At 37.9% G+C, this 225,333-nt stretch overlaps 1 protein-coding gene across 1 annotated transcript; it reads right to left on the bottom strand.

The window, feature by feature from the left end:
* Positions 1-62,678: 62,678 nt before the first annotated feature.
* GLIS3 (GLIS family zinc finger 3) lies at positions 62,679-177,437 on the bottom strand. Its single transcript, XM_053932828.1, has 10 exons — positions 177,360-177,437; positions 174,166-174,373; positions 168,695-169,805; positions 98,559-98,720; positions 97,043-97,153; positions 81,291-81,432; positions 77,086-77,245; positions 70,585-70,763; positions 64,014-64,193; positions 62,679-62,815 (listed from the first exon to the last, which is right to left on the bottom strand). Exons 1-10 carry the CDS (start codon positions 177,400-177,402, stop codon positions 62,679-62,681), a joined length of 2,433 nt encoding a protein of 810 aa, XP_053788803.1. The 5' UTR covers positions 177,403-177,437.
* Between the last annotated feature and the right edge of the window lie 47,896 nt (positions 177,438-225,333).

Raw genomic sequence — 225,333 nt, 5'->3', positions numbered from 1 at the left:
ACACTCACACGACTAACCTTTTCAAAAACATGAAAATGAGACACAACTGTAAGCAATCTAATTTAATAAAAATATATAACAATGCATTCAATTAAAGTTAAAAGATTTTTTGATAAGCGTCTTTCATTCTATCTAGCAAATACACGTACATTAATTTAGCTTGTACATGGAAAGGTTTTATGATTTGTGTTTCATACAATTTTAAATTTCATATGAACAAGGTGAAAACCAAATAGAGGTGTAAGATACTGAGTAGTTTTACCAGAAAATTGTTGCCAGAGTGATGTGACGTAATTCCATGGTAAAGCTTTAGCAACATTTGTATCATCTATGTTGCTAAAGAAAGCATTGATCTTAATGAGTTTAATTCTGGATATTTTCTGTTGTGTCAATTGTCACTTGCATTGTTATGTGCTTCGCAGCCTTAGTGGGGTGGGCTGTGGTGAATGCAGTAAAGTTGGAGGATGAAAACAATGGTATGTTGATTTTCCTGAAATCATGGAACTTTATGTGTCTATCTATGTGGAAAGAACAAATTGAGGCCTTAGCAGGAATTTAAAATATACTTATAAATATCACTATACATCTTCCCTCAGCCAATATATTTGCAAATGTTTCAATCTATAGCAACATTTCAGTCTATAAGAAAATTATCCATTTCTTTGTTAAAGGGAAGTAGCTGCTTTTGTTACAGGAAGATTATTTAATCACTTCAATATTTTTATGCTTCTGTCTATGAAGTTAATTCGCAGAGGTGCCCACTTAGATCAGTCAGGACCTAATGGAATCTGTTTCAAATAATTTCAGATAAATTTCTACAAATTTATATCCCAACATTTTATCAATTTGATCTTTATCAAAGAATGCACTTTTATTTTCGATGAAGTTTTTTTTAACTTATTCAGCAGTTATTCCCTGCAAGACAATCACTAAAACATTCAGTCCCTTCACAGAATTTTTGTAACTAATGACAGTATTAAACAATCTGCCAAATTTAAATATGAAAGCAGTGTTGATTAAAAGTGGTTGTGTTGCTAAAAGCCTTGTGTTTTGTGTTTAGATGCAGAATATGCTGCATATTTCAAAGTAATTTTATACCTTACTATGTGGATAAGGAATAATCAGAATATAATCAATGTTTTTTACTAATAGATGGTTGGACAGAAATTGCTTATGTACGTTGAAAATTATCACTTTTTGTTGCCAGGTTCAAAACTTCAACACCTTTGAAAAAATAACTGGTGTCATATGCAGGAATTTCTACTGAAATTTTGTATGTTGAGAATAGTAATGGGAGACTATTCCCATGCATTGCTTTTCTTTTTTTAATACTAGATTTATAATACTTTAAGTTTTTTATTTTCAACAGAGTTACATTGCTATCCCTCAGAACTTTTCCAAAATACAGAATCTTACACAGTTTGGATATTTCTTATAAAGTTGTAATTAGCCTGTCTAGTAATTTCATATAACATTGCCCATTTTTTATTTAAGTCTATTTCATACGTTGTTTGCATTTCCAAATGGTTTTCAGATACATTCTACCATTTGTTGCATATCTGAAACATTCCATAAGTCATTCCTGTCAGCCATGTTGTGCAGAACACAGTAGCTATCTATCTTATGAAGCAGTACGAAGACAATCCAAAATACTAAAGTAAAGTGTGTAAGAGCAATCAAACTGATTCAGACAATGGGTATACTTACTGGTCCAGATAGTGTAAGTTAATGCCTCGACAAGTGCAATAAGAAGCATAAGCACATTTTACTTGTTTTAAGTTGGCCAACCTATGGCCATTTTCAGTGATTTTCTGAACTCTGCATGATTAATCTTTTTTTATCTACCTCAGACAATCTTTTCCAAGAACTTTGCTAGTCACCCCTTAAACTTACGTATAAACTTTGCATTTGCAAAATCTTTCATCAAGAAAAGCCAACTGTCTGGAAGCTGTTATAGGAGGAAACAAGCCCTTTTGCTTTCTCAGAAGTCTAGTCCCATTGATTTTTGTGATTTTAATTCACAAGACTGCTCATGATGTGGGGGAAAAAGGCAAAGGAGGTATGTATAGAAGTTGATGTTAAAGAATAGGCAACTTACGCAGATCTAGACACTGCAATGTCCAATTGCTTGCCAGGCATGATTCTTTTGGATACTGTCCTAAATACACAGAAGACTAAACAATTCTACCTAAGTAAATTAGTTACTTAGTTATTACTTACCTTTTGGGTAAATAGACATATAACAATCTTACTCTTCTATTATCTTATAGCCATAACAAGTCATTCACTTGTTTCTTGAGTAATTTTCCGCTTATCCCCTTTATGGAGTGAATATTCCCTCTTACTTGGTGATCTGCATACCTTTACTCCAGCTATATGTGGTGCATGTTCTCCAAATGCCTACTAATATTTTGGGATTTGTATAGGGTTAGGTGAAGATGTTTTGGTCCATAGGGTCAATCCCTTGGAGTTTGCAGGAATAGTATATGGGATTTTTTATGTTGACTTTTCTTCAGTTAGCGTCCTGGAATGTCACAGAATCACGGTCCTAGAATATTTTGGGTTGGAATGGACTTTCATAAAGGTCATCCAGTCCAACGCCCCTGCAGTGAGCAGGGACATCTCCTGTTAGATCAAGTTGCTTGGATCTGTATCCAACATGACCTTGAATGCTTGCAGGGGCATCCACCAGCTCTCTGGGAAACCTTCGGCAGTGTTTAGCACCCTCATTGTAAAATATTTATTCCAAATATCTAGTCTGTGTACCCTTCTTAAGCTTAAAACCATTACCCCTGTCCTATCACTAGAGTCCCTACTAAAAGGTCTGTGTTCATCTTTCTTGTAAGGGCACAATAAGATTTCCCAAGACTCATCTCTTCTCCAGGCTGTTCAACTCCAAATCTCTCAGCCTTTCATTACAGCAGAGGTGCTCCAGGCCTAAGTCTTGTGGCCCTCCTCTGCACCTGCTCCTGTACCAAGGATTCCAGAGCTGGATGCAATGCTTCAGGTGGAGTCTCACTAAAGCAGACTAAAGGGGACAGTCACCTCCCTTGTTAATCATTCAGGTACGTGGCCATTTCTCTATCTGTACCAGATAGTTGAGGAACTTAGACTCCTTTTCCTTTGCTGACTCAAATGCCTGTGCAGTCTGCATGTTTGACTTTGGGGATGGGAACAGATGGCCTCACGGCTTTGCTGGGCAGGAGACTCAGTACACTTAAGGGTTGCCTACGCACTCTCTTATAGTGCTGTGCTGCTCTGCAAGTCCTGGGTTTTGATGAGGATAAATTGATATGTCTTCCACATAGAAAATACTTGATTTTCTTAAATTATATGTTGTCTTTGCTTCTGGTCCTCTCATCAGTGGCTGATGAGACATCACTATTATACCATCAGTTTGGTGTCTTCCTTGTACTATGAACTCTCTGTCCACACAGTTTTACAAGAAGTGCACTTTCCTGGATTCTCTAGGTTTCTGTGTGGCCCACTGTTGATAATTCCGATACAAAAGTCATGGGCAATACCATCATTTGCCGGAATGAGGAAGGGGCAAGATTGCAAGAACTGATCATAAAGGCTTTCCATAAAGAGCATATGTAAAACTGGTGACATCTAGCCTTTTATGTGCATGAAAAGCATTGCAGGGTATGGTATAAGCTGTACATACTGAGAACTTTCTGCTCCTCCCTCTGTGCTTGCTATACACTGGTGGACTTAAGTGGGTGCAGGCTAATCACTGAGTTGAGGCTCTTGCATCTGCACTAGCAAATGAAACATGTTATGTGAACTCATGGAATGCACCTTCCATGGGTTGCATTGGAAAGTGTTTTAAAAAGCTGTATGAAGTTTGTATGTACAAGAATCAAAGCACGATAACTGTGTACTAGATTCGCCTTGAAAGTGTATGAGCTTTAGTATGAACTAAAATGGTATATTACCACATCCATGGATAATTCAGAAGCTTGACATGTTAATCAGAATTTTCAGTATAATTAGTAAATTAGAGATAAAAAGGGAAGGTTTATGACCTTTGGAAGAAGAAGTAGGTAACTCAGGAAGAGTACAAAGATGTCATTAGCACATGTAGAGAGAAAATTAGAAAGGCAAAAGCTCAATTAGAACTCAGTCTGGCCACTGCTGTGAAAGATAATAAAAAGGTATTTATAAATACCTCAACAAAAGGAAGGCCAAGGAAAATCTCCATCCTTTATTGGGCATGGGAAACATCACCAAGGAAAAGGCTTAGGTCCTCAATGTCTTCTTTGCCTCAATCTTTAACAGTAAGACTTGTCCTCAGGACAAACAGCTCCCTAGCTGGGGTACAGGGAGCAGAATAGATCTTCTGCAATACACGATGAAGTACTGAGCCATTTAGACACTCAGAAGTCTATGGGGTTGGATGGAATTCATTCAGGGGTACTGAGGGAACTGGCAGAAGCACTCAACAAGAAAATCTCCACCATTAGTTCTGGCTAACTGGGAAGGTCTCATACCTGGAGGTGGGTCAATATGATGCTCATCCACAAAAAAGGTTGGAAGGAGGATCTGGGGAACTACAGGCTGATGAGTTTGACCTCACTGCTGGGGAGGTTTATGGAACAGATTATCTTGATTGTGATCACTCAGCACATACAGGACAACCAGGGGATCAGGCCCAGCCCGCAGGGATTTAGTAAAGGCGTGTCCTTCTTGGTCAACGCAATCCCCTTTTATGACCAGGTGACCCGCCTAATGGATGACAGAAGAGCTGTGGATATTGTCTACCTGAACTTCAGCAAAGCTTTCAATATTGTCACCCATGGCATTTTTCTGTAAAAGCTGGCAGCCTGTGTCTTGGACTGGTACCCTGTTTACTGGGTTAAAATCTGGCTGGGTGGCCAGGCCCAGAGCATGGTGGTGCAAGGAGTTACATCCAGCTGGTGGCCAGTCACAAGTGGTGTTCCCCAGGGCTCAGTACTAGATCCAGTCCTGTTTTATATCTTCATCAGTGACCAGCACGAGGGTGTCAAGTGTACCCTTGGTACCCTTGCGAAGCTTGTGGACAACACCAAGTTGGGTGGGAGTGTTGATCTGCTGGAGAGTGGGAAGATTTTTCAGAGGGATCTGGACAGGCTGGATCATGGGCCAAGGTTTCCAGGTCCTGCTCTTGTGTCACAGCCACCCCAGGCAGTGCCAAAGGCTGGGGTAGAGTGGCTGCAGAGCTGCTCACAGGAAATTGACTTGGGGGTGCTGAAGACAGCAGGTGAACATAAGCCAGCAGTGCCCAGGTGGCCAAGAAGGCCAATGGCATCCTGGCCTGTACCAGCAATAATGTGGCCAGCAGGAGCAGGGCAGGGATTGCCCCCCTGTACTCAGAGCTGGTGAGGTTACACCTCAAATCCTGTGTTCAGTTTTGAGCCCCTCACTCTAAGACAGACATTGAGGTTCTGAAGCACGTCCAGAGAAGGGCAGTGGAGCTGGGGAAGGGTCTGGAGCACAAGTCCTCTGAGGAGCAGCTGATGGAGATGGGGTTGTTTAGGCTGGAGTAAAGGACGCTCAAGGGAGACCTGATCACAACAACTGCCTGACAGAAGGGGCCAGGTGGGGTTTGGGCCTCTTTCCCCAGGCAACAAGTGACTGGACAAGAGGAAATGACCTCAAGCTATGCCAGGAGAGTTTCAGGTTGGACATCAGGAGAACTTCCTTCACTGAAAGGGTTGTTAAGCATTGGGATGGGCTGCCCAGGGACTTGGTGAAGTCACCATTCCTGGTGGATTTTAAGAAATTTCTGGATGTGGCACTAAGTTCTATGGTTGAGTTGACAAGGTGGTAATGGGTCAAAGGTTGGACTCAATGATCTTAGAAGTCTTTTCCAACCTAATGATTCTGTGGTCATGTGATTTAAAGTTGCTTAGAGTTTGGCTGCACTGTGTTTTTAATAAAAGGGTTTCACACACAGAAGTGTCAGTAATTATTTTTGAAATTATATTGAGATACGTTCCTAGAGCACTTTTACCCGTTATAATGAGAAAAAATAACCCAGATGCAGCATAAGACATTTGTTTTTCTTCAGTATCTGATATTAAAAATGTGATATTAAAAATGTGAAATACTTTTAGTAGGCATATATTATGCCACATTGTATGGGAAATAAAGAACTACAGATTTGTTTGGTTGCCATGCAAAATCTGGTATTATAGAAGCCACTGAGAATCTGTATTTCTTTTCAGAAAATTGCAAAAATTTTCAGCCCTAATCCTGAAAGAAATTCCTTTGATTATAGAATTCAGGGGTTTTAGTTGTTTAACCAGAGTTGGGGTAGTCATTTAAATAATTGCTGCAAAAGAAATTTTGCTCCAAATTTTTAATGTCAGGGAATGGTGCCAAATTGATGACTATTGTAGATGTGCCGATGTCTGACACTCCTGAGTCTAAGCAGTGGTGTGAGTGGTGTTTGTACAGACACTAGAGAAGTGTTCAGCTCTCTGGCTGGCCATAGATGAGGCTTTAAAATTTCTTCTTTATGCTCAAATACAATGGCAGAAAAGTCTTTGGATGGGTGGGTGGACTTATCGTCTTGATCTATTCTGATTAAATCAATCCACTCCAGACAGTGACAAAGGATAAAGTAATTAATTGCCACTTTCTGCACACTGGTATCCAGCAGAGTTAGTACAAGTCCTTGCCTTCATCACAGTGTGGCTGGACTTCGTAACTGCTGTGAAAACCAAATGAGCATTGTCCTTTCCAGAAAAACAACTACCTGAAGTAGTCAATGCAGCACACAGTACTGTTTGTGAGAACTCTACTGCCTACTCCATGAGTGGGTGATACTGCAGATGAAATTTAAGAATCTAGTAGAGACCTTCTCTAATACAAATATCCACCCGGAAATATGCCTAGAAGATCTTAATTTAAATTCAGCATACAATTATAAACCAAACCATCCACTTATTTACATAGATTTATTTGGCTTCTTTGCTGAAGTCAAATGGGGATACTTCATCACTGGCTGGGCTAGAGTGGACCAATCTAGGGTCTTCTAGTAAGCTTGGCATCTGTAAACAACAGCCCTTGTTTGTGATATAAGGCTTTGTATGTTGAGTCAGCGAACCAAACACACACAATGTTATGAAAATGCAGTGGGAGTTGTGGTATACAGTCAAGGCCATTATAGCTGCCTTTTGGTATAAATATGTACAGTTTTCCACTACAGTTTTTACCCATTGCAGTGAGCCTGGAGAAAACATTTATTCAAGCCTCTTCTGTATATTGTAATTTCTTTCCTAATTTGTACAATCAAATCTGTCAAATTCAAAATCTGTTGCATACTAAAGCTTAAAATCTGTTGCTATTTTGGGATTTAATTATTTTATTTTTGGTAGCATCTGAAATTAAAATAATGTAAAAATACTCAAAAAAATGTATGTCCCTTTCCACATAGGCAGAGTCCCATTTACTACTGCAGGTCTGTGGGGTTCTCCAGCTCATTTTCAGAGTCTGTGATACTTCTCCTGGAAGCTGATCTTGCAACGGAACAAGGCTGTCTGTACACATGAGTGGTGGCTGTAGGGTTGTGAAATGGAGACAGAGAGGTCTGTCACAGCAACAGTGGTCAAGCAGCGTGGGCTGCAAGTGCCCAAAAGGCCTGCCCCAGGAGGCTGATGGGGGACTTGGGCTGCACAACCACAACAAGCCTCATGCTTGTTTAAAGGGGCAGGAGGCAGGAAGAGCAGAAGTATTGTTTATGAGAGCTTGATAATCAGGGCAGGTGCAACTGCTGCCAGCAAGCCTGCTTCATAGCCTTGGCTTCTAACTCAAGAGGTGAAACAAACTCTAGTTCTTTGAAGAACATGGATGTGAAATCCTTCCTTGCCAAGAGCATCACATGAGTTTTCTCAGCAAGCTGCCTGGGCTGTGCAGGACCATCTTATGGGTAACTGTGGGCCAGGGTAAGCAGGGGCATCCTGCGAGTGCAGAGCTTCCTCACCAGGCTGCTGGTCATGGGATTGCCAGGCAGGAGCATGGCATGGCAGCACAGCAGGTAAGTCAACACAGGGGAGCCCAGGATATCATGTGCCCTGCCACAGCAACTAGGAAAGGCAAAGGCCAAGACTCAAGGCACAAGGTGAATGGTCAAAAAAAGGGGCACAACTGCCATTAGAAGATAGGGGCAGAAACAAATTTTGGTTTTCAACCCTCTTAAGGCTAAAACCTTTTTTTTTTTTTTTTTTCCCCTCAAGTGCTGTCTTGTTTTCTTAAAGCATGTGATATATAGAATGAAAGACTATAGATCTACTCCATGTGCCGTTGTACTTTCTAAGTACAAATTCAGATCCTGTTCTTTCTTGTTGAGAGAATACTGACATTAGCACAGTGTGTCCAGTCTTTGTTCCTGTTACTGTGCTATCCTACCATTGGGTCTAAATGAGGTTCTAGCTCCAGAACTGTAGAAGCATCAAAGCTAGTTGGCACCTCTGGAGCACACAGAATCCCACCCCTGCCCAGAACAGATCAGCCACAGCAGGTTGCTTAGGAGTCTGTGTCCCACTAAGTTTGAGTATTTCTAGGGATGGAGACTTCACAACTTCTCTGAGCAGCCTGTTCATGACTACCCTCATTCAGCCTTCAATCAGTCACCCTCACTGTAAAAACACCTTCCTCTTCTTTTTGAAAGGAATTTTGAGTATTTTGATTTTTGCTGTTTCTGCTGTCACTGGAGACCACTGAGAAGATCCTGGTTCTGTCTTTACTCTGCTTATCAGATATTTATATATAGTGATAATATCTCCCTGAGATTTCTCCACACACAGCTCTCTCAGCCTTTCCTTCAGTAAGAGATGCTTCAATCTCTATCATTGTGACACTTTGCTGGACTCACTCCAATATGTTCATGTCTCTGGAGAACTCAGGACTGTGCACAGCACTCCAGGTGTCTCTCATCAGGACTGAGCAGAGACTAAGGATGAAATTTCCCTGGCTGCTGGCAACACTCTTCCTGATGCAGACAAGGGGCTGTTGGCCTCTGCTGTGAATGCATGTTGCTGGCTCATGGTCTACTCATCTTCCAGGCCCTCCAGATGTTTTCTGGTCAAAACTTCTTTCCAGCTCATTGGCTTGTGGTGGTGTGGAGGGTTATTTTCCTCCAAGTGCAGGACTTGGCATTTTCCCTGATGTTTCTGTTGAACCATTTCTCCAGCCTGTCCAGATCTGTCTGAATAGCAATGCTCATCTAAGTTTTGTATCATCTGCAAATTTTCTAAGGTTGCACTCTTGTCCCACCACTTCTAGACCCATAATGAATTTGTTAAACAATAGTGGACTCAGTCTCAGTCCCTGTAGCATACCAGTAGTGACCATCCCACACTAGATGGTGTTTGTGCAAGTTACCATAACCCTTTGAGCCTGGGATTGAAGTGAGGATGATAAATCTGTAGTTTTCTGAATCCTCCTTTGTGCCCTTCTTGAAGATGGGGATGGCATTTGTTGTTTTCCAGTCTTCAGGAACCTCTTCCAGTTGCAGTGATCTTTCAAAGATACTCAAGAGTGGCCTCACAAAGACAAGGGCCAATTCCCTCAGCACTCATGTGCACAACCTGTCAAGTGCTGTGGATGCATGAATATCCAGTCTATTTAAATGTTCTCTCATCTGCTCCTCCTCCACCAGGAATAAGTATTCCTTGTCCCAGTCTTCCTCTGTGGTTCTAGTGAACTAGAATAGCTTTTATCTCTTAAGACTGAGGTGAAGAAAAGTATTGATTACTTGGCCTTTGCCCTGTCCTTTACTTCTAGATCCCTGACCATTCAGCAGTGAGCCCACATTTTCCCTTCTCTTTTTCCCAACAACGAACCTGTAGAAAGCTTTGGTTTTCTCCCCATATCCCTTATCAAAGTCAACTTTCCTAACCGTTCATAAACACCTCCCCTCACATTAGGATTTGTCTTGTAATCCTTAGCCACTGGGACCCAGCCACCTCATCACCCATCCTGAGGCAGAGAGCCAGCCCTGGGCAGAGACCCATGCATCCTGACTGCTCTCTCACATAAAAAGATGATGTCCCCTCCTCACCTTCCCAGCCTGTCCTTCCTGCAGACCCTGGATCTGCCATTTGACTTCTCCCATTCTGTGAGCTGTCCTAGCATTTTCTCTGATCACCAAATCTCATTTCAGGCCTTATACTTACTGTATATTGGTGCTTTTAAGTACTAACTGTCACTGTCATGATGACTAACGTATTTTCATAATCTTTGTGAATCACAGAAATCCTCTTGTACTTCAGTATTTCGACTGCATTTCCTAAGAATCTAAGTGATAATGTGAATCTAAAAATCTAAGTGATTCCCAATAATCTAAGTGACAATATATGTCGCAGCACACCATCACGGGGGCGTGCTGGGCGGTGAGAGCAGGGGCGCGACCGTCCCCCTGCAAGTTCTGCAATCCCAGCTATCGGCAGGTTCGGCGCAGGGACAGATAACGAGGACACGGGTCTTGGGGTAAACCAGAGTGTATTTATCAGATGGACAAGATGGAGCCCCAAGACAAGACTCGGCGGGGGGGGGGGGGGGGGGGGTGGAGGGTGAACAGAAGTTTTATACAGTAACTCAGGAGGAGGGGTGCAGGAACATTAACCAATGAGGCTAAAGCTGGGGAGTGGTCTAAGGTGGGACTAAACTATTATAAACCTATCAGGAGAAGTAGGGGAGTGGAATAACACAAAGTAACAAACAGGGTGTCCAGTATAACAAAATAGACAGGGAACACTCTGGAAGGAAGGGTAGGGATAGGGAGGATTGACAAGGAACATTCTGGAGAAAGGGGTGGGGAAAGGGAGGACTGACAACTTGGAATGGAGGGGGTTAGGGAAGACCTTGGGAAGATTGGCAGCTCGGGACAGGAGGGGATTAAGGAGGAAAACGGGGCAGACATGAATTTTAAACAAAACACACCACAACAAATATATGTGATAAAAGTGCACTCTTTCTTTACATCTTAAGAAAAGTCAAGAGTATATTTTCTGAATTTAGACATTCCTTATACAGAATTTCACGTAAGGTTTTAGATTAATGCATTTTTAAATGACCGTGATTAAGTGGATGTATCACAAATTAGAAGTTATTTCAAGTAACTGTAGCATGTTTTATCTTTTATTTTTGGCAAGGTGTAGGGGGAACAGTAAGATCTAGATTGTGCAAGTTGCTTACTGCCAAATTCAGTGTCTATTCAAATACAACGATGTAGTCCAAAAGAGTACAAAGACAGTTTTTGAGGACAGGAGAACAGAAACATGAAGAAGTGTGAAGATTTTTCCAGGATCACACACTGAACCAAAAGATAAAAAAATTTGCATCCTCATATTTTGCACCTTGGTAAGAATATTTTTCTTCTCTGATACCTACACAACTATTACACACATTCATAAGGTACAATTTAAACCCAGGAATTTAATGACACTGTCCTCTATGTCCCATACGTCTATATCCATTCAGAGAGTACAATCTGTAAGTTGTAGTTGGTGGCTGCAGAGACACAAGAAGCACTTTTGGCATGCAGTCCAAAAAGTATATGTTCATAGTCTCACTATGGACAGAATGGAAGGAATTTGGTTAAAATTAGTGCAGATCTTGTCCAGGCAATGGAAAGGGAGTTGTGGTGGAAGGGTAGGTATTTGCAGCTCAATACTCAGAAACTTACTTGTTGCAAAAGTGAGTATAAAGTATCTACCAAATGCGGAAGCTAGGGTCCTGGCTGCCCATGAAGATCACAGGAAGATTAGTTGCCAGATTAGTCAGAAGGATTCACTGTCCCTTATGAAGGCCAAAACTATTTAGCTTTCACGTTATCCACTGTTCACAGTGTTATGATCTTAAGCCTTTCATTCTGGTAGAACAACAACATAGAAACAACATAGAATCACAGAATCGTCTGGTTTGGAAAAGACCTTTAAGAGCATAAAGTCCAACCATTAAACTCCACTGTCCAGTTCACCATTAAACTTGTCCCCAAGTTCCACATTTACACACCTTCTAAATCCCTCCAGAGTTTGTAACTCCACCAACACCAACTGGGCAACCTGTTTCAATGCTTGGGCACTCTTGCTGTGAATAAAATTTTCCTAATATCCAAACAAAACTTCCATTAGCACCCTTGAGGCCATTTCCTTTTGTCCTGTCACTTGTTACCTGGGGGAAGAAGCCCAAACCCCACCTTACTACAACCCCCTTTCAGACAGCTGTAGAGAGCAATAAGATCTCCCCTGAGTCTCCTTTTTTCCAGCCTAAACAACCCCAGCTCCCTCAGCTGCTCCTCAGAGGACTTGTGCTCCAGACCCTTCCCCAGCTCCACTGCCCTTCTCTGGACATGCTCTAGCACTTTCATGTCTTTCTTGGAGTGAGGGGCCCAGGACTGGACTTGAGGTGTGGCCTCACCAGCTCTGAGTACAGGGGGGCAATCCCTGCCCTGCTCCTGCTGGCCACATTATTGCTGGTACAGGCCAGGATGCCATTGGCCTTCTTGGCCACCTGGGCACTGCTGGCTCATGTTCAGCTGCTGTCACCAGCACCCCCAGGGCCTTTTCCTGTGGGCAGCTCTGCAGCCACTCTACCCCAGCCTGTGGCACTGCCTGGGGTGGCTGTGACACAAGAGCAGGACCTGGAAACCTTGGCCCATGATCCAGCCTGTCCAGATCCCTCTGAAAAATCTTCCCACTCTCCAGCAGATCAACACTCCCACCCAACTTGGTGTCATCCATACAGTGCCAGAGAGTGAACTCAGTTCCCTGTCCAGATAATCAGTAATAATATTAAGCAGAACTGCCCCAGTACTGACCCCTGGGGAACAGCATTGATGACCAGCCACCAGCTGGATATAACACCATCCCCCACCACCCTTTGGGCCAGGCCATAGGGCCATTTTCCTTTCACAGTGTACAGTGCAGTGATCCAAGCCAGTTTCTTCAAGAGAATGCTGTTGGAAATGGTGTACAAAGCTTTACCAAGTCCAGGTATACAATATCCATAGCCTTTCTCTCATCCAGTAAGCACATCACTCTGTCATAGAAGAAGGTTCATCAAGCAGCATCTGACTTTTACAAACCCATACTGACTGGCTCCAGCCCCCCTGGTTGCTCTACAGTTGCCACATGATGAGACTCGGAATTGATCATTGAGATCTATTCCATGCCCTTCCATGTTACCAAGGTCAGGCTGATACACCTGTAGTTCCCTAGGTCCTCTTTCCAGCTCTTCTTATAGATGGGAGTAACATTTGTCAAAATCCAGTCAGCTAGGACCCTCCTGGGTAGCCAGTACTGCCAATAAATCATGGAAAATGGCTCAGCAAGCACTTTTACCAGCTCCCTTTGTACCTCTGGTTGCATTTCATCTGGCCTCCTAAACCTGTGTGTCAAAATGATGTAGCAAGTTAGTGACTGTTCCCCCCTGGATTGTGTGAGCTTCATTCTGCTCTCCATCGCTGTTTTCCAGCTCAGGTGGCCAGGTACCCTCAGAACACCTTGTCCTGCCATTAAAGACTGCAAAGGTGCCATCCAGTACCTCAGCCTTTTTCTTATCCTTTGTCACTATATTTCCCCTAGCATCTAGTAAAGGATGGAGATTCTCCTTAGCCTGCCTTTGTTGAGAATATATTACAGAAACATTTTTCATTTCTTTTATGACAATAGTCAGATCAAGTTCTAGTTGGGCTTTCGCCCTTCTAATTTTCTCCCTGTATAATTTCATTACATATTTGTAGTCCACCTGAGTTTCATGCCCCTTAAGGCTTAAATTCTCCTCTTTTTTACTTGAGTTCCAGCTAAAGCTCCTTGTTCAGCCAGACTGGTCTTCTTCCCCAGCACCTTGTCTTTTGGTACATGGGGACAGCCTGCTCCTGTGTTTTTAAGATTTCCTTCTTGAAGAATATCCAGCCTTCCTGGACATCTTTGCCTTTCAGGACTACCTCCCAAGGCTTTCTGTCAATCAGTGTCCTAAACAGGCTAAAGTCTGTCCTCTGGAATTCCAAGGTAGCAGTTTTGCTGACCTTCATTCTTTTCCCTCTGAGAATTGAAAACTGTCATTTCATGATTGCTATGCCCAAGACAACCATCACATCACCCATCAGTCTTTCTCTGTTCACAAACAACAGTTCTAGAAAACGCTTTCCCTAGATTGCTCACTCAACAGCTGTCTCAGGATCTCCTGGGCTGTTGTAATCCAGCAGACATCTGGTAAATCGAAGTTTTTCACAAGAACAAGATTTAATGCTTGTGAAACTTCTCCCAGCTGCTTATAGAATATTTCATCTGCTTCTTCATCTTGGTTGTATGGTCTGTAACAGAAACCCACCAGGATATCTGCTCTGTTGGCCTTCCCCCTGATTCTTACCCAAAAACCTTCAAACCCACCATCACAATTATTAAGCTCTAGACAATCAAAACACTCTCTAGCACACAGGCCTCCCCTCTACCTCCCTTGCTTATCCCTTCTGAAGAGTTCAAAGCCTTCCGTTGCAGCATTCCAGTTGCCTGAACCATCCCACCATCATTCTGTGATGTTGACGATGTCATAGTATTCCTGCTGCACAGTGGCTTCCAGCTCCTCCATTTCTTGTCCGTGCTGTGTGCATTGGTGTAGAAGCAGCTCATTTGGGACCTTTCCAGGGAGAGAAGCTCTACTGCTTATGTCACCATTTGCAGACACATCTGTGGTTTCCAAGGCATCAACAGCCCACAAGTCTTTGCTGTTGCATGGTCTCAATACTCTACATCTATTGAGATGGCTGCACAAGCAACTTTGGTAGCATACCACCACCTCAGTGTCATGCTGTCCCCAGGCTTATCTCTAGCGGGCCTGGTTTTATCCCTTTTCCCTAGATTTTCTCAATGAGTCCTGTTGGCTCTTGTGCAAGTTCCTTTTCCTCCTTTGAGACAGGTGTACACCATCTGTTGCCAGCAGTTCTGGTGTCATGTAAACCAACCCATGGCCAAAGAACCCACAATTTTGCCAGAGACACCAAGCTCAGAGCCAGGTACTGGTCTGTGATCTTCCTGTTTCTTCTGTCATGATTCTCTGCAAGTGGCAGGAGAGAGGAGAACAAACACTACCTGTGCTCCTGATCACTTAACCACTCATCCCAAGGCCCTACAATCTCTTGTTTGCCCATGGACAGAGGCCAGCAGAGCCATGAGGTTCTGATTCCCCAACTCGCTGTTACACATTGTGTATTTGTGAGCAAAATCCTGGGAAGGGGAGGAAAAGCAACATGAAGGTACTTGTTTCTGCAAATCAGAATGAAGAAGCCTGTAGGAGGAAGGAGAGAGTATGTCCTAAAACAAGGCAAAAAAGCAGAGAGGAAAAAATAGTAGTAGCAGAAGGTGAGCATTTTGGCAGACATTTTTTTAGTAAGTGTTAAGTTCAAGGATAGTAAAGGAAGAAAATAAAATACCAAAATACATTATGTTACATGTTTTTTTGCCTATTGCAGCTTGTTATCCTTCACCTCTTTTGATATGTGGTGCCATTTTGCTGAGTAATCCCTAGTAGCAGGATGCAGGCATTGCATGTTGCTTTTGATGCAGACAGCAAAGACGTTATGGTGATTGTAAATGATGAGGTGTTTGGTGTCCCTTTGGTATGTAAAGATTTTGGAATAATAGATGAACTACTGAGTCAGCTCTAATTTTGAAATTAAAGTTTGATTCTGGCATTTCTGTAATCCTAAGCATAACTTCACAAATTTAATATTCTTTCAACCTGTTTTTTTCTGTAGGGAATATTAAAAGAATCAGCAGTAGAGATAATTCTGTCATGTCATGTCATTCATAGCCAATTAGACTCTCATCAACTTTTAGAATACTCACATGTGATTATATGTAATTCTCTGTCTACAAACCCAAAAAGCCAGGAGGATGCCTTCAGAAAAAATTTGTTTACTTGTTTGTGCACTTTAGTTGAAGAAATAGGATTCTAGAACAAAACAACTGTAAAATTATATATTAATTCTAATATGTACTTTCTTATAAATATATGGCATTATGTTTTTAATACTAGAATATTTTCTTTTTACAAGTTCTCATACAATAGTTCACTGCAATTTCTCTTGTGCTGGCCCATTTGCTTAAGTCTCTATGCTCCATGCTTATTTAATCTATGTAATTATTTTACTTAGCATGATAGTTAATTTCAAAATACAATCTTTTCACTTTTCACCAAAAAAAAAAAAATCCAGTTTATGCTAATATTTAAAGTACAACCCTATCTGAAAAATTATTTCATAATATGACACATTTTTTAGTAGATAAAGACTCTGTATATCCAGACAAGACAGACGTGATGTGAACCCTGGAGATCTCATAAGCAGTGTGAGAGACAGGGGAAAAAGTAAACAAGAGAGGAAGAAAAACTAACCTTCACAGGTGCATGTAAGCACTGTAGGACTTCCTGTCCTACTGAGAGAAGAGCCCAGTTGCCCCAAAAGAAAAAAGGATTAAAGGAAGAACCTGGGGTTCTGCAGTGTTTGCTTGTTTTTTGTGCTTCAATAGGGAACAAGTAACTGGGGAGCCAACTTAGGATGCATGTAACCACTGCAGAAGACAGGATGCCAAGCAATGACTTTATCCACTACTCTTCAGCCTTCCATCTGTATACTGGAATGTGTTTATGCCTTCTCAGGAGGCATTTTGACAGTAGTAAGCCACATACAAGTGACTGCAGTGAAGGCAGAGGCTGAGTAGCATTCAAGAACTAATCAGAAATAATTAAAAGCAGAAGAGGAAAATACCTGTGTGATATTGTGGACCTAACAAGATGCACTGTGGATAGTAGATTGCTGCTACCATTGCTGGCTGCTAGTTTAAAGTGTCATTCTATTATTCTCCTTCATTGCCCCAGTAAGTCTGCCTGGCAGTTCCTGAAAGAAAAAAAAACAAAAAAAAAAACAAAAACAAACAAACAAACAAACAAACAAACAAAAAAAAAACCAAACCAAAACCACTGAAATTTTGAATGCATAATGCAGCAAGTAGCCTCAATATTCTTTTTTTTTTTTTTTTTTCCTGTTATGATGGTCTTGTGTAAGCACACAAGTCCTTTTCTGATCAGTCATTGTTGGAAGGGAGCTAGCTCAGCACTTTTAGGAAGCCTCTCCAGGAGACTCTCTCAAAAGTCATTCTGAAATCACAGAGTAAATTTTCAAGTATAAGAAAATTTGAGTTCTAACAGCAGTCCAAAGCAAACTAAGCATAAAACTGTCAAGCTTCCTGCACCAAGGTTCCATTACATACAAAAATTTAAGAATGGAAAACTGCCCTTAAGGACACAGTTGGTCTCTGTCACTCCTGCCTCTGCTGTTTATAAAACTTTGAAAAGATCACCCCTACACACCCCAACTCAGATTATAACTTCTCTGTGCATGTTAGGAAGGAAATATGGAATTTCATTTTCTGGTATTTTAAAATATCTATATAACTGTAACCAGCACATATCAGTACTAGAAAAACAACAAGGAAGTAGTAAAGCTGAACACCAGATGCTTGCCATGCAAGCATTTTGAGCTATCATCGTTCAGTTTTGCCAAGGTGTCAGTTTCCCAAAAAAGCTGGACAAAGGAAAACTTCCACAGTGTCTGGGACCAGCACCATCAAAAGAGAGAGTAAAGAACAAGTCAAAACAATTTGCTAACCAAAACAAGGTTGCTAATGGCTCTTTCAGCCTCTAAAAATGGCTGTACAGATTCTACTGTGTCTCCTGCTGAGAGAAATTATAGGAAACTCTGTCCTTACCTTTCCTGTTTGTCTGGGCCAGAAGCAATGCCGCACGCACTGTCTGGCAGGTAAGTTTTTATACAGACCATCAGCCCACTCTTTGTCCCTAATAGCCACATTTATAGGACCTTCAAAAATTATCTGTCAGTCTTATGAATTAAAAATAAGTGGGAAAATGTTTATAAAGACTTCCCAGCAAAACTATGTAGGAACCTAAACTTGAGTAGTCCTAATGCTGCTAGAACAATTTTATCTATTTTTACCTTTGGAAAGCTAATGTAGAAATCAGTTAGAAGGTTTCTATTACAGGGGAGCATTAATTTAGTAGTAGTATTTCCATTTTCACAGGAGTAACAGCATATCTCAAACTGAAGAGAAAAAAATGTAATAAATAAATGGTAAGGAAATGTTTTTTCAGCCTTATACCTATAATGGCATTCATGGGTATTGATTTAAAAAAGTAATATTGTCAAAGTAGCCAAGTGAAAATAACTAGTTACTACTTCCAGAAAATACGGTTTGAAATGTTTAAGATTTTTAAAGAGACTATACTTGCTCAGACTGTATTTACCTTGACAAGTATTTTTCCTGAGTCACATATTCCTAAGATGAAGTAATATTTAGAGATCAAAATATAGCCTTAAATATGTGTGAGATATTTTCTCTAGCTGCATAAGGACAACTACTTTAATCCCCAGCCATTATGAGACAAAGAACCTGCCTTTTCATCCTCCTAAACATGATTCGTGTCTTGCAGCATTTTACTCCATTTTGCCTCCAATGACTTTGCAGTTTATTCTCTGTACTCCTGCATCTCATTTACTTAACTTCTCTTCACACTTCAGGGTTCTACTGTACATTTTCCAATATCTCTTTTGCTTCTCACACTTTCTAAGCAGCATTTCACAGTGCCCTGTTCAAATCAACTATCCTCCCGATACACAGAATGATAGCAAATCCTGGTAACATTGGTCTTCATTTTACAAAAAAAAAAAAAAAAAAAAAAAAAAAGCCATACCTAAAGCATTTTAGCATCAACTTAACTTCTAAGACTGTCTGTTTACTGAAAATTCAACTCTGCAATAATTTAACACATCTATGTGTGTTAAAATTCTCTGACTTAGGGCAAGCAATGCTTTGTTTTTAAGCTAGCAGAGTAATATCAGGATATCAAAGCCTGCTGATGTACTGTATCAACTAAATCTGGGATAGTTTTTGTTAATTCACATATGTAACCTGCATGGGTCTTTTTTGCAGTCTGAATTTTCCACTGAACTGTACTAGCTTACATGACTTAATTACAAAACAAATACTAATGTTAGAGAAAAAAGTGTCTATCCGGTTGACTTCAGCTCTGCAGAAAGTAATGGAAATGCATGGACTTTTGGGTGGGAAAAGGAGACTGCTGAACATTACCAGTTACACGCCAAAATATACACACCAAGGTTTGTCATCACTGCTAACATAAATAAATTAATAATTGGAGATAATATACATTTTCTACAATGCCCTGGACAGAGCTGGTACCTGTCCAGGTACAAACCATGTGCATTACAATAATAATGGTAAAGACAAAGATAGTTAATGATAATGATAATAATAGAATTTGAAGTTCAAGTCAAAATGGAACTAAGAAGCATTTAACCATTTCTCTTTGAAGAAGATTATGTAAGACTGTGGGATGACACAAATGACAGCATTTATATAGGCCAAAATACAGCGCTAAAACAGCTAAAATAGTTCAGAACAGAAAATACTTACAAAATTATTTCCACGTACCAAAAGACAATATAAATTTACACTGGAAGAAGCCCTGCTAGGGGTCACTAAAGTTTAAATGGTTACCTTAGCATCTGATTTATGTCATCCATTATCAGCTGATAGATGTAAAGGGAATGGCTTATCAGCTGAGCTTGATTTAGAGATCAACAGGCTGCTTTGGAGCCTGCTGTTCACTCACAGCTAGATTAAATGCCATTAGCTTCCAAGAAATGAATATTTGGAGTCACTGGAATAAAAATCTCTACTTGGATTAGTACAGTTACTGCAGTAGTACTCAACCACAGTCCTTTCATAGCAGTCAAAAGACTCCCTTTGACACAAAGATCTTAAAAAAGTCAAATCATAACCAAAAGATGAGAGTTAGACAAAGCAAAATCAGCTAAAAGTGGGAATACTCTGATTTCATTATTGTACCAATACGCAAATTTAATTAGATTTTTTTTCCTTTATATTTTAAATTATGCATGTTTAGTCTTTCATTTCTGTGAAAATAAAGGAAATGATGACATGAAATGACTGAAGAGTGAAGGTGGCTAGAGACACATAGGAGAGATTTTAGTACAACTAAAAAATCTTAGCACATCAGAGTTCAGTATTCAATGAGGTTTCTCACAGGTATTTTGATTTTTCTATAGTAGGAGCTTTGGTGGAGGTCTGAGAAAACAGAAAGGAGAGGGATCAGATGAAGCTATGATTTATAGCCTTCATGATCTATCTGCATTGACCTTGAATGCACAGAAGGAGCTGAGAAACTTCCACTGAGCAGGTAAAACCCTTCCAGCATCCCGTTAGTCCACAAGTCAGGGGGACCTGTGCAGCCTGTGTCTGATCTTTTCCAGTAATTTTTGTGTTACAGTTAGTATTGAATTTATGTGGTAGGAAAGTGGTTGGCCACAGATGTGAAATCAGTAATTAAATAATTAGGAGAGACCTTATTTCATTTCCCTCAGAGTATAAAATAAATTAGTTTAGTATTTGAGAGGAAAGGCCATGATTTGATATTAAAACAGAGAGTGGCAAATTAAGCACTAGATGTTACCAGCTAGCACTAGCTGACCTGCACAGTCTTCTGTGGAGATCTGTGAGCTAGCTGGCATGGCATCCAGTGAACTCATATTGCAGAACAGCTACATGACAATACTGTCATTAATCCTATAAAACCTCAGGCAAGCATATTTTAAAGAACAAGAATGGTCCCAAACTGTCTCACGTGTGTCTTCACAGAAGATTTGGTCTAGCCCTCGTGTTCATGGCCCTCTGGACTTACTCCCATAGAAGTCCTATAGCTGGATGCAGCACTCCAGGTGGGATCTCATGAGATCAGAATTGAGGGGCAGAATCACCTCCCTTGCCATGCTGGGCATGCTGCTTTGGCTGCAACTAAGAAAACAGTTGACTCTCTGGGATGCAAGTGCACATTGCTGGTTCATGCTGAGTTTCTCATCTACCAGCATGCTCAAGTCCATCTCTGCAGTTCTGTTCTCAGTCCATTTATCATCCAGACTGTATCCATGTTTGGGATTGACCTAACTCAGGTGTGGGACTTAACACCTGGCCACACTGAGCTTTGTAAAACTCACATTGGCCGATTTCCAAGCTTGTAAAAGTCCCTCTGGATGGCATTCCTTCTTTCTAGAATATCAACTGCAGCTAGAGCATCAATTAAGCTTGGCATGGTCAGCAAGCTTGCAGAAGGTGCACTCAATTCCACTGTCCATGTTGCCAACAAAGATGCTAAATAATACTCAGTACAGATCCCTGAGGGACCAAGTCATCACTCATCTCCACCTGGACATCAAGATAGTGGCTGCATTTCTCTGAGTGAAACATCCATCCAAATCCTTATCCACTAAATGTTCTACCTATCAGTGTCTCCCCAGTCCAGAGACAAGGATGTAATACGGGACAGCATCAAATGCTTTGCACAAGGACAATAGATTATGTCAGTCATTCTTCCCCCATCCACAAATGTTCGATCCATGGCCCTGTTCTTGTAGCCATTCCCCAACACACAAATGCTGTAACCCCATTAGGAGGTTCACCAAATCAGGCAGGCACAATTTGATATTAGTGAAGCCATGTTGGCTGTCACCAGTCTTTTCCCTGTCCTTCATACACCTCAACATAGTTTCCAGGAGGATTTGCTCCACTATCTTGCCAGGCACTGAGGTGAGACTGACTTGGTCTCATATTGCAGTTCCCTGGGTCTTCCTTTTTAATCCTTTTTAAAAATGTGAATTATGTCCCCTTTTTTCAATCACTGGGAACTTTACCAGTTTAAGTGAAGCAATATCTCCTTGTTTGGCCTGATGGGACCATCACCTTCTCCAGGGATTGCTGGTTTATTTGTTACAGAACACAATCCATCCATTCTCTGTAAAGAAAGGTAAAGTAGACTGTATTTTTTTCTCAGTCATTTAATATACCCTGCTTAAGTATAACTCCTTTCATTACTGGACATATGTAATTGTTTCTAGAATTATACTTGAAATATTTATAGTAATTTTCAATTCTATTACCATTTACAGTATCATATTCATAAAAACTGTTCACAACATAACACACCATATTATTCCTATTTCATGCAACCATCCCCAAACAAAACTAAATACGTGAAAGAAATACATGTTAGAGTCATTCACACTATAAACAGCCATGTCTGAAAAAGACAGTTAAATAAAATGTAATAGTCCTTGCGGGGAATCTAGACAATTGATATTGAAAACCCAAACAAATTCACATGGATTAGGTTCCTCTATACAATATGATAATAAATCTGATCTTTCTTACAAGGGACCTAAAGGTAAAATCAGAAGTTCTTGTGCATTTAATATATTGAGATAGGTATAAATTTACATTGGAGGAAGCCCTAGCAGGGTATAGAGAGTATATTATTGGAGTATATTCCTCCAATTTAGAGTATATTCTAAAATATACTCTGTAGAATAAGGAATAGGTAAATCTGGCTCTATTTGAAATCTGTTTGTTTAGGTGAAATCAGTTCTGCCATATCTATTTATCATGGTTTTTTTTCTCACCTGTTCAAAAAGCAATGATGAAGATTTTGAAACTTCTTTTGCACTTTTCCAATGGTTAAATCACCAAAGATACTGTGCAGTATATATAGAAGAAGTGATCTTAGAAAGAACTGATCTTAGAACACACTTCTAAGTAATAGGATTTTAAGGAATTTCTGAGGCATTTTGGAGGATGTATGTATACAAAGGTACAATCTAAAACTGTTTTGAGAAATTAGCTAATAGTTTTTTCATTACTGTTAATTATTCCTAACTACACAAAAGGACTAGATGAAATCTGCTTAGGTGTTCATTAAAATTACTGCATCACACATGCCAACTGAAATGATTTAAACCTTTTAAAGATCATGCTCACAAGAAAGTGGAGAAAACACACATTATTATCTATTTTCTGCATGGGACATGAAGACTTAGAAAGTCAAGGTTAAATACATTAGAACAAACTTAATTCCTGACAAAAGTTAATAAATTAATGGCAGATAAGCGGGAGAAGTATGGCTAAGGTTGGAAGTCATTGTGCTTTTGAGCATGCGTAACTTCAAGCTAAAGAATATTTTCTTAAGAGTAAACATTGTCTTTCTGTCAAATAGCTCTTTTTTTCTTTTTCTTTTTTTTTTCCAGTTTATGACATGATCTCCACTCATGGTGATGCTAAAGACAAAGTAAGAAACCCCAATGGATAGGAGACTCTATCTCTTTACCTTAAGTGCTAGAAGTAGTAATAGTAATTATAGCAGTAAATAAAACATTTACTATAAGCTGGGATATAAGTGACAAATATACATTTATCTGAAGCTTTTCAGCATGATGGTCTTAATTCTATATTACCGCATGATTTTGATCTTATAATCCTGCCATATCAAAAACTTTCACAGAAGGAAGGCAAATAAATCTGGAATTAAAAAATATCACCCTTGTTTAAGACATTTCTCATTACAAAACTGAAGCATTTAATATACACACTTAAAATTTACTTTTGGCAAGGCAGCAGCTCTACAGAGGAGTCTTGGCTCTTAAACAATAGTGAATAAAGGGCTCCACACTTTTCCCTATCTGCTTTTCCAATTGTTAAAATAAAAATAACAGCTCTGAATGGGAATTAAGTATTTTTTTTACATTGCCTTGCAACAAACATTTTTTGTGTTGTTACTTTAAAATTTATTGATCTGAATCCCCTCAGTACTGATTACATCCTGCAAACTTTATTCTCTTGAGATTAGTCTTCAGTGATACAGATATTAACTGACAGAAGGTTAAACACATCCCATGCCTTTGTATTATCACAGTGTAACAGAGGTGATTGGGCCATGTCTCCAAAAGATCTTGTTATCAGCTGATGAGCAATGCTGCCAGGTCCAACGTCTTCCTGGCAGAGGAAACTGAGAGAGAAAAACACATACCATGTTCTTCGTCTAAATCTAAGCTGCCAGGCTTAGATTAATAGTTTCAAGGCCATTACTTCAGGATTCTCAGTTCACCAGGATACACACTTAACCAATAACCAAGCAATAAATTAAAGTATCACTTACAGATTAGCCACATAAATTTAAAAACTAAAACTTGTTCCGGGTCAAGACAACACTTTGAGCCTATAGACTTACCACCTTCAGTTTATTTAGTTTATACTTTTCTAATAGCTAGCAGATGGATCAAGCTTAAATGAGGAAAAGAAGTTACTTCTCAAAATTGTGAAACTCTTGGTATATGCATGGAAACAAAAGCTTTTTTCTCATGTGCTGGCAGAAATCATCAGCTGTTTAACTACTGATCTTTTTGATGTTCAGTTAAATCAGTGCTAGAGACTCTTCACTGAAAGAGGCAAGGCCCTGGCTCTGAGGCATTCATAAGAGATGCTAAATCCTAATATGATTTTTAAAACACTGTTAAGATTAAGACAATATAAAAACAGTGCTAATTATCTGTGACAATGTACATGGAACTGTAGCTCAGCAGAACTTTTGTCCTTTCACTAAGACGAAGTGAAAGGAAAAAGTAAATAAAGCTGTATAGTTTGCATTGTTGTCCCCACGTTCTGATCTGAAGGCCAGACAGAAACTGGGGATGGGATGTGTATTATTTCAAGATCTTACTTTCATCAAGTCAGATGAATGGTTAAATGTCACCCTGAAGATAAATATATCAACCATACATCTCTACTGTCTAATGAACACTGAAGTGCCTAACTGCTCAGAGCTGCTTTTAAGCACCTCCTATTGTCATCTGGATGTCTGTATCAGGTCCTTATTAGAAGTGTCTTTCTTGGTTATTTTAGAAATTTTAAAATGAGAAAGGTATCAGGAGACTTCAGCCCAAAGGCACTGCACCTGTTACCAGCACAGTGAAATCAAATACCATTCTGTGCATATTTTGCTCATCATAACCACAAAATAAACATTTTCTTTCATTTTGCTCTTACCACAAAACAAGAAAAATTCTTTGAAGATTTTGACAGACTACCTTTGTCCAGCATATTACCTGGACATATAAGTGCTAATCAGCCTCCCTGAGTTTTTTTAGGTATATCAGAAAAAAGATTGGAGATTAGGATTGCTGAAGAAGACCATATGGACATGCATAAAATCAGAAGACGACGTATGTTCTGTGTGCTTTGTAAACATCCAGAGGAGCTGATTTTACTGTAATATCTATAACTATCAGGGCAAGCATTAACTCTTCATTCACAATCAAAATTACTCATTTTAATATTAATGTTTTGGTTTGTGGCCTGCCATGTGAAAAGAAATGAACCATAGTTACTCAGCAAAGTCAACCCTGAAGATGGTGGTCAGAGAACCTTCCTTGCCATAATTACTCGAGGCCTCAGAAATTAAGCAGACATGAAATTCTTCATATGAAATAAGCCAATCTTCAGACATATATCATAAATTCATACCATGATTATTCTTCACCTCATATAAGTGATTCTCAGAAGTTTTTATAGCACATTCATTCTTTCAGTTAATCAGATTCATGAATCTCCCTTTTAAAATAAAGACAATGGATTGATCACAGCCTTCATTACACTGTACCGCTTCAAGCTGAGAGATGAAGTGGAAGTATTCTTTAGAAATAAATAGATGAACTGCATATTTATTTCACTAGAACAATAATGGAAGAAAAAACTGTCAGCCTGATTATCATTGCAAAGATACACTTCATGTACCTCAGCACTGAAGATGATGAAAATAGACATATTTACATTAGCATTGCCTTCCGTCTGAGCATGAAATATAGGGTGTTTTACTATTGTGAACAGGATGCTCTGGAGCAAAAGCATATAACTGCAAAATAATACCATTCATCATGACTAGGAACACAAAAAAAAAAAAAAAAAAAAAAACACACACACAAAAAAACACACACACACACAAAAAAACAAAAACAAAAACAAACAAACAAACAAAACCACCAAAAAAAACCCCAGCTTGTGCTGACAAACATTGTCAGTTTTGTGTTCTGTCTTCTCCTGACTTGTGCACTTTGGTAACATGATGTAAAAAAGCTGCATTCTTGCATGTTCATGTTTTGTTCAAGTACCATCTGCCAGGGACTGGGAAAAGCTGACTGGGTGCCTGTAAATGCAATTTCTGCAGAGAAACTTTTCTATTGACTGCAAGAAGTAGGTGGAGGCAGCTCCACCTACTGACATTTCTGTCTGCTGTCTGCTTTTTAAATGGGTGGAGGGATTACTTAAAGTAGCATCTAGTCTCATTTCTCATAGGAAATGCTCTTCCCAAAACACTGGCAACTACGTTCTGAGCTCTAAAGCTAGCAGTCAACATTGGGGTGTATTTTCTCTCCTAGGATATCACAATCATTCTGTAGATTCAGTTACTTAAAACATGACTTTCTGATAGTATGAGATCTTTCAAAAGCAGTACCCCACCCACACTTAAAATGAGATATCAATTCGACTTTAACCGTGATCTCTCCTGATACAGCAAAAGTCTATCTTTTCACTTTTGATCTCCTCATGTTTTTCTGTATTGCAGGTGTTCAAATATTTATCTTTACAACCTAGAACATACACAGAAAGACCTCAAAGGTCTTTCAAAGGATTTTTCAAGAAACAGCAAACTGTTGTCAGGTTTGTTTCTGATGCAACATTACTGTACTTGGTACATCAGTGGTTTTTTTTTTTCTTTTTTTGAGACAATATCTAATACATGGTCAATGCCATTGAGGCAAATAACAACTTGGACAGTATCAGGATTTGGAAGTGGATGACTCACACCTTCTGAGCAAAACTTGGTCCATGACCTCACAGAGACTGTTTCTGACTGCTTTAGTACAAGTCAGAGAAACTGAAAGCACACCTTTCAAGTGGCCAGATGTGGAAAAGATGAAAATATCTGTTGTGCCCTGAACAGCCTAGACTGACTGCTGTAATGAGATGTTTGGGTGGAAATGTGAGTGAAGTGAGCTTGATCTGAATGCTAATGCAGCCGTAAGTAGAGCTGACCTGATTTCTACTGACTGGATGGGAAATGAATTTACACAACCTTTATTCTGCTTTTTCTGCAAAGGGAAGATGTCAAATACACATGCATCCCAGATTCTTACAAAAAGTAATTATTTTTAAAAATTCTATATGGCACACCTTTGCCTCCAGATTTTGCAGAATTTTGAATAATTTGGCTTAATTCACTCACTTATAAAAAGTAAACTTCTAAGTCAAAACAAGCTTGCCTTGCTGACTTTGTTTCCTGTGTATTTCTTTTCACTAAGTCAGACTTTTTTTCCTAGTTTGATCCACATTTATGAAACTGAAAATTAGCTTATCCAGTGTTAATGATAAACACTGGTCAGCCCCTTAACACATCCAGTAGATGGCTAGTCAGCTAAAAGCAACTTGTAGTGGAATATTGATCACAACTTGCAAGAGAATCTTGTTTGCTACAGTGAAGACATGCAAAGGCAGAAACAAGAGAGTACCTTAGTGGTGGATTTGGTGGTGTAAATGTTAGCTGGAAAAACAGTAGTGCCTGACTGTCAAAATTAATATGGGGGTTTTATCACTAGAATAGTGCCCAGTTACATGTAGAAAAAGACTAGTTTTCAGACTGAATCTATATATAAATATCAAAATTGCAAACTGCTCTATAGCTTGAGGACAGGTGCCTGAGAACTTCACTAGCAGCAGCAGTGAAGATGTTGCTGACTGAGTAACTTCAGCCAATATCTGAGAAATTATGGAGTTACGATGCAGAAACTGACATCTCAGGTATAAGAAAAAGCTGCTTTGCCTGCATATAGGTTTCAGTGGCAGTTAGGAGTGTTAATTTTAACAGTGAAGAGGTAAATATACCAGCATTCTACCAGAGAGGTATCACAACAATTGTCAGGTTACCATGCAAAAGGCTCACCTAGGCTGCTGTTGAAAACCAAGTTTGGAAGAGAACTCTTGTTTCTGAGCTTCAGAAAAAATAGGTTGTTGCCTTTCCAAAGGCACACAGCTCAAGCTGAAATAAACCAACTCCGCCTCAGAATCTAGGGTCCTAATTGTTCTTTAACACAGGACTTCCATTCATCATGTCTGATGTTTCTTTGCTGAGTAGCTTTATGTGCATTATTTCATTATTATGCTGGAATACAACTTCCTAAATGCTCAGCACAAGAGCCCAAGGTCACTGCAGTTGTGGTTCCATCTCTTTTCAAAGACACATTACACATGTTGTAAATGTAAAGCTTTGGGAGCTCCATATGACAGCTCTCAGAGGCAAAACAGTTTGTTCCGTTGTTTGTCACGGTTGTTGAACACAACCATGTTGAAACTCCTCTGTAATGAATTTGTACCACTTTGCAATAAAAAATGCATTCAATTAACTGAGTTAAGATCTTAATTTTCAGATGAGTAAGACAGCATTGGCTTTTTTCAAGCTTTGAAAGTAGTTTCACAGGTGCATGGCTAATATTCAGATAATTTCAGAAAGGATCCAAGTCAAGAAACAAGGGAATGAATGAGTGTTCTAGAAAGGAAGATTGATGACAGACAGGTAGATTACCAAAATTATGTAAAAAAACATGGATCTAGACGTAAAATAATAAACTTTTACTCCTTCCCAGAGAAGTTGTCTGTGTAGAATCTGCTAACACTACTGCTCAACAATACAGGGGTATAGTTTAATTAATATTTTTCATCAAGGCTTACCAAATTGTGTCACTAGTTTTTGATCTACACAGAAAACGCTTCTGCAGATCTCTAAAAATTCTCTGTTATGTGAATAAAGGATATGATTATTAGCATGTTTTCCAAGACACACTATTTTGTGAAAAATTAATACCCTGATATTTCTTTCTCATTTGGTTTCTCCCTCATATCTCTTCCAGTTCTTTATCCATATCCTCTCTTGTGCAATTCTACTGTTCTATTTCCTCTTCAGTCTTGAGAGCTTGAATTTTGCTGTTGGCATATGTTCTGTTATTATGAAGTCACAGTATGAGATAAGTTACTATAGGTCCACTGAGCCCCAGAAGATACTGCTTCAGTAGAAAATGTGGACCCCTTGCTAGGGACTGTAATGGAAATGAGGACAGTAGTCTACTGTCCACAGCAGTTTCATTTAACCACTTTAAAAAGACTCAGGGTAGTACAACATTATGTCATTAACTGCTGAGAAATTCCTGAAATTGCTGGGAATTTAGCATGGGAAAAGAATGGACTCTTAAGTTTACCTTCTGTGAGTTATTTTATGGCATGTTAAGAAAGTGGGGGTATAAAAAATATTTCTGCATAGTTTTGTAAAAATCCATTTGCTTCTGTTTTCTCTGCTTCTCTCCCCTCCACAATAGACATAAGATTTTATAGTTTTATTGTTTACATCCACTTTGCTGGGCCTTAGTTTCTTGACAATCTTTAGACTACCAACAACATGAAAATAGTTTGTTTAATCTGAAATCATATTTGAAATACAAGATAAAGAATCAGACTCTAAACTGTGTAGTTTATCATTGCTTAAATTCTTAATTGGTTTTCTGTTTTGTTTTTCCCTGTTTTATTTTTTCCATGTTGGCATGCAAGATTGTTGTTTGTCACCATGGTAATTCTATTTTTTTTTTTTTACTGTTATTGAAGCTTTTCAGAAGAGAAACCCTTCTTAACGCACATTTTATTTCCTGTAGAACAAATGATCACACTGACTGCTGTGTAAAACATGTCTAATGTAGCATCATCTTCAACACAGCTTTATGCCTAGATCCCCAAATTCTTGCCATAACAAACTCTTGTATACACTTCCTGAATGAAATCTGAGGTAAGGCCTTTCTAATCTATCCCCAAAAATAAGAAATGTCTTTCAGGGCTCAGCTGTCATCCTAATTTTCAACTGTAATTATGTTAGCACTCTTTTATCTCTGAACAAAGAAAAAATTTTCACTTACAGCTCTTCAGCATGCTAATGCAAGCATACTTTCATTAAACTGTGATTTTCATTACCTACATGTGGCCTGCTGCACTCTGGAAATTTCTCTCTCTTTCACCAACTATAAAATATTGATTTTCATTTTTATGTCTCCTTTTAGTCTTACCTCCCATGTTTTATTTCCTCACCCTCAGGAATTCAGCTCCTTCCTCTAGTCTGTCCATAGCAGTAGTATTTGTTGCCTGTTATTTATACACACAAATAAACATTTTCACATACTTCCTTATGGTCAGAAACAACTTACTAACTATCTAAAGTTAAATAATCTCTATTGTAAGTGTAATGATAGAACTAAGAACATCTTCAGAAACCTCTGTAGAGTTGTTTTTTATCAGTCATAGTTTTAAAAATGTAATTAAATATGTTTATATTCTGGCGTCATTTCAGGCATGTAGTAATAGAAGGGAAACAGATCATTTTATATGCTGTCATGGTGCCCACATTTTGCAATCTATAGTGTATAGTCAAACATGAGTATTTATAGCTTTGTGTAATATATACACATATATGTAGTTGTATCTACAAACAACTGTATGTATGAGTATATATCTAAAAGATATGTACCTCTCCATATATATACTTAAAATTATAATTTAAGTATACATTTAATTTTTTTTTAATCTGAGGGGATGAAAAATATAGGAGGAAAGCACTTTCTGTAGCTTTCTGTAGGTTTTCTGTAAAAACATGGAGAATAGGATTCCTAAACAGAAGAGTGTAGAAGTTTCTTCAAAGTATGTGATAAATGCAGAAGTGTAATAGCACTAGAAGGCATGCAGATGGCTTTGACAATAGGCAGCACTATTTTCTTTATTCATTGTCTCAGAAATGTGGAATAAAACCAGAGGAGTCTCAAGACAGCTCCACAGGCTCCAGACCAAACCAGTACAGAAACCAGTTCTCTATTTCTTTGCTAAAGCTACACATTTGCTTGCCTGTAAACTTATCAACACAGATTTATCTTTGCTTTTGTTTTTATCCCTATCAGACTAGCGCAGTTCCATTTCAGGGAACTGTCCACTTAGCTTTCACACACTCAGCTCTCACCCTGAATTAGTATGGCCTTTCTGGTGCCACAGAAACAAAATGGTGTTTGAGAACAGCCTGTGAGAGGAAGTGTGCTCAACTTCCCTGTGCATGGTAACTCAGTGAGAAAATTCAGGACTTGTCACTTACCCCAGCACAGAGCATGACAAATCTCTTTTTGTGGCATATTGAGGTTTTGCTGCATTATGACTCCTCTAGTCTCGTTACCTTCTATTTGTGCTGCAGAAACACTCTGTGGCCAGTTACTGTATGGGCTGCTTTGGAATAGGAAATGATGATGCTTTAACACCATTAGTCCCATTATTGTTCAACATGTTAAGATAATTCTTTTTAGATTCACAAAAGTTAACAAAAAGGTTTTCTAAGTCGAGCTTGAATGTCTTAAAAATAAATCTGAGTCCTTAATGCTCTGCAATTATCTTGTCTGTTATCTCATCTGCCACTTAATATTTCATCCTTTTCCTGATCTTTTAACTATATAGAGGGGTTCCCATTTTTAAAAACAACATGTATTGCTTCAAACAAATTCTGGGCATTGATTTTTTTTTTTCTCTTCTGATGCTTCATAAAATTCACTTGAAAGAAATTAGTTTTGGGTCCTCATACAGAGATCACTGGCTATTTTAAACTTGAAAATAGTATCTAATTGTGTGATTGCATTAGAGTTCCTGAATTTAAAGCAAACATATTTTTTGACTTGCCTAAAGCACAAAATAGTAATTTTATTACTTTCCTGTATTAAGTTGTACACAAAGTTTTTCTGCCCAGACATAGTAGCATTAAGGTGACTTTGGAAGGTAGATGCATGGGAGTCAATTTCTAGATTTTTCTGCAAAGTAAAGACATGAACTTGTGCTGAGTCCCACACAGAATTAGATACATAGGCTCAACAACATTGACTTAGAGACAACACACCATCCAAGAACTGTAATTTGGCTTCGTGTTATGTTTTAATGCATTTTTCATCCATATTTTATAGAAAATAATCTGTTCTTAGTGATAACTTCATCACAGCTGTTGTTAGAAGTGTAGGAGGCCCAGCAGTTGGTTCCTGCCTTATTTTAACTAGTTAATTTTGCACAACCAAGTACCTAGGGAGCAGGTAGAGGGAAGAAGATTACCTTCTGCTTCCAAGATATTGAAGGCTAAAGATGGCAATTAAATGTATAGACAACTTATTCAATAATATCCCAGTCCATGACCACCACCACAGTTTCATCTTGTGTTTGCATGGAATTTTGCACATTTCTTCAGGCAGAGAAGAGGGTAGGGAGGGTGTGATCCCTCCCTGTCCTGTTGGCAGCACTCCCAGTGCCCCCAGGAGCCTCTTTGCCTTTTGGCCACAGGGCACACCACCAGTGTCATTTGTATGTTGATGTCCTCAGGACCTCCAGGCCCTTCCCTGCCAAGTGGAGACGGATGCCACAGGAATGCAGTGCAGAGGCCTCACTGGCTGTGGGAACTCTGCCAGCAGGCTGGGGACCCATGTGGGATGTGGGATAAGAGTCTGTGCAGCTGCCCCAGCACAGCAAAAGGGGATTGTAGTGCAGCTTGTGGAAATATTCAGATATGGTGCTGGTGTATGTGGGGAAAGGATTGAAAGTGGGGGACTGCGATGGGCCCAGTAAGACTTAGAGATAGAGAGGAGAGGGAAACCTATGTTTTGCTTGCATGCCAGTCTGCTTCTTGGGTGGCTCCTGAAGTCCTGGGATGCTTGGAGTTTTGAGCTTTGCTCTGCAAAAAACGCCAAGCCAAAGTGTGCAGGTCAGCAGATGGTCCTCAGCAGTATCTTTTGTGAAGCCTGAACCCAGCCCTCTCCTGCATCCCAGCCAGGTTTGGGCCAGGGGAGTTGAGCTGCTGCTGTACAGAAGGGTCAGAGAGGGGTCAGAGGGCTCAGACAGGGGGATCTCCTTCGGATGCATAAAGGGGGTCGGTGTTGGTTTGTTCCCCACTACTACAGGCAGCGATGCTCTGGTGCTTGGAGAGGGAAAGCTTCGGGAGGTCAAGTGAAAGAGGCTCTGTTGCAGCATTTATATAAAGAAGTTCACAGCATGTTCCAGGCATTCTCCCCTTATGTTTTCCTACACTAACAAAGCACTGTTAGAAAAAGCATTGCTTGAAGTAGCTTCCTTTGGTTTTGAGAAAATCATGCTTTGAAAAGCTTCTGGATCTTTGTTCAGTGTCCACAAAGCCATTGATTTTCCAGCACCAATGAAAGCTCGGGTTCTTTCAGCTGGAGAACGCCAGCCAGGAACTGAGATCCATTCACCCACTTACCACCCTCTCCTTACTGGGGAGGAGTATTGGGAAAAAAAGAATAAACCTTTTGGATTGAAATAAGAACTCTTTAATAATTTAAAAAATAACAATACTATTATGACTAATACTAAAAGTAATGAAAAAGAGAGACAGAGATAAAATAAGACCTCCATCGAATTAGTGTATTCACATGCAATGTACGAAGATGCTGCGAGAGACGCGTGCTCCGCAAAGCCTCCGAATGTTCATTCCAAGCCCATGAGGGCCGTAAGCCGCGCCCCCAGGCTGGCAGGTCCACCGGCAGGGCGGGTCGAGCGCTGCGCTGCAGCCTATCGGGCAGAGGTGTCAGAGGTTCTTGGAGCTCTCTCTCCGTCCCCTGGCGGCCGCCCCCTTCTCCTGGCAGCGGGACGGCGGTGGGGCCGCGGGCGCAGGTGGTAGCGCCAGCGCGGGGATGTGCCGAGCACGCTCTGCGCGGCCGCGGCGCTCTGCTGGCAGCCGGGCGGGCCGAGCACGTACTCCTGGTAGTCGTCGTCCGCCCTGACCGTGTGCAGGATGCGGCCGAAGCGCTGCCTGCAGAGCGGGCAGGCGGCGCGCACGGCAGCCCACTGCCGGATGCAGGCGAAGCAGAAGGTGTGCAGGCAGGTGTCCACGTGCGCCGCGTTGTCCACGGCGCCCAGGCAGATGGAGCACAGCCCGGCTGCCGCTGCCTCCCGCTGCCCCCCGCTCGTGGCGGCCGGCGCGGCGGAGCCGCTCTCCTGCAGAGCCTCCGCGGCACCGGGCGCCATGGGCTGCCAAGAGACGGGGCAAGTGCCGGAGCTTCTCTGGCGCCGGGAACCGGGCAGCAGAGAACCCAGAGCGTGAGCAGAGAGGGGGGACAGGGCCGGCAGAGACCCGAAAAGTCCCCGTGTGGGCCAGAGATGGGAGACAGGGCCCTCCCGAAAGGTCTCCGTGTGGGGTACAGAGGGGAGACAGGGCCCTCCCGAAAGGTCTCCGTGTGGGGCAGAGAGGGGAGACAGGGCCCGCCCGAAGTGGGGCAGAGAGGGGAGACAGGGCCCTCCCGAAAGGTCTCCGTGTGGGGCAGAGAGGGGAGACAGGGCCCTCCCGAAGTGGGGCAGAGAGGGGAGACAGGGCCCTCCCGAAAGGTCTCCGTGTGGGGCAGAGAGGGGAGACAGGGCCCTCCCGAAGTGGGGCAGAGAGGGGAGACAGGGCCCTCCCGAAGGGTCTCCTTGCAGGAAAAGGAGACCTTACTGGAAAGTGACCGAGCCGCCCCTCAGCTGCCTTCGACACCTGCCTCCCGCTCCGTTCCCCCAGGCGTGCTGCTCCCCATTCCAGGAGAAATCTCCCTTCCACACTGCTCCGCCCGGCCAGTGGCACTCAGCTGGCGCAGGGTACCTGCATGAGGCGGTCCGGGAAGGAGGAAGTGGCTGGGAGCCCTCAGTGGTGCTGTGGGGCACTGCCAGTGCAGGGCCTGTGAAGTGATATATGGAATAAATAAATAGACTCCACAACCTGGGGTAGTTATGAAGTGGGTATGTATTGTCAGTGCCCAGCACAAGTGAGATATCTCTCCAAAAACTTGTGCCCTGAGCCTCAGTCTGACCCACACTTTTATTCAGAAAGGTGTTCCATATGCAGCACATTGCACTTCTTTGCTATGCATATTCAACCCCTGGCCCCACCTGTCCTCACCTCTCATGCTAAATAGGTCTGCGCCCTTCTGAGCACGCGTGGTTTGCTGTGGTGGTCGTACGGGGGTCTCTCGGTGGTCCTGAGGCTGAAGATTGTGGTCTTCCTCATGGCTGAACTTTTGAACTTTTCCTCTCTGCGAGTGTGCTTTCGGTCCTTTGGTGCTTATCTGAGTACGTCTGTCAGTCTTGATAGGCTTGGAGACAGAGGAGCTTCTTTATCTGGGTTCTTTGCATCCCTTGGTATTGTTTTTTTAATGTAAGAAGCTTCAAAAATTTGCATTTTCCAATGCCCTTTGTACCATGGCAGAGGTTTCTTAAGTAAAAGGTTAAAATTCAACCCATAAGTCTACAAGCTAAAATATAAATGCCTAATTCATTTTGTTAACTTAAGTAAACTCCAAAAATCTCTATTTCACCTGGGTCCTGCTGAAGGCCGCACGCTGGGCCGAGTGTGCAGATACAGGAGCCTGTGGCACCTGGCTGTTGCCTGGTGAGCACAACAAACACCCCAGAGGGAAAAGACCCTGCTCCATGGCATGTCAGATGTCTTTTGGTGGCCTGAAACTCCTCAGTTTGTCAGGTCCTGTGGTGAGTCTGGTGCTGCTGTGTACTTTCCAGGGTGAACCGACCCAACTCTCTCAGCTTTCCCTCATAAGAGAACTCCTGTTCCTTCACCGTGTTTGTGGCCCTTCCTGGGCTCTCCCTAGTAGCTCCTCATCTCTCATGGGCTGGAGAGCCCAGAGCGGGCACAGCACTCCAGGTGTGGCCTCACAGGGCAGGGGAGAGGGCACGATTCCTCCGTGTCCTGCTGGCAGCACACCCAGTGAGCCTGGCAGAGAACTGGGGTGCTCACCTCTGCCCTGTGTTCTTCCTGGGCCTTTCTGGTCGAGCCGCTGTTGGTTCATGGGGTTTTTCCTCCCCAGGTGCAGTGCATGGAATCTCCTTTTGTTTAACTGCATGAGATTCCTGTTGGTCCCTTTCTCCAGCCATTTAAATACAATTGTTAAAACCGTTGTTTTGAAAAACACAAGTGATAAGGCAATAGTAATGTCTAAATTAAAAGGTCCTTTTTCTTTCAAGGGAGACCAGAGGAAAGAGGAACAAGAATGAAGAATTAAATTTTCATTCTTCTTGAAGAAAAAAATGGTGAAGTAATTTGGGATCCAGTTGTATTCTATGCAGAGTGAAACAAAGCAATCGTACTAGGATATAATTTCTCTTTTTTACGCTTTTTCCACCTCACCTTTGGCCTTCAGAAGACACAGATATCTCTAAATTTGTTGTCTTGATTTGGTTTGCTTTTTTCCCCTAAAATCTAGGACATTACTTTTTGATTGATAAAAAAAAAAATTAATGGGAGGTTCAAACAAGGTGTTTGAAGTCTCACCCATGAGATGTACCTTGTCTTCACATCCTCCCATTCTTTTGTCCTTTTGCAGGTCAAATTTATACAAATTAATACTGATAAATGTACAACAGCAATCCTATAGCATATGGGTCATTCTGCAATCTGTAGGTCTGTAGTGAATTCTCAAACTAGGCTTACAGTCTGCCGTATATTTGTAGGTTTACATTTCAGGAAAACTAACCTGAATGGTAGCAACTGACATTTTAAAGCACTGTTATACATACTGAATGATTTATGTTGGTTTAAGGTTGAATCCAGATCTTTTTTTAAATCACAAATCCATAAAATCATAGAATGTTAAGGGTTGGAAGGGACCTTAAAGACCATCTAGTCCTGACCTCCCTGCCATGGGCGGGGATACCTTCCACTCAACCACGTTGCTCAAGACCTTATCCAACCTAAAAAATAAATGAAGAGGATCCCATGGAGAACCAGCCAAGTAACGACAATCACGCTAATATGGCTACATGTCGTTCTACAAATTTTATTAACAAACTTATCATACATATACTTTTATGCTTTGTTCATGCGGCAGTTATCTAATACTCATTGGCTGACTGGCTGCAATCATGCGTACATGTTACTTGTTGATTGGCTGTCATGCTGCAAGTGCTTGGTCAGGGTTGCTAACACAGCGGTTCTCATATCCTGCATAGTGTCTAGCTTTGTACTTGTACAATGGTTCATTTTTCCTTATTCTGCTTGTTCAAGGAGGGTCCAAGATTGTTACAGTAACTCTGTAATATGCAGGCGTTCTGGTTTGAAAGCAAAACCAGCGAGAGACTCCAAGTCAGAAATACAATTTATTAGGAAAAGAAAGAAAGAAGACAAAAATACATGCAATGATACAAAAGGAAGACCACTGACAAAGTCAGAATACAACCTGACACCCCTTTGGCCAGCGTGCTGGTAGCAGTCCAAATTGGAGTGGCAGATGTGGTTGCTGTGTCTTCTCGGAGACCTGTGGAAAGGCTGCTTTTCTGTCTAGAAATCCCTGGATTTATCCAGGTGGGAATGCCTAGCTTCTCTCCCTGGGCGGAGCATCTCACAATGGGCTGATGTTATTTTGAGTCACAAGGTGTGTCCTTAATCACCTGTTAAACAAAACTGGCTCCTGGAGAGTGTTATCTCTGAGTCATGGAGCAAGACATTGATGGGCCCATTAACAGGAGATAAGGAAAATGTCCAGATGCAACTGCTACTCGGATGGTAATAGGAAACATCTTGGTGCTCAGTCTTGGACAGCAGGCCAGGGCTGTCCAGTCCCTGCAAAGGAATTGCATGTCCCTATTCTGCAAGAAATTCCTCTGCAAATAAACATCTGCCTGGAATATTGCTCTGCATCTCTGGAATGTTTTTTCTTCAGAAAAAAAATCTCATCAAATTTCAAAGTTGATTTCTGAAAAACATTTAGATAATGTATAGAAGTCACTGACTTAAAATTTGGCGTGCATGACATGAAAACATATACTTGATGATCTCTCTCTGGTGTATATAATAACAATGTCCTAGAGATCTACAAGACCATTTATTATCTGTATTCTGAGAATCTTTCATGTGATTATTAAGGTGCCTTTTGCATAAGCAATAATCTCATCTGTTTTGCTTGGCATATACATATTTACTGTATCTATTTGGAATGACTTGCAACTGACTTTTGATTTTGTCCTGGAGCTGCAAGTAGAATGTTGCAGTTGCCTATAAGGAAAAAAAAAAATCATAATCATCATGATCTTATCGTGATACCTCAAAATTCATTTAGTTGCATTGCTTGTCTATCTTGTCCTAACCTTGTTGTCATTTAGGTAGTATGTAAAAAAATTCCAGATACTTTAAGAAAGGCATAAGAGGGAGCAAGCTTTAAAAAGAAGGGGAAGAAGGGAAAACACATGAAGTAATTTTGTGTACTAAAAGCAGCTACTGTAGCCAACCTCTAATTATGATATTTTTTTCAATAACATTTTCTTATTCTTTTTAAGTACTCTGTACAAGTTTTATACAATCAACAGGGGAAACTGATACCAAAAATGAGGGGCATTAGGGTAGTAAGTTAGGAGGAAATATATCACAATAGTGAAAAGGAATCTTTCTCTATTTGTTAGTTTAAAGGATAATCAATGACTCTTGTAAAAAAACCCACATTAATGTATGGGGATTAATTATAAGTTGTATTTAATGTTTTAAAATGTTTGCAAACATTTTGTACAGTAGAGTGCATTGAAAGTAAGCACATTCCTGCATGAGATTTCAGATCAATGCCACAGTATTCACGAATAATACCACAAGACAGCATGTTAAAATGAATGCACCCAAAAATGAGGCTGCATGGTCTGTTTTTATTGTTATAATTGAACAAAAAAGAAAAAGAGAGACCCATCAAAAATGGTTCCACATAAAAGGGATATTTTTTTCATGGAAGTTTTTTATAAAAGATATTTTAAAATACAGGTTTTAACGCAATAGTGTCCCTTTCAGTTTGTGAGATCAGGCAGAGAAATTTCTTACACCTACAGATCCTTCACACTGCCTGAAGGCTGGCAGTTAGTAATGTAAGTAGATCTCCATTTGCAAAAATAATGTTTTTGCCACTTTTGATTCTCCAGAAATTTCAGAAAAAGGAATTGTCTATATGATTGAAATATTACATTCTACTTTGCTTCACCAAGAACAGCACACTATAAAAGAAATTTAGGGAACACTATTATTCTTTTCACAGTAGGCTACAAAGGAAAAAAACCTAAAACTGATCTACACGAGCCATATGAAGTAAAACAAATACCTTGTATCTTAGACACATTTAATTCAATAAACCTACTGTCAAGTTACAAAAAAAAAACTCTTTCATGCTGTAAGAGAGGCCTAGCGTCTATTCATGGTAATGGCTACCTTTTCAAGCAATCAGATAATATTAAATCTTCTTGCTAGAAGCATCAAATTGTTTCTCAGAGAAACTCAAAACAGTTTTTGGGTTGTGTAACAGTCTATATAACATTCAGATCACAGTGTATTTGGTGCACAAAGAAAATTTTTATGTATGGATATAATACAGATACAAATCTAAATATATGTGTTTATTGTTGAGGATTACCCAGTCTTTAAGGCCTTATTTCATGGCATTGGTCTGCAATGCTTATCTAATTTAAGTGTGGTGAAATATTTTGGTGACGACAGAAATGAGAACTGGTTGGATCCCTCTGTTTTTTCCTATGTATGTACCTGGAAGTATTTTACTTTTTTCTACTAGTAGAGAAAGATCTGTATTTTCACTGATTTCACAGGCATCCTCAGGTGACCCAATATCTAGCAATGTAAATTAATTATGCAGATTGCATATTCTCTGTGGTGTATCTGTATCCTAAACCAGTGACCGGATAACACAGTTTTGTGTTTTGACTGAAAAAGTATTTTCCTGAGGCCCTTATTTTCCCCTTTCATTATGTTAGTAGCACTGCTAGCTATTAGGTCAGTGGTCTCAGTTACATAATGTACTGATTCAGGTTGGAAAAACAGCCATTAAATGTGACAAGAGGCTTCTTCATCACCCATACTATGTTACTGATTTGTTCCTCAGAACAGTGGCAAGATTTTCTTGTAGCACTTTCACACATAGTGTTGGATCACATGTAACTGTAACCTAAAATGTCAAGTGACAGCCCAAGATATATATATATATATATAATCACAGGCTGTCTTTGAGTTAGCCCTCACAGCTGAAGGACACATTGGTAAGCTTATTTTCCTGACACCCCATCACCCCATTCTGTGGTTCAGCAGAGTTAGAAGGGAATATGCATTTGTCTTGCCACTTCAAGGATGGTTGCTTTCCTAGCTCTTCCTGCATTCCTTCTCCTGAAAAGAGCTGCTGGGTAGGAGAAAGCAGCATCTTCCAGGCTTTTTGCAGTGACCCTTGAATTTTCCCAGGTCCTGCATTTCTAAACAAATTGATTAATCTCATTATTTTCCAAGAAATACTTTGTTTTTTATAACGTTTCTGAAATTTCTGGTGAGAAATAAATTTGTCTGGCTTTGTTAGACTGAAGTCTGAGATGACGGAGAGGAGAGAGATGGGAAATTTAAACCATGCGTGAAACTCAGAATTGCCTGCAAAAATATGTTATGCTACGCTAAGAAATTCTTCAGTCTGTTTAATAGTTTGAATATTATTGATACATTGTGTAACTGATTAATGGAAGTGTTATGTCTAAACTCCGGTGATTTAGTGCTTCCTCTTTCATTGGGTTGTAAAAACATCCTTCACTTCAGCTCTAAGTTTGCAGTTATCTTGTGTCTCCCACACAGTGCTAGATTTCACTGCCAGAAGACCAGGAATGGTAGAGAAATGTCTACAGCTGGTCTGTATTGTACATACATTGCTGACCTGTAATAAATTATTTATCTTAGCTATAAAACAGACATAACTTTTACACATATGTCTAGGTTAGACACTTCCTACTTTGTGTGCATTCCCATAATGAAATAACAGTTGTTAGCAATTAATTCACAAATTCCAGCTTCTTTCTTTAAAACAATATTTAAAAATTAGTTTAACATTTCAGACACAGTGTCAAAAAATTCCAAATGTTTTTATGGCTGTTGTGATGCAACAACCTATATAATGCTGTCCTTTCAAAGAGCAGTTTATATTGTGTGTCATCATAGTCATTGTAGGAATTGGTGTATTTAAAGAGATAAATCATTCTCTAACTCTACATCTCCCTTAACTATTCTCCAGAGAAGTGCAGAGTCATTGGATTGGTTTGATGAAGGGCTTCACAAACAAAAGAACTTAGTACACGCTTAGCACAGAGTGTTTGGAGAAAGAGCTGTTGTGGAAAGGCACAGTAGGAACCTTCTCAGTGCCCTAAGCAATGTCAGACAGTGCGGGAAGTGTCTGGATTCTCCTTGTGATTGCTGTACCAGTTAAAGATTCCTCTTCACTGGGTCATAAAAGAAATATAGCATTGATAGCTTGACTTTTTTTTTTTTTTTTTTTTTTTAATGGATGCAGGAATGCAGTTCATTAGATTAAACCTCTTTAAGATGTTACACTATCTTGTACATCTCTCAGGTCTGGTGCTAGGTCCAGCTGCAGAAGAGCTGTTTTCTTTGCCATGTCATAAAATAATATGTCCTTTTTGTATTGCTTTTCTTTGTTTTTTTTGATGATAGTGAGCATTGAACTATTCTTCCAAGTACATCTTGACTTATAATGTAGATGCAGTGCTTAGTTTATTCAGCAGGGGTCATCAAAGGTCTGGATTTTCTTTGTCTGCTGAGGTGAACTGAATGATGACATTTCACAGCTTTCTTCAGAACTTGGCATTTGGAAATGTTCATAGCTCTATTGCTCAGACTGTTGTAGCTATAGAATGCATTCTGAAGACTTATTTCAGATATCTAAGACCACAGTGTTTGCTATGGCAGACAACTTAGTTCAAGAGTCTTTTTTATGTGGTATTATTTTTCTGTTAGTGAATAGGGTAAATGAAACTGTTAGAAAATGCAGGAACCATAACAGTTTTTTTTTTACTTGTAAATATTTGTAAAAGTAAACATGGCATAAAGTGGCAAAGCTTGCATTAGGTACAATTTTGATCTTACTCTAAATTCTGGACTGTTTGACAGCAGAAAAATAACTTCTCAGATCTGACGGCTTTATAATGTCTCTGAAAGGCAGCAACAAGGAAGAAAGCAGATACACGTTTGTCTAATGAAACACTTCTAGTAACTCCTTTTCCAGCACTAGTGAAATGTGTACTGGTGGGATAAACAGTGCAGTGTAACATCAGTATGACTCATTTTATCTGCAGGCATTTGTCACTAAAACACTACAGAGGAAGTACATATTTTCCTGAACCAAATTTGTTGATGCTGAATTATCAGATCAAGCATGTTTTCCATAAACTTCAGAGACTTTTGGACATAAACTGGAAACAGTTTAACTCACTTTGCCAGGCACTTTAGGATGTACTTCCTAATCCAAGCCTGACAACAGAGTCAGTGAGAGCCAAGTTCTGGATGGCAGCAGCAAAAACAGCAGCTTCAGCTTCTCAGACTGAGTCTGAGGTGCTTTTCTTACTGTTTCTACTAGTGAATAATGGCAGCTCCCTAAACTAGGATTTTGTTGCACAGAAAATTATTTCTAAAAGGCTGGAATAGTCAGGTAGTGTAATTAAAGCATGTGTATTAGAATGTTGGATGGATAAATGAGTCCAACAGACCACAGAGAGTAATAAATGTCCTGGCATTACTCTGTCATGCCTAAAAGTCTGTGGTAACCTACTGTGGCTCTCAACTTCATTATTGCTTCCCACAGTAGGTGTATTTAGTGATCACCTCACTTCATTAGACTAAATACTAGATCTGTGATACATGGATTTGTCTTTTTTTCAGAGGACTTCTAAGTTCTTTTTAAAGTATACCTTCCACCCAAGACATTTGCACCTTCAGAATTTCCACATTTCTAAAACATCTGGCTCCATGAGCAACAAATCACTATTTCCTATGGTTTCGGTTTCATGTTTGCATTATTCTGTATCTTGGATTGGATGCACTCATATTAAAATATAATGATAAGTTTTCTGTGTATGTTTTCTAAAGGCAAACTGCATTCATGCTACATCCTGACAGTGAGTCACTGGAACACTGATTAGTTTTCTCTTCTTTGCTCTATTTTCTGTGCATCTGCAAGAGCTGTTATCATTGATACATGTGTCACATTTGTCTAAAACTGACCAAAGGCATTCAGAAATGATCAGGAAAGATCATACTTAGAGATAGCTAAGTTACAAAAGTAAAACATACTGTTGCATTTACTCCCAGAAAATATCCTTAGGAAAGAGAAATCTAAGATAGCCACACCATTGCCTAAGAGAGAATTTTTATGTCCATCTTTTTTGCACTTCTGTGCTGCCATTTGTAACACGTTCTTGACAATTACCTTATAAATTCTTGGCACTTTGGGTTTTTGTGTCCTTATCTGGGTCTTTATATATATTTTTGACTACATATATTGCTGAAATCTTCAAATGCTTTTATGATAAGAAACTTGACAGGTGAAAAGAAATTATTAAAACACTAACATAAGAGAGTCATTTGTAAGAGAATACTTAAAATATGGAAAAAATAAACAAAAATATTCTTTCATAGTTTCCATAGTTTCTGTTTGTTCCGTAAGTTGCCTTACAGCCTTTTCTGAAATCTCAAAAAGATTACATGCTCTAACATACTCTGTTTTACCAAGAATACATATCTGATTTTGCCATCATGATGGTCATTGTGAACTGAAGGTAACCAGACAGAAAATATATATGCTTTGGCTGAGATTAATGCAGCAGTATTGATTTAGACCAGCCATTCCTAACTCAATAAGGGATTTGTAGGTCTGTACAATTAATAATATTAATTGTTTTTTTCTGAGAAATATCTGTTTAAAGTCTAGGTCAAGAATAAGGAAGCTGAAGTAGAAGACATTAGTGAATGAAATGCCAACACTGATATACATCTTTTTTGAGACCAATTTCAATAAAATTTTCCAACATAATCCCTTTGTTGGAATGACAATGAAAGATAATTTAAATTAAAAATTATAGATTCCCTAAATGTGATTTCATTTGTCTTAGTATGAAATGTGTGTCAGTAAAGGTAAAAGCAAGAAAGGGTTCAGCAAATACAGTTTCTGGCTGAGTAGCATGTCATGATATACATTCAATATATATAATGGTACCCTAAGAATTTCCAGTTTTCCCCGTCTGTTCTGTACTTTACCTGTGCTGAATTTCCTTCTTGTGCTTTAAATACACACACACACACACACACACACACACACACACACACACACACATGTATACATACATACATACATACATACATACATATATATACATACAGAGCAACTATATATGTGGAACTAATACAGTCTCTTACTTCCAAACTGGAAAGCACTAATTAGTGTACATTTAATGCCTTAATTGTCTAGGGTTTATGGTCACCTTCTTTGATACTTCTTTGTTGATAGACAAATGCATCTTTGTAAGCTTAAGTGTTTTCAATAGTAACACTGAGAGAAGACTAGTGGACTCTTCCAAAACCACACCCAGGGAAAAATGTTTTGCCATTAGTCTCTTACCTAGTTTTATCTCAGAGATCTCAAAATTGTTATGTGGCAGGATTGAGGAAAATGCTTAGGTGGTGTGAATACTCCTGTTTTGGTTTCAAAAAGACAGGTGTCTGCTAAGGAAGGCAGGAGCCTCCCCTGAAATTGAAAATGTAAACTCCCTCCCTCAGAATTGTTATAATTTTGAAATTAAGGGGCTCTCAGGCAAAGATGCGGGAATAGGAATAACAGTTCTTTATTAGGGAAGAAAATAAAAATAAAATAAACAATGCAGTAATACAAAACAATACTGACAGTCTCAGAATACAACCTGACACCCTGATGGTCACAGTGTTAGTAGCAGTCCAACTGAAATGGTGGCTGCAGTCCTCCTGGAGTGACAGATGTGGTTCTGTTGAAGTAGTGATCCTGTAGACAAGGGTGTAGTCTTCCTGTGAAGATCCAGTGGTGGTGTAGATGGGCTTGGTCTTCCTCTGAGAATCCAGTGGAAAAGGCTCCTCTGGGAATCTAGTGGGAAAGGCTGTTTTGGTGTCCCAAAATCTCAGATTATATCCAGGTAGGAATGCTTGGCTCCTCTGTCTGGGCAGAGCATTTCACAATGCCACCATTGTGAAATGGTGATATAATTTTATGTAATTTTATCAGTCATGCAGTGAGACTCAATGGCCCATTAACAGCACATGTCTCCCTGGAGGGAGGATTTGTTTGTGGAAGAGATAAAGAAACTGCCCAAATTACAGAAGATAACTGCCACACCTGTAACAGATGGCAAATAGAATACACACATTACCTTGCAATCTAGGACAACTCCTTATACACTTGTCAAGCAATTTTGACTCTTGAGGAAAAATGATAGCAAATAGATAGTTAACTTTTTGTAAGCAGGCCTTGCTTAGCTCACCTAGGAAAAGTAATTAATTTACTTTTTTTGCAACTTTCCGTTGTGGCAGTTGGGATAGGCAGAAGGCCATGAGCTGTCAGTGCATCTGTGCACATCTCAGATCTTTGCCTGTCTCATTTTATGTGCTAAGAACTTCTACAGATATGAAGCAGATATGCATGCATGCCAGGCTGCAGCATTAGGCTCACCACATTTACTGTAGTGCCAGTCTTCAGTGAAACCAAAGCTGTATTTCATGATTTAACATGTCTGTCAGACTTGGCCTATGCTGTCTGACTCCTTCTGTTGGACCTAAGTAAGCTTAAATTAACTTCTTTCACCTACAGACTGTGGAAAGACATTTCTCAGAATCAGAAGTATAATGGATGATATTTTTTCTCTGAGCCTGGCTGCACAATATTCTTGATAGTCATTTTCAATAAAGTATTCCCTTCTTGCCTCTTTTCATAGACAATTTAGTGAAGAATGGCAACTATTAGAAATATCTTCTAGCAAAGACAGAACATCATATTACTTTTTGGAACCACCTTTGAGACAAATAACTTGGAAAAAGAAGTGCTGCCTCTCACAATTGTCTTAAACACTGTTAAGACCACCAAAGGATTTTGCCTACTATGGCAAAGAGTATAAAATCTGTGACCCCTGAAGCCCAAATATATACCCACAGGGAATATGCTTGGGTGTTCCCACATATATGTGAATATATATGTACGTTGAACTCTATGTTTTGTGGGACACCCTCACTACTAAGTAGACCAGAAGAAGAGGATGAACAGCACACTCCTGGATCCACAGGGGTGGTGATTATCTTTCTGCTTAATCTGTCTCTCTTTCCTTCCCATTCCCCCAACACTCCCTCCTTTTCTATTTCTTTCTCTCTTCACCTAACATTTACTGTTAAATAAATTTTGTAACATTGACTTTGACATATAGTCTTTTTTGCTCCTTAATTTGGGCAGAGGCAGCTCTCTAATCATTAGATCAAAACTCTCTCCAAGAGGGAGGCAACATAGCAAGTCATTAATTCTCATTAACAAAAGTATAGACATTGACAAAACATTCCTAATTTACAAATACACAGGTAATCTGGGTTTTGGATGTAGAAGTGTGTGTTTGCTTTTTTGTTGCTGTGGGGCTTTTTGTTTCCTGAGAGATAGCAGTTTATCTTTACTGTCTTTCATTTATGAAACTGCAAGAGTCAAAAGTAGCACACTGGTTTGGTATCAGTGCTATCTATGAAATTGTAACAATGGGATATGTTGCAGACTCCATTAAATATGGAGTGCAATAATACTGAAGTTGACAATTTGAAGTATGAGAATGCACTTTACCGTCCTTTGCCATCTTCAGAATAGATATAATTGATTCAGTATTCACTTCTTTCTTCAATCTATTTGGAAGAACTGTTACAAGTTGAGTAACATTTATGTCCTCTCGAAAATGTGTGTACTAGTATGTACTTCCCTGTGCACTCCCCAGAGTAACAAATGTTTCTGTGCTGGAGAGGGGAAGAAAAGAACAAAGAAAATTATGATTGTACTGTGAATAGTTCTTACTGTGATTCTATGACTCCTCTTGATTACAACTGTTATGCCGTACCTTCCCATGCAGAAGAGCAATACAATTGAAACTGCTCTGCAGATAGAATAATGCTACTGTTTAGTTATTTTGCTTATTTTTTCCATTTCGTAAAGATGTTCTAGCTTTCTTAGTTGAAGTTCCATTTAGACAGGAAATTTTATATTGATTTTAAGACTGTTGTTGTGCTTCACTGCCATTAAAAATATGGCTTTAAATTATTCAACTTTACTTTTCATATAAGTAGCTTTTTTCTATTGTTTGGTGGGGTTTGTTATGGATTTTTTTTTGTTGTTGTTTTTAACCTTGGAGAAACAACACAAGTAAGGAAACAGCATAAAAACAGTCTCTAAATTAATTGCTGAAATTATATGCAAATGTGTAGAAAAAGTGTGAGGGGGGTTACTTTGGACAAGTGTGAGTATCAGATTAAGCAAAAGAGTAAGTTTACTTTTTAAAAGTAGTTGACTTTATAGGCTATTATCCCTGTAAATGGATGGATTATATGAGGAAAAGTTAAATATACTAAAGCCAAACCTATTGAAATTTATAGGAGGACTAACCAGATAAAATTAATTATCAGATGCAAGCAACAGCAGTAGGAAGTGTGATAGCAGAGAACAGTGAGTAGTCATTACACTGCTTCCCATTCACAATTTTTGCTGACTCTTACAAGAAAATGCTATCGGTTTTATTTCATTTTGGCTTTGTTTTCTCCTGCGTTATTAGTAGAAATAATTGTAACATCCTCTGAAATACTTGTGAAATCTGTTCATTTTACCCATTAGAAATGTATAACTTTGGCTTGAAAGTTTCTTCTTAGGTTTTAAAGAAAGAGGAAGGCTGAGAAGATTTTTAGTACTCCAGCTATGAATTTTGCCATCTATTTTCTGCATGTCCTTTACTTGAAGTACCATATAGTTGCCCTCATTAAATGCTATACAGTACTGGAGTTCCTTCAGCTGACTGCTAATAACCTGGCAAACATGCAGTAGGATATTTTCACGTTAATTATATATCCTTACCATCTTTTCCAGGTAACTTAAAGCAAGGTGTTGACAAATCAAAAGGTTTCAAAATGGGTTTAGAAGTAATTTTCTGAGGCATTTTCTTTCAAATACATTTAGACACCTATCTGTTTCTTGAGTTACTGTCTTGGCGGTAATGCATTTAGAATTAAAGATCAGTAGTTTATTCATAAAGTTTTAATTTAAGATAATCATTGCAGTTGGTATATTTCAAACTTGTGCTGGTTTTCCCTCCCAAATGACTTCTTTGACTGATAGTTTACTGGTAACGTATGGCAGTTATTTTTCTTAGCTTTTAAATAGCTTTTAAATAGCACTTCAATTAGAATCTCCTAGAGTTTCCACTATATTTGCTTTTTTTTTTTTTTTTTTTTTTTTAGTAAACCATTGTTCTGCTGCTTGCAACATTTCAGATTCCTTTGTTACTTGTTTAATAGCTGTTGGATTCTTCATTTTAAAGCTCTATTAATCATTAAACTCAAAATGTCTTGCCTAATTTGTAGCTTTTTACTTCACCAAACTCTGTCTCAGCAAATTTTTCATTACAACTCAAATATCAAAGGTGGGAAGTGAGAGACTGGAAGTTTGGTACCAAACTCTACACTGAAGCTGATTGTGTTTCCTTTAAAAGTACTTGCTGTACCTGTATATAAAGCCTTGACCTTTTTAATTGGTTTTGACAGCAAGTAATAATATTTCAAGTTGTTCCAGGGATATGATGTTCAGAAATTTGATAAAGGCTCTCAAATACTTTCATCAAACCCAAATATCTATGGTGAGATATTTTTGCAGTTGAATGGTCTCTGTTATTGCTGAGTTGAAGGTGATCTACGTCTAAAGTCTAGCCTGCACTTCACCTCAGTCACTTCCATTACTCAGCCTTAAAATGTTTTCCTGGCACTGCATTTACTAGAATTGAGTGATTTTCCTATTCTTCTTCTTGTCAAAACCTTTCACTTCCCTAATCATTATCTTGATCTTCCCCTTCAGCTTTCCTGGATTTTAACTTATTATTTTTTCTTCTGTGTGACTGGAAACATTGCATTGGTTTTCTTTGGATATTTAAATTCTTTTACAAAAAGATCACAGGGTGCTTTGGGTTTTGTGATTTTGGTTTGTTGTTGTTGTTGGGATTTTTTGTTTTGTGTTTTTGGGATTGGTTTGGTTTGGTTTGGTTGGTTGGTTGGTTTGGGGTTTTTTTACATTGAGCATTTACTAATACTTGAAAAAATCTGTTGCATTTTACTTAAGGTCTTCCTAAATTTCCTTGTTGTGTTGAATAGCACAAGATTGTCCATTAAAAACTTGCTAAAGATTGTACAACTTTACTGTTGTAGTGATATCCTTAATGTCTGAGAAAAAAATTATTAAGTATTCTTGGACAATATTTACAATTTAGTGCTCATAAATACTACAGAGAATAAAAAAACACAGGCATTATTGTTTTAAGATAATAGGAAAAAATAAAAATCTATAATTTCTTAGAAGTTTTTGAGTGTGGTCAAAATGCATAATGAGAAACTGTTAGATCTGAAGCCAGATTTACTACAGTTCATTCTGACCCAAACCAGACAGAAATTTCAAGATTAAAAAAAAAAAAAATTTACTCATCAGTTGTCATATTGGAGATTTTTATCTTTGCCTTCTCTTCCAGTAGCAGCTATCCTACAAATACATACAGTCAGTTTGCATTGGTTTACAGTACAAACTGTACAAAAATATGGAACTAAATCTAAACAGCTCTTAGAAAAACCAATAAATATTGCTTCTAAATGCATGACTCAAATATTCATCATCATCTATGGCTCTTTTAAAGTCACTCTTACAGAGATTTTGGCACAATGAGAACTCGTTGACCTTTGCATTTGACTTTTGCATTTTGAAATACTTACAGACTACAGTTAATGGATGGTAGACAAAGATGGAAGATGTGCAGTGCAAATAGTTTCTCTCAGCCTTACCAAGAGAATTACTTTGACGTGGCATTGTTATCATACAGTGATCACAGATATGGGATTAATGGTTAACCATGAAGTGTATGAGTCACAAAGCTTTCTGCTGGTGCTTACTTCAGAGACTGTTTTCCACTGGTGTAACATGTGAGAAGAAATGTATCATAAGGTATTTCTGTCTAAGGATCTAATTAAAAAAACCCAACAAACCAAACACACAAAAAAAAGACCTGCAAGAGATGTCTTTTGCCTCTGAGAAGAAATTGTTAACAGTTTTGCTGTATGCTCTCAGCTGAATTTAAGAACACAAAATCAAGTCAGTCCACTGTCTTAGGCTGCAAATGGGGGTGTGTATTCTGTTGCCATCTGTTAGAGGTGGGGCAGTTATCTTCTGTTAATTGTGCCACCTGTTAAAACCAGTTGGGGCAGTTTTCTTTATCTCTTCCACTACCAATCCTCCCTCTGGGAAATATCTTCTGTTAATGGGCCATTGAGTCTCACTGCATGACTGATACAATTACATCACCCCATTGTGAGATGCTCCACCCAGGGGGAGGAGCCAAGCATTCCTACCTGGATATAATCTGAGATTTGGAACCCCAGAGCAGCCTTTTTCCACTGGATTCCCAGAGGAAGACCAGACCCATCTACACCACCACAGTACCTTCACAGGAAAACTCCACCCTTCTACAGGATCACTACTTCACCAGAATCACATCTGTCACTCCAGGAGGACTGCAGCCACCATTTCAGTTGGACTGCTACTAACACTGTGACCATCAGGGTGTCAGGTTGCATTCTGAGACTGTCAGTATTGTTTTGTATTACTGCATTTTTATTTTAGTTTTATTTTTTCCCTAATAAAGGGAATATTCCTATTCCCATACCTACTGCCTGTCAGCCCCTTAATTTCAAAATTATAACGATTTGGAGGGAGGGGGTTTATGTTCTCCATTTCAAGGAAGGCTCCTGTCTTTTCAAACCAAGACATCTAGACTTCACTGTAGTTTGATTGTGGAAATGAGACCATTTTATCCACACTCCATCTCGCTTTTTGAGACTGATAAGTAATAAATTTCTCACTTCATTCACTTTTAGGTTACCTTTGAAAAGTAAAGAATGTGACATTGATGACAAATTTCTGTGCTTGCAAATAGTTTGTAGTTTATTTAAAACCTATCTTGTTACCCAGGACATCGTAGAGGAGATCCTTGGAGCAAAATATAACTGCTACCATCTGTCTTAAAAGCCAAAATTAATTTAAATATTTTTATAGTAGAGTGTTCTTTAGAGTCAGGGCTCCAAGGGAATGGATCTGCATATACTTCCCAGCACAGTCACCTTCTTAGGCTAAATGCCTGATTTTGACTCTGCCAATACTGATTTATATCCATCTAATTCCAGCAATTTCAGAGAAACTGCTGTGAGATTATAACTGCCATCATTCCACAAGTACATATCTGATCAGTACCAGCTTCCCACAGAAAGGAAAAAAATCCAGTGAGCTTGTTTTAAGATATCTCCCAAAGTTTGACTGTATTTTCCATTTACAGAAAACTGATCTTTCAGTTTCATAGGCATTGTATTAACTTCCCAAATTTTTTATTAGCATAACCTTTCCAACATCGATAAAGTACATAGCACATTTCTGCTAAACACAAGCATTCTATGTATTCCCACTGTAAGCAAAAAAACTAATTCCATGGAAACAGAATGATACCACTTCAAAATTGGAGTAACTCAGCTCAAAACTGTAACTATAAGAAAATAAGTGGAACAAAATTAGTGCTGTCAGGCAGTAGGACTGAGACATTCAACAAATTTAGAAATGTCACATACCAACTGAATGAAGCACATAAACACTTGCAAGACTGATGGCACAGTTTCTTAGAATTCTATGACTCAGCAACATTATTTAGGTTGGCATAAGATTGGATTTTTTTAACAGTTTGTATATTTTCACTTTTCTTACGCAACTGCCACAAGTGTTACCAGGGCTGTTGCTCTGAAACAAATAGAGACTTTATCATCTTGTTTTGTTGCTTTTGTCTGTGCACATAATTTTTCTTGGTTTAATGCAAATTAAAAACTCTCTTGAATAGTAGAAGAAACACATGCTTGCTGTTGTTCTGCTGCTTGAAACATGCATCTTGCTAATTTTACTTTTTGGTATTGAAATAACTCAGTGGCCAGTACCAGCTTTAGTTCTTCGTTCTAGATGATTGTAAGTTGTTTTATACAACAAAGAATTCCTTGATTTCAAAAAGAATGAGGAGACCTTCCCTGACATTGTCAAGAATATTCTAGACACCTGTGACCCCAGAGAACAGGCAGGTGTGGGGCCTAGATCTCTCAGCAAATGCAGAGCCCAGACAGAACTTGCTGTTATTTTTATCAGCACTCTCTTCTTCTTGCAGACAGAGGAAGGTAAAAAGGATAAATCTTCAAGGTTTTTTCACTTAATTGCTGCATTTTAGATAGGAAGTCTTACTGTCTCAACATATTATTCCATAACGGAGCTCACTCACCTTGGCTGAAGAGAAGTTATGCTCACCAACATCCCTGAGTTTCCCTCGAGTGCTAACCTTGTAGTACCATGAGTAACAGTGAAAGTGGCTTTGTTGATTTCAGAGAGGCTTGATGGTGATGACCTTGTAGAAAGACAGCAAGTCCAGGAGATAATCTGGGCAATGCATCTTTCCAATGTATCCTCACTTAGAAAATGCACACTCACAAAGGAGAATTTGGCGGGTAGGGGTGGTGGAGTGTTATCTTTGCTCTGAATTTGGTCTGGGGCATAACTTGATTCTGCTTTTCAAAATTTTTCTTTCAAGGTATGCCATGCATATATTTTAGGGAGCTATCACAATTATGTTATTCAAATAATTCATGAAGATTGCGACCCCTTGAAGAAACATCATCAGGCAATATTTTTCTGGAGTTTCTGGAGTGCCCTTGCACACCATTAGATTTTCTTACTCTCTAAAGACACAGGTTTGAAATTTCCATGTACATTTTTCAGGATTAATTAATTGGAGGCTGTAAGGAGACTCAGAGAAGCAGAGGACCTCCCAGTTCTTGCATGTAAAATACAACCCTCCTGCAACAAATCCTTTACACACGCAGGTTAAATGATGTACAAACAGGTGACACACTTATTAACTGCCATTTTTCAGCAAGTGCTCCATCTCCTCCGCTGAGAAGAGCGAGCCTGTTTCTGAAGCACATGAAATGTTGTACTGAAAGCATGTTATCGTAGATGTCTTGGTGAATTATTAACATGCCATCATGTCACTGTGCTCTTTGTCCCATTTTTCTCTCACTCCTGATAATTAGCTGAAATTCAGCATTCAAGAATACTGCCTTTGTTAAATGCCTGTGGGATGAGGTAAGGCTACAGGATTAATTCCAACACTTTACAGACCTACATAGTTTAGCAAGTAGCAGCTTTGAGCAGCTAAAGAAGTAGATTACTCACTTTTTCTCTTCTCTCCACCAAATCCCAAGTATATATGAAATTTAGATGAGCTTTTAGTGTGGCACTTGCTAGGCTTGATTTGGTATTCATGTTCATTACAGGCTTTCAAACTACAGACTGTAGGAGAATCACTCCTTGATCAGTTCAGATGGGGTCTGGATTAAAGTTAACATTTCTATGTCACTCTTTCATAGACTTTTCTTTTGTTTCCTCTTCAACAAAAAACTGGATGAGAAGATCACAGAGGTTCTTCCTGACTTTGGGATGAGATTTTCTGTGCTTCCCACATAGGCACACTTCTCTTACAAATGAATCTCAGGATATTCAGTAAGTGCCACAGAAATACCAAGGAAGACTGTATACCTGGTATTCTCAAAAAATGTGAGACAAAAGAATAGACAAATAAAAGAACAGGAATCTGTGGATGCAAAATTCTCCTCTGTGGTATAGTTTATGCAGTTGGTTGTGTCAGGGAAGAGTGGATGTACAACTCTGCCATACCAAAATGATAGTATTTGTGAACATGGCAACTTATTACTAACAGGTACATATAGTAAAGTGCCATTGAGAATGTGCTCAAGGGTTTACATGGAATTGAAATAGGACTCTCAAGTGCAGTGGGCATAAAATCAAAGTAAGGCGAAATTAGAAGGCAAAACCCACCACTGCAAGGTTTTCCAGGTTGTAAGAAACCTATGCCTTCTAGTAAGCAGTGATTTCTGTTTCTGATTATGTTGGCAATGGCTTTACCTAGACTGAAAATATGTAATCTATAGTCTTATAAGTGCTACTGGCAACTAAAATCCCAAATTTAGGTTAATGATGCATTCTCCTGTTGGTTTAGGAAAAAGCTTTGATAGCTTTGAAAGGAAAATGCTTTTATCAACTCTTGTATGTCCTTTCTCTGTCTCTGTACATATATGGAGATATATCATACTATGTTGTATTATGACTGCTTTTATTTTTCCTTCACATATCACATTTCCTTCAGTGATATTTCCTGAACTTATCTCTGACTTATTTTTGCTTTTGAATCCAAACTTAAATTCAGACTTGTGTATGATTCTCAAGAAAGACATACAACACCAATTTTCCTACTTGCCTTTTTCTGCAAAGAGAAAGGGGTGAATTTACCCTCATTCACATTTATGCAGCCCCAGAATGACTTACATGTTTAGTGTACCTTCTCAGGAAGACTTTCTGAACAACAAAAGAGAAAAGACATCATAGAAGAGAGAACAACAGAAAAGAGACTTTTCCCCTATCCTTTCTTAGTACTGATTTTAGCACTGAGAAAAGTACGCTAAACCCACTAAGCAGAAAGATACAGCAGTAATAGCAGGAGCGTATCAATGGGGATTAATTAGATGCAATATGTTGCATTAATTGGGAAACTGCCCTATATTAAGTTTCTGCTCCAAATTTTCTCTAGGACAGGAAGCCAGAATTACAGCGAGTGTTTTTGGTGTTGCCCAATAACCATAATCCTTCCAAGTCCAGTGTAAAATGCAGCTGGCCAGCTTTCTGAGGATCCTCCCTGTGGTGGGATTCTCAGGCAGCAAGAGTCACCGAAACCTCTCACCTTTGCAGGAAGTGTATTTGGGAGAGGTGTAGGTTGTGGTCAGCTGTGGACCACATTGGTCTCCAATTGCTTCAGTGAACCTTTTGCCATCAGAGTCCTCCAGTTTGCATCAACAGGCCCAGCACTTGTGGTCCCTTGGTCTAAAGGAGCATCAAGATTCCTTTTAGCCATCATTTCCCTTAAGGTCCTTCTTTATCTGCTAACAACCTTCATTGTGTGTGATGGCCATAATTCATACAGTGAAAGTAACAACTTCATCAGTAAGGCATGAAAAACTGATCAGACAAGCATTCTGGGTTCTGCTTGTTCCTGTATGGCAAATGTCTTGTATGAGGTCACATAGTGACTTTTACATCGTGTGAAAGTAAAATGAAAGACATGGAATTGGCATGATCAATTCTTTTAGTCCTTTGAGCCATTAAGTATAGCCTCCTTGACTGTCACATTAGCGGTAAGGATCAAAGAAGAAAGTTTAAAGTAAATGCAATGAAGCTACTATTACATAAGTCCATTTTAAATAAATGCAAACTTCCCCCTCCTTTACTCAAACTACATTTCTTCAGCAGTGTGTATAGCATGTGATTTCTATGAAAAAGGCCCACCAAAATAAAAAGCTCAGCTACCAGCACAAACTCTGCACCTAATAATCAAATGGGCTCTTGAGTACCTGAGACACACAGCTGCAAGTAGGGAAAAAAAAAAAAAAAAAAAAGCAGCATTTCCATCAGTTGGGTAAAATCACCTTATTATAAATGTTGGTTCAGCTTTAGTTTGAGTAATTCTCATATTGATTAAATCTGTACAGTTCTGCTTCATGCAGATTCTATTTTAGAAGTTTTCCAAAAATTTGTTTAATAATTAATACAGTTTCCCCTCTATACATACCTTGGTAACAAAACTGCTACTGTATTCAATGCTTTTGTGGAATATCTTAACAAAGTCACAAAAGAGAAAACTGACATTGGAACTAGAAAATTTTACCAAGCATTCTTAGCCTTCTAGAGAAGAATTGGAAAAAAATAGGTATGATAGGAATGCAGCCTTAACTGATTTTAAACTTCCAGGGTAAAAACTTCCAATTTCTTTTAAGAACTGTTTTAACTCCTCACTGCATAAAGGTTTAGTGCAATAATGGAGCCTTGTAACACTATTCCCACTTCTTCAATGGATAAGCTGGCTCAGTATTACTGTTTTAACTTTCTTCTCTAGGAACTTCCCTCATATACTACTAATATAACTTTCATGAAAGTATCCTTTCTCTTCTTCCTTCTGTCAAAGATAACTACAACTTAATTTCACTGTGTGCTACACAAAGTGGTGGGTTAACAAGTGAAATTACAATGCTGCCAGTCAAATATGGCAGTCACAGTTGCAGAAGCCACTTCGGGTTTTATTTTTCCAACAGATTTTAACCAGAATTTTCAGGAACAAAGAAGGCCAGCTCAACCTTTCATGAGCTTACTCAATCTCACTCTGTCCACTCCTGGAACAGCTGAAGCTAGATGATCTACATGCAGCCAAGCTTGAAGTTTGCCCACTGATAGATTTTGATCAAAAGGGAAAGAAGTATAATACTGAGGAAATGCTTATGTTTTGTTCTGTCCGCCTAGATGTATTTGTAATGCCCTGTCCTGTGTACCTAGCTGCAACCATGCATAAGGTTTGCATTTTTTAGGTATAACAAAGGAATGTTGGAGCATTTAACTAGACACATAGAAAGGTGTTTGTTACAGCTCACTGAACTAACCCATCTCGTTTGTGAATCATTAACGATACTGACTGCTGTGTAAATTTGCTTTGGTTGTAAATCTATAAACGGCATGGGAAGATGTGGTAGAATGATTTTTCATGCCTAGCTTTTAAATGAGAACATTACAGTTTTAAGGAAGGTGAAGGAAAAATATAAATTAACATTTTGGAAGAAGACACAGGAACCTTTAAAGAGCTAACATCTTCCATTCTGTAAGATTAATTTTACCATTCTGTTTCTTGTAGTTCATTGCAGTAAGTGAGTATATGCAGTCATGCACAATTTGTCCACTTTAAGATCAATTTCGGGAGAAAAATTGTAAAACTGCTTTTAAAGGAGTCTTATTTACAGTGAGTAACAGACACAGTCTAAAAATCCAAGAATTCAAAACATATAGTTACAAAGTGATCCAAGACAGGAAACAGCAAGTTTGAAAGAGAAGCATTTTCTTGAAGATCATGGCAAGAATTTTCCTGAGGAACGTGGTCTAGGAAAATGGTCACTTTTGTTTTCATATAGACATCCTCACTCTCATCTGCAAATATAAGGTAGCTGCAGTATATCTGCAAATATAAGGTAGCTGCAGTAAATACAAGTGGATACATATTCAGAGTTATGTTTATTTTTTTATTATGTTTTATTTTTTCCTCTCTTATTGAAGGAGATTGCAGTACATAAAGCTTTATTGAAATATTTTCCATTAGGGCAGAGATTAGATATATTCACTAATACAGTGGGCTTTGGCACAGTTGCATGGGAGAACTCACAGCTGTAATTACAAATGCAGTGAATTAAAATCATCTCTCCCACCCCCCAAATTTTTATCTTGTAAGAATTTCTGATGTTTCAAAAAACAATTCTGTTCTGAAATAGGAAAACCCCAAACACGAACACTGTATCAAATAAAAAGTTCAGACAATTTTCATTCAGCAATTATTGTCCTTTGGAGGAATATACCTGTCACATAACAACATAATAATGACTATTTTTCTATAGGATAGTTTGCAGGACATTATGAAACACTGGTCCAGCTCAAGCACACAGGACAAAGCACATGACTTTGAGGTATATTGAGCCATGTTATTTCCACTATATATGGAACTTGTATACTTCTTGTAAACTTCACATTTTAAGAGTTCTCCATTAAAAAAATAATTGAATTTTGGAACACTTGAATTCAGCAACTCTCAATTCTTCATGGTAGCTTAGAGAATTCACTAACCACATTTGCTAAACCAAGGAGCATATTTCTTACATTAAATTAAGATGCAGGGTAAATAAGGTTGCACTGGGCAAAGCTTGTTTAAAAAATTATTTAAAAAATTATTTATTTTATATATAAAAATTACTTATTTTATATATAAAAATGTATTTATTTTATTAAAAATCGACGGGATCACATCTATAAGTGTCAGTGACTGTGAGCTTAGTAGTTTTTTATCTGATCAAGGTTGACACAGAGCCAACCATGTCAATAATTCCATAGTAATATCAGCTAGGACCGCTATTTTCAAAGGTCTCTTTACAGTCTTGTAACAGGATTTTTCTGCACTCAATTATTTTATTTTGTATTTTGTCCTTTGATTTGTAGTCCAATATGGGGGTGCAATATGAGGTAATTTCTTATCTCCTAGAACATGTTGGGTTTTCAGGATGTATTTTGGACATAAGCATGCATCAACTTCTGTCTCTGTCCTTTGTTTTCATTTTGTCTAGTGCAATTTTAAAAAATGCTCTTTTCCTTACATTAAGTGCTCTGAAATAGTTGAATTGCTCGAGTATGTTATAAACAATAACCAAAAAAGCAAAATAGCTTGGTATGTTGTACTGTCAAATCACATGACCAAAGAAACCCAAAAATTAGAAATTAGCACCAAAATGTAATGAAATTTTCTTTTATTTGTGTAAACACACACCCTGGATGGAGACACAAGGCATTCATTTATCTCTACAAACCTCTAGCCTCACCAAAACAATAATTAAATCCAGATTTAAAACTCAGAGTCTAGTGGATTTTTTTGAGAAATCTCCAAGAATTTGTTTCCTATTTCTGTTTCTAATTCTATGAATCCATACAAATACTAGTAGTCTTATGGTGAAGGACAGTGCCTGGAGCAGTTTTCTTTAAAGGCATCTCACAATAATATGTTCTACAGATAATGTAATGGAGTTACAATTTTCCAGTTTTATTTTGTAACATGCACATACACTTTTCACTTTTACCTTTTACATAAAACAGAATGTTATGAAACAGGACAAAAATAACTTATGATTGTATGAAAAATAACTGTAAAAATCACAAAACTACACATACTAGTAGACCAAAAGGTGTACCTCTTGAATTTTTTTTTCCATGACATGCAACAGACATTTCTTTAGAGAAAGATATATCAGCCAGATATACAGTATGACAAATTAAGATCATATGCATATATGTAAGCATGTATAAATATGTAGATTACTCTGTAACCTTTAGGAAAAACATAATCCCACTTTCTCTCCTCACCAAAGTGCTTTGTGTAAAAAATATTACACAAGATGCTGCTTTCTGTACAGAACAAAAGGATTTCTTCTTAAATAAAAACTCAGCTAATTCTCATTTGTGGTATTTTGCTTTTGCTTTAACAGCTTCAAGGAAATATATATATATTTATATATAAAGCCCCAAACCAAGAACAAAATTTCATACAAACAAGAAAAAAGTGTAATTTAAAAATTCTGCCATAAAATTACACAGGGAAAACAAGGAATAAACAGTTAAAATGTAATTTTTATACTCATTCTTCAGCATCTGGTAGTAGTAAACCACAGTGCCTATATGTTTGTGTGTACACACACACAGAAAGGGAGCCCCAAATCCACACGTGCACGCTCATACGCTTCCACTTGTAGACATGCACTTTGAAACTGTATTTTAAACTCCAGTGTAGAACCATTTCTAATGCAGATATAAATAGACACTGAGTCGGAAAAGAGTTAAATTGTATAAAAGAACAATTGTAAATAATTTATTTTGAATATTGTTTAATGACCGTCATCTAAAATAGCTTCATCTCTTAGATATGACTCCCTTTAGAAAGTTAACAATACAGCATGTAGAATAACAACACAAAACTCAGTAAGGCACAAGTATTTGCAAGTAACTCAGTTATACAGATAATCCATAAAATTGTATTTTCTCAAGCACCATTTTTGATTGTGACAAACAGGATTCCCTATTTAAATATCCAATATGTATGAAATACAATGGGGCTTTTTATGCAATTGCACTCAGTGATTAAATTGATGCCTTGAAGTCAGTCCAGCTCCAAAGAGAATAATGAAATAATAGTGAATAACCCTCTTTGTCTCTGAATGAGAAGTAAACAAAGGCATACCTTTTTTACAGACTGGTAGCCCATATTCTTGTGCTTGATTTGACTGTTCTCTAGGGCCTTCTTTTTAGGATTAAGGCTCATGGAAAGTTGTAAATATATATATATATATATATATATATATATATATATATATATATATATATATATATTATATGTATGTGAAAGAATGAATTAATGACTTGCAAAAGTTTCCTTTTTTAAATGTAAGTGATGAACTCCCAAATTGAAAATGCCCTTTTTGAATTCTGTACTCCCCCTTTCCCTTTGGTCAGCATGTTTCAAAATGTATAATTCCCCAACTCTACAGAACAACTTGTACATTCAGATACTAGAAAAAAAATATTTCAAAAAGTTTAAAAGTCAAGGTGGTACAGATCTGAAGACAGCAACAATATTTCAGTTTTGTAAACAGCAATGGACAAATGCTGGACAATCATGTAGTTAAAAGAATTTTGAAGGATTTATATGTACGGAAGTATATAGGTACATGCATATGTCCACACGTAGTCTGATCCTGCCCTTGCTGACTTTGGTGGAACAAAACACAATTCCACACATTTGAAATTGAACTGTTCAGTGTGACTAATTATTCCTACTGAACCAAGTTACACTTGTGCATGGCCACAGAATGGGCTTTAAGGTAGTACAAAATTAAAGCTTTATTAAAAAGCAAAACTTGCAGTCAATGTGCTTTATGCAAAATGACTGTCTTTTGGATGGCATGTGTATAGCTGTGAAGAATGCCTGGTGGCATTTAATGCAATGCAAATCACATATGGTAACATCTAGACCTCTTAGTGCAAGCTAGAGCACAGGGACACATTCTCTTGTGATGTGAGAAGCAGAATATATGGGGGAAGAATTTAGCACAGAATTAGCTTCATTTTAGTCACTTCTCATTGTACTTCATTTATGTGCATGGTTTATCTGTATAATCTATGTATCAGATGAAAATCTCTCCATTAAGTATTTTAACATATGACTGCACATAAGAATACACTTCATGAATACAAACCTCAAAAGATTGCCAGTGTTCACAAACATCTGGACATAAATTCATCTATTCCACAAAATTGCAGATTAAATTATGAATTGGAGCCAAATTGGACTTAACAACTCTCAAAAGTTTTCCAGGAAAAAAAAAAAAGAGGTTGTATAAACCTTTTTATTTTATCTTTTCAGAAGAGTTATTTCTGAAATATTGTTATGGTCCAGCCTGCAAGGATGAACTTCTCTGTCCTTACTCCATCAGGTCATGACAATATTATGATGTACACTACGCAGTAAGAAGTCCACAAAATGGATGAACAGGAATTAAAACCTAAAAATTCAGTCTTACTAATATAAGAGCTGTTCTCAAGGCATACAGGATCACAGTGATGATGTCCAATGCAAAATACTGGTTTTAACTCATAACCTTGTATGTTTTATGAAGGACAACCTAATTTGCTTGCATCCTGGACTAAATCTGAGGACACTGAGCCTGACATTGATCAGAAAATTCAAAACCACCAAACCAGTCCAGTTTTATCTTTCTAAGTAACCAGAGGAAACATAGTACACTTAATAGTAGTTCTTCTTTCTGAAAATGTGTTACAGAAAAAGATTAGGACAACCAAAATTTACTTGAACCAGTACAGATAGCTTTAAAAAAAAATGTGGAATTTAAGGAAGAATCTTTCCTACAAATGATTTTAAACCTTCCTGCCAAAGACTATAGAACATACAGCAACAATGCTCTACAATCTAATTAAAAAGCAACGGAAAGTTAAAATGCATTTATGCTTAGCTGGCAGATGTGCTAAATAGACACAAAGCACACGTAACTTCTTGTGTATTTAAACCATCTTATTCATGCTTACAGAGTCAGAATGAATATTGGGAAAACAATAATAGCCATATCGTGTGGCTTAAAATAAATATATATATATTGCACTACCAATAGGTAGTGCAATACCAATAGGCATATATATATGCACTACCAATAGGTAGTGCATATATATATGTCTAATTTCTCCAGTTTTGTATACTGGTGTATGTTAAACTTTGGAACTATCACATGAAGACAGGTTGTGCAAAAACTGTATGCCTTTGAAATGTTTGTAGCATGCTCTGGTTTTGCTTCTTTTCCTTTTTTGAAAAAGGAATTTTCTAAAGCTGTGTTCTTCCGTAAGTGCACCCTTTCAGCTTGAAAGGATTACAGCCAACAACCAGTTTTCTTATTTGGTCTCTGAATTCCCTTTCAGAAATTAAAAGAAGAAATAATTTTAAAAGTATAGTTGCTGTACCACAGATGAGAAGAAAAGAAACAATTGCTAAGGTTTTGGCAAAGCTTGCTTTCTCCAAACATTCTCCTCTGTTTGCTCCTTGATTAAATGAAGAATGTTTGGTCATTGTTTTTTCCCTCTCCATTATGTATGTATATCTAGTCATATCCCCATACATACATGGCAGTTTTATGGAGAGAAAAAATTTGTAGGGAAATAACAGAAAGGGAAGATGAAACAGAATCAAGTTCTTGTAACTAGATATACATTAGCCTTCAGTGTATACAGAAGAAAGCTGGCTGGAACAATGATCCACTGCATTTACTTGTAGCAAACTGCTGTCCTCTGGCATGCTGCAAGCTGAATCACCAAAGATACCTACAGACCCTGCTGGAAAGTCATACACTGGGAGAAGAAACAAAACAAAAAAGCCCTCGTTAATAAGTAGGATAACTATATAATGAAGTATGTCCTAATACTTATGCAGAAACTGGAAAGAGTTTTAAATCAAATACAGAAATAAAATAAACAAGCCAACATATGTATGAAATTAATGACACAACTTACTGCTTACCAAGGGAGGAATTTTCAGTTCTTTCAGAATCTAGTCTGAAGTAGAGCAGATTTCATTGCAACTAACACCTCCCCATTTAATGGGTGTTAAAATTGTGACCATTTTAAAAATAAACTTCATGCTTGTTTAACAAATTTCATCATATTGAACACAGGATAAAAGACAACAAATATTGTAGAATATTGCCATAAAGTTGACCCTGGCATAGAAATTACTACCATTTACAAATGGCAATATAAGCCCAAGAATAACTGTTTGCAGACACACTCTCAACTTTTGGATAACATATTTGCATACTGTGAGATTCTTCTTTGAAATTACAGGTGCACTCACTTTGCAATACACTTCTGAAGGACCAAAACATAAGAGGGACTTCAAAGCACAATAAATGTTAAGTGGATTCATCCTGTGTAGAAGGACAGTAAAAGACTTGGACTTTAGTTTGAGCGCTAAGATTAGGCTCACTGTCTTGTACTGATCCTTTGCACAGGGATCTTTCCAGAGCAGCATGCAAGCCTCTTAAGTACTTTTCATCTAGGCACAGGCTAAGTTATGTGCACACAGATGAGTGCGTATCCAGGCAGTTTTTGTCATGGAAACGTGAATAAATGAAATTCAAGACTGATAAAAACCAAACATGCATCAAGCAAAATCAGTAGTTTGAATCATCTCAGGCCCCTGCCACAATATGTACAGTGGAGTGCAGTGGCTGCAAAAATATGACAGAAGGCTCAATGGACCGTATTTTAGCTCAAATACACAAGCCAGAGACTGTCTAAGCCCCACAGGCTAGAACCTTGAGAAGCCTTCAACAGCGTTCAGACTGCACACAGGCTGGTTGTTACTGTCACCTATGGTGATTTCCAGCCTCCCAACACCAACCACTCCATGAAGATCTGAAAACTATCTCCTCTTTGTAAAAAGTCAAACCTGGTACGACATGTCCCACCCAAATACACAGCTCATGCACATCTGCTGAAGTTCACAAAGTCTACACAATCATACACGGAGTGACCAGCTGTTATTTACCTTTGATAGCAGAATGATCTGAAAAACTTCCATGGAAAATGCCAAGCCCTCCCTGGCCTGCTGATGTGAGAGCTGAGCAGTCAACAGGAGGAACCATATTGCAAGAAACACTCTCTTCTATGTTCTTCTGAGTGTCAGCATAATGTGGAGGGTAGAAACTCTGAAGCTGCCCATAAAAATCTAGAATGAGAAGAAGGCCATCAGTAAAAGACCTGGATAGAGATAAAAAGGATATTATGTGGAACCATGGCCATGAGAATGATAAAAACCTCGACTGCCCTACCACTAGGTCTTCAATAATTTTAAACAAATAAAGCAGTATTGATATGATGCTCCCTAGAACTTCCTTGGGTTGCTACTAGTTTCAAACACAATCTACTACATGGACATCCTCATTCCACCGTGGCCTCTGAGAGGCATTGACTGGCTAGAAACTGAAATTTTTCAGGAAATTTCTCCCTGTACTGCACAATCCTGTGTCTGAACCGGTACTCTCCAGAGTCACACTGTGCAGCTGCCTGAAAATCTAAGAAAATACTAAATTCAAAATGAAAAAAGATTATGCAAGTAAAGTCTGAATAAAATCCAAGGATCTATCATTGATGCCAAGACAGCTGGCTGATAGTAGGGTCATACATAGAGACTCTGAGCAAAAATTTTATATAATAGAAAGAGAGCACAGGAAAGTAGTGTCAATTATTCATCTTTTAAAATAGAGAGTCATAAAAAAGAAATAAGCATATGTAGCTCTCTTCCCCTCAGTTATTTAGCACTATTCTAAATGTCTTTGTGAGCATCTGCAGTGCATCAAGCCACAGTGCAGAGGCCTCAGAACTGGAGCCCAACATGACACAGCAAAATCTCCTAACTTGGTGTCTTTATTCACACAGTGTCATGCTCAGGATAATCTACAATACAGCTGAATGTAGGATAATATGAAACCATATCCAGTTAGGCAGCAGACCCTTACCGTACTTGAGATATCTGTTAAGGAGCTAACTGTACCATCAGTTTTCTGTGTTTTCATGCAGCAGTGGAAAAACAACAACAACAAAAAAAGCAAACAGGTTGGCTAATAAATTTCCATCAACTGAACATTTCAGCTGCAACTCTGGATTATAAAATTTTGTCTCTTATTAAACTATTTAAAACACACACATACACAAGGTTACATCAGCTGTGCTTCTTTGAATCACTACACTACAAACAAGGTTCATGATGTCAAGATACAGAACAAACAGCTATTCTTCTGACATGACAGCGTAACTTACCTAGGAAAGTGAAATATTTTTAAATATGATAGAAGTGTAAGCTGTAAGAATTGTTTCTAAAAGCAATAAGTTCTTGTTTTTTTATCACATAAAGGGCCTTGTTCTGAAGGCTCATTCTAAAAAGCCCTGGTAGACAGCTCAGCTCAAACTCACTCGTACAGTTGTGGTCCACATACATTTGTAATAGCGTCCTTATCCTATTGAACTGTTGTGGACAAAGATTTCATTATAGATATGTAATGAATGACTGCCATAATTATAATTTCCATATGGTAGGAAGTTTCTGATATCATCTCTCTGCCTGTCACAAGAAAGAGAGAATATTTTCTCAAGAAAATCATTATAGTTGCCATTCAAAAATATATGCCATGTGTGAGTAGTCTTTGCTTCTATGGCATGTAAAAATTCCAGCTGTCTTTGGTCTGAAATACTTCAAGATAGTGTTTCTTTGTGGTGTATTTCTGCATGTCCATTAGGCAAATTACACAAACACCAAGTAATCATGTGGTACCATGTGGTTGTGAAGAACAAAAGGAAAAGAAAGAGTACAAGAGAGATCTAAGTCACATACTGTACTAACAGACAGATTTGCAAATGTGAAAAAATAAAAATGTTTCTGTTTATTAAAATCTTATTATTTATAATTTAAATATAGCTGTTACTAGTAAACCTGTCTGTATAGAGGCACTAATATAACTAAAAATAAGCTAACAATTTTTTTAAAGAAATGACAGCTTTTTCTTTTCTTTAAAAGAATACTTTGCACATTTTTTTATTTCTTCCATAACTCAGACAGCTCTGGTCATCAGCTTAACTCACAAACACATGTGAGCAGAGTTACAGACACAATTTTAAGGAACAACCAGATTTCTAGTGCAAAAATGTTCACAGTATCAGACACATCCAAAAGCAAGTCAGCTTTGCCCATGCCCAAAGAAGTTTTACCTTACTCTATACTACACAGCACAATAAATTTTCTCACTGTGAAGAGGGAACTTCTATTGCTGTTCTTTCCTTTCATACCTAGCACATCTCTTCTGGCTTGTCTCAGAGCAAGCAATACCATATTCTGGCAGCTGCCTGTGTACTGTAGGTGCCTGTGTCTTCAGACACCTCTCCTGAGAGTGGTTTTTCATGGTTGAAAAGAATCACCAGTACAATACAGGTGCTGGGCGAATTGTTGCAGATTTCCAGCACCTGCACTATCTTCTGTCTACAAATGCATATTTCATTGGCATACAACAGCATCTAGATGGGAAGTTGTCATTCCAGTCTCCAAGTCAGGATAGTTTCAGATTTATGGAATGGTGATACATAAAAGATACTGCAAACTAATGAAAGGAAAAGAAGAGCTTCACTCCTACAGCTCTCGGAGGCATCTAATATCAATTCTGAACATTCTACACAGCAAAAGGTATTGTGAATTTCGTAAGAGCAAGAAAAGGGACTATTTAGTCAATTATGTAATATTCACTGATGTAATAGAAAGCCCTCTCTGACATTACTGTGTATGTTGAAAATCACTCAGAACAAATAATGAAACTTGAACTGTAGACGATGTTCTTCCAAGAAAAAGACATTTCACAATACAAGTAGCTATTAGATACAAGAAGGCTGTCAGTCTCGGATCTCATAAATATTTCTCTCTAAAGGATAGTACTCTGAGATCACCATGATCTTTTAAGATGTTCAGGCTTTCAGAAACTGTCTGTTTAGAACTTGTTTTCTTCAAAAAGCTTTTGGGCAATGAAACTCTTTCTTCCTTGATATAAGCAATTTATATAGAACTGACAAGCTTAAGACTACATATTGAGGCAGATTGTCACCATAGTCTACTAGCAGATTGAGCTGAGGTGGCTATAGTTACAGCACTTTAAATCTTGAAAAGGTGGGTTATGAACTGCAGGAGATAGAAATTAACAGAACTTCCCACAGCCACTTGTTGTACACATAATAGTATGGTGCAGAGATAACTCCATGGTGTTTTTCTGCATTGTAATGAATTGACCAAGGAAGTCAGCAATCTTTGTATTGGTAGTGGGAAAATATAAACTCTTCAAACATCTGCTTTTGAGAGAGAGAGAATTTAGGCAAGCCCTTAAGGCACACAGGACAATGCTTTCAGTGTAGCATACAGGATGAGACAGCCGTGCTTAAGCTGGAAGGAGTACATTCTGACAAAATACCTCGTATAGTGATGACAGGTTACTTGATCTTCGAAAAATCATTTAATACCCACATTGTGGGTATTGAATTGCACTGTATTAAATCTTGCAATACTAAAAAAAAAATAAGTTCAGTCTACAGTGTTGTCATACTAGTTTTAAGTGCAAAATTGTTTAGAATTTGAACTTTGAGTTGTTATCTGTGTACAAATAATTCTTGTCAGCAGCGTCTATTTTCAACATAAGCTTTCCTAGGAGAGTGAGGCACTAAGTATGGCATAGGTTTAAGGTCCAAGCCCTTGAAAGTCAACCATTTTTTGATCTCAGAAGATAGTATTAACCTGTACCTTAAATTTGGACATGTAATAGTCCAATAATAATGGACATCTCAATACAAATGTGACATTCACTCAGATGAGGGTCTCTACTGGGCTGCCTTCTTTGAAAGAATGACGACTCATATCTTTTGTCCTTTTAAATCCTCTTTGGACTGTAGGAGAGGGAGATGGGAACACAGTAGCATTGTTTTGGCCTGCCCTGAAGAGCAGATGCCCAAGGAGATATGAAGGCTGCTGCACAAGCTGGTGTAAGACCTGTGTGGAGCAACAATTAATCCAGGGTGATTTGTGAATCTCTGGAAGGCCGGACTCTTTGGAAAGTCTTCTACTTTGGAGCAATTGGTTGCGCTCCCAGCTTCTAGGATTCCTAAAACTCCCATGGCATGCGAGGAAGAAGGTGGTAAAGCCATCTGTATAACTGAAAGACAATTTTTGTTCTAGGCAGAAAGACAGACCTTAATGTCTCAATGCTTTTCAAGATGACTTCTTGCCAAATGTTCAGAAAAAAGGGAGTTAAGTAAAATATTTTGTACTGTGGAAATAGAAGCCTTGCACTAGAAATTTAGTGGACCTGTTCTGGCATGTTTTCACGTATGTCATATGACAACTGTATATTAAGAAATTTCACTGTGTACTCTGTTGGCTATACATTATTAGTGAAACTTCTGTCAGAGAATATAGAAAGCCAACTATAACTGCTTATGTCTGTTAGTAAATTTCAGTTTCTTCTAGTACTGATCAGTGCTGTAAAGTGTTTTCTCTACTTTGTGGAGAAAACCACCTGCCCCAGATTCTGCTTCTCTGAGGCCAGTACAATATGGAAGTGTAACAGGATTGGCACTTTCCTTTCTCTCCTTCACATTTATGAACTCAGGAAGATGCCTGTTTCCTCTCTTTGCCTAGAGAGACTGCTTACATCAGTGGAAGAAAATAAAAGAAGCCTTGTGTTGTGGTTTGACACTGGCCTAACGCCAGGTACCCACAAGAGTCGCTCAGTCACCCTTCCCTGCTATAGCTGGGCAGCAAAGGGAAAAAAGGAAAAAAATTAACAAAGGGTTCATGAGTGAGGTAAGAGTTGAGAGAAAACACTTCTAGGGAAAAACAGACTCAACTTAATGTTGCAAAGAGAAATATATTACTAACAGAATCAGAGGAGGATAATGAGAAGTAAAATAAGCCCTTAAAACACCTTTTCCTGCCCAGACCCTCCCTCCTTCCTACCAACAGCACAGGGAGACAGGGCATGGGGGTTTTGGTCAGCTCATCACTAAAACTTTCTTCTGCTGCTCAGGGAGAGGAGTCCTTCCCCTGTGAGACTGTGGGGTCCCTCCCACAGGACAAAGTTCTCTATGAACTTCTCTTCATGGGTCCACTCTCACAAGCAGCAGCCAAACCACACCTGCTGCAATGTGAGTCCCTCCCACAGGCACACAGTCCTCCCAAAACTGCTTTGGCATGGGTCACTCTTCCACAGGGTGCAGACCTCCAAGGACAGGCTGCTCCCTGCTGGAAGCAGGGTCCCCTCTCTCCACCAGATCTCCCACTGAATCACAGCCTCCTTCAGGCATCCACCCACTCCAGCATGGGCACCTCCCCCATGGGCTGTGGGTGGATCTCTGCATCCCCCATGGATCCCCATGGGCTGCAGGGGCACAGCTGCTTCTCCATGGTCTGCACCACGGCCTGCAGAGAAACCTTGGCTCCAGCACCTGGAGCACCTCCTGCCCCTCCTTCTGCACTGGCCTAGATGTTGCCATGTTGTTTCCCTCACATGTTCTCACCTCCTCCCTTTCTCTGACTAGAAGCAAAACTGTGGCCACTTTGTTTTGATTTTATTCTTAAATATATCATCACAGAGGCATTACCAACCTCATTCCTTGGCCCAGTTTTGGCCAGCAGCATGTCCATCTTCAGAGCCATCATAGATTGGCTCTGTTGGACATGGTGGAATCTTCCGGCAGCTTCTCACAGGAGCCATCTTTGTGGCCCCTCTGCTACCAAAAACCAGGCTGTGTAAAACCAATACACCTTGCTCTTCCCAGGATGTTTTCTATATTTACACTTATAATTCTCAGGAAGCCTGATCAATAAGCAGAATCCTAAGACCTTTAAAAGTCCAGTCTGCTATGTACCTTGTGTCTGTAAGTATGGCAAATCATATATTTAAACAGTTGAGAGGAAACAACAATATGCTGTCAACACACTCCTGAAATGTTAAGGTAATTAGCATTCAGTCTCCACCAGCTAGGAAAAACAAACAAACAAAACAACCCACAAGCTTATGATTTTTTTCTTTGGCAACAGAAGAAATACACAGGATTGAAGAGAGAGCGAGAGGTCTTGTAGAAGATGATTACACAGCACAAGTGGGAACACAGCTGCAAGAGTCTTCCATGCTTACACAAGAAGAATTCTCCATTTCCCCACAAGTGCAAGGGACAAAAATATCCTACTTCTTGAAAAGCAAGTTAACACTTACATGCTAAATCAGGACGGATAAGAAGTGTAATATTAGAAAATTAAAAGTCATCACAGAATTTTTTTGCCATTCTGTGTCAAGAGCAGCACTGAAAATCAATATGAAGAGAAACATGTAACTCCATACCAGGATGAATAACAACTAGCTAAGGTAAGTATTTTAAGGAAGTCTGAAGGCAGGGTTCTGAAGGCTACCTCCCAGGATCTTTCAAGGAAAAGTACCTTAACAGTATCAGTGCCTGTCCCTGAAGTGCTTAATTTGAAGATAAGCAATAGCAACAAACAACTAACATCAGTGATAAAGGTTCTTCCTTCTTACCCTGGATGTGAAGGGCATTTGGCTGAAAAGAAGAGCTTTCTGCTGGTTGATATGTCTTCAGATGCATCCCTGCAAGCTGTGGAAGCTGAGGAGGTTGTGGAGTCTGTCTCTGCATCATGGGATGTTGAATAGACATTTTGGGGGGGCTGATGTGATGAGAAGCAGCTGGAGCAACAAACCTAGAAGTTCAAAACCACAAAACTGTAAGATCTCCAACACATTAGAGCTAAAGATTCTTTTTACTTTATTTAGATCAGTTTAGTTATTTGAAAGATACAGACTTCCAAAATAACAGTGTGCTGCCCAAATAGAGATGTCATATTTTTAAATGCTGACATATTATTAGACTTGACATCTGGGACATCAGCAGGCTGAATTGCCCCTTATTATAGAAAACTATTTTTAACCCACTCCTCCTGTGTGTGTGTCTAAGCCATAACTGGAGGAGATGCCTCAAGGGAGACCTGATTTTGGAGGCACTGCCAGCTGTTTATTGTAAGCCTTTGTATCAATTTTATTTATCAATAAATAGCTGTTCTTGCTCACTGACAGTGAGATATCAGTTCAGGTCACTGGCCACTGAGGTGTTAGGTATTACGTTCAGGACCAGGTTTCATGCTCTAGAAATCTTTGTATGTTACATAGAGCTATTTGAAAATAAACAATCTGATGTCAATATAATGTAAGGGGAAGTGTTAAATTGCTTCCAGAATCTGACCACATCAAAATGTTGATTTGGATTCAAATTATAAACTTACAAGCCTGGCAGAGGAGAGAATGCTTGAGAACAAATCCGATGGTGCAGCTGCCACAGAGGTTCATCATATCAGAGGTGTGTTTTGCACAGCTCTGTCACTACTGGTACTATAAGAATACATACTACTTTTGAAGATATTATAAACAATAGTTTTATGGAATTTAACTTTTTACTGTTTTTTTCTGCATTTCCTTAAAACTACATACCTCAAAGTACATTACAGATAGGTCATGCAATCTTCTTTGCAGACAGAAAGCTAGGATTTTAAGAGCTTCTCTTTGTGCCCCAAACCACCCAATAGACTGATGGGATCTGGCTAGTTAATGAAAGCTCTGGAATGGCTCTGGGCCACTTTTTCATCAATGAGAGGAGAGCTGGAAACATTCCCAAACCCCAAAAATAGACCCATGGTATTTCTGCAAGAAGGTGAGTGGAAAGTGACGTGTTAAGTCTTGTTGCAGATCAGCCTGTCTCTCCACCACTAAAAATAAGCTGCAAGTCTCTTGAGGAGGAATACCCTTCTCTGTATGCTCAGTGGCTGCTGCTAGGAGGGATCAGTGCCTGAAGTTAACACAGTCTGCCAGTGTTCTAAACTATGGATCTGGTCCCTGTTGTCCTGAGACTGGACCTCAATATACTAGATGACTTTTTTTTTTTTTTTTTTTTTATCTAATAAAAAAGCATGTTTTTTCTAAAGAAGTGTTAAGGAAGTTTTTATCACACCCTGAATACAATAGAAGGTGCAACTCCAGTAGCAGTTCTACAGAACACCTCTGGGCAGGGTCATCATACAGGTTATAACTGTATTTAAATACAAGTCATTTTATGCTGCAGCTAAGAATCTGTATCTGCCACATGTTATCTCTATGTGATTTTGACTTCATTTGAAAGGTATTTACTAAATTTCTGGTGAATCATAATCTACATTTGGAGTGCAAAAAGTATCAAGATGAACTTTGGATGTGGTACTGACTATTCAGTTTTCTGTGAGAAGCACATTTTTTAAGCATATTAGGTAGAGTTTGTATGGTCCTGGTGCCAATGTGATATTAACATATTACTTCAGAAATACTGTATAAATGGAGGAAATAAAGATGTTACTAATGAGCTATTGAGTCTTTAATGTGTCAAATATTTCATTGTTCCAGATAACAGATGCAGAGTAGACTGAAAAGACATACCAGGGAGAAAGAGAACAAAGCATGCACATATTTCACAATAATACTATTGTACAATTTTTTTTAGAAAGAGAAATCAGTAGTTATATTGTGATAAAAATATCAGAAGTTTTTAAAAAGTGCTGTAACTACCTGGTTATATGCCTCCTGAGTAATAACTGGAGTTAGTTTTTTGTATAAGAGTCACATAGAAAGACTGTTATCTTCTGCCAGAGATTGAGAGCCAAGCACAGACAGTTTTTAAATACTATAATTATTTTAAAAATCATGGAATCCTTTGTGTTTTCAGAATTAATTTGGGAAAATTAATTTCTGAAAAAATATTCTAACCAGTAGCCACTAACAGGAAAAATCCTTTTCAAAACTCAAAGTGGAAAGCACAGTTTTACAGATTTACCTTTGATTTAACATCCGAAAAACTTTCTCCCAATAATAATACACTATATTTTACAGCCAGACAGAATTCCTTTATAGTAGACATAAGTGGTCTTTATAATTATTTATAAATCACCCTGGCCTACCCATATCCACGTTATAGTTATCTACTTTTCCTTTCCTTCTGCTTAACAAAAGAGAAACTTGTACTTGTCACAGCCCAGATTTGTCTCTGAACAAATCTCATTATATTCCTGGGAGAACAGCAAATTTAATTTTGTTCCTGAAACACTCAGGACCAGCTTGTAACCACTTGGAAACTGCAATCAAGAACTACAGTCAAGCCCAGGTGTCAATTCAATCAGGAATCAGCCAGATTTACAGAAAGTTACCCTTTCCTATGCCTGATAGGTGTAAAATCCAAGCAGAAATGTTTCTGGAGCCATGAAGAAAATTTTTCTTTTCCAGTTTTAGCTGTGAAAAAGCGTCTTGCTGGGGAATGACTAGATTTGGTAGTAAGCAAATGAATAAGTTACCAAAGCTTACCTTTTTTGATGAGATTAGTTAAAATGCCACATACAAACGGGTTTTGATAATGACCAGGACTGGTCATGACCTCATGCAAAAAGAGATTTTACTCTAGGATTTGTTTACTGGAGCTGGCCCAATCAAGAATCACTACAACTACATGCACAACCTAAGAAATGTGTGGAAAAGGAAGGGAAGAGGAAATCTAAGAGATATAATATACAGTATAAATTGTGTATTTATATAGTACTTTCATTTAGTTTGTTTTACCATGGTTGGCCACCTACAAATAAACCCTTGGTGCAGTGGGGAAGCAATCTCTTATGTCTCTGTAGCAAAAATATATATAAGATGTTTCTTCACCTAGAAACCCAAGCACTTTGCAACTCCTCAATTTATTTCACTGCAACCAAGTATTTTTTAAAAATGTTTAAAATATTTTTCTTTATATATTGAAAGAAAGGAAACTATACCTGCTTATAAAAGACATAATTTGCCTACCATTAATACATGCTACACTATGGCACAAAATTCTACTAAAATTAAATATTTGAGACAGGAACTATGTAACTATGTTGGATGAAGTTCTGTCTTCATTCTTTTTTCTTTTTTCTCAGTTTTGCAATGTAAATTAAAACATATGTCACCATTCAGACAAAATGAATCCTTATGGTTGCTACAGATATGTTGCTGAAGTGGAAATTGAATATTAAAGCTGAAAACCTTTATTTATTATTTTTTTCAGAGGCCATAGTTTTCTTTGAACAACTTGTAAACATAATTTATTGGGTTGCTGCTCTTTTAGCTGGCAAGTCCTTTTTGCTGGGCTTCAGCAGTTTGGGAACATATCCAGATGTCATGCAGTTCACACAATAAGGTGATCAGGCTTTCATCTCGCTGAGCTGAAGGTTTGGCTGGACAGAGGACTGAACTACAACCTCCCTGTAAGAGGCTGCTGTCTCCAACAGTGTCCTGTACAGTGCTGTGCTTTCTGACAATGTTAGATGAAGAAAAAACTATGATGATGCCTTCCTGAATGCCTTTTTATTTCTAGGAAAATCCAGAAAATGTGGGATGATGTCTCCATTCTCTGCTCTGACATTCTCTCTGTGAACTCATGCTCACTGAACTCACTCCACACCTTATGCTGTGTCTTAGTGTCTTTACAGATCTTCAGTCCGCTGTCAGTGAAGGAACTATTCTGTTGTAACACAGCATTGTGAAATCCAGCATATTGCACTATAAGGTAGTCCGGCTACCTAACACCGACAATCACATAAATGTGCTTTAAAAACACATTTAAGGAAAGTGCACCTTTTGCCAGGAACAAAATTGAAAAAAAAAAAGATGTTTTCCCCGAAGTTATGAATATATTCATTTGACCAAAATAACAAAAGCCAAATTTTTTACCTACCTATGATGCATGTTTCTCTCCAATGATTTCTCTGCTACAAGTTTGGTGGGTGTTTGGGGGTTTTTGTTTGTTTGTTTGTTTGTTAGGTTTTTTGTTTGTTAGGTTTGTTGTTGTTGTCTTTTTTTGTTGTCTCTTATTTTTTTTAAACGAATGTGATCTTCTTGCATAACAGAAATATTTTGGGCAAGAAAACCAAAATCTAGCTGAAAGCAGGGATGGCAGGAAGAACAAACAACCCCTCTGATCAGTACCTCATCTTCTCTTTGGTGAGAAGATGAAAGGAGAATTTAAGTGGAATTTAGAGCGGAATTTTAGGAAGGAAGCTGTGAGCAGCCACCTCAATATACAGACTCCCTGGAGGGAGACTATGTAGCTTTTTATAAAATCTCTCAGTATTTTCTGTGCCTATATTGTATCACAGAACTAAGTTTCTTGCAAATGTGGCGAAGAGGAAAAAATGCCTTTGGGAAAAAAAACCAAAACAAACAAATGAACAAACACAAACAAACAAAACCACCAAACAAACAAATAAACAAACAAAAACCTGTGAGAAAAATTCCAAACTTTGCTAGGTTTGCTTTGAAAAGAGGCTGCAGCCAGGTGGAATTCTGTAACAACAACTCCCAAGTAAAAAGCAACAAGACAAGAAGGAAACATCCTCAAGTTGTGCCGGAGAAGGTTTAGACTGAGTAACAGGAAAAGCTTCTTCACAGAAAGTGTGGGCAGGCATTGGACCAGGCTACCCAGGGAAGTGGTGGAGTCACCATCCCTGAAGGTATTTAAAAGACATGTGGATGTGTGGCACTTAGTGCATGGTTTTGACATTTATACCTATAACAACTATTAGTGTGTCCCTGCCTGTCACCTCATGCTCTGGCAATCATTGGGTATGGATGGACAGGCCATGCATTGAAGAGAAAACTATACTGGAACAGAAGAGCCTGTGTGCCAGGTAAGAGAGCATGGACAGTCCCAGAGGTGTGCACAGAGGGCCAGAGCCAGCACGAGGGAAAAAGACCAGGATCATGAGGGCAGGAGTGGGAAGGAAGGAATGAACCAAGTAGAGCCCTAGTGATCATGAGGCAGTAAGCTCCATTTCAGACTGATGCACAAAAAGCTCAACAACTCCCAGTAGCTCCAGAACTGGCTGAATTCACATGTGAAGTCTGAAATAAAAATGTACTTTCACCTGCTGTTAATTTCCCAAGATATCATGTTCTTCTGTCTTCCTGATACAAGGCAGAGTGAATATTGCTTTTATCCAAAGAAATTATGCTCATTTACCAGTAATTGAAATCTAGTGAATGTTGTTTTCAGGTTTATAATTGGGGATTTTGTACTATTCAAGTTACTGTCATATCTGTCACTCATGAAAATTAAATACAGCAATTTATCACTTAGAGCACTGAAAAAGAAATTTAAAAATAATGTTTCAGTATCCATGAACAGATAGTAAGAGTTTAGTATTTAGCGTGATGATGTTATCTTCCTGACTTTTCCACTAAAAACCATTTACTTAGGCTTCTTCAGACTTGTGATTTGGTAGACTTCTGGTTCAATGAACTAAGATTTCCACATCTGTAGTACCATACACTGTCTAAATCATTGGAAAGAGTGCTGAAAATAATTTAGGGAATGTCTGATGATGAAAATCAAAACACATCCGAGCAATTGATTTTTATGTCACTGAAATATCTAAAATCATAGAATTTACCATACCTAACCAGCATATAATAAACGTACATAACTGTCATAAAATAAACCAAAAACTAGTGAAATAAAAATTTGTTCATTATCTGTTGTTCTTCATAAAATGGCAATTAAAAAAAAAAGGCAACGTCTTCCTTCAGAAATGCTTAATATTGGGAAAATATTAACAGAATATTACTCTTTTCCCACAAGTAATCAGAAACATGAATCTCAGGGCCCCCATTCTATAACGTATGGCTGTGGTCATCTGAAGTTCAGTGTGCCAGCTAGTATCATTTTCCTTGTTTGGGCCCTTCATTGGGATCAAGAAGGGATTGGAGGAAGTCTCTGAAATGGAGATGGATGGAAAATCTCCCTCTCAGACTGGAATAACACAGTCCATTTCACCTCTCCTCCTGATAAACTCCTACCCAGAGCAGTTGTTAGGCCAGGGCTGCCACCAGTGCCTCTCTGTGCACCAACAACTGTATTTCCTCCCATCCTGGCAGCTCTGAAGACAGTCCACCCTCGGGCTTAAGCTGGGAAGCACAGGCTCTTACCTCTCTGAGTCTGCAGCTGCAAGAAGAGGTATCTGGGGAGGATGCAGAGGACTGCCCTGTATGTTATGTCCTGGGGAAGAGTGGCTGCTGGGGTGGGACAAGGACATTGCCCTAGCTGCTGTTCCACTTTGATTTATTTGTGTGCTGGGGATCACAGCTGCTGAAAGTAAAAGAGAGAAATAATACTCATCAGATAGGAAACAACACAGATAACTGAGCAAACAACAACAATATTCATAAATGACCAAACACCAACATGCAACCCCTCCTGTCAAGCTGTAGTGCCAACTCTTAGCAACTAAGAAAACTAAGAGTTTTATGATGTATTGTTTTCCATACAAAGGGAAGAAGAAGACCCACATGAAAATAAGTAAGTATTCTTTTTTGCTTCCAAATGACATTTCCATAAAACCAGACATGAATGATCACAGCCATGCTTATTGTCTTGGAATTTTTTGTCTGAATAAGGCTGCAAATGTACTATACTTTTCTATTGTAGAAGAAGTGTCAACATTCCTAAGATCTGTATTTTTAGAACTAGTGAACAGAAAAACAGTTTCATAAAATGTGAAATGCTTTCTACATTTTCCTTCATCTGCAAAAATTACAAATTTCTTGAAGAGCATTATTGCTATCACTGGCCCAGATTCCTCAGTAATACATACAAAAATTTTAACAGCTTAATAATTTTCAATGTGTTTTCTCTTGTATTGTTTCCAATAAGGAAAGGTTCCTGCCTGTTTCCTTACTGACTAAACAGAAAGCAATACAGGACTTAGTTCAAATGTCTTAATTAGTTGATCCCAAATCCTGTAACCTTATTTTCTGGTAACCCCTTTAAAAAAAAAAAAAAAAAAAAGTTTAAATCAGACTAATTTAAATTTTTGTATCTCTGAAAATCCAGTTATCCAACTATTTCTACTGACATTTGTGTCAGGTAGCTTATGCTGATGTTGACTGGCAGACAAATACATTCTCTTAAATATTTTATGAACACAGAGAATCAATTAGATAGTCTGTCTAAAAGATAAAAATTACCTCTCGTGTTTTCTGTTGTATCTTCCTGTCTCTTAAAAAAAAAAATTGTTCAGGCCTACGTTACAGAGTAAAATTCTACCTATAAAATTTACATTATGATAGTAAATATGTTTGAGCTAATGATTTGAGTTTCTTGATAAAATCCTAGAGTTTAAACTGGTTCCCCTGGGGGCACTGTCACCAGTAAAACATCTCTCTAGGCTGAAATATGTCCATGGATGCTGCAATCCTAGCAGAAGAAAGACTGCATTAGAGATAGCCTCCCCATAGATCAGTCTCTAAGGAAATGATTGCACAGGTCATAATTTTCTCATTCACAGGTGTGAATTTTGCTACAGAAGATAAAAAGGTGGAAATTCACCTCATCTCCCAAGTCCTCAGCCTGGTTTTGGAAAGACTCTATTAATCCTTACAAGCCCAACTTTGTGAAACACTGGATATTCACCAAGCTAAGACAGAGTTAAGAAAACACTCAGGAGTCTAATTATGCTGTAGCCCCATTAACAAGCAATCCTGGACATCTTTCAGCTGGTGGAAATGGCCAGATGACATACAAGAAACCACTTTGTGAATAAAAACATTCAATACAGATGCTGCAGAGGTAATGTCAAAGATTAGCGGAAGTTGACACTGGTGGTCAAAGCTGGAGGAGTGGAGGCTGACCTTGGTGCCAGGCTCTGCTCTTTGCTAATTTCTGTGTGGACCAGAACCTACTAATCACAACCCAAGTGACAACAGATAACTGACAGTAGAAGACATCCCAAATCTTAAAGAGGAACAGAGGAGGCAGATCCCGCAGGAAGATGAGACGTCACTTAAAACAGCAGAGTAACTCTCAAAGAAGGAGCTGAGGACATTTTCTTACTAAGACGGGAATTTTTTTTTTCTCTTTGCTCATGCACCCCAAAAGTTACTTTTTCTATGTCTGTCTCACAGCATAGCATCAAAACAAGTACAGAAGATAAAAACAAAGGAATGAACTTTTGAAATTCTTATTTTATATTACATGCAGCACAGAAGAAAATACTGAAAAAAAACCAAGCATGCATTTTGACAGCAAAAGCAGAGAGAATATTTAATGAATCAGGACACTGCAACAGAAAGCCCTGATTGTCTAAATAAAAAGAGACTATTTAAATTATTCCTTGGCAAATGTTGCCATTTAAATAAAATAATTCCCTGCCTGTTGGATTTATTTCATTTGTTCACATAGTATATTATCCTGCAGCATCCTGATGAGTAGTTAATGAAACAATTTATTTCAACTGGATCAAGTAGTTGTCAAAATGGAGTGACACCGCTCTATGTCTGACCTAGTACCCTCTAACTGATGTGAAACAACACAAGTGAATAGAACTACAATAACTTTGCCAAGTGATAGATAGCTGGGAAGACATGTAAGAGAAAGTAGATTATTACTTACACAGAGATTAATGCTGATAAGAGTATGTTGATTAACTACCGTAAAAATTTAATTACCATAAAAATTGCCATATAATACGAAGCAGTGCCAGGAGAAAAATTACCAAAACACATTATTATATCAAAGAAGGTTCATAGTTAGTAGTGCTGCAAACATCAAATATTGAAAGACAATGCAGGAATGAGAGAAAGTAATGCCTCAGTCTCAGAAGCTGTCTATGAAACATCATGATGGCAATTGCCAGCTGAGGGCTGGCTGGAGGCAGCAGCTTTACTCAGCTTGTCATGGGCAGAAGTTTGTTCAAGCCACTGCCAGCCTGTGTTTGGACTGACCCAGCAGACAGGGCTGGACATTTAAGTATAGCCTGGAAGCTAGGGAGGAGTGCTCAAGAGATTGTTGTGGCCATCTCCTGTGAGAATATCCTCAATTTCTGAAGTCTGACACACTGTCTCATCGCAGCTTCCATTCTGTCCAGGAACTTGAAAAGAAAAGGAAAAGCTGAGTCTTTGTTATCTCTCAGTTTTGCATGTTAGACTTGGTAAAACCCTAAATAATTTCTTTTAAATCTCAACATTCCTCACTCTCCAACTCCCTCTCAATCCACAATATAAAATAAACAACTATAACCAACTACATGTTCCCAGAGTTTCTCTGGCCAAAATCACAGTTTTAAAATCTGAAATTTCCCTTTTCTTTCACATGGCAAATGTCACACTCAGCCTGTACTCAGACTAAGGCATTTAAAATTTAACAGCATACAAGTAATACCAACTACTTAATAAACTAGATACAATCAATCACAGCTTTAAATGTCCTGATTTTTGTTATATAAACCTACATCATCACTAAGTATTATGTGACTCACAGCAGCCTTGACAAAAACACGAAATAGAATTGCTAGCTTTACAAACCTCTCAGTAAAAGAAAACCACTTACTGAAGTGGCCACTTCATATAATGTAATTTTCATCACTGCAGATAACATCAATGAATCCAATTCATTCACTTCCTATGCCTGGTTCTCACTTAAAAGTTGATGCTAAAAGTCATAATGCATTTTGCCTGAAAGTTAAAAACAGAGGCCCTCACAACTACTAAAATATTGCATTAAAAATGTTAACATCCTGCCCTTTGCCCTCTCTAGCTTTAAGGTTTATTATCACTCATAACTTACTGATAGTTTCAAATTTTTTTTAAATGTTAACAAAAAATTGTACATGTAGGTAAGTATGGCGAAGGTATTTTAGTAGGAAAATCTCAGATATTTAACTGAAACAATGCAATAGGATTATTACATTCATAGTGTAAATGTGTTTATTGTATATTTATAGTCAAAATATGTGAAGTCATAATGCAGCATTTCAGTTCCTTAATGTAGATCAATTGAAAAACTGGTATGTGATCCATGAATAAGGCAGAGGAAAAATACTGTGATTTTAAGTGAAGTAATGTATTCAAGATATCTACAAGGAATGGTAGAAGTAAATTGGTAGCAGAATCAAATGCCCATAGAGCAAAAATATCCATCTATGTTGCATTAAGTCTTTTCATGGGTATAGCATGATTGCTTCTCCTTCCCTCTGAAAAACATATAAAAACATGTTCAAAATCTGTCTTTTTTTACATTGCTTTTCATATTCTATCCTTATGAGATATGGATTTCAGAGTACATTCTGCTCTACAAAATGATCCCTAATATTAAGTAAGGAATAATACAGCAGCTTTTTATCTGTATTATTTTATACCTGGGTATATTACAGAAGCAGGCCGTGGGGAGTGTCCCATGGTATTATCTGCAGCATCATGTGGTGACAGGGCTGGCTGGAGGGGCTGGATTGCAAGGCAGTCATTCAGGATGTCTTGGCCAATCTCTGAGCTTGATCGCAACTAAAAAAACAAAAAAATAAAAAAGGAGAAATTATAACAAAAGATGGACATGGACAAAAGAAAGGAAATAATCACAAAAATCTTTAAGACAGTGAAAAATTACAATAAAGAAATGTTGAGGTTAGAGAAAGAAATGGAGCACAATCAGAAACCTTCTCTTTTAAATCATCATTAATACCTTCCTTTCAATCTAGCAGGCACTTTTTGAATCTGAGGAAGAAAACACTTCCAGATTCTTAACAATTCTTAGGACAAGCACTGCTTGTACAGGTAGGATCTTGGACAGAAGGACTTCAGTGTTCTTTTGTCACACACTGCAAAAGAGAGGAGTGGCCTAGTTAATGGGTATTGAACATTTATCAAATGTCTGACATGCTTGCACCGGGGGTACTATAATGAATACAAACGAATACAAATATTTTCATGCTGGTTTAATGCCCTAAACTACCTCACCATAGGACCAGAAGAGCAAAGGTGCTCATAACACTGGAAATGAGTGACTGGGAACAACCACTTATGAGAGGTAATGTACAGGCAAGTGGAAATAGGACCACTTCAATATAGATTAAAGTTGTCTTGAGACACCATTCTTAAACAGACTAGGACTCTATTTGTTTCACATTACTGCAGAACTGAGAGTGCTCTGTCCAGTAATCCTAGCAGCATGCATGGCCACTTGCCTGATACCTGACCCACCAACAGCAAGATCTGGCTGATCACCAGAAATTTCACTCTAGAAACAGTTAATAAACAAATTCATAAAAAGTGTTTTCCTTTTGATGAAACTGGATGGAGAGTCTCCCTGTGAGACTGCAATAAAATGCAGTAAAAAACTACCAAAAAAAAAAAAAAATATCAAGACCAAAATAAGAAAAAGGAGGAAAGTCTGATGCAGCATCCTAACAAGGATGGTGCAGCTGTAATGCCAAACTGCACCTGAGGTTTAGGACAGGTTATGGATGCTGGTGCAGGATGCTGTCTGGATGCTGCTGCTGGGACTGATGCCTGTCCTGATCTCCTGCCTGATGTTAATGTTATAGATAACAAAAATTTGCCTGTTCCTTAAAGTCATTTTGATTGATGTATTCATTTAAAAGCCTGGAAAATTAAGGTCTGTGCTTACACACATGTGGGCTACTGCAGTGGCTGAGATGCTCATAAATATCCTGTCATGTCATCCAGATTCATGCAGCATGATGGAAAGAACCCTGACCTAGTGCACTTGGATGAGCTGCACTTTCCCAAGAAGAAAATCTCAAAGAGGTCACTCTTGTTTGGTGCCATGGGGGGTGAGCAGGTAACAGTTAACTAGAAGATAGCCTAGCACCTCTAAACAACTCCTAAGGAGAGGAAGAGGAACCACAAGACAAACACAAGACAAATTTCTGCACATACTATACTCAGAAATGAATCACAGAACGGTCTTAATTTGAAGGAGCCAAGTTACAACACCCCTGCCACAGGAAGAGGCACCTTCCACTAGATCAGGCTGTTCAGAGCACCATCCAACCTTGCCTTGAGCACCCCAGGGATGGGGCGAATGAAGAAAGAAGAGGAAATGATTCTTAACACATAAAAACATAAAAAGACTCATTGCCACAAGATGACCCTTGTGCCACGAAATGCTGATAAACACTCAAATTACTTTTGATAATATGCACTACTGTATAACCATAGCAACTGAGTGGAGGGTTGGTCTTGCACATCATAAGCACCCAACCCTGTAGCTGGAGATACTATATAGTCTGTGATACCTATGCACACACTCTGCGTGCTGGAGACTTCTTCTCTTAAAAACTTAACCAGCCATTATTAAGCCCAAAAGTACACTACCTCTGTGGGGTACATTTGTTATTCTAGAATTGTAGGAAGGGGGAGAATGGATGGGGAAGAGGGAGAAGGGAAGAAATACCCTGACAAATTATTTTGTTGGTTATCCAAGATTTACAATCTGTTGGAAGTACAAATGTTTCTTCCACTTAGGCACATTCCATTGTTTGCTATCATCCAGTTATTGTGCTGGGTTTCCTGCTATCACTAGTAACACAGCTTTTTCATGAAACTCAGTGCTTGTGAAATTAAATGTCAAATATATCCTAATTAAAATCCTTACAGTTACATTATTAATAAACCTTATTTATTAATAAACCTTATTTATTAATAAACATTATTAATAAACCTAATTTAAATTTCTATGGAATCTAAAGTGAATATAATATGAAAAATCTGGCTTTATAAAAGAATCAGGGTTCTATCATACAGAATACACAATCACAGAAGATGACTGTGTAAAGTTGTCTGAATTTTTTTTAAGTAACAGATAAATTTTCTACATCAAATAGCACTCATGGATAAAACAGTGAGAAAAACAAGAAGAGGAGAGTTAAGTATTTACACATTAGTTACAAGAATTAAGTAGTTTTTGTAAAATAAAATAGGCAACCACCTATTTTACAGATTTTTCTAATCTGCGCTGTTCAGGAATCTTGCATTCGCATATCCTTTGATATTTAGAACAAATCTATCCTGTCAATCTGTGCTGGCATAAATTTTCTGGCTTTTCAAAACTTATAAAAATGAAGAAAACCTAGGATCATCAACAGAAAACCAAAAATAGAGAAAGAAACACTGTGAGACAGCTGTAATCTGATTTCTGTGGATAGTTCTTATTTCATGCATTTGCTATTGTTGATTAGTATTTACAATCACAAGGGCTAGAAATACAATCACAAGTCAGAAAAGGGCATAATCCCACACACTCTCAGTCAAATATTTTTTACATATTTCATAGAAAACTTAATAACTTTTTAAATTTAATTAAGATTTTTAACTGAAAACATCATCTTGCATTTTGACAAATGCAGGAAAATCAGGGCTATGATTCTTCTTTAGTATGTCAAGAAACACAGAATAGACAATGAAAAGACAAATTATCTTAAAACCAAGTAATATCCACAAACCATTCACTGCAACTGTAAAATTTTATCTTCGGTTAAAAAGGCTATAAAGGAAAAATAATAATTGACCAGCTATAACTGCTACCATCCATTTCTTGCTCAGTTCTAACAACATTGCATTTCTTTTCCAGCCTGGACTGTAGACCTACCATCCAAGTGCAAAAAGAAGTTGGCACTCTTTGACTTCTATATGAATTGTATCCCAGCACAGATCTCCCAGCACTGTGACTGAAATACGTCACTTCCCCATGATCATCTTGCTCCTTTTCATGATCACTCAGCTGAGCAGCAGTACAATTGTGCTAGGATTGAAAACTTGGCAATCTGTTTTTGAGAACCGTATGGCCATAAAGTTACCTCACTGAGTGGTGAAATCAATAACTGACAAGTCTGACATTGTGAGCACAGCCTTTTTCTGTGTGCTGTAATGCAACATAAATTTATGGCTGACCAAAGTGCAAATTAACAATCAATTGCTCTGCTCACTTAAAGTATTATTTGTTCCAAATAATAGTTTTTGAATTTAATAGCTCCATTTTATGGTAAGACTTGTGAAGTTTTGTATTTGGAAATACAGAAGCACTTCCATTATCACAATGTGGCAGTTTTTTCTAATGTACAAAACAAATAATACTTCAGTCATGGTTTACAACTTCCGTAAAATAGTAGAAGGGTGTAAGATTCTTATTCCCCAGTTTTCAATTTCATTATATTTGAGTTCAAAAGCAGAGGCATGTTGTTGATTTGATGTATGACATAATCCCAGAGAAAGTGTCTCCTTACAAGAAAAGATAATTTTAAATTTTTTTCTCTCATTAATGTGTGTTTTATCTGAGATCTACACCTTTATATACGACCTGATTAGTTTCTTCAGCATTGTTTCTGTATAAGAGAAATCAGACACCATCAAGGAAAACATATGATAGATGTTTTTATGAATACATTTCATAAGAAAAGAAGCAGTATAGCTTGAGAAATCTTAAAACACACAAAATAGTTCAGTAACTTCAAAATCTGCCTGTACATATTCAGATCAACTTGGTTAATTCTTCAGCAAAGTCTAGACACCTTCAGTCATTCAAACATGCCAGTAATCAAATCATAACATTTTAAATCTTGCTTACATAAACGTGTGCTCAATATATATGCATGTTGTGCACCTAGTAAAGTATTTACATATGTGAGACATTAGTTATAGTCTATTTATTTTTATGCAGGTTAGATATGCATCTGCCATGTCTAATATCAGACCAGAGAAAAAAAAACAAAAAAAAACAAAAACAAAAAAAAACAAAAAAACAAAAAAAAAAAAAAAAAAAAAAAAAAAAAAAAAAAACAAAACCACAACCACAACAAAACCTAAATACTGGTACATTTCATTGATAGGAATTTTTTTTACGTTAACTGTAATAGTTTTATAGATGTGTTATTATTTTGTGTATAAAGACAAGGAGGAATTTCTGCAATTCACATAGTCTGTGTATTAAGTTTACTAATGTCAAGTTCAAAGTAGGTAGTTTTTACTCATTTTCATTGTCTGTAATTTAAGCTGGCATTGCGAGAGCAAAGCACGACCTGTCTACACAGAGCCACATTGTACTAGCTTTTCTGAAGGAGTATCAGTAATTTAATATTTACTTGTACAGTTAGAGTAAAATTATGTCCTGCTTGTATCATGACATTGAGAATTATACAGATGTCACCATTTTAAGTTTAAAGCAATGTTTTAAGAAAAATTATGAGTTTATGAAGCAATGCTGTAAGACAGTATTTACTCATATTATGGTTTTTCTTGCTAGACACAGATCATCCTTTTATTCACAAAGATCAGCTTCAAGGTCCAGCACTTTCCTGCACAGTACTAAACCTTTCTGACAACAGACAATGACACAGAATCAGTAAAAATTGTCCTAATTCTTGCCTCTGGAGGCTACAGACATCTTGGGGCAATGAAGCAATGAAGACAGAAAGGATTTCTCTGTACCCTTTGTTTTCAGTGAGTCATCTTTGCAGGACTTCTAGAGGGAAATGTTCTACTAATTGTCTACCACATCTTTCAGATACGCCTGTGAGTGTGCGTGTGTGTGCGTGCTTGCGTGTATGTGTGTGTGTGCTACTTTTCCCTGCTTTTAGATCCCATTTCAATTAAACACTTGGCCAGAAAAAACAATAAAAATCAAGTTAAATTAGCCCACCTGCACAGCAGTGATGTTAGGTTCTATGCAAGAAATAGTTACTTTTGCTACTCTCAAACTTTTACTATATTGAACATTTAAGCTTAATATAAATATGGTTTCCATCTTCATGTTCTAGCATAGATCAGGAAAACACATCAAAAATGTGTCTTCAGTATCTTGCATTAAAAATCAAAAGTACCTGGAACCTACACAATTAGATAACTTTGGCAAATTTCAAGTCAAGAAGAAATTCTGATTTCAAAGCAATATTATAAGAGGAAGACACTGTTGTATTAAGATTGAGAACACTAAAATGAATTCTAAAATGTTTTTATTATATATAGAAAAGAGAGTTTTCTTTTGATTGGTATTATTCTAATTTGAGGAATATTTTGCATTAAATCATCACTAAAATAATACAGACCACCAAGAAGATCACTTTAAGAGAGAATTTACAGCTTGGACAGATCTGAAAAGAAACTTCTAAAAAAAAACCCCTGAGAATCTTACTTTAAAGAAGGGAAATACAGTTTGAGTGAGTGCAGTGGCTTTTTTCTAAAATAAACAAAAAACCCACAGTCCAATTGAAAATTGAGAAGCAGTCATACAGATGTTTGAACACATACACACAGAGAGACACAGAAACAGACATACACACACACATATATTACCTCTCTTCCTGTCCCACATCAGGTTGTATCAAATCTGAAATGTTATACAAATTATACCTATGGCCCTTTTTATTTCATCCTCTTCTTCAAGCAGTTCCAAGAGGCTTGTGGCTGATTTTTATGTGAACATCAGTCTAATAGCTGACCTGTTCAATTCAAAAAGCAGGAAAAAACCTACTGTTTTGTACCAGGCTGATTTGGGGATATAAATATCATACAATATTGCTAAGCATCAGTTTTTCCAAGTAAATGCAGCCTGACATACAAAACATTTGTACTGTAGAATTATTTGCTTTCCCATTCTGAAAATACATCTGTTCGGCAAATTTTCACTTCATGAGAGGAAAAATGTATAAAATAAACACATACTTATCCATCAGGTGCTTCATTTAGCACAAACATATTTTTCTCCTCATCACAGATTACTGAAAATTGCCATGGTAATCTGTAGATTAATAATGTCAGCAATTGTTTATACAGAAAGAGGTTTTCAGATTTAATTTGTAATTTTTTTTCTTTAACTGCAGCATCCTTTACATAACACTGGCCTTCATTTTAATATTTAATTCTGTATTTATCTCCACTTGAACCTCAATGCATGCATATACCAGGTCATATATGAAAATACTCTCTTCAAAATAGTATCTTGAAGAGAGTCTAGGACTAGATCTGAAAAACTCTACCACTCTACTATCAAGAGGTCAAAATCATTAGCCTTCAGCCATATGATTTTTACTTTTGCAAAGATTCCTCAAGGCATTCCTGTACATTTTCATTGTCTGTGAGTTGTCGTTTAGTGTGCTACAGGGCATGATACCAACATCAGCCAGACAGGAATTTTCCAACATGGTTTTGACTATTAGAGAACAGGCATTCTTTAGTGCAGTGCACTGGTCACTCGGGGGATCCTTCCTCCAGCAGTGTCCTGAACATCATGTAAACAGAGTGTTAATCATACACACCAATCACACATTCTTCAGCTATCCCCACTGGCTAGATGTTTATGTATTTATTTTACATACTTGTACCCCTTATCAGAAGTCCTTATAGGTTCTCTGGGATCTTCTTTGGTGGTTTTCAACATTCTATGTCCTTTTTACATGCTCGACCCCCTTTTTTGTGAAAGTGCAATGTCCTTGTTTAGCATAATTTCTGCTTCATCAGCACAGCTGAGCTGGCATCCTGCTTGCATTTTGTGTGGCTTCAGTTTATCTAAATTACATCCTTCATCTGTTTCTCCAAGGCTGTGCTGTTCTATTCTCCTTATCAGAGTAAAATGCTGTTCTGTTCTACTGTCTTTATCAGGCGAGACAATGATGTGAAGTGCTGGCTAGGCTGGCACTGCAAACGTTCTGACTTTCTACTGCCCCTCTGATTGGGGCATTTCTGTGTCAGTCTGGGTTTTTTGTTCTTGTTAAAGTCATAATTCAACTTACAGAACAGTCTCACAAATTGCTGTGCCAGAGAAAGGGCAGAGCTCTGCATCACAGGGAGGAAGAAAAATGGGCAGATGAAGGCCCTCCTCAAATGGGCACTGCAAGTGAGGCCAATATATGGCTGCTTCAGGAGCAGTACTAAGGACTCCAAAATCAGCACCTGCCAATGCTGCTGCCCACATCCAGATCCAACAGTGTGAAATCACAGAGATCTCACCCTGGAACAGCAACCCGTGTTGAGGACAGTACTAAAGACTTGAAGGGTATTTGTGCTGGTGTCAGGGTGCTGAACTGCAACCTCCTAGGCATCCTATGCACAGTTTAAATCTTGCTTGCTCAGACCCTGGTATTGCTTAAGTAGCACAATGAACAATGCCGTGCATGCAAAGCCCAGACTGAAGTGTGACAGGTTAATGAGAATCACAGAATTAGAGAATCACAGAATCATTCAGGTTGAAAAATATTAGTATGATCACCAAGTCCAAGTGTATACCCAGCATTGCCAAGTCCATCCATGGACTCTCTCTACCAGGCCACCTAAAGAAAGAAAGATTCCTGCTCTATCAAGACCATGTTCATGTATATACTGTTGCAGGGAATGAAGACAAAGAGAAAAGGATATTGTTTGATATCAAAAATGGACCTGAAGAACATGAAATACTATGAGCATGAACTTTTTTACAGAATTTTGAGACAATCCGGGTTGTTTGTTTTTTTTTTTTTTTCCTGCCATGGGTGTTAATGTAATGAGGGTGACAGCACTTACTCTTTCTTTCTTATGCACTTTTCAACATGTCACACTGCCAGAGCTCACAGAAGTATAAACTCAGGACAGAAACCAAATGCAGAAAGGAATCAGTATATGGAATAACAAACATTAACCAATTAGCAAAATGAACCAACAATCTCCTGGTTATAAAATTGCCACAGCTGTCAGAGCACCATGAAAACCACTGGGGGATTTCAACTTTTCCTTCTCCCTGGTGAACAAAGTTCTAAATGTAGTGCTGGCAAAGCATATCCCTCACAATGGATCTTCCTTGAGAAGCATGCCTTGTGCATCCCACCACAGCACACACTACTGCCGCTGCAGTGGCTGGCGGGGGGCAGGGTGGTCAGCCACAGCCAGTGGTACATGGCTTTCAGAGCCTGTTTTCTGGTGTCTCACTGACCACACTCAAAAGAACTGGTCATTCCTAGCCTCAACAGTTTTCCAACAAATTGTATGATTAAATTCCTCAAACACTTCTGCCTGTTCGTAATCCCTTTTTGCAAACATGCCTTTCATGAAAAATTGCTGAACGACATTGTGTCTGATTTATATTTCATTCTGAAGACAGGAAGTAAAGGGATTGAAGCTGCAGATTAAAACACTCCTTACTGTATTTTCTTCTGCAGAATAGTTTCTTAGTTGCCATGGGCACTGCTCACTGACCCTGTGGTCCTGAATACACTTCTTTTTGCATTGGTGACATCTTTTAAGTGGACGTCATGGAGAAAAAATGAGAGAAAATATCCTTATTTTCAACTGCTCTCAAAGCAAGAAAATAGGTTTGCTTCTCTTTCAACCCATTCTCTCCTATTTGCAGTTTAAACAGTGAAATCTGAACTATGAGTCTGAATAAGGTCAAGCAAAAACTGAAAGACGCAGAAGCCACTTATCTCATATGGTAGTATGTTTGCTCCCCATGAGGAAGGTGTTCACAAACAGAATAGTTCTTCCAGATTAATATAGTCACATAAGGGAGACTGTCACTGGCTATTAGCATAGTGCCTGAATGACCTGAAACACCAGTGATGTAATGCTTGGGTCCTTGCCTCCCACCTTCCTCTCAATTAAACATTCTGAGTTAGAAAAATATTTTAAAAAATAATTCCTTTCATGCAAGAAACACAGTAAGCACTGTGCAACTTGAGTTGCAAAAAAAACACAGTAAGCACTGTGTTTCTTGAGTTGCAAAAAAAGCTTACTTCAAATACTGAGAAAGAAAGGAAAGAAAAAACTGGAAAGCCATCATTAAATTAACAAACAAAGGATACTAGCTTAAAAAAAAACCAAAAAAACAACAAACCCAGACACTCTTTTCTTCTTGTGTTATTCACAAAATCTAAAGGCTGGTAAAAAGATTTGGTTTTTTTCTGGAATGTTTAAACAAACTGGTAGTTTCATCAGTTGTGTTGTAAAATCAATATGTAGTCACAATAAAAACCCTGTTTCTACTGTACTGTAAAATAATTTAAAAATGAACCATCATGAAGTATGCAGCTCTGTAAGAGGCAAAGAGGTCTGTATTATTTTGAATAATATAATTGCTGACATAACCCACATAAGAGAAAGCGAGACAATCTCTCAAAACTTAATAGAAATTTCCATGTTAACCTTTTGAAAACACCTGTATGTCTTAGTTCTAGAGAAATACTGTTCAATAGGAGAACATCATGTCTTTAAGCAACTGGGTTTTTTCCCCATTTCTTGTTTTCATTGTAAGGTGGACAGGTTTATATATCATACTATAGGCTGGGCTGAGAAGTGTTTGAGAGCAGCCCTGTAGAAAAGGACTTGGGAGTGATGGTTGACAAAAAACTCAACCTGAGCTGGCAGTGTGTGGTCACAGCCCAGAAAGCCAAACGTGTCCTGGGCTGCATCCAAAGCAGGGTGGGCAGCAGGGCCAGGGAGGGGATTCTGCCCCTCTGCTCTGCTGAGACCCCACCAGCAGTGCTGCATCAGCTCTGGGGTCCCAGCACAGGAAGGATGTAAAGCCATTGGATTGAGTCCAGAGGAGGCCACAAATTTCATCAGAGGATAGGAGCACGTCCCCTACAAAGACAGGTTAAGGAAGCTGGGGCTGTTCAGCCTAGAGAAGAGAAGACCTCATAGAACATTCCAGTTTCTGAAGAGGGACTACAGGGAAGCTGGAGAGGGATTCTTTTTCAGGAATTGTATTGATAGGCAAGGGTCACTGGCTTAAAACTGAAAGAAAGTAGGTTTAAATTAAATGTCAGGAAGAAATTCTTTACTGTGAGGGTGGTGAGACATTGGAACAGGTTGCCCAGAGAAGCTGTAGATGTCCCATCCCTGGAAGTGTTCAAGACCAGGCTGGACAGGGCTTTGAGCTGCCTCATCTAGAGGGAGGTGTCCCTGCCCATGGCAGGGGCACTGAAATTAGATCTGCTTTAAGATCTATTCCAAGCCAAACTATTCTGTATTTTATATACATTATATGTTACAGGGCTCTAAGAGAGAAGAAGTGAACTTTTAGAAAAGGAATATAAAATAACTAGGCTTCAGAAGAATTCAATTATTAAGATCTGCCTCTAAAGGTGAGGATTTTATATTCCCTTTTTTCTAATATGGAGGTTGCACAGTGGGAGAAGACGATCTTCTATATTTATAGCATCTTCATAAGCAAGGGGGCTTCTGTAAAGCCCTCTCAGTTCAGATGGGAACCCTCATCAAGCTCAGCAGAGGCCACTTGGCAAGGGAATGCCAGTAATTGCTTTGGACAGATGATTTAAATCCTTATCCCATTGTTTTCAGTGTGCTCCACACCTAGTATAGACTGTCTGCTCTACTACTAGCCTCTACTACAGTCTGAAGTAGGAGTGGATATGGCTGAGGTGTCATACTGCCTGCTTCATCTTAGCAGTTGATCACCATTTTTATTATAATCAGCAATAGTATTCCAAAAACTTCCTACCATTGCTAGCTGATCAATCTTGGAAGAGCAATAAATGCAATGGGGAAGAAATCATGCATAAATTCCACCAGGATTAGAGAAACTCTGATTGCATTCTGTGCTTTATTCCTGCACAGCAAAATAACACCTGATAAAACTTCCTTCCAGTCAGATATCACAGGAACAAATGATGGAAGCATCCATCATGATTAGTGATTGGGATAATGTTTTGCTAACTTCTCAAGAGTGACTGTTCAGACATAATTTTACATTTACTGACCAATCTGTGTGAAAAAGAAAGATTATCAGGAACAAATAAATCAATTTAGAAGCCCTGCACGTAGCCCTTATGTCCTTCAGTCTCACCACTCCCTCCATTCCTTAGTGATTTAGTACATGTACCATGTAAATGACAATTTTTAAAAACCTCTATCATGTCTAGATCATTTTCAGAAATATCCTTTGGACTGCCTTTCCTGAAGCTATGCCTCTATGATATTTTATTTCTGGCAGAGAGAGTACAAAAATTTCTGTCTTGGAAAAAAAACAGAAAAATAAAAATAATTCCTGTGTTAGGCTAAAACTAAGTAGTGACCTAGGAGTATCACTGAGTGTCTGCTGAGGTGTTAACCTATCTGGTCAGTTGAATCCTTGTATAGGATACTCCAGACCCATTTGAATGATCTAAGATGGTATAGATTTACAGGACAGACAGCTTTTAGAGGCAGTTGTCAGGTAAGCATTCAGTACGTCAAAGCTTGTCTAAATAACAGATCTGACCCATAAATAATTTAAATAAAAAGACCAAAGACATGATCTGGTCACTATTAGAACTGTCAAGAAATCAAAGGCTGGTCAGATGAATGAGGAAATTATTTTGTATAAATCATTCTTCAATTCAAAGTCCAGACTAAGACTTTTTCATTCCCTTTAGCTGGTCTTGTTTATGCCAACTATTCAAATGATCTTTTCCTTTTTTTTCACAAATATGGAGCAAACTAGCTGTATCTTTAATTATTTCACTTTCTTTTAATTAAATAGAAACAATCTTTTAAATCTTTATTGGTTGTGGTGGTGTTTTGGCAGGACATATCAACTTAAAATACTGTTATAGATGAGAACAGTTATTTACTGGTATGGATAAAATTAAAACTATCTAAAAGCATAGCCACTGCATTGTTCAGTTGATAAGGTCAATGTTACTAAATTGATCTTGTCTTTGCCAAACAGCTGTACAAAACAGGAACTTTTTGTCCTTTTAAAATTATCTCTTATCTGTTTGAAAATGCACTTTTCAAAAAAAGAAAATCTTTAAGAAAGGCAATGAACATTGCAGATATTCATGACGAGATCTACAAAGCCAGTGGAGAGTCCATTCCCAGTGGGAATTGCACTGTAGTATTTGAAACTGAATCAAATATTTTCTTTAGATTTGCAAATACCTATTTCTTCAGAATGGCTGCTACAGAAGCAGCAAATTACTTTTCCTGTTATACCTGAATGGAAAAAGACAATGATCTCATACTTGTACAAGGCTGAGTGCTATCTTACACAACAAATGGATCTTCATGAAGACCATAACAGTGGTACTGACCTCCTGTACAGGCTTCAAACCCCTGGGTCTCTCTTATAAACAAGGCTGAGGGAACTGGGCCTGTTTGCCTCGAGAAGAGATGACTGAGAAGGGACTTCTTCAATGTCTGTATGTTTCTTTTCAGAGGCTTTTCTCAACGGTGTCAAGCAATAGGACAAGAGGCAACAGGCAGAAACAAATGCACAGGAAATTCCACCTGAATACCAGGAAGAACTTCACTGTGAGTGTGACTGAGCACTGGAACAGATTGCCCAGAGAAGCCATGGAGTCTCCCTCACTGGAGATATTCAAGAACTGTCTCACACAATCCTGTGCCATGTGCTCTGGTATGACAGAGCAGGGAGGTTGGACCAGATGACCACTGTGACCCCCTCCAAACTGACCCATCCTGTGCTTATGTGTTCCAACAACACAGGATCTGGATTTTGTTAATGATACGATATGGACATGATAATGAGTAGAATGATTCAAATGATATGAGTAGAACAGAACAACATTTTACTCTTATCAAGGACAGAAGAACAGAACAGTACAGCCTTGGAGAAATAGATAAAGGATGTAACTTTGGCAAATAGAACTCATGAAAATCACAAGCAGGATGCCAGCTCAGCTCTGCCAGGCTGACAAAGGCAAAGCTATGCAAAAAAATTATATTGCACTTAAAAGCTGGGGTTGAGGAACAGGCACCTAAAAAGGACATGGGACATTGAAGACAGACCCCAAGGAACCTATGAGGAATTTTGATAAGGGATGAGACTATGTAAAATAAAGTAAAACATATACATCCAGTAAGGGGGGATAGCTAATGAATATATGATCATTTTTGTATGATAAACACCCTGTTTACCTGGTACTTGGACATTTGATTAGAGACAGAATCCTCCAACTGCCCAGCAATTGCAGCAAAGGATGCCTGCTCTCTAATACGCAAAACCATGTTAGAAAGTTTCTATCCAGATGACTGTGGTATCAAAATATTCATAATTTCATTTTCATGATCTTCAATAAAAAGACTTACAAACTAAAAGAGCTATGGATTCTTGATTTTGAATGCAGTATTATCAGTTCATAAATGAAAGACATTTGTGCTTTACTGAAATCAAAAAAGTGTAGCCACCAAAAATAGGCTTACTCATCTAGCCACCTTACAAAAAAGATCTTGTAAATTGTTGTCCTTTCAAAGCTGAAATGATAACAAGATTAAAAAGAGAACACATTTCAAAAATAATTGTAGTTGAGGGGCATATTGTACATTAACATTCCTCTCAGCATCACTTTAATCTCTCATTTGTCTGTCTAGCTTTCTTTCACTGACTTCCTGCCTTAGATGAAATCTCATCTATCTTCCCAATGAAAAGATGAAATCCTGGCAGAGTCAACAGTTTTTCCTTTTAAAAATATGATAGTAAACACTGCTTTTTACCCCACCAAAATATTTTAAAATGACAGACTGAATATTACGATGCATAGAGAATATACCAAAAATGTTTTACTAAACATTTTCAGCATCTGTTCCCAGATATTTGCATGGTATTTGTGTACATGTTTGCCCTCATTTTTATGAATAATTTTTTCAAAACACACAAAGGTGATGAAAGCAGGCATAACTATCTTTACTCTCACATGGCTCTGCTTTCCTTTGAAGACTAAATGAAATTTTATTGTACTATCCATTAAATTGCTTTTATTAAATGCATTTTGCTGGGATCTTCTTGGTATATAGGATTTCATGCCATTACCTGGTAAGATTCCCAGTTAAATGTATTTAGTGGATAACTAAGGGTTGGGAAGTGAAGGGGAACATTGGCTGCATTACAGATTTCCAGAAAAAGAATTTGCCTTGTATCATAAGTCACAGACGCACATCAACAGAAGTTGCTTAAAATAATTGAGAGATGGAACTTTACCTATATCCCATTACATAATCCCATTTTAGAGAGTCAAGGAAAAACTCAAATCTTTGAAGAAACATCTACAGAATCCGGGGTGAAGACTCAATGTAAACATCAGCACTGCACATAAGATTCCACTCGTACAAATATACTTCCTGCTGTTTAAGTCTATGCAATATCAAAGATACATTTACAGGTACAGTCTTGGATAGTCAACAACTTAAGATGACACCATAATGTCACTTGGTATATAGGGGGAGATTAAAGAGAGGATTAAAACCAGTCAGGCACGATATATTAAAGGAATCCATGACTAACGGGGTGTGACAGCAAAGGGTTTCATTCTTTTCAACAGAAAAGATCCCTAGGGCTTGAAGTATTAGTCCACTGTGCCTTTATCACCTTGGAATTTTTATGGTTATTTTTGATGAATTCACATTTTCATAAGTACCTTTTCAGCATTAAGCCAATTTTCACTTTTAATTAAATCCATGAATAACCTTAATACTTCATTAAAAGGTTTGTTTTTCTTATTTTTCATTATTATTACTGTCAGGAAATATTTCAAATACCAAAGCATAATGTTAGTTAGTAATTATAACTTCACAAAGGTCCAGTAACTACCTATGTTGTACCTTGTAAACATTATACCAGTGATTAATAGGAGCTATGATGAAAAATGCTCCAAAAAATTTTCCTTAGGTAGCAACTCAGCTCTTTAGAAGAGGACTTATACATATAAACAGCTGATGACTCATGGACTTGACATCCACAGGGAATCTGCATTGTGAAATATCTTGGTATTATTGGAAATATCTGGAATATGGAAATGCAATTTGGAGCTCAGTCCAACATATTGCCCTCAAAATCCATCCTTCCATCTGAGACTGGTCCATATTTTGTAATACTGTGTATTTACCAAGTGGCAGAATTTGAAACCAAGAATTTATGCTTGCAAAAATTATTTTTACTTGCGTTGTTGTGTTTGTTTAGTGATTAACCATTACAGCAGAAAACATAAAACATTAAACCATTAAGTCAGAGATGAAATTATCTACATACAAACCACACCTATCTATTTGCTCTTTTTTCTAATTTAAAGTCTGAAAACAACCCAAGTACTCGAAGATGCATTGAAACATCTAATATTATAACACTGATTTCTTCACATAAACTTTACACTAGTCAAGACAGCATAAAAATCACCTTTTTCCTGACTTGTTGATCTTTGGAAGAATGGGCTTTCACATGTTTTCTCAGGGAACTTGGATCTGTGTATCGCTTACTACATCCTGGAATCTCACATGCGTAAGGTTTCTAAATTTAAAAAAAAAAGGATAAAATTACTGTAATATCACAGATTATTTTAATACAAGAGAATACTTCTTGAGCCTTGGGATGCTACAAACCACATTACTACAGAACAAAAACATTGTACATTATTACATGCAGAAAGCTTCACAATTTGTTAGAAAAGGAAAGGATGAAGTAAAGCTTTAAAGGAAGACAAACAAAAGGAAAGTTTTCATTACAGCACCTTTCATGATTACCTTTCTTTTTTCTTAGTAGTACAATGAATGTTGCTAGATATACTTACAATTCTTCCACCCTCAGAGCAATCTTTGACTTAATCAGAAATTACAGTCTTTAGTGAATCAGGTAAAGAAACTGCAGTAAAGGCCCAGAAAGACTGTTTAGGATTATAGAAGGATCTGCTTCAGAAAAAGAGAACAAGAAAATGTGTTAGTTTATTATATTAAAAAGAAGGCAAGCAAAACCCCAACCAAGCATTGAACACTGAGGTTTTAAAAGTATTATATAAAAAACCCCCACATTTTAATGTGAAGTACTGATCAACTCCTTCAGCTCATTTTCTAATAATACTTCATTTTAGAAAAATATCTGTAAAATATCCTGTAATATCTTTATAGTTTTCTTAAAAGAATTCCCAATAAATCTAACCCATATAAATATCTCATCTTGCCCGTTCTAAGCTGCTTGTCTTGCCTGAAGACTTGTAGGTTCACAATAATAAGTATTAAAAGAACATTAGGTCCAACTGTTTCCTGGACCTATTCAGCAATTTATTCACTTATGTTCCCCAAAGATTTTCTGAAAACACCTTGTACAAATTATTAACTTGCCAGTCATAGTTTTGGCTATTCAAAATGGATAATTTACTTTTTTTAAACAGCTATTTTATTCAAATGGCATTCTTTTAATCATAGTTCTGGACTTCTGCCCTTTGGAAACTGTCTCTGAGAAAACAATTTTTTTTTTTCTGAAACAGAGGGTTTTAAACTAATTTCACCCATCACTCAAATTTACAAGGGACAATCTATTGGCACAAAAAATTTTAGATTTACAAAATTATTCTCTCTTGACTTTCTGGTACATGCCCCACCCTTAACTTTTTATCAAAAAAAAGCATTTTATATTGCAGATGGCTTCATTTTCCCTAAAGATCAACTAAGTGGGAGAAAGCAACAGCTTCTACCTGCAGCAAAGACCATGGAACCTGTGGTCTTTTTATCAACCAGCCTGGGTCCATCTTCTTGCATGCTTAGATGACTGGGTCATTTTTGAGGCAGCTTCAACAGCCTCATCAGACCATCCACCCTCCTGTCTCTAAGGTTATGGACTACCTGCTGTCACCAAGCTGGAGGAAAGGAGCAGATGGTCTAATGTTCAGGGGGCTGCAATGGGACTTCTGTGTCCTTACAGTGTCCAAGTGTGTCCTCTGGTGCTTGGCGCGGTCGCTGGAGTTGCTGAATGCTTTCTGGCAGCCAGGGTGCTGGCAAAGGTACGGCTTTTCACCCGTATGGCTCCTTACGTGAATCTTGAGATTTTCTAGTCTGGAAAAGGCCTTCTTGCAACCCTCAAACTAGAAAAGAGAAAGAAATTATTTGAAAGGAAAGCACACACAGTAAACTGCGTCAGCAAAAACCAAACAGAAGGGTAAAAGGGCATGCAGAGACCTCCAGCCTGCTGTGGATGGGTAGCTCTGCAAGGCCTGGCTTCTCAGTGTGGGTGCTGCTGCAGGGTTCAAACCATTTAGGCTGTAAAAATGTACCTATCCTCCCTGCACGTGCCTGAATTAGGAGAGTATGTCCTACATTTTGCAGATGGCACACTGAGACCCAAAGGGACCAGCCAGTTGAGAGTGCAGCACCTGCCTGGGAAACACAGCACCAGCTGAATCTCCTCCCTGTGGCACACACAGAGCAAAATGGTCACTGTGAGGTTCTCAAGATTTCTGCTAGCTATCCCTGTCTCAGCTTTAGGCTTCTTTGGATATTAGCAACTGAGCATACAGAGGTGTCTCTCAGTACCAACCCAACAGCAAAGACATGCAGGGAAATTTCAATCTGCTCTGACTTGCTCATGGTGATGTAAAAAGTGAAATTATTTCTGAAATACATTTTTACCTTTCTGCCATGAGTAAATGTATGCCATACTAAAAATACTGTAAGCCTGTCAAAATAGGATGTAATTCCTGTGGGGAACCAATAACCATGTGGCATAGTACTTCTGTACCTAATCAAGTACTGCATCTGTGGAGAAATCTATGTTTATATGAACAGAAAACAAGTGTTTCATCTATCATGTTCTCATAGTATACTGTAACCTAAGGGAAACCAAAAGATCCGTTGTATTTGACACCAGCATTTTTAAATACGCTTGATTTTAATTAGACCTAAATATCTATTAATATCAGAAGCATACGTTTCTAAAATTCTATCAGTCAGGATCAATTATCTCGTTAGTTTCAGTTGCTGCATATCCCACTATGCAACATCTAAAGCTTCTGATGCATAACAAACTGCTAGTTTGCAGTTCTTGCATGCTTGCAAAAATAATAATTGTGTAGTAGACATGTTTCCAAAGCTAACACAAAAATTTCCATCATTTCACTATCTATTAATGTTATTCACTTAAAAAGAAACAGGCCATTTTTCACTGGTGTCAGAATGACACAACCAAATTTTATAATATATTATGCAGTACATGTATGTTTACAAAAGCACAAGTAAGAAAACGGACATAATTCTGGTCATAATTAGCAGGCCTTTCTTACAAATCTCTAACATCCTTAAAAAAAAAGAGAAAAAATGAGAAAAAAGAAATATAAAATTTGTATCACTTAATTTTAAACACAGCTTAAAAGCATGTTTTAAAAAAAAAATTACATGCTCAAAAGCATTACATGCTCAAAGACTAAAGTTTAAAACAAATTACCTATAGTAATTTTAGCAGTATTAAAATTAAGATTAAGAAATTAAAGCTTGATACAGAGGATGAACCACACCTGCTATACCATAATTGCAATTTATATTTCCTACACATGCACTTCAGAAAATGTCTCAACCCATGGAACTTTTTATTTATATTCCATCCCTTTATCCAAAACAAACCAGTGTTTTTCAGATTATCCAGTTTGGTCACTGAACATTAATTTATGTCTAAAAATTATAAAATGTATGCTTATTAATTTATGCCTATAAATTTATGCTTATCCTTTATGTTTATGGAGCTTTAGCATGCATACAAAATATTGTTGCATGTGTAAAAATATTTTTACTCTTAAGAATTTTACTCTTTTAGAAATTATAGAATAAATAAAAAAAAATACACCAATATATCTTAAAATTGCCTTGATAAAAGTATCACTTTTTTTCTAGGAAAAAGTGAAGAGTAGAGACAGCATAAAAACATGGGAGCTAAAAAACTAATATAAGAAATTAATCACAAAAGTGATACAATTATAGAATGGTTTGGACTGGAAGGGATCTTAAAGATCATTTAGTTCCAAACTCTGGCCATGAGTAGGTAGACCTGGTAGAACAGGTTGCAAAATGCTCCATCCAGCCTTGGCTTGAACACTTCCCAGGGATGAGACAACTTTTCTGGGCTACCTGTGCCAGTGTCTCACCATACTCACAATAATAAATCCCTTCCTGACATCTAATTAAATTGTACTCTTTCAGTTTTGAGCCTTCAAAACATGACCTTCAAAAAGCAAAATAATTCAAGAGCACCTCTGTTAAAATGAGAAATAAATCTACTGATTACCCTATCTTATACAGACAAGTCATTATTTTGTAATAATATCATGAAAGAACAACCATACATTCTAATGATTGTAACTATGATGTACATAAGAATAATTTTAGTATCTCAAGAAGCCATTAATTTTATAGGGTGAAACTCAGACCAATGAACAAGTTGTAGAAGCATGACTTAATTTTGTTTATTTTGCAAGTTATTAAACTTTGAATTTTCAAGCATACAAATGAACTTAAACATGTAAATTGTTGTGGGTTGGTTTTATTTAGATAGTTGTTTTATTACTGTTAGATTTGTTCCTTGTACTCCCCCATTTTCCCCCTCACAGTGATGTGTTCCAAGTTGTTTATGCCGAGAGTTCCCACCACCCAGATCCACAGTTACCTGTCAATCTTCTCACCTCTCCCTGTTTTCTCCTTATTTGGTTCCATCAGTCAGGGTTTGTCACTCTCTGTCAGGTGTCAATCCTGCAACCACCCTCAGCTTCTTCAAGAAAGTTCTGTCTCAATCACCCCACTTTAGCCTTTCTATTTGTCCCAGGACTTTATGTCCACCTCTGTTATGTTACCATTGGTTGTTATAACCAAGTCATCCCTCTATCATTTGTCCTCATTGGGTGAGCCAGGTTTCCACCCCTGTCCGCCCACCCCCTATTTAATCTGCTGCCATCCTTTGTTTCGTCGGCATTTGTCACTGCAACCACCCCGAGCGCAGCTTTGTTCCTGCCCCACCTGGGGGAATAAAGGCTCTTTGGGCTTACAAACAAGTGTCCTTCTCTCGTCTCTTCATCTCCTCTCAGCGTGTGAGAGATGCTGTGTAACCCACGCCGCAGCACTCAGCACTACCAGGGTGGCAGACACCGTTTCCCTGGAGTGCCCTCTCACGTGGCGGCCACCCGGCCTCACACGGGCAGTGCTAGCTGGCTCATTTTGTCTGCTTGAGGTCATGGCAGGTAGCTGCCTCAGGAAATGTTAGTTTATATGGCTGTAAAATTACCATTAATTTTAAATGGGCAAAAATGTTTAAGTAAGCAGAACTGGGGAATCTTAACATATAAATTTAAGAATTATTATTTCTGAAGACTTCTGCATTGCTGAGTATAAATTGGAAGAAAAGATAGTTCTGCTCTCCACATAAATTACTATCTGGCATATTCCCAAGGCAATATATAGTTCTGTATTGCTGGAAAGGTCATTCTAGCAAAACAGTCTACAAGCCTGTATTACTAAGAAAACCATCTTTACTCAACAGTTATTGAATCTTTCTTCTATAAAACTAATTTCTTATACCTTGGAAATCTCTGACACTTAAGATAAAAGGAATGAAAATATACTCTTTTCAACAACACAGAACACTCTCTATCCTGATAAAAAGATTTCAGTTGAAGTATCACAGACAAGACAGGATCACTTACAGGGGAAAAAAAGTCAGGTAGTTGATATATTTTTGTTTTTAAATGAAACTCATAGTTTTCTAAGGTACTAACTGTTGTAGTCAGTTAAGTTTATGGCATACCTTTAGCATTCTGAATCTGTTTAACAGATTAAGTCCTAAACATATCCTGATTAAACCAGATTTTTTGCAAGTCTTATGTGAAGTTAATTGTGCAATGTTTTCCTAAACTGCAATACAGAAATCAGTTACTGAGCTTCTATTTTTACTGCTGCATGCAAATTGAAACCATTAAGTAATTCATACAGAAAATTTCCTCTCTGTACTTCCTAAAGTTCTTTTTAAAATACATTTGTGTTTACTTTCTCCTCTTATAAGGATGATTATGAGAAGCAAGAAACAATATATTTACAGGGAAAGGTAAAGCATATCAGCAGAAAGAAAACACAGTTTTATGACTTTAAAACATTAGTGTTCTCATGAGTGCACTCTTCATCCTTGTTTACACAGAGATGATGTTCAGTATACCAGGCAACCCTCTGTAAAATGGCAATATAATTTCCTAGGTTATATAAAATAATCTGTGCAACATGAAAAGCCCTGCTGGATGCACCATATGTTCCTGAGCCCTGACTGGAATTCACTATGTAATATATTTAGACTCTTGAACTATAGAACAGCATGGTAATACCTGTGTGAATACTTCAGTATCAGTAGCAGGTAGTGGCCAAGTGACCAAGAAATTCGCCAGTTTTCTCTGCAAAAGGAACTGTTCTGATTATCTCAGTTGATCACTAGTATAGCAAGGATTGAAGAACTTGTTCTGGCAGACATCTGTCTGAGCCCTGATCCATTCACTGAAAAATATGTAGCCTTCATATAAAAATGAAACACAGACAGCCTAGCTTCTTCTTAATCCAGTATCTAATATTATCCAGTATTAAATATATTCACATTTTCTTGTCTGAATATGTTTTGCTTCAGCACCCAGGCAGGGTATTTTCTTTTGTCATTTTTCTGCTGTATTAACATTATAAGCAATGTAAAAAGTAACTTTTTTTTATTCTAGGTATTTTCTGTTATTAAGTAATTTAACCTTCTCTTAAACAATTTATACATATCAAAAGTATTTGCTTTCTCACTATACACAGTGTTTTCTCAGACCTCCTTCAAAATTGATTCCAAACCTCCAGAAAATGAAATGAAATTAATTACTTTTAGAAATACTGACACCTGAACAGTATTTGATTTTACAGAAATGTTCAATCCAATATACAACATAATATTACTCTCCTCAAGTTTGGGCTTGTAATACCTTTTTTCATCTGAACCAGTTATACAGTGATCTGCAAATATTTCTAAGCATCACTGTTTTTGGCAAAGGATCATATTTTCTTTTTTGAGGTATGAAGAATAAGCATTTCCCTTCTCCACTGTCATGTGTGAAAATATTTATGGGCTATTATAATGAATACATTTAATTACATGTTCCTCATCTGATCTCCCTCTAAACTTACTGGGAGAGGGGTTGTTTTCCTTTTTAAATTTGACTTTGCTAAACATTAGTCTGCCTATAACCATTAAATTGCAGCAGCCGGCTTTCTGTGTACAACAGTTAGCTATTGTCCAGACAAAATCTCAGTAACAAACCTAGATACTTCAGAGACAGAATTTATTTTTTCTTGAATAAAACGTGAATACATGTCTCAGGCAAGAAGCAAAGAGACTGAGAAGCCCTCAAAAGGCTCTGGTATAGGGAAACTACATCCAAATGACCTCAAAAAGTTGGATATTGAGCTTGATGGAAAGGTGAAGAACTCTTCAAATCTCTGCCAATCTGACTTGGGGGAAATCAACCCAACCCTAAGTACACACAGAGGACGTATTAACCAAGTGGTTCAAATGTATACCCAGAGCTGCAAAATACCAGCTCATTTGACTTAGTAACCTGTTCAATCATGGGGAATCTTTCATGATGCAAAATGAGAAGAAAAACGTGCACCCAGAAACTAAGATACATATCAGAGGGGGGAAATTCCTCACTGATTTTAAAAGGCCAACAAGATAAGAAACTTTACCCTAGCAAAAATATTTTCTATGAAAACCCAAAAGAAAATAATCCACTTCTCTACCTTCCATACCTCTTCTTCATTAAGCACAATGGATGCCAGAGTGGTCCAAGGATAGATGGCATCATAACTGTGGGACTGGGCTTTCCCCATTGCATCCACACAGGTAAGAAAACCAGCAGCCTCACAGATATACAGTTCAAATCAGACCTACCTCTTTTTTTTTTTTTTTTTTCTTTTTTTTTTTTTTTTTTTTTTTTTTTTGCCAGTCAATGCATGACAAACACACATTAATCTATTCTGCACATGACCACATAGACACATGCTCTAAAAACTTCTCACACAATATGATTTGGCCCCCCTCTGACTACTTCCGCATTTATCTGGGATACAAAATACATGATCAATATTTGAGTGGTAGACTTATCAGTGTTAGGTATTCAGGTAACATGAATCACTCATTTTTTCACTTATTCCAGGATCATCCTAGCCTTCTTTTAAGTCATAGCATTTTACAGAGGGTTTTGGTTACAGTTGGTCAGATTAAATTTCAATTCAATCTTTTTTCTAGGCATAATTTCTTATATTGTAGTTATAAGCTATATGTCTTCATTTCTGCTTACATTTCTTTGCATTTGGCTGATTTGTTATGTGCCTTTTTAGAAAGCAATAATCCAGCAAAATCAACAAGATCATCTCTGTCAATGGGATATTCTCAGTATCTGTAGCTCTGCTAGTCCCTGTTAAAAGTATAAACTTTGTTTAACTACTTAGGACCAGTATTCTGAGAACAATGAAGTACTCTTCATCTAGTATGTGCCCTTCTAATGAAATTTAATACAAAAAAAAAACTTAAAATAATAGAACTATGGATTTTTTTAGGTTGGAAAAGACCCTGTAGATTGAGTCCAGCCATTACCCCAGCACTGCCAAGTCCATGACTAAACCATGTCACCAAGCACCACATCTACAAGTCTTATTATCTCCAGGGATGGTGACTCTGCCACTGAGGTGAGCAGTCTCTTCAATACTTGACAAATTTTTCAGTGAAGAATTTTTTGCTAATATCCAATCTAATCCTTCCCTGGCACAGTTTGGAATTTATTTTCTTTCATCCTAACACTTGTTGCTTGGAAGAAGAGAGGGACACCCACCCCAGAGCACTGCACTGACACATGTAATGTATTCATCCATACCCAGTTTGCAACAGCAAATTACTGTCTGAGATTGGCTTGACAAGCTGCTTGACTTGCTCACTTTTGTAATATTCATAAACTGACCATAAGCATGACAAACAAAAGTTTTAAATCTTAAACTTTGAAGGCAGATATCTTAGTAAAAATATAAGCCATCCCTAGATTTTAGGAAATGCTGTCATACATGAATGCATATGTGCAAATGGAAGGAATGATATTCTTAAAACCAAACTAGGAAAAAATAAATCTAGAGTCGCGTATACATAAGATCCCAAAACAAATCTTTGAATTATTCAATAGCCATGCAGCATTTTCTAAGATTCATTAGCCACTAAAAGGCACATTAATTATTTAACAATGTCCATCTGTCAATTAATTTTGAATGCTTTGAAGTGCTGACCATGTAGGTTCTTCTGTGCCAGCACCAAGGCAGGTGGTATGACAAGGACAAGGTATCTCTCCACAGCTTTGCATTTATCACAAAAACAGATGTAAAAGCTGTTCCTTATATGACTTTCAAAAAAACCCAATGCATTTCAAGCATTAATTAATAGTCTTTTAACTATTTTCCTTCCCCAATGATATTAGCAGGGTGCTGCTCTGCAAAAGAAGTGTTTCCAAAAAAAACGAGAGAAAGACTTTATATGAAAACCTTTTAAACAGCTTTTTGTACCTCTAGACTCTCCAGCCTGGCAATCTTGTGAATGGCACACAATTAGTGTCACACGTCATTCAAGCTTCTGACATCAGATGCTCACTGACAAGGAGGCTGCAGCCACAGCTGAGATTTAAAGGCTCAGGTTAATCTAAAGCAAAGTGAGTGTTGTGCTTTTAACCTTTGAAGTGTTTAAATGGGGGAAAATGTAGCATTCAGAGCAGCACTTCACCTTAGTGCCTGTCTGAACAGAACACATTGTCAGTGCAGTATCTGAATGCTTTGGTGAATGCACTAGCTTATATAAGGTCATATATTTTCCTCAAAACCATGCAAAGGCTGGCATTTATTTTTGCTTTTATTGTTAGGCTTATGAAATTATACAATGTCTTGGAATTTATTCCAGTAAATAATGACAGATTATGTGTATATGTGTTACACTGATTATAATAGATATTTTTTTGCCCAGTCTTTCAATGACAATTTGGTCCATAGTCGAGCATAGTCTGTGGTAGTCTGTTATTTTATAGTTGGTTCTTCTGTAGAAGGTTTTAATATTCCTTGTTATAAATTTGTAATGCTTCATTCTATGTACCCCATTTGGCTTCCCTAATGGTTCAGTCCTGAGTTGTTTACCACAGTTTTCCCCGCCAAAATGTATGGCAATCCACATGTCAATCCACCTGTATACCTCCCTTGTTCCCTTGTCTTGCCCCTGTCTGTCAAAGATAGCACACTCCTTTGCTTCTGGAGTGTTCCCTGTCTTTCATCCCTTCCTCAAAGCAGAATTGGATTGTAAGGTTTGCTCCCTCCCCGTGTTGGCTTCTATGGGGGAGCCCTTACCCTGCACCCCTCCCCTAATGCCCTCCCATTGGTCAAAGGTTGTGTCCTCCCCATGTTCCCTCTACCCTATAAAAGTAGCCCCTTCAGGTTTCAGATTTGGTTCATTTGCTGTGCCCTCGCTTCAATGTTAATCGTTTGGCGATTAAGACAAGTGTCCCTCCCTTATTCCTCTGCCTCAGTTTCCTCGTGCTCTGTGCCTCTACTGTGCTGCCCACGCCGCAGCAATCACCACCATCTGCAACAGTCTTGGCAGGGACTCGGGGGTGGCCACTCGCGTGTCTGCCCTCTGGCCACAAGCAGGACAGTGAGCCGACGAACCTCCATCCCATGGCTGCTGAAAGCCAGGCACAATAGTCCACCATTTTTTGTTCCTCTTAAAAAAAAAAGGTTCCCTTCACCTACAATATCCTTACTTCATATTTTTCTGATAGATTCCTTAAAATTTTATGCAGCATGCATAAATATAAATGTGAACAAAAGATAATAACAGACCACGATAAAATTTAAAGTAATTTATTATTTCGCTTCGTTGTGCTTTCTACCTTAAGTTAAAAGGCTTATTATACTCAATAGATGTAGAATAAAGTTCACGTGATTAGTCAGATGTTAGATTTATGGGACTAGTGAGTGCATACAGCTATAAGGCTCACATTTTAAGAGCTTCTGACTAAGCAGCACATAATGCTTTTTTTGTGTGTGTGTAGGGATTGAACAAGGTTAATAGACTGTATCCTAATCTGACTTCAGTTTTCCAATGCATCCATCTCTTTAGGTATTTTTAAGAAGAGACACCATGCAATACAGGCAATGAAATCAATGGGAAAAAGGCTATATCAGTACAGATAAAAAATCCACACATTGGTTCACATGGGAAAATGAATCATGCTACTCTTTCAGACAGATGCATTTGAGAGGCTAGTTTCTTGATTCCCTTTGAATAATTCTCACTTTTTTGGTCACACTGCGCACACTGACTATTTTTATATATAGACGGATTACTTGAGTGTCTCAATAAAATTTACTTTTAATCTCCTTTCCAGGGAGATTGGTTTTCTGATGTCAGTTCTGTTAGGACAGTGGACAAAGGATGGCATCAAATTGCAGTGCAAGAAGAAGAGGTATGTGAGTAAGTAACTGTCCCTGCCTATCGCACTATTTCATTGTGAAAACTTGCTTTACAGATGGCTTTTTTATTCTTGTATTTTTGATAAATGCAGCATGTTCTTTTTTTCCTTTTCATATCAGATTTCCAGAGGTCTTCATACTTTTCATGTTCTAAAGATCTGAGGCACAATGTAACCTTATTTTCTAGGTAACGCTGTCCCTAAGGACACAAATATCTCAGTTGAAATTAAGCACAGTTAAGCAATGTTATTTATCCTTGAAATAATGGTGTCAAGAGATTCATTCACCATGGTAATGTCTCTTGTTTTCATCAGTCTTAGTAAGCATGGGCATTTCAGCCTTCGAAGCTATTTCTGTTGCTGTAGAGAAGGTAAATATTATGACAAGTCTCTTCAAAAGGAACTATTACTGAATACAACAGCTGCTACTGATTCAAAAACCATGTGGTACGGAAACTATTAAAGAAAAAATGAACATTTTAGGAACTCTTTCTCTATTTCCTTTTAGAAGAGTGTGCTTGCCTTTTTTTTTTTTTTTTCCTCTTCTGGTTTTACTTCTTTCTTTCTCTTCCTCTTTGGCTTTTCTATGAGGTGTCTTTGAGTCTCAAGTAATTGAAGCTGTCACCTGTAATCATGCATCTTTCTCTACTAAAAGTTGTTCACTACTAAGGCAGCTACTATTATCGTTAAGACCCAGAGAAGTCCTATGCATTTGAATAATTTTTCCTTCTTGTAGACATGCAAGAACTAAACAACCTTTTGTCAACTAAAAAAACAGCTATTTCCTTACAGGTATTAAAAAAAAATAAATGCAGGAATACCATCTTCAAAAAAAAAAAAAAAAAAAAAGCAAACATGTAGCTACCTCTCACTTCTGTTCTCTACAGGAATTGAGATCATAGGCTTTCAAATATGGAGATGAGGTAGTGTAAATCACATTCTCACTGAGCAGATTTTGTTGTTTGTTGTTTTGTTGTTTTTGTTCTTTGTGAATTTCACAAAGGACTAAAATGTGATCTCTAGGGGAGATCACATTTTTCTCTAGGGGAAAAAGGAATAAATAACCAGGAAAGCTCTGAAACCAGGAAGTTGAAATGGGAAAGAAACTGTTTTGAGGATTCTTCCTCACCATACTCCATGTCAAGATTATCATTCATGATTCATTCTGTTTTCTATAAGTAATAACATCATACAGATATCTATTTCTATCATAGAAATAAGGGTATTCCATTCTATCCTGTCCTATCCTATCCTATTTATAAACATGCATATTGGGACTGAAAAACTGAAACAAACATGCATTCTGTTCTACAAACATTAACAAAGTATTTTTTCCTACAGTTATTTGAAAATAGTAACACTCAATTGCCACTTTTCACAGATACAAGGATATTATAGACAGAAAAGCACTAAGACAGTTCTCAGTAAGCTCTCACTTGTGGTGCATAGCTCACAGTTGATACTGTAAAACTTTCAGCATGGTGTTCTACAAATCTGGGTATGCGGTTCTTCTTATTCCCAGCAAAAGTACATAGCTGCTATCTGGCACAGGGTCTCTTGGTAAACTCTATTTTTTATTTAAATAGTCAAACCTTAATTTTCTTCGTTTGGGTTGTTTGTTTGTTTGTTTGTTTGTTTTTTAATTAAAAAAGCCATTAGATCACTGTCAAGAGCACAATGGGCAGTAAGAGATCCATTTGATAGCTCCCAAGTGCAGCATTTGCACTCAAATGCAAACATGGCAAAGATACAATAGAAAATATGCCAGGATACAGTGGAACATCTCTACAAATGCTAACTTCATGTCCAAAGAAATTATGTACTTCTGTTATCCTGGGAAAAAAACAACTTGATAGGCTCCACTTTTGACAAACTGACACTGATATAACTTAAAGGGCCTGGTTAAAGTGGTTTTATTAAAGCAAAAGCATAAGGCATAATTTAATGTGTTACTTGTTTACATTAAGCAGTGTTCAGCTTGAAGTGCATTAGACAAAAAGCAGAATGTATAGAGGAAAAGGCATCATTAGTAGAAGGAAACTTGCTTGGCCAAACCTGGGCTTGAATTCAGAAGTTCAAGTTTCACTCAAAAACTGCACCAAACAATTTATTAAAAAGGCAACTCTCTTAATTTTACTATAGTATTTATATACATGCTGCACTATTTTCGTCTGCCAAATTGGCTCAGTCATATGTAACCTCCAACATAAACAAAATTTTTACACATATAAGTAGACTACTTTGTCGTGAAAATAACAGGATTAAACTGTGCCAGTATGTAATGGTTTGAGAAGTACCTTTCTCAAAGTATGTTCTTTCATAAGGATACACAGGAAGCACACTGTTTGATTTCAAGGACCAAAAAGTCTGATATTCTCCATTACACAACAAAACCTCATCAGGGGACAGAATTTTTTTGAAATTTCATATGTCAAAATTTATCTGACTCTTTCCCATCAATAAGATAGTGCTTCTAGAATGTTTCCTATGGAATTAATAAGTTCAAACTATTCAATTCAGGGTGTATTCATGGTCCACTCAGTTCATAAAGGGGAAAGGACTGTTTTTGTTACACTCTGGTAGACCCTCTGCCAGTAATTAGGATTTATAACAAGTGTGCCATGGTGACCAAAACTTTGTAGGTATTATTTCAAAATTTTATTTCTCGTACTGCTTTTTAGTAATTTTTCTTCCCTTAAAATATAACATGTGCATCTTTATAGCTATGGCCATCTAGTATACTTGTATATATATCTATGCTAGTATGTATACTAGTATATATACAAGTATACAGTATGTATATTAGTATACTTGTATACATAGCTATAAGAATTACTTGGCTATCCTTTACTTATACTACTAATTTCAAATTTCCATCCTTAAGGAAAACAGCCATGACACATACTGATTTCTTCTACCTCTGTTTCATAATACTTACTCTCTGCCATGATAATGCCATCTCACTGATATTTATGACAAGTTTTAATCCTGATAATCCTACCTAAGAAGCAAACGAGTATATTACTTTGTGATACTTTTAACTATTTGGATGCAAGTAAATCATACAGAAGTTACATTCAAGGCTATATACATCAGTAAATATTCAACATTTTCTGATACTTGAAATGGCTAATTTGGAGTTACAGTTGTAATGCACTCACTGGAACACTCGGAAGCATACTTAACCAAAAAATGCTCTGTAATACCTAAAAGCCACTCCACAAACCCCAAAGCTAAATAATTAGAAAATACAGGAAATTCATATTTTAATGTTTATTTTCTGAATTCCTGAACTTTTTAAAACAACTCCATTACTTTTAAATCAGATTAATTGGTGCTTTACTGAAAAGTATCCAGATTAGTATCTATGGCTACTGAAACAATCTGGACCAGAAAACTCCACAAAATCTACTATTCAGCAGAAACTTAAGCAAATTAAAATGGGGCAAAGGTGAATTCTTAAACAACCCTAGCACAGCTGCATTACTGCCAGCCCATACACAAAGAGTTCTGTCATAATAACCAGATCCTAATTCTGCATTACTTAAATATACCCCACTTTCACTGAAGTCAGTGAGAATTCTGAATATGCAAGGAATGTAGAATTACAAGTAGTTTCTTAATCCTTAGGTCATCAGCCAAGATAATTATAAAGCCTCAACTCATAATGTTGCTGTCTGAACTGCTCTGCAGCACCTTTAAGGGCATTTAACAGCAGGATTCTGCTGAATTATTCTAAAAATCACATCAAGAACTTGCCTCTGCACTCTCATTTGCAGTGAGTAATTTAAACTAAGCAACCAAAAGATTAGAGTGAAATGTATTTGAGCTGTTTAGCAATTTAGCCTTACCTCTTCTTCCCTCATTGTCCCCTGCTAAAGTGGAAATGAATAATACAATTCAACATTTAAAATCCTCACTTTCTCCTGTTCTGAGCAGAGCTACTTACACAGCTGTCTTTTCAGGGCAAAACATAGACCACTCACACAAAAGAACAGTTGTGGACAACAAGGCAAAAGTGCTTGCATTTTGATCAGTGGGAGTCCATCACAATAAGCAATAGCCAAGGAGGTTTATTTCTTGCCCCACAAGTAAATCACATAAAAATTTCCAGCAACAGTCAAAATGCACTTTTCAGCCCAGTAACTGTTTTCTATTATTGACTGCTTAACACTCTCAGTTTTTTTTTCAATTAGGACCTGTTTGTTCAATTAGTTTAAAAAAAAAGGCAAGAAAGAAAGAAACAAAGCTCTAAAGAAAGGATTAAGGCATGTATTTTATGGAGAAAGAACAGAAATTAGAAATTCTTTTCAAATCTGGAGCATGCATTCTTTAATCTTCTGCCCTGCTGGGAAGTGCAATAAGAATAAAGGCAGAAAGAAGCTTTTTCTCTTCATTTAATTTGTTCAGTGGAAGATATGCTTTTGACTATCTGCAACTAAATCTCAAAATTCATGACAATTCAGACAATACTCCCACATTTTATGAGCCTGTGCATTAAAAAGAGAGCTAGGAGAGCTTACAGAAACCCACCTGGTGAGCAAGCTCTCCAGATTCAAAAGGGCAAGACAGAAGGCCATGTGGATGTGAAGCAAACAAACCATGACTATGAGAAGACTTCATGTACTGGCAATGCACTTCTTCAATGTGGTGTGGCTTCATAAGCAAAATAATTTTCTAAATAACCAACAGAACTGACTGATGAGTGTGAGTTAGGGATAAGAAAACCAATGGAAGAGGCTAAAAGCTGGACAAGGTATAAGTGTTGCTTACTGTTTACTGTTTCTTTGCAGAAGCATTTACTAAAATCTAAATATTATGCTTTGAATTTAAAATTAAAGATAATTTGATGAAAAAGACAGAAGTCAAAAGGAATGCCAAAAACAGAAATAGACACCATCTTCCTTCCAGGATACCAAATTGCCTGTTTTGCCTTGTCAAATTGAGAAAGATTTTTGCTGAGATCCCATGACAGTAAAAACAGCCAAAAAAAATAAAATGTATACTCTTAGATGTTATTTCTCTCCTTTTGTTATCCAAGTGCAAAGAGCCAATATGTACATACAACAGGAAAGAAAACAAGGCTGCTGTTCCTCCTCTTCTTCCTCCCTCTCAATAAAAAAAAAAAAAAAAAAAAAAAAAAAAAAAAAAAAAAAAAAAAAAAAATTAGGAAGCAGCATGAATTTCAAGTAATGGCTAGGGTTTACAGCTTTCTGACATTCTATTTAATGCCAGCAAAGCTTATCCCTTGGTTCCAGCAAGTTGAGTACATCCTGCATCACCTGCAACTCAATTTACATGCACCAGAAACTCCTTGCAGACATGCCGTCAGCAGATAGAAGAAAGTATTTGGTGTCAGCAGAATTCACACTGTGAAGGTAGTTGGGGCTGTATTGCAGGCAAGGCCTGGCCCAGGGTAGTGCCACGAACGTGGGCTGGACCATGGCTGCACTCAGGACAAATGGCAGTCATTTCACTCAGATTGTCCCCAGTGTGTTAAGGCTGATGACTGAGATAACAACGTGATGCAGAATATGGGAGCACAAATATTTGGGTTAGACCTTGGTTTGGAAGGAGGCAGAGCTATATCTAAATCAACAGATGTGTCTGGTTACCAGGGACAGGACTCAGGGTTCAGAGCAAGGCTGAGTACACAGAAGCAGTCTGAATGACCAGGCAAGTCTTGGAACTGGATTGGGTCCTGCAGAGCTGCTGGCATACACTCGCTGCTTGTAAAACTGTGGTTAAGGCACAATATGTTTTTTTAAACAGCTCAGCAGCCAACAGCTTCTGCCTCAAGAAAATGCCAATGCCAGTATTTTCTGACTCACTACAGGATCATTATTTCTTCTGCCACAGAGGCAGTACTAAAAGATTCAAGTTTCCAAAACCAGAAGACAAGGTAATGCAAAACTGTGTGGATCCCTGTACTCGTTTAAGTCACTTATATAACAGGGGATTTCAGTCCCATCTACTGTGATGCTGCCTTATGCAAACAAAATCCTTGTGACAAAAGGCCTGTGGTGAAGGGACTGTGAGGGATAAATGCAAAACAGTTCCCCTGGGTGAGCCAAAAAAGCTGTTCAACAATGAAAAATTTGATACAGGAAAATTTGAGGAATAAGCTAATTAAAAAGTTGAGGGATATGTTCTTACATATCTAACACAGAAGTGGTTCTCACTAATCAACTGAGGTTTTAGCTATAATAAACCTTAGGTGATCATTAGAGAAGAAGGGCAAGAAAGACTGAATACAGGAATTCAGTAAAAAATGTAGGGTGTCAGTGGAATAAACACAAGCCTTGATAAATGCAACGGTTTTGTTCATATCATGTAATGATTTTGTTCCTATCATGAAATAGATAATTTTCAAGGGAAGCCTCAAAGTGTTTACAGAAGCAAAACACCTTGGGAATGAATCCAAAGCTAGGATGAGAGAAGCCAGTCCAAAACATGCAGGGCCAAGCAGAAGAACGAGCTGCATAAAATAGAGGCAGAAAGAAAAATAAGCTCAGTACATATGGCATAATTACAAAGGGTAAGTACATATGCCCTTTCTCAAGTGAAGTGTTCAATGAGTGAGTTACTAGACTTTACTCATTTAAGTAGTATGTCTGACACCACAACTGGTTGTGGAACACCCAGAGGACATTTTAGAGAATAGCAGGTTAGTGACTGTGCCTAATTTTATTGCTTGTGAGTACAGCCAAAGAGAACAAAAAACCCAAATACCTGCAGATTCAGATGCACAGGGGATGAGCTATGCACTTTTCTGAGAGCAAGGATTAAAAAGCTTTGAAATTCATCAAAGGAAAATAAGAGGATGACTCAGTAAATAACTATTTTTGTGAAGCTAAGAATTTTTTTTCTTCTTTTTTTGGTGGGCATTACATTGTTCTTAATATGCATTTCCTCAGGGCAGCTTAACATTTACCTCATCCCCTGTGAATTATTACAGCATTCAGTAGTCTTTGAATTAATATTTTCCCACTGTGAAAGTACGTTTTAGAGAAGCTACAACAGATATCAGAGCTATTTTTGCACTGTTAGACAAAGTAGTTGTGCTTGGTTTTTCTTAACTGACAATACAAACCTTATTTTCTATTTTAATTTTTTTGTACCATTAATACAAGCCAGATGATAAAAATTCTGATGAGTGCACAACATGAGAATTAATTGAGAATGAATAGCAGATGAAGCTTACATGAGCTAATGGAAAGAGAAGACTAACTCTGAGCCTGGATAATGCTCATTTCCTAATCAAGTGCAGTGTTAAAAGTGCAAGTTGATATATGCCAGAAAATCAGTTTAAAACACAGTAGAAGAGCTTTATTGCACTTCACCTCTTGGGAGTTCCTGTTTCAAAGTAACGTTATGTTTATACCACTATGTAAAAGGTTACCATTTTGCTAGACAGATGTCCAAAGGCAGGGTAAGCAAATCGGGTATCTATATTACAACTGTATTAAGTGGATTGATACATCTGATATGCATCTGTAATTAATAACTCCAAAGATAGAAAGGCCTGATTATTTTCAGGTAACAACCACACAAGAAGAGTGTGTGGGAAGGAGAGAATGAAGAGTGAGGGAGAACTGGCATGGTTTTAGAAATCTGGAATAATCAAGAAGCTGAAGTGAATAGGAAGGCACAGGATGGATCATGCAGGACTGAGCACTTTCTGTCTCCAGTCATACCAGCAGAACTGTGGAAAACATCTGTGATATCTGTAGTCTGTTCTTCCTTTTCTATCTTATATACTAATAAAGCATTGAAATTGGAATGGTTTATCTTTGAAGATCAATTGAGTTTCAGACCTTGGAGATAACTCAAAGAGGGTGTACTGCACTGGAAACTTGTGCATCCCCTAGAAAACTGACCATTTGCAGAAAAAATGAGGGTTTCATTTATTTACTTTCAACATTGCTACTCACAGAGGGAACTAGACCCCAGAAATGAAGAAGTATGTTGGTGATGATGGTATTGCTGGTAAGGTGGCGATATGGATTCTTTTCCTGCCTGCATTAGATTTTATGTATAAGAAGGCTGCAGATCTGATAACCTCTGCTAGCTCTGCTAGCAGTGACATTTTAATGTTTATTAACAGCATACACTGTAATTATGAGATGCTGATGTTGTGGCTGTGTCCCTATAGTTGTTGCATTCTCTTTAGAAAAAGGTAAGTTTAGAGCAAACATTAACACTCTCCATTAACTGCATGCCAGTTGTTACTTTGTTACTTACATTACTTAATTTCTTCATTTTGGTTGCTTTGTCCTACAGTCTGAAAACCCAGGGAAAGCCTGAATAAGTCTTTTGCGTCTAGCTAAATCAACATACACATACTTACCTGAAACACTGCAAGACACTATTGTCCTTAAAAGTCTAAAGGCTGTTATGAAGATTCGTCTTTGGTTTTTACAATAGCATGAACACTGTTTGAAAGGCTGCTGTTTCCTTCAGTTTCCTGATACCCCACCAAAGCAAACTGAATTGATTGAAATACAGCCTTCTGATGCTTTTGTATCACTTTAGAAGCTAATGGCAACCTTCCACCTCTTTTGTTGAATGGTGTAATTGGCCTGCCAGAGAGGATCTGGGATTTTAACATGTTTCTTGTTTGGCTGAGCTAACCAATTATCCTGCAGTTGCTATCCAGGCTGCAGACTTTTCTTCATTGGGGTCATTAAGCTTGTCAAAACTAGTTTGTCACCACAACTGCTGACCCTCATTGCTTTTGACAGCAGCACAAGTGTCAGACTAAAGAGGTCTTTGCATTACAAGAAAGTAAATGACTGATCAGAGCCCACCAAGCATCCTGACCATATGCCACATCATGCCCTTCTGACACCAAGAGAGGTGGAAACAGTATGAACTAAATTACATGAGATTAACAAACATCACTAATCATTTTGTAGAATAAGAAAATAAAGCTTCAATAGCTAAAGAGAAGGAATACTTGAAGGCAGTATATGACCTATATAGATGATAGTGAAGCACTGGGTTGTTTTCATTTTAGTTAAAAGATGATGCAAGCCACTTGGTCTGAAATAAAATTCTGTGAAAGAAGTTACCAACTGACTCAGACAATATTTTTGGAAAGTTGATCAGACACAGCAGCTGGCAGTAAAGCAGTTTGAGCCCAATCCAGCAGATCATTACTAGATAATCCTCTCTATATTCTTGGCCACCCAAGTGATGTCTGAATAAGGCCAGCGGCAGGTTCCTTATCTGATGTAATACTAACCACTAAATACTTAATATCAGACCATATTTACTACAGTGGGGTAAAATTTGTCATATCTACATACACCTAGAATTTGATTCAGTGAAAGTACAAGATGTGAGAGCCTTATGATGGTCTAATTATCCATATAATTTTATTTTGGTGGCAAATAATTAATAACCCACTCCTTCACTGTTGTGATTATATTCAGTTTAATGAGGTAACTTGGAATTAGCACTGTGCCCTCAGTTGCTATAAGGTATTTGACAGGAGAAGAGAAATAAATGAGAAGTTTCAGAGGAATATTTTCTCTCATTACATTCCTAACTATTCCAGGCACCAGTTCTGGAAGGGCCTTTATCCCCAATACCATAGGAGCTCCTACTTCGTTTAGTTGAGATGACTTTTCTTGCCATAAGCTCATCCCATAAATAAATCTTGGCAGAGTCAAGACCTTCGCCTGTATGCTACCCTATAGCATAGGTAAGCAAAGAAAAGTTCTGTAAATACAGTGACAGCAAGATGTGTTTGGTTTTCCCGCTAGAAGCCTTCAAATTCCATCACCTTTTCCCATACTTTTTGTAAAGGATTTATTTTTCTAAACCTTTGGAAAGATATCTTTTTAATAAAAGCAGGCATATGCAATGTAGCTCAGCAAACAGGATCCAGTTTTAAGAGACAATGACTGTTGTTAGATTGTATGTCTATGTGAAATACACTTATTTAAACAAGGCTGAGTGACTTAATGGTTCATCAGCATTATAATGACTTTGAACATCACTCTTCCCATTTAAAAAAAAAGGAAAACAAAAGAAGAGGAAAAGGGACAAAGAAAGAAAAGCTGAGCAGTATTTCATAGTATCCCAGGATTCTGTTGAGTCCTAATGATGTCATTCAGTATTTAATCTCTGGTGACAAGAAGGGTTTTTTTCCTCCTTTCAGCAAGAAAGCAAATTCAACATTAACAAGATCCTTTATCTGAAGCCAAGATTGGATGTGAATCTTAAATTATTTCTAGCCTTCTCTATCTCTTCGCCATGGACATAAAGCCACAACCAAAAACTTACGCTTAAAAAAGTCACATAATTATATTGAGCTTATTTTTAATTTATATTTGGGATAGGGTTCTAAAAAAGGACTATTACATTCACTGGAAAAACAAAAAACAAAAAACAGTGTTCATTGTGGTATGAGGAGTTGGGGAAATTACAAATATTGCAACTTGCCAAGCATCACAGACAAAAGTTTTTAAAATATGCACATTCCTTGACTGGCAAGTTTTGTTGTTAAAATCAGGATCAGGCAGGGGTGAAACCAATCTGAATAGAGGAGAGGGAAAATAAGACTAAGGAAAGAAATGGATGTGATACTCTTCATATTTCCTATCTGCTGATCACTTCTAGAGTGAGGTATTCCTCATGGAAAACAAATTACACTATTTTTGATGTTTTTATTTCATGGAAGAGCATTGATTTTAAGAGTTATAGCATAAGATTTTAAGGTATATGCAGAGGAAGGGGAAAAAATATTTTTCCTTTTCACTTACTTTAATGGTTAGCATTCACACAGAGCAGATAAACTCTTGTTCTCATGTGCTGTACATCAAAATTTTAGAGTCAAAGCGTTGAATGGGCCAAGTAAATATCTAAACTCAGTATTCCCAGTTTACATCAGGAAGGCTTCATATAGAATTTTTTATGATTGTCCACTAGCAGCCTGAAGCAGTAAAAGTTCAGTACAAAAATAATGGCGAAATGCATATGAACAGTTCCACAAAGATTCTAAGTTAGGAAAGCAGCTCCTTAAGTGGCAAAGCAGCCTATTTTTTTTTTTTTCTCCCTCAGGATTTCCATCAAAAGGAATAGGAAACTAAATCCATTATTATACAGCTTTTATTTTCTGAAAAACTAAGAAATAAGCCCACCAAATGCAGACTCTTACCAGGCTAACTGGTACCTTGTATCACCAACAGGGATGTCAGGGAATGACAATAGGTGTCAAAAAGAAAAGGAATAAATTAACCATGCAAAAAGTACACAATAACCCATCCACATGTAAATAATCCTCTGTCATCTTCTCATAATTCCTTTAATGTGCCTGGAACATGTAACTGTTCTAGGAACCAACAGGAAGGAATCAGAATTGTTCAGATTACTGATAATTTCAACCAGAAATCTGTGACCCTCGACTCCTGAAGGCACAGTGAGAGAAGTACAGCAGCAATGAAAAAAGCTGCATTTTGATAGTAATTTTTCAGAGTAGTCATTTATCCCAGAACTAGACTTATCAGGTTAAAATTCAAGGTCAGGTTGCTACACCTAACTGACCTTATGCACTGTAGAAGCACTCTTGTTTTTTCTTCATGGGAATAAAGCATATTTTTCAGTATTAGAGATTCCTAAAAAACTATCCCCTTAACTGGTATATAGATCTGGCTTCTATCAGAAATCATGCTTTATAAATCTTAGAATGGACAGAAGCTGACTAAGATGGCAAAGTTGTGAAAGACAGCACAGTACAGCTACATGTAAAGACTGGGAGTTAGGTTTCCAAGCATGGTTTCTAGTCAAGTGTAAAACACATCTCTATTCAGTCTGAGCATTCTGCAAATCTACATATTTCAGCACAGTATTATAAAAAATTGATTTCAAACCAACATGCATGACTATCCAGGGAAAACACACTTTTAGTGTATTCATAAATATTTGTGCTGTTCATACAAGAACATGAATAACTGTAAATAATAAAACACAGCTTGTGTACCCAACCAGAAGATAAAACAGATCTAGAGTAAAGGGCTCAATGAAAAAGTTTAGGATCAATATGCCAACATAAGTTAAGAGTTGTGAGACACTACTGGTCTCTGTTACACAGAGAATTTAATGAGTTGAGAAACTAATGTGAATAAGATAAAAAAGCACCTGTAGAAGAAGTGGCATTTTGCATTCATTTTAATTACATGTGCTGTAGGAATGAGCTGTTCTATGAATGAGAAGAAACAGATAAGCTTACAAGGCATTCTGTTCTTAGCTATAGAAGAAAAACTAGACCTGCGGTTTTTAGATTATCGATCATTTAGTAGTGACCTGCACATAAAAAATGGTTAAAGATCTCAGTGAAAAAATTGTCATTAAAGAGATGCTGATTACAGGTCCAGGGCATATTGTAACAGGACAAGCAGAAATGGCTTTAAACTGAAAGGGGGTAGGTTTTGATTCTGTATTAGGAGAAATCCTTTGTTGTGAGGGTGGTCAGGCACTGGAACAGGGTTGTCCAGAGAAGTTTTGTTTGCACTTTCCTGGCCATGTTCAAGGCCAGGTGTGATACAGTTCTGAGCAACCTCATCCAGTGGAAAGTGTGCCTGATTATGACAGGGAAACTGAAACTAGATGATCTTCAAGGCCCCTTCCAACACAAAGCATTCTATGACTATGAAACCAGCTGACTAGACCTTTAAATCAGAAATATACTTTGCTAGTTAAATTAACATGTTGTTTTTAACATTGTTCTCACTTGATTGACATACATGGAGCAAATCAGTAAGATAAGGTAACTGATGTGTAGTGGTGCCAGCCAAAGCTGACTCCAGCTTTAACTGCATAGTGCTGCTAAATGGTTTTCTAATTGCTCCACCAACACCTCTGATGGAACTGATGTTGCTTTGTGGACTTCATCCACAAAGTCAGGTAGGTTAGTTTTGATCATTAGTGTTTAAGCAAGAAGCCTTAACAAATATGCACATGACTAGAGGAAACCTATGCTACTATGCAACTTTCAAAGCCAGCAAAACACAGGAAGAATAAATGCCAGCCAATAAATTTCCAGCTAGTGGGAAAAGCTTTGCATTGAGCCGTTCCACTGTCCAACAAACACAGTATCTGTGGTTGTGCCTGCATAGTCTGGATTTTTTTTTTTCAAGTTGTTAATACTTGTATTTTGAAGGAATACAAATTTTTTCCTCTGTACTTTGTAGTCACATGTTTTCCAATAATTTGTCAGCTTATAAAAACCTAAGTGGAGCCTTCTCAAGCAAATGACAGAGTCAGAAGAGCTTTTCATCAACTTTCTGGTGAGTGTGAATTTACAGCTTCATCCACAGGCGTCTTAGAATGTCAGGTATCTTTCTACAGATGATAACAGAGAAAAGGAGAAAAAGTGAGGGAGGATAAGAAATCTGCAAATTTTCCTTCCAGGGAAACCCCGAGATTCATCCTCAGGTTTCAATGTAAGTTTTTAAGTTGTCACTCATCCAAATACAAAAGAGAACTTCTCAAAAGTAATCTTTCAAATAGTCAGCAGAGAAATTCTAGCTCACTCAAAGCTGGACCCTGGCATCAGCAATGCAATGAAATTATTGCAAGGATCCTCTTCTCTAGACTTTCTACCTAGCCACAGACAATGATGGTTCTAGGTTTTTGTGTTGTTTCTGTTGGTTAAACTTGCATGCAAATTTTCATGACTTAACAATGTTTTGTGTCAAAGCTCAGTTAATTTTTTGACTAATTATTGGCTTGGTTGTGTCCTGTGCTTTACTATCAAAACAAAACAAAACCAAAACCACAAAAAAAAACCAAACCAAAACAAAAAAAATCAACATTGAGTCATACAGGTAGTGTATGCAAACAAATTACTTGGTGCCTGCCCACTGTAAAACTTGAGCTCTTGACAAGAGACACATGCATCATAGGGTTTCGAAAAGGAAGTCTTCATCACTAAAAGCTGAGCAAAACCAAGAGTGTTGAAGTCCAATTTAGGAGTCCTTTGAATATTTCTCCTTGCTGGACATCCCAGTTTCATAACATAATTTCTCCAGCAGCGGAACTAGTGACAAATGTGTTATTCAGGCCACAGTGTAGGAGCACTGCCTCTTACTCCTGTAGGCTTAGGATTCATCCCCTGTCTCCATGTCCAGTCCAACAGCCACAGTGCCCACTGATCTCTGCGGTTCCTGTACCCCTCCCTTCCAGTGTATGAGGTAGACTAATACATTTCTAACCTGTATAAGCAGAAGTTAATATACAAATGTTAATTAGGTTTCCAGTTGTGTCTCACAGAATCCATATCTCATTATTATTTTCCACTTCAATTGTATTCATTTCCACTTTAATTTTAAAATTTTTTTGTAGTGATCAACATGATTAAAACATTATCAAAATGCCACTACATGTTGAAATTCTATGCCTTTACCATAGGTTTTAATGTTTGATAATCAGCATTCCCCTCTCGCTTTCTTTAGCAGCCAGTAAGACAACTTTTATTTGGATTTTCTTCTACTGTGAATACAAAGAGAATGTTGTTAATGTAACTTGAAAACATTATTTTTCTTTTTTTCCAGTAAGACATTAAACACAAGCAGTGCTCTGGCACTAAGAGCAGAAATAAACAAGTAAACAAGATCTCAAAGGAGGTTCCTTTGGAAGAAGTGGAGAAAGAGAAACATATCAATTTGAATCAATTTGGACTTCCTGGCATGTATTTATCTACCCATAAAGGAAAATAAGTTTTAAAGCAATTCACAGAGAATTCAGGACAAGATTTTTATAAGGCTTCAAAGAACCAGGTTTTGGGGTTTTTTTTGGTATATGGAAAGCTAGAGTGCAGATTGCAGGTGAACAAGTTCTTGGAATCTCAGTTTATGACACTTTAATATGTCTGACATAATAAAGCCAAGGGCATAAATAGCAAAATAATCTAATTTACTGAAACAATTTCACCTTGCCTAGGATAAATTAATTGCAGTCTCTTTGCTTGAAAAATTAAGTGTCTATTTTCCCAGTATTTTCAATGTCAAACAACAACTGGGAAATCATTAATAAAATAAGCTATATTAACTTTTCAAAACCAGGGTTATAATAACTTACACGTCTTATGTTCCTCAAATTACATTGTGTTACAAACAACAGAACAAAGACTCATAAGAATTTTCTAGTGACAGCTATCTAAATCACAGAGCTGGATTACAAATCACTGTTTTCTCCCTCTAATGCGAAAACAATGGGGTATTTACTTGAAGCAAGGTCCCAGTAACAGGAAACGATTATGAACTCTTGATCAGGTATATTTTAGTTATTAAAAATTACTCTAAATGAAAAAAAGATACAGCACTTCGCAGACAAAACTGGGCTAAAACTCCACAGGTTAGTGCTGATGATGGAAGACAGGTAGCCTTGTCCCTCTAAATAATAGTCTTGGTTTTCCTTGTCCACTACTATCTTTATGACCCCCTACAGATGCACAGAGTTTCTGAAAATGTATTTCTGCTACTAAAACATATTTAAAATTGTTTTATCTTACTTCACACAGAAAGTTTTAAAACTTTTTATTTTACACTTCTTGGAATGTTTGGAGTTTTTTAAATTACCTCACCACTTCATTTCTCGTGACAGAAGAAATTGAGATGAACCCTCCCAGTTTTCAAAGGACAAAGAGAAGATAGATGCCCAAGAACAAGAAAGGACAAGTAACTCACAAGCTGATAAAGAGGAAGACCATGATAATAAACTAGAATGGAAGGAGGCTGAAAAAGGTTGCAGAAAAAGCTGACCATGGAGGTAGGAAACCTCCTCCCAAGGCTAGACAGGATGCTTGCAGCCATGTTAACAATATTTTTTTAGGAATAAGCATCTTCCTTAACTGTATGAATTCTATTTTCCACATAAGTGAGTACATGCTCATAAACTCATAAAAATGCTTAGCATTTTTGAAGACTTCACACATTGTGCATACATCTCATGAAAGTTTGTAGCATTTGTGGAAGCTTAGCAGGCATAGGAAACAAAAAAGCCCATAGCTTTCTGTTGACTATCATCCTTCTTTTTTTTGCAGCTATGGAAATCAGGAGTTGAAACAGCTTACCACAACCACCACACCTTTGGCAGGGAAAAATTGTGGAAAACATTAGGATATCTTTGATTCACCTCTGTCTGCTTCAGTCTGGTTCAATATCGTGATGTGGCTGTCTGGGTACTGGCAGTAAAGGATGCTTTTGTGACCAGTTCAACTTTTGGAGAGTTACAGAAAAGAACAGACTTGATAATAAGTCTGGTCTTTGCTGTGAGCACTATATTCAGTTATTTCACTGTTTCACTTCTTGGAGAAATTTTCCTTCCTTTCTCAGAAATCATGGGCTACTGCTGTGTTTCTCAAACCCAGTAAAACCTAAGGAATAGAAACTTTGGTAAAGTCATACTAACAGCTGTCATCTTTGAAATTATCAAAATTACTCTCACAATGAAGTTCTCCTGTTTCTTGGGCACTAATTACACACACAAAATCACAGAGTTGAAAATGCAAATTCTTAGGTAGTTATCATTAGTCAAAAGTAAACAAAATGTGAATAATTGAAAGCTCAAAATTATAAACAATGTTAATTCACAAAACATGGACTAAAACCTAAAAAAATGCAGAGTTGAGGTCAAAACCAGCAAAGTAATCTGAAATAAATACAAGGAAGAGCAAAATTTACTGAACAAGAACTCATAATTGAACATCCAAGAAATCTATAGAACACAGAAATGTGCTGAGAGGCACACTTTCCTATTAAAGTGAAAAATAAATATGTAGAAAATACACAAGATGTCACAGATTTCTCTGAGGAGCAACTCTCTCTAGACCCTTCACAACTTCATTGCCCTTCTATGGACACACTCCAGCATCTCAGTGTCTTTCTTATAGTGAGGAGCCCAGAACTGAGCACAGGATTTGAGGTGCAGCCTCATCACTGCTCAGTACAGCTCCTGCTGGCCGCACTATTGCTGGTACAGGCCAGGATGCCATTGGCCTTCTTGGCCACCTGGGCACTGCTGGCTCATGTTCAGCTGTTGTCACCAGCACCCCCAGGGCCTTCTCCTGTGGGCAGCTCTGCAGCCACTCTGCCCCAGCCTGTGGCACTGCCTGGGGTTGTTGTGACCCCAGGGCAGGACCCAGCACTGGGCCATGTTGAACCTCACACCATGATCCAGCCTGTCCAGATCCCTCTGCAGAACCTTCCTGCCCTCCAGCAGATCAAAAATCCTAATCATCTTAGTGTTGTCTGCAAGCATACTGAGGATACACTCAATGCCCTCATCCAGATCATCACGAACCATATTAAACAGAACTGGCCACACTACCACTCTCCTGGCTTGGCCATCCAGCCATTTTTTAATTTCAGACTGCGCATTGTCCAAGCCATGGGCTACCAGTTTTTCCAGGAGAATGTCATGGGAGATGATGTCAAAGACTTTGTTGAAGTCCAAGTAGACAACATCCACAGCCTTTCCCTCATCCATCAGGCAGGTCTTGTGAGGTATTCAGGATCTTGTAGGAGCTTCACAGATACAAAGAATTTGGGATGGAGCTAAACTGAAATCAGCCTAGCCTATTCAACATCAGAACACAAATTTTCTTTAAGTTATCAGTAATATAAAAGAATATAATCTTGCAAGCTAAATGTTTAAATTTTATAAAAAGATGCTTCCAGCACAATACATTTTTTACTTCTACCATATATTATGCATGCAAGCTTAGGGAAATTCATGAGGATGTCTCTCTTATTTAACAGCAGTTTAACTCTCACCTCAGCTAACAATGAAAAGCTAGGGTCACTGCTTTAACAGTAGAGAATAACTGTATTATTTAGACCCATAACCATAACATGATTTGTACTTGATATCAATAAATAGAAGGTTCTGTAAAAGACTGTGGAGTGTGTGTGCACCAGTTCAGTAAGAAATATTGCTTAATTCAAGTTTTGTAATCAAGGCTATTGAAAATGGGTTCATGGAAAAAGTACTACTGACCCTATCTTCTGTCTGAATCAGTACAGTCTGTCTGGCTCTTTTGTTCTCTTTTTTTCTTGCTTTCTTTCTTTCACAATTTTATTCTCACTTCCCTGTAGCTGGTTTCCAACAACTCAGCTAATTAAATACCATAGTGGTGACAGTGAATTTCAATGAGAACTACGTGATTTCCTCATGGACTCTTGCCAGCTTCCTAGCTCAGCCATCAGAGAAGTTCTCGTTATATAGTTGAAGCAAGTTCATCATGTTTCTGCATATACTGCCCATTTTTTCAGTAAAACATGGGTTAGCATTGTACTTCATTCTGTAAGAGAAGACCAACTAACTGCCCCTGCAAGTACTAGCCATAAAGAAAATAGGCAATAAAGAAAAGGGTGTGGCATATCTAATAAAAAATACCACTGTTGCAAAGATGTCAATATTATGTTTTTCAGTTAATGGAAAAGCTTCATTGAGGAGACAAGCTAAAGAGGAAGAAAATCAAAGAATATAAAGGAGCAACAATGTAGGTAAAGAAAGGAAGAATGGAGGAAACTTTTGATTTTTGGACAGGGAAGAGAAAACACAGGGAAAATGCTCTATGCAAAAAGTTCTTTCTTTTAGTGGTTCCTGCAGATGCTTCTATCAGGTTGAGTAGTTGAAAGCAACTGCTTCCTGAACTAGATTTGTTTAAATGGTTTTCTAAACTGAATTTGGAGAAAAGCCGTTCCCAAAGTGATAGTACTTCAGAGATGGGTTTAGATGGCAAAACTGAGGCAAAGACAACCCTGCCTGAGCCATGGTTTATTCCCAGTGATCAGCACGGAGATGGAAAACCTAGGGAATACTTACCTGGAGACCCTGCATCCTTCTGATACTACATTTCTAAGTTGAAGCCCTGGGAAACATTCACATCACACCTGTAAATACTTCACAGATACACCCAACCAGATATGCTACCTACAGTTTTTGAGTAGGACCTGGTGTCCAACAGTACTCCTTGGGAACACATCCACAAATCTTTAAAATATCAGAAAAACAGGAATTTAAGATGATAGAATAATCAAGACAATAGAAACATCCCACTTCCAATTTCTTGGTCAGATTTCTTGGCATATTTATGAAGTTTAAAAACACAAATAAACAAAACCTACTACAATTAAGGATAAATTATCCTCAAGTTTTTTATGAATTGATATAGGCTATTATGCCATTAGCAGAATCATACTTATGAGTAAGGAATAGGCACAACTTTAACATTCACAAACTAGAACCTTCTCAAGAAAATAAACATTACCATTTCCAGGTCTCTGACTAACATCTAGATACAAATAATTTTAGAGCTGAACAAATGAGATTTTAATCCTTAAAATTATTTTTTTTTTTCCCACTACAACTAAACAATGTCCCCCCAAGTTGTTTCTTGGAATGGAAATAGAATTTACAGCTTCTCTAAATAAATACCTGAGAAGTTACAGGATTAATTCTTTTACATGTTCTGCTTGTGAGCACCTTGTTACACAGATTCTGCTATAATCCTTTAAATTACTGTTCAGAAAGAGCTCTCATGCTCCTGAAGAGACAAAATTAGTTCTTTTAATGGTATGCCTGCTATAAAACTTTCACTCATGGTCCTTGTTGTGATTGTCATAGTTTTAAAAGCAGCTAGCTAGGTTGCAGCTTTTATTTCTAATATACTGCACTTGAAAGCAACAGGTTTATTTACACCATGCTAGATGTAAAGTACACAGCAGACACTAGAAGTAACATATAATGCAGACTTTATCAAATCACAGTAATGTTCTCACTGTATATTCTTCAAAAAAATTTTTTCTGGATAAACCTGATATAAAAGTACATGTTATTGTTATATGTTAGTGTTGTATGTCAATGCTGAGTTCTTAGAAAAAAGAGCGTTTTTACTCTTTGGTCAGAATCGTTGGATTCCATGAGAGGACAAATACACCAGCTTCTGCAGCCATGCTCTGCAAAAAAAAACCTTTCATAGGTTTCTAGTGTATTTCCTGGGTCATTAGTAGGATAGGATACGTCATAGATGGGTTTTCATTTTAACATAATTCTGACTATAACTGAGACAGAGTGAAAGAGAAACACTATGGTTTTATTTTTTGGCATATTTGTGAAGCATATGTGGAAAAAAAGGGTCAATATAAACCCAACAGGGTGCAAACAGTCCACATGAATGGAGTACTGTCTTCATGGGTGGAAAAAATCAGTGATACAGGTCTAACTTTGGTACAAACATCCTACACTTGGACACTGTGATTAGCAGAATCAGCCCTGGAATAAGAACAGACTCCACATTTAGTCATTCTCAAAATACCATGTGTGAGAACAGCTTTCCATTTGGTATCCATGAAGGATCGGCATTTAAATATTTCTGTTTTGTACCAGTACCCTGCTTTCTAAATCAGTAACACTAGCTTACGAAAAAAAGTGAATCTCCATTTCAACTACAATATAACAGGTTTGGTTTATGTTGGGGGTTTTTCTTAGTTATTCTGAATTTTCGTTTGTGAGTTCATTATTACTCTACAGATTAGCACACTTTAATTCCTTTGTTTTGTTGCTGAACTATTGTGTTTACTTACAGAAAAGAACACAACATTAAAAAATGCACTTTCTCGTAATTTGCTCTGCCTCTAGCAGAGGTGGTAAGACTACTCTGAATTTTAATACAGCTGCATATATAACTAAGAATGCTTCCTAAAGTAGTAATTTAAAAAAAGACTAGCATATTAATTACAAACCACTTCCAGAAGCATCTCAATTTTCCATTTGTTCCTGCAGTGAAAAGTTTAAACCTTTGCTAGATGACATGTTCTTTCACACTAACAGGCTAATTGCGTTCTTCTTTTTCAGTGTCCATTTATAAAGAATAAAGACAATCTGTCCACTTGCTCTGTGGGTCTCTCCTTCCACTTATGGTATAAAACCCATTCAGGAAATAATAATAATTAAAGAAAAAGCTCAAAAAACCTCCAAGCAATGGAGGAATTTCTCTTGTGGAAAGACTTTGTCCGTGGTACATTATATATGTAAGTGTGAATATTATAAGCATCAGGTTTTGGATTCATGTTACTATTAGCATCCCAAGATACTCTCTAGTAGCTACCTAAAGCTAAGAATACTTTAGTCCAAACACTAACCTGCTTCAGTGCCAACAGCTGAAATATGTAGCTCTTCCTTCCAACTCCTAAGCTGAGGGTCCCCTTGTGTTTCATATCTTTAATGTATATAAAATTTAAAAATAACACTTTATTTGTTCAACGAATACACAAATCAACAATTTATTCATCATAAAGAAAGAGAAAAACTATTTATGGAATGACACTGAGTGTTCTAATGTCTTTGGTTCAGGTGTGTAATTGGTTTGCCACTGTCAGACTAATAGAAGTATAACTCTGTGCTTAAAAGTACAAAGTATTACAATTAGATGCATAAAGTAAAGTGAATAACACAATAAATTTTCATAGTTAAGCTTCGTGATAAAATATCTTTGATCATATCTTGGGCTAGAATTATAATTTAATACAATGATATCTTCAATCCGTATGTTGTATTTAGCTCATACAATTGAGAAAAATTACTTCATGGGAAAAAGGAGTAATTCTTCATGGCATTGTAACAATTTAAGCAGGAGACATTAGAATAGCTATTGTGCAAAAGACAAGTGTCTAGTTTGAGCACAGGAGTATGGGTTGTGGAGTAGACAGCATAGCAGAAAAAAATTATTCCCCATACAGTAGACCCGCAGAGTGTTTTTGTAAGTAAGTGTTCTCATTTTCCAAGATCTTCCATAAAGGTTTTATTTTTTTTCCCCTCACCTTTTCTCAGTACTTCAATAATCCTTCCTGTGCTTGTGAGCGCTATAGTTCCCCCTCCTATCCACCCAGCCTCACCTCTTCAGCTCTTCCTGCAACTCCAGCTCTCTGCTGGGACCTGCCCCTTGCCACTGGTGGGACGAACACCAACCTATGACATAGCAAGGTTGGAATAAAGGGCATTGATTGGATAGGATGTTTCCACCAATCTGAATGATTGTGTTATAGCAGCATTTTCATTAACAGAAGTAATAATTTAGGCTCCTACTGGATCAAGTTACAATTTTCACACAAGCTACAGGAACTTCAGATGCACTTCAGGACAGACCCTGTCTTCTCTGTTTCTCTTTTTGGACAGAAACTGCAATAGTGAAGATTTTCCTCTACCAAAGAGGAGAGAGCAAAAAGAAAAAAAACAGGAGAAGTTGGGAGAAAGGATCAAAAGTTCAGTCTGCTCTTGAATTAATTTAAGTTTGCTTCATATATGAATCACAAATTTCACTTTTTATTTGTATCAAATTCCCTGTATTTGTGCTACATACATCTTAAAACCATTTGGGTTATCTGCAGTCTACACATCTTTATCCTGTGTACCAAGAACAGGAAATTACAAACTAAAACAGGCATATCTTTCAGAGAGCTATCCAACCATAGTCTAAAAGCTCTGTATTTCTTGGAAGATATAATGGTCATTGGTAAAGTATTCCATCACACCTTTATCCTCACAGTCACGTTAATGGCTCATTTAGTGTTACCTTCCAGAGGTTCAGCTAACCCAAATGATGTTTTAACTTCGTCAGCTAGATTTTGCTTGGTGAGTTACCCCAAATATTCATTTATATGGATACCTGCAGGATGTATCTTGCAACATTTTAATGTTCTTTTCAGCTGTGGTCTTTCAATCTCTTTTCTCTCTGTGAAAAAGTCATATTCTCTGCCTCATTCTCTCCACCACAAGGAGTGTTTTTAGCAACATGTATTTTGCAAGCATTTTCTTTCAGACTGTGTTAAAGTTCCATATCATTATAATGAGTGGCATATTAGATTTTTTTTCTGCCAGGATCGGCCTGGAAAAGCTGCTCTATATTTGTGAGGGACTGAACAAGAACTGTTCTTCAGTACTCTATTCCTTAGCTAAAGCTAACACAGCCCCTGTGTATTGTCTAGGTTTTGTTGATTATTCACAACAGTCTTCCTGGTATCTAGGAGTGAGGTTTTTGAACTGGTTCATGTCTACATGAACTGCAGTGTTTAACTGGAGGGATTATCACTGAACCAAGAATAAGTTAAGGATGGTATCCCATGTTATACACACCAGCTATGTACCACCTACAAATCCCTATGTCCTAAAGGCTCATTTGCAGCACAACAAAATTATTTAATGATATTTAGCTTGAAGATCATTATTGTATTCTTTCTTTTCCCCTGACAAATCTGTTGCTTAGCCAATGTTAGTAGGCTCCTACATGGTTCATTATTACTTCCTAAGTACAATCCCTTATTTTTGTTCTTGCTAATAACAGCCAAAACCAAACCAAACCAAAACAAAACAAAAAACAAAACAAAACAAAAAACAAAAACAAAACCCCAAAACCACCAAAAAAGGAGAAGGAAAAAGAAAGTTTTGTATTGTGGTCTTGATTACTCAAGTTCTGACTACATTGCTCCAATGCTTATAATATGTATCATGTGCAATCAGCAAAAGCTTTCACAAAGAACAGTCACAACATCTATACACTCATAAGTGTACCCTCATAAGGAGTACTGGGGTCAGATACAAACTAAAACCAGAACAAGCAATTGCTCTTTAGAATGAAGCTGAGCCTTTAATAATAGAGCAGATATTTGAGAACAAGGATGATGTCATGAACATGTCTTTGCTCAGTTGAAAGAATCCAAATTATATCTTCAGTTGTCTGGCTGTAGTCCTTATTTACACAGACTGACTCAGCAATGAAGGAATGTGGGGGGGGAGGAATCATTTGAATCATGAAGCCTGGCTGGGCATCATCCATAGAGCTACTCACTGTATTTTCCTGAACTCTCATCTCAACTGTATTTACATATTTCTGATGATAACCTTTACTGCCTCATCTGTCTAGTCTGCTAGCACATTATTCATGCCATTAGGATTTTTCCTACCTCGACATCTAATGTCTGACTAAATCCAGAGTGACCAAGTACATGAGTCAAGTTCTCTATTTTCACTTAGTGTCAAAGCATACACATACAGTGTCAAAAGCTAACCTGTTTTAGGAGTCCATGCATTTTCAGTGAATTTTTATTTTGTTTCTAAGAAAGAGTTTTTGAAATTAAAAACTCAGATGCTTTAGTAAGGACATTAAAGATCATATGTTAAAGATCATCTAGTTCCAATCCCCCTTGTTGCACTGGATGACATTGCTCTGGTTCTATCCAAACAGGCCTTGAACATTTCCAGGGATGGGGCATCCACAAATTCACTGGGCACCCAGTTTCAGTGCCTTACCACCCTCACAGTTAAGAATTTCTTCCTAATATCTAATTAAACTTAGTCGCAGTTTGAAGCTATTCCTCCTTGTTCTGTCACTACATGCCACTGTAAAAAGTCTCTCTCCACATTTCCTTGAGGCTCCCTTCAGGTACTGGAATGCAGCAATTAAGTCACCTCAAAGCCTTCTCTTTTCCAGGCTGAACAGTCTGAATCAGCCTTTCTTCACAATAGAGGTGCTCCAATCCCTCCAATATTCTGGGTGCCCCTCCTCTGGACGCACATGTATTCCTGTGCTGGTACCCCAGAGCTGATGCAGCACTGCAGGTGGGGTCTCACCAGAGCAGAGCAGAGGGGCAGAATCCCCTCCCTGGCCCTGCTGCCCACACTGCTCTGGATGCAGCCCAGGACACGCGTGGCTTTCTGGGCTGTGAGTGCCCATGGCTGGGTCAGGTCCAGCCTCTCATCCCCCAGCACCCCCAAGTCCTTCTGGGCAGGGCTGCTGTGATCTGCCCATCCCCAGCCTGTGCTGGTACCAGGGTTGCTCTGACCCAGGTGTAGCACCTTGCACATGGCCTTGTTAAAACACAGGAATTTCCCACAGATTCACTTCATGAGCTTGTGCAGGTCACTCTGAATGGCACCCCATCCTTCAGGTGTGTCAATTGCACCACTCAGCTTGGTGTCATCTGCAAATTTGCTGGCAGTGCACTCAATCCCTTTGTCTATGTCATTAATGAAAATATTAAACAACACTGGTCCCAGTATGGATCCCTGAGGGACACAACTTATCCCTGATGTCCACTGGGACTCTGACCCATTGCCCACAACCCTCTGGTTGACCAGACCAACCATTTTCTTATCCACCTAACAGTCAACTTATGAAATCCCTCTCTGTTTTAAGGGAGAAGGATGTTGTGGGGGACCTTGTCAAAGGGTTCATAGAAGTCCGAAAAAATGACATCTGTAACCCTTCCCTTTCACACTGATGCAGTCATCCCACTCCAGAAGGCCACTGGGTTGATCAGGCGGGACCTGCCCTTGGTGCAGCTGTGCTGGCTGTCCCAAATCATCTCCCTGTGCCTTAGCACAGCTTCTAGAAGGATCTGTTCCACGATCTTCCCAGGCACAGATAAAAGGCTGACAATCAGTAGTTCCCTTAGACAAAGAAAACCTTCTGTAGACAACAAAATGGCATTTGATTGGCAAAGTATGATTTCTATGGTAAATATATCTGTGTCTATTCCCTCTGACATAACTTTACAATGGTGCGTGAGACTGGAGTGGATGTCCCTTGTTGTGTTTCAGCATAAGGGAACATGATGATGTATAGTTTTAAACCTTCAATCATTTAGTAATAGTGGGGATTTTGTTTCGCTTTTGTTTGTGGGTTGGTTTTGGGTAGTTTGAGATTTTTTGGCATTTTTGGTTGATTGGCTGGTTTGGTTTGATTTTGGATTACTGACTTTGTTTTGTTTTGTTGGAGTTTTTTTTACATACAATCTGAAAATATAAAAAAAAACATTTCTTCATCTTTCTTAGCCTTGGTTCTCCCTGATCAAACACAGGTGCTACCTGCAAGCCCTGAAAAAGTGAAAAGTGACTGCAGTTGAAGTCCAGCACTGACAGTGTTCAGAACTGACTGCAAGGTTTAAAGTCCCATTTTCTACACTGCAGTCCTCATAAAAAGTACTATTTTGTTCCTGACTGCTTTATGAGTGTGGCTAAATTTGTGCTGTTAGGGGCTTGATCCAGGTAGTTTTGACATGGTACAGTAATAAATTGTGAATCACACCATGAGAAGCAAAGAGATATTGAACCTGCAGCTGACTGCTGGTGAGTAGCACCTATCCTTTACTGCAAACATCTTACAGCTGGAATCAGTAGGACATGATTCAGTGAAGTAAGGGTCTGTAGTCAGCACCACTAAACCCCTAATTGTCTACAAACCATGGGCACACTCAGAAGACAATTCTTCTCCTGTATAAGAGCTGGAAAATTCTACCTGTGAGATTCAAATAATCTGTAATTTTTATGTATTTAAAGATCAAAAGGCCCATATATTAAACATTAGAACCTCAAATATATTACAACAGCAATTTGAAGATCAAACAGTTAGGATGTAAATTTCTAGAGAATTAAATAATTACTTACTCCACTGTTAATTCAGAAGAGACCTCAAGCTCAGATACAGGATTTTCTAAATGTTAAAGAAAAATGCCAGTGGAAATCAAAGTCATAGCAGACCATAGATTAAAGGATAGCAACTGCAGAGAACTGCAGATCTCCAAGATGATCTTAATTGATTAGTCCAGACCTAAAGGCATACATAGAAAAGAGCTTATAGCAAATGCTAATAAAGTTAATTGAGAAAACTCATAGAGCTGTGAGGAATTTTATTAAAAAAAAAAAAAAGAAAGAAAAGTTAAAGCACGACTGAAACAGTCTTTGAGCTATAATTCAAGCATCTTGAATGGGCAGTAATGCCCAGCAAAGGCATCAGATTCAGCATATCACACAGGCTACTTTCTATAATGACTGTCTATAAACCCTAAGCATGGAACGAGCAGTTCAAGGAAAATACTGACACCCCACAAACAGCAGTATATATATGCATGTTGCTTAACTGTGCTTTTCCAATCTTCAGTGTTTTCCTGTTTGCATTACCCAAACGCAAACTGGTAAACACTGAACCTTGTGAGTTCTTCACAAAGCATAGAAAAACCAATTTGTCACTTTCTAGGGATTTGCCTGAAATCTGCACTGTAACTTAGTCTCACCTATTCATTTCTGCTGATAATTTTGAGAAACTTCAAGTACACACCTGTTTCTTACATTATTATGCTGGGTGTAAGGTTAGACAGCCACAAATAAAACCAAAGTGCCTCTTACCTCATAGTCAACCTGGCAAAATTCTGCCCTTAGCATGCACAGGTTTTAACATAATAGACAAAAGCAATAAAGGTATACAGCAAGGTGCAGATTTTCATGCAAGTGCCATATGCCATATAACCCAGTAACTGACCCTGTGCAGCATCGGGGAAGCCTGGTTGCACCCCAAGGACACCTCAGCAGTCTCCAGAGCTACCACCTAGACACGGGGATGAGGTGACAGGGCCATGGGAGGGGACACAGCCTGTGCACAGCCTCAGCCTGTGATTACAGGCTTGACTGCAGCCTTGCAAGCAACACAGGGGAGCACTGGCTTCCCTGAAGTGAATCACACATTCAAACCATCCAACTTCTATTTTCTGCTGTTTGGGTGGTTTTGCCCTTTTTTTTAAAAAATCAAATCTCAAATTAGACTTGGGTCTTCTAAAATGATGAGAAGACCCAGGGCACTCCAGAACAGCATAGCTTGCCTGCAGTGGGGAGGCTGCAGGACCCTGCCTCTCTCAGCCTCCTCTCTCAACCATGCTTCCCAGCAGGAACCTGAATATAATCTTCAAGTACAGGCTGGGTGAAATTTCTGCTATGTGGGTGGGTAAATGAATGACCTCTTCACACAGCAAACTCTAAAATATGGGCTAACTAGAGTCAGGTACATTTTGGTTTAAAACAACCACTGATAGGAGAATAGAAAAGGATAGTTCAGAAAGGATGGTCTCTTTATTGTGGTTCAGTTCCGTATGCTAAACATGTTTTGAACATACCTGCTGTATCTCATGCTGCAACCAGGCTGCATGAGAAAAACAGTCAGTCAAAGCCAGCTAACCCAAACAATTTTTTCACAAGAATAAGCAAGTCTGACTAAATATGCACCTGGAAACTCCTGTTTTTCCAGTTGTATATACAGAGTTTCCATATCCTCATGTAGCATTTTTCTATAAAACTATCATCTGTAAAATTATTATACAACTAAATAAGAATACTAAAAGAAATTTTAAAACTTTTAAAACTTTTCAAGATACTGAATTTCAAATATTTTGTCTAAGTTTCAGGTGCAGCTGTTCAGCAAAAACATATAATCTGCAATGGTCTGATACAGACCACAATGGGTTTTGTACTGAACTGTTTGTGTAAGGAACATGTACTCTTGGCTTGTAGGTTACATTTCCATGTCATACCTACTCATATTGGCTAAACTGCATAAGGTCTGTCACCTCAGCCACGAATTGTGAGCAGGCTAATCATAGCTACTGTGCTGCTGTAAGTTATGTCTGGCAGAGAACATGACTAAGACAACAGTTGTGGTCGGATTTCATCTTTTCAGACGCAAGTCAACAGGAGGGATCAAAGAGCAGAAAGACAGCCCCATACCTGACTTAAGTATAGGCCCTTACCCTGACAGAGGTGTGGACTGAAACACCAGTTTTACCACTGACTATATCTGGCAAAGATGGGGATGTAAAAAGCATACTCTGAGACAAATCTCCCTGTCCAAATCTAGCTTCCGGGAGGAGTCCTCTGAAGCCATGGCTCTGGTGTGCACAGACTTGAAGCATTTTTTTCCATGTTTGCAAACTCTGATAAGGAAAAGCAAATGTTAGGATCCCTGAGCTTGACAAGATTGTGATGGCTTAAGAATTACAAAATAGGTAAAATATTAGGTGCTACAGAAATCACAATCAAGCACCGAAAAAGTAAGTATTCACTAACTTTGTATGATGCTAATTTATCCTACATGAAAAGACCACCAAAAACCTCTTAGAAAAACCTTAAAAATGTGCTGTCCTGATGAGAAGACAAATCCCACATAAAAAAGGAATGCAGTGCTGCATGCCACTCTTACATCACACCTCTCTTCAATTCTGGCACTTAAGTCTGAACCTGCAAATTTTATTTCTCTTTTTAGTTGTGGGACAGAGCTCATGATGCATGAAGGCTTATTAGACTTTTGATAGACATAAGGAAATACTCAGTCTCTAGAACCTATAGATCTAATATAAAGCTCAGAATGATTCTAGAGTCCTAGAGAAGGTAAAATTAATGCACTGAACATGCCAGAGAAGCCAAGTTTGGGGTGAGATTTCAATTGCAACATCATCCTATAAGAAACACTTTGTAACTAGTCTTCATCCATTTATCTTAATTTTAATGAACATCTCATTAAATATCGACTGATCAATTCCATACATGTATGTAGTAAATTGCTGCTTTGTACTTCTTTTGACAGCTTAGAGTTCAGCCTATATAAGATACTAAACAAACAAAATATATTTGTAAACCTAACCAGAATACAAAAATAAAGCTTTACTCCATAAACAGCTGCATACAGGCCTCAGCTCAAGAGTTATGTGCCATCTAGGTCTTGCTTTCAGCCACCCCTTCCTTTCTTATGGGACAATCTGAGGTGGAGTTGGGACAAATATTCTGGGATCACAGTCAGTTTTTCACAGGGAACAAGGATAATCTCCCATTCTGTCGGAACCCAAGGTGTCCCTCAGACACTCTTGGATGTTCTGGGCCCAGGGCAGAAGCCTCTGAGACCCTGGCAGGCGGCCAGGGACCCCTGTGGTCTTGAGCTTAACCCATGGAACAATTTACCAACCTTGCAGGAAGAACAAGAAATCACAAAAGTTTAGATATTATAATAGAAGTAGTCACAAAGTGAAAGGTAGGATTTTTGAGTGCTGTACAGGGGGGTTTTAGGCCTTGTACAGGGGGGTCTGAGTTTTGTACATGGGGGTCAGAGGTTCTAAGATGGAGGGATTTGGGCGTGCCCTGTCCTCCTTCTTTCTTCTTCCTATTCTCCATGTTCTTGGTGGTGTTGGCACTCACAGATTGGTTTAGAGTAGAAAGTCACTGTTCAACATAGGTAGTAGGCATTGGGAAAAAACTATAAACACCTAATACGTAATGTGTGATATAAAAGATGGCACCAGCCCCTCGGGGAGGGGAGACGGGGACAGCCAGAGACGGGGACAGCCAGAGACGGGGACAGACAGAGTCAGGGACAATGTCAGGGAGTCTGTGTGCCTTGAGATAACATGCAATAAACTGCCTTGAGACCGGACGACTGAAGACTACTGAGTCTTTCTTTGAAGGCACGGGTTGGAGGAGAGACTTTACCACCATCCGGAGTCACCCAAATCCGGGGAAGACTCCGGCACCATTTAACCTAAAGGGCACAGTTGTGCAGCCATCAAACTGCAAATGGCTGTTTTGCTCAGCCAAGGGTGCACCGGCATCTGTGCTCACTACTGTGTTTAATATCCACTGACCTCAGCCTATCCTGTGGCACCACTGTGCAAAGCAGGAGGCTGCCAGACATGATCACTCTAGCATCTCCTTCCTTGTGTCTTCCTAGGAAGGACTCCCTTCCTCCTTCTCCTCTGGTATTGTCACCTGGCCGTTTATTACCTGTCACTCCAGCACAGTCTCTCTGCGGTCACACTGGGCAGAATATGGCTAAGAAAAAAGCATGTGTTTGTGCTTCTGTGCTGCTGTTCACAGGTTAAATCCTCAGAAACAGGTACCATGTTAGCAAATCTGTGAGTAACTGTTCACCCTGAAACTCAGGAAAAACCCTTTTAATTAGCATGTCATTTTACCCCTTGATGCAAAATACATGAAATAAAGTTGTCTTGTTGCAGCTTGTTTTTTCCCCATTTAAAGGATTAAACACAGGGAAGATGGATGACCAAATTAAGCCTTCCTAAATAAATCTGTGCTTAAGTATTCTTCAGAGAGACAGCAAAATGTAGGCAGAAAATGATAATGTGGGCTTGCAGCATCCCTTATACTGCCCCCAACTTAAGCACAGACAATCCTTCCCAAGAATTATGTGGTTCTGTGCATACTTTAAAACTCCCATACAAGGAGTCCTAAATCACTCTTTTCTTTCTAAGTGAAACACTAAAGAATACTGCCACTCGATATTTGTCATATTCTTTGAGCGTTTTGATGACTACGACATTGTTAAAAGCCATTACAATCCCATCACCAGATGGCAGATGGTCACATAACACAACCAACACACAGAAACACTTACACGGGAGAGATTGATTAAGTCTCTGTGGTGAACAATGAATGGGGAAATGTTCTGGTGTATCATCTGCAGCTACAGTTCTCAACAAGCCACACTTCTATTGTTGAAGAAAGAGCACACATGAGCTTGCTCTTACAGTCACGTCTTGCTCTTACAGTCTAGTCTTGAGTGCTGAGTGGGATACAGACAAGAGCTTTTTCTCACTCTTCAGGAAATACTGTTTCATTCAGAAGTGTTTTTTTCTGGGTGTTTCAAAGTCACATACTCTCTTAGTAAAACTTTCTGTGCCTGAGAGAAATATATTAGCCTAGGCAATAAAAAAACCTCATATTATGTTTGAATGATTACTATTTGTCATGCATTTTACTTGCAATAATATGACCACCTGCCATAAAGTCTGTAAATCAGACAGAGTAGTGCATTTAATCAATTAAAAATAATAAGATCTCAGATCTCCTGTAGCATGTTTTTCCTTCACAGAAATAGTCATTAGCTGAATCTGAGCAGTTTGTCAGAGACAGCATAATTGGATACTGAAAGCACAGGTCAAAAGTCAGAATCTTGTCAACCCTAGCCTTGCAAACAAAATATTTTTGGACACTGAGAACGTCATTTAGTATTAAATTCAATGAGGGACATAAATACCTTAACAATTACAAAGCTAAATTTTGGACTTTTTGTGCTGCATGCAGGGCACAGGGAAAAAAAAAAAAAAGTGAGCCAAAGGAAGCTACTGCCATCATATTTTCCAGCAAACTCATATACAAATATGACTGGTATTTCCCAAAAATGCCAGCTTTATTGAGCCCTCGAGGAACAGACAGAAAGACAACTATTTTATGACCTGACTGGGAGTCAAGAATGAAAACTGTGCTAAGTCACTCAGCTCTGTCAACATCAAATATTTGCACACATTGTCACCCAGAACTGCAGGTGCCCATGGGACTTCAAGCTCAAAAACTGCATGCTTATGGACCTGCCCAAAGCCAGTAGTTAAATAAAGAATTTCAGGACTCTCTGGTGCCAGCAGGGTTTTTTCTTCTGGTTCTGACTCTGTCTCTGTAACAAATAAAGGCCTGCCCGCTAACAATGGTCTGTGCCCTCTAAATAAATGCCTCATAGCTGCACTGAAAAGTGACACAGCATTTCCAATTCATAACAGAGAAGCAGCTTCCACCCTACCTTTTCCTCCATTATTGTACTTAAATTTCACATTTCAGGAGTCAGGCTTAGGAGTTAACTCTCTGGTTATTGAATTACACAGTGACAGAAAGATAAATCCAGTCCTGTGAAAGAGGTATTAATTATTGCTACATTAATATTGAATTAGTTATGTATAAATTAAACTGCACATATTTTCCACATAAAGAAATGGTGACAGGCATGCAAAAACCCAAAACTTACAGATGCTGACTAGTTTAGATAAACAGCAAAAGACAAAAATATACTTAGATGAAGAATAGAATAACTGCACTGTTTTTCCAACAACAAGCAACTACCCAGCTGTTTCTACCAGAAGAAAAAATTCCTATTTCTATAACAAATTCATGCCTATATTTCCTTTCATCTGAGCTAAAAATGCCAGTGGACACAAAAAGTACATGAAGATACAAGATTTCAAATTAATAAACACTTCCTCAATTTAGAAGGGATGCAGCACTTGCAGAAAACAGTTTGCTCATAGCCTTTAACATGGGGTTTTATGTTTACATATAGATAGAAAACCTTTTACATCTGAACAAAGTACAGTAATTAAAAATACTGTTACAGTCAACTTATAAAAGATGACCCTGAAAAAATCCTAAACTAAACCTTTGGGAGCCTATAATCATCCACCCCACAGACACACACTTGCAAAAGGCATATACATTAAAAAATGAAATTATACATTAAAAATGGCAATTTACAACCAATCAATCAGAAATTTTACAAGACAGGAAAATTCCTTATAAATTAATATTTTTTCTAAATTAGTTAATGTTCCAGAAAACCTATTTGGCTTCTGCATCTGTTTAATTATAGAATATGTGTCTTGGGTGAAAAATTTTAATTTTCTTTATTTGAAGATCTTTATCTCAACCTTCAAACTTTTATCTTCATTACTGCAGGCTGATTTTCCATTCAAATGAATATTTCATCTCATCTTACTTCCTAGTTCACATTTTACTTTATTTTTTCTTCTTCCACATTTCTCAGACAGGAAATACATTTTAAGTCACAAATGTTCTTGCAAAACAAGCCAAAATAAATATCTTGTTACTCATTGCAGCTATTGATTCCTATTCTGCACTAGAAAGGAAATGGGACCGTCCAGCCCTTACTCTGAGGAGCTGGATGTTTACTCAGTTATGCAGGAGCTCATGCCTTTTAACAAGGCAAGCCCCCATTCAGTTACCACTAAGAAGTAGCAAACCAACAGGTCAGTGAGGGTTGAATGTTCCCTTTGTAACCCGCTCTGCAGACTGAGTCAGAAGACGAGAATGAGCTTTGTGATGCCCTATTGACTCACATTATACCTCAGCGTTCCCCAGATTAGCCCTTGTTGTAAGCATTGGCAGCCATCAGAAAAGGGTAAATGCTGTTCTGAGACTTCCAGCACTCCAGATCTGATGTTCTAATTAGTAAGAAACAAGTTCTAAAAGCTGGCAGCAGCTGCAAATTGATAATTGCACCATCAGCTAAAAAGGACCAAAAAAAGACAGGAGAGAAAATCCATGCCAGATTATTTTCATCCCAGCTTGGATGGGAACTCTGTTAGAAGAGCAAGGGTCTAGAATAAAAAAACACTTTTCCTCTTAGCTTTTCCTTTGCTAAAAGACTGAAGCATTAGTATATAAAGAGGTAAAGATAAAAAAGAGATAAAAAGTTACAAGGTTCTGAGTAGAGTGTGGGCAGTGTAAGAGCAGTATCCAGTGAATAGTTACTTTTTTATCATACTCACAGAAAACTACAGCAACAAGTGACCGCAAAAAGCTAATGGTTTATGGCAGCCAGCATCTCCTTTACCCATCAGTTTCTAGAAATAGTTTGCAGAGACACTGTAGAAAAGTTGAGATATCCCATCCAGTGACTGTTTTAGGATCAGATGAATCGCCCCTTTGGAAATGTTTGTATATGGATGTGTGTCTCCCTCCACAGAATTTGGACAGCCTAGACAACTTCCTGAGGAGAGTCAAATCCCACCAATGGAGTTCAGAAATCAGGGCAGGAACAACTACCAAGAGCTAAATGCCAGAGCCCTAATCTTCATGGCAGTTTTCTTCCATATCTGTGTAATTAAAGAGCTCTGGTTGCTATCAACTGCATAGGAAAAGTTGCACAGGCAAATAAAAATGATAAACAAGTTTGAAAGCATACTCCTATTTAGGCTGTTTCTAGGGAAGATTCGTCTACTAATAGTGATCCAAAAGGACCTTCCAAGATCACTCACTGTACTTTTTAAACTTGCTTTGGAGAAAGGCCAAAGTGTACATATATCTGTAGCTTAAGAATAATATTAGTATTGTTTCCACATATGATGTTGCTATTCAGAATATATTTTAAGAGATATATTTTAAGTTAATTTGAAATTTGCCTGATACACTACAAATATATTCAAATTTGAGACAGTGTCTGAACCTTAAATAAACTGGTAAGAAAAATCCAATATGGGAGGAGGGCCTGTGGATTACTTTCAAATCACACGGAGAAAAAAAAAATGTATAGTCCTCTAAGGTCTACTACCTTCCAGTAGTAGTTCTGGTACTACCTCTTGTAATATAGAATTCAGTAAACATTAGAGAAAGTGATTCTGTTTTCTATGTGATTCATTGCTTCAAATATACTTCTGGCAAGAACAAAGACATATAGAAAAATGTTATTTTCATAACATTTGAGTGGTTCTGCTGAGACACAGACTTCCATGCAGATATCCCTCTCTCCCTCACTCCTAAGAAAATGAAAGAGAAATTAGGCTTTGGTGCTTTTACATCCCCAGCCACAGAGCTGATTTTGCAAATTTTATTATATTTTCCATTACTGCTGACTGGCTGTTCATTCCAGTGTTCACTTGAAAACAGAACAAGTTCTGCTTCACTTTAAATGGAAATACACAATGTTAACTTACTAGGAGCCTGGGCAGACACAGCTCTCTGTCTGTCTGGTTACCACACAATTAAGCCCAACAGCTAACTGGCTTCTTGCTAAATCCAGCCTGTTTTCCAGGAACACTAACCATGTTTTACGGAATCTGGAGAAGTGGAAACCTGTTACTGCTGATGCTCAGATCCCTGGCTAAAAACAACAGCTGGAGCATCACTGTACCTACCTGTGCAGCTAGAGAAAAGCCTTTAGAAATATTCTTGGCTGTCCAAATCTGAAAGTGAGACTCAAAGTGGGATTCAATAAATCATGTAGATAAAGAGATGTTTCATAATCTAATTATACATAAGAGTATTTTCTGATGAAGTGATTACTATGGTATCTTCCATTTTTGGCATTTCATAAATACTATTTTTTTCACTCACTCTTTCTCTTGAAGTTCAAAAGAGAATTACACAGCTTGTTACCAAGCAATAAAGATTACTTTTGTCAACACTGAAGGAAACTTCTAATTACATGAGTCAATGGAGGTTTACAACTAAATAAACAGTTAGGAAAACTGGAAAAAGTTAGAATGGAGGAGATAATGTCTGATGAAAAGTGTCATGCCCAGCCATTTACTCATGTCTTACATGAAGCATCTATTTACAAAGGAAATAATGATGGAATGTGAAAGTGATTAGATCCTAACAGAATAAGCTTTTTGGGTACATTCACCAAGGTAATAGCATTGTATTGAATAGACTTTTAAAAATCATTTTTTAAAAAAGTATCCCTTTAGTTTTTACAGAACAAAAGGCATATTCTGATCAGAAAAAACAAGCACCCTATTGCACACACAAATACATATTTTTCTGCTCTGTAAGCTGTTGGTTTTTCTGTTATGCTTTTACTGCCCTTGTGAGACCCCTTGGAGTACTGTGTCCAGTTCTGGGGCCCTCAGCACAGGAAAGATGCTGACTGTTGGAGCGAGTCCAGAAGAGACAGCTAAGCTGATAAAGCAGAGGAGCACCTATCCTACAAGGACAGGTTGAGACAGCTGGGACTGTTTAGCCTGCAGAGAAGAAGGCTTTAAGGAGACCTTTTTAGTACTTTCCAGTACCCAAAGGTAGCCTACAGGAAAGCTAGAGAGGGACTTTTTACAAGACACATAGTGACAGGGCAAGGGGCAAGGACTTCAAATTGAAAGAGAGTAGTTTTAGAGAAGTTATTGTAAGAAATTCTTTAGTACAAGGGTGGTGAGGCACTGGAGCAGGTTGGCCAGAGAGGCTGCAGAGAGGATTCCCCATCCCTGGGAGTGTTCAAGATGAGGCAGGATGGGGCTTTGAGCTGTCTAATCAGAAGTTCCCAGCCCATGGCGGAGGTTTTGAAACAAGATGGTCTTTAAGGTCCCTTCCAGCCCAAGTCATTCTATGATTCCATGCTGAACCAATGTTCTTTAGTGCCATTAGTTTGGACCTTGTGAACCAGATATGGCATTTAGCTACAACAACAAAGATTTATTTAATGGCAGAAATAACTCAAGAAATATTTCTTGACAACTATTTGGTGTTATATTTTTAAATACCCAGATATTTTTGCTCATTCGGGGAACAGAATAACCATTTCTTTAATTAAAAAAAAAAAATCTTTACATAAAACAGAAATTCCATTATGGAAAATCAGAAACAGAGATTCTAAAATACTATTTTTGACAATACTAAATATATTCCAACCACTGATGAATTTTATAATATTTATTTTACTGCCTCCTCATGTTCGAACTACCATTAGAAGGAACAAGGGTTATTCCTTCTCTGGCCTATTCATTATTTTATATATATTCATTTATAATATATATTATATATATATAATATATTATATATATATATATATATATATATATATATATAATCTATATTATATATATATTCATTATTAATTTCCATCAGACATAACTGTAAAACTGCTTCATCTGATCAACCCAACAAGTACATTGGTTTCCTTGAGGGCTTTAAATTGGGAAAGTTCATTTAGCTTCAGAAAAACTTGGATTTTTGTAATTCATGTTCATTCCTACTTTTCCACTCCTTCTGCTTCCATTTTTCTCTTTTCAACAAGAAAAAGGACTATCTAGATATAGTAGAGAGTTATAAAATTCTCAATTAAAAAAGTCCAAAACATATTTAAGGGCTGAATGTTGCTTGAATATATTATCTACAAATGTGCAAGAGAAAGCAGTCTGACCTGCTGCTGGGTTCTTTTGCTACTGGGGAGCAGGAGCAATGTGCTACACAGAAGGTCACAGCTAGTCTGAGCTAGCAAAGAATGAGGTAGGAAGTAGGTAAACGGAACAAACAACAGTTCAGGTATGCTTCACTGTAAGCCAGGGGCATACAAAACACACATTTAGATGGGTACACACTGTGCTAGATGTCACATTAAAACAGTGATTTCTCTTAGTACTAATAAAAGCATTTCCATGCAGAAAATCATACAGTATTACCCAGAGTCACTGTTGATTTCTGTCATCCAGCTTCATAATCTCAAATTACCCCCACTTCCAGGAGGCAAGAGTATGATCCTCTGATTAAAAAAATGCTTCTTAAAAGATGCTTTAGATAGATGCTGAAAACCCTGGACAGATCAACCCACAGGCATTACTTGTCCTTCCTCAATGCCAACAGGAGAGTAAACCACAAGAATAGGCTTTGCCAAAGGTAGATAAGCACTCTTCAGCATCCTGATCTCCCACCCAGGAGAGAAACCTTGGTTCCTATCTGAGGAATTAGAATGCGCCCCAGATGAAAACACAATCGGAAGCATTCCAGTCCTCTTCTTCAGCTGCGTTCGGGCTAGGGAAGCAAAGACTCTTTCCGGATCTCTCCTGGGGTCACCCTGACCTATAGGAACCCTGAGAGAGAAGAAATCCACAGCAGTAGAGAAGAAAGCAAGTACACAACTACAGTACATGCTCAATGGATACAGCAAACATCTTTAGAAACAGAAGGGGATTGATACAGGGAAGATTACCAAGTAACTATAGTGCTAATTAGGCCCCATGCTGATCCAGCCACCTCACAGGCAGGCTGTGAGTACAGTCTGTACAGAAACTAAACTACCGCTTAGTGGATGCTAAGGCAAAGCCGATAAGGGCCCTGTCCTTCAGATAATTGCCATCTCCTGTCATGGTACAGATCAACCTTCTACAAGAAGAATGAACAACATATGAGAATTTTGACCCTGAGAATCAACATTTTTAGTCTCTCAAGTCAGGATTTTGCAATTATTCATTCCTATGACAAATCTCACTAAGCTACGTATCCTGTATAACTCTCTTAAGAGAAAATTCTTTCCAGCACATAGAAAGAAAATGTGGTATCTTTGACACATTTTACAAGTACACCTCAGGATTATTTAGCTTTTCCTTGAACATTTAAAATCTGTAATAAACATTTAAAAACTATTTTATTGTTTCAGAGGTGAAAGCATTTTAAAATGATCAGATTTCAACTTCATGTAATAGCTAAGGTCAAAACATTGCTAAATCATGCTTAAAAAGAAGGTATTTGGTCAGATGCTACAATATTTTTCAGCAGAACACCATTGCAGGAAAAGAGAATCCAACTTAATATCTGCAGTGACAGATTACAGAAAAAGTTATCCCTCCTGAATAACTGAGACAATCTTCTTAATTACAGATTGTAGCCCATACATTTTATTTGATTGAAGGTAACTGCTTGATTTTTTATATTCTTTAGGGAAATTTACTTTAATTTCTCTATTTCAGCAAGCATGAGAATTGTTTTTCTATAGCTACATCATACAGAACTAATAGCAGAATGTAATGCTTATTGTTTGGCCTTCAGTTTTTGTAAGTATTTACTTGCTGTGTAAAGGACACGAGCCTTACTACTTAATTTGATTGATTTAGTAGTAGAAAAGCATTAATCTAATGCTCAAAAGCTGAAATGATACAAATAAAAATCAGTAAAAGGGCACATTTTAAAAATGTAATTTTAATTAATCATGCAAATGAGTTATTAGCATAACTTCTGATTCCTCCCTCCTGAGGTTTTCAAGATTAAATGTCTTTCTTAAAGGGATATTTCAATTATTAATAAATTACTAGTTCAAAGTTTAACTGTATAAAATATAAAAGTCCCCATTAGAAGGCTAATTATTTAACAGACTAACAGCATCTCAAAATAAAGTCCCTCTCATCAAAAGAAGAGACATGTCTCTTTTGCCCTATGGTCTTCAAAATATATTACTCATTCAAGAGTCTGCTGTATTTCTTTGCACATGTGAGTCATGCCTGTATCACAGAGACAGTACTTAATCAGAACTCAGCACATCAACTGAACTCTCGATCTCACTAAAAATCCTAGTCTGTGAACCTTTTTCAGGTTTCACTGAATGTTAACAGTAACAGGTCTGTTCATTGCATAGTAAAGATTTATAGTCTTCCTTATGCGCTTAAAGACAGTAATAATTTCAAATATTGTAGAAATGTAAACATGAAGAGTAATTTCTACCCCCTTCTATACTTTGAGATTGTTACACTCTTATGCTGTCAGATGTCAAAGTGGGGATTTTTAGACCACTGGAGCATAATACACACTCAGCATTCTGGAAATGTAACTCACTCTGAACCCTTTAGGGAAAAAAAAAATTAGTCATTAAGGAATACTATTCAATAGTCATCTATTTGCTAAGTTCAGACATTTCTTCTTTCTCTCCACTTTGTGGTACAACTGCAGACATTAATCTTAGCGCTGTTGCCAATTTAAATAAGGCCTTTAGAAGAAGCAAGTAGATATTAGCAAAAAATATAGCTAAAAGCACACAGGTTCTCAGTTTATTTGGTTTTAATTTCATGTTGTGTCTTCATGCACATTGCAAATTCTCTACTGCTGTTTATGATCTTGGGAATTTTTGATTATATATGCATCTCTGCTGGTGTATCCCACCAGAGTAAAACGTCTGTTCTTTGGCTTCCTCTTCACAGAATTGATCCAGCACTGTATCAGCTAGGTTAGAGATTATTTCTTTTCAGTAGCTGTTCCACTGTTGTGTTTTAGATTCAGAAAGAGAATCATGGTAACATACTGATGTTTTGGTTTTTTTCTGTGTTTATCCCAAGTCAAGGAATTTTTTTCCCTTGCCTCCTGCTCCACCAGTGAGGAGGTAAGCAAAAAAATTGTGAGGGAGCACGGCTTGGGACAGGTGACCAGAACTGACCAAAAGGATATTCCACACCACAGAACATCATGCCCAGTATATAAACTGGGGGGAGTTACCTGGAAAGGGCTGGTCTGGGTTCAGCAAGAGGGGTCTGGCAATGGTCCATGGGGGATGAGCAATTGCATTGTGCATCACTTGTTTTTTTCCTTTTTATTATCATTATTATAATTTACCATTATTGCTGTATTTTACATTATTTTCAATTATTAAACTGTTCTTCTATTAACACACGTTTTGCTTGGATTCTACTCCCATTCCACTAGGATGGGGGAAGGAGAGGGAAGACTGAGCAAGTAGCTCTGCAGCACATTATCTCCAGCTGGGCTTAGAACCAGGACAAGACTAAACCAGATATCAGTAGAACTGAACAACAGAATACTGTAGCAAGTAGTTAAGAGAATTTTTTTTTTTTGTTTGGTTGTGTTTTTTTTATTTTAATAGCACTTGCCAATTGATACTGTCCAAGATCCCTCTCACAGTGGGGAATCCCCAGCCAAAACAACATTGCTGATCCATTGTCCTGTCATCATGTCTAAAGAAGTGCCTTCAAGATGAGAAAACTCACTCAAAAGCAGTCATGAGACTAAAGAGAAAAAGCTGTTTGAGTCCAGATTATTTCATTAAAATGTATGCAAAAGGTTCTCATATACATAAGCAAAAAAAAAAAAAAAAAAAGTTAAAATAGAGAATGGTCTCAAAAGTAGCATAGGGCTGCATAAAATGTCACCAGATGGCACTATTAACATAGTCTTCAAACTCTTCCAAGCATATGAGCAAGATTTTACTTTAAAGATGGTATATCTTGTTTGTTCTTGTTTTGATTGTGAGGTACATAAAAAAAGTCTTTGCAGATAAAAGACTCTTGTTAGAGTTTGGAGGACAAAACCCCTCCCAGAGAATTAAGCAGCATCAAAGAGACAGACTATGACTCCTAGGTGCAAATTTTATATCATTTATACGTCATTCAAGGGAGCTGCACTGAGCTTACAGAGGACCACAGATCTCTTTTCTGAATCTTTCTTTCCACTGGGATGACTACTGCCTTCAGATGTCAAGGAGCAGCTGCGGCAGTAGGGCTGAACTACCTTGTATGTAGTGACCTTGTAACGTCATTACTTCACCTATGAATAAAACTTCAAAGCCTTATTCAAAATAATTTCCTTCCCTGCCTCCTAGGAGAGACCGTATTCTATTCACTTGGAATATAAAATTCTAAGAATAACAGAGAAAATGGTGTATGCTAAAAACTCATCTATTTTTACACAAGTTTTTGAAGTGATGTGAGGTGTACAGTGAATCTTCCCTTAAAGTGTCATAATCTGGTGCTGCCTAGTGTTTAGCCAATGTAACTACTTTAAAAATCTGGGAGAATTTCTAAAATATTGTATATCCTGGTCTTTGCATCCTTTGCACAATGAGATCTAAATCATTCTGTTTATGCAGATGGAAAATTATGGAGCCAAATATGTCTAACTGAATCATGTAATGACAATATTTCAGAGAACGCAAGATTTTTGTCTTAAGCAATGTTCATTCCTGTCTTAATATTTCATAATGCTGAGTCATAAACACCAAGGAGAAAAACAGTAATGAATATCAGCTACTTCTCCTTGCCTTATGTACCTTTGCATAGGTAACTCTCAGAAAGATACTCCTGAGACACCAAGTTTTGAACAAAGATTTTTAAGATCTAGACTACTACAATAATGTACTTTTACATTAATATACAAGAAATGAAGATGTCCCATATCTCCAGTGACTAGTCTCCTAAAACCATCATGAAGGAGTAACAGCTCCTCTCACAGTGATCGTTCTGCATGCTTCAGGTTTATTATAGAAATCCCAAATCTTCAAAGAATTTGCTGGGGAGTATAATGAGTAACTCTTTGCATTAGAAAGATCCACAGAACTTTGATCATTCTCCCAGGAAGCATCAGGTCACTGTGAACTATGCAAGATGATTAGGGTCAACTATCATCCTTCTACATGCAAGCATTGCTGCTGTCAATTGCCCAGTCAACCATAGCAAAATATACCCACTAATAACCATTCATATCTGATGTGCTAACTAGAAGTTTAGCTACTTAATTTGTATTGAAGTAATTGTGAGGCTTTTCATCTATCAATGTAATTCCATAGAAAATTAAATCGAGCCATAGGAGCTTGATAAAAGAGACTCTAGTGATTCATGTGTTAGTGGTTCACTTTGTTGCTGGTTTCATAAGAGAAGCTCAAAACTCATATCTCAAACTAACTAGAAAAAAATCTGTATTTTAAATATCTGAGTCCACAACCACGTACATTTTAAATTAAAAGATACACTACTTCTATTTTATGGTCCTTCTTTTCCATTCCATAGTTAGCCTAGGAATTTAATTACTGAGAATGAATGAAACTAATTAGATGTTAGAAAACCACTTACCCACTATCTTATTCTTCTCCCTCCATTAAAAGGGCCTAGTATTTGTATTATGTTCAGTAATTGTATTTACAATATAGATACTCTATACATCTCACAGAATACACAAACATGTGCACAACATTCTGAACATGGATAAGGCACATGACCTGTTAGGCTCCTTCACTCTCCCTAACTAGTCACTTAAGAGACTGCAAACGACTGCAGCAAAGCAGGATTCTCAGACATCCTGAATAACTGAGGCCAAGGTGGAAGCTATGCTTTGCCACAAAACTTAAGAGGCTCTCAGGAAGTTCTTTTCCCTTTCAGGACATTATCTGTCCCAGACAGGTAACCAATTACACGATGTCACATGTCAATTGTTCTTCTTTGATCAGGAACAGTTGATTTAGAAACAGTTCAGCATAAATAAAACAACCAAGGTACACCTGGCCACTTCTGTGCTTCCATAAATCAGTACTCCAGGACCTGAAAGGTAAGACTGTGAAGCTGACAGAGTAGCCCAGAACAATCAGGTTACTCCCCGCAGAGATCCTCACTGACTGCTCAATCCCAAATCCTGTCCCAGTATTCTGATAAAAATCACTAGTCTTGAGTGCTCTGTTCCAGCTACTGCTTTTTAACCATTTACTCGTGGACTGCTTAGGTTTCCAGTCTAGCCCAAATCCAAATTTTTAGTCCAGGTTCCTCTGACTGCTGCTTTGAGCCACTGGATGCCAGATGGTCTTGATAAGGTTTTTCAAAAAGTGCATTTCTTGGCCTCTTTGTTCTGGACCATACCACTGATAGTGGCCTAGGTCTGGCCATTAGAACTGACCATACCTATTGTCTACAGGAACTTCTCAGATACTTCAATTATTTTAACTTTAGGGATAACATGAAAAGTACACTACTATTTTTTTTTTAACTGGAAAATGCACTTTTGTCTTGCCACACCTGTACTCAAAAACACCTCAGTTAATCTTATTTAATCTGAATAAACACTGACTATAAGAAAAATTATAGAAGTTACTGCTGTAGATACTCAGGAATGCATGAAGGAAGATTCTGTTTCTTGCTGTATTCTGCTTTCCTCTGTATTCTGAAAATTTTTATTAGATGCATCTGATAGATGTACATGATATCTATATAGATAGGCACCACAGCAATGACCTTTGAAGTACAAAATAAAGCCAATTATATTTTAGAAGCATAAGACAGTCAGATTTATAAGATTTATAAAATATGTGGATGTCAGTTTGGTAAAATATAAAGCACAAAAAGAAATAGAGATCACTAAAAATGGAAACTGCATCTCATTGCAAACAGAATTCTTATGAATCATTCAGCTGCAGAAAGATATTAGATTTTGGTGCAAAAACACATTCAATTACACATACCCTGACATAATTATAAGACGGTTTTCAGTAAGGTGGTTTTCAATATGTAGAAACTTCTGGGGCAAGTGAGTGCAGGCTGCTTACACCTTTTCTTAAGAACTGGACTTTTGACCTGATACATGGGCCTTATTTTTTTTTTTTCCCTGTGAAGAGTTTAGAACTATTTAATAGTTCACTATTTGCAATGGACAAGTCACTCTGTTGCTAACAGATGCCTTTCCTTTAGGGTACCACACATCTCACACCACTGCTGCTGAAAAACTTTCCAGCTGGGATAAAATAAGGAAAACAAACTGTTCATTTTTAACCTGTTTAAAGACAGCTAAAACCTGCAGTTTTTGCCCACCCTTGGGGTGCTCAGTCGCATTTCAAGGGCTTTTTAAATTTAGCTGCTGTTCACTGGAGCCAAGGAATACAGTCTTCACTCAGCATCTTACTGCATGTAGCTACGCATTGTATGGTATGCAGCTTGGAGATTTCAGATTGTTCATTTACCTAACTGTGAATTCCTATTTGTGAGTCAGAACTGTTCAGCTTGAAAGCCACTGTAATTAAGCTGACATGCCATTCAGTGACCTTGGCATAATCCTAATGAGATCTAAGTCACAGACAACAATTACTGAAAACACAGGGGTACAGTTCAAACAAAGCAGAAAATACTAACATTTTCCATGAGCAAGATCAATGTACTTTAAAGCAGAGAAACATAATAAACTGCTTTATCAGCTAAGTCTCTTTAGCCACCACAAAAAGTGGCTTGTACCTGGATAGCACATCTGGCAACAGGATCAGGCAAACAAATTACTCAAGGAGATTAATTGATTGCAAACTAAGGCCTTTAATAATGCTTCTTTCAACAGACAAAACACAATACAGGCATGCCTTTTAAAAAAGTCAGCAATCAATACTAATCCAGAGTCAGCCAAGTTTTGTAGCTCCTGTTCTACACTGCCCGTGAGAAAAACTCAATTATGCACTTTGTTGTCATTCCCATCAATGGTCTCCTGCTTGAAGTGAGAAATCTGTTTTTCTTTCTCTTTGAGAGGTTATCAGCCCTTGAAACATAGAGGTATTTTCTGCTACTTACAACTAACTTAAAAAGGCATTTTAAAAGCATTTGATGGTGTTTACAGAAATGCTAAAAGCACCATGTTTCAGAGTGCTATTATATTGCTGATGACAGGTGTTGAATTAAGGCAAAATAGATGCCTAATATCTTAATAAATTAAGAGCTGGTAAGTAGATACTCCAAAATTAGTATAAAAACCTACTTATGTCAAGCAGTAATAGCCATATTTATTAGAAAAAATCAAATGACAGGACAGCATATGGTGTTTTGTTACTTTGGCTTCATTTAAAATATACAATTTCCACTACCAGCTAGAATTTCAATACAAATTTAGCCAGATGAGACTCTTGTTTACAGATATAGCAGAGTCAACTTTAGCTATTTTTACAGGGTATGGTGATACTTCTGATTGATTTCTGTTCAAATATTTCTGAATCACCCAAATTTGTCAAAAGAAATCCATTATCTATGAAAGGATTAGTCTTGCAACTTAGCTATTTGTAGTGGTTCAAACTTGTGTTACTTTGCAATATACCTCTAGCAATCTAATTCATGTTCTGCCATGCACATGTCAGATGACATAATTCCTTATAAGAGATAAGAAAGAAACTTGTGCTTCTGCCTAACATGTGGGTATTCTGATACATCACTACTTAAACCAAAGGGCATCCACAGTAAGGCTATCATATTTTTAATACCACAAGCCATGAAGATCATACATTTGTCAAAGGCAATTTGCCTTTGCCTTCTAACAGGCAGCAAAGGGAGACAGCATGTTTTGCACAAGAGATATTTCATTAAGAGATATTTATAACAAACAAAAATAGGGCTTTCAGAAAAATGGAGTTCTCAAAAATCAAAATGTCTGTTTATATACACAATATGAAGCAAAACTAATCAAAACATGTTTTGAACAGCTTCTTTACATAAGAATGCAATTTGCAACTAGCTCTGGACTCAGGGAAAGCCAGTGAGGAAAACCTTCACATTTCCTGGGATGGATACTCTGGGACGTGGGTGTATGGGCCATGTACCACACACCTGCATATTTATCAGTATGTATCTCATTAATTTCCCTAAAATAATGAAAAAATGGTATGATAAAATCCATCTGACCTTCTGAATATAGCCAGCAAATTGTTACAGATAATGATATTTTTCCTAAGAGGCCAGCTTCAAGGACAGTAGGAGGGGTAGTTCTCTGTCAAGTGCTCAGTGCCCCACAGAAAACATTATAAAAATGCCCTGGGTATCTTTGATGTAAGGAAAGTGATCAAGCTCTTTGCTGCTTCCCTACCCTTCTCTCTGATTTCACACATCAGTTGCAAATTTCTTATACATGACCAAACACTTGATTTATTGTAAGGTTCAGGTTTTTTCACCATAAGGACCAATGCATAAATTTGAGTGATTCCAGGCCATAATTAACTAGGAAAAACTATTCCAAATTTTCAACAATTGTTTTTTTATTTTTCTATCAGTTATAATATGCTTAAAAATTTTTCTCACTAAAATATGCAGCTAATTACATACATGAGTCAAAAATGATGCATACCCTCTTTGCATCCATGTTCACTAACAAGACCAGCTCTTAGGAATCTCTGACCCAGGAAAGCAGGGCAAGGAATTTTGCAAGGAAAACTTTCTCCTGGTCAAAGATGACTGGGTTAGAGATCACCTAGGTAAAGTGGATATCCACAAGTCCATGGGCCCTAATGGAATGCATCCATGAATGTTGAGAGAGCTGTCACCAGTGTGGGGCTGCTGATGATCATCTTTGAAAGGTGGTAGAAATCAGGAGAGGTACCTGAGGACTGGAAGAAAGCAAATGTCATTCCAGTCTTCACAGCAAAGGTCACTAGTGGTTTTGCAAAACCATGACAGTGACCAACAATGGCCTCTACAATGAAACAGATATATGGATGGATGAAGGAAGAGCAGTGGATACTTTAGCAAGTATTTCAACACTGTCTCTCACAACATCCTCAAAGACAAACTCAGGAAGTGTGGACTAGGCAAGGGGACAGTGAGGTGGATTGAGAAATGGCTGAACACCAGATCCCAGAGAGTCATAGTGACTCTCATAGTGAGTGTCACAGTGTCTATTTGGAGGCCTGTCTCTGGTGATGTCTCCAAAGGTTCAAAACTTGTCCAGTTCCATCAATAACTTCAATAAATGGACAGATGCATCCTCTGTGAGTTCATTCATGACACAAAGCTGGAAGGAGTGGCTCTCAGGGAGGCATGCAGCCCTTCAGAGGGACCTCAACAGGTTGGAGATGTGGGCAGAGAAAAACTGTCTGAAATTCAACAAAGGCAAATTCAGGATCCTGCAGGTGGGGAAGAATAACCCAGCAGAGGCAGGGGGCTGATCTGCTGGAAAGCAGCTCTGTGGAGAAGGACCTGAGTGTCCTGGTGGGCAACATGCTGTCCATGAGCCAGCAGAGTGTCCTTGTGGCCAAGAAGGCCAGTGGGGGCATTAGGAAGAGCACTGACAGCAGGTCAAGGGAGGTGATCCCTTCTCTCTACTCAGCCCTGCTAAGGCCATATCTGGAGAGCTGTGCCAAGTTCTTGGCTCCTCAGTACATGGGGTTCCTGGAGCAGGTCCAGTGGAGGGGAATAGAGATAATTAAGGGACTGCAGCATCTCTTACAAAGAAAGACTGGGGCAGCTGGGCCTGTTTAGCCTTGAGAAGAGATGGATGATGGAAGATCTCATTAATGTGTTTATGTATTTGAAGGGAGAGTGTCAATGGGCAGAAATTGATGTACAGGAATTTCCACCTGAACATTAGGAAGAATTTCTTTACAGTGCAGGTGATTGAGCACTAGAATAGATTGCCCAGAGAGGCTTGGAGTCTCCCTCATTGGGGATATTCAAGAATGTCTGGACACAATCCTGTGCCATGTGCTGTAGGATGACCCTGCTTGACCAGACTAGATTCTGCTAGTTGCAGAATCCATTGAGGTTCCTTCTGACCTGACACAGTCTGTGATTCTGTGAACTACAAGTATTTTAGAGACCAGGCTTACTGAATCCCACACAGAATGTTTTACAATTCTGACAGTTCTTTCTCTTAATAGTTAATAGGTATACTTGAAAACCATCAAGGTACTAACACTTCACAAGTTACTACTTATTAATCATTGTGTACTATATGTATATAAACAGCCTACTCCAAAAGGGAAATAAAAGGCATTTGTGAACTCAGGAGCTGTAACAGACTAAGTGTTCAAAAACTATGAATTTTGGTGGCTTTGCAGGGGCCAGAAACATGCAAAGTTCACGTAATACAATAATTTGAAACTGAATGCCCACAGCTGTAGATTAGCTCACCTTCTCACACTACAAAATCTTGCATATAATTCTATCAGCAAATGAAGAAAAGTATAATACTTTTCCTAACTTAAGAAGCTGTTCTTCCAATTTTCGTATCAACAAGCTTGAATGACCAAAAGTTGCTAAGAGACCTGGTATGACCATAACCAGAAGACACAACCTCAGAACAGAACATTTTATCTTACCCTGCAAGTAGATATAGATGAAGATACTAAAATAAGATAAATAATTAAATAATTAATCTGCCTGATCCTTAACAGGGACACATATGCTCCATTTAATATTTTAGCTTTCCCAAAATATATGTGCCTTTTCAACCCTGGTTGAATACTCCACAACTTCCTGTGCAACTTTAAATAATACATTTAAATTATTTTCTTCCTCTGCATTTGTGTTTGAAGCAGTGACTGGGGTGGAGGGTGTGAGAGCAATGACATAATGTTTTATGAAATCATGACCTCAAAAAATTTAAGTTACTGTGAATGTATAGAATGGATAATTATTTTTCTGTGACTCAAGTCAAAACATTTTTCTTTGTAAAGATTTTAATCAACTTTAAAAGAAAAGGCTACCTGTTAGTAAACTAGGTCCCCATTTCATTTAGAGAAATTGCATTTAACTTCAGAAATAAAGTTACTTCACCTGCACAGTTCAGTTTCTGGGAAACCTACTGACCAAGCAAACCAAAATACTATATAAGTTAATGCAAAGAATCCCAAGAACCATACAAAAATTAAAGAGTTAAAGCTATTTAAATCAGCCCTCTCTTTCCACATGAAGGGATTTTTAAAAGCAGGGTTTGGGTTTGCTTGTTTTTTTAAGAAGCCTTTCAGGAAGAATGAAAAAGGATGGAATACACAGCATCGTAAGATGTATTTACCAAACCCACCAGCAATGAGTCAGATTCTAAAACACCAACAGAATATTTCTTGTGCCTTCCCTAGAGTCACTCTAGAAGCAAAACAAAATAACTGTGTTTTGATTTCCTCCACCATTTTAGAGATTATGATGTTGTTTTTATGGCTTATCAGTACACTGAGGGAGGCTGTCAGGATCACTAACATTGTACCTATCGGTCTTAAAGAGACAGAAGTGAGCTGACTGCCTAAACTCTGAGCTTGCTGGATATTTGCTAGAAAAGATCCAAATACCACATATCCAGGATTAGTGTTGTGGCCTGCTTCCTCTACATAGAATTGCACAAGGACTGAGGAATCTTTGCAACTAGTACAAAAGCGACTGAATCGTGTCTGTAAAGGTTAAAAATTGAGAAAAGTCATGCAAATTTCAAGTATGCATAAAACAAGAATGCTTCAAATTTGTGTTTTGTCTTCATCATACACAAGGTAAAGCCTGGTAGCCTAATTTTCTCCTCTTCCTTGTGACAACATGCCGAAGTTAAACTACTCAACCATGTTCTTCCATCTCATCCTCTGGAGAAGCAAGTAGCAGCAGCAAGAAATACCACATGCAAGCAGCAGGTTATCTAAGAGGACATACCACAGCATGTTTCTAGCCTCTGCCACAAGCAGTCTGTTGCAAAAATGTTCAACCTCCCTACATCCCTAGACATGCTCTCTGTATTCATACTGAGACATGACTCCACCCTTACCTTTGAAAGGAACATGCAGCTACCTCACTCTGCTGCAAGCTTGTTTTGCATTCTCTGAGCTAGTAAAGGCCTCATGCTTCTAACTTATATCACATACGCACTATTAAAGAAAGAAACATTGTCTCAAGGTAATGCCTTAGAGATGGAAAACCTACTAGATTTTTTATCTACCGGGAATAGAAATAGAGCGCCATTTTGTCTTACTCTCCTTCCTTTATAAAGATTGTTTTTTTACTGCAGCAAGTTCTCATAGTTATTTATCCTTACCAAAGCAGTTAATTTCTATCTTTTGTTCCTCTTTAAATACTCCTAATATCTTAGACATAAAATTGTATCAGAACTTCACAGCCATGTAAGTCTTCAAGGGCTGGATGATCACTATCCTCCTCCACATAAGCAACCTAGAAATCTCCTTATTCAGGTCATTTTCGCCTTCTCTATATCCCTTAGGCTCAAAGAGTGTCCAGGTGTACAATTTCCTTGCTGATACCATCTTTGCCTGATGATAAAAGAGGATCTGTCACACCACACAATATACACAAAATACAATATGAAATAGCACAATGTTAACATTTTAACAATAATTCAGCTGCAAAAGCCATGTTGATGGATTCAGCAACCCATCTCTCCCTTCCTAATGGAAAAAAAATAAAGTACCTCCATTATGATGACAGAAGTAAAAGAACTGAAGTTAGTAAACAGAACCTGCTATAAGTTTATTTCTGCTTTCTTCTAAGTCTTACAAATACTATCTACAATTTTTCACTGTAGATAGTTGAAGGATGATGGGATATGAGTGTCCAAAGAGGCCATCACCATTTTTCAAAATCCGTGATGATTCAGACTTAGTATTCAAGATTAGTGTTGCATTCAGTGGCCCTTCAGCTACTGTAACAATCAGAACTAGAACTAGCAAACGTCTGCCTTTGCATCCCTCACAAATATGCATGATAGACTTTTGAGAACCTTCTCACAATTAAAGCAGGTCAACAATCCTTCAAACAGCTTGCTTTTAAATTTGGAGGCAAATTCTTCACTGATTCACTGAAATGCCACAACACAGGCTTCACAGATACTCATTTAACTAACTTTAACAGTCTGAGTTTGACTGGGGAGATGTTGCATATTTTCAGTTACCATGCCCACAGGGCTATCAGTAATAATGATTTCTACAGTATTTGCTCAATCTATATGTCTCCTTGACAACTTATGTGATACTGGATCTGCTTTACTGGTGCAGGCATAAAATCAGTGCCACAACCTAGCAGGTCACATTGTTAATTTACATAATGGATTCAGACCACTTTTATCCAGTCATTTAAAACTCAAGAGTCCTTGTGACACAGTCAGAGCTGAGCAACCTTGTTTCTCAACAGTGGCTCAGTTTTAAAAATGTGGTCTCAATAATTTCAGCAATCTCAACATAAATATTCTCTAATTCAGTTTATGCTTATCTCACTCCTTTAAACAAACAAAGCAGACCTCATGTTCATGCCATCTACCAACTTCTGTAACAAATTACCATCAAATACATTAAAAAGTTGGACAAGTATGTCTGAATCATTTGGAAACTTTAGGGATCACAGGACTGGACCTTTGTCATACCAATTATGTAAAGCCATTGGAAAGAAATCCATGCATTTTTGCAAGCAGACAAAGCAGGCTTTTCATAAAGCAGCCTTGTCTTTCTCTGTTATGTGACATCTCCTAATTAAAATCAATTATTTTTTTATTGTTGGCCCAGATAAGCTTGTTTGCATAGCTACATCTTCTTAAAACAGAAATCTGAATGTTATTAGGAAAAGACATCCATTGACAGTACAGCAGACCTTGAAGAAAAGTGGCATTGCTTGATGTTAACATCTGATTAACCTTGGAGGCAATTCTGCAAATGCTTAACAGTAAAAGAGCAAATGAAATTTAATTTTATTTTAACATATTTATAGAATTGTACCAAAATATACACATAAAGGCATGCTGTGATTTTGACTTGAGCTTGTGCCAGTTGATGACCAACAGAAAGCATTAAAAAAGAGAAAAAGAGATATTGGGAAATTATTTAACTACTCTATGTATGAAGCACACTGTTTCATGGACAGCTGAGTAAGATTACATTTCAACATATCATGAAGAAACAACTCATAAAAAAATTTCTTACCACAGTGACATTTCTCTAAAATTATTCACTTGTGACCTTGAATCTTGTAATTATGAGTGTTAATTCTCAAGAGCTGAATATTCATGGAATAAAATTGCTGTATATCTGTAAAAACAATGGTAAGAAAATAACAACCCTAAATTGAAACAGACTTTAATTGACAGGAAAAATAAGCATTCTGAGTGGATAAACGTGGTATCAGAAAATAATCACCAGGTGTCTATAACAATATTTAGCAAACCCTGATGCATTTAACAGATCACTACTGTTCTAGACACAACAGCATTCTCACTGGTTCCTTTCTGAATTTGCTTTTCTTAAGTAGTCCAGCATTCTACACAGACACAGACTGAACCTTCACAGTGACTAGCTCTAAAAAGACTACCCTGTTTCCATGCACTGTGTTCAGAAAGATTTGTTCAATAGTTATTCAAATCCTGTTAACCCAAGATGAACAGCAACCATGTTTCTGTGACAGAGCACTCCAATGCACTGGCTGTATTTGGTAACATCCTTGTTCAAGGTGCCTGTTTCAACCACTTGCAGGGAGAGTCTACTACAATCATGTTCTGAACAGTGCTTAATCCTTATTCAGTCCAAGTTCTCTGGAAACCTACCCTCCAAGTAGGTATCTGTAAAAGCAAACAAGATTTTAGCACCTGCTAAATGCCACCCCAGTTAATTGGGACTATAATAGCAGTAAGACAGAATTGCTTCACGGATCAGAGTGAATCAAGATGAATCTTGTCTTCTCAGTGTTTGGATTACTGTGCTTGAGATTCAGGAGAGATGTTATTGCTCTCCACAACTTTCAAAGGGAAGCTGTAATGAAGAGGAGTTGTTCTCTTCTCCCAAGTGCAGGGTAAACAGCTGGACTTGTGATCTTAAAGGTCAACCTAAATGGCTCTGTGATTCCAGATGCGTCATAGAAATCAATGGAATCACTGAATTGTGCATGATTCTGCCTGGACAAATCTCACTGAAGTCTACAAGACTACTGCTTTGCAACTTATCTATTAAAACAGAACCAGTCCCTTCCCTTGAGTCCTTTAAGTGTTAAGTCAGTAACAGTATCTTACACTAAATCTGAATAATGAGAAAACATCAAAGAATACCTCAGAAGAATACTTCAGCATACATTTGTGTTTAGCTTTCAACATACTTCAATATATGTAGTGCACTAAACATACTTAGTGCAAAAAGCTATTTGGCATTTTTCCATTTCCTAACTACTCGGTACAAATAATCCAATGATTGTTCTATGCAGCTTAATGCTCAACACTTGTATTTAAAGCCTGTGTTCAGAGATACAGCATAAGACTTAGATGTCTGGGAAGTTTTCCACAGAACACCAGAAGCATTAATTAAACCCCTAATCCTTAAGAAATCATGTCAATCACCTGAATAAAGCCGACAGTGTGTTTATTTTTAAGTAAAACTGTATTTCCTTTCTGAACGAGTAACATTGCAATTGTGGATGGCACAATCTATTAACTAGTTCCCTCTACTTCCCTCTTTCTTTCTTTAAAACAGAATAATGCTTTCTGGCAAAGGTCTCTGTCCGTTTCTATTGTAACTATATCATAACTTGCATTTTCTGTTTTCCTGTCAGATATTGTTACCCTTTTCTATCACTGAAAGGAAAGTTTCAAAGTTTACTGACTCCATTCCTGATAGAGGCCCAGTCACCAACCAAACAGGGATGCTGAAAAGGCAAAAGAAAATTAGTAGGAAAGAGCAGAAGTTATCTATAAAGATTTCATGACTTGGAGAGTAATCCAGTCTTCACACATACTCCAAACCATCAACAGTAACATTAGTCCCCTTCCCCTCATCCTCTCAGCTTTGAATTGAAGTAATTTTCAAGTTTAAAAACCTATGTTTAAAAAACAAACAAAAACCCAAAATGTGAACCCAAATCCAACCAACCAAAAACCCAACACCAAAATACCCTCCAAATTTCTTGTAGCTGAAATTTTGGTAGATGTAAAGTATGTTTCAGGATTCCTTACTTCAAGTAGATGAAATTTAAGAGTCCTTCATTTTTAAGTTTACAATTTATTTATAGTTTCATATAGCAATGAAAAATATCTAAAATATATTTCATTAAAATTATGCTACAGGGAAATAAAAATAAATAAAATATCTTTTTGGTGCCTATCCACAAACACAGAGAGGTAATAAATTAGAAACCGTTCCATACAAACATAAGTGATTGTGCAATTAGGAATGTTTGTTTCTATTTTGGGATACTTCACATTCATGTTCTGGATTACAATGAAATTAAAAATATGCCTGTTTCATTTGCAAAATTTCATGGAAGTTCTGTTTTTAAATTTTTCAATTATATAAGTCAAAAGGCAAAAAAAAAAAAAGCTGATTCAAATCTTTAATATCAAAATCAAATTATCAATTAGAAGAAAAACAGAAGTTAGATGTTTCATAAACATTTTATTCTGAAACCTAAAACACAGCTCTCTAGCTACCATTTTTCACTTTTATATCATTTATATGTAGAAAGGAGCTTGCTCTGCAATTTTTGATTGCTTAGAGATGTTCTGCTATTGGGGGTCAGTATCCTGGGTACCAGAGGGCCCTCTTGTCCTCACTGAACTCAAGCACAAGTTGTGCATCTTCAGCAGCCAAAGAAAAAGCACCTATCATTACATTTTGAACTATAAATACAGTATATATTTCATACTGAAAGGATAATGTTGAAAGACCATTAGTACAATTCCTGAGAGGCAAAATTCATTAGTCTGGACTAGATGCCATCTGATATGATACATGAGCTTGAGCTGTTTGGGGAGGCACACCCAGAATTCATAATTCACTTTTACTTTATACAGCTAAGACATCATAACCATGACCAGAAGACTGGTCAATACTAATATTGCACAAACTTGTGAGAGCTAGGGAGGCTTAGCTTTATAACAGACAACTAAAGCCCAACTTTCTGTATCCATATGCCATGATATTGTTTAATTAATCATTCATCTCTGCTTTTCCTGCGGTATTTCTGTTTCAGTTTGTTTACTGAGTTAGTGAAAGAATCAGCAACAGGCAAGTGTAAATTTAGCTCTTTCTAATTTTCAAAATCTTGACTCAACAACTGAATTATCATTCTTGTGACATTGATTAAGACAAAGTGCTCAAACACTGCTTTAGAATAGTGGAAAGGTCTTCTGCAAGCATATAAGGAAAAACAGATTCAATATTTTTAATAGTTTCTGTTTTATCAAGATTTCAGTGCAATATAGGATGTGATATGGACTTACCAAGAAACATGGCATATACTGTAAACAAAATATTTGCACGTGCCACATACAAGATACCATATGAAGACACAGTGCTAAAGCCCAAAGACAGAAGAAAAGTCCCAACCATTTTTACAGAATGTATTTCTGGTTTTAATCAAAATTCCCACTTGGACACCATTTTCCAATGACACGTTCTTCAAACAGCACACATACACACATCCATCCAAGTACTCATACTCACTCAAGGAAATTTGCTGGTGTCCCCCAAAAAAAAGCATTAAAAAAGTATTTTAAGTTTCATGTTCTCTTTTTCACATACATTCTTTTTTACATGCTTTGTATGTAAATAATTTCAGGTATTTAGCAGATGTTAAATGGATGTTTCTTCGAATCTGACAGTTATATTAGCAATTTTATTGGTTGATATCACATCAAATTGCTGCACTAAAAAAAAGGTGGTCATGTAGTACCATCAACATTAAAGGCATTGGGTAGAAGCATAGCTCAGAGTTTACAGAAAGAAACAAGACTGAACTCAGCTTCAAAAGGGAAAGAATTCTTAGCATCTGAATAAAGCTGTGAAGTGTGAGCTTGGAATTTATTGCTAACATCATGCTGCTGCTGCTTACCCCAGAAAAAATGTGTTAAAAAATGTGTTAAGCTTAATGTTTGCATAGTAGGACAATACAGCTAATTAAATACCTCTTACTGGACCTGAACTTGAAAAGTAAAAATGTTCACTATAAAAGAAGGGAACCTGGGTAGAAAATAAGCTCACAGGTAGAGTCAAAGAGAACAAAGGTCATAATTTCCTAATTGCTACTCTGAGGTTTCAACAGCTACTGGGAATTCAGCCTTTTTCTAATCCAAATGAAATCTGTGGAAGCCTCAAATGCCATTGTGATGTAATTGCTGTCAAAAGTTACAGATTATATCTCAACCACTGTTGTACTTACTACTTGCATTTCAATATGAATTTTTATTCATAATTTTTTCTTTTTTGACTTATTCCAACAAAGTACAAGCTAATGCACAGATTAATAGATAAATACAACACATTAGAACAGGCTATATCTACTTGGTATGAAGAAGTTGAGGAGCAGGCACTAAATAAATTATTCATCTCATGAATAATTTTTTTAGTCACCTAACCAGGTCACTGAAAAGAAGAATGTTTCCCAGGTGATGTAAGTTAGAATAGAACATGAAAGATGTTTAATGAATAGTAAGGGAGCCCAATGCATTTTAACAACTATTTAAAGAATTGCTATTCCAAACAAATACTTTAAGTTCGGATCTGATTATCCTGATTGTCACATGTTTTTATGTGCTGATATTTAACTACCATTCACCTTTCAACACTTTTATCTTCCAAAATCAAAGAAGACAGCTCATCCAGAACAAGCAGGAACTAAAGAGTAATATATCACTCGCAGCTTTAGTTTATTGCCCTAAACTATTTTTACATAGTTTTGTTAATAGATACTAACTCAGATGTGGAAAAAAACAAATGCTGAGGTCATTTGACTCTGATTTTAACTATAAGCACGGTTCTGGTTTTAACGATAAGCATATCAAGTATTGAAGTCCAAGCTGTTCTGCAAGTCTCTTCCGAGATGATTTCATCATCACAAAAATAATAATCGAGAAGAATAAAATTATGTTATAAAATTCAGCTTATGAAGTTGTGTGTCTAATTTCACATTATCTCTACTATTGTTACAATACAACATAGAAGTAACTCTCATCTTAAAAATTACTGAAATGTCATAAATCTTGCTGATGTAAAGCTCACTGTGATATCACAGCAGTCCTTAGGGATACACAGCACAATATGTAACAATACACCTTCAATATGCAACAGTACAGAGATAAACAACACTGACAAGTAAAAATGCTGACATGACAAGTATATTGACTAGGACCCATTGCAAATTATGCTCAATGAGAAGATTGTGTCTTGCAAACTGTTGGGAACCATCAACACGTGCAATGTTTACACAATGATTAGTGTGTGATGGCAGTACAATGACCAGTGTTACCACCTGCCTTTGATTGCAGGATGTCTTGATAGATTACACTAAGATAGTTCCTTCCAATGACTTACTACTTCTGCTACATTCTTTACAGTAAATCTCATTCATTAATATAATAGATGTATACTTGGCATTTTTCCTTCCCTTTTCCTGCTTGGTCTACTGGACTTCCTCTTACTAGACTCTAAAATGCAGTGAATACAGAGACTATTAGTTTCAGTAATTTCAGCGAGACAGGCATGCTACACCTAGAACCAGAAAATAAATTATAGAAAAACTCTAGATGGACAAATAAAGATTAAAAATTGATTGTTTTGATTTTGCACTTAAAAGCATAAATTCATAGAGGTTTAGTGAAAATTTTCAGATTTCTTTTGCGTAATTTTTTGTTACTTTGGAAGTCATTCTTCATTATCATCTTGCCCAAAATGTTCTCCCAAATACCTCACTTAAAATCTTTGTTTAAAACCTTACATGGATAAAATCATGAATATGATTGCAAATTTCACTGCTTGGTGAAAAAGGTATGATGTTTGACTGAAGTAAATTTTCTAAACATATCAAGAAACTATGGTTGCTGGACATTAGAAAGCCAAATACATTTTTCTAAATTCACACCATTTGTGAAATGGCAAAGGAATAAAGCATCAAGTTGTTTCCTTCAAGCCATGCTAAAGAATGACATTTCTGCTTGCATATCCCAAGAAAGGGGACATATGTTCCAGATTTACACTCGCATTATGAGGGTTATCATATCACCTTCAGTATTTCTACATTTAATTTAAATTCTCAACGTGAAAGAAAGATAAGCATGTGCGTGCTGCTTCTGATATACAAACTTCTTGGTGGTATCCAGCAATGCTTGCTTCAGTTCAGTAAAATTAATCACACTTTAATGTTTAAAAACCAATCACTCTTTGAGAAGCTGATCTAGACACCTCTTATATTTTGGTGACACAGCAAGACTTGGGGTGCACTTTAGTTTTGGCTTAGTAATCTCAAAAACTTTATCATATTAAATACCTTATCTACTTACACATTCTTTATCCTCAGTGAAAGATCTTCAAAGCTAAGGAGGCTTTATAATCAGGAGGTCATTGTAAGGACCCTTTCTGAACAGGGAGGGCAGGGAGTTTAGTGTATTACCAACATGATGTTTTACCCAGTAATACAGGATCCTTCATCATAATTCTTCTACTATAAAAACCTTGGGTTCTTGGATTTACTCTTCTTCAGCGCTCTTTCATCATTCCTGCCCTCTTTCTCCATCCTGTTGTCTATCCTTACTTATCTGCTGATGTCTCTCTCCATTTCTTTAATTACATGTGATATTCCCTTGAAAAATTACTTTCTTGACTCATAGTAATTTCTTTTTTCCTCATTCTCTCTCTTCCCACAAAGGTGATGAGAAATCCTTGAGGAAGAACTGAAATTAATGGTATACCCTGATCCAATATATGCAGACAGCAGAAAAAGAATATTATGGAATTTAAAAAAATATTCAGAAAGGAGAGAGCCTGAGTTAAGGTTCTGGTGTGACAAAAGGGAAGGATAAAAAGCCTTTCTAGCATCACAACACAATCTTTACTAGGTTCTTTAAATTCAGGACAGAAATCTGGAAAGATAACCACTCTATCCTGGTTAGGATACTGGCCCTCTTAAAAAAAACAAAAGAAAAAAACTTTTTCTCTTAACTGTACAAGCAAACATCTACATCATGCTAAAAAAATTATTCAATGCTATAATACACTAATAAAGATTCCAAGCACTAATTTAAATTTCACCACATGTAAACATATGTTTTTTAATCAATGATTATTCCTAGAAATTATATATTCATCATCATTTATGCTGTGGACTCAAAACTGCACTGGTGAGGTTGCTATGTGATGACACTAAATAAGCACTTGGTAAGGTTAAGCTCATTATCATCCAAAATACAGACCATATGTAAGGCAGTTCAAGAATCTGAATTACAGAGATTATAGAGGGTGCACTAGAGACCAAGCACAAACTGATTACAGCCAGATTATTAACCTGTGTGACTACCTATGTATTAGACTGACTTGCAGTGACCCTAAGAAACTTCTCTTGCTAGAAAAACATGACTTCAGGGGTTGAATGCTCACTGCTAGAATCTGTGAAAAGAAAAATTATTATGGGATTTATTCCTAATGTACTAATGAAAACAGGTATGTGAGTTTGGTTTTTTAGTAGTAGAACAAACAGCTCCCTTAAAAATGCCCAACTTTTCTCAGTTTCTTGTGGTAACATTATGCAAGGTCTTGAAAATTCTTCAAGTCAAAAAGGTGTAACATGATGCAAGAATCTCTCAGGATAAATTGTGACATTTATTCTGCAGCACTTTTCCTGCATGTATCCTTCATGCAAATATTTAAGTACTGACTCTGCCTCAGTATTACATTATGAAGGTTTACTATGTCACTTGTTGCAGTCTACAATAAAAGTTTACAAAGTTAGAAAACACAACATTTTCTCTAATCCTATCTGTTGAAATGTATTACATTAAAGAACACCTTTCCTTTCTGTTCATGTGGGAAGATAGAACAGTCTTTCATTCTCACAGACTAATTTAAAAAGTACACCATTAAATAGGAGAAACAAAGGCAGAATTACAACTTCACTGTATTTCCCTAAGTTATAGAGTCTTTGGTTGTTAAGAAAGACAGAACTCAAACTCACTGTGCATTTGTTCGGCTTCTCTCCTGAGTGGACTCTCATATGAATCAGCAGTTTGTAACGGGCATTAAATGGCTTGAACCTTCGAGGGCACCCTGCCCAGAAGCAGGTGAAGTCCTCTCCCTTCCTCTGGTCTATGTGGATCTTCTCTATGTGCCGCACAAGCTCCTCTTGATGGTCATACATCTTCCCGCAGTCAACCCAGCAACAGCCATGCTTGCCATTTAAATCATCCAGCTCACCATCTTCCTCCAGTAGGGCACCCGGGGCAGGAGGTAGCATCTGCAGCAGGGGGGTGTGGCTGGGGAGGCCATGTGGATGCCGGTGCTGGTGAGCATGGTACGGCGGGGGTGGCCCTTGTGGAGGAGGCAGTGGCAGCACCAGGGGTGAAAGAGGCATGTCAACAATAGGGCCTGAGAAGTCATCCAGCTGTTCATTTTTTAGAACATCCATTGCCTGGATGTCCATGGGCAGCACACCCTGCTGGATCACCATATTATTTGTGGCAATCATCTGCAAGCTGGCTTGCTCCAGCTGCGGCATCCGCTGGTACTCACCTGTCCCATTCTCAACATACCCTGGGAAAGTGACATTGCCATTCGCCATGAGGAAAGCTTTCTGGGCAGTTGAAACAGAGCTGTTTTGGGGTATACAGCTTCCTCTCACTCCCAAAAAATGTCCATAGACCTCAGGCTGTGGGGAGACGTTTGCTGGCGATGCCTTGGAGCTGTTGATGTAGGCCACCAGAGAAGTTGGGGATGTACGAATGATTGTATTGAACTCGATCCCAATGCCGTCAGACAGAGGAGATACAGAGAGTGCTCTCTTTTTGGAGCGGGCTGATTGACACCAGACTGAGGACTGGCAAGGACTAGAGTAAGGGGAATTCTTATTTTCCATGCCATATAAGTAGGATGGTAATGAGTTACTGGATGTAGATGCTTCAGGTGAAAAATTTATTAAGTTCCCCAGCTCACTGCCATTTTGTAAACCATGGTCAGGAGGAACAGAAGAAAGTGTCCTATGCGACCACTCTTGTTCAATACTCAGAGGGGAATGACCTTCTGACAAACTTAACGTTGTAGAGGCCAGAGTCTCACATGAGAAGAGTGACCTGAAATAAAGGTATGATAAAGTAAGCAGTTAAATTTGGAAGTAGATCTTTTACCTTCACACACACACTTAAAATTAAGGAAAGGCTACATGCGAGAAAAGCTCTCCCTAATATTAGGTGCTCAAGTTTAGCATACTTAGTTAATGTAACAGTAGTTATACAAAGGTAATACACGTGTAAAAAGGTCACTTAGGAGACCAACTTAAAAACTTCAAGATTTTGAAAGAAAGTTACTGTAAAGATTCTTGATCTACCAGTGCAGTATTGCAGATTGCACATATTTTCATCAATTGTGGTGTAAATAGGTTTGGACTTCTAAAGCCAAAGCATTATGTTCCTACCTTCTATGAAAACCATAATGATTTAAGTCAGCTATTATTTTTGTTTGAAAAAAACAGTAAGAAAACTGATCTAAAGAGAATGAATATTCAACCTGAATGACTTTGTCAATGCATACAAATACTACAAATACTTCCCTACAGACGTTTTATATATCAAGTTTATAAATATAGATAATATCTAAATTTACAAAACAAACAAAATAAATTAGTAATGTAGGAGAACTGGTTGAAGAGGTTTCTTAGATTTGATTTGAAGATGTATCTGCCTCCAAGTCAGCAATCCAAATTTTTTATGAAAGCTTCATCTTGCTGTTATCAAGCATTTTTCACAGAGATATCATGAAACTTCTTTATGCTGCAAATATTCTTTGAATAGCTTAAAAACCCTCTACATATAGGCCCTTAAAAGTATTGTTTTGTACAAAGGGGATAAAAAGGAAATAAAAGGGGCATCAAGGTCCCTGAATCATGGCTGTAAATGCTGGCTGAAGGTTAACTGAATTTATTTCTTTGTTTCCAGTTCACACCCAGGCAGATCTAGATTTCCTACCAGCTAGTGGTGCTATCAGTATATTAATTTCTATTTTAAAGAAGCTCTTACAATAGGAAGAACTGCTTATGTATCTAGATAAACCTCACAATCTCAGAGATGCCTCTGCATCTTCTGTTTTGAGAATTAATTCTTGGGTTTATTATTTTAATGATACAGTTTTGAAGAAGCACGAAATTTCAATGACAGATCAAGGACACTGGAGGGGAAGCTTGGCACAGCCTGAGAAAGAGAGGAAGCCTGAGAGAGAGAGGAAGTAGTTTGCAGGTGCTGTATCTGTAAGATAGCTTGCAAACAGGGAAAATGTAGCTTAAAAGAACAGCAAGCCTTGCTGTGATGACCAGTGAGAGAGACGGTTAAATGCCCCTTCGTGCAAGATGCTTGCTTTGTAACACATGGCTGTTCTGCTGTATCAGAATAAGAAACATCCTGTTCTGATTCAATGTCAGGGCAGGGTACTGTCATGGACCTTACCTGATTCCATCAGGGTTTAAACGACACTTGCAAAACAGACTACAGACCAAAAGCACAATTAGCATGCTGACTACAATTTGCACAGGGAGAAATCAGAAAAAATTAGTCTGCTCTATCAGGTCAGTCTTGTGTGCCATTTCAATTAAAGGGATGACTTCTTGTGAAAACGTTGATTAAGGCTGTTGTCAGTGGGCTTTGTTAAAGCACAGTTCATTATGGGGTTATTAAATCAGGCTAGTATGCTGTGACCCCAAATACAGATCCACAGTTTTCAACACAGCAAGACAAGTAAGTAAGGTTTGATTTCTCCATGTTATGATTCATACCCAGAAAACATGAAGAGAGGGTACGGGTGCTCTGCCAGTTTTTCTTTAAGTTTTTATATTCTCTTTTATAAATAAAGAAAAAGAAATCGTGCATCAATAAAAAGTCTATTTTTGTACTGAAAAGAATTTTAAGCAGATGCATAGTATGACCAGTGTCATACAAAAAGTTACTAATGCCTAACACAAAGGGGCATATCCACCAGTGAAGCTGAAGAAAAATTGTTTTTAAAAGTTTCATAATAAGACAAAAATTAAAAGCTGGCCCAGAATTTCAAGTATATAATAAGTAAGAGCCAGCTATTCTGAAGAAGCTTCAGCACTTCAGCATCTAAAGTCAAAAAATAATAAAAATTCCAGCTCCCCAAAAAATAAAGATTTATTTAAAATTCAGCCCACGCTGTGACTAAGTAGTTTTCTAATAGGAGGAAAATAAATACACCTAATATGAAAATGAGGGTCCAGATCTATCAGGGTGCCAGAATTTCAGATGGTATTAATTCAGATGGTATTAATTGGTGCATCTGCTTATTGTAAACTAAACCAGCTTGAGTTTGGACCAGATCTTTAATTAACATTTACAAGAGATTACTTGCAATTACATTGTATTCTCCCTTTGTGTACAGAGGCCACAATGTCAGAGTACAATCCAGCATCCTGAACATAAACATAGAAGAGTGAAAACTATGTTCTCTCTTTTCATGGTCTTCTATTTACTAGCCAAAAACCCTTTGCTCTTTCCTAGGTCTTTTTCTGACCTGTGTCAAAGCAAATGGCAGGATTACAACCGGTTTGATGCAACACAACAGAATACTCCAAAACAGTTTTGCAGAAACTCAAAAAAGATGGGAAAGGTTTTATCTCCCACGGTCTGTACAGCAGAATCTGATGCTATGTGTAGCAAAACTCGCTTTTTGCCAACGGGTTTCTTTCTTCCATCAGTAAAAATCAAGAAAATTCACTTCAGCTTTGGTAAATTCAATAAATTCACTGGCTTGGACTGAGCTGCCAGAACACAGTTCATAGTGCCCAAGATTTAAAATCCAGAGAAGGCACTCTGCCCAGGATGAACCAGTCAACTACACTTAGGCAAAAGCAGTTTATAGTTCAAGAAATTTAATTAAAAAAAACAAAAAAGCTCAAAACCAAACAACAGACAACCAACCTCCCCAAAAAACCAAACAAGCAAAGAAAAAAAACTCTGCACTGTTTTGACAATCTATCTGTGAGTTAGAATCTGACTTAAAACGTCTTTTGGCCTATCAAACAGACAAATTGAGGTAAAAATTGCTGAAATGGACATTCTTTGTGTGATAAACTTATTTTATAACACCTTCATTGATAAATCACTAAAAGGTACTCTAGAGACACCACAGTCTTGATTCTGCCAGAGTTTCAACTTGAGTTTGCCCCTAGTAAATGTTTCTTTGAAATAAAATCAAAACTGTGTAACTCAGTACTGACATGATATATTCAACTACACATTCAGTGTTTGGAACCATACAGGCGCACCTAAAACTTAAATAAGTAACAATTATGTAATTATATTTTTCTAGTATCAGTTTTATTTGATCTGAAAGGCATGCATTTGGATTTGTCATTTGTCATCATCTTAGCCTTGAATGGTTTTTGCTGACATGTCTACATAGGAAACATAATTAATTTTGTAAATTTTCCCAGGGGGCTCAGTCTTCACAACTAAAGTGACAGAAGTGTTAAAAATTACCTTAAGAGTAAAGCAAGGTTTTATTCCATTTGCATACTACCAGTTTTAATTATTTCAGGAACGTCACTTGACTTGTAATAAAGCAACATAGGAAATGTCAACTGCTTTGAGAATAAAGATTCTTACAGTCTTTTGAAAATAAGAAACTACATTTCAACTCAGTAGGCAATGCGGAATGTAGATTTCAAAATAACACACTAGAATATTTTCTCACTGTATGTTCAATATCCAGGGATGTGCCTAATGTACTTATAGGGTGGTTCTCAAATATCTGTTTTCCTCTAATTCATGTTTGCTGGCAAAACTCAAAGTCATAATCTCAAAACTTACTTAAGCATTTAAAATTAATTAATAAATATTTTTTCTGCGGGGTAGTAATATAAAAAGGCAACATTTACAGTAAGTGGTCATAGTTTTCTTTACTATGCAACAGAACTAGAGAAATTTGCAAGTTTTCAAGGACAATTGATAAGATTAATTATCAGATGGTAAAGAAACCATCGGAAAGCAAATGCATTTGATGAGAGAGGAACATGTGCATTAATGGTTTTTTTTGTCTGTCCTTGGTGTTATTTGAAAGGCACCAACATGGCACACTTAGCACTATGTAGATGTGATACGTGGACTATTTCTGCTTACTATGCTTCTCCATAACACTTCCTATACCTAGGGCAAAAATCTAGATAGTGACTACAAAACAACCTTTATCTAATAAAAAAAGTTCTATCATACTAAGATTTTGTGTGGCCAAATTTCACCCATTATTTGAATGATCCAAACAGTATTATTATAGTTGATCTGAATTAAATTGCATGGAATTCAATTTCCCATGGCATAACAGAGAGTGATTTTCTGATTTTAATTATCAGAAATATCACATTTTAATTACAGAAGAATTAAAACCTCCTCCTTTTAAAGTACTGAATATTAAAAGGTAAGTGAGGACCTTGTATCTGATGAAGAAGCACTCAGGCTAGAAGCATCCATAGACTTTTGTAAGCAAGGGCTAATCTGGCTGCATGCTGTTGAAAGCTGATTCACTGAAGGTGAAGGAGGTCCCAGCTGTTGAACTGTCATGGGATTGCTGGTGACTATTGCATTGTTGCCACAGCCTTTTCCAGTGGACTTGCCCTTGTGTCCATAATCAAGACCTCCTAAAATAAACAAAGCAGGTTAGTATTTATCTTTCATGAACCCATGATGAGGCACAGAACTCACATTGTTGCATCCCATGAACTCTGTCATCTAACTCCTGCATTTTTATCACATCACTTTGCAAACTCCAGAAAGTAATGGGAATCTTCAGATGAGGACAAAACAGGGGGACCAACACAAGAACTTTGCATACTTCTCAAAACATAAATAGCAATATTCTACAGGGGAATTAATAGATCATGCATGTGTAAAACATGCTGAAGTACACAAACTAAAGACCAGGCATGACAGAAAAACATCAGAAAAAGCACCAGGTTAAAAGACCTCAGCTGAGGAACAGCTTTCTATGAAGAAAACAGGAAGAGAGAACCCAAGAAGGCTGCCAGAAGAGCACCATGCCCCAAGTCCTACCAAACCCTGCAGCTGCACTCGGTGCCAGCCCTTCCATCGTTCCTGCCACTACCGATGCATAAAGCAAGGAGACCACTGATACACACGCAGACAGCAGTGCTGGCTGAGTAGTTTCACTAGCAGGAGAGAGTTACAGCTGGAACCCAGCATTCCTCAGAGGTCTAAGGAGAGGAAATTTGAGCTGAATCAAACGGAGAAGTATTCTGGTCTTTCTTTAAAGGTCACAGTCTGCTCTTAATCATTGCTGCCATGACTTAAACTGATAGCTACTAGACAGTAGCACAAAAGATAGCTGGCAACTGGGACATGCCTTCAAAATGCCCAGTGTTCTTTTTGTTGTGATTTAGATCACAGATGGTAGTTTACAAGATTGCCTCCATTAAACCACATTGAGATTAGAAAGTTAAAATGTAGGTCATAATATGGAAGTTGTTGGACATCTAGCAAATTCTCATCACAGCTGAAAATTAATAACTAGACAATTCACATTTCTAGCTGCTTCCCTGTTCAGAATACTCCACAAAGCAGGATAGCAACATTAGGACAAACAGTGAAAAGTATTTGTATGTAACCCATTTTCCTAAATTAATCTACTTTTGATATGGGCATACAACTCATACAACTTTTTCTACAGGTTCTTCAGATGGGTTGCGGACTGCAGAGAGAAGTACATTAAGGCATTAATGGCTCTCCCAGTCAAAGGAAGAAAATCCAAATCCTTCAATTCCCTCCAGATCAAACAGTTCCAAGGACAAACATGTAAAGAGAATTCCTGATTCTGCACTCAAGTCCACTGTGGACACCACAACAAAGCATTTAAACTCTTGCAGGATTATTGTCTGTTCCCACGACAGATGTTCAATTAAATCAAAAGAACTAGATAAGGTATTTTAATTTATTTCCTGTGAGGCAGGAAAGTACATATTTTGAACTCAATAAAGCTGAATCAATGTGCTTCTCAGCAGTTGATTTTATAATGTTACAGAGAATCAAATTGGAACCAGTAGCAAACATTAGGGAAAAAATGTAATTTGCCTCTGATAATAACATGAACACTACTCCTCTTAGCAAAAAGCTGGATGGGGTGAAATAAATTCACAAGCCCCATTCACACTATAAAAAATACATAATATGCCTGTATGTATGTGTGTATCATAAATGTTCAGTTAGCTATTTTTTAGAAAATTGCCTTTAGTATGTAGAGCCAAAGATATTCTGCACCAAATTATATAAAAGAGAAGTTACTATAACAATGTAGGAAACCCAAGTGGGTTTGACACTGAAATACAGTTGTAATGATGCTTGGAGAGCATATATACATAAATACATACATACAGATGTATATTTATGTGTATATATATATATATATATATATATATATATATGCATGGAATACTTAATAATACATCAACCTACTATTTAGCATTGAGAAAATGTACCAAATGTATACTGATCCTTTCCTGGATGATGCCATTAACACCCTTCACTTAAAGGCCACTTTAAACAAATTTCAGTAGAAACAATAATATCTGCTTTATCATATCAGGAAATCAGGAACTGTGCATTTGTCAGATTTCCATTAGGGAAAGGCCATACGTCATCTCAAATAACAATGTGCAACAATACAGTGAAATTACTACTTACTCATTACTAAATCTGAGCTGCTTGAAGCTTACATGTCAAAAAAAAAAAAAAACAAAACAAATCCCATCAGAAAAACCAGAAAAGGAAGTAGTGCAAAACCAATGTTGTTAAATTCAGAAAGTTGCATCCTCAGTGCATCCTTGTTTCCCTTTCAATTACAGGGTCTGCTATTATTATCTGTGTACAAACAGTACCGCAGGGATGCCAACAGCAGGTAAGAAAATTTGCTGTGTAATGGTAAGGATGATGAGAAAAAGTGACCTGGTTGCTAGCCATTGAATGGAAAACATGAGAAATTAAGTACTTTGGGGACACTATATTACTGGAATGATAAACAAAAGTTATGCAACACTCTAGTCCTCATGAACATTTGTCCAGATTTTCTCTTACGTGGAAACAGAAGCAAAAGGTTTTCTTCTTTTTACCATTGACAAACATTTCCTTTTATGACAAAAAAATTACAATTCTTCCACTGAAAAGAAGGCAGGATTTATTCATGGAAGAATAAATCATTGGCTCCCACCACTGCAAGAGACTGAAAAGTAAAAGGCTGCTGCTGTGAAAAGCAGTCATAACATTTCATCAGCTGCTTCATATAGGCATAAATGTGTCAAAAGACCATTGTTAATACCTTGTCCAAGCCCTGCAAGTCACTGAACAATATCAACAATTGATCTGAATCAAGCAGCAGCATACAATCCCATCTATGTTGAACTAAGTCTGAGCACAAGATTGGAAGCTTATGCTGACTTCAAGCCCACTACAAACGTACAGACTACATCTGATCTAGCATAAAGTTAAACAGGCGCAACCTGGACCAAGCCGGTCATGAGCCTGCTGCTGAAAGGCAAGCTGTCAGAACGTGTATTCAAAAGCTCTGGATAAATGTCAGAATAACTATGTCCAGCAACAGCATTTGGCATCACATACCCAGAATGCCAGAGGAGCCCTCAGTCCAGGTTTCCTGTATCATTGTCCTGAAGCCTGGAAATGTCAGGACAGTGAAAGGACAAACAGAAATTCCTCAGTGCCTTGAATCCACATCAGCTGAGATAAACAGGAAACTCTCAGGAGGATACAGTAGGTTTAAATGACACTGTAGATTCTAAGAAAAAATAAGTAAGCCAATATTTTAAATAAGCAAAAGAAGTAATTTCTTTTCTTTTATACGAGGATATAGATCAGGAGACAGTCCAATAAAGCCAACAACAAATAAGGGAATCAGTCCTGCAGTAGCTCAGTGTAAGAGTTACAGCTGACCAGAGCAGGTGCTTATTCTAAATAAACATAATAACACATAAATCAAAACTGTTCCTTATCAACATATAACAGTAATAGTTAACAAGTAGAAACAGTAAAAAGAATTTATGGAAATATTTTAATCCATTCACTTCCGCATTCATTAGGTTGCTTATTTTCCCTGTTTATTCTCTACAATTGGTTAACAGCTAAGCTTCATTCAACCTTGAAATGCAAAATTATTTCACTGTAATCTTCTGAAGAACATTCAAAGAATGCAGAAAAATAGAACTACTTTAGAATTTACACAGAATTTTAGATGAGATTTTCTTAATTTATGTAATTTTCTTATTTTTTGGAAGAAGAGTCCAATATTAAATCAGTTTCACTTAAAAAACATTTTATTTTATCAGATATTGACTGAAAATCAGCCAATTTCTTTGTCTACTTCTTCATGTTAAGAGCAATAATTTGTTAATTCTTCCAAGAATCTCAGGTTAAAAAATGAAACTACTTCACTAAGCCTTTGAAATTGTAAACTATGCTTTCCATATATAAATCATGATCAACAAAATATACAAAAGCAAAACCAGTTTTAATTGTCAGGTGTTCTGAAACACAGTACATACATACCAAATACATAACACCAGATCAAATTCAAACATCTCTTTGATTAGTAAATTCTGTAATTACTGAACTAATCACTATGAAACAAAGCTACTAAAGTGATCTGAAAACCTGTGTCTTGTTACTTACTGTTAGAGCAACAATTATAAGTAAAAGAATTACAACAAGAGAGCAAAAGTTAATTTCCCTAGGGGGTTTTCTGTGTACACATACACAGAAAATGTACAAGTTAAGAGCTTTGGAAGTGGTTGGTTTTAATGTTTCCCATGTATTGGGCTACCACACTTATTGGTGCGTACTCTTTATTCACCAAAATGGGGAGAAAAGGGCACAAGCAAAAAAGCACATTGTAAGACCATAAATACGGAAGAGGACAGAGACCAAAGGGATAAGGCAGATAGTGTGAATGTATTCTTCACATAGATTAAACTCACCAAGGCTGTTTGAAAACACAGTTGGCATTTTTCACAACACATTAATCCTCTGGATGCTGCAGCCCCCAGTTACTACATACATTTTTACTGTCTGTCACCATATCTGTAGGGTTATTGACATCCTATTTGGAAGGGGTGGGGGCTTCACAGTGGCTGGTAATTCAAAAAACTCAAACGTTTGCATAGAAGACATGCTTCCCAATGGTAATATCTTAGTCCCTCTCACCTTGAGCCTGCCGAAGCTTTCAGGATTCCCCTGCAGCAATTTCAGTTATATTATTAATGACTGCTAGAGAGCTAGCACGTGTCCCTTTGCCCTTAAACTAAATGGCCACATTTCTATTATTTCTACAGCCACCTAAGAGAGTCTATTGCACAACAACTACGTAGACAGAGACAGTAGCTGCAGGGCAGCGGATATCAGACCCCTTCGAACCTTCTTTAAGTGTATTAAACTGAAGCTTCAAAGGGTAGCAAATTTATTTTGAAAAGGCAGACTAGGGGGAATATTGTCATTTGCCTTTATGACTATATAAAATAAAATTTTTGCCGATTTGGAAATCTGAGCTGCTGGGCTTCTTCAAACTGGCATCATACTCTGAGTCCAAATCTTTTTGGAAGACCTTGAAGTTTCTTGGTGAACTAGACAAAAGCATAGTCACAAGTTTATTAGGTATGAACTTTTTTTTTTTTAATAGCAAGCTGGAGTTTTTCAGAGTACAAGTAAATTATTAAACTATGACTCAAAAAGTTGCTGAATTATCATTTGTGTTGCAAGTCTTACAAAACATTGTAGTTTCTCAACTATAATACACCACATACCCACTACATGCTAGTGAAACAGTGATTTTTAGCATTTATTATCTTAAAACAAAACAAAACAAAAAACAAAAACAAAAACCAAAAAAAAAAAAAAAAAAAACACCACAAGGATTTGTAGTTGGAGAGAAAATAATGAAATTAAGATCCTAAAAGCTCACTGGTTTTCATATCATGGTTATGGTCATAGTTTATGGTTTTCTTAACACATTCAACAATGACATTTAGTAACAAATTTTCTCCAAATCCTCTGGCAGTGTCCACTCTGAACACTGAGTTAGACACACCATTAATCTGACTAGTACTGGATATACCCATGTTCTTCACTGTTTACGGGGACCTAATCTTTACAATCAATAAAAATAATCTTACGAAAATACTCTAAACAGAATTATAAGATGGCATGGTATTAAGAGACAGGACTATGTATGTATTTTAAGATTCTTCATGCTTTGAATCTTGTAAAGGTAGTTTTTTCACTATCAGAGTGCATTTGGTAAATTAACTTGCACTAATTTCCAATGTTATTTGCAATCTTTGTATGAAGTAATCAAGCATGTACTCTACTGGAGTAGTTTCAGCAACTCTACTGGAGAGACAAAAGGGACTGACAAAGTACAATGAAAAACAATATCTCCCTTCAACTGGAACCAAGGTAAAAAATTATCCAGAACCAACCAGTAAAAACAATACCTCACAGGTGATTAACTTAGCTAGTTTAGAGCAGACAGCAATGAGATCACCTACTTCTATGGAACACTTTAACCACTAAATTTAAACAAATGAAAACAGTGGTCTTGTAATGACTAAACTAAGAATATATTATGAAACAGTCAGGTTCAGGAAACTTCCAGGAAAGAACAGACACAGTAAAACAAAGATTTTCAATTAGATCTACAGACATCTGTAATATCTCATACTAATTTTCAATCCATTTCATCTACATCAGGAAGACCTATCACTTACAAAAAAGTTATTTAGAAAGCTACTTTGTTTTTTTTTTTTTATTTTGCATAAAACATAAAACTTTATCAGTTAACTAATGCACACAATAGTTAATGTTTAACTGAACTAAAATATAAATGTTTTTGCTGCAATGGGTAACTCCCTATTTGTTATCAGCAACATTAGATGACTTATACTTTTGTCCTTATTAGGCTAATATGGTATGTGCTTTTCTGTTGCAGAAAACTTACAGCATTACACCTTTGGTTTGTGCTACTACTTTTCCATAGTATTAGTAACCAGTTTCTATTTATAAAACTTTTTTTTTAGCCTGACCATTTAGTTTGTATTTCTGAAATATTAATACATTGTGCAAGCCTCATAATGAAATAACTGGTACAAATCAAGAGAAACTCCACTAAAAGTGCAATATATAAATATAATGGTGAATACTATCAGGTGGAAAAACCCAACAAGTTTCCTGTTTTAAGTTTCACAATTGGCCAGCTTCTTAGAATACCACTACAATACAGACAAAGAGAAAAGTATTATTAAAATCAAAATGGAAATTTACAGGTGTTTGAAAGAACAGAAGATAATTGTATTGGAATTTGAGATAATAAGAGATAATACCTCCCAGCTGCAGTGCCACTGGGCAATTACTGCCTGAATCTGACTTAAATAAACACAGAGCATATATCAATATGTATGTGAGAGAACAGACTACAATTTCACTTATATGTGGCATTACTTGGGAACCAAATAAAAAAATAATATTTTTAAAACTTCCTCATATATTTTGAATTATAGGACTCAAATGAAATCAATAGGGAAACACTTTGCCCAGCATTTTAACAGCATTGCAGTCATCTGCAAAATAAATTAATGTATTCAAGCAATTTTGTTGGAATACTTTTTTGTTGATACCATCTGATTGCAATGCAGCCATCTATGGAGGGGCAGAAAGAAAACATTCTAGAAAAAATAATTCTATGTACTAGGTAACACTTCATCTGCAACAACAACTTCTAGCACTGTTCAACCTTCACTGCACATCTGTGCTTTTCTTCATGTTATAAATACATTCTTGGAATACTTTCCATTAATTCTTGATTTTCTTTTCCCTCAATTTTAATTAAAACATGCTCAGATAACTTCTGTTATCTGAATGCTCTTAGTGTTTTTGAAAATACCACATAGAAGCTTTACTATCTGTAACTCTGAGCACATGTAGATCCTTACTCTAAAGACTTTATCATTCCATACATATCAAAGTAAATCAGCACAGCTATGTACCCTCTGTTCAGACAGTAATTTCTGATTTCTTGCTGTGTTCACTGGACCGTTATCTGTCTTCCTTGATGCACACCTTATACATGTTTCTTCTGTCAGCCTGCCTGCATGGGCAGTGATTGGAAGAAGACCCTTTCCTTCCTCCAGGCCCCAGGAAAAGGGAAGACCCTCTGCCTCCTTTACTCCCTTATAAAAGGGGATGCAGCAGAGCTCTAAGAGTAAGGGGACAGATTCTCAGCAGATGAAGTCTGCCTTAACTGCAGTGCTCTATGACAATATCCTCCAAGCAAAACCTGCTGCCTTCTGTGCAGGAGTCCTGAACAGAGGAGAGACGAGCAAGAAGATTGCTTTCTACCTCCAGCATGGGCCAGACCTCAGTCTTTGCCACATAGTATGTCAGTGCCAGACTTTGCTGCACGTCATGTTCCAGTAATAGCATGAGTTCAGCAAAAAAAAACATGCAATAAAGGTGTTGTTTAATGTTAAACTCTAATACCACATGAGGCTCCCTTTCTAAATCTCTACAGATAATCCAAGGCATTTGACTGTTCTTTCTCAGAAAAACATCTTTCCCCTCTAAGAGACGAAAATGTACAAGAAGCAGATAAAGATAAAGATAAAGATAAAGATAAAGATAAAGATAATAAAGATAAAGAATCCAATTTGTTTAATAGTGATACCCATTTAAAACAGGTGACAAATGCTAACATGGAAAGAACTTCAGAAACTGAAGTATGGAATCAGGAATCTAAGTAACTTGCAGTCACATTCAGTACATTTTTGTTTCTCAGATAAAGTCAACTATTCAAGGACACTACTATTTTTCAAACAGTATTGTCCCTGAGATTCTGAGCAACACATTTTTTCTTTCCTCACACTAAAAACAAGGTACTGTTTAAGGTTGTTTCTCCTAAAAGGTAAGAATGTTATCCTAGTTGTCAGTTTAACCAGGCAGAAATAACAAGCATACAGCCCATGTAATGTACATATTCTAAGAGGTTTTATATTCAGTTAACTAGTTTAACTATTGCTTCCATGGTTCATTTAAGTCTTTCATGATTCATTAAATATCAATATATTTTATCATCTCAGAAAAACTTCTCAGTAAAAATACAATTGTATTTTCAAGTGATAATATTCTTAACTAATATATATATTTCAAGCATGTCTATCAGACACCAGCAAAGTCTAAATTGCTATAGTAGCAGTATCTCAAACCATTATGCAAATTTCTTTCCCCAAACACAATGGAAATAAAAGTACTTTTGCTGAAACAAAAGTACTTCATCAAGAAAAATAAAATTATTTTGACACATCTTACTTTCATTATTAAAAACATTCTCACACTGATCTTTTGCTGCTCCACCTTCACAGCAATCAGCTCAAACATACCCTGGATTCAGTAATTGTAACTACCCTGCCAAAAGTCCTCAATTCAGAAAGTCAGAAAATAGTGTCCTTAAGGAAGCATAAAGACCAATGAAATTAATAGAAACCAAAAGCCAAGTGCAACTCATAAAACAAACTCCTGTGGTTAAGAGAACATTTGTCCCACCAGAAGGGTTTACTTACTTATGCATAGTATGAATTTTCTCCATTCAGGATATAGGAATACGTCAGAGCTAAATGGAAGAATATTTTCTAGACTGTGAAATTAGTCCTTACAAGTCCACCTGCAATTGCATACCACAAATTCTCTGGAAATTTCTACTACTATCTTCACATGCAATCTCATTTTATGAAATATACAGCCAGTAAGGTACATTGCAATAATAGAACGACAGTGGTTCTTATTATTCAAACTGACTTTTAGAGGAGGCTACTATCAGCATCATCATGGTCCAAACAAAACCCTCTACTTGTCTTGCCACCTTAGTTCTTCATGTCAATGAGAGGCAAATCCTGGGAAAATTATACAAACATACAGAAGTATTTAAAATCTGAATTGGCACTACATGCTTCCACTCCTCTCAAAGCTTTAGACATTTTTTTTTCAATTTTATTCTTTATTCCTTATTCTTTTCATCAGCCCAAGCCATACTAATGAATCAGAGTTTCCCAGGTCTTTTGTTGTTGTGATCAAAAAGAAAGGACCAAAATGAAAGCTTGCTTCATCTTTTTAAAGTGAGTCCATCTACCTTACACAAAGCCAGACTAATAAGAGGGAGGATTAAGGCCAATTGAATGGCTTAGGCCCTTAAATACCAGTCCTGCTTCTGCCCTGAGCTGTCATCCTTGCCAAAATTTATTTGCAAAGAATGACGTCTTAACCACAGCTATTACTTTGCAAAGAGAAGGCTGCCATGTTGGCAGGGTTTGGCAGCCAAAGTTGGCTCCTGACTAAGGTCTGAGGTAAAGACACAGGAAACCACAGTGGTATCCCAATGCAATGGTGTCTGCAAGGGCCATCTGAAGGGCGGAAAGAAGTGCTCACAGACAAAGGCATAAAAAAGGCAAGTGTTTGCATGCTCTGCTGAGCTGAGTACTTTTGTTCAAGGGTGGAAACCCACACAAATGTCCCGATGGACACTGAAATATTTTCAGGAAGCTGGTCAACCTAACTGTGTATCTCTCCTCCATACCTCTAAAAATACAGTTTTTCATATTCGTTTTAGAGACATAATGTGCTAAATAGGTAAGAGTAAAATATTTTAAATGGATCGTGTGATTTTTGAGGACATCATCCTAGTGAATTTCAGTGATGTTAACTTCACAAGTATATTAGTAATTTTTTACAAACAGAATCTGGCCTTATGAGCTGCTTATGTAATTTTTCAAACTTCTGTCATAAGCAAGTGTTCATTTATTCTTCATATACTTTAGTGTGTGTTTTTTTAGTATTCTGGTGTGATTTTCATTAAATTGCAGGGATTTGGTTCCTCCCAACTCAAGGACTGCAATTCCCTGAAGTTAATGTGAATGGGATACAAATCTCTTACAGTCAGCTGTCATTGTATCCCAATAATGCTGCAATCCATACTCTATTCTACAGTTCATGAAATTCTATGTTAAAAGACATGTTTGCTTTTGAAATACTTACAATGCGTGCTGCAGGCTAAAAATGCAAAGCAAAGTCTATTCCACATCCAAAAGGCTACAGATGACTAAATCAAGTCAACAGAGAAGACTTAAAGTCCCTGTAATTGAAGAAAAGGCAATAACCAAAACAATTGTTATAGTACTTTATATAACTAGCTTCTCTTCCTCAAGCAACATTCAAGAATCAAGTCTGCAAGGGCAGGCTGAGTGAAGCAAGAGTATGTATTTGCAGTCTGGTTTTGCAAGAGTTTTCAATGAGTGCCCAGATGTTGTCAGTTGCTGGCTGACAAATGCCTGCACAGCTGGTTTCTCCCCCTGTACCCACATTAGCACAGATAGCACAGGAGAAGAAAAGATGGTAAACACTCCTGGGTCAAGATAAGGACAGTTTAATCAAAAAGGTAAAAATTTCATACTGAGGCAAAGCAAAATAAGAAATGTATTCATTACTTCCCACCAGCAGGCAGGTGTCCAGCCACTTCCTCAGTCTGTGTAGCAGTTGCTCAGTAAGATAAATGCCATCACCACTAGTGCCCTTACATTCTCCTCCTTTCTCTCAGCTTTTATGACTGAGCACACCATACAGTACGGAACACCCCTTTGGTCAGCCAGGGTCAGGTGTCTTGGCTGTGTTCCCTCCCAGCCTCTTGCACACCCCCTTTCTAGTGGCCTTTTTTTCAGTAGGGTCATGGAGAGAAAACCTTGACACTGTGCAAACACTGCTTAACAAGAACCAAAACACTGGTTTATTATCACTGGTTTGTTATCAAGACTGGTCAAAAATGCAAACCCCAGCACTGTATGGACTGCTACAAAGAAAGTTAACTGCACCCTGACAGATGCAGTATACTTCCTGTAGAAAAATCCAACTAAATGTTAGGAGACTCCTCTGGAAAAGTACAAATACATGGGGAACCAGCTCAGTGGGGTAAGGAGGATAAGCACTTCCCAGGGAACCGCCAGACTTCTGGCATCACTGCAGAATTCAAATTTACTTCTAAAAGCATTATCATTTTGAAATGAGAAATGTTTTCCCATTGTGATTTTAGTTTAAAATATGTGAGAAAAAGGAAAATTAAACATTGAATAGGTATTAAACACTCTGCATTCTGTGGAAATAATGTAGTTGTAGGATTTCACAAGGGTTACATTTTCAGGAAAGAAAGTAATTTGCTTTAAAAGCAGGGATGTCTTACTGGTTTCAGAAAACAGCAAGAACTTTGGCTATGAATACTTTAATTTCACTCACTCTGAATAATTAAAAGCCAATTTCTGTTTTCATCACATAAAGGTTGTTGTTCTTTAAATTAGCATGTATTCTTTTAAAAGGATATTTTGGCCTAAGAAACTCAAGAAATGAGGAAAACTTGAAGGCTCAGCTGAAGCTAAGTCTATAGTACTTTTGCTCCTATATATGTATGCATTAGGTGTTGAAACATGCTTACGTGATTAAAGAATATGATTTTGTTTCATGCGCATTTTTAGTCGTACTCAGCTATAATACCTACTGAGAAACAATGACATCATTACTGGAGCAGTTATGTGAGGTTGATTGTGTTGCATTTCTGCTTATGGAATAAGATTTTTAAAAGAAACTACAGTTCTTAAATTAACAACTCATAAACAGCTGTTTGTAAAGTCTGAAGTTTTCATGACTACATTTTGATCTCCTCCATGTTTTCTACTGTTCTAAATCCTGTTATGTTCATTACAAAATTTTTAAGTAGACTGCCACCTTGTCCTTCAAAAGGCTGCAGCTAAGGGACAGGAAAAAGCCATCAATATTTCAAAGGTTATCTATGGGCTAAAGAAGGGTGCTTCATTGAACATACTATGCAATCTTGTCCCATTCTTATTCAACTTACCAACATCCTGGACAAAGGGATTGAATGCACCTTCAGCAAGTGTGCTGATTATATGAAACCAAAGGGAATGGCTGATAGTCCTGAAGGCTGTGCTGCCATTCCATGGGACCTTGATAGGCTAAGAATTGGACAGAGAGAATCAAGTTCAAAACAAGCTAGTGTAGGGTCCTACCAAGTACCAGTAACAGCTAACCATAAACTGGCAGTACCCTTGCAGCCTGGAGAGCCCACCATATCCTGGGGTGCACTAGGAAGAGCGTGGCCAGCAGGTGCTATTACAGGGAGGTGATCCTGTCCCTCTACTCAGCCTTAGTGAGGCCACAGATCAGTACAAGACAGACAAGAAGAGGGTGCAGCAGAGGCCACAAAGATGATGAGCAGACTGGAGCATCCCTCTTATGAGGAGAGACTCCAGGAGCTGGGTCTGTTTACTCTGGAGAAGACAGAGGGGATCTCATCAATACATATAAATATCTCAAAGGCAGGTGCTAAGAGGATGGTGCCAGACTCTTTTTAGTGGTGCACACGACAGGATGAGAAGCAATGGCCACAAACTAAAACACAACAAGTTCCACCTCAACATGAGCACTGGAACAGGCTGCCCAGGGAGGTTGTGGAGTCTCCCGCTCTGTAGGTATTCAAAACTCAGCTAGATGTGTTTCTGTGACACTTATTCTGGATGACCCTGCCTTGGCAGGGGTGTTGGATTAATGACCTCCCTAAAAGATTCCTTCCAAGCCTGAAAATTCTGTGATTCTGTGAGCTTTGTGATATTAGTTTGAAAAACTACAGTGTGCTTGGCCAAAAGGATAAACAAACCAACAGCCTGACCATGTGCAGTGATGTAAATACTTGGGAGTAGGCTATCTCACATCTGTAAAGGTGTGTAAATTCTTAATATATGGGACTGGATCACAGCTGTGATCAGAATAAATGTGGAAATTTCAATTAAATAATATAAATCTCAGTAGCAACACCCAAGTTTTCTATTTTAAAGAAACAATAAAAGTCCCTTTACTGGGAGCAGTTTTGTTAGAACCATAACTTAGCCCCTGGTTTCTAGTTTCCAAGTCTTTAAAAATCATTTCTTTCTCTATGAATTTTTTGAAAGAAAGAAATCTTAGTCAAGTTATAACATGCTAGGTAGTCATGAAGGAAAAAATGAGATTATTATCATTATATTCAATGTTCAAACCCCTTGCAAGAGATTCCAATATCTAATTTAAGAGACTATTTGGAGATCTGTGGGTAAAGAACTATTCAAATAATTCAGTTTGACCATTAATGAACTTATAGGTTAGGATACAGTTAAGGAATTCACAGGAGCAATCATGTGGAAAGGAACTGCTCACAACTACTATTTGTTCTTTTTTTGCAGCACTTTTTTTCTTTTAGTCCAATCAATGTGGGTTTCTTCTTTCTGGTTCAATATACTACAAAGCTTTTTAAGTCTTTTCAGAGACTGAGGAATTCACAATCTTTCTTGAACCAGCATCCCTAAAACTGAACATAAAATAAATATGAAATAAAGATCACAAAAATAAATTTTAAGAATTGTTATTTTTTGCACAGAATTGATGTCTTGATATTTGCTATATGACTGTACAAAAGCAGGCTAATTGCTTGTGCTCTTGAAGGATTATTTTTATTCCTATTAGGAATAGGAATATATATTTCTTGTGTTCTTAAATACTCCCAATTCTACTTATAAATCAACAGCTATAAAAAACAAATTTAATTCTGATAAAAATCAACTGTGAGGGAAAAAACATTAAATATCACTCTAAACATACTCCTCCCCACATTAAATCCTTTGGTTGTAAACATATATTTTGCTAAAAATACATACTTTTACATAGTTTTTTTTCCTTTGAAGTTTTTGCTGAGTTACTTATTACACATAAAATGAGTGATAGAAGGCACTGCATGCCTCAAATGGTGTTAGTGACTTGACATTTATCAACATTTTTTAACCACAGAGCTACCTGTAAATGTACTCAGGTACATTTTCTTTTCACAGTCAAGCCAAGGGGGACTGGCAAGGGTACTGAGAAGACCCTGCTTGTCTTCCATCCCCAACACCAAGGACACTGAGTTCATGTTCATCAGCTGGTGATATAAGAATACCAGGGGTGTTTCAGCTACCCTCTGCAGTGCAAGAATCCAGCTAGATGTTACCATGATGCCTGCAACAGCAGGGAACTTGCTCAGTCCAGCTCTCAACCTCCAGCTGCTCATTACACCTGCAGTGCACTCAGTCCCCACCTCTACTTCTGTTTATGAAGTAAACGTAAAGTGAGATTTTCAAAAAGTGCCGGCAAACCTTCTAATTCGCCTACACCAATTAAGATCTCAGGATCAGACAAAGTGTAACCACTTCTGAAGGCTTAAAAATAAGCAATACCAGACTAAAACAGCTATTCTCCAGTCAGGGCACAGCAACAGGACAATGCACACTCCAAGGCTGACCCTACAGTGTTGGTATAGAAAAAGGCAGATAATAGTGAAGTAAGAGTAAAGAAAAGAAAGTAAATCAGAACTTCATCTGCCTAGTGCAACCTGTGAACTCCGAGGCACAATACTTCCCAGGTCTCTCCTTCAGGAAGAACAGCTTTGCAAAACTTCTCAAGTAACCTGAATGTCATTTACACAGATTTGGTCCTCAGTGTTCCACTTGGCTTGTAACAGGGCAATTAACAGCATAGTCCCTTTGTCCAGCTGGCAGAATTATACTATGGTTAAGTAAACATGGGGCATGTACACTTTGTTCTCCCTCTTCCTCCCACAGGTATCCCTTCACACACTTTCAGCTCTGACACACAATTTCAATTAGTATCGGTTTTACCAAAAGTCAAAGGCAAAGTAATGAAATCTGCATCACTAAAACACATTACCTTCCTATGCAAGAAGATTTCAGTCATTCACATGGCAGACATTGCACACTGCAGCTATACCTGCTCTGTATGTATGCCTTTCTGTAGTTGTGTGTAAACCATGTATTTTTAACACAACACTGTTGCTTATCATGACTGCTGTCACAGTAGCTCTTCATCACTCTATAAAGAAATTGGAGACTGAGAGGAGATTTGAACACTGCTTCAAAAAGTCTAAAAATAGAAGGTAGCAAATGATGGGGAAATAATTAGAGCACAACAAGGATGGTGGAAGATAGACTAGAAATAAAACCACAATCAGCAGAAAAGCAAAAGACACACTTTTTAAGGCCCTCTACCTTATCTGAGTTCACTGCCTCTGTTAAAGGACCACTTGCCCAAAGGTGCTTCTAACATGCACCATCAGTTTGGGGAAGTGACAAGGACAAACCTTTTCTTAGTCTTTTCTGAGTTATCATGCCTGTCATTAACACTAATTTAGAGTTGATACTACTCACCATTGCCAGGAATTTACCTTTCACATTCAATTAAAGGCTTAAAGCAAAGGATCACGTTGTAAAATTTTGAATTGGACTCGGTAGCATGTTGAAAATGTTTATCAACATTCATAAACAGGGTCCATTTCACACAAAAAGACACATACATAAGGCAAGTGACAGGTATGGGAGAGGTATGACTACAAGCACTATGCAGATATTAAGACACTTTAATTTGCAGTTGTAAGTTTTTGTGCCTTAACAGTCGCAGATTTTGACACAGTATTAGCAGCAACTCAGAGCACCTGGAGCAGGAATTGCTCCAGTGAGAAGGCAGCAAAACTAGAGTTAAGGGAAAGAAATAGTAGTTTTCCACAAAAGGTAATAGACATGTACAGTGCAGATATTTCCTTTCATATGCAGTAGGCTGAGGTTTTTTTCATATATAGGGGAAAATATAGCATCATGTCCTACTGCAATATAAAAAGGCAGCTGATGTAGTTTTTTTGCTTCGGTGGTGAGAGTATTACCACAAACACAGAGCAGCCACTAATCAGCACACAAAATCAGCAGCCACTAATTTTCTGGTTACAAGTTAGACAGCTATGGTATTTGATTCATTTGTACATAGAAATAAAGAACATTTGCATCTCACATTTTGAATTTGTGCTGTACAAATAAAGGCATGTAAAATTAGGATATGTGCATATACTAGTATGTAAATAGATAACAAGCAGAAATACTGTAAATAATTAGAAAGCTCACTAGGGAAATGGATGGGAATAGACTATAAGAAGAAAATCCTAAACCTTATACTGCATTAGTGTCAGCAACTGACTAATTTGAATGAAGTCATCTGAACATCCAACTGCATATTTCACAATCAAATATGAATGACTAAAAAACCTGATGCTCAGTCTTTTAATAATTCAAAACATCTTTTAAAATGTTTGCAGTCATAAATCAGACATTTTGTTAATACTTTAACAACTTGTTTTTCCTTTTCTAGAACAATTCAAGACTTCTGGGAAATTTACAAAAGACAGCTAGACAAAAAGTCCTATGTATAATTTTTCTTATCTTTCAAAGATACTATTAATCTGTAAGTGATTTATCATTGGCAGTTTTTAATCCAAATTCATTGGCTTCCTTTTAACACTATTTTACCATATTAATTTCAACAAAATCTGTTCTATGTGGAATTCCATATAACAGGATTTAATTTAAATGAAATAAATCAGTTTAAACATGTAGAATCCAATGCAAATTTTTCTTCTATACATTCAACACTTCCACAGAAACAGCATCATTTTCTATTATATTCTACAGAACTCCAGCATTTTCTAATAAAACTTCTATCACTCCTCCACAAATGCTAAAAATAAACAGCTCCAGCAACCTTTCATTCAAAGTTTCAACTTCACCTTTTGACAAGGAGAAGTTGTTACAATCTGAAAGAAATTGTTTTTCCAGCTTCACAGGCCTACCACCTCTCTCAATGGAAGAGGTTAATTTTAAAAATCTTTAGATTAAAAAATAAACTAATGATAGAGACAGGGAACTCACAGGGAGTATTATCTGATAATAAAAATGTAAAAATTCCTGTTCTCATGGCCAACAGAGGACACAGCTGTGTAGAAAGAACCTCCCAAACTGTATTTTCAGAACTCTCTGAGAGAACACTGGAGCTTATCTTCCTACTCTTAAAGCCCCATGGACAGGCATATTTTCTCCTCAGTACAGTTTTCTAGTACCAGAGTCATAAATGTTTGCAAGAGTCTTCTACAGAATGCACACAAGGATCCTTTTCCTTTTACTAGGAGGAAGATTTTTACACTACATTTTAGGTTTGAAGACTTCAGCCACTTCTCTTTTAAAGTAAATATTTTAAAAAATTATTTCCCCTAAAAAATGATAGTGCACAATGACAAGAAAATATACAAGTCTAGATAAGTCTTTTGAACATTAAGACCAAAATGAAAACAGACTTGCAAACCCCATGGAAGAACTGAAGACAATCACAACTTAAGCTTGATTCAAGAGTAGTGATGGTAAGTAACTATATCCGTATCTGAATTACAATTTCTAACTCCAGTCCTGGTTGCCATATGTATGCCCTGGTGCCTGGATGCCCATTTTCATCTCCTGTGGTCCAGATGATGATCCTTTAATTCCGCTAACCCTTAACTTTATACAGTGTAATCTTTAGAAGGCAAAAGGTTTTCAGCATCTGTTTTCTGTATCAGATAATATTTACATCTGTCAAAGGCAAAATTTAAAATTAATATCTATTCAGACTTACTTTTCATATTAGACTCTTCACTGGACTTGGGGAGTTTGGTGTTTTCCCATACAAGTGAAAGTGAGAATTCTTGAAAGCCCCAAGTTTCAGTTTCTCCATCTCTCAAAATTACAATTCACTGTACTTACTCTTTGTACAAGCTAGTTTTCCTCTCCTATCATTGCTGTTGACACGCCTGGAAGAAGTTGAGCTACAGGAAGTTAAGAGGAGTGCCAGCAAGATACAAATGAGGAGAGGACACAGCTATCTGAGATACAAGAAGAAGCTGCAAGGCACACACTGCACAAGCATGCTGGTTTCTAGAAATGCTGGTTGACAGAGCAGTCATAGAGGGAAAGGAGACAGAATTGTGATGCTGGGGTCACCAGGACTTACCCCGATCCCAACTGGTATGGACCAGTGGCCTTTGGTAATCACTACACAGAAGACACTGCAGAAAAGGCATGGGTGAATAGTTTTCCAGTAGCCAACTGGACATGTGGTCTGACTCATTTGTTTCTCAATTATTTCCTTGGCAGACTCAAAGCTGATACACATTTCAAATACCCAGTAAATTTAACATCATAGTCAGATATCAACCCTACCTAATTTCTGCACAGGACTGTCATGAGGCCAGTTAAAGTTATAAAACATTAAGCAGTTTCCATATTTAGCAAGAAAGCAATTTTTCTTTTGTGAGAAAGGAATTCAAAGCAGACATAGGAAAAAAATTAATTAATGGGTTTGGTCTTATATAAGTTTCTAAGTAGAGTTAGTAATTTGACTATTAATTAAACAACAAATGCTTTCAACCCCCATTCAAATTAAGAGTAATAGACTGACCAAAAAATTGACAGTTTTACTGTGATTTGAATACTGCCCTTTGTTTGTGATTACAAATGAAAGAATGGATAAATGGATAAATGAAAGAATGGATAAAACCAGAAATCTACATAAAATTAATTTCCTCATTTCTTTTCCCTCTCCATTAATTTTTAAAATTCATTCAATGAAAAAAAAATTTCATTAGAACATCTCTACTCCTTCTTCCATCTTGACAGCAAAACAAGTGCAGTTAAGCAACAATTCACTGCAACAGAAACTATATTTCCATCACATGAACCCAGTAATTTCAGAGACAAATACTCACGGTAGAAATTTCCCTGTTCTCTTTTGAACACACATGATACATTCAAAAATAAATGGCTTTTCACAAGGAACTAAGATGTGTAACCATACTTCACACCAAAGAAGGGAAGTAGTTGAGAAAGTAGTGCAAGATGGTAAAGGTATGGACATGTATGAAGTCAATATAGAAAGCCACTCCTGGTGGTGCAGCAAATCTAGCAAGAATCCCAGTTTAGTTTAAGCAGGTGAAACACACCAGCTTTGTACCTCTCTGGACAAAGAAAAGTCATGGAGCAGCATTAACAATCCCACTACTCATGTGTTGGCCAGGGAAGGTACATCATGGCCAACTCATCTTCCATCAGGCTGTCTTGAGGTCCCAAGATGAACAGCATTTCTCTTATATTACTAAAAGTTTTTTTAACATTTCCTCATATTTGAAATTCAACTAAATTTACAGCTACTTGTTTATGCAAATAATTATCCAAGCAGTCCTCTCTTAGTGCCAAAAGTGTCAAAACATTCATAAGAAACAGTGGATTGTGTTAGAAGATATATTTCACTGATTAATTGACATCAATACTGGGTCAGTAGCTTTTTTACGAACAACATTTATTTGTGAACACTGACTGACAGGCCAATTATAGTTTGGTTAGCTGGAGCTTGACAGCCAACTACAGATTTATTAACAAATGTTCAAACAGTAGTATACAACAAATGCAAGCTCAATCTAGGTGAAATATGCTACAACCAAATTCTAAAATAAGCCATTAAAAATGTCTCAGGAGGACAGAGCAAGCATCTTAAAGTGTATGTTATATAATTAAGAACTGTATTTAGCTGCCAAAGTGGTATGTCAGCAATGATGATGACTGCCTGTCATACTATACTTGTATTTGAATAAAGAATGAATTATAAATTTATTCTGGTTTTCTCAAGTGCCATTTTAGTAAGAGTACGTATTTTCTTTTTAACTTTCTAAGTAAAAATCACTTAACTGCATATAGAGATTTCTTTTTCCTTCTTTAAACACGTACTTACAATATTTCCAAAATGTTCATAGTAAAACCCTTGGTAACCCCAAGGCCTTTACACTGGCCAAATCTCACTCAAGTCCCAGAAACAGACAAAAACAAACTGTATCGCTTAATTATAAAGTAAAGGTAACTTTTTTGTGCAACAGGAGAATATAATACTAGTTGAAAGTACTCAAGTAACATTAATGAAAAGAGATATTCAAGGCAAATAAAGAGAAACATCTTTCATCAAAACCCCAAGATTTGAGGATACTTGGGCAGAAAAAACAGACAAGAGAATTTTTTAAGTTCTTTTTTTCCATCCTCAGTCCAGGCAGTACTAAATACTTCCTTAACAGAAAAACCTGTACAATCTCATATGCTCATACAAAATCATCACTCTTGGTGTTCATAACCACGAAAACCTGAATAAATTATAATGTTAATAAAACATTATCCAGCCTAAAAACTCCCTCTCTGAAGGGGAACTCAAAACTTTTTTGGAACCTTTTTTCTTGGAAATGACATGATAATATTTCTTCTTTCTTGAAGAAAGAAACATTCCCTATATGTTTTCAAGATCCTCTCACAGCTGCTGAAAATGCAAAGCTGGGACAGCTTGACCCAAGCAGTATGTTCCTGGTTCCATGGGCTCCTTTCAGAAGGGACAGCACCAAGGTAGCCATAGAGAAGAGAGGGGCTGGGCAGCTTTTGGCAACTGCTGGGCTAGTGGAGAAGAGCGAGCTGGAGAGATTGCAGGGTACAACACAGGGCCAGGATGGGGCAGAAGCATGGCTGTGGGTGGACAGAAAGTCACATCTTGGGGGAAAGAGGCAGAAAGACTTTGCAAAGGACTGGTGCTTCACTGCACCAAACCTCTGTACTGGTTGCCAGCAAGGATTCTATATATATTGACCATAGGGCATTTATGAATAAACATTTTTATTTCTCTTCTTACTGCTTTTACTCTTCTCTTTTTATGTTATCTCTACTTAACATCTAGCTCTAGTCCCTTCTTTAGTTACGTTAGCTATCTTATTTTTTTGTAACAGCTTAATTTAGAAAAATTATTTAGGGCTTGGCATATCTGTTTTATAAAGGCCAACCAGCATTCTCCATCAGCATTAGCAACTGTTACCTCCACTAGCAACTGGAGAACTGGATCAGACACTGCATGGAGATTCCATTTCCAAAACCTTTTTAGTACTATTTAGTAGAGCTAGACCAGTTATGGACCAGAGACAAAGATAATCTCCTAAATGTAATGATTTACATTTTCAGTATTATCTTCAATCAATAGGAAAAGGAGAGAACATATTGGGGCAAAAGTGACTTTGAAACTTGGCTTTCCAGTTGACATTTGCCATTTTCAATCTGCCAGCTCCTAATACTTGACAGTGTTTTTTTGAGCCATGCTGCAAATTTTAATCTACTAGTGCTTTTCAATCTACTATGTTTAATCTACTGTTAAATATTTTAGTAATCAACTCTTCAAATTTCAATTCTGTAAAGGATTTTTACTAAATACAAGGTAGGACTCACCCAAAAAATATTTGTAAATGCAGGAAGACCTGGATTCTCCTGCAAATGATAGCAGTTCCTGCACGGAAACTGCAGGAAAAGAGCATTATCCCACTTATAATGGGGGAAAATTATATCCCCCATTATAATGGCTTATAATATGCCAAAATATGGCTTCTTTAGTAGGAGAAAGATTTTAATCTGATGGAGCTTATTTCCCTGCAGACGAGATACAGACCGGATAGAAGTGGCAAAGCACATTTTCTATTTTCATTTTGTTTGATTGAATTTAGGGAAAAAAGGGAGAGACACTGAAAGGAAGTAAAAATGGAATAGTATGTGATTACCAGGTGTAAGATTGATGCCGATCTGGCTAGCTCTGGACCCCCGGCCCTTCTCAATCTCACAAGGACAAAAGTAAAAGACTGGAGGCGCTCTTTCCTTTCAGGATGATAGTCCCACTTTATTGTGGAACCACTCCAGGGAAGTCCAAGGGAGGTAAAGAGAGGAAAAGAGGTCGAGGGTCTTGCTGCACAAGATTTTAAACCCAGGGGAAGGGGGGCGGAGGAGAGGGGCCACAGCCAATGGAATATAAGTGATGGGAGGGGTGAGGGGAGGGAGTAACTTGGGGAATGACCACCACTGGGGCTTTGGGCGAGAGGGGAAAGGGTGTGAGGAAGAAACTATGATACAAACCACTTAGTGCAATATAAAAATTACCCAGTGCAAATTCCAATCACCCAGTGCAAAACAACAACTAAATAAACTATTTAGTGCAACACAACAACCAGGTATACCAGGTACTGCATCCATTCACAATTGTTTAAATAAATTTTCTTCTTCCGATTCATCTCAATTAAATTTGCTAACTTTTAAGGCTTAATTTCATTTAAAAAATTAACAATACCAAGGTAGAGTCAGGCAAAGCAACCTTTTCAACACAAAGGAATGCCTTCTGAAAGAAAATAACATTTTACCCTATCAAGATGCCCTCAAAGCCACAGGAAGCTCTGTAGAGCAATTCTGACAATGCAAATAAGTTACATCAACGTGCAAAGAAATCCCTTACTAGAGCCCAAATATGAATTTCTGGCTACACCATTGTTTTCAACAGGAATTTGGCTGAAGCATGATGCATTATCATTTCAGAGGACTAAATTCATTTGGCTTTTGGACACATTTGGAAGGGGAAAGTAGAAAGGGAAAGCCAGAGCTTCCTCACTATTGCACATGGCTACCATGGGTCAGCCAGGACACCAGTACTTCTCACTGGCTGAAGTTCAACCACACCAAACACCAACAGAAGATTCGTGCCCTGGAGATGTTGCTTGGACAAAACGGGCCTGCCATGTGAACACTTCCAGGGAAACCTGTCAGGTCAAAATTCTCTCCAGAGATTTTGCAAGTGAAACGTTATGCAGCAACTGTTTTGTTGTAATAATTAAAGCTAGGAAAGGCATGTCTCTTCTACCGACCTCTCAGCTTGGTACTGTCCTCACCCAAATATGTCAGACTCAGTGTTAAGCAAAAAACCTGAGGAGCCGGTGGCCTCTGCTCATTAAAGCATAATAATCCACTATAGACAGGCTCTCCTCTCATCATCTGAAACCTCTAATAAAGTGTCATGGTTTAACTTCAGCCAGCAACTAACCCCTCACAGAGCCACCACACTAATAATGTGTTAAATGGTTAGACTAAACAGGGATAGACTTCTTGAAAAAGCCCAGGAAAAACCACTTAAACAACTAATTTTATCAACCATATAGTATCTGTATAATTGACTGCATGAAACCTCAATGAAATGAGATGTTAATCTCAAGTTCCATTTCATGTATTTAGAGCTGCAACCAGAGATTATTGCCTGAACATGTGGTTTGTTTGCTTGGGGTTTTTTTGGGTTGTTTGTTTTTTTTTTTTTTTTTTTTTCCCACAAGGGCCTATGTATTCAGCTGTGTCACAAGACTGAGACGCAGAAGAAAAAAGCACATTCCTTACTCCTGCCACAGGCCTTCCTGCATTTCATGTGAGATGCATTCCTTACATCCCCTTCTGGGGGAACTTCTGGTCCCCCACATTCTGTGGAGTGTAGCCCAGTGACACCTAAACCATTCTGAATCTCTCTACAACAAATGTCTATGAAACAACAGAAGACCATGCTTGTGTCACAAGCAGAATTTAACAAACATCGGTACGAAATGGCAGTATTTGACTTAGCCCCAAATATGACAGTTAAATGCATACCTTTATTACTGTATTTCATGCCTAGTGCACCTTCTACTGCACTCATCGCATATTGAGCTGGTATCTCAAGTCTGCTGAAAAAATGGTGCATACCCTTACCACTAGCAGTGAAAGGAATTCTCCACTAGTTGAAGTATAAGGTAACACGCCTGCAAACACTTCAGTGGCTTGAGATGAAATTTAGCCTGGAAGGTATAAAAGGAACAGAAACATGGACAAAGGGACATATGCAAGCTGTTTATAACCCAATTGGATACAGGTCAGGTACATGTTAAGCAGTTTGTTGTCCAAGCAAAGCCAAAGTTCAAACATGGAACTCCTTGCAGGAGTCTTCCATGCATTTATAGCTGTATGAGTTTCCTGAAAGTAGATTTAAGATAACTTTGCATTTTATGTACAGAATAGATGCCAGAAGAGCAGCTTCTCTTCTCATTGTTTTCTGTGGCTGAGTGGTAGGACAGAGCAGTTAAACCAAAGCAAACAGTGGATTTTATTCCTGTTCAGCACCATTTAACAGGTCTGAAGAAGTAGGGACCAAATAAAGAAACACATCACCATGGTGAAGGTCATGTTACAGTACTGCTAGGAAAGCCAACATAGTTCTGGAAGAACACAATAGAAATATGCAAAAACACCAAATAAACTGCAAAATTTAGTATTTGCACACTTCTATGCTGAAGTGTGTACGGGACAGCTTTTTGGTAGCCTGCTTCTCTATGAAAAGGCATAAACAACTTTATTTTATGTTCCATCTCTATAGGTGCATACACAGGTCTAAAATTAATTTTGTGTTTGACATCAATAAATTACACTTTATGTGGAGATCTCAAATCACTTTATTAATGTAAAAATAACTTTTCCAAAATTTGCCAACAAAAAGAATAGAGGCACAGGATATTTATGTGACTTACCCATATTCATACCAAAATAGTGAAATCTTAATTCACCCAGAGGAGCAGGTGGCCTCAATGCAGTTTTCAAGAATTTTCAGGTACAAAATTTCCAGAATTCTCATACTTCAACTGTATTTTTATTACTAATTTCCTCTATAAAGAGTGGCTGAAACATACATCTCTCTGTATGAAAACAGATTTTATTAGTGCCATCTCCTGGTGATAAAACAAAACTGAAAAATCATTAACTGGTGTTGAAGATTCTCGGAGTAAAGTGAAAATGTAATCATTTGATCTGGTTAGGTTTTCTTTTAATGGCTTGACATGAGACATCAAATTTTTCTCTCTGTAGACTTGGAGGATACAGAACTCATTAGCCAATTTTAGGATTACATAAATAAGCATCAGTGACAATGGAGGAAAACCACAAGCTCTCATCATAGTGAAAACAGGTGTCAGAAACCTATTGATTAATACACCCTATCCCCTTTATTGGGTTTGCCCCAGTCAGAAAGAATAATATTTGGTCTAGGAAAGTCAAAGACATGTGAACCTTACTTAAACCAGCACCTTCGCTATACTGCATTTTGGATTGCTGCCATTAATTTTAAATCTCACTGTCCAAGTCCACAAAGTGGAGGGTAAAGGGTATAAGACACAGTATGAGAGAAGTTAAAATACACTCAACACAGAATGGGAAACTGTTGGCAACATGCCTAATACTCTTGAGTGGGTTTACAGTTCTTGTGTAAAGTAGCTCCTTTTTGGCATTAAAGCTTAGACTCTTCAGGGCATTTTTCTAAGTTGCCTGGGGCCTTTATAACACATAGTCCAATATGCATTTTGGCATCACCAGCTTTTTTATTTTCTTCAACATTTTGTTCTTAAGCATAATTTTGAATATTTAAGATAAAGACTGCAAAAGTACAGAGTCAATGTAAATCATACCCTTCCATCCATCACTTCTGTTTAACAGTTGCCGGAACATCATTTGTGTTCAGGAGTTGAACCATGCCTGAAACATGAAAGATAGGGGAGAAAAGAAATAAGCCTGAAATAAGCACTCCAAAGGAGTGTCTTGCAACAGGAATCTGTGCACTAGCTTTTACATAAAAGTTAAGTAAGCTTCTTGCACATTCTAGGAGAGGCATACCAACAGCAGCAGTGAACCTGCTCAAGCCCAACCAGGACTGCTGGTCATCCAGCCCCCAAAACTAATTGCAGATTTAAACTCAAGGATTCTCATGTTCACAGTTGTACCATTTTGAAAAGTCGAAGAGAAAAGAGTCCACCAAGGCTCATCCTTATTGTCTTCAGAATGGATTTCCAGAAACAACTACCAGAGCTGCAATGCCAATGCATTCCTTGCATTGATGTTGTTTCTTCAAGCATACCAAGGCCACCAAACAATGTGCAAAGCTGAAAAATTTGTCAAGCTGTGTAAAACTAAGATCATTATCACTTACATTTTTATACTTAAATATCATCAATAATCAGGCTTTAAAACTGCCTGGTTATTGATTATAGAAAACAACTAAAACGAAAGTGAGTTTTGAGTAAAGCTTTCTGCATAAGGAACTGCACAGAATACTGATGAATGTCTTTTTTTCAGACTGCGCCAACTGACACATAAAAAACAAAAGTACTAGAGAGCAAAATAAGTATGTTAAAGAGATTTCAAGTGTGGCTCAAGCTGCTTACTGATTAACACTTCAGCATATAACACTCCTCACAGACCTGTGTAGTCATTGTTCAAAAGTGAAACAAGGCTCTTTTGGCAACTGGAGACAAATTATTCTCGCTGACCAAGTTCACAGTTCTCACACAGCTTAGTAGCACTGGAGCTGTTTCTTCTTCCAGAGTCTCTAAAGGGAAAATCAAATCAAATCAAATCAAATCAAATACCAAGATGCAATGGTATGTCACCTATTTCCAGGATAAGAGCAAGCCCTAATGATCTCTAACAGAAAATAAGCTCATCTTACACCTGAACAAATGAGCTACTTGACTCATTTTACCATAAAAAAATTACAGTCACATTTGCAAGAAAGCAGAAAATAAAATACAGAGTTGTCTTTATGTCAAGGAATAAACAACACTACAGAAACCTCAGAAACTGAGGATGACAGATGGCTTTTCAATGCCTGGGAAAGGACAACAAAGGGGGTCCATGACTATATGCACAAGTTTCTGTATTTCTTATTGAAGTTCCCCATCTGGGGGCAGATGTCCATATTTGCTTCCTCAAGCTCCATTTCAGGTATATTTATTTCAAATCTTCACAATTGTAACACAGTCTTCATTAAACATCCACATGCTGACTGCACTGGTTTTAGTAGAGCAGTCAAGGTGGAACAAAAGGCCAGACTGGTTTCACGGCTTGAACTCCCCCCACATGCAGTGTCACCTGCTGCCGGGAAGAACGGGGGACACAAGGAGATGATGGCTAAGACACTCATGACTGTGAGCCACTTACAATTACTGAAAATCCTGCCAGACACACCAGCTCAAACCACAATTACAGGAAGACCAAAACCCGGGTTTTCTGGCTGCCTCTCCCTGTCCATGTTAGAGTTCCCCACCAGGTTGTGAGTGCAGTGGCTGGAGGTGCTGCAGCTGCACCGATGTCACTAACAGGATGTCAGCATGGCATTTTGGTCACAGTAAAAATTCTTCATCAGCCAAATCCAGGCTGCTTTAAGACTATAATATATTATATTACTCCTCCTAAATTTTGAATGAATTGTCATAACAGGTTAAGTATGACCTCTGTGATTCAGATTAAGGATCCAGCTTCCTGAGCTGGATCCTCCCTCCCATAGTGTTCACCAATAATGCTAAGGGAAAAACTGAAAGTGAGCTCCCTAATTATTCCCACAGCTACCTCCTGCAACTACCTACACCAGCAAAGATACATTTATCTTTAATATTTCTCAATGAACTTCAAATACACCTTTTCATTGGCTCAACATGAGAAATAAATAGAAGTGTTGAACATACTGGTGCTTTCAGAAAGTATGTGCTGCTTTCAAAAAGATCTGGGATTTTTATCACAACATGAGACATGAGAATACTCAAGATATGCCTGAACATGGTCCAGCTCACACTCACAAGTCCATTGTCTGCACATAGGAATGAACAAGACAAGCAATAAGAATACCTACTAGATTTCCTAGAAAACAAAACTACTATTCAGATGTGCATAAAGTGTAGATATTCTGATATTAAGTCCTCAAATACATAACTTTTGGACATAACTACGCTAGATCACAGTTCTAATTTGAACAGTTTGAAATGTACATACCTTAAAATAAATTACTTTCTTAATAGAATATTCAGTTAAAAGCTGGCATTTTAAAATTGTGTTATTTTTCATAATAAAACTTCTGCCCGAAGAGCTGCATTGATGAGAGATATTGAAGACCAGTGCTGGTATCTGAAGTCCACAGTATTTTACCATGTACACAGTGTTTATACATAATCTTCCCTAATGCCAGCCCTTCAGCTGAATTTTCTACTTGCTATTCTACCAAAAAAGTGGACTATATTATGCATGTGCAAGCTAATCAAGCCAAGAAGGAAAGGCAGAATTGACAGCATCTAGGAACAGAGCAATTGGGCACAGCAGATAAAAATACCAGTTCAAAATCCACAAACCAGGGACACTGAACTGGCTGATGTTCTCTTCACCTTCCCATGCTGCTCTGCAACACATACTGTAGGTGGATTAGCTATTATTTAGGGCTACTTTAAAGATCTCAGTGTGGATTCTCAGTTTTCAGACATTACTTTTGAAGACTGCAAGAATCAGGTTCTGCCTGAAGAGAGAAAACTATCATGTGGGGAGTCCACTTCTTTTCACTCTGTGTGCTGTGGATCACACCCACCACCTCCACCACTTTGAGCACCAGATCAGTGGTCCCAGAGGTCACGCAATGAATATGTACATGTATTACCACCAGTCTGACTCAGCAGAGCACTCAACATGCAGTTAACTTTCAACTAGCTCTGGAATGATACTGGTTCAAGTTTGCAAGCCTTGCGGAAGAGGGACAGACTTCCTAAATCTGCAAATGGAAGTAGTGAAGAACAGGAAATTGAGAGAAGCAACACGCTTGTAATAAAATCAGAAGTCTCTCTCCTTTTCTTCACTTTCACTTGGATATCAATCTAAGCCTTTTTTCATTTATTTAATTTATTTCATTTTAAACCATTTAATTATTTTCTATACATGAAATTCTCGTCTATGTACATTAAATTTTGAAAATATGATTAAAAACTCCTCCAAAGGAGTATCCTCATCTCCAGCATGACCAGAGTCAAGAAGTATTGCAAACTTAAATGTTCCATTTTGACTTCTAAGACCCAAGAGCAGACAGTCAAGTACATTTTCAACTGATGCACAAGCACTTACTCACAGAGAACCAGACTCCAGATTTTGTGAGAGTTATGCATCATTAATTTCTACAGCATAAACAGTGGTTTCAAGAAGTGCATTGCAAATCTATGGTCAAGACAAAGCACTCTACAGAATGTCCAGCCTAGACACCTTAAAAAAGTATGACTATTGCTGCTTTCATCAGTAAGCAGCTGTTACTCACCAGTGGAAAGGTGTGTTCATGCATCCAAGGAGTATTCTTGATAGCACTGACAAAATTCTGGGGCCATAGAACATAAAAATATTCTCTGGATTTGTTGAGTCAAAAGGTTAGGTTATTCCATTTATAAAGAATCTTAGGACAACTCAGTGATTCCAAGCAACTGCTGTGCAATACAAAATCCCTGGTCATAATCAAATTATGAGTTTATTTTGTGGAAAACATCAAGACATCTTGTTGCAGTGTCTCTTCCTTTGCAGGAAAAGAATGGTAAAGAAGTGACTGGCTTCATCTGCTTAAACCAATACCATCTGCATATGTACTACTGGAAAAAGATTGCTATTACTGATGGCACTAGAAAAATTAGTATTATCTTCACCTCAGCATGGGGAGAATGTGTTTGAAAAATCTTGCTGTTTTGGCTTTAAAAACTGTGGGACTGGCAGTTCTGGGGATTGTGGGACTTGTAATAAAGGGTCATTCTCATTTGTAACCACACATTTCTTGGAATTTAGGGCAGGGGAGTGAATAGGACTGTCAATGGTGCTGCTCTGAGGAGCTATCCCTCCTCCAAGTGCAGGCTGGCAGACAAGTTTCCAATAGCTGGGATTGGGGTGCTGCTATTTGAAGATGGGCAGGGTGCTCCTGCATGAATTCTGATTGGTGAGATCTACTGTCTACAGATGATCCTATATCCCTGAGGAATACCTGCTGTCTGATGTCTCATACTATATCACCTCCCATTACTTTTTAGAAAGTTAATGTAATCAAAGTGTGTTTTTACAGACCCATAGCTATGACTGATATCAAGCCAAAGTCAGTAAGAAATCCACTGTGTATTACACCTGTTTAAAAAAATACATAAATAAAACCAAATTATATTGTAGTAAGTAACAGATGAAAGAGGACTGCACGTGACTATTAATTTTGTGACTTTACTGGTTACAAGAAACAAAGTACAAGCTCTATATGGTCTCTCAGGAAGAAAGAATAAAGCCAAGCAATGACTTAAGCTCTAATACAATGAAAATCTTTTTTACCTTTCTCCACTCTTCAAAAACCTGAAGTTTGTAATAAGGTCAGCTGCCTTCACATTATCTAAATAAGCCATGACATTAAGTGAATGCTGACCAAGTACAATAAGGCAGCCAGAAAAGACCCTCTGATAGGAAATTGTCATTAGGATGAACTCATCTATTACAATTTTTTCTGCCATCTCCTCAGTCTATGCTGAAAAGCACATGCAGTAGGGAAGCACCATATAGACAAAACAGGAAAAATAGCAGTTCACATTCTAAAGGATATACGTAAAACAATATGAAGAGAAAATAGTGAAACCACAGAAAAGCCTCTGTGGTCCCTCAAACTCTGTGGCACTTCACAATAGAGAAGTACTGGAGGAAAGCACAGCACAGAAGCATTCACAAACACAACTGCAATCACTTTGAAACTGAATGCTTATTTATAAGCCTATAGATATGCCATAATCGAAATATAATCACATAGTAGCAAGTCTTCAAGGATATCTTTCCAATTATACCAATAATTTTTGAACTCTGACTTTTCATCACTTATGTTTTCCTATTATTTAAATCTTAGAAGACAAGACTGGTAAGGGAAAGGGGTTTGAGAGATTCATCTCAGCCACAACCTACTCCAAGGCAAAAATCAAGTAGATCTAAACATTTCCTGACATAAAAAAGATTTTTAGGCAAAAGCAGCACTTGTCAGTGTAAGTCACTGGGCCAAGGTATCATACAGATGGAGAGTAACTTCATCCCTAATTCAGCTGAACAGCTCAAGTCCAATTTTCATCACTAGGTTCATCTGCTAAGCATTAAGCACATGTTTAAGCAGTTTGTTCAATCATAGACTCGGTGCCTAATTAACTTGTTCAGATAAACAAATTAAGTTGACAGCAACAAAATTGAAGTATGGCTTCAATCATGGTTTTAATTCATATATACATTAAGGTTTTAATGAAGTGTTACAGTCTTCTTGCAGCAAAACACTGAGCTATAACTTCATCTTCAGCTCAAAATATTCAACACTGAAGCCAGTAAGATTCCAACCAGAATATTCATCACTGAATTTAATGTAAAACCTTCATACTTAAACCTTTGCTTACTCTGATTCTGCAATGTCTCCATTTTCACCATCTGTGAACAGACAAAAAACACAAAGCATCCTGTTTATTTCACAAAACTGCGTTCACAGCACACTTCTAGACTGAAAGTCATCTAAATGCCTTCAGAGACATCTATGCATAGGTATTCACACACAGTTTCCAGGTAAAACTCACTAAAAATTAAAGGCTTAAGCATGTTATCTTCAAAGGCAAGAGCAAAATCTCTAACTAGGAGAGATATGCCTTAACCACACTTAAATGGTCATGAAAGTCTTATTCTACATACTATTTTTGATTGTTACATTTTTATGTTGTGCAAATAAAAATTTTAAAGTACAACAATAAAAATCAGTTTTACTTATTTTCGTGCCTAGGTGAAGCATAAATCACTCTCCCCAAGTCAGCTAAGGACAGGGAGAGATGAATGTTCTTAAATTCTCAGAGTTTATTTTAAAAGTGGAAAGTCCCTTGCCTTAACACAGGTGACTAAGTATTTAGAAAAGGACATACCAAATAAAAAAAAAAAAAATAAAAAAAAAAAAATAAAAAAAAAAAAAAAAAAAAAAAAAAAAAAAAAAAAAAAAAAACAAAAAGGGATGTTTTGCTGGCAAGGGTTTATACCATGTCACTATAGACTGGCTACAAATAAAAAACATTCTTCCCTGTAGTTCTTGTCTGCAATTTTAACTACATTAGAAAAGTACAAATATAATCAAGAGAAGATTATAACATACTGAAAGCATTAGCTTTATTCAACAAAAGCACCTTTAGTTTAATCAAGAGAATTTTACTACTTAGGTTACACATATCTACAAGGCTTATAAACTGAGGTTGATATACAACTTGTGTTGTTATAATGCTGGTGTCCCATGCTATTCTTCTCTAGCAACATTATATCTTACAAGGAATGACAGTGTGACAGTGTTCTCTACTATCATCTTTTCTCATTACCTACTGTTGTGGTTTTTACATTTGAAGAAAGGCCTCTGGACTAATAATTTCCTTTCTCATGTTAGCAAACTGTTTTTTTGAACCAATTGACCTGCAAGCAAAAACAAATCAAATTTTTTTATGAGAGTAGAAACATGTTAAGCCATTCTTCTGCATTTTCTTCCTTTAGTCTCCATTCTGATTCTATCACGAAAATGTATAACATTACATTGACATGTAAATGAATATATTATTTCTTTAAAATATTAAAGCACCTTGGAGAGCGTAAGTCTTCTCATTTTAAAAAGTATTATATAATAATAAGTATTATTATTATTATTATTATTATATTAGTATTAAAGTGTATTTTTGGTATTTTAATACCAATTTCCATCAGGAAATCAGGATCTTCTCATATTAGTGGCCAAACTGAATGAGACCAAAGCACCAGATTATCTAGAGGTGCATTAAATAATATATTAATAATTAAATTAGAACATTAATTATTTTCTAAAAGTCTAACTACATTTTGCATCAAATCCATAAACAGCTACCCATAACAGTAAAACCCCATACACTTCTAATCAAAGTGATCTTGGAAATTGTGGGAGTACAGCACCAAATACAATGGCTTATTTAGAAATAAGCTTTGCAATCCTGAGTAGGGCTGAAATTTTATGTGCTAAGTTAAAACACAAAAATCCCCCCAACAAACAAATAAAAAAACACAGAAATAATAATAACCTGAAACTGATTGGCTTACTAACAAATTACTTTGTTCTATTGAAGGAACAGAAGCACTTTCCATCTTTGAATGCAATGTTGCTGTCCATCAGTAAGATACTATAGTGACATTTTTGTGCTCCCACATATGTCAAAAAACCACTTTTGTCCACTGCTTTTAAGGGCTCTTTTTTCCTAAGCTGACATTACTCAAAGTTCTATGACTCTGCATCAATAACATTATGACAACATAAGTGCTCAAAATCCATAGCAATGATTCATAAATTCACTTTCATCAAAATAAAATTTAAATTCAAGCTGAACTGAAGCCTTGGAAAATCCAAACACCATTCCTTCAGAAAATGAAACAAAAGAATAATTCACAAATCTATGTCTGTAGCACAGTATGCTATAACGTCTACTTTTCCAGTGCAGTTTTGAGAGCTTTAATCAGAGTTTGCTTAGTGCTTCGCCCACTGAAAGAAGAGGTAAAATACTTTTCAGTTTCAACAAAAGCTAAATTACTCCACTGCAGAGATCAGTTTAAGGAATAGTAAATCCAGCTCAGGAGATGCTTTCATGGAAGTAGTTACTAGACACTGGCATTTTGCATATAGTGTAGCAAGCACTATCCCAAAGGAGGAGACTGAAAGACAAGGCACTCAGCCTCCTATTTTTCCCCTGGACACATCTCACCTATACAACAGCTACCAGACACCACAGAAATCAAACATGAACCATAACCCCCTCCTCTGGGACTGTGCATTCCAAGACTGTGAGTGCCTGCCCTCATCCCAAACATGAATATGGATAGCCAAGACTCTCACCATGTTCCCCTCAACAATTTCCTTGGCACAATTTCAGGAAAAAATTTACTTCCTCCCAGGGTTGAACAGACACATGGCCACCCAAAGTGTCTACCTACCCTCTGAGCTCTATTCTCCCCTATCAGCCCTTCCATCTACACATGGAGAGCATGGAGAGCATCATCTCTCAGTGGCACCACAGTGAAATACTCAGAAGTATTGACATCACACCTGATGAGCCAGTCTGGGTGCATGGGACTGTGATGGAGAGGGGGAAGGAACAGGCACCAAAAGGTATAGGGATGCTTCACCTCAGCCTCACTGACTCCTGAGGTTATTGTGTCTCACAACTGCTTGTGAGAAAGACATACCCTAATATAGGTGTAAGCCACCATGCATTTTCTAAATAGAGCACAAATGCATAGGAAGTGTTACAGTTTTTGTACAGTTATCTTGCTCTAGTTTGCAGAACAGAGCATGGCAATAAATTCTCCTTGAAAAGGAAAACCACATAGAGATTTAACAAGGCAAGAAATAATAACCGAGAGTTTGAAATTAGACTTGGAACAATAGGTACATTAAGAATCCCAAGTGCAATAAAGGAAGACAATGTGCTTTCAAAACTGGGGCTAAAAAATAAGCTTTTCTCTCAATTTATATAGAATATCTTCCCCACCCTCCATGTCTCCCAGCATCTCAGAACTCACACACTACTGAGAATAATAAATATATCATATTAGCTTCCACTGTTTTGGTCATTTGTATCCATTTCCTCACAGTAGTATTCTTGAAGTACCACAGTGGTCTTAATTCTAAACTGCAAGTACTCTGAAAATACCACATTTTTCTAAGGTCCAGGTCTTCAGCCAAAGAAAACTAGAAAAGGTCACACAATCTGAAAGTTTTTAGTTCTCAAGCATCATCAGAATGATACAGCATAAACAAGCAAGGCAAATGATAGCTAAAGATCTTCCACAGCACTCAAGGCAACCAGTCCCCAAACATGATTGAGTTTCTCAGAGCTAGTATAATGAAATCTACTAATTACTTATTACTTGCATCACTATAATTCCTAGGAAGATTAGTCACCGAAAGGAATGCCTTTGTGCGAGGGACTGTACAAACACAGAGCAGAGCACAATCATTGATACTGCTGCAATTGCCACCAAGAGAGCAGCCATTATCAGTGGACAGGATAATGTATATCCTAGTGTCGTTACCATTTTTGCCAGTCTGCCAGAGAAACCTTCTCAAGTTTATGATGTTAATTAAGAATAATAAGCTTCCTCTCTACTAGGACCTTAAATATCAGAGCAGTGCTACTGCAAGTGGTTGTCCCAAATGAATAGCATGAGCTTTCCAGGAGCAAACTTATTCTCAGCAGAGATAGCTACAATCTTCAGACAAGGTGCTTGAAAAACCCAATACAAATCAGGCAGCACTGAGTACCTGAGTCTGAGCAGGCTTTCTGACATGCCATCAGCAGCCACAGCATCCTCACCTAGCAAACAAAGGTTCCTGCAAGCCCTGATTCGTGCACCTTTTTCTCTCAATGCTGCCTTGTTCACTTTGCCTGTAATGGCTTTGAACTTTCCAGGAGCGCAGGCACAACTGCTAATGCTGCCGTGTCAGCACTGGTGAGATCTTCAGTCCATGAAGGACATAGAAAACCACCAACAATGTCCCCGTGTGAGCCGACGACAACGCAGAGGCAGAGAGGTATGGGGCCGTGGACACCTGCCCTGCCTCGGTGTCCCCGCTGTGACCACCCCTCGTGTAGGAGGCCACCATAGGGTGCCCGGTTGATGGCCCGGGGGACAACTACCGCCACTCTTATCACTACCACGTCTCACCCCACAGATCTCATAATCAAAGCATGAGCAGCTTCAATCGGGGCCAAAAGCGAACAAGGGAGGAGGGCTAAAAGCCATGGTTTTCGAGTCTTTTAAGAGGCTGGAGTTGCTAGCAATGTACAGGCCGGCAGGTGAAGAGAGCTGTCACCTCACCAAGCGCGACACGTCTGGTCTCTTGCGGACGGGGACAGCCCCTGGATGAGAGGAAGCCCCAGGCGGGACACTGCCCGGCATTAGAGCCACGAGCCTCCGCGCGGCAGCTCCGCGGGATGCACATCACTCCGGCCGGTACCCCCGGCCGCTCCCGGCTTCCCGCCCGCGCCGCTCCGCAGCCTCCCTCCGCGGGTACCTATCTCCGGTTATTCACCAGTGGGAAGACAAATCTCTCGGGCGTGTGTCTGTCCCGTCTTTCCAGACAGAGCTGCGTCCCCATCTCGGAGGCGGACCGGCCGGCGAGGTGAGTAACCGCGAACTGACGGCACCACAAGAGCGTTTGTTTTGCTTTCCCTTCTCCTCCGCCCTCCCCGCGCTGACACGGAGGCCATGAGCCGCCGACTCACCCTCTCCCCGCCGGGGCCGGCGGCGCGGGGCTGGGAGCAGCTCCGGCGAGCGAGGCAGCGGAGGGGCCGTCCCGGGCCGCACGCCCCCGGGCGCGGGCAGACTCGGCGGGGCGCGGCGCCGCCGCGGGGCTCCAGGCACTCACCTCCCGCCTACCCCGCCGGCGGCGCGCAACTCCCGCCGAGCGCGGCAGCCTGTGCCCCGCTGTCATGTGCCCGCCGCCCCGCCGTTAACCCTTCCCGCGGCCCGGGCTGGCCCCGCCGAGCCGCGCCTCCTCCGCCGCGCGGGGGGAGCGGCGTCCCGCCGGCAGCGGCCCCGCTGCGCCCCCTGCTCCGAGGGGACGCGTGGGGTGCGGGGGCACACAGCTGTGTAGGGGCGGGGGTAGCCGGGGGTCTGGCAGGTGGTGTGTGGGGCTTGATGGGGTGGCCCTATAGGGGGAGGCTTCGGGGGAGGGGTGGGCTGCGTAGACGCTGGAGGGGATGAGGAAACGGAGGGGTGCGCTGGAAGCCAAAGGTGTTTGCGGTAGGGGAGGCGGGGGGGATTTTGTGTCTGTGTGTAACGGGACCGGGGGAGCTGCGGTGCTGCACCAGTTCTGAAGGAGGAAGAAGCCCTAGGGATTGCAGGGCCCCTGGAGGATAGTCTGGGGGCTACACGCTACGGGCTTTATGGGGAACGCGTGGGGAGTTAAGTGGAGGCTGTAAGGGGGCCTGGATGGGACCTGTGTGTGACGTGTACGAGAAAACGTAATGGTAGGGCAGGGTAGCAGGTAAACCAGAGGAACAAGGCTTTGGAGGTGGGAAATAGGATGAAGGGGCTTAATGTCTTGTGGCATTTTTCCACCAGGCATAGAAAGCTGGGATATGCACGCGAGAGACTTTCTCAATTAGAAGGAAATCTGACTTGGAAAGACCACAGGACTAGCATTATGATAAAGTTGGAAGTATCCACTCAGAGCAAAAGCACTGGGATCCTGTGGCCCCAGGTTGATGATCAGCTCTTGCAGCAACAGCTGCAGCCAAGAGGTAAATGCCATTAAGAGCACCCATTGCTATCGAAAAGACTCCTGCACATGCAGGATATGGCCCAGCAACTGAAACATGTTTGTTCTTTCAGTTTGGGTCCATCTTATTCCCCTGTAATTGGGGAATTGAGAATGTAAATGAACTGAAGCTACAGGTGAATGAAGAGGCTGAAGAGCCAGGCTCAGAGAGCAGCAAATTACTCAATCACTCTACCAGCATGAGCATGCAGACCTCATGGCAGGACATCTCCAAGGGAGTCTCCAAGCAAGGAAGCCCACTAAAATGGTTGGGCAATTGGAGAGTGCAGCAGGTACACTCTTTCATGCCAAGCATGGCCAACCCTGCATTTAAAACCATTTTAAATCCCAGTTCTCCAAGAATAAGAATGGCACTGTGGCAGTCCTGATTGCTTCTTCCAAGGTGAGGGGAAGCCTGTATCCCTATTGTGCTGCAAGAGCTGTTAGGAGGAGAGTTGAGGGAGGGGGATATGTTTTGGTGTGTCCGCATCACTGGGCTCTGCTAGGTCTATTTAGCTGAATAAATTCTTCCAAGCTAAAGGTCCTTTGTCATTCATTCATATTACATCCAATTAATGTGACTGTGAATTTCATAAGAAGTTGGTATTGTGTTCTTTACATACCGAGAAAATCTAACAGAGATATTCAGCCTTCAGTCTTTCTTTTAAAGTTTCATTGCTTTCCAGTGTTTGGGATTTTTTTCTAAGTGTATGGACGCTTAGAGATTGAGACACTTGTAAATGAATTTACTATTCTTAGCATTTAAAGCAGAAATATTTGTAAGCTGTGTCTCACTTTAAAAATAATAGTAAAAGAACCGACAACTGAAGGGGTCTTTTCCACATGAGAGCACAGAATTTACTTGTGAGCTCAATGAGTTTTTTGTTTACTGTCTCTTTACTCATGCTATATGTCAGAATTTTCTATGCAATTATCATTTAATTGGAAGTCATCACTGAAAAGTTCAAGGATTATCCAAAAACTAATGTGATAGCCATGGTAATGTATGTAAATGAGTAACACAGACAACAAAAAAGGCATATACTGTCAAACTGCTCATTTTAATTCAAATCTACCAAATAAATGGTGAGTTTGTGTTAAATGAATTGTTTTAAATAGCCCTGACAACATCAGAAACCAAATCTAACCACCATTAAAAAAATAATCTTCCCTTATCAAGTTATTTCTATGTATGGGAAGTAAATTGTCTCAATTTTTCATATGAAAAAAGTGATGGATCCTATCAATGTACCACCTTGAGAAATACATGGTCTAAAACACAAGATACAGGCAGCCTTTATATACAGGATAAGAGCTTTTGTTGTCATGGATGAAGCCTGCTGAGAAGTCCTGAGCACGAAGTAAGGAGGACAATCAGAACCTCAAATTAACAAAGTTAGCATTAGAAACTGCAGCTCATATCTAAAGATAATTCTTAATATTTGATGTGCTGAAATAGCAGCAAAGCTTATGTAAAATAAGGCAGGTAAGACTAATAAGTGCATTAAAAGTAAGTGCATCCAAAGTTTTCTTAGTGAGTGACACAACTGCACGTTCATAACTGCCATACACCATTGCATATTCATATCCATCAGTATGAACCCATACTCATTCCTCACATAAAGCACACATCCCGATGATGAAAAGGCTATGTCTTAGTCCTTCAGAAGCTACTACTTTTTATTTTCTCTGTCGCAAATTTTATCCCCTCTATCGACAAGCATGTATCTAATGGAGCTAGTGGATTCTGAAATTCAATAAATGTTTCTGAATCCACAGTAATTCCTGTGAACTTCTTCTACCACCCATCCAAGATTTGAGAGTAAAAATTTATATTTGTCACTTCAGTCCCAATTAAATTTTCATAGTTCAGTAAAATCTTTTATTTACTGCTCAAGGAAATGTATAGTTACATGCTATATAAGGGTACAGTGAACCTTGAATTAAGCCTTCAGTTTACAAACTGTCAAACACAGAAGCATTTTTCAAAATACTCTTTTTTTAAGAAAAAAAGTGCCCTTTTTCTTCTTTTTCTCTGTCCCAAAGTCTGTTGGAATAACACAGCATCCACCAGACCTTGCAAAGTCTCTTCCTAGACTGATTCTTGTATTATGTCATTGGGTTTGTTGTCCTAGAGTGTTACTCCAGGTATGCAGGAAAAGAGAGACATGCTCATATAAATTCTTGTCTCCTTTGTCCCAGAGAAAGACCATATTTATAAGTGAGCCCTGACAGGAGATGGTCAGTGGCTAAAGATTCTAAAAAGGGCTCATTCAATGGGGGGAAAGAAATTGAATGAAGATGAGATTATTTATTTTGTTTACTGGTATTTTTGGAAGCCTTTTTAAGAAAGGGAATTACTCTTTTGGTGTTGAAGCATCATGTATGAAAACTTAGATTATTTTTTCAGGGTCCAGAGAAAAACCATTGTAGCAGAGGGAATAGAGAACAAGGAATGTGACAACCAGAAGATAATGGCTGGTTTTAGTATTTCTTAACTCTTTCTTCTGTATACTAGTAGCAGCATAACTCAGCTTTTAGGGAAAATACCTAGGTACTAGGATTGTAGGACAAATTAATTTTGCATTTCTGTAGCAAATCGGAAAATTTTTTTGACCCAGATATTTTTGAAATTGTGGCAGTCAGTTTAATGGGAGGACAAGATTCCACTGAAAATAAAGAGAATCTCAAGACTACCTAGAATACAATGGTACTTGGTTAGAGAACATTAACAGCATTAAGAGGGCTTGTCTCTTGTTGCCTTGGACATACTGATTTGAACAAACCCAAGTCTGAACATTCACTTCTCAGATGCAAACAGAAATGTGAAAGCTTTTTCAAGCAGTTTGGGTTTTGAGGAGTTTTGGTTTGTGTGTTCGTTTTGGGGGTTGGTTTTGGTGGGTTTTTTTGGTTTTTTGGGGTTTTTTTTGGGTTTGTTTTTTCTTTTTTTGGAGGGGGGGGGGTCAACATATTAAAAACAATCTTACGAACTAACACTTTTGGTCTAATTCTTCAATTTTACCTCAGATCTTCCATTTCATATCTATTCTATTTTCATAGTTGCTGTGTAAATGAGAATAATATTTTTGCTAGCTAAGGTGATATGACAAAAAAAAAAAAAAAAAGTCCTTGAGTTCCATCTTGAATACTTTTACTGACACCAGTATATTAAAATATCATCGAATTGGGTTTTCCTGGTTTAGCTGTAAAATCAAGTCTTGCACCTCTCCTATCTTAGCTTAAACTGACTCCTGGCAAGAAGGGACTCTGCAAGGGGGCTCTGTTTCCCATCATCCATGGGTCCAGCATCTCAGGACTGATATGTCTTTTTTAGTAGAAAAAATAGGTTATTATGGGCATAAGTTCTGGGGCTTGATCCTTTATCTTCATCTTTCCAATCACAGGTCACAGGTTGCATTTACCTGCTCCTCACTGGAGATCAAGGAGAGCTGTCTGATACCATCATGACATAGCAGGGCCACAGAGCTTTTTTCTGTGTTCAATTTCTTTTTTCTATATGCAGATTTCACAAATATTACTTTTTTAGTGGGTTTTACTTACTATGCAGGAGATGAGTCAATATTTCTCCTCCACACTGCAAGAAACTAACACTTATGAAGAGCATATTGCTAAGATCTTCAACAGCATCTAGATACCCTTATAACAAATCAGTTCCTCTCCTTGCAGCTCCAGCAACTCACCCTGCACTGTGAATTGAAGAGATGTATAAAAGCTGTTCCATTCCCACTCTTAAATGTAAGCTGTGAGGTAGAGAGAAAGCTGTCTGTGGAATAAATATGAAAAAAATATATGCATTCTACTAACCTCCTCAAAGAAAGTGAGTTTGATTTCCCAACATTCTTATACAGACAAAGCTAGCACTGATAAACAGGATTCTTTTAATTAAATCATAGTCTAGTTTTATACAGTACAAACACACATGCAGAATCTTTGCAGAAGAATGCAGTCATTATCTATAACAATACATGATGATATCAAGTACCTTTAGGGTCAGAAAATAAAATTATTAGATGAAAATTAATTGCAAGGGACTTCTACATTCCTATAATGCACCTGAAGAAGCTGGAACTAAGACTGATGAGTAGAATAAGTTTTCCAACTCTCATAAAAAAATTAATTAGTGAAAAGACATAATATCAGTAGTGGAGTTTAGCTAGGGTATATTAATACTTACCTGAAACTTTTTCTAGGTATTTCATATGCTGGGGTCCAGGTCACAAAGTGGGAATATCATGTACATTGACAAATAGGTGAAGAGAACAGAGGGACTGCATTTGCTTGGGTACCTCTGTCTTCATGCTTGATTCGCATTTGAAGTCAAATTGAGCTTGATGTGGACCAAAGTATACTAAACCAAGCATGTCTAATTTCCATTGAGAAACTATAAGGGATTTCAGGCTAGCATGATATCCATTCCCTAACACCTAGTGATGAATAACACTGCTAGAAATATTGTTATAGGTGGGATGCTAACCGACGGCAAAGAAAAAAAGAAGGAAATTTCCCACAGTCCACTTAGAAACCTTAGAAGAAAATGCTGTGATAAAGTCGAACTACTGTTTGTCCTACAGTAAGATCTTCTGATATTAATAATGATTTCTTTTGTAGGCCCCAGCAATTTTAGATTGAACAGCAGATATGTACAATGTTGAAACTCACTTTTCTTGTTTGGGAGAGTAAGCATTTTATTAATCACTTCAGGGGTATGCCCATACCACTGCAATTTTTCTCCTACTCTTGTTTCTGTGCCTACACTCCTCAACACTGATTTTTAATGTCAAATTTTACTTCATACCCTGTAATAAATACTGACATGTGTGTAGTTAGATTTCCTCATTATAGTACCTTTGGACTTCTACTAAAGAAACTAATTTAGTTCAGAAAGTACTGGTGGAAAACACACTAAAAAGAAGGTCCTTGATCATTCAGATATTGAACAATTCACCCCAAACGTGGCTATCTCCAGCAGTCAGTGTGTTTCTTCCCAAGGGTGACATGCAATTAAGAAAGGGGTCTGGGGGAAGCATAAGGATGAAGCTATGGTGTTGCATGCATAGTATAGCCACAGGAAGCCCATTACCTGTAACAAGGCAACAGTTGTCTCCATGAAACCCAAGTAAAAGGTATCTTGACTTTGTACTCTCTACCATGTCCTTAAGAAAATCACACTCGCTTCTTTTCACTGTTTTAGTATATTTCCATTATGAGAAGATGTGCAATTTAAAAACAATACGTGAATAATTTGATGTTACTCTGTTTTTTGTTTTATTTTACATGGAATTCATTCTGATAGAAATCTAACTTTTTCCTAGGGTCATATAATTCACTGTTAGAATATGTTTCTTATGTTTTCTGCTTCTTCACCATTGAATTTTCTCCTTAAAACAGTATTTCTCTACTTGGAGTTAGAAACTACTCCTGCAGCCACTACTGAAATTAAATCGAAGTGCAGCTAAATGGCTGGTCACACAGTATTCTTAAAAGTTTGTGTTTAGACATATGTAAGAAATAGGAAAGTTGTCTATATGCTAGCCATGTGTCAAAATACTGACTTACCTGACTTTGTTCTCACAACAGTACACACTCATATTCCCAGCCTAGTTCATATAACTGTTTCAAAATATCTTCACATTTAATTAGCTCTGTAAGAACTACAGGGATCCACTAGGATTGGAAACTCATCTCCTGAGTCTTGCCTTGAATTTAAGTAAAGCAATGCTAAAAACTTCTCTTTTTTTTCAACCATTTGTAAAATGGATAAGAAAAAAGCCATGATGATCTGTATAATACTGCAATCTTGACTTAATTCCATTGGAATTAGTTATTCTAAGCTGTAAGAGTCTACATTGCACAAAAAAAAAAAAATAAACCTTTAAAATTCTGTCAATTCCCTATTATACTTCTTTGCTCCAGTTTAAAGAACGCAAACCAGAAAAGAATAACACGAAGTCACATGTTCCACTGTTTCTTGGTTTATGATGTTTTTCAGAAATGATGTGTCTCAGAAATGATCAAAAATCCACAAGTGCATATAATTTTTTTAATAAGCTGCATTTTTAGTTATTATTTCTTGTACTACACAAAATTCTACTCTATGGTATGCCTATGCACTTCACTAACTTCTGTGAGCCTGACAATACATATCCATAAGCATAAGTGATTAGGCACATTTCTATCTATTTTCTTCACATTGCCAAAACCATATTCTGATCCTCCCAAAATGTTACTTTTTATATTTTTAATTTATTTTGTAAGGAGCTTCCTTTTAAAATTCCGTAATTCAAAGCAACTTACTAATTTTCTGTGCTCTGTAACTGAAGGGGTTTGCAGTTCCACAAAAATCTCTGGCATTCATGGATTCAAATGGAGTTGACTTGAAAAATAACACTGTCAGTAAAATTCTAAAATCTAATGATTAGACAAACAAATCCAGTGAGCATTAGCTGTAGGAAAAAAATCTTCCAAGGTTTCCAGAGAAGTGCTTGACATTTAATGAGATCTCCTTCCTTTCCTTTTCTACCTTCCTGATCACATCTGTGAGTCCTGACTTTCAGAAACACTTATAAATTATTTCTTGTGCAGTTGAATTCAGACTGTTTGCTGTTGCTGGGTTAGATTCAAAGTGTCATATGTGCTAGTATAGTTCTTTTTTTTTCTGACAACTCTGACAACATAAAATGTTGCATAACAGGGGGATATATAAATTGTGGGAAAACCTGACCACAGAGGAACAGGAAAATTAAGTATAAACAATTTTTATAAAACATTGTGTAATTTTTTCTTTCTTGTTGCCATCCAAGAACTTTGGCATCATCTGTTTTTTGCAAGAGATACCATATCTCTAGAGAGAATATATGTACACACATATGCACATATATAAACTGAAAAATCCAAGCAAAAGTTATCATATCAATATCTAATGAAAGCCTGTATCCATTAAAATAAAACAATACTGAATGCTAGTAATGACTGTCAATACTTAGGAACATTTTTGTCACATTCCACATATCCTTTTTTTTCTGGAATTTTCACAGCACATTATGTTACTATTACAAGGAAACATCTCAACGACTTGAATTGGTTTGATTTCAATAGAAAAAGATAAAAATACTTAAAATTAAACAAGTTTTAAATGTTTAGGTGGACTGCAAACGTGGCTTTCAGTATCTCACAAGATAGGGACACTAGGAATGAAGGAAAATACAAAAAGAAATGCTGTCTGACTAGAAAGCATGAATAGGCAGAAGGGCATTCCTCAAGTGAATAATTTTTCAGAGCATATGCCTTTGTGTACTGTTACAAATGAAAACCTAATCTCTGAAGTAGATGCTAATTAACTTTCACTGCTGCGCCATTAATACATTCCCAGATGCTTCCCAGTTATAGTGTCCGGGAGAGGGGAAACTCCTGACTGCCTCTTCAGACAGCTTCTCTTTTGGGTGCCTCATTCCATGAAATATATTTGCCCAGTCAGGACTGTCCTACAGGCCCTGGTATATTGTGAAAGAGACAGAGTAAGAAAGGGGCACCCAAACATGAGAATGAGGCACTGGGTCTTATTTACTGAGAGCTTGGCATGATATTTTTCTACTCAGATCTTGCTGGAGCTCTTCAAAACCTGTACTTTGAAAGACAAGTACTTCAGGTGTCAATAGAATAGAATTTTACTCTCCATTCTGGTCTGGATGGTATTTTTGGATGTTGACCAACTATTAATGTTCCATGGTGAATTTTTTTTAAACTTCAGGCTAAATCAATAAATTAGTAATATAAATAGCAGGGGGGAAAAACTCAGCCACATCTGTCTTTAATTGCCTGTTATAATCACGAATCCTATGATCATCTCTGTTACACAGCATAATAAGATCATCAGGTGATTTTTTAGGTTCTTATGAGATTCAGCTCAAGACAGAGCAGCTATTATAACAGTTTCACTCTCAGAATAATCAGTTTCTTACTATACTCCTTTACTGTTTTTGCAACAAAGGATGCTGATAGCTCAAGTAACAGTCATAAAGTCAGTGGATATATTCAAGCATGGCTGACTCCTAAGTCACCTTTTGTTGTTACAAAGTGTCTATGCTCAAGTATCCTTTTTCAGTATTCTGCATTTCCCTATGCATACAGGGTTTTTTACATATTCTAAAGCAATTTTCTAAAAAAAACCCTCTATGGTATTTATTATCTACAAAATACAGAAGTATACCACGGTTATGGTTAGAATGGACATTTAAAGATAATAATGACCCATGGCAGGGACATCCTTCACCAGATCAGAGTATGAAACCTGACCTTGGATACTTCCAGTGATGGGGCATCCACAATTAATCTGAGCAACTGTTCCAGTGTTTCAACACCCTAATTGTAAAAGACTTCATCCTTATATCCAAGTAAATCTGCCCTATTTCAGTTTAAAACCATTGCCTCCTCTCCCCATCATGGGGGAGTTGACTGTAATGAGGTCTCTCCTCCAGGCTGAACAGACCATGTGACCTCAGCTGCTCCTCATATAGCTTCTCCTCAAGGCCCCTCACCATCCTCATGGGCCTCCTTTGGACACTCTCCAATAGTTTTATATTTCCTTTACTGTGGCACCCAGAAGTGCCCCCAGCACTTGAGGTGAGCCTGCCCCAGCTTAGAGCAGAGCAGGACAATCCCCTCCCATGCCCAGCTGGCCATGCTGTGCCTGATGTCCCACAGGACGCTTGGCCATCCCGCCTGCCAGGACACTGCTGACTTACATTCAACTTGCCACAGACCAGGACTGCCAGCATCTCAATTGTCTGTACCTCCAGGGCTGCCCCATCCCAGGTGCAGAAGCTCCAATGCCATGGGAAAACACAGGACATACACATTCCAAGCACTGGCTGCAGAACTCCAACACAGCCAAAGCTGGAACTTCTGTAAGTTCATGAATCAAAGTCTAAATCAAATTCTTTGAGGTCCAAATTCAGCTGTGAGCCTGCATGTTCTCCTTTAGTATAGACCTTAAAAATAGTAATGTAATATGTACACAGAAGCATGATCTGGGCTTCTTTCCTAAAGCTTATTACAGTGGCTTGGAAACCATGATCCTAAAACAGTGTCAGGGGAAAAGAATCACTATGTCTTCTTTCACCACTTGCACTCCAACACTGCAGATAAACACTTGAATAGTAATCCAAAAAATAAACCTGCTATCTGCTATTTAATATAATCATATTGCTGTTAAATAAGGGTTACCATCTGAGAAATCTTTTCCCAAAATGCAATCTGAGGTTCAATCCAAGTGCTGAAACTGGTTTTTCAAAGGTACTATTAGCTTTTCTCCTAATTTGAAAAACTCTATTTCACCACTCTTCAATACTAACAAACAATAAAAAGATTTCACCAAAAATCATAGACACAATGTTACATACATCTGTGAAAATGCAAATCTACTCAAGGCAGGAGAAAATTAGAAGTTCAAGAATGCAAGTTTTATTCTAACCTAGAGTTGAGTGTCCATCTTTAAAAAAGAGGATGAGTTGGATCCTATTTTTTTCTTTTTCCTGGCTCAGAGAAGTCAAAACATAATGCCTACTTATGTCTCATTCTCAAAGTTACACTGAATCTGTCTGAAAGGATACATGACATTTTTATTTGTCACTGTGCAAACATGTGAGATGTAAATAAATACCAGTGACAGACAAAAACATTTCAGCCTGCATTCAGTGTTAGTGTGATAATACTGCAAACCAGTACTGCAGTTTTCTCAGAAGTGAGTTTGCAGTGACCTCTGTAGGACAGACCTGAGACAGGGTCCTTTCATGTTCAAGACTTGCTTTTTGAGAAGCCATAATTGTATTGGACACTGCTGCAGCTTCAACATAATCCCAGTCCAGATTTTCTGCATAGTCATATTAAGAAGAAACTGGGCCTTCGGCCCCTAATACCCAGAATGCCAGACAGTTCTGGTGTGGCAGTGTAGTAGTGACCTCCCCACTGGTCCCTTCAGCCTTTGACATCTTAGTGCCATTTGTGAATATGATTAATTTTGGAAAAGTAATTTCTGTGAAATCACCTGTTCTTGCTATACTTCAAGTTTTAGAGTATACAGAGATCCCCTGGCAACCAGACTGGCTCACCTGTCACATGGCGATACAGCCACCAACTACAGAATGTTCAATTCAGTGTGACTGTTGGGATTATTTCTTAAGTAACGGTGCTGCAAGATAGGGACAGTTTGTGCAGCATTTTGATCTCTTGCCTCTTGAACATTTTTAAGATAGCAACATTGTCTACCTGTCCAGGGAAAAATCAGTGGGGAAAAAGCAGAAGTACACTTCCTATCCCAGCCCAAGTTTCTGACTCAAAGAGACAAAATTAATTCTAATGTGTGTTGTTAAGCAAAATTCTTCTGACTAGTTCAAGAGTCATATTCCTTACTTATCCAGGAAACCTGCAGTAAATTATTACTTCTCATGACTACCCTATACAGGCCTTAGGACTAATCACCAATGTACAGGAAATCCAATAGATCAGGGGCAGCCAGCAAGAGTCTGTGAAATGTCCATCTTGCTTGACCAACCTGATCCCTTCTATGACCAGGTGAAACCTTAGAGAATGAGGAAAAGGCTGTGGATATTTCTTCTTGAACTTTACTAAAGCTTTTGACACTGTCCCACAATACTCTCCTGGAGAAGCTCTCTGCTCATGGCTCATACAGCACCCTGTTCACAGGGTAAAAACCTGGCTGTGTGGCTGGGCCCAGAGACTGGTGGTGCATGGAGCTACATCCAGCTGGTGGCCAGTGACCAGTGGTGTTCCCAGGGCTCAGTGCTAGAGCCAGTTTTGTTTCATATCTTCATCAGTGACATGGATGAGAGTATTGAGTGAACCCTCAGTCAGATTGCAGAGGACACCAAGCTGGGTGGGAGTGTTGAACTGCTGGAGGATAGCAAGTCTCTGCAGAGGGATCTGGACAGGCTGGATCAATGGGCCAAGGCCAGTGGTGTGAGGTTCAACATGGCCCAGTGCTGGGTGCTGCCCTGGGGTCACAACAACCCCAGGCAGTGCCACAGGCTGGGGCAGAGTGGCTGCAGAGCTGCCCACAGGAGAAGGCCCTGGGGGTGCTGGTGACAGCAGCTGAACATGAGCCAGCAGTGCCCAGGTGGCCAAGAAGGTCAATGGCATCCTGGCCTGTACCAGCAATAGTGTGGCCAGCAGGAGCAGGGCAGGGATTGTCCCCTTGTACTTAGCACTGGTGAGGCCACACCTCAGATCCTGTGTTCAGTTCTGTGCCATTCACTACAAGAAGGATATTGAGGTGCTGGAGCAGGTCCAGAGGAGGTAACGGAGCTGTGAAGGTTCCAGAGCACAAGACCCACAAGACAACAGCTAAGGGAGCTTGGGTCATTTAGCCTGGGGAAAAAAGGTTCAGGGGGGACCTGCTTTGAACACTTACCTGAAAGGCCGTGGTGAAATGGTGATCTGTCTCTTCTTTCAGGAAGTTAGCAATAGGACAAGAGGAATTGTGCCAAGAAAGGCTCAGGTTGGATATTGGGAAGAATATCTACACTGATAGAGTGGTTAAGCAGGCTGCTCAGTGAGTGGTGGAGTCACTGTCCTTGGAAGCATTCAGAAAAAAAGAAAAATGTGGCTCTTTGTGCTATGGTTTGGTGGGCATGGTGGTATTTGATCAGTGCTTGGACTTGATGGTCTTGGATATCTTTTCCAATCTAAATTATTCTGGGATCTAAATTATTACCTGGGAAGCAGTATTGCAGCAAAGAAACCCAGCCAAATGCTTGGGTGTACTGGCAAAGGCAGAGACAGCTGATCCAGGGAAGTTATCCTTTACCTGTTAATGATTCAGCCTTGGCTATGAATTGCTGTGTCCAGTTTTGGATCCCAAAAAATATAGGAAAGAAATGGATATATTGGGCTAGGTTAAGTACAGCCCCCCCAGCCTTCTGTCAACATAGGAAAAGTGATGGGAGATCTGTTGCTTTTTTGACTCCATAGAATGATAGAATGGTTTGTGTTGGAAGGAATCTTTGCAGTTCATCTTGTCGAACTCCCCTGCAATAAGCAGAGATATTTTCACCTAGATCAGGTTGTTTAGAGCCCCATCCAACCTGACCTTGAGTGTTCCCAGGGATGAGGCATCCACAAGCTCTCTGGGCAAGCTGTTCCAGTGTTCTACCATCTCATTGTAAAAAATGTTTCCTCACGTCTAGTCTGAATCTACCCTTTTATTTTCAAAGTGCTACCTTTTGCCCTGTTATTTCAGTGCCTCCAAAAAAAAGTCTGTGTTCATCTTCTTTATAAGCCCCCTTAAGTATTGAAAGGCTGCAAATGAGGTTACCCAAAAGCCTTCAGGCTACTCTGATCTGTTAATCCCCAGCCTGTGTTAATACCAGAGCTTGCCCTAACCCAGATCCAGCACCTTGCATTTGGTCTTTTTGAAACTCATGATACTCCCATGGACCAACTTCATGAGCTTGTCGAGGCCCCTCTGATGGCATCCTCTCCCTCACGTGTGTCAACTGCACCACTCAGCTTGGTGTCATCTGCAAACCTGCTGACAGTGCTTGATCCTTTTGTCTGTATCACAGATGAAGACACTAAACAGAATCAGTCCCAAGACAGATTCCCAAGGGACACCATTCATCACTGATTTCCAGACAGACCTTGATCTGTTGCTCTCTGGATGCAGCCATGCAGCCTTGTCCACTCATCAAATCCCTCTCTCCAATTTAGAGAGAAGGATATTGTGGGGAACTGTTACAAGGCTTAACAGAAGTCCAGATAAATGTCATCTTTATCCCTTCCTTGGCCACTGATCTGCTCCCTCCACCACAGAAGGCCACTTGGCTGGTCAGGCAAGACTTGCCCTTGGTGAAATTGTGCTAGCTGTCTTGAATCACCTCCATGCACTATAGCACCTCCTCTAGGTAGATCTGTCCCATGCTCTTCTCAGGCAACAGAGCAGAGGACTTCCCAGGGTCCTCATTTCTACCCTTTTAAAAGATCGGTACAGTATTTTCTTTTCCACTCACCTGGGACTTCCCCTGATTGCCATCACTTTTTAAATATTACAGAGAATGGCCTGGCAACTATATCAGCCAATTCCCTCAGGACTCTGGGATGTATCTCATCAGGTCCCATAGACTTAAGTTTGTTCAGATTTCTCAAGTAGTCTTGAACCTGGTCTTCTTTTACAATGGGAGAACTTTGCTCCCCATCCACTCCAGAGTTGTGGGAAGAGATTGCCAGTGAAGACTGAGGGGGGAAAGCTATTAAGTACCTGAGCTTTCTCCTCATCTCTTGTTACCAGTTTGCCAGTTTTATTTATCAGGGAGTTACACTTTCTCTTACCTTCAACATCCTCGTGGGACGATATAGGGAAGGTAGACACAAATTCTATTCAGAAGTGCACATTAGTAGATGAAAGAGCAAGAGACACAAGCTGGAGCATGAAAGGCTCAGACTAGAAGTATTAAAATGTTATTTACCATGAGTGTGGTTAAACACACTGAAACAGGGAGGTTTTAGAATCTGTCTGCCTGTTGAA

The sequence above is a fragment of the Vidua chalybeata genome, chromosome Z (genome assembly GCF_026979565.1).
Source record: "Vidua chalybeata isolate OUT-0048 chromosome Z, bVidCha1 merged haplotype, whole genome shotgun sequence".
Taxonomy (NCBI): domain Eukaryota; kingdom Metazoa; phylum Chordata; class Aves; order Passeriformes; family Viduidae; genus Vidua; species Vidua chalybeata.
This window is presented reverse-complemented; position numbering and strand designations above follow the sequence as displayed.

What these genes read in the sequence shown, in the direction of transcription:
- GLIS3 (XM_053932828.1), bottom strand. Translation starts at nt 177,402, where the DNA reads ATGATACAGGAAACCTGGACTGAGGGCTCCTCTGGCATTCTGG. An exon ending in AGAGGACACACTTGGACACT is followed by an intron (nt 97,154 to 98,558) that starts GTAAGGACACAG and finishes TTTTAAATTTAG; the next exon opens with AAACCTTACGCATGTGAGAT. An exon ending in AGATCATTCTGCTATCAAAG is followed by an intron (nt 62,816 to 64,013) that starts GTAAATAACAGC and finishes TTCTTCTCCCAG; the next exon opens with TGTATGACTTTCCAGCAGGG.